Source organism: Haliotis rubra, unplaced genomic scaffold (assembly GCF_003918875.1).
Source record: "Haliotis rubra isolate DU_JTF1 unplaced genomic scaffold, ASM391887v1 Scf1110, whole genome shotgun sequence".
Lineage (NCBI taxonomy): Eukaryota > Metazoa > Mollusca > Gastropoda > Lepetellida > Haliotidae > Haliotis > Haliotis rubra.
Genome location: NW_025765016.1, coordinates 1,825 through 290,182, shown reverse-complemented (window position 1 = coordinate 290,182; position 288,358 = coordinate 1,825). Strand labels below are relative to the sequence as shown.

Below are 288,358 nucleotides of genomic sequence, written 5' to 3'. Positions count from 1 at the left end.
CTGTCAGCTCTGGGCTTTAATGACACGTTAATATGAGATCCAAGCACTGAATGTGCATTCACGCCAACAGCAACGTGTACATTTTAACCCTACACACGTGGCTCTATGTACAAAGTATAGAAACATCAGTATCTCAAGGTACTCGACCTTGGGAAATGTTGCACCAATGAACAGATCTAGACGATGATGCAATTCTGTAAGACTGGTCATTCCCAATCTGAACCACCCATTAACAACCCATGCTTGTCATAAGAAGATACTAATGGGATCGGGGGGTCGGACACGTTGACTTGATTGACACTTGATTCGTATCCCAAGTGCGTCGATGGAAGCACATGCTGTTGATCACTGGATTGTCTGGTCCAGACTCGAATATTTACAGACCGCCGCCTTATAGCTGGAATATTGTTGACTGCGGTGTAAAACTAAATTCACTCACTTACTCACTCACTGAACAAAATGAAATGTCTTTAGCAGTTCTCATGACTTTAATGGCATGCAATAAACAGTCTGGGGATATGGGGATACATCTATTATTCAATATATATTATTTCCGCTTTCCCGGGTGTCACTACAGAGACGCTTATGTGTTTTATATCAATAAATATAAATGTCTATTTAGGCCGGCAGTAAATAGCCTGGATATACGCTGGCGACAATGCTGACTCCAACATTCAAAGCGGTCTTTATTTCCAGGCGTAAGATGTCATAACGTTATTGCAAATGAATATTGTACTAAATCCCTTAAATTGATTATTTTGATCAGTGACCAAAATAATTAGTTACACTACAATTTATTGAAGAAGGAATTCACATGTTTATTCGCCTCAGTCCGCCCGTGTTGACAGTATTACCCATTCTTTATTAACAAGTTCATGAATGATATAGAACGGAACTTCACAGGTATACCAATAGTTAGTTTAATGATACACACCAAGACACCTAAATGTACTCAAAGGCAAGCAAATATACTTTTATGCACTGGTCAACCCTACATCAGTCCTAGTAACGTTAAGTGAGTTGTATACAGGGTAATTTACGCTCTTCAAAATATGAAACGCAAAAGCAAAATATCATTGAAACATTTGGTCTTATTCAATTATATGTAAATCAACAACAATATACGGTACAGCATTGAAATCTAACGCGTGTTCCACAGTCGCGGTAGCTGAGTGGGTTAGGTGGCTGACTTTGTGTGCTGGCGATTGGCTGCCTGACTCTGAGGGTGTGAGTTCGAATCCCGGATGGGGCTCAACTCAAAAAGTACTAGAATTTGTACTTTACTAAGAAAGTGTAATGCCAAATATAACACACGTTACATTTGACCACTTTCTAAATGGCATTGTGTAATCATAGCATTGAAATCATGTAGAACAATACATTGGTACAGGGAGTCCACTGTAGCACGTGCTGTGTGAGGTTTGGCGTTGTCCTGTTGGTACATTCCCCTCTGGCGATGCAGGTGAGGACAGAGAATCTGGTCGATATATCGAGCGGCCGCTAGATTGCCTTGGACGAGTACCAATTCCGATTTGCAGGTGTATGATATGGCTCCCTACACCATGGCACCATCTCCACCAAATCTGTCCACATGGCTGATGTAGTTGTTTGCAAAACGTCCATTGCATGGTCAGTAGACACGGTGTCTTCCGTCACGTTGTTTGAGGAGATACCGCGATTCATCACTAAACCATATGTGCCTCCAGTTTCCAAGGTTCCATGGCTGCACCGTGTTTACACCACCTGCTTCGCGGGCGTTGATGTACTCGTGTCACAGAGGGGGGAACTGTTAGACGTCTAGCACGCATACCTGCCTCTCGGAGACGGTTTCTGATTGTCTGGTCGGACATTCTCCGGGCTCCAAAACATTCTTGTGCTGTGCCCGGGACGGAACGATGTCAGTGACGTAGGTGGGTTACCCGGATGTAGCGATCTTGGGCTGGTGTGGTGACACGCGATCTCCCTGGTCTTGGGTGGTCATTTGTCGAATTGGAATGCACAAAACGATCCCACAAAGTTGTTATTGTGCTGGGATGAACGCAGGAGGTCCTCGCCACGACACTCTTTGATTCGATAGCTTGTGATCGTCCAATGTAATCTACGGTCGGTCCCCATTTCCTCATCCAGTATTTGCAAGGGAATTGCATAAATCTGCGTGATGCATTTGGGTCTTTAATAGTCATGTGTTGTACTCGTGTTTTGCACGTTAATAGCAATGCAAAAAGTGCGGTTCTTGGTTGTGTTCCATAAAAGTCAAGCTCATCATGACAATCATGGTCGTTAAAACCATTCACAATCGTTTATGTTTGCATTCGCTCACGCATGTTCTTCTAAACCTTACCAACAACAATATTCAACACTGAAAGCATGCTCAATTTGACATATACGTACAAACTTGCGATCATTATTTTCAAATTATATTTTGTGTTTCTTTTTTTGAAGAGTGTACTATTCCCTAAACCAGCTCAAACCACCATTGAGCGAACAGCTGAATAGGCCAAAGATGAATTAAATGTAAGCACTGACATATACTTCTCGTGCTTTTACAGAAAAGGAAAATAGGCAACAATTAATGTCCCAGCATAACACCATCCTACTTAGAGCTTGTATGGATGGACATCGGTTCGGAGTTGAACTACTCTTATCTGGGGGCTTGGCAGAGATCAACACGAGAGATCAACACAGGAACACACCAGTGATGTGTGCAGCGATGAAAGCGTATAAAGATATATTCCACTTACTTGTGGGGAAAGGCGCAGATCTGTCCTTAGTGGATGAAGAGGAAAAGACGATTTTACATAAGGCCTGTATGGGAGGAAGTATTGAGATTGTTGATTATGTCCTTAGTGGTAAGCCTGTGGACATAAACATCAGAGACGACAATGACGACACGCCAGTGATGATTGCAGCCAGAAAGGGACATAAAGACGTCTTTGACCTACTGGTAAGAAAAGGAGCCGATCTGACCCTAAAGGGCGACGATGGCACTATTCTGTACACGGCCTGTGAAGGAGGTGATATTGAAATAGTTAAGTATATGCTTGGGCAAAACGTTTCATCTATTCACACATGTGGCCCCGAATGGTTCACACCAGTGCTAAAAGCAGCAAATCACGGGCATTGGGAAGTGTTTGATTTGCTTGTTTTGAAAGAAGCCAGTCTTCTCGTAAAGTGTGAGAGCATTGAAAACATCCTACATGCTGCCTGTACTGGAGGGAATATGAAAATAGTGAAATGTGTTCTTGAAAAGAAAATTGTGAATATCAACAGTGAGGGAGTATATGGAGTGACTCCAGCAATGGTAGCCGCTAGTCGGGGACACAAAGATGTTTTCGACCTTCTGATTGAGCAAGGAGCTGATCTGTCAGTGGTGGACAAACATGGCAGCAATATTCTCCACAAGGCCTGTGAAGGGGGTAATATAGAACTCATTAAGTATGTCCTCACAGAGGACATTGTGGACATCAACAGTCGGTCAAATGATGGGACAACAGCTGTGATGGAGGCTGTTAAATGTGGACACAAAGAGGTGTTACATCTGCTGAGTATTAACGGAGCCAATATGTCCACAACACATAACTCTACTGGATACAACATTCTACATTTTGCGCTTATATTTAAGCAAGGAGAGACTGCAAGATATATCCTTACTCAGGACTTTGTCAGCATCAACGTCACAAATGGAAACGGAATCACGCCAGTAATGCTTGCTGCATTGTGTGGATATAGAGATGTGTTTGACTTACTTGTGAAGAAAGGTGCCGATTTGACACAAGTGGATGATGATGGCAACAGTATCCTTCATTTGGCCTGTACCGTCAACGTCCAGATAGTGAAATACCTCCTGTCCCATAACACTGTGGACATCAACACGAGGGGGAAAAATGGTAGGACGCCACTTCTGGAGGCAGCAAACGAAGGAAATGCTCTTACATTTGATGAACTTTTGAAGAAAGGAGCTAATACGTCAATGAAAGATAATGAAGACAACAACATCCTTCATTTGGCAACTACGGGAGGGTATGCGGACCTTGTGAAATACATCCTTTCACAAGCGATTGTAGATGTGAGCGCCAAAAACAAAGATGGATATAATGCAGTGCAAATAGCCGAAGGAGTGTTTCCTGCAATTGTAAGTGTTCTTAAAAGGTATTGAAAAGCCAGCGATATTTTGTGAAGGAGCATATCTCTTCTCCGTATGATCAATGTCGTCAGACAAAATTTACTAATTTCACAATTTTAAACGAATTGGTCAAAATATTTACAGACCTGACTTTCCTTGTCCTAAAAAACATATGTGTGTCTTCTCATTCTAAGGATCATAGGGCATACCCGTCAATTTCTTACTCTTTGATATTCTTTCTTTAGTTATGTCAAGATGCAACGGTTGTATTGACTTGCTAGTGGGACTAGATCCCAGTTCTAATATACAGTTGCAGAACGCATTGCCAAAATGGTAACTCACTCTCGCAATACTGACCAGTGACCAAATCACCTCTATGTTACACCACCTGCTTTGGCATCATTTGAACACAGGAAAACCTTCAAGCTTCCACTGATAAAGAGTCCACATTTACAAGCTTGGAAATGTCTTGGAAAGATGATGTTTCCAAGACATTTCCAATTTTGGAAAGATGATGTTTCCAAGACATTTCCAATTTTGGAAAGATGATGTTTCCAAGACATTTCCAATTTTGGAAATATGAGATTTCCAAAAATTTCCAATTTTGGAAATGTCCACAAGGGGAGATAACTGGTGGGTGGTGGTAAATTATTGTTCTTTGCACGCCCAAGGACCTAATCCCTTGTTGATTGATGAGTGAGTCAAGGCAGTTAAGAGTCACCAATTAACAAGGCCTACTGCCTTGTTAATTAACAAGTATTTTTGCCTCTTAAAGAAGCCTCTGGAAGTGAGTTAAATATTTGATGGGCATTAAGAAGTGGAATGCATTACTGTGACCTGATTTTCACCTGATGAAGGAGCAAGCATAGGCTCCGAAACTTCGTGTTATTCACAATAAAGAAGTTGACATCCATAAATCTTGCTTTTCTTATTAAAAAGGTAAGTTATTAAGATCTGCTGAGCTGTAGGTTTGTTTATCATGTTGCGATGTGATTATCGCTCTAACACACCTGAGAGATTCGTCAACAGTGTGGTATGCACAGGCGGTGAAAATTGTATTGTATTACATTGGGTTGGTTGCATATTGTTTTGTGTTATGCTGTGAGTTTGTATGTATGTGTGAATGAGGAACCTCACATATTATGACACTGAAAACAGACTAAACTTAACATTATTCCATGGTCAATATCGCAGTGTTAGTGAAATGGTAGTATACGGAAGTTTGTTTCACATTTTTGATAATATCTTCTTTTATGCAGATAGCATTATTAAAAAACGAACGAATAATGCCATGCTTCTCTCAGAGTAGGGGAAGATAATTTATATAATGATTCTTATCAAATTAGATATGGCTTTATCGTCCGAACAGAATTCACAAATTACGGATGTTTTGTGTGGGTGTGTGTGCATGCACGCGTGTGTAACATATAACTTGATAGGTATTAAAATCAGGCAACAAAAATAATTTCACTCTTCAAAAGGAACTGGTACAGTAACATTTTTCATGTTTTCATATGAGCTTCAAAACATTGAATGAAATAAATGTTGTATGATTAAATGGATCAGAAAACATTATCATGGCATAAATGACGTGTGAATGACACATTTAATGGTCAAAAATATGTAATCACTATGTTAGAGAACTCATGACCAGACACGTCAAACTGGTACCGATAGATTTTATATCTAATACGTAAAAATTCAGTATTTCTTAGTACCTGAAATAGAAACCACGAATTTGGAATGAGATGTTTTAATCTGAGATCAATCTGTTAGGTAGCAGTTTACTAAAGTAGAACTTAAATCAACTTCAAAAGATTGGTCATTCGCAAAGTGAAGCAGATCTCACTTATACTGCAGTAAACAGTATTGGGATACACACGAAACATACCACTTACGTGATAACAACTCCCTGTTTATTGCATAGAGCGGCATTTCGATGTACAACGTTCAGGATAAACAAGCTGATTGAATGTTGATTGGTGCAATCACTTGGACAATTGAGTAGATTTAGACTTGTTGATCTTACTCTCCTGTTGGCCTCAACGACGTGCTACTTGCTGAATTACCTGTTGTTAATTTGCTGCTTGTCACTATGCATATATACTTCTATTCACCTGGCTGTAGTAACTTTTATCTTAATAACGTCGTGAGAATAAACATGGAAACTCCCCTCTATCGACCTTTGGTCCAAACGGATGAGTTAAGAGAAATGTTGATGTCCCGTCCATTAGCAAATTAACATTGGATTATAGAGACAATGCTAGGCCTGCGTGTTGAAAGAAGAGGATATTCCGGATTATGCTAATGAGAGCACACCTAATTAGAAAACGAGCCAAATATATGTATATAGATAGTGACTTATTTCAGTCTCAGTTCACTTAGCATATATACATTGAAATATAAGACACATAAAAAACATAGAAGGCGTAAGCCAAGAGTGGTAACGGGAGACTATATGGACAGATTTTATGTAATCACGTTACAACATGCTACATTTTACAGGAATTATAAATAGTTATATTACATCATATTATGAAATGTTTCAAAATATTACAAAATTTTAAATATACATACACATTTATAAGTACATTATAAATATATTAAAAGATGTGAAAGAAGAGACGCTGAATCAGCAAACTGTCTAACAGTTAACATTCCATTTTGAAACTGGTGTCTCAGTTCTTGAAGACGACGTTCCAGGTATCGGTATTTATTCTTAATGGGTTGTCTTTGGCCTTCGGCATATTGCACCAACCAGGTGTAGGAATAAACTTATGTTCAAGTTAAGCATTAGCCATTTCGAAATCGAATGTACACTTTCATGCTTCTTTCCATTATATATCCCCATGTAATTAGAGGGGAACTGATCCAGACCGATTAATGTTTCTCACCAACAGCCTAATTACCAAACCAAACAGCAAGCTTAAGCTTGTCGGTATCTGCTCCCTCGACCGTGACGGACACAGGGACTGGGCTTCTGGCCACCTTGACCAAATTTCTTCAACCCAATCAGCGGGACATTAGGCAGGGTGAAAGCTCATCAGATGCTGTTATTTTAGAATACCCCCGGTAGTTCCTGTCTGATTGTTATAAAGTATACCAGCAGTGTATGCTTTTCGGATTTTCGAATACATAAATGGCATATTGACTGATCCAATTTGATCTCATTTCTGTTGTTTTTTTTTACCTCGATATTTAATCATGCCATTTAAACATATGATGTTTATTACATATTATATTTATGACAAATGAAAATTTACTTAGGTATATACAATTTTACCTTCAGTACACATCAAATGCTTATATGTATTTCTTATGCAACAATGAAGTTCCGTTCGTATCCTCCAAACAGTGTCGGCCCATAAGTTTTTTCAGGCAATTAACATTGCATGCAATTCAGCGATTATTACCTCCTTTGCTGTAACCAGTGTTTGGTGGTATAAACCTACACATGTTATTTGTTATCATTCACTGGATGGTCAATTAATGAATTTATAACAGGTATGATGGTAATACCACTCAGATTACCCGACAAAGGTTCCCATTTCGCATTTCTTGTTTCTGGAGTAAATACTCAGCATTATGAATTTTGGTCTGATGTGACAAATGTATCGCATGTTATGTAATATGCTCATGGAAGTGCAGCAAGACGAATTATCAGCTGAGATACAAAACAAACATTGATCAAAGGATTAACTGATAACACGCTGATTGATTAATTACTTTTATCTTGCACAGCGGATTTGTCAAAAGGTAGTGTTTATGTATGTAGATTTACTAATCTATACTGATTACACCCTGTCATAAAGTACCTGTGTAAAAACAACATCTTTCCTGCAATGTATTAACCGCCAGTAAGTTGATGGGGGTGTTCCCCTTTTGCCAGTCGGGCAAGTTGTTTATTTAAGGTGTAAGAGGATCACCAGACCATGTTAATTAGCAAGACAATGGTACTGGTGGGTGGGGAGGGTGGGGGAGGAGATAACCAAGCCAAGAAAAACACAAGTGGATTGATTGCTCATTATTGGCTAATGAAATTACCTTTTTGAAGAATGGCGGACATCATGCAATTTTTTGCCATGTGTGCGATCTTGGATGACAAATGAGATTATACACCAATTTGAAAAAATCTGAATCGATGTATCCCTTGTTCGCATATTATACTGTTAAAAGACACTTGACATGGAACAGGATTCTTTGTCAGCTGCAGATCAATGGCATATTGTTCCTTTATGTGGAGGTAGTGTCCCATATTTTACAGCGTCTTGGTCACTGATTCGCGAAGTTTCGCTCTCAAACCTGGGATAACTAGCTGCACCAATTAAGGGTAGTTATGTAAATGCAATCACCTGAGAGAAGTACAGAACAAGTATCATTCTTGAACACTAATACCACAATCAACTGAGAGAGAAGGATGCGAGAAGCAGCATTATCCGTTGAGATGTGTGAATGCAATATTTAAAAAAGGGTTACGTCATGAATGAGCAGGATGGGAGAAGTAGCTTTACCAATTACTTGCAAAGTATATATGCCCACATATACATCACATTTTCTTATCGTATTTCATCATGGCTCAGAAAGGTACAAAGTTAGATGGTAGGAGACCAGGTGGAGAATTGTTGCTGGATGGATATAGGTATCTGAGACGAACTGCCAACAAGAATGGTACCATTATATGGAGATGTCAGTGCCTGAAAACAGCCTCAGTCACTACAACAGCAGATGATACTGTTGTCAGAAGAGGGGACAAACAGCACACACATCCAGACCAATGCTCTATTGGTTCCTATATCCTTACCAGTAATGTAAAAAAAACGGGCACGAGAAGAGCTGACAAGTGTACAAAAGTTCATTGTCAAACTTGGGATAACTGGCTAGATCAATTACAAAAGTGAGAAATTTCACTGTCAAATTTGGGGCTATCAAAATCGGGACTAAACCTTTGTGGATATTGATGGATACATTCCTCGAACAAGGTAATAACCTGACATTGTTGCAGACTTTAGTTTGTTTTTTCTTGTAATATTTGCATTTTGTTTTTATTCATTTGTGGTAGCATTCAACAGAATCATTTGTTTTCGCCGTGTAGCGTAATGAGACAGACAACATACATTAGGTCATACCTAGGGCGTGTGTGAAATATGATTCATGTTGGCATTCTATAAAATGTCTAGATATTACAGTCATGTTATAAATACGCCATAAGTATAAGCAGATCGTATGTTTTCTATTAAGTTTCAAAATGCATACAAATATGACAATAAGATATTTAGGATTATACGAACAAAAATATGAAGATTTATTTTTCAGTCCTGATGTTGTTTACCACTGGCAGATGATTAAACTTCAAACTGTTTTCATTTGTTATAATAAACATGAAGATGGAAATATTATCGAGTAAAAAAGATTTCATTTTTGTTGATCAATCTATACCTATACGATCAATTGCGCATGCGGGTGGCGCAGCAAAGGTCACGAACCTATCGAAAATACTGGGATATCATCCGGGTACTCAGGGGAGAAAAACAATAACAAAAGCAACAACCAGTGCGCGGAAATTGCTCTGGATCAGTGCCCTTTTAAATGTGTTCACAACCGGGGTCAAATAGGTCCACAGCACCCCACTGCTGGTTGTAAGAGGCGACCAAATTGGGCAACCCGTTTGCCGTGGGTTGCATCCCTGTGTGGGCAGAGGAAGGGAGTCTGGTGGTTGGGGATGACGGAACCGGCAATAGTGTTCAATAATCCAATTCACCACTTTGACCCTAACTTTGCCTAGACGGGTGGTAGAATAGGCCCGATTCTACCAATCAGCTGGTCACGCCTTGCCCTGTGCTTGGAATGTCTATACAAACTTTGGTATTACATAACACTTTTGGCCATGTTCAAAACAAATTAGCCTCGCAGACCCATGCACAGAAGGCGGTGGCTCATGGGCCAATCTGGTGATGCTGACCTCCGATTTCTGTACGTCTCCAATTGACTGTCATGGACAGAACGATCCTGACCTTTAATCTGGTAGGCAGCTACAGCATTTCATGTCAAATTTGCTGGAGTATAACACCCCCTTATCCCTGGTCTTTGCAGCTTGGAGATCCGCTGCAATATAAGATCGTCCTTGTTGACACTCCATAGTGGGTGGGGTGAGGGGATGCCGAACCACATTACTTACGACATGGCTTCCCAATACCCCTGTTCAAAACGAAGACACATGGATTCCGACAACTCCTCGTCTGACGAGAGGACGCCCTTCCGACCTGACTACTGGCCACGCTTCCTGATCATCGAAGCTTATGACAAGCAACCTTTGCAACTGAACCCATTTGCAATCTCAAAGGTATCGCTGGTATCTGCGGAGAGGTTGCCAATGTTACAAAGCTCCGATCTGGTTCTCTCCTGATAGAATGTACTCGGAGACAACAATCCTTGAATCTCCTCAAAATACAAGATTTCGTCAACATCAAGGTCGCTGTCTCAGCGCACAAAACACAGAACACGTGTAGAGGCGTTGTACGGGACAGAGCTCGATGCCTGTCTGACATGACTGATGAACAAATTGTCGAGGAACTCTCTCAGCAGTCCGTCACAGACGTAAAACGATTCACTTTCAAAAAGGAGGGTGTTGTTCAACCAACAAACACCTATCTCTTTACGTTCGCGCGAGCAAAGATTCCTGACTCAATTAGAGCTGGTTATTGTAGCATTGATGTGGAGGTGTATGTCCCCAATCCACTCCGGTGCTACAACTGCCAAAAGTTTGGACATGTATCCAAGTCCTGTCGTTCCTCTGCTGTTTGTTACCGTTGTGGTGACAAGCACGAGGGCAATGACTGTACTAAGGAAGTGAAGTGCACAAACTGCGGTGGTAACCATATGACCTCTTCCAAGTTTTGTCCAGTGTGGCAACGCGAATCCGAGATCCTAAAGATCAAGCACAAAGAAAATGTCTCCTTTCATGAAGCTAAGAAGAGGGTTGCAAGTTCAACTGCAGCCCCTTCAACCATCACCTACTCTTCTGCTGTCTCCCGTCCTTCTATCACTACTGCAACTATCTCATGTCAGACCGACCTGACATGGGTCATGTCTTCTCAGCCAACTCAACTCGACACAACTCAGCCCATCTCAGCCACTCCATCTCCAAAGCCAAAAGTCAAAACTTCTGAATCACAAACACCAGAACAAATGCCAAAACCAGAAACAGAAACTACGTGCAAAAAAAAGGGAAAAAAAGAGACTAGAGAGACTAAAGCAGCTTGAGCAACTGTCAAACACAAAACCAAAGGCCACCTCTCCTTCAGAGGTCCCCGTCGAGGTCCATAACTCCTTTGGCCCTCTGGATATGAAGGTAACTCCATCTCCACCTGACACAAATAGGAGTTCCTCAAACGCTTTCTCACGTTCACGTGACATGTCACCAGTGGAAGCACCATGAATCCACAAAACATGATTCAATGGAATTGCAGAGGACTTAAGAATAATTATAATGAATTACAGTTATTGATTCAACACTTCAAACCATCCGCGTTTTGTCTCCAAGAAACTTACCTAAAAATGACAGATAAATTTGACATCCGTCGGTACAGTTCCTACCACTCCTTTTCTCCTCCCGGTGTAAAAGCTACAGGAGGCCCTTCTGTTCTGGTGAGGCAGGGCATCCTCCATAGCCCTGTTCCACTTAACACCAACCTACAAACTGTTGCTGTCCGCATGACTCTGAACATAGGGTTTACACTATGTTCACTCTATCTTCCTCCCTCCTCAACTGTCCACCTACCAGATATTCAGAACTTGTATAATCAACTCCCAAAGCCCTGCATAAACATGGGCGACCTGAACGGACATAACCCTCTATGGGGGAGTACTGATACAAATAATAAGGGAAAGGTCCTTGAAGATTTTCTCTCCAATAATGATCTATGCATCTTCAACGATGGATCAAACACCTATCTCCATCCTGCCACTGGAACATACTCTGCACTTGATCTATCACTTATGGATTCTAATCTCTTAAACGAGTTTGAATGGTCGGTCCACGATGACCATTGTGGAAGTGACCACTCCCCAACTATTCATACTCCTGTTACTCCCGCGGATGAACCACCTTCAACAAGATGGAATTTTACTAAGGCCAATTGCCCATTATTCCAAACTCTCTGCTCTGAAAAGCTTATACCGGACAACTTCAGGAATGTTCCTGATCCCATGGAACTATTTTCTAGGCTAAGAAACCATTCCTAAGTCCTCTGCAAACCCGCACATACGCAAACCATGGTTTGATACAAACTGCAAACAAGCTAGGAAAAATAGGAAGAAGGCGGAAAAATACTTCCGTCAACATCCTACTGTGCATAACCTGAATGCCGTTAAAATGACAAATGCCAGGGCAAGACGTACATTTAAACAAACTAAACGCCGGTCATGGAGGAAATATGTGTCCAAAATCAACATGATTCAAAAGATTAAGGGCAAAGGATCCGAATCTGGTGTTCACCATCTCAAAGATGGTGACTCCCTTTTAACCAATAAATTTGAAATTGCAAACAAACTTGGCGAAACTTTGGAAAACCACTCCTCCTCGTCAAACTATAACCCCAGGTTCCAGAAATACCAAACCCAACAAGAAAAGAAATCAGTCAATTTTAACTCTGATAATGATGAGGATTACAATGAAACGTTTTCTCTCCATGAACTACTTACTGCACTAGGGCAGGCTCACGACACTGCAGCAGGAGCTGATGATATTCATTATCAGCTTCTGAAACACCTTCCTGATTCAAGTTTGGAAACTCTACTCAATATATTTGATGACATTTGGACAACCGGCAACTTTCCTCCTTCGTGGCACAACACCATTTTCATCCCTATACCAAAACCTGGCCGGGATCATACCGATCCCTCAAACTACCGTCCTATATCACTAACTAGCAGTGTTTGTAAAACCATGGAGTGCATGGTCAACAATCGATTAATCTGGTACTTGGAGACCAATAAACTCCTTACTGACCTCCAATGTGGTTTTCGAAAAGAACGAAGTACCATTGACTATCTGGTGCGTCTGGAATCTTTCATCAAAAATTCCATCGTCAACAAACAACATACTGTATCTATCTTCTTCGATTTAGAAAAAGCATACGATACAACGTGGAATCATGGTATCTTAAAAGATTTACATGAATTTGGATTGAGGGGCAGATTACCTCAGTTCATATCTCAGTTTTTAAACAACAGAAAATTTCAAGTACGGGTAGGTTCCACGTTGTCTGATTATTTCCACCAAGATCAGGGCGTCCCCCAAGGCAGCATCCTGTCTGTCACCCTTTTTAGCATCAAAATTAACAGCCTCACTAACGCCCTTAACAGTTGTGTAGATGGGTCCCTTTTCGTGGACGATTTCAATATTTCATGCCGTGGTAAGAACATGCACGCAATAGAAAGGCAGCTACAACTCTGCCTTAACAAAATCTAAAAATGGGCCAATGAAAATGGCTTTAAGTTTTCAAAATCTAAAAAAATTGTATTCACTTTTGTCGTAAATACAGACCACACAAGGATCCAGACCTATCTTTAGATGGTACTCCCATCAAGACAGTAGAAGAGGCCAAATTCCTGGGACTCATATTCCACCGCCACCTGACATTCTTACAACACATAAAATATTTGAAAACCAAGTGCTTGAAGGCTCTGGACTTACTAAAAGTCGTTTCAAATACAGAGTCGGGAGGGGATCAGATTACCCTCCTTCACTTGTACAGATCTTTGGTTCGCTCTAAACTAGACTACGGCTCCATTGTTTATGGTGGAGCCTGCAAAAGCAATTTAGAAAAATTAGATTCTATCCACCACCAAGGCCTGAGGCTCTGCCTGGGAGCTTTTAGAACCTCTCCGGTAGACAGTCGATATGCAGAGGCTAACAAACCTTCCCTTGAACAACGCCGCATTAAACTTTCACTGCAGTATATCACTAAATTAAGCTCAAATCAGTCCAATCAAGCATACAATTGTGTTTTCAACCCTCTCTATGAAAACTTGTTTCCTAAACTGCCAAGCCTGGTTCCACCACTTGGAATCAGAATCCAACCACATATCTGCAGCTTAAATTGATCTCAATATCATAGCACCCTACCGACTCCTGTCTTCACCACCCTGGCAGATGGTGAAACCACAGGTCGAACTTACCCTCAGTAAACTCAAAAAGTCCGAAACAAATCCCTTGGTGTTCCAGCAGGAATACATCCAGTTACGTTCCAAATATGACACCCATAGATCCATTTTCACAGACGGATCCAAGGATGATGGCCAAGTTGCCAGTGCTTCAGTCATTGGATCTAAGACTGTCTCCTCTAGGATTCCCGACAACAGTTCCATTTTCACTGCTGAGGCCAACGCTATCTTTTCAGCTTTGACCTATATTAAACTGCAGAATCATTCCAAAAACTTCATCGTTTTCACAGATTCATTATCTTGCCTTCAAGCACTTCAAAATGTTACTTCAAGTCACCCAATCATTCTGGACATTTTAGAACTTTACAACGACCTCTCTACTGGCCAATGTGACATCGTCCTTTGCCGGGTCACGTCGGCATAGCAGGTAACACAAAAGCCGATGCTGCAGCAAAAGCAGCTCTTGACAAGCCCTTATCTCCACTGCTGATCCCGTACAGTGATTTCAAACCCACTATCAAAAGCTATACTTGGGACCTCATGCAAAAAAGATGGGACACTCAAGTAGGATGAAATAAACTGTATGAATTGAAGCCAACAATTGGTTATACCTACTTGGGTTGTCAGTCAAGACGTGATGAGGTAAGTTTACGACGATGTCGTATTGGCCACAGTCGGTTTACTCATGACTATCTGCTGAAAACGGATGGGGATGGACCCCCCATGTGTGTCTCTTGCGATGAGGTTTTCACCATCAAGCATATCCTGCTTGAATGCGTTGACTTATCGTCTGCAAGGGACTCAGATTATGATGCAACAAATCTGAAAGATCTGTTCTCCCGCGTGAGCGTTCACCTGATAGTGAACTACCTGAGGGAAGTTGATCTGTATCATAAATTGTAACTGTGCAATGTGACTATCATAAATTGTAACTGTGAAATATGACTAACAAATTGCCTACCTTTAAATTTGGTGCTATGACTTTTTCTGCTTTTAAATGACAATGTAATGAATATATGTTTTTGAAATAAAACTCATTCTGAGTACTTAAACTGTTTATTAATGCAAACTTGTTCTCGTTACTATATGGCTGGAATAATGCCGATGTGACGCAAAACCCAACTCAACCAACCAACCAAATGTGTTCACCATATGATTGTTTTAATCATGTTTTTTACACGGTCGGCTTCCGTGTGCTATGTGTTCACTTCCATCAACCACCAGCTTGTAATAACACGTCACATGAGATTAACCATGTGCTAAAATAACACCCAAACATCAAAGCGTACCCCTTCTAAACGTCCTGAGCCTTATAAAAATCGAAAGGTCGGCTTCCTGAGTCGACATCTCAAACTATTTTCATGTAAGTGGTAATAATTCCTGAGCATTAGAGAACAGATTGGCTTGTTTGGAATTTAATGCTTTTCATAAACTAGAATCTCATAAACTATTTGTCTCTGGAATCATCTGTGATATGAACTTGTGTAGTGATTTCTCTAGAAATTATTTAACGTTATCCAAAATTAAACATTTAGTCACCTTTTATTGTATATGACAAAATTAATTAGTTACACTATGACGTTTTTAAGAAGGAATTCATTTGGGTTCTTTTTGCCTCAGTCCGCCCGTGTGTGGACAACATAACCAATTATCTATTATCAAGTTCATGATATTCCGTGAATACACCAACTACATAACACCGTCTCTGACCACAAACCAAAACGGGTTGTTCTCTATTCGCCTACAGTCTTAAAACAACATTTCATGGTCTGTTGACTGTTGATTTCGCAATGATAAACCACCCAATTCAATTAAATTCAATTCTTTATTGTATGAATGGCCATAGGCCCATATACAAAAGAGATACATCTTGACAATGGCATAAATAATCAATTTTCTAACTAATCAATTCTTTTCTTAACAAAAATGCATTGTAGATAAATAGAGCAACTTTGTGTTGTTTTGGAGGTTCTTTGCAGGAAAGTAAGGAAGACAATAGATTAACATTGATTTGAGATAAAGACAGTTGCGGTAGATACTTATTTCTTAGATTTTCATATACAGGACAAATAAACATAAATTGGAATTCGTCTTCAATAATAAAACAGAATGGACATAATCTTTGGGTTTTTTCCATAGAAACATATCTTCCAACGGTTAATTAATAAATCATTAAGGCCTAATCTAAACCGTATAAAAGCATTGCGAATATTTCTGTATTGAAGGTGAGCAAGATAACACTCTGGCTCAAGCAACGACTTAAACTGACGATATGAATCGTATCTAGAACTTTCATTAATAGTTGAATGCCATTCCTGCTTAAACATATCAATAGCCCGCATACGAAACTGTTTAATAAACATATTTGCATTGTCAACTGTCTGTGATAACCAAATACAACCAAAACCATATCTAAATAGTAAGGTGCGAATATGGGATGTCCAGTTATTCTTTCCAAGATAATCAAGATATAAAAGCATATTGAAAGCTTTTTTAGGTAAACGATGTTTAGGCATATTAATTATTTTACACCAATATTTTAAACAACGACAATAAGATGATATGTACAATGGGAACCTCCCACATTCACCACAAACCATAACATTTGGTGTTGACAAACCAACATTTAAATACTTTTTACAGGCAAGCAAATGAATTTTTTCTATGGTATAATACTCTTTAAAACCCCACATTTCAGATCCATACAGTAAAATCGGTTGTATCTGAGAGTCAAATAATTTGAAGTAAATAGTCGGTGGAACAAGACCGAGCATAGGAACAACAGAGTGAAGTTGTAAAAGAGCTTTCTTTGCTCTCCTCGCCAGGTTAAGTACGGACTTATTCAGATTCAGCGTATGGGTAAACAATATGCCAAGGTATTTATAATCATTCACAACATTCATACGTTTATCTTTAAAAAAACATTTCTCTCTAGCCGACAAAGGACCACCTCTTCGGAATATAACGATGTTTGTTTTATCTAGATTCACACTCAACTGCCATTTATCTGTATACGCTGAGAGTATATCTATTTGATTTTGAAGACCAATTACAGAGCTGGACATAAGAATGACATCATCAGCAAATAATAACATAAAAAGTTCGATTACATCGGGAGAAAGTTGGATGCCATGTTTACCAGACTTCATGATATCTAAATATAATTCGTTAATGAAAAGGAGAAAAGTAAAGGACTTAAAATACATCCTTGACGCAGACCGACAGGACAATCGAAAAGTCACTTACACCATATCCACAGCGGACACATGACTTTACATTGGAATACATCGATCTTATGATACCATACATTTTACCTCTCAAACCTATATTTCTTAAGCATTTCCACATTCTACCTCTATCTACAGAATCAAAGGCCTTTTTGAAATCTACAAAAGCTACATACAACTTTCGCTTGCTAAAGGATAAATATCTCTCAATAATAGCATACAAGGTAAATATATGATCAAATGTTGAGTAGTCCTTTCTATATCCAGCTTGAGGTTCCGGTATTAAATCTCTCATATTCGACCACTGTGTTAACCTACTGTTGATAATAGATGTAAAAGTTTTACCTAGAATACTAGTCAGAGAAATACCCCTATAATTGTCAGGATTTTGTGCATTTCCGTTTTTATATAACGGGATAATAATAGATTGCGCCCATACGGAAGGAAAACGACCGGTATCAAATACTCGATTGAACATTTTAACCAGGAAGGGCATAATGTCAGGTAATGAGTATTTTAGCATTTCTGAAATAACACCATCAACTCCAGCAGATTTAACAACTTTAAGACGAGACACAGCATCCAGTATATCATATTCCGTAATAGGTGATTCCAGCACAAGCCTATCAACATCATTAAACTCTTCACTTAGCACATCGCTGTCACAATCTGATAACCAATTGTCAACATCGTAAGAAATATCTTCCTTGGAAAAGAGATTCTTAAAATGACATAACCATTCCGTTTGCGATATATTTACTATGGGGGTTGAGCGACTTTGCAGAGAACGTATATTTTTCCAAAATAGTTTCGGGCTGTTTATGGAGTTATTAAGTCGCTCAAGTCTTGACGATTGGATATCATATTTGAACTTTCTGCAAGAAGATTTATAAATGTTTCTAAGTCTGCAGTAACCTTACGATTATATTCACTACGACATCGTCTAAATTTTCTTAGGGCTTTCCTGCTTTCTGTCCTCGCTTGTCTACAAGCTTTATTCAATTTAGGTTTACTAGTTCCAGGATCAAAATGCTTCATTTGTCTTTTCATTCTTGAAGCTAAATGAAGAAGACAATGCACAAAATCTGCAATGCCCTCTTCATGGGAATTTTCAAGTTTAGTTAATAAAGAATTATCATTGATATGCAGCATCTGTCTCAGTGATGCAGTAAATAAGTCTATCTTCGATTCATCCCAGACAAATCTAAAGTCAGCGTCATGGTCATCACAATCTACAGTACGCTTAGCATCACTGCTTAAAGGAAACCTGCAAGATAACTCAAGGGGGAAATGGTCAGAGTCTAACCGATCACCAACATTTAGCATTTATACAAACTCAAAAAAACTAACAGATGCAAGAAAATAATCAACAACACTAGAACCCCTTTCTCCTACATAAGTAAACTCGCCGCCTTTGTCACCTTCAACTCTCCCGTTCAATGTATACAGACGACAAACATAACACAAATCCAAAAAAATGCGTCCAAATCTATTAATAGTAGAGTCATGTGACGCCCGCTGCTCGACAGGGGCATTGTCTTCTTCAATATATACATTCATCATTACCCAAGTCTACACTTTGCTCAAGGATTGGATTATTTTCATTAGCTGTGCGAGCATTAAAATCCCCACAAAGTAATACATGTGATGACGTGAAATCAGTCCAATGATCCAGTATAAAAGCCTCAAGTTTATCAATAAGGCAACCAGAATTATTATTTCTGTTGTAAAATGTAGAGCCTACAGGCGGAACATACATACACAACAACATGAAATCATTAACTAAACTAAATGTAGCTTTGGGACATTTTAGACATATCAAATTGTCTATCTGTGTGTTAAGTTGAAAGCACTGGTTCACAATTTCTTGTCTCACACAAACACACACACCACCAGAACATCTACCTGATGAAGATAGTTTCACTGCTGGGGCAAAGTATGTCTGATATCCAGGTAGCAAGCACAAGTTCGCAAAATCAGTGATAAATGTCTCCGTTAAACACACAATATCAAATGACTTGAGATAAGCTATACAGTCAAGGTCATCAAACCTTTTACACAAGCCACTAATGTTCCATGATAATATTGACAGTTTATTGTTACCGGTGCGCCACTAGTTTCCATCCTGTGAGAGAGGGATCCTGGGCCTGGCCGCACTGCTATCTCCTGTTATGAATGTCACTTCGCCTCGTTTGTCGATTGGTTTTCTCCGATCTTCCCGTGTCTTGGGGTTGTGCATCATTACGTGGTTTAGTCATCAGCTTACCATTTTTAAAGTAACCGATCAATCCCTGGGCTCTAGCATCCTTAAGTTGTTGGCGTTGTCTGGCGGTTAAATCATTGGACACGCCATAACCGTTACTCTTGAGAGTTGCTCGTGATTTTAGAACCTCGATCTTGTCATCAGAGAGGCGTAGTTTAGCGATGAGCGGTCTCGGTTTAGAGATGTCAACACGTTGGGGGCCGAGTCGATGTGATCGTATGACGTCATCAGCAATCCAGGTCTTAGTCTTTACATTATTGTTCAAAATGTCAAGTACTTTGAACTTACAATCGTTGTGCGACTCCCCTGTATCCTCTGCAACGTTGTATAGAATAATGTTGTCACGTCTGCTGAAGGCTTCTAGTTTGTCGATCTCGCTGTCGAACTGTGATATTTTCTCCTCTACTTTTTCCATCTGGACGGAGATCAAGGAGACGTCCTCATACATTATGTCCTGATTGTGACGCACATTTTCCAGATCACTATGGAGGTTTGACAGGTTTGTTTCGAGATCTGTAAACCTGGTGCTTAAATTGCGCACTTCTCTCGAGAGTGAGCTGATCTGGCCTCCAAGCTCATGCTTCACGTTCTGTACTTCCTTCAGTATGGTGTCCCAAACTTCGTCGAGGGTCACTGGTCCAGGGTTCATTTCTACGTCGTTAGCACACAGAATCCGATGTGTTATAACCCCAGCCGGCACGGGATTACCTCCTAATAGACAGGCGTCGGGCGTACGTTGAGATTGAGCTACCCAAGCTGTACAATCAGCTTCAACAGGCATGACGTCAGTGGCATATACAAGTTCATAAACATGCTCTTTTGGTAAATATGAGTGAAAAATCGATATTTTCACATGTGACCATAACAGCATAACTCAATCCCATGTGCAGTGAAAACATCATTGCACACAAAGCAAGTCTGAAATGCACATCAGTACCAACGACAGTAGGTGAATACTCGCCATGTTTGTCGAGCGTTACTTGCCGGGTGCCCTTGGGTTGAGAGAAGATCGCCAATCGACACCATTTCTTCTTTTGAAAAGGTCACTTGTAGTATCACACACACGTTTTACACCAACTATGATGTCATAAGTGTGGATTATCACGAGTAAATCAATATACAGTCATTTTTTCCCGAGAGCGACAACACACACGTCTTCTCACCAACGCATGCGCACTCACCAATATTCCGTGAATACACCAACTACATAACACCGTCTCTGACCACAAACCAAAACGGGTTGTTCTCTATTCGCCTACAGTCTTAAAACAACATTTCATGGTCTGTTGACTGTTGATTTCGCAATGATAAACCACCCAAACCGTCCATCCCTTGTGACAGGTGTTAATTAGAGGGTACCATTAAAGAATGTATTCTACTACAATAAGCCTATTATTCCCTGGCAAGGGTTCACTTTTATGACATGTAATAAACCCTGTCAAGTCAGTCAGTGGGTCCGGTAAACTTTTATTTAATCAATGATGTAACGTAGGTCTATGTAATTTGTGTTTATGCAAACCGTGACAGGTCAAACACTATTTGCTCTTCTGTGGCATAATAAGTAAAACATACACTTAAAACGGTATTTTGGAAAATGCTAGCCATATCAGGGCAAATATGACAGTCAATATCAATTTTTAACACCTAGAACAACAAGGATGCAGACGAGTGAAGTTATACCATGGTTAATCTACAACGTCTTATAGTCTCCCTGGTTATACTAATATAAAGAATTGGTTTCTAGTTGATAGCATAGGAGGACGAATACACAGTCTATACACTCACGGGGATCCTTGGGAAAAGGAGAAACTGAAAGAAGTAGTGGTAAAATCCTTCCTAAATTTCCAAACATTTCCATCGTGTTTCCAATTTTGGAAATTTTGGAAATATGATATTTCCAATTGGAATTTTTTGGAAATCACCATTTTTTTTCTTGTGTTCTCTATTACGGCTTCACAAGTTACGGGACAAACACCATTTCATATTTCCGATCTGCATCCTGTATCAGCGAGATTACACTGATCAGAGATTGTTCTCATTTTGTATACTCAGCTGCCGTTACCTGGAGCAGTAACATCCGGCACTGGAACTGTCTACATTCCACTCACAACTCACAACATTTCTTTTCAAACGTATTATCTCCAAATGACTTCAGGGTAAATGTAAGTGCAATAGACACAATTAAGTATACGGTTATAAAATACGGTGATAAAATACATCTGTGCTGCCAGCAGTAGATGATAGGTCCCGTTCATGTTTTAATATAATTGGTTAATTACTTATTTCATCCTGTGTTGTTCCTTGAAAATTGTGCAGTTTACTTCTGTACATATCGTTTTCTGGTTTAAAATTATTAACGCTTATTACTTACAATGTGACATCAATATTCTAGGCTCAATGCCATATTGCTCTAGCGCAATTTACAGCAGACATTTTTTTCCTGTGTGGATATTTCGGGAACACTCATTTGTTGCAAATCAGGATGTCACATGCATGTGGCTCGTTTTCCTCTTTCTATAATCTTGTTCATTTTTCCTATGAGCTCATCTTACTGCTACGATCTCCTTTTCCTGTTCCTGTCATCTCAACATCATCATCATCTTTGTTTCCTCCACTGTAGGAGATTAAATGCGTATTACATCAACAAGACAGCATGAGTATGCACATTGAGAAGAGAGTTAGTTTACTTATAGAGAATGTGAGGTTATGGTATAGATAAGGTAGAGGTGGTTGAGGCAGCAAGTATGAGTATGTACACTGAGAAGAGAGTTAGTTTACTGATAGAGAATGTGAGGTTATGGTATAGATAAGGTAGGGGTGGTTGAGGCAGCAAGTATGAGTATGTACACTGAGAAGAGAGTTAGTTTACTTATAGAGAATGTGAGGTTATGGTATAGATAAGGTAGGGGTGGTTGAGGCAGCAAGTATGAGTATGTACACTGAGAAGAGAGTTAGTTTACTGATAGAGAATGTGAGGTTATGGTATAGATAAGGTAGGGGTGGTTGAGGCAGCAAGTATGAGTATGTACACTGAGAAGAGAGTTAGTTTACTTATAGAGAATGTGAGGTTATGGTATAGATAAGGTAGGGGTGGTTGAGGCAGCAAGTATGACATGTATATAATACAAAGGCTCAGTAGTATATACAATGGGGGTTCTGGATCACTTTCAACCAAAGCCTCTGCAAAGCCTTATTTCACAAGTAAGGCTTTGGTCGGACCCTTAGCTCTTGCTGCCATTACCCCTACTACAAAAGTTGGGGGATGCGAACGCACCTCCTAGCCGCGCTACCGGGGGCATGGGGGAAGTAACGGGTATTGCCCCATCCAATACTGGGCTGGCCGCTATGGCACTATGCCATGTTTACCTCGATGAAACAGTTTAATGTGAATCGCCTATGATCTCTTTGGTGTTTGTAATAAAGGCTTGCCGGGCTTTTTTCACCCCTTGTTCTATGTACTTTTTTTTCTCGTCCTCGCTGATAGTAGACTTACGAGACTTGGACCGAATATCTTGTTTCATTTTGTTATATTTTGTGAGTTCAGAGAGGATTGAACTAAACTCCTCCTCTGAGATCTTACTGTCAGTAAGTGCCGTGGAAATACGCTCACTTACTGTGTTAAGCTTTGCTTCAGCCAGAACCCTGATCTCATCGTGTTTCAATGCCTTACGATGCAGTCTACGTGATGCCAACTTAAGCACCAACCCTAACACCCCTGCCACCCCAGCTGTTATTTCAATACCTAGTACTATAGGTGCAGCCACGATGGTAGCTAACAACCCAACACCTGCCGCTCCTAGCCCCATGCTGGTTGCCATAAGGGCAGCGTCAGCCCCGTCCACGATATTGAAAGCTCTATGGTACTTTTTACATAGTGCTTTACGTGTGTCGCGGTCTTGCTCTAGTTGACGTTTTACATCACATAACTGCCTCAAGCGGAACCCGTCTACGGTTTCCAGGGTCTTCGCTACTTCCTCTACGACTGGGTATAGCCCCATCTTATAATATATATTACAAAAGATATTTTAATTGAGTATCAGTTAACCTTCGGCTAATGTACTTAAAGCTGATATAACTTAGATTAATGTGCACGTAAAAAAACGGGGTCTTAACTCTACTTCCATTAAGGAGACGAACTCCATCAAGGCTTGCTACAGGTCTGTTTCCTGATACCTTAGTAATACGGCAACGTTTGTTATTACACCTGGCTTCCCAGTTTATGACCATATCAGCCATAATGTAAATATACGGGTCCCCAGGCGCGGTTATCTCCGAGATAGACGTCTATGATGAATGTGTAGTTTTCAGCGACATTTCTAAAGACCTCTTGGTGATCAAGTAATTTGATCTCTGTCTTTACCTTCTCCCTGGAAGTTAACATGTTACCCGAGTGGTCTGGTATTGGTGCGATATATATATTACCTTCTGGATATAGCACTCCATGTACAAGTAGGCCTTTGGGTTCCGGAACGAACGATCCTATAATTATGCCATTGTTCTTAAGCTCGGAGACAGTACCATCTTGTCTCAAGGTGATATAAGGTGCAGTGAGGGTTAAGTTGAGTAACCATTCAGGCTCTTTAAAATCTGATAACGACACCCGCCTATACACGTTGTCTTTGAAGTGTAGGATGTATAAGGTGTCTTCCTCACCAGGCTGGTCGAATCCCTCTAGGCCTCCGAGTGTGAGTTTGGGTAGATGATCGGCCATTGCTGCCCGCCTATACACGTTGTCTTTCAAGTGTAGGATGTATGAGCCACCTTCCTCACCAGGCTGATCGAATCCCTCCGTGTCCCCTAGGTCGTTAAGCGTAGTGTTGGGACAATGACTGGTCATTGCTATAATACTACTACGATATAATTTCCAACTGGTTTTCTGATAATAGGTCAGGGGTTAACTTCACCCCCATGAAGTGTATGTTGTCAGGTAGGAAGATCTTGGTTAGTGATATAGTGTTTTCCACGATCACGGTGACACCCTGCAGACTGGTGTTGGAGCCGACACCCACCGCACGTAAACTGTGCAAGCGTGATACTGGTGTCGTTTCACCCACCCAAGTTTGATCCCCTTCACGATCTCGACATCATTCCCGATGGTTCCCCTAGGTAGACTTTGATGATCAGTGTTGAGTTCGCCGGTAGACTCTCTAGTATCCTGACCACGCCTTCAAATTCAGACACCAACTGCAATGTCACGTTTTGCATGCCCGCTTTACTCGATAGCATGTGGGCTGCCATACTGGCGACTGGGCTGATGACTACGCTACGTCTCTGAGTCGGGACGTAAGCCACGAGCAGGGTTCCGTTGTTAACGACTTTGTTTAGGTGGTTGTCTTTGTTATCCGTGAACACGTAGGGGGAGCCGAGCCTAATATTGAGAAACCAGTCGTCTTTATCTGGTATCAACACCCACTTGTCATCTTCGGTGAAGACGAGCATATATGGCTTGTTTCGGGCGACGGTAGTGCTCTCAACATCGTCTAAGTCGAACAGTTTGCCCCGAACGATGGGTATATTATCCAATTATCATTACCGGTGGTGACTAGGGTGTACTTAGTGTTGACTACCGCTCTTGAGGTATCTACTATATCACCTAGGGCTCCACCGGAGGGACTTCAACGCGTTTGTAAATGTTGTTTTTCAGTTGCAAGGCGCACAATTTACCATCTACTCCGGGGCGTCGAAACCGCGCGTGTCCCCGAGGTCGGAGATCCCCACATTGACGCATTTTTCACCCCGGGCCTTTGTGCGCTGGTCATTTTATGTGAAGCGTTAAGCTGAGGTATCCTATATTCACGGGATTATGATTTATATCTAACACCGATATTATCAGCTCAGGTATGTTGCCCTGAGTCAACCTCTTATACTGCCGCGGTGAAAACGACTTCGGTTCTACCGTCGTTGTATTTCTCCGTTTTCACCGCACGGCTCAGTATAGTGGAAGGGTGACCCCTTGAATGTTGTACGTTGTGCTCACCTGACCTAGATGAATGTACAGCTCTCGGTACGGTACTAGGTCGGGTAACTTCGTGCCTGTGACGGTTGTTGTTGGTTTTATCTCCTCAGGTGATATACCGAGTGTCTTCGCCAATGGCCGGCCGAGCCTCAAGGAGTTTCTTCCGTTGTTGATTAACACCACTGTGCCGTTTGAGTCGTTCATCTTGAGTTCGGCTCCCAGGGGTTTGAAGACCTCATCGCTAGCGAGCACACACGCGCTGTAGTAGCCGTCAGTTATCTGGCTGCGAGTTCCACTAACGAACAGCTTATTGTTGCTGGCGTTGATGTTAGTCCATTGCGGTAGGTAGGTGATATCGCAGAGTGCGACTTCGAGTTGACCGGACGTATTATCGATCGCGTGTGTCAGCTGAATGACCTCACCGTTCGTTATTCCTGGAAGTGTTATGTACATGTTAGAGTATATATGCTCATTATATAATAGTTTTAAAATGTATTCCCAAGGAGGAGCATCCTCGTACTCCCCTGGAGTGTTTTACCCTAAACTGGACATAGATTTCTCACCCATGAAGATCGCGGTTGCTGATGGGATGTATTTCAACGCCCAGCTTTTAGATGTGTTCAGCCTGTATAAATTTTCGGTGACTAACGCTAAGGTAGTTCATGCTTGGTTCAACAACCCGATGCAGTTCTGGCAGAATCAACTCAACTTCGCCGTGTGGTGCGCTACAACGGGGTGTGGTGTGACATTGACCGACACTCGGCGGGGACCGCTGAGTCAGTCTGTGTTCAAGTTCCACGTGTACTACCAGGTCAGGCGTATCCTTAAAGAAATCAGCGTCCCGCTCCCACAGGACAATGCATGGAACCCATTAAACAACAAGTACGATAGGCGAGCCTACGAACGTATTTGCAACGAATTCGAACTTAACCCGAAGACGGATTGGCGTTTGCCGGGGCCGAACCACGGATTGGGTATCCCCATCGTTCACCAAATGCCCCTTGTGGAAGCCAGCAAACTGCTGGTGAAAGATTGGGGATACAAGTCGTATCATCTCTTCACAACCAACGAGTGGGATGACCGTTACATGGCTTTCAATGCCAACAAGGAGTACAGAGTCTGGAGGTTTGATCAGGGAGGGGCAGCGGATGACTGGGAAAAGTTTATGTTGGACACGTCGAAAGGGTTTACTCGTGCCGGCACTGAACGCTTAAACGACTCGATTCGAACGTACGTGTGGGCGGTGTTGGGTGCGCAGACGCAAACGCGTTCCAGTATTATCGGTAAGGGGACTGCTTACGACGCTCAGAAACAGTTCGTTGTCAACGTAGAGGATGCTATCAATGCTCCAGTTGATCTCCCGAGTGCCATCAAACGCTACCAAGACGTGTTGGAATATGCCAGGTCGAAAGTCGACTACGTGTTCGACGTGGGGTTGTACATGGCTCCGAGTGATATGCAACTGAGAGTAAAAAAAAAGTGGTGGGCTACAACAACGAAATAGTTGTAGCCACGGCGGACCAAAAGTTGGGCATCAACCTCGATGTCAACGTCCCCCACGTCCCACCACCCACAACCGGTGAAACGGGTATAGTAGCGCCACCCCCGGAACCCAGGGTTCAACATACACCCCCTGTGGGGGTGGCCCCACACGTTCTGGAGCAGCACATCGATCGTAAAACAGCCCTGGTGGTTGGTGGGGTAGCTTTGGGGCTTATTTGGTTAAAAATTTCTTAGCCGCTACGTACACCAAACCCACCATGGCGACAATGGCTGCCCACAGGTTTTGACTAAGCCACGTGGCAGTTTTAGCCAGAGCACCCAGCAGCCACGAGACGATGCTACCCAGGATGCCGGGTAGGGCTTCGGCAGCCTTACCAGCCAGTTTAGCCAGGGCCTCCCCGAGGGATTTCAGGTGTTTTTTAATCCAGTCTTTAACATCCCCACCACTTGGTGGTGTGCCGCCACTTGGGGGTGTGGGCCCCCCACTCAGTGACACCACCAGGGTTGATATGATGAAGCCCAATGCAGTCAGAATGCTGGCGATGGTGATGCCTTGCTCCGGAACAGGATCCGAATCCTGTCAGCTAGCGTGGTGTCTTCATTTAGGACTCGATCGATGGTTTCCCGTACTCTACTGATCTGTGATCGGAGCGCTTCCCGGTTAGAGGAAGCGGATTCCAACCGAGTCCGTCTCTCGTCTTCCAAGTTTTTTATTCTCTCCTCGATACGACGTTTCATATCACCATCCGCTTCGGTGAGTTTTATTTTCTCGCGAGCGATGTGCTCATCGATTTCATTAAGTTTCCCCATGTTGTTCACGAGTTCTCCGCGTACATGTTTCAAGGCTTCGTCTAGGCCTCGCAGTTCCCTCAGGGGAAATTCGAGACCCGGCAAGGGTTTGTCATGGTACGTGGTCAATAGTTTTTCGATACTGTCCGACGTTTCTTTAGCATCCCCAGTATTGGCCCTGGCTGCTTGCAGATCTTGGACGGCCTTTGGGGGAAGCTTTGGCCGCGCGCCGCCGTAATCTATGAAGCCTAGTTCATCACGGATCAGCTGACCCCCATGGCGACTGGTGAGTGTTGACAAAGCAAGCGGTTCTCTCGTGCGCTTATTCATGAGATCGATCTCCGGGTAAGCCTTCAATCGCAGCGTGCCCTTATTATCGACTGTAAACTTGGAATAGTCCCTTCCCAACGGCTTGATGTTGTCTCTATTTTCAACTGCGTTGTAATAATCGTTGACAGCTGGCTGTATAAGTTCAGTACTTAAGGGGTTAGTGAATGAAGTCTCCTGCTCGTCGAATGCCTGGGCACTATCATCCCACATATCATCCATAGGTATGTACTCTGCCATTATTTAGTATTAAAATATATTTCATTTATATAACAATGTACGGTAGAAAACTAGATCCTTTCAGAAGATCAAGAGAGCCTCTAGGCGCCAGAGCCGTGCGCCAGTCGGTGACCATCACCAACAATCCCAGCAAGATAGACCAGAACCAAACTCTGCTGGTTAGATTTCCAAACCTTGGTGAGAATGACCTCATTGTACCAGGCACGGTTCGACTGGCGTTCAACCTCACGCTGACCTCCACCAACGACAAACGCGAGCTAGTGCGGAACGTAGGTCGGGCCATTATCAAGAAAACCACCATCAAGATCAGTGGTAACGAGGTGTTGAGTATTGACGACAGCGACGTGTTTCACTGCTACGGGGATCTCTGGAAAAGCGAGGGAGAACGTGTCAATGACGTGTACCAGGGTATCAGCAAATCGACCCGGTCGCGCATAGGGTATGCCTTCACGCAAGACCAGCTAGACAAGATCACGGACGGTGAAAAGGCCATCGCCCAAGCGTACGGGAACAGGTTCTGCGTGCCGCTCGACTTCGAGTTGCTCACGGGACACGCGCCGTTTTACCAGGCCGCGCTGGGTGATAGGCTTGAATACGAGCTCACATTTAACGACTACAGCAAAGTAGTGCGTACGCCGAACGGTGATGAGGCCAGTTACGCCATAGACAACATCTCTCTGGAGTTCGACATGGTCACTAGCCCGGAGCTGGCCAGGCAGGTTCGAAGCCAGTACTCTGGGAAGATGGCCATCCTGTACGACCGCATCCTGAGGCATAGATCAGTCGTGCGAGATAAGAGCGACACTGTGTGGAATATCAACCTGAACGTGCCGGCGCGATCAATGAAAGGCATCCTGGTCGTCCCCGTGGAGGATTACGAGCCGTTCCGGAGGGACAGTGAGAAGTTTTTCAACCCCGAGATTGAAAAGGTGGAAGTGACCATCGAGGGCGTGCCCAACCAGCTGTTCAGTCATGGTATGAGGCCATACCAGCAGTGGGATGAGATAAAAAAGCTACCAGCCAAACAACACCACATAACCAAGGACCTGGACCTATCCTCCGTGAAGATCGGTGAGTACCTGACCACCAAGTACGCGCTGTGGTTGGACATGCGATCCACAGATGATGATAAACTGCATGGTAGCGGCCGTCGCATAGACAATGGCAGCGAGGGGATAACCATCCAGATTACCAAGAAGGCTCAACCCGCTGGCAAGTTGAAATTATATCTGTACGTGATTATGGACGCGCAACTTAATATAGACAATGGGAGATTCGTGCAAGCCATCTACTAAGCCACTGCCTGCCAGCAAGCTATTGCTACCCCCGCGACCCACACTGCGCCATAGTGTGCGGGCAGACGGGCTGTGGGAAGACCGTTTTCGTGTTGGATATGTTGGAGGGTTACTACAAGGATGTGTTTGATAACATCGTTATCATGTGCCCTACTCTGAGCATGAATAAAACGTACACGGAAAGACCTTGGGTGATGACGGACCCGGACGTACACAAAGTCGACCCGGGAACACGGCTACAGGACTGGTTGAAAGCTTACCATATGAAATTTAAAGGGGAGTCTACACTGTTCATACTGGATGACTGCAGCTCTAATCGTGAGATAACAAAAAAGAGAGACATGCTATCGTACCTGGCCTTCTCCGGTCGGCACGCAAATCACAGCGTCTGGGTACTAACGCAGAAGTTCAACTCGGTGTTGAAAGACCTCAGGGAGCAGACGCGATGGGTGGCCTTATTTCACTGCAAGGACAGGGATTCGTTCGAGGAGTGTTTGAGAGAGAACGATGTGATGAGCAAATTAGAACGGGAACGGGTGAAGAAACAGCTCGCTGAAACTAAACACGCTAAGCTCGTGCTCAAGACCGATCAACCAGTAGCCTATAGGGTGTTTTAGCTTAGCAATGCTTAGCAAATGCTTAGCAAAGCTTAGCAAAGCTTAGCAAATGCTTAGCATTTAGTTATAGCTATGATATTTGAAGTGTTCGTCGTGTGCAACTTAACCTTTATTTCGCTGTGTTTTGCCTGCATCGGGTATTATATTGTTAAAACTAAAACTTACTTGTTACATTATAAGATGGAGTGTGAGGAATTGCTTGAACAATTGTTGGTACCCCAGTCACCCCAGGTGGATGATGATAAGCGAGAGAAACTGGTGGCGTTGGCTGTTGGTGGCAAAGCCAAACATTACTTTGGAGACTACACTCATGATAAAATTCACAAAATGTCAGCCGAAGAAATCGATAAGCTGTACGCTAGATACGAGTCCCGGCTTGGAGCAGAAATGACAAAGACAATAGGATCGACTATGACCCAGATATACACTGGTATTGCGTCGTACTTCCTTCCCATCCCCCCCCGGAGCGTCGACTTTACTTGTGGGAAGACCTCGAGAAAGACCCTTTTATTGAACACGCCTTGAGCTCTATTAGCTGCGAGCTGTACCACAAATATGGTATGTTGTTAGCCCCAGTGACGGCGGCGATTATTACAGCAAAGTATTGTCAATTTGAGAGGAAAAATAATAATAATAGTATAGATGGATGCTGCACAGGAGACACCACAACTGGAGGAAACCCCCAGGGAGGTGAACCCTCCCACGTTGGGGAAACCCCAACTGGAGGAGACCCCTTCACAGGTGGCGGTGGAGACCCCAAAGTTGGGGGAAACAGTAACCAGGCAGAAGAATCCTAAGAGAGTAGCTGCCGGTAAAAAAACGGTGGTGTAACCAACATAAAATTATCAGGGTGACTCACCCGACCCGACTCTTGTTGGCTGTAGGCGTAACTGCTGCCGTGGCTATCTCATGGTTATATACACGACACAGGAATCCCAGGGAGGGAGACCCACACAGTGAGGGAAACCCTCACAGGGAGGGAAACCCTCACCCACAATTAGAGGTCGACCCGCATATCATGTTATAATTTAATATTTTTATATCATATACATAATGTCTGAGGGGAAAACGTTCGTCAACGACGCATACCACGCCACAGTGGTCGCCAGTCTAGCCGTAGGATACGCTCGGTTGACCAAACTGGTGCTTAAACAACCAACTATCAAGCTAGATTTCAACCTGCAGGATATGGGTATGCTCATAATGAACCTTGGTATGGCGATGGCTACAAAAGACATCCTAGTAAAACAAGGGATACTACCTGAAAATATTATGAAGTAAAGATGGCCACGATAGCTATGATGGTCGGTGGGGCGTTAGTGAATGCCCTGGCATTTTCCGGGAGTAATTTCCTCTTCTCGAAACTACGAGAGTCACACGCGGCTGAAATACAGGAAGAGAGGAAGCGGCATAATCTCGCTATTGAGAACTTACAAACAGCACAGGCTGAGTACGCTAAAAAAACGCCTCCAGAGGATCGATTACATTAACGAACAACTCAGGCGTGAAAACCATGCCGTTCAAACATTCCACGATGTTGACGACGCAGCGAAAGAATACTACTTATTAACTGGTAAACGGTTGCAACCACTCAATAAACCCACACTCGCTCAGTACTACACACCATCCAAGGGGCAAATGGACCGTGAACTGGGCTTCATAGCGCTGGGTATAGCAGCGACTGCATTGGTTGCGAAACAATTAGACTAAATACCCATATAAGTATGCTAAACATGAGACCTGCTCCATACCGATGCGAATACATACTTATGGGGAAGACCGAGGCCTGTGGTAGGAAATGCAGGACTCAGGGGTACTGTTGTTTCCACATGGGAAGCCCTAACTACGTGTGTTCTGTGTGTGGTATAGGGGTTAAAGGGCACTACTGTCTATGTAAAGCTCACGGGGCGAACGTAGTCAGACATCACCTCATCTACGAGAATAAAAAGCCCTACATAAAAGAACGTAGACGACTTCTCAAGATAGCAGTGTAAGGCGGGAGGAGTTACCTCCCTTTGCCAGTGTCCCAATTAGAGATTATACACACCTACGTATAGCTATGTTTGTGGAAATTGAGCCCAGGGAAGGTTGCCTGAGCAGCTGGCAGATGGATGTGGGGAAAAGTATAGATATCAGTGTCCTCAAACCCATGATTATTAGTGAAGTATATAAGGGGTGCTCGTTTACAATCATGGTAAAAGTAGGGTTTGATGTGCCATGGGCTGGGCACACTTGGAATTACTTTGATGGTGGGCGAGTAGATGTGCATGGGGATATAGATATACTTGTTGGGGACTCGTTGCAAGTAATACAAAACACCCTACTATGCTGCGCATATTCCGGGTGGGTTGAGGGAATAATCGATAAGGTGTATCTTGATTTTTACCTTTACTGTGACCCAATTAGACATTGGTTCTCTTAGGTGTGTACGCAACTATGACGACTATACGCCGAGCTCAAACAAATCGCAAAGACAGAGAGGCATGATCGGGTATTCTCGCATGCGAAAACCAGCATTGTTGAGATTACTAGGTTTAGAAGCCCCTCCTACGGTAAAAGAATTAAAAGCTCAAGCAAAACAGCTTGGATTCACGGGTTATTCAAACCTGGGAGAGCCGGTTAATCGCATTGTTATCACATGCCCCGTGAGCAAAACCTCCCACTGTAAAACAATTGAAAACCGAGGCACGTGATTTGGGGTTAGGGGGATATTCCCGAATGAGAAAGCCACAGCTTGTAGAACTGTTACGGCAGAATAGAGCTGTCGACCTACAGTTCGTGCGCACTGAGCGTGCTGTAGGCAACTATTTGAGAGGCTGGCGTATGCATGTTGATAGGAACATAGATATCGCAGATATCAAACCTCTGATAGCTGATAAGGTCAACCAGGAACTAACCAGTCTAGGAAGTATCAAATTTCAAATCACAGTTAAAATGTCACTCGATAAGCAGGTGGGGGGGGAGGTGTCACTGAGTACGTTCAGCCTTACTTCCGGGGTAAACAAGAGGTCGTGACCCATATAGAGACCATTGACGCATCAATCGATACTAGTTTTCAGCAGATAAGAGAATACCTAGAACGCTACACACACTTGGGGTCCGGGTGGACTGTAGATAAAATCGATAATGTCTATCTAGACATAGCTAACTACGTGCCGTTCAGAGGCGGGTCATACCTAGACTTGCCTCCCTACTATAGGAAAAAACATGCCATAGTCAACGTCAGGAATAGAGGAGACGATTGCTTGAGGTTAGCTATCAGGTCAGCCTTGTTTCCAGCTGACACTAATTCGAACAGGCCTTCTAGTTATCCCCAAGACGATGGGATCAACTGGGATGGTATAGATGAACCCACCCCCATATCCCAGATAACTAAAATAGAAAAAACAGAATAATCTAGCTATAAATGTCTTTGGGCACGAAGGTAACACAACAATAGTGCACAGGGTCAGCCCAGTGGTGGGGAAACGTGTTATCAATATATTCATGATCCAGCGAGGTGACAAGTACCACTACGCTTGGATAAAACACTTTAGCAGGCTGTTGTATGACCAATCGGCACACAGAGAAAAGACCCACTTCTGCGAACGGTGCCTACATGGCTTCACACGAGCTGATTTATTAGAATCCCACCGGGAGGATTGCCAAGGTGTGGGGCAGACGGCTATACGAGTCGACATGCCTAAAGAAGGTGACAATATCCTAAAATTCGGTAACCACAAGAACCAAATGTCTGTGCCTTATATCATATACGCCGACTTTGAAGCCTTGGTTAAACCAGTTGAGGCTGCCGGCGGGGCTCCCACGGGTGAGAGCTTCACCCACAAAACACAGGAGCATGAAGCCTGTGGGTTTGGATACATTGTCGTCCGTTGTGATGGGGAAACGAAAGCTCCCGTAGTGTATAGGGGCCCTGACGCGGCTGAAAGGTTTCTAAAGTGTTTGCAGGAGGAAGAAAAAATTATTAGGAACGCACTGTATAGAGTCGCTCCCATGCGTATGACCCAAGCCGACAGGCTAGCTCACGCCTGTAGCACTAACTGTCACGTGTGTGACTCACCACTGAATGGTGATTCGGTGAGAGATCACTGCCACGTAACCGGTAAGTATAGAGGCGCCGCTCACAGCGCGTGTAACCTCAAGCTTAGAATCATCCCTAAGACAATAAACATCCCCGTGGTCTTTCACAACTTGAGAGGGTACGACTCTCACTTAATCATGCAGGCCATCGCGAAAATCGATGGTAATATAACGTGCATCCCCAACAACATGGAGAGATACATCTCCTTCAGCTTAAACGGCCTTAGGTTCATAGATTCAGTACAATTTCTATTGTCTTCATTAGACAGTCTGGTCAAGGCCAACGATACCTTCCCTATCACCGACCGATACACAGACGCCGAGACTAGACCTCTGCTTATGAGGAAGGGTGTGTACCCCTATGAGTACATGGATAGTTGGGCCAAGTTCGCCGAGACCAGACTACCCCCCCATCAGAGAATTTTACAGCAATCTGACCGACTCAGCAATATCCCAAGACGATTACTCGCACGCGATTAACGTATGGAATAAACTAGGTTGTAAGAACCTGGGGGGATTATCACGACCTGTACTTGAGGACAGATGTACTGCTGTTAGCCGACGTGTTTGAGACGTTTAGGCGGACGTGTTTCAAGCAGTATAAACTCGACCCCGCATGGTATTACACCAGCCCAGGTCTGTCGTGGGATGCCTTGCTTAAAAAGACCGGAGTTAAGTTGGAATTGCTTACAGATTATGACATGCACCTATTCATTGAGAAAGGCTTGCGAGGTGGGATCTCCATGGCAACCAAGCCGATACGCCGAAAGCAAATAATCAATAATGCTAAGGGCTACGACCCTAGCAAGCCAACCAATCACATTCTCTACCTCGACGCCAACAACCTGTATGGCTGGGCCATGAGCCAGTATCTACCCACAGGGGGGTTCGAATGGGTGTCACAGGAGGTCGATGTTATGAGCATCGCACCAGATTCGAATAAAGGTTATATCCTCGAGGTTGACTTGGAATACCCCAAGGCATTACACACATCACACAACAGCTACCCCCTGGCTCCCGAACGTATGAGGGTTAACCCAGACTGGATGTCTGAGTACCAACATAACTTGTTAGGTGGGCGTGTGACAGACGTTGAAAAACTCGTGCCCAACTTAATGAATAAGACCAAGTACATCGTTCACTATCGCAACCTACAGCTGTACCTGTCGTTGGGTATGAGGCTGACCAAAATACACAGGGTGCTCGTGTTCACCCAGAGCCCCTGGATGGAGCCTTACATCAGAATGAACACAGACCTCCGAAAGCTTGCCACCAGTGACTTTGAGAAAACCTCTACAAGCTCATGAACAACTCGGTGTTTGGTAAGACTATGGAGAACCTGAGGAAACGCGTGACCGTGAAGCTGGTTCGGTCGAATGAGGAAGACAAGCTCAGGAGACTGATAGCCAGTCCGGCATTCAACCGTAGCAAAATATTCACCGATGACCTAGTTGCCCTACACATGAAGAAAAGCCACATAAAATTCAACCGGCCTGTTTACGTGGGGATGAGCATCCTCGATTTATCCAAACACCTGATGTACGACTTTTACTACAACGAGCTCAAGAAACAGTACGACGACAGGTGTGAAGTTCTGTACACTGACACGGATTCCCTGCTGATGGAGATTCGAACCGAGGACGTGTACGTTGACATGAAAAAAACACCTCGATTTGTATGACACCAGCGACTACCCTAAGGGCCATGCCATACACAGTACGGTAAATAAAAAGGTCCTAGGTAAGATGAAGGACGAGTGTGCTGGCACGCCCATAGCCGAGTACATAGGGTTGAGGCCTAAGATGTACTCCATACTGAAGGCCGACAATGGTGAAATCCGGAAGGCTAAGGGTGTTAAGAAGTATGTGGTGAAACAACACATCAAACACGCCAGATTCAAGGAAGCACTGTTCAAGACCCGTACCTTTAGGCATAAAATGAACACACTTAGAAGTGATGGCCATAAGATATACGGACTGACTATAAACAAGACATCCCTGTCGCCTATGGACACTAAACGTTGGATAGCTATTGATGGGATAAACACGTACGCGTATGGACATGAGAAAATTGAACATGTCACGAAACCAGAGAAAGTTTGAGGCTATTTACTACAGCCCGCGTGGGTACTGGAAAGGAGCTAGCGCCGTAGATAAGCTAGCTAAAATGGCGCGAGTACCCCCGGAGGAGGCCAAAGCGTGGCTTGAAAAACAAGCCCTGTGGCAGATCTATTTACCGGCACCACGCTACGTGCCTAGAAGGAGGTTCGGTATTAACATACCTAATAGCGTTCACCAGGCAGACCTACTGTTCCTACCCCACGACAAGAGGTACAAGTATGCCTTAACAGTCGTGGATGTGGCCAGTCGCTACAAGGAAGCCGAACCCTTGACCGCGAAAGATTCGGCCCAGGTAGCCAGAGGATTCGAACGCATATACAAACGCAGTCCGCTGACGTGGCCAACAGAGCTGCAAGTTGACCCAGGGCGGGAGTTCATGGGTGCCGCGGTCACAACTGCTAGCCAAACACGATACAAAGGTCAGGCGTGGCACGGCCGAGCCCATCGCAGCCAAGCCATAGTTGAGAGATTTAATAGGACTTTGGCTGAGCCGATTATTCGGTCATCAGTATGCGAGGGAGATGGTAACCCCGGAAAACGATCGACTGAATGGGTCACGAGGTTACCCAAGGTGGTGTCGGCAATCAACCATGAAGTCACCCGCTCACTGATAAGAAACCGCAGATGCTATCAAACTAAAATCAATAGTTGCAGAGTCGGCTGCTCCATTGCGTGGGAAGGAGAAACAGATACCAGATAGGGCCCTAGTGAGGTATCTATACCAGCCGGGGGAACACGAGGGTGATAGCCGTAAGCGAGCCACCGATCCTATATGGTCAGTCAAAACTTACAACATAGATAAAGTGGACATCAAAGCAGACGAGCCTAACTTGTACTACTTGAGGGATGGGCCAGGTAGGGGGTTTGTGAGAGAAGAATTATTGATCGTACCGTACGGTACAGTGTTACCTCCAGCATAGCGGTGTCCCATTACTTCCCCCATGCCCCCGGTAGCGCGGCTAGGAGGTGCGTTCGCATCCCCAACTTTTGTAGTAGGGGTAATGGCAGCAAGAGCTAAAGGTCCGACCAAAGCCTTACTTGTGAAATAAGGCTTTGCAGAGGCTTTGGTTGAAAGTGATCCAGAACCCCCATTGTATATACTACTGGCTCAGAATCTATATGTGTGAGTGCCGGTGCGCTGTCACATGGGCGAGAGACACAGAGTTCAGTTCATGTTGGATCGTCGCTGGTAGAGTAATCTAGATTTGCTGTGTTTGTGTATGAGACACTGCATCAATGGTTATAAACGGCTGTTAAGTTGACATGGCCGACATCAAGAAGAGAGCTGAGTGAAAGTGAAAGTCGAGGAGAACGTCTGGGTCAGTTTCTTCATCACAGTTCGTCCCCTGAAAACCAGAGTGTACTAAGTCACAAAAACCTATTTTCGAGAAATTCTATCTTGAAGTTTAGGACAACAATATCTTCTAAACTTTTCAATCGAATTCTTTCAAATTTTGCTCATGCATGTGACATGTTAAACACTATCTGTAACCTGTAACATATGTTTAAAAAGGCAGTTGAAACCGTAGCTGTGACTATCTGTAATCTCTACAATATGTTCATATAGGCAGTTGAGATCGAGCTGTGACTATCTGTAACCTGTAACATATGTTCATATAGACAGTTGTGACCAAGCTGTGACTATCTGTAACCTGTAACATATGTTCATATAGACAGTTGAGATCGAGCTGTGACTATCTGTAACCTGTAACATATGTTCATATAGACAGTTTGGACCGAGCTGTGACTATCTGTAACTTGTACCATATGTTCATATAGACAGTTTGGACCGAGCTGTGACTATCTGTAACCTGTAACATATGTTCATATAGACAGTTGAGGCCGAGCTGTGACTATCTGTAACCTGTAACATATGTTCATATAGACAGTTGAGATCGAGCTGTGACTATCTGTAACCTTTAACATATGTTCATATAGACAGTTTGGACCGAGCTGTGACTATCTGTAACCTGTAACACATGTTCATATAGACAGTTAAGGCCGAGCTGTGACTATCTGTAACCTGTAACATATGTTCATATTGACAGTTGAGATCGAGCTGTGACTATCTGTAATCTCTACAATATGTTCAAATAGTCAGTTGAGATCGAGCTGTGACTATCTGTAATCTCTACAATATGTTCATATAGGCAGTTGAGACCGAGCTGTGACTGTCTGTAACCTGTAACATATGTTCATATAGTCAGTTGAGATCGAGCTGTGACTATCTGTAACCTGTAACATATGTTCATATAGACAGTTTGGAGCGAGCTGTGACTATCTGTAACCTGTAACATATGTTCATATAGACAGTTTGGACCGAGCTGTGACTATCTGTAACCTGTAACACATGTTCATATAGACAGTTGAGGCCGAGCTGTGACAATCTGTAACCTGTAACATATGTTCATATAGACAGTTGAGATCGAGCTGTGACTATCTGTAACCTTTAACATATGTTCATATAGACAGTTTGGACCGAGCTGTGACTATCTGTAACCTGTAACACATGTTCATATAGACAGTTGAGGCCGAGCTGTGACTATCTGTAACCTGTAACATATGTTCATATAGACAGTTGAGATCGAGCTGTGACTATCTGTAACCTTTAACATATGTTCATATAGACAGTTTGGACCGAGCTGTGGCTATCTGTAACCTGTAACACATGTTCATATAGACAGTTTGGACCGAGCTGTGACTATCTGTAACCTGTAACATATGTTCATATAGACAGTTCGGACCAAGCTGTGACTATCTGTAACCTTTAACATATGTTCATATAGACAGTTTGGACCGAGCTGTGACTATCTGTAACCTGTAACATATGTGCATATAGACAGTTCGGACCAAGCTGTGACTATCTGTAACCTGTAACATATGTTCATATAGACAGTTCGGACCAAGCTGTGACTATCTGTAACCTGTAACATATGTTCATATAGACAGTTCGGACCAAGCTGTGACTATCTGTAACCTGTAACATATATTCATATAGACAGTTCGGACCAAGCTGTGACTATCTGTAACCTGTAACATATGTTCATATAGACAGTTCGGACCAAGCTGTGACTATCTGTAACCTTTAACATATGTTCATATAGACATTTTGGACCGAGCTGTGACTATCTGTAACCTGTAACATATGTTCATATAGACAGTTTGGACCGAGCTGTGACTATCTGTAACCTGTAACACATGTTCATAAAGGCAGTTGAGACCGAGCTGTGACTATCTGTAACCTGTAACATATGTTCATATAGACAGTTTGGACCGAGTTGTGACTATCTGTAACCTCTCTAATATGTTCACAGGTGTGTCTGCTGGTACGTGGAGTGACGTGCACAGTGACAATGACATAATTGATTCTGGACAAACAATTGTGGACATGGTAATGTTGTGACAGTTGCTACCATTAGATCATGGGCGATACCGCGTAAATAAAGATATCCAGCATTATATATCGGGTGTCCCCCAATAAGTGAACCGGTTTTTGACAAGTATTTTATCAGTGATAGATAAACTGAATTTCTTTAAACTTTCACAAAGTAACCCTGAAAAAATGCAATGCCATATGGGAAAACTCACTGATTTCAGTCTATGCTCAGTGTGGCCTCCATCTTCCTCCACAACTAAACGAAGCCGTTTCTTCCAAGCAGAAAGGCTTTTACGTATTTCTTCCACCGACATCTCCTCCCATGGCATAATTATCCTGTCCTTTAACGCCTGCTCGGTCAATCTGTCTCTCCCACATTGGTAAACTTTCTCCTTTAGAGAGTCCCATATTTTTGGACATGCTGTTTTGAATTTGACAATACTCTCATAAAATCAGTGACCAATCCCTTAGATATGTTGTAGATATGTTGTAGATATGTTGTAGACATGTTGAAGATACCCTATGGTTACTCTGTGATTTTTTTTTAACAAATTCGGTTTATCTATCGCTGAGAAAATACTTGTCAAAAACCGGGTTACATTTTTTTGGGACACCCGATAAAATCATTTCTGGAAGCGTGTAATTAATTGGCAAACACATACCATATGACGTTACGTCAAGAACAGCAAGTGTGTGAAGATTGTCGATACTCCTTCATATCCAACCATTCCATAGGATGTTGATCTACTTTCGGCTGTTGGCAATTTATAACCTGTTTTATTTTAATATATTGTAATGTCTTCTGTAGTTAAAATATAATAAATTTACATACTAGTTTTATGTTCATAACTGCGATAATCTAGTTGTTTTACTGTCCTGTTACAGAGTACATGCTGCTTGGTAAATATTACCACTGACTTAGTTGACATGACCACCGGCATCCTAGCTCGCACTAAACTTGTAATGTACATATATTTATGGCGAATTCAAACTTCTTTTACTCACGACATGGCTGAAATGTTGAAGATGTCACTGTAAATGTTAACTCACTCACTCACTCATATACTGCCTGAGCCATTTCATGAAGAAACCCGTCAAGATCCGGGTTAGCATTGATCTTCAGCAACCCATGCTTGTCGTAAGAGGCGACTAACGGGATCGAGTGGTCAGGCTCGCTGACTTTGTTGACACATGTCATCGGTTCCCAGTTGCGTAGATAGATGGTCATGCTGTTGATCACTGGATTGTCTGGTCCAGACTCGAATATTTACAGACAGCCGCATATATCTGGAATATTGCTGAGTGCGGCGTAAACTAAACTCACTCACTCACTCATTTCAAAAAGCTTAAAAACTGTTGTTGCTTGGGAAATATTTTCACTGACTTAGCTGGCATGACCAGTGACATCCTATTTTGCAGTAACACTGTCACTCTTCTGCTTGCATGTACATAATAACATTTCGGTGGATTTTTCCTATTCAACATATGTTAATATTGAGGCGCTGCACAGCCTGAGCCTATTTAATTCTGTTCACGTGTTCATTGTTCACGTGACATTTAGAGTCGTCACGTACCTCACGATGTTGGTAATTTGTATAACACGCAATAAATTGACATTGACACGAAATCAGGGATTTTATATTTATTGACAGGAGCATATTACCGACAATTAAATCGCCTTCTTTACGTGACACACACGTAGGCAGTGGGCTCATAGCGCATGCCCAGAGGACACGACTGTACCCAATAGTTGCCTGCCACGTCACAATGTATAAACTTGGACTGGTCAGGATGTGGGTAGAACATAATAGCAGACCCCGCCACACATGGGTTGTGGACAGTGACAGGCTGGGGTGTGGACGGGTCGAACTCATGGAGGAAGTCGGCCACGCACGTCTTCGCGATGTCGTTCCAGAGGAAGTTGGTGTCGCAGTGCTGTACCCAGGCACCGCCCCACACGTCACAGTGGATAAACGTGTGTTTCTCCTGGGGGTAGGGGAAGAAGAATTCGTCCTTCTGTATCATCTGGGGTGTGCAGGGATTCTGGATGTTGGAGGGGAGGAGTGTGCCCCCGCTCTGGACGGAAACGCTTGCAAACCCACACGACATAGTTTCCTGAAACAGAGAACACCTTTCCTTTATTACCTACCCTGAATCCACCCAGACATACATTACCTTAACTGAATCTTCCAAAACATACATTACCTACCCTGAATCCACCCTGACAAACACCACCTACCCTGAATCCACCCAGACCCACATTACCTACCTTGAATCCTCCCAGACATACATTACCTACCCTTAATCCACCCAGACATACATTACCTACCCTGAATCCACCCTGACAAACACCTCCTACCCTGAATCCGAGCCAGACACACATTACCTGTATTGAATCCACCAAGAAATACATTACCTACCTTGAATCTTCCCAAACATACATTACCTACCCCTTAATCCACCCAGACATACACCACCTACCCCGATTCCACCCAGACACACATTACCTACGTTGAATCGTCCAAAACATACATTAACTACCCTGAATCCATCCTGAGAAACACCACCTACCCTGAATCCACCCTGACAAATAACACCTACCCTGAATCCACCAAGACACACATTACCTATCTTGAATCCACCCAGACATACATTACCTACCCTGAATCCACCCTGACAAACACCACCTACCCTGAATCCACCCAGACACACATTACCTACCTTGAATCCACCAAGAAATACATTACCTACCTTGAATCTTCCCAAACATACATTACCTACCCCTTAATCCACCCAGACATACACCACCTACCCCGATTCCACCCAGACACACATTACCTACGTTGAATCGTCCAAAACATACATTAACTACCCTGAATCCATCCTGAGAAACACCACCTACCCTGAATCCACCCTGACAAATAACACCTACCCTGAATCCACCAAGACACACATTACCTACCTTGAATCCACCCAGACATACATTACCTACCCTGAATCCACCCTGACAAACACCACCTACCCTGAATCCACCCAGACACACATTACCTACCTTGAATCCACCAAGAAATACATTACCTACCTTGAATCTTCCCAAACATACATTACCTACCCTGAATCCACCCAGACAAACATCACCTACCCCGAATCCACCCTGACATACATAACCTACGTTGAATCTTCCCAAACATACATTAACTACCGTGAATCCATCCTGAGAAACACCACCTACCCTGAATCCACCCTGACAAATACCACCTACCCTAAATCCACCCAGACATACATTACCTACCCTCGATCCAGCCAGACATACATTAACTAGCCTGAATCCACCCTGACAAACACCACCTACCCTGAATACACCAAGACACACGTTACCTACCCTGACTCCACCAAGAAATACATGACCTACCTTGAATCCACCCTGACAAACACCACCTACCCTGACTCCACCAAGACACACGTTACCTACCCTGACTCCACCAAGAAATACATTACCTACCTTGAATCCACCCTGACAAACCCCACCTACCCTGAATACACCAAGACATACATTACCTTCCTTGAATCTACACAGACAAACATTACCTACCCATGAATCCACCCACACATGCATTACCTACCCTGAATCCACCCAGACATACACTACCTGCCCTGAATCCACCAAGACATACATTACCTACCCTGAATCCACCATGACATACATTACTAACCCTGAATCCACCCAGACAAACATTACCTACCCTGAATCCACCCAAACATACATTACCTACACTGAATCCACCCAGATAGACAATACCTACCCTAAATCCACCCAGACATACACTACCTGCCCTGAATCCACCCAGACAAACATCCACTACCCTGAATCCACCAAGACATACATTACTTACCCTGAACCCACCTAGAAATATATTACCTACCATGAATCCACCCACACATACACTACCTTCCCTGAATCCATCCAGACATACATTACTTACCCTGAATCTACCCAGACATGCATCACCTGCCCTGAACCCACCTAGAAATATATTACCTACCATGAATCCACCCACACATACACTACCATCCCTGAATCCATCCAGACATACATTACTTACCCTGAATCCACCCAGACATACATTACCTGCCCTGAATCCACCCAGACATACACCACCTACTCTGAATCCACCCTGACATACATGACCTACCATGAATCCACCCACACATACACTACCTACCCTGAATCCACCCACACATACATTACCGTCCCTGAATCCACCCAGACATACATTACCTATCCTGAATCCACCCAGATATACATTACCTGCCCTGAATCCACCCAGACATACATTAGCTACCCTGAGTCCACCCAAACATAAATTACCTACCCTGAATCCACCCAGACATACACTACCTGCCCTGAATCCACCCAGACATATATTACCTACCCTGAATCCACCCAGACATACATTACCTTCCCTGAGTCCACCCTGACATACATTACCTACCCTGAATCCACCCAGACATACATTACCTACCCTGAATCCATCCAACATACATTAACTACCGTGAATCCATCCTGAGAAACACCACCTACCCTGAATCCACCCTGACAAATACCACCTACCCTAAATCCACCCAGACATACATTACCTACCCTCGATCCAGCCAGACATACATTAACTAGCCTGAATCCACCCTGACAAACACCACCTACCCTGAATACACCAAGACACACGTTACCTACCCTGAATCCACCAAGAAATACATGACCTTCCTTGAATCCACCCTGACAAACACCACCTACCCTGAATACACCAAGACATACATTACCTTCCTTGAATCTTCCCAAACATATATTACCTACCCTGAATCCACACAGACAAACACATCCTACCCATGAATCCACCCACACATGCCCTGAATCCACCCACACATACACTACCTGCCCTGAATCCACCCACACATACATTACTTACCCTGAATCCACGCACACATAAATTACCTGCCCTGAATCCACCTAGACATACATTACCTGCCCTGAATCCACCTAGACATACATTACTTACCCTGAATCCACGCACACATAAATTACCTGCCCTGAATCCACCTAGACATACACTACCTACCCTGAATCAACCCAGACAAACACCACCTACCCTGAATCCACCCAGACATACTGAAGAAGAAATGCGACGTGCAGATGACCACGTGATCAGGAAGAATTCGTGTGATGATTTGATGTGACTATCACACCCATAATACTGTACTATAGCAGTGTTCAGATTGATGAGACGTTTATATACACTCCCAAAAAGAAACGCATATAGGAATTTCAACTGTATTTTTATGTTTATTTTGAAACATCTTGTAGGCTTTATGAATCAATGAAATATAGCGAAATTGCACACTGGGAATGCAGACTTATCCGTCTTTGGCACTCGAGGAAAGTCAGTTTGAGGTGAGGTGAGGTGAAATTGGGTTTAACGTCGTGCTTGAGAATGTTTCGCTCATAAGACGACGTGCATGCGTGTGTATGTGTATGTGAATTGTGTATTCTGTGACAATACACGCCGAAATTGAAAATCATGCTGTTAAATACGGGTATTTTCCGGTTGGTGCGTTTTGTTGTGATGTTTCAAAACATAAACACCATAGGACTCATAAACAGAGGAAAACCTTTTGTGAAATGAATCACGTTTTAATTCATTGCTACATGAAATTGCTATTTTCATGATGCGTTTCTTTTTTGGGAGAGTATATTTCTGTTATGATCTTAGTCCTAAACACCATGACGTTCTGGAAAAAGCGAGTGAGTGAGTTTAGTTTTACGCCGCACTCAACAATATTCCAGTTATATGTCGGCGGTCTGTAAGAAGCACTGAAGAAGGTTACTGAAGATCAGTTCTAATTCGGATCTTCACGGGTTCTGGAAAAAGTAATGTGACGTTACAATACTGTTACATCCTTGAAGCGAGCTTTCACTGACTTTACATCAGACTATTATACATGGGCAGGATGACATGGCAGCGTTTATCAAACACTTCGATTTTCTCTTCGAAAATCAAGTGATTTTTTTGGTCCGATCTGTGTTAGGTCCAGCTCCACAAATCTACTCCAAGAACAAATTCAGACACTCCTGTGGAAGCAGGGACAGGTCTCAGGCCCTCGTGTCTTTGAGAAGATTAAAGATTAAAAAAATAAATACATTTTTTAGATGACCCCCGACTCGTGATTGGTCAACGCTTGCAAATCTGCACATTCTTTATACATTCGCGGCAATTTTTCTTTCATTGACTGCTTAATGTTAGAACATTTTTTGAGCAATGGTTGCTCAAAAGAAAGCATCAGCTGTAAATGTCTCCTTAACAAACATCAACCAACCAGAGGGCTTGCTTCGACCACACACCCGTTTTGTGCGGATATATCGTCATCCATTTGTGTCCAGATCGTTTAGTTGAGGGTCAAATCGGGTTTCTGTCGACTTGCAGAAATAACAATAAAGAATTGGTAGGTGTCATGAGTGGTGATCGATACTCCAATCATCCATGATTATGTTTACATTAAGTTTTCATCGATTACATGCGATGATAGCGTAGCGATCGGCAAAGCAGGCGGACGGGGTACACCGAAGTGTCCGGCCTTGTCACTATGTATTGTACTGTGGAGTATTTCGAGTCGGGGGTCATCATAAAACAATCTTGTTTTTCAAATCTTTAATCTTCGCAAAGACACGAGGGCCTGTGGGACAGGGGCCGTCCATCACGCCGTTCACCTTGTTGAAGATGTCGTGGCCGGGGCACATGGTGACATACATCTTCCCGGTCAGGTCGCACTTGATGAACATGCTGGAGTCAAACGGGTGAGGGTGGACGAACACGCCGTTGTTGATGCTGTCGGGGGTGCAGGGGTTGGCGAGGTCGCCCCAGGTATCTGGAATGATCAGATATAAGTTTGAAAAACAGGGGAGACAACTGCGATGTTAGGTGCGATTAGGTGGCGACAGGTGTGTGCATCCATCCATTCACCACTCCATGCTTCAACACGGTAGAAATAGCTTTACCGTAACGTTGCTATTGTACGATAAAGAAGCTGATCATCCATAAAGACGTGTCATTCCTATTGCTTGCAACTTCTAACAGAATAAGTATCATCTTTTGAAATCTGTTGGTATGGCGCCGACGGCGGATATAGCTACCCACAGTGCGCTCCCCGAAAACACACCACTGACACGTGGGGGGCACCCCACTGCCATGAACCATTAACTACGTAGTGAGCTGTTGAGAAATGCACAGATGAGTCATACATAATATGTTGATACGTACTGTTGGCACAGATGATATATTGATACGTACTGATGTCACAGATGAGTCACACGTGATATATTGATACGTAATGGTGTCACAGATGAGTCACACATGATATATTGATACGTACTGGTGTCACAGATGAGTCACACATGATATATTGATACGTACTGGTGTCACAGATGAGTCACACATGATATATTGATACGTACTGTAGTCACAGATGAGTCACACATAACCTATTTATACGTACTGCCGTCACAGATGAGAGTCTTCACCTCTGCATGGATGTAGTCCTGTTTCGTGCAGTTTCTTAACACACCGTTTTCCCTGCACAGTATTTGGATGTCTGCAACACACAACAGACATGTACCACAACCAATGTAGGCCCTCTGTCCACTACTGACTAGGAGATGTTTGATGGGCATTTAGAAGTTGGTAGGGTAATACAACACACTTGATATGGATGTGCAACTTCTTCAGTATTTACACACGACGTTTCTGGGCTAATACTTGTCCCTTTATCAGGTGAATAGCAGTCAATAGTTACAGAGTGATATAGAGTCTTACAGGAAGCCACAGAGTTGTATAGTTACAGAGGGATATAGATTCTTACAGGAAGCCACAGAGTTGTATAGTTACAGAGGTATATAGAGTATTACAGGAAGCCACAGAGTTGTATAGTTACAGAGGTATATAGAGTCTTACAAGAAGCCACAGAGTTGTATAGTTACAGAGGGATATAGAGTCTTACAGGAAGCCACAGAGTTGTATAGTTACAGAGGTATATAGAGTCTTACAGGAAGCCACAGAGTTGTATAGTTACAGAGGTATATAGAGTCTTACAGGAAGTCACAGAGTTGTATAGTTACAGAGGGATATAGAGTATTACAGGAAGCCACAGAGTTGTATAGTTACAGAGTGATATAGAGTCTTACAGGAAGCCACAGAGTTGTATAGTTACAGAGGTATATAGAGTCTTACAGGAAGCCACAGAGTTGTATAGTTACAGAGTGATATAGAGTCTTACAGGAAGCCACAGAGTTGTATAGTTACAGAGGTATATAGAGTCTTACAAGAAGCCACAGAGTTGTATAGTTACAGAGGGATATAGAGTCTTACAAGAAGCCACAGAGTTGTATAGTTACAGAGTGATATAGAGTCTTACAGGAAGCCACAGAGTTGTATAGTTACAGAGTGATATAGAGTCTTACAGGAAGCCACAGAGTTGTATAGTTACAGAGGTATATAGAGTCTTACAGGAAGCCACAGAGTTGTATAGTTACAGAGGTATATAGAGTATTACAGGAAGCCACAGAGTTGTATAGTTACAGAGGTATATAGAGTCTTACAGGAAGCCACAGAGTTGTATAGTTACAGAGGTATATAGAGTCTTACAGGAAGCCACAGAGTTGTATAGTTACAGAGGGATATAGAGTCTTACAGGAAGCCACAGAGTTGTATAGTTACAGAGGTATATAGAGTCTTACAGGAAGCCACAGAGTTGTATAGTTACAGAGGTACTAGAGTATTACAGGAAGCCACAGAGTTGTATGGTTACAGAGGGATATAGAGTATTACAGGAAGTCACAGAGTTGTATAGTTACAGAGGGATATAGAGTATTACAGGAAGTCACAGAGTTGTATAGTTACAGAGGGATATAGAGTATTACAGGAAGCCACAGAGTTGTATAGTTACAGAGTGATATAGAGTATTACAGGAAGCAACAGAGCTGTATGGTTACAGAGGTATATAGAGTATTACAAGAAGCCACAGAGTTGTATAGTTACAGAGGGATACAGAGTATTACAGGAAGCCACAGAGTTGTATAGTTACAGAGGGATATAGAGTATTACAGGAAGCCACAGAGTTGTATAGTTACAGAGGTACTAGAGTATTACAGGAAGCCACAGAGTTGTATGGTTACAGAGGTATATAGAGTATTACAGGAAGCCACAGAGTTGTATAGTTACAGAGGGATATAGAGTATTACAGGAAGCCACAGAGTTGTATGGTTACAGAGGTATATAGAGTATATATAGTATGTGCCACAACTCTGTGACTTCCTGTACGTACTATGTATACTTCTGTAACTACTGACTGCCATTCTCCTGCTGAAGGGGCACGTATTAGCCTAGAAACGTCGTGTGTAAATAATATAGAAGTTGCACATGCATATCAAGTGTGTTGTATTACTGACTGAGTTCTTGTACAAAGCAAGGTGCCATCCGGAGAGGAGGTCTTCATACATGATGCAGCCAACCATTTACAAAATCACAACCATCACGCAGCATACTGGAGTGCTGAATTACCTAGCTTCTTGTCTACAGACACTGAGTACTTGGCGTCCTGGCATTTAAGGAGCCCCGAGGCGGAGTCGGGAAGTTTGGTGCCGATGATGGTGACGTAGAGGGGCCTGCCGTCATGGGAGGCGCCCAGGGAGATGATGGCCGGCTGGCCGTCGGTAGCAGAGAACTTGTGGTTAAAGAAAGCTGGGCCGGGATTGGGTGTCTCAAATGACGTGTAGATATCCAGGATACCACACGTCACTTCCGCCTTCTGTCAAGGTCAAGGACAATTGATAAAGAGTGTGAATAGCAGCATGAAAGTAATGGTATTTAGTTCTAAGGCTGACTGACTGACTGAGTTTGGTTTTACGCCGCTTTTAGCAATATTCCAGCAACATCACGGCGGGGACACCAGAAATGGGCTTCACACATTGTACCCATGTGGGGATTCGAACCCGGGTCTTCGGCGTGACGAGCCAACGCTTTAACCACTTGACTACCCCACCGCCCGCTAGTTCTAAGGATTAGCTCAGTCGTGTTTTTCGAATTAACATTTCCCTTGCGGTTTAATTTATACAAGCTGATAAGTGATCAAGAAACGCTCCTCAGAAATGACATCTCCAGTTGCCATTGGGTGGGTCGGCGAGGTAGCCTATTGGTTAAGGTGTTCGCCCTTCACGCCGAAGACCAGGGTTCGATTCCCCACATGATCGAGGGAATTTTGTTTTATTAATACTCATAAAATAATAGGGCCATGGAAATAATGGTTTCATGACATTTGCTCGAACTGAGTGATTATAATCACGTCATACATCGATCTGGCAACTGGGACATCAACCTGAATTTCTTTTAGACGTGAACACCACTGCAACCTAACAAACACGACATCCCACTCCCACCCCAACTCTCCGGGACATAAACACCATTACCTACCACTACATCTCCACCCCCCACCCCCGACCCCAACACTCCGGGACATAAACACCAGAACCTACCACAACATCTCCACCCCCACCCCGAACCCAACACTCCGGGATATAAACACGTGCACCTACCACAACATCTCCACCCCACCCCTACCCCAAACACCTACCACATATCAACACTCCGGGACCTCCGGGACCTACACCAGAACCTACCACAACACCCCACCCCCACCCCAACACTCCGGGACATAAACACCAGAACCTACCACAACATCCCCACACACCCCTACCCCAAACCCAACACTCCGGGACATAAACACGTGCACCTACCACATCATCTACACTCCCCATCCCCCACCCCAACACTCCGGGACATAAACACCAGAACCTACCACAACATCTCCACCCCCACCCCGAACCCAACACTCCGCGACATAAACACGTGCACCTACAACATCTCCACCCCCTACCCCAAACACAACACTCCGGGACATAAACACCAGAACCTACCACAACATCTCCCCCTCCGGACTGAAAGTGCCACTCGTGATCAATCTTGATGGTGGTCTTCTCGGTGATGTTGGGCATGAGTTGCTTGACGATCGTTGTGTTGGCGTTCATGGTGATGTTGCTATAGACGATGGGAGCTGAAATGTTCAAATTCAGTCTGACAAACGTTCCCAATTCCTTGAGCTTGTACTTAAGACGACTAAATCTGAAGTCGTGAAGTTTTCCAGACCGCCCTGCTTGTTGTTTATGGTATTAATCACTTTCAGGCTACCGAAACTGGCTATTGTGTTAACATATTACATCTGTCAGTGTCTCACCTGATTGAACTCATTTACAGGCTACCGAAACTGGCTATCGTGTTAAAATACTACAGCTGTCAGTGTCTCACCTGATTGAACTCATTTACAGGCTACCGAAACTGGCCATTGTGTTAAAATACTACAGCTGTCAGTGTCTCACCTGAGCAGGAACCTTTCCTCATCTCATTGAGGAGACTGTCGATCTCTGAGAAGTTCTCCAGGACGAACACATGCGTACAGTTGGGGTCCGAGGCTACAGCCTGCAGCTCTCGTCGGTTGATGGAGCCGATACCTGCAGAAAGAGTGGGCGGGAACACAGTAAATCAGCGTCTCTGATTAGGGGCACTGAAAGTGGGAGGGGACACAGTAAATCAGCGTCTCTGATTAGGGGCACTGAAAGGGAGCGGGGACACAGTTAATCAGCGTCACTGATTAGGGGGACTGAAAGTGGGTGGGAACACAATAAATCAGCGTCTCTGATTAGGGGCACCGAAAGTGGGCGGGAACACAATAAATCAGCGTCTCTGATCCTGGACATTGAGGTAAGCGGGGACACAGTAATCAGCGTCTCTGATTAGGGGCACTGAAAGTGGGAGGGGACACAGTAAATCAGCGTCTCTGATTAAGGACACCGAAAGTGGGCGGGAACACAATAAATCAGCGTCACTGATTAGGGGCACTGAAAGGGGGCGGGGACACAGTTAATCAGCGTCACTGATTAGGGGGACTGAAAGTGGGTGGGAACACAATAAATTAGCGTCTCTGATTAGGGGCACCAAAAGTGGGAGGGGACACAATAAATCAGCGTCTCTGATTAGGGGGACTGAAAGTGGGCGGGAACACAGTAAATCAGCGTCTCTGATTAGGGGCACCGAAAGTGGGCGGGAACACAGTAAATCAGCGTCTCTGATTAGGGGCACTGAAAGTTGGCGGGGACACAGTAAATCAGCGTCTCTGATTAGGGGCACCGAGGTAAGCGGGGACACAGTTAATCAGCGTCTCTGATTAGGGGCACTGAAAGTGGGCGGGAACACAGTAAATCAGCGTCTCTGATTAGGGGCACCGATAGTGGGTGGGAACACAGTAAATCAGCGTCTCTGATTAGGGGCACCGAAAGTGGGCGGGAACACAATAAATCAGCGTCTCTGATAAGGGGGACTGAAAGTGGGCAGGAACACAATAAATCAGCGTCTCTGATCCTGGACACCGAGGTAAGCGAGAACACAATAAATCAGCGTCTCTGATCCTGGACACCGAGGTAAGCGAGAACACAATAAATCAGCGTCTCTGATGCTGGACACCGAGGTAAGGGGGGACACAGTAATCAGCGTCTCTGATTAGGGGCACTGAAAGTGGGTGGGAACACAGTAAATCAGCGTCTCTGATTAGGGGCACCGAAAGTGGGCGGGAACACAATAAATCAGCGTCTCTGATTAGGGGGACTGAAAGTGGGCGGGAACACAATAAATCAGCGTCTCTGATTAGGGGGACTGAAAGTGGGCGGGAACACAATAAATCAGCGTCTCTGATCCTGGACACCGAGGTAAGCGAGAACACAATAAATCAGCGTCTCTGATCCTGGACACCGAGGTAAGCGAGAACACAATAAATCAGCGTCTCTGATGCTGGACACCGAGGTAAGGGGGGACACAGTAATCAGCGTCTCTGATTAGGGGCACTGAAAGTGGGCGGGAACACAGTAAATCAGCGTCTCTGATTAGGGGCACCGAAAGTGGGCGGGAACACAGTAAATCAGCGTCTCTGATTAGGGGCACTGAAAGTTGGCGGGGACACAGTAAATCAGCGTCTCTGATTAGGGACACCGAGGTAAGCGGGGACACAGTTAATCAGCGTCTCTGATTAGGAGCACTGAAAGTGGGCGGGAACACAGTAAATCAGCGTCTCTGATTAGGGGCACCGAAAGTGGGTGGGAACACAGTAAATCAGCGTCTCTGATTAGGGGCACCGAAAGTGGGCGGGAACACAATAAATCAGCGTCTCTGATTAGGGGGACTGAAAGTGGGCGGGAACACAATCAATCAGCGTCTCTGATTAGGGGGACTGAAAGTGGGCGGGAACACAGTAAATCAGCATCATATGAATACCCGGAAAGCGACAGTGGACGTGGTTACATGGTGAAGTATTATACAGATCAGGGTCAGTTCCTTGTGAGGTCAGGTCATGGTCAGATCACCTTATGTTTTGTGACATCATTGTCAAGTAAGACGTCCTTTGACAAGTCAATCAGCATCATGTAGTGCAACGTACCGACGGTGAAGAATATGATGCCCTTGCGCTTTGCCCTCTCTGCAGCTTCAACGGTGAGGCTGAAATCATTAGACGCCCCGTCAGTCAACAAAATGGCCACCTTTGGTACATCTGGTCTGGCCCCGTTTCTGGAGTCGAACACGTGATCAGCTGTAACAGAAGACGTGTTGTGAAGTAAGCTGTGTTTGAAGAGATTTCGATGGGTGAGCGAGCGACACATTTAGCAGTTTTCCAGCTGGGTCACTTAGGTTTAACCGGGACTTCTAACTACGATGCAGCCACGTCGACAATCGAACCCTTGCCTTCGGAGTGAGTGAGATAAGGTTTACGCCTCTTTTAGCAATTTTCAAGCATTAACACGGCTGGGGACACCAGAAGTGGGCTTCAGACATTGTATCCATGTGGGGAATCGAGCCCGGGTCCGGGGTGACGAGCAACCGCTATAGGAACTAGGCTACCCCGCCTCCCCTGGGAAGCATTGTTCTCATTACATCGTGGACATATCTAGGCTCGTGTTGCTGCCTGTTGCTATGTTTCTGTAGTGGCGGTAGGGTAGTCTAGTGGTTAAAGCGTTCGCTCGTCACCCCGAAAACATAAGTTCGATTCTCGCTCGCTCGCTCACTCACTCACGCACTCACTCACTATACATATGAAAGCACGTGAATGTTGTGATTCACGCCCAGATACTCTAATTCCTCTATTTTGTTTTCTACAACACAGTACACAAGAACCACCATACGTTATGACAGTTCTTGATGAACCTACTGGCCAGATCAATGGCATCAAATGTGTGGGTGCCGCCGTCATCCTTCTTGATACGCGCGATGGCATCAACGACTTCAGACTTGTTGGAGTACGTGTTAAAGTAGAAGGACACCCGCGACGCAGTCCCGTAAACGACGGCGGCGAAGCGGGTGGCGTCCGGGCCGAAGTCGAGAGCCCTGGTGATGTTTTGTATGAACATGAGCATAGTGATGTAGTCGGTGAAGTAGATGCTGCCGCTGCTGTCGATGATAAACGCCAGGTCCAGCTGCCCTTTACAGTCTACAGGACAAGAAGAAGGGGATCAGATAACAGTTACAGTATGTACCTGGTAACAGATTCCATCGCTATCAAGTACTAACCCCCACGTCAACATAGCCTTCAAAAAGATGGCATAGCCATCAGTGTCTGAGATGAGCCCGATGAACAGCACCCCAGCTGACTTAGATCTACTCTACTCAACCTCAGATAAAGTCCAACAGGCATCATTGCTTAAGGCATGAGCAACTCAGCTCTATATATAACCCGCCAGTCATCACTGAGGGGGTCTAACATCCAGAGGACTAATCTCACCAGCTAAAGCCTATTCTACTCAACCCTATATGGATCCTAACCTAAATCACATTACGGCCTACTCACCTCAACCATAGAGAGAGCCTAACCTCCATCACACTGCGGCCTACTCACCTCAACCATAGAGAGAGCCTAACCTCCATCACACTGCGGCCGTCTCACCTCAACCATAGAGAGAGCCTAACCTCCATCACACTGCGGCCTACTCACCTCAACCATAGAGAGAGCCTAACCTCCATCACACTGCGGCCTACTCACCTCAACCATAGAGAGAGCCTAACCTCCATCACACTGCAGCCTACTCACCTCAACCATAGAGAGAGCCTAACCTCCATCACACTGCAGCCTACTCATCTCAACCATAGAGAGAGCCTAACCTCCATCACACTGCGGCCTACTCACCTCAACCATAGACAGCCTAACCTCCATCACACTGCGGCCTACTCACCTCAACCATACAGAGAGCCTAACCTCCATCACACTGCAGCCTACTCATCTCAACCATAGAGAGAGCCTAACCTCCATCACACTGCAACCGTCTCACCTCAACCATAGAGAGAGCCTAACCTCCATCACACTGCGGCCTACTCATCTCAACCATAGAGAGAGCCTAACCTCCATCACACTGCGGCCTACTCATCTCAACCATAGAGAGAGCCTAACCTCCATCACACTGCGGCCGTCTCACCTCAACCATAGAGAGAGCCTAACCTCCATCACACTGCGGCCTACTCACCTCAACCATACAGAGAGCCTAACCTCCATCACACTGCAGCCTACTCATCTCAACCATAGAGAGAGCCTAACCTCCATCACACTGCGGCCGTCTCACCTCAACCATAGAGAGAGCCTAACCTCCATCACACTGCAGCCTACTCATCTCAACCATAGAGAGAGCCTAACCTCCATCACACTGCGGCCTACTCACCTCAACCATACAGAGAGCCTAACCTCCATCACACTGCAGCCTACTCATCTCAACCATAGAGAGAGCCTAACCTCCATCACACTGCGGCCTACTCACCTCAACCATAGAGAGAGCCTAACCTCCATCACACACTGCGGCCTACTCATCTCAACCCATAGAGAGAGCCTAACCTCCATCACACTGCGGCCGTCTCACCTCAACCATAGAGAGCCTAACCTCCATCACACTGCGGCCTACTCACCTCAACCATAGAGAGCCTAACCTCCATCACACTGCGGCCGTCTCACCTCAACCATAGAGAGAGCCTAACCTCCATCACACTGCGGCCTACTCACCTCAACCATAGAGAGAGCCTAACCTCCATCACACTGCGGCCTACTCATCTCAACCATAGAGAGAGCCTAACCTCCATCACACTGCGGCCTACTCACCTCAACCATAGAGAGAGCCTGACCTCCATCACACTGCGGCCTACTCACCTCAACCATAGAGAGAGCCTAACCTCCATCACACTGCAGCCTACTCATCTCAACCATAGAGAGAGCCTAACCTCCATCACACTGCGGCCTACTCACCTCAACCATAGAGAGAGCCTGACCTCCATCACACTGCGGCCGTCTCACCTCAACCATAGAGAGAGCCTAACCTCCATCACACTGCGGCGTACTCACCCCAAAGATAGAGAGAGCCTAACCTCCATCACACTGCGGCCTACTCACCCCAAAGATAGAGAGAGCCTAACCTCCATCACACTGCGGCCTACTCACCTCAACCATAGAGAGAGCCTAACCTCCATCACACTGCGGCCTACTCACCTCAACCATACAGAGAGCCTAACCTCCATCACACTGCGGCCGTCTCACCTCAACCATAGAGAGAGCCTAACCTCCATCACACTGCGGCCGTCTCACCTCAACCATACAGAGAGCCTAACTTCCATCACACTGCAGCCTACTCACCTCAACCATACAGAGAGCCTAACTTCCATCACACTGCGGCCTACTCACCTCAACCATAGAGAGAGCCTAACTTCCATCACACTGCAGCCTACTCACCTCAACCATACAGAGAGCCTAACTTCCATCACACTGCAGCCTACTCACCTCAACCATACAGAGAGCCTAACTTCCATCACACTGCGGCCTACTCACCTCAACCATACAGAGAGCCTAACCTCCATCACACTGCGGCCTACTCACCTCAACCATAGAGAGAGCCTAACCTCCATCACACTGCGGCCTACTCACCTCAACCATACAGAGAGCTTAACCTCCATCACACTGCGGCCTACTCACCTCAACCATAGAGAGAGCCTAACCTCCATCACACTGCGGCCTACTCACCTCAACCATACAGAGAGCCTAACTTCCATCACACTGCAGCCTACTCACCTCAACCATACAGAGAGCCTAACCTCCATCACACTGCGGCCTACTCACCTCAACCATACAGAGAGCCTAACCTCCATCACACTGCGGCCTACTCACCTCAACCATAGAGAGAGCCTAACCTCCATCACACTGCGGCCGTCTCACCTCAACCATAGAGAGAGCCTAACCTCCATCACACTGCGGCCTACTCACCTCAACCATAGAGAGAGCCTAACCTCCATCACACTGCGGCCTACTCATCCTAACCATAGAGAGAGCCTAACCTCCATCACACTGCGGCCTACTCACCTCAACCATAGAGAGAGCCTAACCCCCTTCACACTGCGGCCTACTCATCTTAACCACAACTGATGACTGATAATGTACACGATTATTTTTCAAGGATGTCGAATGCCTAACCTCCATCACACTGCGGCCGTCTCACCTCAACCATAGAGAAAACCTAACCTCCATCACACAGCGGCCTACTCACCTCAACCATAGACAAAGCCTAACCTCCATCACACTGCGGTCGTCTGATCTCAACCACAGAGAGCCTAACCTCCATCACACCTCGGCCTACACATCACCTCAACCATAGAGAGAGCCTAACCTCCATCACACTACGGCCGTCTCACCTCAACCATAGACAGAATAACCTCCATCACACTATGGCCTACTCATCTCAACCATAGAGAGAGCCTAACCTCCATCACAGACTAAGGCCTACTCGCCTCAACCGTAGAGAGCCTAACCTCCATCACACTGCGGCCTACTCACCTCAACCATAGACAGCCTAACCTCCATCACACTGCAGCCTACTCACTTCAACCATAGAGAGAGCCTAACCTCCATCACATTGCAGCCTACTCACCTCAACCATAGAGAGAGCCTAACCTCCATCACACTGCAGCCGTCTCACCTCAACCATAGAGAGAGCCTAACCTCCATCACACTGCAGCCGTCTCACCTCAACCACAGAGAGAGCCTAACCTCCATCACACTGCGGCCGTCTCACCTCAACCACAGAGAGAGCCTAACCTCCATCACACTGCAACCGTCTCACCTCAACCATAGAGAGAGCCTAACCTCCATCACACTGCAGCCGTCTCACCTCAACCATAGAGAGAGCCTAACCTCCATCACACTGCGGCCGTCTCACCTCAACCATAGAGAGAGCCTAACCTCCATCACACTGCAGCCGTCTCACCTCAACCATAGAGAGAGCCTAACCTCCATCACACTGCAGCCGTCTCACCTCAACCATAGAGAGAGCCTAACCTCCATCACACTGCAGCCGTCTCACCTCAACCATAGAGAGAGCCTAACCTCCATCACACTGCGGCCTACTCACCTCAACCATAGAGAGAGCCTAACCTCCATCACATTGCAGCCGTCTCACCTCAACCATAGAGAGAGCCTAACCTCCATCACACTGCGGCCGTCTCACCTCAACCATAGAGAGAGCCTAACCTCCATCACACTGCGGCCGTCTCACCTCAACCATAGAGAGAGCCTAACCTCCATCACATTGCAGCCGTCTCACCTCAACCATAGAGAGAGCCTAACCTCCATCACACTGCGGCCTACTCACCTCAACCATAGAGAGAGCCTAACCTCCATCACACTGCGGCCGTCTCACCTCAACCATAGAGAGAGCCTAACCTCCATCACACTGCGGCCGTCTCACCTCAACCATAGAGAGAGCCTAACCTCCATCACATTGCAGCCGTCTCACCTCAACCATAGAGAGAGCCTAACCTCCATCACACAGCAGCCGTCTCACCTCAACCATAGAGAGAGCCTAACCTCCATCACACTGCAGCCTACTCATCTCAACCATAGAGAGAGCCTAACCTCCATCACACTGCGGCCGTCTCACCTCAACCATACAGAGAGCCTAACCTCCATCACACTGCGGCCTACTCACCTCAACCATAGAGAGAGCCTAACGTCCATCACCGACTAAGTCCTCCATCATAAATGTCCTACACTACTCAACCCTGGATTGAGCCCAATCGCCATCACTGAATAGAGCCTACACTACGCTACCCTGGATAGAGTCCTATCGCCATCACTAAATAAGGCCTTCGATTCTCAACCCTGGATAGAGCCCTATCGCCATCACTAAATAAGGCCTACACTACTCCACCCTGGATAGAGCCCTATCGCCATCACTAAATAAGGCCTACGCTACTCTACCCTGGATAGAGCCCTATCGCCATCACTAAATAGGCCTACACTACCCGACCCTGGATAGAGCCCTATCGTCATCATTAAATAAAGGCCTACTCTACTCTACCCTGGATAGAGCCCTATCGCCATCACTAAATAAGGCCTACACTACTCTACAATGGATAGAGCCCTATCGCCATCACTAAATAAGGTCTACACTACGCTACCCTGGATAGAGCCCTATCGTGATCACTAAATAAGGCCTACTCTACTCTACCCTGGATAGAGCCCTATCGCCATCACTAAATAAGGCCTACACTACTCTACCCTTGATAGAGCCCTATTGCCATCACTAAATAAGGTCTACACTACGCTACCCTGGATAGAGCCCTATCGTCATCATTAAATAAGGCCTACTCTACTCCACCCTGGATAGAGCCCTATCGCCATCACTAAATAAGGCCTACACTACTCTACCCTTGATAGAGCCCTATTGCCATCACTAAATAAGGTCTTCACTACGCTACCCTGGATAGAGCCCTATCGCCATCACTAAATAAGGCCTACACTACTCTACCCTTGATAGAGCCCTATTGCCATCACTAAATAAGGTCTACACTACGCTACCCTGGATAGAGCCCTATCGTCATCACTAAATAAGGCCTACTCTACTCTACCCTGGATTGAGACCTATCGCCATCACTAAATAAGGCCTTCGATTCTCAACCCTGGATAGAGCCCTATCGCCATCACTAAATAAGGCCTACACTACTCCACCCTGGATAGAGCCCTATCGCCATCACTAAATAAGGCCTACGCTACTCTACCCTGGATAGAGCCCTATCGCCATCACTAAAAAGGCCTACACTACTCTACCCTTGATAGAGCCCTATCGTCATCACTAAAAAAAGGCCTACACTACTCTACCCTGGATAGAGTCCTATCGCCATCACTAAATAAGGCCTACACTACTCAACCCTGGATAGAGCCCTATCGTCATCACTAAATAAGGTCTACACTACTCTACCCTGGATAGAGCCCTATCGTGATCACTAAAAAAAGGCCTACACTACTCTACCCTGGATAGAGCCCTATCGTCATCACTAAATAAGGCCTACTCTACTCTACCCTGGATAGAGCCCTATCGCCATCACTAAATAAGGCCTACACTACTCTACCCTGGATAGAGCCCTATCGCCATCACTAAATAGGCCCACACTACTCGACCCTGGATAGAGCCCTATCGTCATCACTAAAAAAAGGCCTACACTACTCTACCCTGGATAGAGTCCTATCGCCATCACTAAATAAGGCCTACACTACTCAACCCTGGATAGAGCCCTATCGTCATCACTAAATAAGGCCTACACTACTCAGCCCTTGATAGAGCCCTATCGCCATCACTAAATAAGGCCTACACTACTCCACCCAGGATAGAGCCCTTTCGCCATCACTAAATAAGGCCTACACTACTCCACCCAGGATAGAGCCCTTTCGCCATCACTAAATAATGCTGATAACGCCAACTTTATTGTTTAGTTTGAACTCTCAACAGATTTTTAGCCTTGCTAGTGTCTCAGGCCTACGGTATTCCATCTAAGATATGTACAGCTTCCATACCGTCCTTGACGGAGTTGGCGGCACTGATGAAGTCGGAGTCAGGGCTGCCGAGGTGGTAGTAGTGTGACCACGTGTCGGCCTGCCCCACCAAGTCGCCGGGCATGGTGTTGATGAAGCCCAGCCTGATGAGCATGTAGAGGGATGCTGCCAGACCAGAGTACAAGGGCTTCCTCAGGTCCTGCCACTTGGTATCCTGCCATGTGATGTTGAAGGACGACTCGATCAGGGAGCATTCCTCGAACACGATGAACGGGCAGCGTCTGGTGGCGTTAAACTTCGCCTCGTCAACCTGGAGGGTGAAGGATTGAATGAGTATAAGAACGCCTGTCTGCGTCTGTATGTATGCATACACGTATGTACCAGTGTATCCGCCTGCCCACGCTAACAACGATGTGGTCGTGGTGTCCGTCACTGGTGGCTGCTGCAACACATAAGACGCTCGCAGTGCACATCTCGGTTACCGTGGTTACCGAGGGTTTGAAATCCATGTTGTACCACCCCAACGTTAGGGTGAGGTGAGGTGAGGTGAGGTAGGGTGAAATTGGGTTTAACATCGTGCTTGAGAATATTTCGCTCATATGACGACGTGCATGCGTGTATGTGTATGTGCGGCTGCTTGTACTAGCCCAGACTTAAGCTGGTTTTATAGTGCTAGCCCACTGAGATACCATGCCGCAGTGAAGCATGAATACCCAACTCAGACACATTATACTGACTCCGAGCCGACCAGTCCTTGTTGTACCCATTAATGCCGAACGCCAGGCAGGGACCAACAAGTACCATATTTTAACGTCTTTTGGTATGACGCGGTCGGGGATCGAACCTGCGACCTTCCACTCTCCGGGCGGACGCTCTAACCACAACACCACGGAGGCGGTCCCAACGTTAGGGAACTGATCGTGGCAGGACCATCTCACATACTGAGGAGATCTTCCAGAATCATTTTTCATTTTTTTTAAAGGCATTTTGAAGAGATTACACAAAAGAGAAATATTTATTGATGCCAACATCTATTAAATAAAGTTCATGAGGTTTCGATGTATATTATTCCCCTTTCAACGGGCATCTTACTCCGTGGTTCATCTGATAAACAAGTAGGACTATCCGCCGTGACGCCATGACCCTTATATAATAAGTTGGCCATTAGTTGTCCCCTGCTGTTATCTGGAGCCGACATGGAGCCGAGTCATCGTTTACGGCGACCCTGAACTGACCAACTACAATACATCTTAAAGTCAGATGACATACAGAGCCATATCTCAATGACCTTATGTATATATGCTGCGACTGCCAATCGGTCACCTCGTCCGCCATTACATTGACACGTAACGTGTACATTGTTCAAACACGTGCACAAGAAACACTCTCATTTTACACAACAACGACTCGATATAACGGAGATGATGTTTCATGTATTCTGATGCACGCACCTGCCAGATTCCCCCATGGTAGTCTTTCCTGTACGTCTTGGGGTCTTGGCCATCTTTGGACTCCGCATAAGCCAGACGCCGGAGAAAGAGCCTATCCTCGGGAAAGATGCAGTTACTACGGATCCTGTCCACCACCGTCTCCACGACGTCTTTTCCCTTCGACCCCGGCGACACAGTCAGGTCGACGTTCTGGCCAGCGACCGCGACGGCAAGTAATACCAGCAGAGCTCCAGACCGAACGTCCATGGTGCAGGCGCTGTCTGCCGGGGTGGCTGCAGGCTGGGGTATAAATATCGGGTGTTTCGGGTGGACTGGGCTTGAGTGGGTGGATCATTGTGAGTTACTAAGGCACCAGTGACATGTGTTCGCTGGATACGACGCAATGTAGGGCGGGGGTAGTGTTGATGTATAACCGCAGATAAGTTGGTTTATTTGACAATTTCACAGAGACGATAAACAACCCTTAATTGTTCGGGGGCTATTTGGGTGACAGAACAAACCGGGCCCTGTTTGTGGTGTGGCCACTGTTACGGTAGCCGTACACGTAGCCCAACTGCATGACGTCGAACGCTTAGTTTCCTCTCGTTTATCAGATTGTAAATCTGTTTGTATAGTTTGAAATGTCGTATATCACAGCCTACTGTGTTTGATCTGGTAGGCTCCCCCTGAATCACGCCTGGATCTTGTACACGCCGACACCCTAAACTCAGGGACGTCATGACAACCTTACCCCAACGGTCTGAGATTGCTGACATTTTAAATTTACGTCAGAATTCTCAGCGGGAGGAGAAATCCCACAAAGCCTTCTGTACGTGAATTGCACTCAGCGACAGTAACACTGTTCTGTGGCAAGCATAAACCATGTACATTTTTTCTCGTCACTCTATAGGGCTGAAATATTGCCGAGGTGACATTAAATTTTAACTCACTCATCAACCATGCTGTTGATGTATTGATATGTCCTGTCTATGTACTCGCAGGTTCGGCCAATCTACAGGCATCTGTCGATGTATTGATATGCCCTGTCAATGCACTCGCAGGTTCGGCCAATCTACAGGCATCTGTCGATGTACTGGCATGTTCTGACGATGGACTTGTACATACTCTCAATATGTTACTGCAAGTTCTAAATTTCTCTGACGCGTGAAGCTCCAAGGTGACTAACGGGATCAGGTGGTCAGCCGTGAAGGTCCGGGATAGAATGAACCTTCAGTAACCCATGATTGTCGTGAAGCTCCAAGGCGACTAACGGGATCGGGTGGTCAGGCTCGTTGGCTTGGTTGACCCATGTCCTCGATTCCCAGTTGCGCAGGTCGATGCTCATGCTGTCGATCAGTGGATTGTCTGGTCCAGACTCGATTATTTACAGACCGCCGCCATATAGCTGGAATATTGCCGAGTATGGCGTAAAATTCAACTCACTCACTTACTTACTCTAATAGATCATCAGCAACCCATGCTTGTCATAAGAGGAATCTCATGTGATCGAGGTGAGGGAAGGTGAAATGGGCTTTAACGTCGTACTTAAGAATATTTCGCTCATTTGAAGAAGTGCACGCGTGTGTATGTGTGGCTGCTTGTACAAGCCCAGACTTCAACAGGTTTTATAGTGCTAGCCCACTGAGATACCATGCCGCAGTTAAGCATGAATACCCCACTCAGACACATTATACTGACTCCGAGCCGACCAGTCCTTGTTGTACCCATTAATGCTGAGCGCCAGGCAGGGACCAACAAGTAGAATATTTTAACATCTTTTTTGGTATGACGCGGCCGGGTCAGGTTTGCGGACTTGGTTCACACGCCATCAAAGGCATAGATCGATGCTCATGAATTGACTGAGATGTACTAGCCATATACTTGCACTGGTTTGTCAATGAGCGAGTTAAAATTTTAAGTCACATCGTCAGTATATCAGGAATATAGTAAATAAATCAAGTTACAGATTTATAATAATTAAATGTAAATTTTTAAAGCCCTGTCAATGAACAGTATTATGTCAGTGTATGGATAGAATGTTGTGTGTGTTTGGTGGACATTTTTTTTTATCAACAGTTTAGTGCAATGATGTTTCAAACTGAAACAGATTCACAAAAGTTGAAAAACAAAACTAACTTTATTTTCATCACAAAAATCAACCGTAACTACTTCAAACACAATCTCTCTATTCCTGTAACCTTACATGACACTGACTGCACCGATATTTGTCTTGAAGGATGTACAAAGACATTGCTGTGAGTGAGAGGACACCGTCCTGGATGGCATCAGGGCCAGCTCACTCTGAAACTTGATGGGTGAGCGAGTGAGTGAGCGAGTCTGGTTTTACGTCGCTTTTACATTGCAATATTCCAGCAACATCACGGCAGGGGACATTAGAAATGGGCTTCACACATTTTACCCAAGTGGGGAATCTAAGTTGGGCCATCGTGGTGATGAGCGAACGCTTCAACCACTGGGCTACCCCACCGTCCCTCTCAACAATGGACAAGTGAGTGAGTGAGTCAGTACGTTTTCAAAACCAACATTAGGTCTGACAAGAATTTGTCACAAATATCCCATTGTCCATATCAGCCGTCAAGGTTATTTGAAAAAAACAACAGAAACAGGCCCTTCCATATCTTATCATTCATACATCAACATTGTGCTTCTGATGATCCGTGTTAAACAACAAACAAACAAAAACAAAGCACATCTAGCAAGCACATATTTTTCATTGACATGCATACCCAAAGCAGAAATAATTTGAAACAGAAAATGCCATGTAACACAAGTAAGAAAGTTACATGCAGCAAATTTGTCACACAAAGTCCCGTTTCTGGTTTAATGACCTTGACTCTTGCCTAAACAGTCTTAGCTGCAAACATAACTATATATAAACAAGTAAAGGATATAGTCATAAATGTGGAATGTTTAGGAACATGAATGTACTACTTTAGACTATCTTTGTAATGCACTATATTTCCATTGCTTAACATAATGGATCTTATCTGACTGGAAAAATGCCCTACAACTGTTTCAAGTTTTAATAAGAAATTCAAAATTTAAATCAAAATAATTTATGTCAACACCAGGAGAAGACATGTCAAAGGTGCACATCCTCGGCCTGGCAGTGTTAGAGGTGTTAACATACCCCAAACTGTATTTTGACATAATTTGAGAGAATCACAGGACATTTTGACTAGATCAGTCACCATGAATGTCTTTCTGAATACAGCTCCAAATAGTCATATACAGGAACTGTGATCAGAGGGACTTTCAGCTTCTCTGTCCAAGTGGATCTGAGAGAGTTAGACAGTACATGCTGTGGAGGAGGGCCACATGTACTTCCATACTAACGATGCAACCACTACATTCATCAGGCTTAAGTGGATCTTTAAGCATAAAGGTCAAGCACACTTTGCCCATGACCTTCACAGAGACAGACCTACAGAGAGATCACTCTTGAGCATGAAATATGACTTACAGGAAATCATTTTTCAGTCAACAAAGTAAAGCCTTAACTTGGAGGATGACCTTGACCTTCCAAAATGATTTCCTGGGTCATAAGGCAGTGGCAGGCTATATGGCCAAACATCACATGGTTTCACAATGAAATCGGTGTGTGAAAGAGCCACTGGCCCGCTTGCCCGTGGTTAGTAAAGATCAAGTCAGGCCAGTAAGTCTCCAGTCACTGGCTAGTGAATTTTCATGTGGTCATTTTGTATCTGCATTACCCTCTGACATAAGTTAAAACACTTTCTTAAATCATCCAAGATTATGGCCTGATAAAAATGTTCATCATATTAGCAGCTTAATGATGAAACCCATGGCATGCTGACAATATCTTATTCTCATCTATTTTTGCAATCTTTTGCTTACTTTCTTCATTCAAATTTTGGGGTAGTAAATTATTTTGTGGCCAAGTAACTTACAGGCATAGCTAGCCCGACTGGCTAGCAAAATTTGGAGACTGAATGACATTGCTTCATAATGAAAGTAGGTCATGCAGACTTTTGCAAGATTTTTGGCACTTATCATACACAAGAGTTCAAAACTATAAAACCAAAACATGAGCAGTAGTTTGTATAGGCAAAGCAATGAAAATGGCAAACACCCTTTTGGAATGACTTCACCGTGACCTTGACCTGGTGTGACACATAACCTTTCCAGATTGCAACCTTGTACAAGGAATGACTTCACCGTGACCATGACCTGGTGTGACACAGAACCTTTCCAGATTGCAACCTTGTACAAGGAATGACTTCACCGTGACCATGACCTGGTGTGACACATAACCTTTCCAGATTGCAACCTTGTACACAAGGAATGACTTCACCGTGACTTAGCCGTGACCTTGACCTGGTGTGACACAGAACCTTTCCAGATTGCAACCTTGTACAAGGAATGACTTCACCGTGACCATGACCTGGTGTGACACATCTTTCCAGATTGTAACCTTGTACAAGGAATGACTTAACCGTGACCTTGACCTGGTGTGACACATAACCTTTCCAGATTGTAACCTTGTACAAGGAATGACTTAACCGTGACCTTGACCTGGTGTGACACATAACCTTTCCAGATTGTAACCTTGTACAAGGAATGACTTCACCGTGACCTTGACCTGGTGTGACACATAACCTTTCCAGATTGTAACCTTGTACAAGGAATGACTTAACCGTGACCTTGACCTGGTGTGACACATAACCTTTCCAGATTGTAGATTGTACAAGGAATGACTTCACCTGACCTGTTCACCGTGACCTTGACCTGGTTGTGACATAACCTTTCCAGATTGTAACCTTGTACAAGGAATGACTTCACCGTGACCTTGACCTGGTGTGACACATAACCTTTCCAGATTGTAACCTTGTACAAGGAATGACTTCACCGTGAACTTGACCTGGTGACCTTGACCTGGTGTGACACATAACCTTTCCAGATTGTAACCTTTCAGATACAACCTTGAATGACTTCACCGTGACCTTGACCTGGTGTGACACATAACCTTTCCAGATTGTAACCTTGTACAAGGAATGACTTAACCATGACCTTGACCTGGTGTGACACATAACCTTTCCAGATTGTAACCTTGTACAAGGAATGACTTCACCGTGACCTTGACCTGGTGTGACACATAACCTTTCCAGATTGTAACCTTGTACAAGGAATGACTTCACCGTGACCTTGACCTGGTGTGACACATAACCTTTCCAGATTGCAACCTTGTACAAGGAATGACCAGTACTAAGCATCCTTCACAAACAGTAAAAGTTATGGTTTCCAAATGTTTGTCTAAGGACATCCCTGACCTGTCGGAGTGATACATATCGGAATTGTTGAAATGCAGCAGAAATAAACTTAAGACATAACCTTCCTGGCCCACTTTATGTTTCATGGTTTTACAGCCATACCATGATGGATGGTTTTACAGCCATACCATGATGGATGGTTTTACAGCCATACCATGATGGATGGTTTTACAGCCATACCATGATGGATGGTTTTACAGCCATACCATGATGGATGGTTTTACAGCCATACCATGATGGATGGTTTTACAGCCATACCATGATGGATGGTTTTACAGCCATATCATGATGGATGGTTTTACAGCCATATCATGATGGATGGTTTTACAGCCATACCATGACAGATGGTTTTACAGCCATACCATGACGGATGGTTTTACAGCCATACCATGACGGATGGTTTTACAGCCATACCATGCGGATGGTTTTACAGCCATACCATGCTTTGTTTTACGGATGGTTTTACAGTAGCATACCATGATGGATGGTTTAACAGCCATGGGATGATGGATGGTTTTACAGCCATACCATGATGGATGGTTTTACAGCCATACCATGCTTTGTTTTACAGCCATACCATGCTTTGTTTTACAGCCATACCATGCTTGGTTTTACAGCCATACCATGATGGATGGTTTTACAGCCATACCATAATGGATGTTTTTACAGCCATACCATGCTTTGTTTTACAGCTTTTACAGCCATACCATATCAAAATGAACATATAAAATAACAGTTGGAAAACAGGCAACACCAATAAACAGTTAATATGAACATAAACCAACAGACTGTGTTATCTTGCAAACTGTACTGATTTCTTTTCAAGCATAAAACAATTTTTTGCTAAAACAAGGACATCAAGAATTGATCAATTATCAATTAAACAACAAGATTCAAAGTCAGTTGAATAATACTTAGCATAAAAACCAAAAAATTCAACTATCTGTGATAAAACAAATACCGCGTAAAACTACTAACAATGAAAAAAAAAATGAACCAGTAAGAAAATGGCACTTATGGTTATTGGCAGTACACAAAGGGGCACCTGCCTTGACTTCAAGATAACAAAACAGGTAATCCTGGGCACTATCACCATGTGCAGTCAATTGGTGTGTGTTTTGGTGTGTGTGTGTGTGTGTGTGTCAACTGGGAAGTGCACGTGTGAGAACTGAGAATTCTAGGTGTTGAGTTAACTGGCAATTTCCATGTATTACGTTAACTGGGAATTCAGTGTGTTGAGTTAACTGTGAATGCTGGGTGTTGAGTTAACTGTGAATTCTGTGTGTTGATTTAACTGTGAATGCTGGGTGTTGAGTTAACTGTGAATTTAGTGTGTTGAGTAAACTGTGAATTTAGTGTGTTGAGTTAACTGTGAATTTAGTGTGTTGAGTCAACTGTGAATGCTGGGTGCTGAGTTAACTGTGAATTCTGTGTGTTGAGTTAATTGTGAATTTAGTGGGTTGAGTTAACTGTGAATTTAGTGTGTTGAGTCAACTGTGAATGCTGGGTGTTGAGTTAACTGTGAATGCTGGGTGTTGAGTTAACTGTGAATGCTGGGTGTTGAGTTAACTGTGAATTTAGTGTGTTGAGTTAACTGTGAATTCTGTGTGTTGAGTCAACTGTGAATGCTGGGTGTTGAGTTAACTGTGAATTCTATGTGTTGAGTTAACTGTGAATTTAGTGTGTTGAGTTAACTGTGAATTCTGTGTGTTTAGTTAACTGTGAATTTAGTGTGTTGAGTCAACTGTGAATGCTGGGTGTTGAGTTAACTGTGAATTTAGTGTGTTGAGTTAACTGTGAATTCTGTGTGTTGAGTTAACTGTGAATTTAGTGTGTTGAGTCAACTGTGAATTCTGTGTGTTGAGTTAACTGTGAATTTAGTGTGTTGAGTTAACTGTGAATTTAGTGTGTTGAGTCAACTGTGAATGCTGGGTATTGAGTTAACTGTGAATTTAGTGTGTTGAGTTAACTGTGAATTCTGTGTGTTGATTGTGTGTTGAGTTAACTGTGAATTTAGTGTGTTGAGATAACTGTGAATTCTGTGTGTTGAGTTAACTGTGAATTTAGTGTGTTGAGTTAACTGTGAATTCAGTATGTTGAGTTAACTGTGAATGCTGGGTGATGAGTTTACTGTGAATTTAGTGTGTTGAGTTAACTGTGAATGCTGGGTGATGAGTTAACTGTGAATTTAGTGTGTTGAGTTAACTGTGAATGCTGGGTGATGAGTTAACTGTGAATTCTGTGTGTTGAGTCAACTGTGAATTTAGTGTGTTGAGTTAACTGTGAATGCTGGTTGATGAGTTAACTGTGAATTCAGTGTGTTGAGTCAACTGTGAATTTTGTGCATTGATTCAACTGTAAATTCAGTGTGTTGAGTTAACTGTGAATTCAGTGTGTTGAGTTAACTGTGAATTCAGTGTGTTGAGTTAACTGTGAATGCTGGGTGATGAGTTAACTGTGAATGCTGGGTGATGAGTTAACTGTGAATGCTGGGTGATGAGTTAACTGTGAATTCTGTGTTGAGTTAACTGTGAATTTAGTGTGTTGAGTTAACTGTGAATTTAGTGTGTTGAGTTAACTGTGAATTTAGTGTGTTGAGTCAACTGTGAATGCTCAGGTGTTGAGTTAACTGTGAATTTAGTGTGTTGAGTTAACTGTGAATTCTGTGTGTTTAGCTAACTGTGAATTTAGTGTGTTGAGTCAACTGTGAATGCTGGGTGTTGAGTTAACTGTGAATTTAGTGTGTTGAGTCAACTGTGAATTCTGTGTGTTGAGTTAACTGTGAATTTAGTGTGTTGAGTTAAGTGTGAATTTAGTGTGTTGAGTCAACTGTGAATGCTGGGTGTTGAGTTAACTGTGAATTCTGTGTGTTGAGTTAACTGTGAATTCTGTGTGTTGAGTGTGTGTTGAGTTAACTGTGAATTTAGTGTGTTGAGGTAACTGTGAATTTAGTGTGTTGAGTCAACTGTGAATGCTGGGTGTTGAGTTAACTGTGAATGCTGGGTGTTGAGTAAACTGTGAATTTAGTGTGTTGAGTTAACTGTGAATTTAGTGTGTTGAGTCAACTGTGAATGCTGGGTGATGAGTTAACTGTGAATTCTGTGTGTTGAGTTAACTGTGAATTCTGTGTGTTGAGTCAACTGTGAATTTAGTGTGTTGAGTTAACTGTGAATGCTGTGTGTTGAGTTAACTGTGAATTCAGTGTGTTGAGTTAACTGTGAATTCTGTGTTGATTTAACTGTGAATTCAGTGAGTTGAGTTAACTGTGAATTTAGTGTGTTGAGTCAACTGTGAATTCTGTGTGTTGAGTTAACTGTGAATTCAGTGTGTTGAGTTAACTGTGAATTCAGTGTGTTGAGTTAACTGTGAATTCAGTGTGTTGAGTTAACTGTGAATGCTGGGTGATGAGTTAACTGTGAATTCAGTGTGTTGAGTTAACTGTGAATTCTGTGTGTTGTGTCAACTGGGGAATTCCATGTGTGGTGTGTTAACTGAGGAATTAGCTCTGTGTGTTGTGTTAAATGGGAAATTTTGTGTGTTTTCAGTCAATTGGGTAATTGTGTGTGTTAACATTTTGCAGGTGTAACATCATGGCAATCCTCTAAGTTGGCAAGATATGGCACGGATTATCAAGCAAGTTACAGACACATGATAGATAACAATAATACATGATGTCATCATGATAAACTCTAACAAACAAAGTCTCAAGTAAACAAAGGAGAACTAGTACTGATTGTATAGGAAAATGAACATTTGATGAATTAATAGATGCTCCTGAAGACCATCCCCACCTTGCCAGCTGCCAAACATGGCAAACTCCTCAGTGGGGGGACGTCCAGGCATGACTGTCAAATATTGTCAAGCAGTGTCAGGGAGAACGTGAAGTCTGGGTGATTTTTCTGTGCATGGATTTTCAGTGTTTTGAGGAAGTTGAAGGGTTTGTTGCAGGCAGGGCATCTGAGAATGTTGGCACCCCAGTGTGTGAAGAGATGTGCTGTAGCAGACCTCCGTTCTCCCACCATCTTGAAGCAGATCGGGCACTCATGTTTGCGGTCTCGCTTGATGAAGGCAAACCTTCCATTACAATCAAAGTGAGTGAAAAGGTGCTCCTTGACATTGTGTGGCGTAAGTACCACTGTCTGGCAGATGGAGCAGGGCTGACCCTCACAGACAAAGGCATTAGTGAAGTGGGATGTGGTCTTCATGAGCTCTGAAACTCTCTCAAGGCTAAGGAACTCACTAGTATGACTCCTTTGAACACTCTTACTTGTGAAAGCAGGACCAGTATGTGCTTGTCGTGAGGCAATACTACTTCCAGAATATCTTGAGTACTGTTGTGTCGATGGCATGTTCAGCATTGCTCTGGGCATAGCTTGTGAGAGAGGTCGAGTGGGAGGGGCCGGAGTGAGGGCTTGGGAGGGAGGTGGCTGTGTACGAGACTGGTTGGAGGGGTCACGTGTATGAAGTTTGGAAGTAAAGGTGTGAAAAGAGGGCAACTTCTGTAGTGGAGTGGTTCCGGTGACATCAACAAGGTCCGACTCTCCGCTGAAAGTCTGAATACAACCAGAATCATTCAAATCAGGTTCAATCAGGAAGGATCTGTGACTCAGTCCCGCCCTCGTGGACAAGTTACCAGCCTGAGCGTCAGACTCTTGGGTTGCCAGCTGTGTGTACTCAGCCGGGTTACCAGACTGTGTCCCAGCGTTGCCTAGGTTACTGGAGTTCCAGCCCCATTCTGGGGACATGAACAACCCGGAGTTGCCCTGCAGGGATCCTTCCGGGCTCCCATCTGTGCTATTGAGGTTAGCAGAGACGTCAGGAGCGTAGCTACGAGTATTTGGCGTTGAAGTCGACAGCTGGGATGCCATAGCAGGCCCTCTCTCATCTGGGGTTACGTTAGTATGTTTGTCAAATCTTGGCCTATTGAGTGTGTCTGGATATTTTCTCTTGTACGACTTGCTGAACTGTTTCCTCACTGGCTGTACCGACATTGTCCCCTCCTCCCTGGACTTCATTTCAACTGGCATTCTTCTGAGTAAGTCTGTGTGACTGGGGAGGGTGATTCTACCACACTCTTCAGACATGATCTTGTTGACATGCACCAGCATGTGTTTCTTGTACACATCCACCGTCTGGTACAGGTTCACCTCACTGCAGAAAGGACACAGAATCTTACTGTGTGGTGCAAAGTGAACAGTGTTGAAGCTCTGCCCTGCAGGAGTGGCATGGCGCAGGAGATGGTTCTTGAAGTTCTGCTTCCACACACACTCACCCTGACAGAGTGGGCAGCGCAGTCTCTTCCTGTCCGGGTCGTGTACCTGCATGTGACTTCTCAGCTCGTAATAGGATGGCATCAACCTCTTACATACACTACAGGTGTTTCTCCTGTACTTCAGCCCTGGACTCAGAGCTGCCCTGTTGCTCTGCCTGTGTTTCCATCCCATCTGCTGATATGCATCACCTGCTTCGTCAAATGCAGGCTCTGTATTGTCGTGGGTCTGCAGATGCTTGTCTAGGTCGGAAATGGAGGCACATGTATCACCACAGACATGACACATGCAGTAATCCTGTGATTGTTCAGTCTCAGCTTCAGGATTCACTTGAGCTTCTGGAGAATCCATTTCTTCAAACACAAGTTGGTCCGTAGTTGACTCGGCAATATCTGAATCTGAACCACTGATGAGGCGAGGTCGGACATTGGTGTCATTCCATCTCCCCACATATCCCTCTCCGCGGCAGTAGGTCCTGAGCTTTGCAGTATTGACATCCTGATTACCATCTGCTGATGTTGAAGCGTCTGGATTGGTGCCTTGTTGTAGATGCGTTCCAGGGTTCAGGGGCTGACGGGTATGTACTGCAGTAAGATTATCATCAACATGTTTGTCAATCAAATGTTCCCGGAGGTCATTTTCACAGGGGTAGAAAGCATAGCAGATTGTGCAGTAGAATAGATCATCCTTTCTCTCACTGTATCCAAGTTTCTTCAGGTGTTCTTTAGCATGGATGATGAAGTGTTGCTTGGTGGTGAAAGCCCTCCCACAGATGTAGCACTTGATGTTCAACTTGGTGACCGTTGCCTTCAACTGAGGGCCACAAGAGTTCCTCCGGTAACTTCCACTCTTCAAACCAGAACGGCCAATCTTGGACAAAAGTTCATCGCTAAGCGCATGCATTTTAGGATGGTCTACAGAACCAGGTACCTTTGCACACTTTCGTTTCAGAGCCACATGCTTCCTTCCATCAGATGTATAAGTGTCCTGTGTGGCTTTGTAAGGTGCTGATTTGTTCTCATTGACTCCCATGGAATATTTATGCAAGTTTCTATCTGATCTCCGTCTCTTCTGATTGTTGGTCACATCGTCTTCTTGGACAGTTGCCTGAGTCTGCACATGTTTCATGGAGCGTTTGTGGTTGACAAGAGCAATCCTGGTGTCATATGTAACATGACATACCTCACACTTGTGATAATTCTTTTGTTTCTTCCGTCTGCCCCGACAGTGGGACTGCAGGTCACTGACCACCACAGTAGGGTTGATGGCAGCTGATTCCACACCATTCTTCACACATGCCTCTACGTCAGACACTGCTGGCTTGCAATGCTCAGCAGTCTCGGATACATCCTCAGCTTTATCATGCAAATCTGTACTGGGACCATCCTCAAAGCCGATGATAAGGTTATCAAGCATGCCTTCTGATGTAACCTGGGCAGGTTGTTCTGAAGGATTGTCATTCAGATCGGGAAAGAAATTGGACAGATCATTCAAAGTTGCCATGTCATCGAAATCCTCCATACCCTCCATGCTATGGTCCGCCTGATCATCTGTACTGTGTGTCGGCATCTTCAAATTGATCAGACTGTCATCACTCTGCTCCGCATCAGACCGTGAACTTCCGTCACCTTCTGCTTGTTCCTCCCTGTTGTTTGAGGCAGGAACTTCTTTTCCTTCAGTCTGTAATGTCTTACTACAAGTTGAAACCTCCATTTTGTCTTTTGAAACAGGTTGACCAGCTACAGTAGAGTCTGATATGCTTCTTAGATTTGTTCCTGCATTGACCTTCTGTCCTAGATCAGCTGGAACATGTTTCTGGTATTGTTGCTGCTGCAAGGTGTTATCTGAATCAGCGTGATCATCCTCCAGGTTAATATAATCATCATCAGTGGCAGGAACTCTGTACTGACCCTCGTTGTCTGTGACATCAGTGCTGATGCAGCATCTACAGTCAGAATAGTCCATTTTGTTACTCCGAACAGATCCAGATAAATTTTGTTCAGAACAGGACCTCTGATCAATACGTAGCTGGCAGTGACATGGGTTATCCTGTAGTACACAGCGCTGACTTGGAGGTATGGAAAGCCTTGAGTCTTGCGTGGTGTCCACGTGAAGCACAAGCTGTGGGTTGACAAGTCTGGTTGAGCTGTATCTGGGGAACGTCATGCCAGACTGTGGAGGGAAAGAGGAACAGCAGGATGGGTGGACTTGGTAGGGGCAGGACACACAAGGAGGTCTCACATGTCGAGGACACCCTGGGCAGCTGTAAGTCTGCTGTTGATCACACACTGTCATACACTTCTCACCCTGCACACAGTGACAGGGTTCTACATCTGGACTTTCTCTAGCTTCACCTACACTGGGCAGCGATGTACACTGAGATGTCGACCAATCATATCCGGTCTCCTGGACTGGCTCAATAGTCACCCCAATAGCAAGGTCATCTATATACATGTTCTCGCCAGATTTGCAATTAAAATGATGTCCTAGATGTTCCCGGAGTTTGAAGAGGAAGCTGAAGACCATGTTGCATATCTTACATCTGTAGGTGGTCCTGTTCATCATGCTGTGGCCGCGGCGGTGTTTCCTCAGCTGGTGGTGGTACTTGAACATCCGACCACATTCCTGACACTTCAGATGGGCCATCTTTCCCAGTCTCATGAGATCAACCCTCAGGTCAAAGGTCACACAGATAAACTCTCCGACCCAACAAACATTGATCAACAGTCAGCAGTGAATTCTTGACTCTTGTGTGATCAATTATCAGACCCACTGTCACATGGATCATATGGGTAATGAGGTCAAGGTGAGTCTTGCAAGATCAACACTTGGTTCAAGTCCGATTCTCAGGTAATTAAGTGTGGATCTGAGATCAACATGACTCCAGTCACTCCTGACTTGAAGTTGTCACTTGTCTTCGCTCTGAAAAAAAAAGGTCAGGTGAGTGAGTAAATTGGTAGCAACAATTTAGATTTGTTTGCTTGCTTGTTTACTGTTTAACGCCGCACTAAGCAATATTCCATCTATATGGCGGCAGTCTGTAAATAATAAAGTCTGGACCAAACAATCCAGTGATCAACAGCACGAGCATCAATCTAAGCAAGTACGATGACACGTGTCTACCAAGTCAGCGAGCCTGACCACCTGATCCCGTTAATCGCTTGTTACAAGCATGGGCTGCTGGAGACCAATTCTGACACGGGCATCTGAACATGAATTTTAACAAGTGAAAATATGACAGATCAATGCTCACTATGTCAGTCACTGGTTTGTCTTGTCCAGACTGAAATATACAGACCACCTTTATATGGCTGCAGTATGGCTGAGTGTCACCTTAAAGAACAAGGAAGCAAAAGAAGCATGAACCTAATGTCTTTGCCTAAGGGGGCACACACACACGTATGCACGTACGCACGCGACATACGCACGCACACACCCACCCACACACACCCACACCCACACACACACACCAATTTTCATAGCATTTGTTTGGAATACGCACCCGTCTACCAAATTGTATATATTTTCATAGTTAGCATGCACCTTTTCATAGGAAAATACAGCAATGATAGTTATAAGCCATCAGTTATGACAATATGACCATGGTTCAGTACAAACTGATGAATGATATGGTCTGCCAAATGTTGTTCCTTGAGGTCATTTCATGAAGTTATGAAGTGGGTTGATCAATTAAATCCAGATTTACACTGAACGCAGAGACAGACAGTGAGAGGTAGGGATTAAACTGCATACTCCAGGAATTTCTGTCCTATCTATTACTAGCATATCTCTAACAGACTGACAATCCATGCATCATTTGTATCACAGTACACTGACATATTTAAACAACTGTAATTCTGTGAGTGGAGCGTTTCAGTACATGAGGAAAGTGAGATGTTGAGGTGGAAATAGACCACTCTCCACACCAAACAGTCAACAGAACCACTACAGCAGCTCCGTCATCTTCCTCTAAACGACCTAAACCAAATTCAGCAAGTTCTCCATTTCGTACATTGGTAAACCATCACATCAAATCAGCAGACTTCTCAGCCATCCAATGGCATAGACGCTAGTGGTGGTCCAACTAGTTGAAATAATCGAAGATTGGTCGCAATGACTATCGATCATGTTTTCTAATATTCGAACACAAACAATTTTGGAACACTTTTATGCTTTAACAATATTTTTAGTGTGCTTCTAAAAATCCACTAGAAGAGATAATCATCTGTGTCCAAGTATCAGCAACACACAATGGTGGAATGGTGTAGTGGAGTGAGTGAGTGAGTTAGAATTTAACGTCACATCGGCAATATCTCAGCCATATCGTGACGAGAACACTTGACATTAAATAGAATATATAGAGAAATAATAAAACCTGTCGACGAAGGACAGTAAAACAACTAGAATATCACAATTACAACTAAAACTAGTACGGAGAGTTAAAACTGATAGCACTATTTGGACAATACAATTTACAAACAAGCTATAGATCGCCAACACCAGAAGGTAGATCACCAAACTAGGGACCATGGGGACTTACAGTACCTTGGCTACCTGCATGGACCCTAGTTGGATTTACACCATCCCTTCAGCTGCTGGCGATTGGAAGAAATGTTAGCTATCATTAAAAAGACAAGAATGCTACGTCTAAAAATCCTGGTAAGTTTAAATTGACTTTGAAAGTTTTGGGACTTACGTACCCTCTCAGGAGGACAATAATTTTACACTACGTCAACCCCCTTTGAGGGTACAGCCACTAACAATCTCAGTAACTAATATAAACTACCAATAATAAAATATTTATCTATTTACAAATCAGTTAACAAATCTAATTCTCTTAAAAATTCAACTATTAAATGATAATTAATATAAAAGATCCTTCAATGTTTTGACACTAAAATACTTATCCCTTGTGATGGAATATTCAACACAGTCAAGCAGGACATGCTTGACCGTGATTCTTTCATCACAAGGGATACAAAACGGAGGATCCTCACCTTTCAATAGGTACTCATGAGTATATCTTGTGTGGCCAATACGACATCGTCGTATGATGACCTCTTCAAATCTGGACTGACAACCCAAGTAGGTGTAACCGATAGTTGGTTTAATTGCATGTAATTTATTGATACCTACTTGGGTGTCCCACTTCTTTGCATTAGATCGGCGGATGTATGTTCTAATGCTGGCTTTATAATCAGAGTATGGGATAAGAAGTGGTGTCACAGATTTGTTGAGGGCTGCCTTAGCAGCAAGATCAGCCATGGTGTTCCCAGAAATGCCAACGTGGCTGGGTAACCAACAAAAGACGATGTCGCATTGGCCAGTAGCAAGCTCATTATATAATTCGATTATTTCAATTAAAAGTGGATGTTTGCAAGATATATTTTTAATCGCCTGAAGGCAAGAAAGAGAGTCAGAAAATATTATATATTGTTTATGTTTAGGATGTCGTTGAATATATTTAAGAGCTGTTAATATGGCGTTTGCTTCTGCTGTGAAAATAGAGCTGTTATTGGGTAATCGAGAAGAGATTGTTCTGGATCCAATGACAGTGGCACAAGCAGCCGCACCACCATCCTTGGACCCATCTGTAAATAAGGATGTGTATGTAGTATATTTAGTTTTGAATTGATTAAATTCTTGTTTATATTGTAATTCATTTGTTTCTGATTTTTTAAATGTTGTCAGTGTAAGGTCAACCTGTGGCCTCACCAATTGCCAAGGAGGAGAAGAAATAAGACGGGAAGGAGCTATATGTTCTAGCTCAATGCCAGCAGCAGAAAGGAAAGGTTTCACTATTATACCAAGAGGTGGAACAAGAGAAGGCTTCTTGTTATACAGATCTTCATATATTGGATTAAAGACACAGTCATATGCAGGGTTTGACTTATGGGAATAAAGTTTTGTTATATACTGTAAAGTTAATTCTATACGGCGTTGTGTAAGAGATGGCTCATCAGCCTCGATGTAGAGGCTGTCAACAGGTGAAGTTCTAAAGGAACCAAGACATAGTCTTAAACCTTGGTGGTGGACAGAATCTAAAAGTTTTAGGTTGCTTTTGCAGGCTCCACCATACACGATGGAGCCATAGTCAAGTTTGGAACAAACCAATGATCGATATAATTGTAGTAGGGTAGCTTGATCCCTTCCCCACTTAGAATTGGAAACGACTTCCAGCAAGTCAAGTGCTTTCATGCATTTAGTTTTAAGGGCCTTGATATGGGGAAGAAAAGTTAGATGCTTGAGTCAAAATTAAACCCAAGAACTTGGCTTCCTTAACAACTTTGATAGGAGAGCCATTTAGAAACAGTTCCGGTCTTTATGTGGTTTATATTTTCTACAAAAATGGATACAATTAGTTTTGGATTTAGAAAATTTAAATCCATTCTCAAGACACCATTTATCTATTTTGTTTAAACACAACTGCAGTTGCCGTTCAATAGTATGCATATTTTTCCCACGACAAGAAATATTAAAATCATCCACGAATAGTGACCCATCGATTGAATCACTTAAGACCTTTGATAAACTATTGATCTTAACACTTAACAATGTGACAGACAAAATACTACCTTGTGGGACACCCTGATCCTGCTTATAATGGTCAGACAGGGTAGAACCCACGCGGACTTGAAATTGCCTATCAGTTAAAAACTCGGATATAAACTGAGGCAAACGGCCTCTCAAACCAAAAGCATGTAAATCTTGTAAAATGCCGTGCTTCCATGTCGTGTCATAGGCTTTCTCTAAATCGAAAAATATTGACACTGCATGCTGCTTGTTAAGCATGGCATTTTAACTAATGACTCCAATCGAACTAAATGGTCAATGGTACTGCGATTTTACGAAAACCACATTGAATATTTGTGATTAAATTATTGGACTCTAAGTACCAAGTTAATCTGTTATTGACCATGCGTTCCATGGTTTTGCAAACGCAACTAGTCAAGGAAATGGGCCTATAATTTGAGGGATCGGTATGATCACGTCCAGGTTTAGGTATGGGTACAACAATGGCATCACGCCAAGATGAAGGAAAGTTACGAGATGTCCAAATGTCATCAAAAATATTTAATAGTGTTTCTAAACAAGATTCGGTAAGTGTTGCAGGAGTTGATAATGAATGTTATCAGCTCCTGTTGCAGTATTGTGAGCTTGTTCAAGAGCAGTATGAAGCTCGTGGATAGAAAAGATTTCATTATAGTCTTCCCCATTATCCGAATGAAAATTGACTTGTTTCTTTTCTTGCAATTTTGGAATTTTGAAATTAGGGAACATAGTTTGACGAGGAAGAATGTTTTGCAAGTGTCTCACCCAGTTTATTTGCGATGTCAGATTTATCTGTTAACAATTGGTCCCCAATTTTGAGATGATTTATGCCTGATTTGGTACCCTTACCTTTAATTCTCTGGATCATGTTCCATACCTTGGACATCGGCGTCCGTGAATTTATTTTCGAACGTAATTTTGCCACGACTGGCTTATTAAGCTTAAATGTTCGACGTGCTCTAGCGTTTAACATTTTAAATTTATCTAAATTATGCACCATTGGGTGGCGAAAAATAGTGTTCAGCTTTTTTCCGTGCCTTTCTAGCTTGTTTGCAGTCATTATTAAACCATGGTTTACGTATATGTGGATTTGTAGAGGACCTAGGAATACACTCATCAGCTATTTTGTGTAGTTCATCAGAGAATAATTGCACTGAATCAAGAGCATCAATAAAGCGAGCAGGAGTTAGTTTGTCAATACAGAGTAATTCAAACAAAGGCCAGTTTGCTTTGTTGAAGTTCCATCTTGATGATGGAGCAACATCAGCAGGAGTTATTGTTTTAAGAATGGTTGGAAAATGGTCGCTGCCACACAGGTCGTTATGGACTGACCATTCAAATTCATTTAACAGATCTGTGTGAGTGAGTGATAAATCAAGAGAAGAATATGTGCCTGTGCCAGGATGTAGGTATGTCTTGAATTATCGTTAAATATACACAGATCGTTGTTTGAAATAAAATCTTCTAGTACTGTCCCATTTCTGTTTGTATGAGAACTACCCCAAAGAGGATTATGACCGTTCAAGTCACCCATAATGATACACGGTTTGGGGAGCTGGTCATAAAGAGCCTGAAGATCAGTTTGGTGAAGAGTGGAAGATGGCGGCACATAAAGGGAGCATAATGTAAAGGCAATGTGTAAAGTCAACCTGACGGCAACAGCCTGAAGTGTTGTTTTAGGGGAACAGGGCTATGTATAACACCCTGTCGCACCAAACTTGAAGAGCCACCAGTAGCTCGAGGAGTCCGGAGGAGAAAAGAAGTTATATGAAGTATACTGCCGGATATCAAATTGATCTGTGGTTTTAGGTACGTCTCCTGTAAACAAAAAATGCTGATGGTGTGAAATCTTGTATTAGTAGTTGTAAATCATTAAAATTATTTCTTAGTCCTCTACAATTTCACTGAACAATGTTAAATGAGCCACTCATGGAGGATCAATTGGAGAACGTGGATTGGAGGAGGTCTACTCCCAGGGACTGGGAAAGAGGGATTGACCTCCATCTCCAAAGGTTCAAATTTATTTTGAACCTGTACAGGGGACGACTGAGAGGAAGGCATCTCCAAATGTTGAAGGGCCCTGGTCCTTCCTCTCGATTTTTTCTTTTCCTTTTTCTCATTTTTTGATGATTTATTGTGATTCGATGAATTTGTGGCACATTCTGGTTCAGATGCAGGATCTGCTGAAGGCAGCGATGTGACAGTCTCCGTCTGGGATGCCGATGTCGAAACACTAGAGGTGCCCATTTGAGAGGTCTGACTTGCCTCATCTATTGTGAATTGTTCCTGAACCCAGGATATTGACGTTTGACACGACGTTGATGTCATGGGAGGTCTGAAAGTATTGACACGAGAAGAAACTGCAGTGGAATAAGAAATTGTTGAATTTGTTGAAACAGTTACCTGCTTTTTAGCTTCAGCATAAGAAATATTGTTGGTATGTTTTATCCTTTGAATGATAGACTCACACGTTCATAGAAGGGGCATGATTTTGATGAGGCCAAGTGGTCTCCGCTGCAGTTAGCACACTTGATGCTATTAGAGCACTCAGAGAGTTCATGTGCACCACCACAACGGGAACATACAGTGGTGTTACGGCAGAACCTGGCCCCATGACCAAACTTTTTGGCATTTGAAACATCGAGCGGAGTTGGAACATACACCTCAACTCCGATGTTAAAGTACCCAGCTTTTATACTTTTGGTAGTACGGAGAGTGAGAAAGTAAACAAGTATGTATTCAACTTGACCATTGTGCCATCATCATTCTTTTTAAAAGCTTTTACTGCGGTGGCGCCTCTGGTTTTAATTCATTGGCGATGTCATCCTCATTCATATCAGAAAGGCACCGGGCCCTGTCTCTGATTATACCTCTGCAGGAATTCAACGTTCTGTGCACGAAACAACAACGGGTTTATTCACAAATTGTTTGAGTTTCAACAAATTGACCGATTGTTGTTTACGGGTACATTCCACTAAGAGTGAGCCATTTCGAAGCCGGTAACGCGTCCTTCACTTCCCCACAGACACCATGAATGCCCTTGGAGATTGCGAAAGGGTTAAGTTGTAACGGGCGTATCGTCTTCAGAGGAGATAACAATAAACCTCGCCCACGATTCAACAGTGTCAGAAGATCCTTCATCCGGACGATGTAGATTCTACATATCGACGTTTATGTTTAGATGAACCAGAAGGAAGAGAAAGAGCCATAATGTAGGAAAAGTGTTCAACATCCCTGCTCCCCACCCACCATGGAGTGTCAACAGGGACGGTGGTACAGCAGAAACCAGCATGCTCCACCAGGGTTACAGGGATGTTATACTCCAGCAAATAAATACTTGAATAGCTGTCGAATCTAACAGAATAAATGTCAGACTGGTTCGCCCTTGACACCTTTCTGGAGAAACACAGAATTCAGAGGTCTCTATTGCCAGATTGGCCCATGAGCCACCGCCTTCTGGCATAGGACTCTAGGCAAATTTCAATAGAACATTTTATGATGACATTCATTTTAATCAATCACAATACAGTTGAAATTGCACAATTTCAAAATGAATGTTTCCATGCGCAGGGCATGACGTGACCAGCCGATTGGTTGAACCGGGCCAGTTCAACCACCCGTCTAGGTGAAGTAAGGGTCGAAGTGGTGTATTGGGCAAAGGAACGCTGTTCCTGGAGCCCTTGCCCTCAACCACCAGAATCCCGTCCTCCACCGACACAGGGGCGCAACCCACGGCAAACGGGTTGGTGGACCTAATATCCCCCCGGGTCCACAACGGGGGGTTGAAGGGCGCTTAGCGTGACCCAGCACCCACCACGAGGAGGTGGCCCTTCATGGGTGCCTGGTGTAGTGGAACCCTAATTTATATGTATGCTGTGGCTATCTAATTCTCATATAAGAGCTTGTGCTTTCATATAGATTAAATAGTTAAAACTAAAACAGTTCTCAAAAACTTAATCAGAAAATGTTTACATTCAAAAGTCAAAAGTCAAATTATCTCCCTTTGACTATTGAAGTCTTGGTTGACAAAACATCCAACATTATTTTCTACTTGGCACTTGACAATGAATATTATGTAGTCCAACTGGCTTGACTGCCGACGTGTGAACACAGTGTTAAGACTCAACTCTGTTGCTAATTGTGAGTGATGATCAACATTACCACTCTAGGGAACTGAAACAGACTCCAAATAATGGTTGGTTGGTTCGTTAACCCTGCACTCAGGGTTTTACAGGAAGCACGATTCCTGCGTATTGGAAGCAGATTTTGGTGAAGTACCCCCAAACTAAAATCCTGTGCATCCTTGTGGACGCAATATAATTTTTTTCTGGGAAAGAACTTTGAGTTAGTAATGATATCCCATATTAAAATATAAACATTCTGCTTACAATCATTATTCTAATGACATTGAAAGTAACACATATCATAACTAGAGATGTCACGATACATGAGTTTCATGAATCGATACGCATGTCACGATTCGATACATATGATACCTATTTTGTGGCATTATTACGTAAATTTACTTTTTTAACATCAATATTTCATATTTTATTATTGTCCATGAAAAGATCAACATTTTTTTTTTCTTAGAGATAAAAAGTTCTAATTTCCCATCTTTGTGCATGAAAAATAATCATTTGTAACTCTCATAGCATCAAAAAACATGATACAATTGCAAAATGTACGCGATACATAAACATATTTAAACCAATACTTTCAAAACTTAATATCGATACAATTTTGAATGTATCGATAATTGTAACGTCTTAGGAAAAGTATCGATGCATCGATGTTTCGATGTATCGTGGCCTCCCTAATCATAACATAATCATTATCAAATGGGAAGCATCCACTATCATTGATTTCATGCAAATTGATGGATTCCCAATTTTGGAAATGGACTCTAAAAAAAATATGCCTGAGTCCCCAGGACTCCCAGTTTCGAAGAGCTGTGTAAAACCCTGTGCACTCAGCAAAGATGATTTGTTGAAAAGAAAGGAATTTTTCTGTGTATCTGTTTCACATTTAGTAATATTTTACCAAGCGACACTTGCGATTTTGGCCCTTTTTTCTTCTAAAAGCTTTATGTGACTTCTGTAGTTTAAACATACATTACTGTATGCCGTGTGTCAAAACAAGTCAGCGAGTCTGACCACCTTCTCCCATTATAATAACAATATACACTAAGTGGGACTATGTCACATGTTTTGGCGTGTATATAGCAAAGTGGAAGGAGAGTATTGAACATTTTAAAAGTTTTTCACTTATCAAGTTTTACCACCAAATTCAGACATATCTGTCTGCTAGGTTTGGTGAAGAAATATTAAAAGGTTTTTTTAAGGTTTGCTCCGGAAAAGACGACTGAGACACTGCCACTAGACCTGCTGAGATTCATTACCGGTTGTTGAAGCACCTACCTGATTACTGACTGACTGAGTTTGGTTTTACGCCGCTTTAAGCAATATTCCAGCAACATCACGGCAGGGGATACCAGAAATGGGCTTCACACATTGTACCCATGTGGGGGTTCGAACCCCGGGTCTTCGGCATGACGAGCCAACGCTTTAACCACTTGGCTACCCACCGCCCCTCCTACCTAAATAATCATTATTAGTGTTTCTTAGTATATTTAAAACATCGTTACTTTGCTCTTAAACAACTCTTTTGTGAACCCGTTGCCGAAGCATGTGTCCAAAAATCTTCTTTTTTTTCAATAACATTGCGAAAAATAGTTCTAATTCTGTCGATTATATATGGCCATTTGAAATGTAATAAGTGTTTTCAGGCATTATGAAAAGTGACAGATTTGATAAATGAATCATATGTTAGTTAAGTTCCTAAAATTATATATCATTTTGATGCGACTACTGCCTGGCCGGTTTTCCAGCCTACGGTGTCTGGGGACTGGTGACGTCTTGGCCGGTTTTCTGGCCTACGGTGTTGAATGGGTTAATCAACATTTCTAGAGATGTCGCATTGTTTCATTGGCTCAGTTAGTTTTCTCTTCTTAGTTCACGATAGTTTTGATTGATCAAAGTAACTTAAACAACAATTTTTGCTGAACTTTTAACCAAGACTTCTTTGATTGGCATTCTATAAGTGGAGGATGTAAAGAATGAGGACAACTTTTATGGATATAGAACTAATAAAGAAGTTGTATATCCATAAAATTGTCCTCATTCTTCTTTGTACCCAAGAACAGGATGTGGATATTATCCTCAACTGTGATATCGATCAGTAATTGTGTAAGAAGTATACAGATACACAGAAAGAATATTGCACAATGAAGTGTGTTGGAAAAGCAAATTGCATTATACAGGTAATAACATGCAGACCCAGAATTACTTGCCACTACAGGAGGGAAATAGCCAGAGTCATAAATTTTGTTGAAAAGAACAGTGAGAGAAGGGACAATGAAACTTCTCGACTCCTTTAGAAATTCATTAGCAATTCCGTCTGGACCAGGGGCTTTACTGTTTGGCAAAGAGAGGATTGTTGTAGATATTTCTTGTTCGGAAAATGGTTGGTTAAAAAATGAAACAGTGTTGCTTGTAGATTGTAAAGGTGAAGGTAAATGTTCTGGTGTGTTTTGAGGAGTATTAATGCATAACAGATTTGAGAAGTGATCAGTCCACTCTTGGCAGGAGATATTGGATGAAAGTTGTAGTGAAGATCTGCATTTTTTAAGTGTTTTCCAAAATAATTTAGGGTTTGTGCTTGCTGCTACTAGTTTATCTTTCTGTTTATTTTGGAAATGTAATCATTTTTTGCTTAAAAGTACAATTGAAGAGTGTTCGTAACTGTCTGAAGATATTAAAGTCTGCATTGTGATCTCTATGGGCTCTGAGTGCTGCGTATTTGTCATACTTTAAGTTTTCTAATTCCTGATCCCACCAAGGTGGTTGAGTTCTCATTTGTGAAGGAAATCAACCATTATATATGGTTTTTGTGTGATCAGCTGCTTTCTGAAAATGAGTTACTAAAGGTGAAAGTGCTTGGTCGATATTGTTATGGATGAGGCCATTTAAAAGAGTGTATTTATTATTAAACAATGACCTGAAGTTTGTAATGAATGCACTGTTTTCATCCTTGTACCACATGTATTTTGTCCATTTAACCTGTTTACCCTCTTGTGTATTACTGTTGGAGGTGAGCATGGTAGAATGAGCAGTGGAGGGGAGCTTACTGTTATGTGTGTTGATACTGAGTGTACATGACAGTGGAAAGTGACATGAGTTATCTAGTGTTCCGACGTTAAACTGTGTGATGAAAGGAAATAATGATGAAGAAGCTAGCATGTAGTCAACTACACTGCAACCGTTAGAAGTAAAGCATGTGAATTGACCACATAAATCATTTGCTAATCTACCATTTAAGGCATGAATGCCAAAAGTGCAACATAATTCAGCAAGTTTTTTCCCATAATTATTATACTGGGCTAGTACAAGCAGCTGCACATACATGTACACACGCATGCACGTAGTCATATGAGCGAAATATTCTCAAGTACGACGTTAAACCCAATTTCACCTCACCTCATAATTATTATAAACTTGATCTTTAGAAGATCGAGGCATATCAAATGTATCTTTGGGATAATCATCATTTTATAATCGAAGAAGTCTTTCATTCTAGCATTCAGGTCACCCCCCTAAGAACAGATGTTTGTCAGGGTGATCTGCAGTGATTGTGCACAAAAAATCTTCAAGTACTGACATGCCATCAGTGTCACTACCCTTATATATGGGAGAGTTCTCTGGCGACAGAGATGGGAATATCAAAATAGTGTCCATTTCCCATCCATAACTACTTGTGCAGAACAGAAGTACAACACAATTTTCAAAATTAGTGAAGATACGGCAAATGAAACCGTTGGAAAACAGTAATGCCGCCGCAATATCGGCCAAGCCGATGCATTTTTTCACGTACACAGCTTATTGTTGTATAGCCGACGAGAAAATCGCTGAACTCATTGTCTTTGCGTACGAACGACTTACAGAAACTAATAATGTCAAACTGGGCGCAATATTCTTTAATAGGGGATAACAGATTGTCGTATTGATGCAAACCTTCAATGTTCCAGACAAGAATATGTATTCCTCCGATTTATTGAGGTTATTATGTAGAAGTGAGCAAAGCTCACATACCCCCGCTTCCCACTTTGGGACATGGAAATGACTGATATTGATATATATAATGTGACAAGGATCAGCAGCTCACAAGTCTTTCTCCTTGACTCTACTAAAGTTTATATACATGTTAGATAATTGTTTTGCCATGTACTGATTACAGTAATAATTTATGGAAACATTACTTTTTTGTGTTTTCCGTGGAAACCTGACATACAATTGAACTTGTTGCACACAATGAAGTGGACGTAGATGAAGATTGTTATTTTTTAGCACATGGCATATCTGTGGGTCATGATTAACTTGTGTATTAAGTTTGGTGAACCTAGCATGTATAGTTTCGATGATATGCTGTGGCCAGGTAACCATCAAACACATTTTGCACCAAGTCATGTTTCCATGGAAACAACAAAAATACAAATTCTGAAGAAAAAAATTAAAATAGCAAAAGGCACATCAATGGGTAATGATTAACGTGTGTGTGAAGTTTGGTGAACCTAGCATGTAAACTTTAAGAGATAAACTCTGGACAAAAAACACCAAACACATTTGGCACTAAGTCGTGTTTCCATGGAAACAGCAGTAAAACAAAATTCTGAAAATACTCTAAAATAGCAAAAGGCACATCAATGGGTAATGATTAACATGTGTGTGAAGTTTGGTGAACCTAGCATGTAAACTTTAAGAGATATGCTCCGCACAAAGTTTCGGGACAGACGGACGGACAGAAAGAACGCTCTATACCCCCGTTACTTCGTAGCTGGGGTATAATAAACGACTGTAATTTATCTGCGCATGAGCAGTGAGTAGTCAAGTTACAGTAACAGTAGGAACGAAAAGTTTATTTTAACGAGCAGTGTAAGCAATGGTGTTACTCATATTGGTTAAGCAGACGTAAATTGTATAGCTTGAGATCATTTTTAATGTCTTGTTGCCACCCTTATAAGTTTTCTATAATAATCTCTGTCAAATCGTGATTGAATATTCAGAAAGTTGACAGAAGCGCTGGTTTCCTTACATTTCCGGGTACTCGATTCTGATTCGGGTAAGTACATGCGGGTACGAGATTCCATTTTTTCCTACCGTCCCAGCCCTATACCCATGTGGGGAATCGAACCAGAGTCTTCGGCGTGAGTAGGCAAACGCTTTAACCACTAGGCTATCCCACCGCCCCATAATCGATATGAAAATTGTGTTACTGATAATAGCGTATATTAAATTTAAAGGTTTTAAGTTGCTCCAACAATATACAAAACTTGTTTTTCATTTATTGCATGCTGCTAAATTATGTTCCGGATGCTATTTTGTGTTTTGGTAACCCATGCTTAAACATGTAACCACTCACCAGTGGTGTGAATTATGTAATTTTTGGAGTAAAATTGATATTTTATACTTATCCTGACTCATGCTCTTTTGCTTGTCTTCTTCTTCTTGCGAACATAGTGGAACACTTGTATCTCCTTAATTGAAGCTCCCTTCAATGTAAAATCACTAATTGGTACTCACCAAGAGTTGCCTCCCTTGCCCTTTTGGCGGGAACAGGTGTCGCCACCCTCTGGCCTCATGCTTCACTCTCTCCTGATTTTGCGAGCCCAACACTTGAATTTACAGGGAAATCCAAAGTGTTATGTGGGGAGGATGGGAGGGCTAACCTCATGAGTCAGGATAAGTATAAAATATCAATTTTACTCAAAAAATTACATATTTTTCCTTATCCTGACTCATGCTCTTTTGCTTGTAGAATCCTACGGAAACGGAGGTGGGCAAAACAGAATACTTTGGATTTATAGAATTAGTGATTTATATAGATATAACTGTAATAACCCCTACGGGAACTTCATAAAGGCATAGACTTAGGATAATTCCTCTATTATAAGCCATAGGTTATAATGCCATACTGGGGTATTTACATTAATAATATACTGAGATATTATAAACAACAATATCAAAGCGACTCTGATAGAGAAGCTATACCACTGAACATATATACATAGTGCTAGAACTCCGTAGAGTTATAAGCTAGATAATGCATGTAACAATTATGCATATTAATCTCGTAAGACTACGTGTTAACGTTCTGAGGGACTGTCAACTGCTGTGCGAGGACCAAGGGACCGAAATGGTGAATGCCTGAGACGTCCTCGGTGGTGATATCTCTCAGGTAGTGATTAGCAAACACCATGTTAGATTTCCAAAAGCATCCTTCCATAATTGTATTCAATGAACAGTTACCGTGTAGGGCAAGAGTGGAAGCTAAAGCCCTGATCTCATGGGGATTTGATGCTGTTGGAGGGTCCAGTCCTGCTGCCTTGTAGGCTGGCATGACAGTTCTTATCCATATAGATATGGTGGTACGAGAGACTTCTGTCTGAGTTGTTGCCGACAAGGGAATGAATAATCGTTTGAGAAATCTTCGCCTTGTTTTGGAACGTCGTAAATAGATTTTGAGAGCTCTGACTGGGCATAGAGATAAGTCCAGTGTATCTTGAGATCCGAGAATGGAGGATAATGCAGGGATATGAAATAACCTGACTGGTTGACCTGGTAGTTGATTTTTGGCGATGAAATCCCATCTTAGTCCCAGGTGTGCTGTGTTTTGATTGTCATCAAACTGTATCCTCTCATAATCTAGTGCGTGAATTTCCGACATCCTGGCTGCTGTGGATAGAGATAACAGGAAAAGCGTTTTCTGTGAGAGAAATTCAAAGTTTGTCGATTCCAGGTTAGATCGTGGATTAGATCGAACAGTTGAAAGCTTAAAGTCAATAGGTTCAGTGATCTCGTTGAACCTTGTTTGTTCACATAGAACGCCACTGTCGAGTTGTCGGTATGAATCATTAAGTGCGCATTCTGTAGAATGGTGCTCCAATGAAGTATGGCGTTGATTACAGCTTTCATCTCTAACATGTTTATATGGAGCTTGCTTTCTTGCTGATTCCATAACCCTGATGCTGTCCGGTTGGCGAGATGAGCTCCCCAACCTTGGAGCGACGCGTCTACATATAGATGGGTTTTGAATTCCTGCTCTTCTAAACAAATACCTTCGCAAACATTCGACCTCCTGGTCCACCATAGTAGATGAGGTCTGAGACGTTTCGGTAGACTGAATGGTTGTAGGTCGTCGAGATGAGCATTGATGAAGACCTGTATTGGGCGTAACTGTAATCTGCCTGAGACTGTCATGTCTTGATGCTGATGTGAGGAGACCCAACAAGCTCTGCCATTGTCGTAGTGGTAACGGAGAGAGTAGAGCTGGAGGAATGGTCTGTTGGATCTTGAGCCAACGGTCTTCTGGTACGACGATACGGTTGTGATTCGTGATAAATCGAATGCCTAGGAACTGCAGATCTTGCGATGGTACTAGGTCCGACTTGAGTAAGTTTACTAACCATCCTAGCTGTGTTAGTAGCTTTATGATGTAGTTTAACTGTAGTTTGAGACGCTGTGGATCTTGATCTACTTGTATCCCGTCGTCGAGGTAGAACGCACTGCGTAGCCCTAGACGATGTAGATAGGTGACGATAGGTTTCGTTATCCTCGTGAATAGCCAGGGGGCTGATGATATGCCGAATGGGAGTGCTTTCCATTGGTAATGTAGCCCGTCTAGTGTAAATCTTAGATATTTCCTGGATTCGGGATGTATCGGGATATGTAGATATGCGTCTTGCAGATCTATACTGGCCATGTAATCCATGGGGCGAATCAACTGCCGTAACTGAGGAAGGTGTATCATGCGAAACTTTGGTGGTTTGGCGTAGATAATTCCTGTTGAAAAACTCATGTTGTAAATGAGTCTGTATTTCTCCTTGGAGTTTTTCTTGGGTACTAGGAAAACTGGGGAGTAGAAGCCTGGTTCGATGCTTACTTGATCTAGTATTTCTATGGCCTGCTTGGTTATGAGTGATGTAACCGCCTCTCTTAACTTTGGTAGTTGTTGTGCCTGTAAGTCGAACTTGTAAGGGTTGACTGTCAGCAGAGGCGTGGCCTGTAGTGGGATACGAAATCCGTGTTGAAGAATGTTGGAGACATAAGGGTCTTGTAACATTCCCCAGTTCTCCCAGTGTAGTTGGAGGCGTCCACCCACTTGTGACGGTTGTACTGGAACGGCTGGGGGTGGAAGACTCCAGTCGTTCCGAACCTGTCTTTCAGCGTTTATAGTTGCGGAACCTCTGGGTGTCCTGCCTCTTCCTGACCCTCCTCTATAGTTGAAAAGAATCTTTTCCCCTGGCGCTGGCTATCTTCCTATCCCGTGCTTTCTGTAGTCCCGAGAACTTAGATCTCCCTGAGTATCTTTGTGAAGTCTGCCTGATGACGCTGGCTAGCGTGTCCATCGACTTGATCATAAGGACTTCTCTGGAGTCCTTAGTGACTTCCTTGGAGACTTTGTCTATTCCTGCGTCAAAGATGTTTGGGGATGACCACGGGGCTGTATAGAGTGGAGCTGTAAAGTTCTCACCCCAGCTGCAGGAAGCGAGGAGGCCTTGACGACGAGCTAAGGTCAGTGCTGCTGAGACAGATGTGAGATGATCTGTAAGGAACTGCTGGTCCTTCTTTGCATCAGTAGGGCCGAGTAGATCATCCTATCATCTTCAGAGGTCGTATTACGAAATCTGGTGATAAGTGTCTCATTGATTGTTCTAGATCTATTTAGGCCAAAAAACATGCGTCTCGTCATGTTTTCTATCTGCACCAGCTTGCGATCGTCAATCTTGTAGTTCTTGTTCTTAACATCGCTGATCAGCTTGTAGTTGTCATCGATGTCTTGTGCCTTCAGGAAGGGGTCCATGTTGTGCGTGGAGAACTTCTTAGCGTGAAAGTTCGGCAGATGTGGTGTCTGCACTTTCGTAGCTTTAATGAAGGCTGTATCTAGATTATGTGGCACCGCAGCAATCGGGTCGATCGGAGGTAAGGTGATGGCGTCTGCATCGTCTTCCTTCATCAGGTATGTCTGCGCTGAGTTGCCACTCTTGGACGGTGAAGATAAATCTAGGTTGTTTACCATCCAATATCTTATCTCAGCGTCTGAGAAGATGATGCTAGAGATCGTCTACGTGATCTGCGTGTATGGGAAGACCTAGATCTGCGAGGAGAATGTTGACGGCTTCGTGAAGCTCTTGAATAGTCCCTCGACGTCCTTCTGGACGATGACGATCTGTGTGACGGCCTTCGTGCAGCTTCCTCTGCGTCCGGACCTGGGGAGCGGCGCCTTGACTTCCGTGACGGTTTCCGTGACGTCTGGTGGTCTGAGTCTGCATCTGAGGATGAGGCCGAGGACGATGACGATCTCTCCCGTCTTCGCGAAGGCCTTCGCGAAGACTGTACATCTGCGTCCTTCGTCGAGGTGGTCTGTGACTTCCTTCTCGAAGGCTGCTTCGTCGTGGCTGCTACGCTGACTGGGGGTGCCTCTGGGGTGTCGTCTGCGTTGCTCGGGCCCTGGGCTGGCTGCTTTCCTCGACTGTAGTGGCCCTCCATCATGGTCATGATCTGCCGCAACAGCTCGTCTGGGATGGTCTGCGACGAAGTAGTCGGTGCCCTCTCTGCGATGACAGCTGCTGAGCCCTCAGGGAAGTCGTCTGACATCAGTGTAGAGGCATCAGGCTGCATGGCGATCTCTGCTGATGTCACTGTAGCTGTCACCGGTCGCTTCTTGTGGCGTACGTAGAGGCCCAGTTCGGCGGCTGGAATGATCTCGGCTGAGAAAGTTCTTGACGATTTCGTAGACTTCCCCTTGGATGTCGACGCTGCCCTGGGGGTCCGAAGTCTGCGTTGGGAAGACGTCGTGGCCCTCTTGGACTTTAGCTGCGATGACGTGACATCTGGGGAGGCAGGACGCTTCTTAGAGGTGGCGGACTGCATCCCACGCCCATCTTCCGACGGAGTCTCTAGCGAAACACCAGACGGAAGGGGGGCTATCGACAGCAGCTGACTGGAAGGGGAATCCGATGTATCGGCCATGTCTAACCCTTGTTTGTGTGACCTATCTGCGGTACGTCTCACGACACAAAGATATTTATGAAAAGCAAAATTGGATAGATTAATGCAGTAACTGCAACGTGTATCAAACGCACAAGGCGTAGCACAACTAGGGCATAATACATGCGGGTCAGCAACCGAAAAACGTAAATTGCAAATAGTACAGATTTTCATCAACGTAATACTAGCTGAACAATCACGAACTCACGTGAATAAACAGTAGAAATACGATTAATTATCAATGCAAATTAATGAAGGATACTAGCTATACCTCTATAGTAACCTATAAGAGGTAATAAACTAAGAAAAACCAAAGGATATAGTGTGTTAGGAGACACAGGCGCTCTCACATCCTGCTCACTGAGCGAAGAAGGAGAGAGTGAAGCATGAGGCCAGAGGGTGGCGACACCTGTTCCCGCCAATAGGGCAAGGGAGGCAACTCTTGGTGAGTACCAATTAGTGATTTTACATTGAAGGGAGCTTCAATTAAGGAGATACAAGTGTTCCACTATGTTCGCAAGAAGAAGAAGACAAGCAAAAGAGCATGAGTCAGGATAAGGAAAAATATATTTATTTATTTCAGGCATTTTCACTCAAAGTTACCTGTCTAATATTTGTCGTCAATCGATCAATATTTACGGTAGTTAGCAATTATCAATCTCTATGCTCCATATTGATTGATGCGGGTTAGAATCGGTCTTCAGTAACACATGCTTGTTGTAAGATGCGACTAACGGGATCGGGTGGTCAGGCTCACTGACTTGGTTGACACATGTCATCGTATCCTAATTGTGCAGATCGATGCTCATGATGTTGATCACTGGATTGTCTGGACCATTATTTAGTGTGACGTTAAACAACAAACAATCAATCAATAGATATGCGTCACAAAAAGTTAAGCAACAAGTATTTTCAGTGTAATATCTTTATAAATCTTGATAGCGATTTTTGCCGACATGTTACTGAAAGGTAAATATTCAAAGAATACATAACCTTTAGTGACTGTCAAATTGATTTATCGGATAACATTGACAACATCACCCGAACACAACCACCCTCAGAAACAACATGCGAATTGTGTGGCATGAATGTGCTCCACTCTTCACACATGCACCCTGATTGGTGTAAACCTACCTGTAATCATTCCTCTGGTACAACAAGCGGGTCCTAACTTCATTTTTATGGATGATAATGCCTGTCCATGGATGATGATGCCCGAGAAAGAGTTGTTAATGATGTTGTTTAGATCAACAACATCACACATATGGACTGGCCTGCAAGGTCATTTGATCTTAATCCCACTGTACATGCTTAGGACATTATTGGAAGTCGTTTTTACGGTCTCCATGTTCACCCCCAGACTCTGGATCACCTTGAGCAGGCGTTCCACAGAGATAATGGCAGAACATTCCACAACAGCAACTTTAAAGGCTCATTTGGTCGATGCAAAGCCGTGTAGAAGCTTGCATTTGTGCTCATGGTGGTCATTCGCGTTACTGAACACTGCTTCACTGTCCAAAACTGGCTTACACCTTAATGTTAACATTTTGCTCCATCAATGCAGCACATTTCGCACGACTGTTCCACCTTTCATCTTTCTATTGCATCATTCCATGATTTGCAATTTGAATAAATGAAAATGTAATGAGACTACAAATTTGTGTTGCTTAACTTTTTGTGAGGAGTATATATTGCTAGCTATCCCTAACTGTGATTATGTAATATTGTTAACTTATGCTGTATTACATCCTGCACTTTATACCACGGTCGGTGTCGGCGCGTACCTTCAGGTCTGGTCGGTCTGCGCATACCTTCAGGTCGGGTCGGTGTCGGAGCGTACCTTCAGGTCGGGTCGGTGTCGGCGTATACCTTCAGGTCGGGTCGATGTCGGCGCGTACCTTCAGGTCGGGTCGATGTCGGGCGCCAAGCACCATCAGGTCGGGTATTCGGTGTCGGGCGATATACCTTCAGGTCGGTCGATGTCGGCGCATACCTTCAGGTCGGGTCGATGTCGGCGCCAATTACCATCAGGTCGGGTCGATGTCGGCGCACCATCAGGTCGGGTCGGTGTCGCGCGCACCTTCAGGTCGGGTCGGTGTCGGCGCTGCATCTTCAGGTCGGTCGGTGTCGGCGCGCTGCACCTTCAGGTCTGGGCCGGTGTCGGCGCTGTACCTTCAGGTCTGGGCCGGTGTCGGGCGCCAGCACCTTCAGGTCTGGGCGATGTCGGCGCCTTCAGGTCTGGGCGGTGTTATTTAGCGATACCTTCAGGTCTGGGCTGGTGTCGCACGCACCTTCAGGTCGGTCGATGTCGGCGCATACCTTCAGGTCGGGTTGTCGGTGCATACCTTCAGGTCAGGTCGATGTCGGCGCGCGTACCTTCAGGTCAGGTCGATGCATACCTTCAGGTCGGGTCGTTGTCGGTGCGTACCTTCAGGTCAGGTCGATGTCGGCGTATACCTTCAGGTCAGGTCGATGTCGGCGCATACCTTCAGGTCAGGTCGGTGTCGGTGCGTACCTTCAGGTCAGGTTGATGTCGGCGCATACCTTCAGGTCGGGTCGGTGTCGGTGCGTACCTTCAGGTCGGGTCTGTCTGCACAAACTGGGCAGTGAGGTAGCCTAGTGGTTAAAGTGTCCACTCTTCATACCAAAGTGAGTGAGTGAGTTTGGTTTTACGCCGCTTTTAACAATATTCCAGCAATATCACGGCGGGGGACACCAGAAATGGGCTTCACACATTGTACCCATGTGGGGAATCGAACCCGGGTCTTCGGCTAACCCACCGCCCCAGGCGGATCTAAATAGTGTAATACTTAAAACACTTACTTAGTGAAAGGTGTAGCTTTATAAAAAGTACTTTTAAAAAGGTTTATTCACATGAATATGAAAGATTCTAGACAGAAATACACGTGACCAATCATTATGAACTTCCATACATCAAAAATTGTTGGTCAGGTGACACAAATACTTAAATTTCTTACAAGTTAATTGGAAAGAGCGCATTGCTAACAGTAAGCGATTCCTATCGGTGTAAGGCCATTTCTGAACCCCTGCACCGGTGCGACACGAAAAAAATTCCCTGTGAAATTTGATCCACTTTATTGATTTTCACAAAACGTGTAGAAAAGCGTAATTTTCGCAGATTAAGTGTAATGACTTAATTTAATGGTCAAAATCGTAATAATTACGCCCAAAGCGTAAGGGTTGGCATCTCTGCATTATGGCCTGATAAAAATGTTCATCCGATCTGCAGCTTAATGATGAAACCCTTGTCATGCCGACAATATCTTATTCTCATCTAATTTTGCAATCTTTTATTCTTTTTAAATTGTGAGCCAGTGAATTATTTTGTTGGCTAGTAACTTTCAGGCAGAACTAGACCGACTGGCTAACAAGATTTGGAAACTATTGTAGCTTATAATGACCTCAGCACACAACTACAAGTGGATGATTACTGCAACTGAACAGTTAGATGTCAAGGATTTATAATCATTGTAGCACTGCGATTGCTTGGTAGAAGTGGGCTTGTTCTGTCATTAAAATTTTGTGTATATCTTCCGGAAGCCATCATAGTTAAGTTTGGAAAGGTAGAAGACTGACTCGCCATTTCCTAATTTCCTACATGTTTTAATGTTTTGGTTCTGTATCAGATTGGTTTGACACGTCCGGAAAAAGGAATATCTTCCCCCTAATATTCTCACTGTACCAGTCATTCAAATTGAAAACTTTTCTTGGGAAATTTGTGATCAGAAACCAAACACGAAGCTCTTGACCATCAACAGACAAAGTTTTATGGATTTTCAGCATGTTACCCTTTGTTTCGTAATGGTTAGCTTTACCCTAGCTGTTTGATGTCACAGTGCATCTCCACATACACATTAGACTAAGGCTTAGTCTCTGAATATATACTGAACATCATTGAAAACGCACCACTTATAAAAGTTCAGGACCCGGTTGTATCAAACTTTAATGAAGCATTAACGTGCCATTAAACGTTCATTAACTAATGTATCATTAGATTCTGTTGTACTAACGTTTTAATGACGCTCTGTTGTCATTAGTGTCACTAACTTAATGAAGGTCCTGGGGTATCATTAGAGCGTTATTAAACTTCCTGGAAAAGTGAACAGTGCGCCAGAATTTCGTTTGCACCGCACTGGATCTACCTACAGCTATAAAAATACACAGAAATGTAGATTATTAGATGTCTTATCTCATGGTATAAACTCAAGCGCAAATACTTCGGCAGTTTGAAAAGCAAACACTGCTTAATGTTATCCCTAATTTTGTTATGAGTTAAAAACAGTAAATTTCTCTGCTTTTAATCGTGCTCTGATAAAAGTACCATGCTACTATATTTTCAATTTTGCATCTTTACGGAAAGTGTGAGTGAACAAAATTCTGCCTGATACCTGAACGACATAGGTATGTATTAAAATAGTTTGTGTGCTTATGTATAACGTTATACACTCAATCTTAAAAATGACTCGCAACATGGGTTGAAAATGGATTTTCCTCTATGACGTCAAATGACTACAAAAAGGTCATACGCTTATAAAAGATAGGGTGGGTGGGGGTTAGCCTAGTGGTTAAAGTGTTCGCTCGTCACGCCGAAGACCCGGGTTCGATTCCCCACATGGACACAATGTGAGAAGCCCATTTGTTGGGTCCCCCGCCGCGATATTGCTGGAATATTGCAAAACGCAGCGTAAAACCAAACTCACTCACTAAGGGGGCATCACTCCACTATGCTTAACACTAAGTCATTGTAACTCAGATCACTTGGAGAGAATTTGCTGTGAATGAGGACACTATATTTTCGTGATGTTTTGTTTACGGAACTATCGAAAACAATGATACTCAAAAATTTGTGACTAACGAGCGTCTGACTAATGATTTGTCTATAAAACAACATAAACAAATTAAATGAACAAGACATTTCCTTTAAAAACGTGTGCATATACATTTCATGAAATGAAAAATAAATCATTTTTATTAATTTTGTCAGTTTTACTTAGGTTCAAAATACCAAATGAAATTAGTTTCATGAAAACACATCTGAACGATACGCACATTATACAGGAAAACTGAAAGTGTAATCTGCAGGACAGGGTGATTGTGTTTACACTTATTCAACCGACTTTCACCTCGAAGATATTGCCAAATATGTACAACAATGTTGATGTATGACATCACCGATTTCTCATGAAATGGCGGCTTCGTGGACATGGATGGGTGCCCATGATTTTGCGGAGCCTTTGTTCATAAATGTATGATGTAAGCAATCAGAAACATTCTGACTATCTGCGTATGGTTATTTGTTTTTATTGTTTTCATTGAAAAGGCCAGAAATACCGATAATTGCCTATGTTGTTCTCCATGATTTTACGTCTCGCCATGGCGTCATGCTGCATAGAATTTCGTATGAATATATCAAATTACTGTATTGTATCTGTTTTTAATTTTCTAGTTCTTGCTACGATACTCTTTCCGTGCATATTCCGAAAACATTGAGCTAATGGACGCTACGAATAGACGAACTGATGTCTAAAAAATTGAGCAAATGCTGCACAGTATAAAATCTGATTTTTGCTTTGTGTACATTTCTAGCAAGCGCTGTGTTCCGTTTTCACGCCCAATGTTTTTTTTCTAGACACTTGGTTTTAGTGACAAAGACCATTTATAAGTTGATTCTAAAATGTATGAGGAATACAGCAAGGCATTTGTCACAACTGAATATGAAATACACGGGATGTAATAGGTGGCCCATGACCGGCCTTGGCGAAACTTGATTTTGTAAACACTATCCAATATGGCGGAAAGCTCACTTCGGCGATCGTGTTCGTGTATTTTCCAAAACATCCCAACCGATTCTAGGTTTATTGGCGACGTTTCAGAATTATTGAAATGTGTTTCTTCACTGCAGTTGAAACGATTGTTTTTGTTCCGAGGTTTAGCCGTAAAGATGCCATTTTGACAGACGACCGAGAGTAAAGATTACGTGTTTACGTCGGGGATTTGTGGGAAATATTTAGGGGAATCCCTGAATTTAATGAAACTATTTACATTAGGACGTCATTAGATAATGATACGCTAATAAGTGTTTCATTAAATCGTTTTTAATGATGCCATTAACTAATGATGCATTAAGGATTTAATGTATCATTAGGGTTTAATGTTGACATTAGTTAATGAAACAATGATACAACTGGATCCAGATTATTAAAAGTACGTGTAAGGAATTGATATTTTTTGAGTGGATAATAACAGATGGACGACTGACAAAAACAACACAGAAAAGACGCTCATTCATTAAAATGTTCCACAGTCAGAAAGGATCAAATACATGTGGGGTCAAATCGAAAAGTCAATATCGCGTGTGACCGCCATTTGCATTGACACTTGCAGTTCAACGTCTCCTCATTAAGTCAATAAGCGTCCGAATAGAGTTCTTGAGGATGGCATTCCACTTCTGCAGTAGTGCAGCCTCAAGTTCCCGGATGTTTCGCATCTGTTGTCGCTGCGAAAGACTTTGACCAATTGCGTACTGTGCTGGCCAATGAATAACTTGGATGTGTTGCTGGGCCAGATACTGCATGGAAAGTCTTGTGTGTGCCCATGCGTCCTGTTGAAAAGTATGGACATCTTGGTGGTGATTGAAGACATATACGATGTGATTCTGAAGAATCTGCTCAGCGCTGATGACCCCCAAGTCAACCTTGAACTAGTGCAGCAGTCCTGGCAGTCGGCAGTGTTCAATCACTGATATGGACAAGGTCAATATGGCAATCCTGATTGAGCGTCGTAACACGTTGTTGCCAAGGTCATTGAAGGTCACGGGTGCTGCCTGTCTACTGATGTCATCTATGAAGCCTTAACGATGGTGGAGTGGCCAAGTCCAAGTTGTCGAGCAATATCCCTGCTGCTGGTGCCAACCTGAATCATGCCTAGTGCACGTTCTCTTTCGTGAGGTGTTAACCTCGGCATCTCTGTCCTCGTTTCACAATCGTTAGTGAAGCAATGAGAATCGGTTCTCATACACCTGCTCTTAATGTCACAGTCAGTATGATTTCAGAATGAAATTCAGGCTTTTTCATTGCGGAGCTGCATGTTGATGCATTTTGGAATTTAGAGTCATACTCAGGGTTTTATGGGACGCAAGATTCCTGCGTATTGGACGCAGAAATTTGGTGAAGTACCCCCAAACTAAAATCCTGTGAATCCTTGTGGACGCAAAATAATTTTTTTCTGGGAAAGAACTTTCTGAGTTTGCAATGACATCCCATATTAATATGTAAACATTTTATTTACAATCATTATTCCAATGACATTGAAAGCAACACATATCATGACGTAATCATTATCAAATGGGAAGAATCCATTATTATTGATTTCATGCAAATTGATTGACTCCCAATTTTGGAAATGGACTCTCAAAATAATATGCCGAGTCGCCAGGACTCTAGTTTCGAAGGTGTGTAAAACCCTGCATACTGTGGACAGGAATTTGTTTCTAAAGCATTTTTTCAACTGGACATGCCCTTCGACTTCATGTTAGATATATTCATTGATCATTGTCATGCTGAAATCCATCTTGATGAAAATATAGACAATTTTAGACTGGTGCGTTTTCAATGATCAGTGTTTTACATGACGCGTGATTCCTGCGTATTTGATGCAACAATTTTGTAAACGACTCTCAAAATATTATCAGGGCTTCAGATAACTTTTGGGGGTGCGAGTGTACTTACACATCATATTGCAAGTGGAGGTGTACCGAGAATTTTGAAGGAGTACTGACATGTTCTTGTGTGAGCGAGTTGGTGATGTGGTTTGTCTGGACCATTCATCGATCACTATTTCCAACAATGTATATGTATTTGAAGGCGTGTGAGAAATAACTGAGCGACCGTGTGATGCACGAAATGTCAGGTCCAACTGGATATAAATAGGAACAGTGTAGTTTTTAGCCAATCGAAAAATAGTGACGCATATCGTTGCATGGCAACGCAAGGGATTCCTACTGTCGGGGTTTCCTAATGTGTCAAATCGTGTTTCGCAAAAGAAACTTGACAAGTATTTATCCGAAATAGATTTCCATTTACACGATACGCACGGAAATTAAATGTTAGACGTACAAAGGTATTTATGTGCGTACACGATACGCTTGAAATCTTACATTATGTCGTACTTAATGATTTTGAGGCGTACATTACGCCTGTACGCCCCTTATCTGTAGCCCTGATTATCATACGAGTCAAGCTTGATGCGAGTTTTATGGGTGGCCCTCACAATTCAGTTCAATAAAATCGATTTGATAAGCAAAAAATGATATTGTTCGATGATAGTTTACAGACTTTTACAGAGCTGTCAGATTGTTCCAGAGAACTCAGAGGAGACAGTAATCCTGACTGTTTGAATTGAACAATGCTGTAGTTTCATTTGGTGGTGTGACATAGACAGTTACATACTCAGGGGTGTAAATAACCCATTGCCCGACGTCCGAGTCCAGTGTATCTTCTGTCGGGCAAGCACATTTGAATATCACGCTGTACCGGTGTCCAGTTGACATTCCAATGTTTGTTTAGAAAATCACCAAGAAAATCGGCCGGTATAGCGGAAAAATTACCAGGGCAAGTGATTTTACATGTGCCACTGTAACGGAGTACACTAGCAATTCTAAAGTTATTTCCACCCCTGATACTGAGAATGATTAACACAAAGAAATATTAAAATTTTCATGACTCCGAAATATTGAAAATGACTCCCAAAAATAAATATTGTGAGTCACCATGATTCCCATTGTTAAAAGTCTGTGTAAAACCCTGAATGATGTTCAGTACATATAATGTTGACTGTAAAAAATAAGCCAGGGTCCTATACTCATAAAAATTGACAACGGACGCAACCAAATTTATTAGCGCGCATCTACAGGGACTTAGGAAAAGTCCAAATATTTTGTAATAATTCCAATCAAGTAACAATAAGTTATCACTGAGTTTGCTACTAGCTGGGTTATGGTATTATTTGCAATTTAATTACTGTAGCAATGTGATGATCATGATACACAATACAATAACTGTATTAATAATATTTAACTTTTAAGTGTCTGGGACCCACATTTTGTTGTCCAGGACCCCTGAAAATTAAGAGTATGAGTCCCAGGGACCCTCAAATACAGGATTACATGTAATTCCCTGATCAGCCCATTTAAACTGAAAAGAAGCCTGCAGAAGAACAGATATTGAGAACCTGGGGAAATCTAGACTTGCTTCACTTGAGGCTTTAGCACTGCAGGGAGGGCGAGGCTGTTGGGGAAATAATGTGGTTCAGGGACTGTGAGACTGCCTACATAAACATTAGTGACATCTGAAATTCAATATCCTCCAAAATATTATCATCACTTCATTGAGGGCTAATAATGCCATATTTTATAAGTTTGAGTTTTGTTATTAAAAGTAAGTCATACACCTCAGATTTATGTTAATGATCAATGTGCCAAAACAACCCACAGAAACTATTACCGTGCATCATGCAACATTGCAGTGCATCGGTGGCGTAAGCGTGGAGCCTGCCATGAACAGTGTATAAATTGTATGTTTTGTTCCACTCACCATAGTTTTATTAGTCCGATCCCTGTGTGTATGTTGACACGCCCACTGTGTGCTGGGATCATGTGCGCCACATGTACACTGAAATACAAAATGGGGCATTAAAAACAACACCAGGTGCCTTATGACCTATATTAATCCCAGGACTCAATGCAATGCAACACCTGGGCCCTAACAGAAACACGTAAATTTACATTAGAATATTCATAGTTATGTTACCCAATTTTTTTATATAATGATTTTCCATTTTAGTTATATCTCTTGATCTGTTAGGCATTGTCTTGTATGCAGAGATAAATACTACAGGGCATGTTTTCATTAGCTCCCCCCTTGGGGCACCAGTGCTGGGACACAAGCCTCAGTCTAACTGCATGGGCCTTGGCCCTACTCATACACATTCCAAACTGACCCCTTATTCAGCAGCCAACCAACGGACAGATGCATCAAACAGTTTGTAAGACCTATCAATCAATGTAAGACCTATCGATCAATGTAAGACCTATCGAGATCAATGTAAGACCTTTAGATCAATGTACGACCTATGGATCAATGTAAGACCTTTAGATCAATGTAAGACCTATCGATCAATGTAAGACCTTTAGATCAATGTAAGACCTATCGATCAATGTAAGACCTATTGAGATCAATGTAAGACCTATTGAGATCAATGTAAGACCTACTGAGATCAGGTCAGACCTATCGATCAATGTAAGAGCTTTAGATCAATGTAAGACCTATCGATCAATGTAAGACCTATCAATCAATGTAAGACCTATCGAGATCAATGTAAGAACTATCGATAAATGTAACACCTTTAGATCAATGTAAGACCTATTGAGATCAATGTAAGACCTATTGAGATCAATGTAAGACCTATTGATCAATGTAAGACCTATTGAGATCAATGTAAGACCTATCGAGATCAATGTAAGACCTATCGATCAATGTAAGACCTATTGATCAATGTAAGACCTTATCGATCAATGTAAGACCTATTGAGATCAATGTAAGACCTATTGATCAATGTAAGACCTATTGAGATCAATGTAAGACCTATCGAGATCAATGTAAGACCTACCGATCAATGTAAGACCTATCGATCAATGTAAGACCTATCGATCAATGTAAGAAGGGAAAGTACTGCAACTGTAAGAGTGTATGAGTTTAGTTTTACGCTGCACTCAGCAATATTCCAACCATATGTCGACGGTATGTAAATAATCAAGTGTGGACAAGACAATCCAGTGATCAACATCATGAGCATCGATCTATACGATGACATGTGTCAACCATGTCGGCTAGCCTGACCACCTGATCCCGTAAGTTACCTCTTCCGCTAAGCATGGATCACTGATGATTCTGACCCCGATCTGCAAGGGTGCAACTGTTAAGTGAAGGCAGCAATGAAGCGGAAGAAGTAGGTCAGGAGAAGGCAGCTGTTTTGGATGATGTATGTGAATGAATTTCACTAAAGTGTCTTGTGCATGATGATTCAGGTGATAAGCGGGTGGAAGTGTAGCCTAGTGGTTAGAGCGTTCGCTCATCACACCAAAGGTCCGGGTTCGATTCCCCACATGGGTACAATATGTGAAACCCATTTCTGGTGTCCCCCGTCGTGATATTGCTGGAATATTGCTAAAAGCGGCATCAGTCAGTCAGGTGATTAGGAAGAGAAATCGCTCCACATTAACTGGCATTCCCTGACATTCCATACACTGTACGTGATGTAGCCCGCTTCAGTGAGAGTGGCTTATTTGCGACATGGCCAATTAAGCTTATAATGCAGAAATCACTAGGAACAGGTTTGAAATTGATTTATGTACAAATATCCCCATATAATCAACACTTATATGTTTGCAAGGCCTGATGAGACATTGCAGGAATCAATAGACTGGGGACAGTTGGGGCCCCTATAACATATATTCTCCATTAACTTTACCCCCTATGGAATATACTCGCTCCTAACCCTCCAACCCTTACCCAAACCTAACTTTGTGGGCGAACATATTCTAAAATTTCACCAAAAGTAGTTGTTTTTTAGGTGTCCTGCGGATTTCTGAAAACAGTTTGTGAAGAACTGCAGTCTTGGTCAGACAACCGCCTTGATGGCTGACAGTATGAGCCATCCTTCACGCCGTCTGATGTGACACAGACAGGTAGGTACCCATCTCCCCTTACACCCTCTGCTTCATCCAGTCACTCCCCTCCCCACCCATCCTTGTCAGCTTTGATAACCCACAAACATACCCTAACGATTTAAATTGTCTCGATAAATAAATATATACATCACAAAACCCCGCCAAGGCATACATCGGGCTCTGATGTCACCTTGTGCGAGTTCCGATATTTTGATAACTAAGCAATGTCATCTGTCAACTCCATGGTAAATCAAGAAAGTGAGTTTCAAGAATCATCAAACCCTCATCAAATGTTCAAACAAATGAAAGTGTTTCATAATTACCCCGTTTTTCCATGTAACTCTCGCTAACTTCGTTAGTAAGCGGCCATGTTTTTTTTCACTTTGACACCACGTGCGAGATGTGATGGTCACGTGTTGTTTTGTACCCTGGCACTGCGAACGAACGGCGTTTTGGTATATGATATATATGTTTGTTGTCGAAGGTTGAAATATATCGACAATAAGCTTTCCCAATTTTTACTTTCAGTGTGCTCAACATAAATACCATTCCATTAAGCGTGTAAAGGCAATTTATTTTCAGATTAATTTGATTTCACATTAATGTTTGTATAAATATATATTATGCGAAGGGATATTTTGTAACCGTGAACTTTCTGTATTTTGGGCCGAAGGCCTTATACTGAATAAAAATCTGTCTGACTGTCTGTCTGTGTAGTTTATTTCTGATTATCAACTTGTAATTTATACATTTGTCAGTTTGCACGCGCGTAAAGCCTGCAGCTGATGTAGAGTAACCCAGTCAAGTTACTGTGACCGTCCCCAAGTTCTAGACAAACACAAAATATTTTCGACACACTTTCATAAGGTTAAGGTTCCAAAATAGTTTTTCAAAAATATTTTCATCAAAACGTTTCCGTAAAGTTATTAAATGTTTCACAACGATCTAAAATGTTTTTAAAATATTTTCTTTAAACATTTCCGCAACATATCTCGAAAGAACGTTACAATATACGTGAATACGTTACAGGAATACATTAATAAACAAATGTTACAACCAAATATTCAGAGAAACATTTCTGCGACCATACAAAATCACGTAAATTAAACATGTTTTTGAAACATTTCAAAAACATCTCACAAAAACATTACAGGAAATCATTTCATAAACATAACATTTAAACGTTAAAAATTTCCCAAAACATTTCTGTAACCATACAAACATAATAAAACATTTCTGGAACATTTCGTGAAATGTTTTGGGGATGTGTTATTTCATTTTCGTGTTAGCTGGGTACATGTACCTGAAAACAATTCACTGACTTTTCATGCTGGAGTATCTCAGGTTTTAGAGAACGGTTCATTCCGATATCCTGTTAGTGGTAATTGAGTTCTGTTTTTTCCCATCCCTGATCAACTATTGTACTGTTAGATGTTTCCTTCCTCCCCTTTAGCAATAATAATGAGTCCATTTATATTGCGCTAAATCCACATCGACAGCTCTGAGCTCATAGTGCAGTTCATTATTACCACGGATAACCCAAGCTAGCTGCCTGTGTGGCGCTAGAAGGTTATAGTCACATGACTTATCCCACCGGGTACCCATTTTCTGCTGGGTGAACAGAGGCAATTGTGAACACACTCAAGTGCCTAAGGTGAGGCCACATGTATCCCTTGTGTTTCGAATTGGGGCAGGACTGAAGTCCCTAAAACTCTCAGGAGTCAAGCTGCCAAACACGGTCCAACTGTCGTTGAAGAAGACCTTTCATTTCTTTGCGATATCATTGTTATATCGGGTATTTCAATGCTCTTTTAACGAGAGTACTACTACTTTAGGACGGCCGATGGTTAAAGATAATCTCTTGTCACCCACAAATCCATGTTAATGTCATATTTGTGATTTGTTTGAGATATATTAGTATTACACTGGATCGACGGGCTTTGTTGTGTTCACGCTAACAACCATCCGCCGTGTCTCAGGTGTACCCACGGCTGTGGGGTGGCCAAGTGGTTAAAGCTACGTTATGGCGGAGGACCGGGTTCGACGCGTGGAGCCCATTTTCTGGTGTGCTCCCGCCGTGCTACTGCAGGTATATTGCGGAAGTGACACCCATTGTTATCACTGCTGGTCCAGACTCGGTGTGGTCGCTCATGCTGCTTGATCACTGGATTGTCACTGGTCTGGTCAGACTCGATTATTTACAGACCGTCGCCATATAGCTGGAATATTGCTGCTGAGCGTAAACCCACTCACTCGCTCAGGCGTAAACTCACTCGATCAGACTCGCTGGAATATTGCTGAGTGCGGCGTAAACCCACTCACTCGCTCAGGTGTGGTCGCTCATGCTGTTGATCACTGGATTGTCTGGTCCAGACTCGATTATTTACAGACCGTCGCCATATAGCTGGAATATTGCTGAGTGCGGCGTAAACCCACTCACTCGCTCAGGTGTGGTCGCTCATGCTGTTGATCACTGGATTGTCTGGTCCAGACTCGATTATTTACAGACCGTCGCCATATAGCTGGAATATTGCTTAGTGCGGCGTAAACCCACTCACTCGCTCAGGTGTGGTCATGCTGTTGATCACTGGATTGTCACTCGTTATTGACTCTTGTATAGGAAGAATGGAACAAGGTCTCCTATGCTGTTGATCACTGGATTGTCTGGTACATTGCGTCAGTACCTGGAATATTGCTGGTGTGGTAGCCTCGTGGTTCATGGTTAATTCGTCACGCTGAACACCCGGGTTCGAATTCCGTTCACTCACTGGGTACATTGTGTTGGTAAGCGTGAAACCCATTTCTGTGTGACTTTGTAGGAAGAATGGAACCCCGCCGTGATGTTGCTGGTATTTTCGTGGTTAAAGGGATGGCGGCACCCGGGTAAAACCATGGGTACTCAAACCCATCACTCATCAGTACTTCGTGTTCATATTTGTATGTATTTCATGACTACCTGGGAATTCTGAAATGTAATCCAGATCAAGTGCTGAATGCGGCGTGCTCGTGTTATCAACCACTGGGTCAGGTACTCCCCACTCGTTTATTTACAAGCAGTCGTCATATATATAGTGTTATATTGGTGCGTAAAACAACATTTTCTATGTAGTGACGATGGTATATAAACTGACGTGGTGGTTCTTTGGTAAAATATTTTCTTGAAAACAGCATTATTTTTAAAAGTGTTTTGAATCTGCCTTGTCACTGACATTGCAAGTGTTTCCAAAACACCAATATTGTACCCAATTAAAACATTGCTAGCAAAATATTTATGGTTTTAATGGGAATAGTCCCAAAACACCAGGTGTATACTTTGTTATGTATATATACTTCGTTTCGTTACAATGTTTATAAAACACACTCGTGCTACTGCCAAAGGACCAAGGAATCAAGGAGTGCAGTACTTGTTGACACGTCATACTCGTGCAGGCACATGTTTTGATACTTCCGTTAGACTGTCTCAATTAAGGTCAGTTAGATGTAAATAAAATAATCCGTAATTATGAGGCGTCTCAACAGAACAGCAGAGTCCGTTGTACGATCCTGAGTGTTTCATAAGCTCGTGTTTGTTTTGATTACTATTAAATACTGAAGACCAAGCCAGGTTTCACGACAAGGCGATCGTACCGTATGCCACACAAACACACGTCAAGTCCATATACAGCAGAACCATGGGTACAAGTCCAAATACAGGGAATCGCCTCAGACATGTCTTTTTACACTGATTCATCAGATTTTGAAAGACAGGTAAAACACGCACAGTAAACCAATACAATCAGTGCTGCAACCTACACAACATTCGTATGTCGGGCGGGTACTTAAGAAATACAGTTCGCTCTACCACCATGTATAGTGTAACAAAGCCCTGAACTATACTCATGCTAATAATGGTTGTCACCCCCTTCAATTTTTTTATTGGAGAGGGGGTGTGGGGTGGGGAGGGGGATGACAACCGTCATTGGCATGAGTATATTATAGTAAAAGTACGAGGACGCTTGAGTCCGAGTGCTTTAACGTTATAATGGTTTAGGGCGAAAGTGTGCTTTATTGCACTATACATGGTGGTAGAGCGAACTGTATTTCTTTTCTAAGATGCCATACTTAATACTTTCTAAGGATATTTACGATTAATCTAATGCAGAAAACAAACGACGGTGTCGGTTACATAAATTAAGAATCCTTGCACAGGGCTGACTGGCGCGCTGTTCTATTGACGTGTCTGCGCTCCTACGTTAAGACGAACGTTACCGGAAAAAACAAATGATAAACAGTTTGATGACGGTTTACGTTCGGATTAAATATCTTCTCTAAATTATTTTAATTACATCTGTGGTTAACGTAAACCATATGGGGCAATATTAACGTTGCATTTCTACTACCAACGTAAGTTCAGATCAGTACATCCAGATGAAGCTGAGTAGTCAAGCGACATTCCACGATTGCATTGTGGGAATGTAAACATTGCGAACGTTACCGTGTTGCTGAAAACTTGTGAGTCGAATTGAGACATTTTAACCGTCGGAAAACATAAACGTAATGTTTCCACCAGTGATGTTAGATACGTGAAGCAACTGCAAACCAAGAAACGGGATGCAACGGGGTAGTTTACTGCAGGAGGCTGTACGAGGCGATGATAACTGACATGCATCGTGACGTCGTTTACATTGTGACTTAATGCAAAATTGTTCGATTACGAGGGGCAGACTAGAATGGCGCAGTGACGCCAATACATTTTGACGTAATGCAAAAAGTGAACATTATCGTCTGATAAAGTACTGTCTGCGCCTTTGATCTTTCACCGAAGTATCTTAGAAACACAACTACAGGGCGGGTTGTGCGGACACAGTACATGACGTCACTGTATTGACGTCACAATTGACACAGTTAGCACTCTGGGTAGTCGTCCTCTGACGGTTAGCGGAACAATCCAGACGTTTTAGTTTGATCTTGATTGCACAACTGTCGTATCTGATTCGTCGTGTGTTGATGCTGATGACTGAGGGTGTGTCAACTGTCGTCAGCCCAGCTTGTCACGATTAATGGTAACTGCCCCCGTCTGAAGTTTGGCTGGGGACGTTGGGATCTGTCTGTTGCATGACCCTCACCTGGGTGTACACAAACAATTGCAAAATATTTATAACATACAGGTTACATCATTTTACTTTTGAGTATCATTACTTTCCTGAAATGTATGATTCTCCCAGGTGCGAGGTGACCAAAGAGAGACGATAGACACATGGCACTAAACATGACAATGAGAGGCTAGCGCCTCAACCTTACTGTGTGACGTCATTCATTGTGTCCTATTACGTCAACAATGCTGCCCCATATTACGTCAATAATGGTGTCCCTATTAAGTCAACAATAATGCCCCATTACGTCAACAATATGTCTTTTACGCCACCAAGGTTGCCCCCATTACGTCAACTGTGGTGTCTCTATTACGTCCACAATTGTGCTACTATTACGTCAACAATGTCGTTTCTATTTCGTCAACAACGCTGCCCATATTACGGATTATAATGGTGTCCCCATACACGTCAACAATGTAACGGTGCAACTATTACGTCAACGATGCCGCCTTCTGTTGTACGACCCTAAATCCGAGTATATACGCAAAAAGACACATGGAAGTCAAATACTACAAGTAAATACGACAACAATATATAACTTGACAGCCTGCTTATTTAATTCCCCATGAAACACTTACTGAGCGACATCCTCCAGCAGAACTATATAGACCAGCCACAAAAACAAAATAAGCATCGTTACAATTCTCCATAAACATGCAAATGTAAAAAAACAATGAAGAGTTTCCATGTGAGTTTAGGAGATGGAATTTGAGATCACAAGACTGACTGACTGAGTTTGGTTTTACGCCGCTTTTAGCAATATTCCAGCAACATCACGGCGGGGGACACCAGAAATGAGATCACGGCCCTGAGATCACGAAACGTAGCACATGCATATGTCTTCTATTCCCTTTACTAATTACTATGTATACATGTGTATTTGTATACACATGTTGTTCCAATGTATAGTTTGATTTCCTGTCAGTTCCTTTTTGTGTGGCTGATATATATGTACAGTCCTACCCATTTGGCGTGATCACTTTAGTTATTAAATCAAAGAGCAAGAAAATACGTATTTTAAAACACTTATCTGTTGAACGTGACTAGTAGGACAGAGCGGCACCATATACCTGCTGTATATTTTGGCAAATGGATAATATTAATTTCCATTCGCAGGATCAACATGGGATCTACTCTCTGCTTTCTGTGACGACGTATCTGAAGAAGGAAACAGGCAGCGGCAGAGTAGGTGAACGTTGTGTTGGTAACTTGTCTTACGATAAAATGCAGACTGTGTTTGCTTGATTACATACGACGGTAGGCAACCGCTCTTGGTGAGCGGCAAAGTTACTGTTCAACACACTCACGTGGACTTGGGTGAACTTTGTCATTCTCTCGCAGGGTCGAGATGACCACGATGGCCAGGAAGATAGCAATGCCCTGGAACATGTATAGATATAACGTGTGATAGTCTCTCATGGTGGAAGCAGTCCAATACAAACGTTCAATTATAAAGTGTTATTTTGTAATGAGATCCTCCTAGAGTATCCGATAATATGACCTGTACGGCACATATATACAGCACAGTTGTGTCTATCACAGCAGCATAGGAACTCCACGCTAATAACTATTTCATACAGAACGAAGATACATTAATACATATCATGGGCCGTTCTCCTTTCATGGGAATGTGTAACACAATGTATGATTGAACATTCATCACCTCCACACGGGCAGTGATATGTACATGCCATGTGTACATCGGCAGTCTTTAAGCCCTACATCGGCCTTTAAGCCATGTGTACATCGGCAGTCTTTAAGCCATACAGCCACGTGTACATCGGCAGTCTTTAAGCCATACAGCCACGTGTACATCGGCAGTCTTTAAGCCATACAGCCACGTGTACATCGGCAGTCTTTAAGCCATACAGCCACGTGTACATCGGCAGTCTTTAAGCCACGTACGTACATACATCAGCACGTGTACATCGGCAGTCTTTAAGCCATACAGCCACGTGTACATCGGCAGTCTTTAAGCCATAGCAGCCACGTGTACATCGGCAGTCTTTAAGCCATACAGCCACGTGTACATCGGCAGTCTTTAAGCCATACAGCCACGTGTACATCGGCAGTCTTTAAGCCCAGCCACGTACAACCATGTGTACGTCGGCAGTCTTTAAGCCATACAACCATGTGTACATCGGCAGTCTTTAAGCCCTACAGCCCATACAATACGTGTACATCGGCAGTCTTTAAGCCATACAGCCACGTGTACATCGGCAGTCTTTAAGCCATGCAGCCATGTGTACATCGGCAGTCTTTAAGCCATGCAGCCATGTGTACATCGGCAGTCTTTAAGCCATACAGCCATGTGTACATCGGCAGTCTTTAAGCCATACAGCCACGTGTACATCGGCAGTCTTTAAGCCATGCAGCCACGTACACGTTGATAGTTATTCATCAATATTGTTGCCATTGTAACAAGTTTTCCTGTATTGCATACACCAGGTCTAACCTATTACCTGTATTGTAGACACAGGTGTAACGTATTTACCTGTATTGTAGACACAGGTGTAACCTATTTACCTGTATTGTAGACACAGGTGTAACGTAACGTATTGTAGACACTGTATTGTAGTAGACACCAGGTGTAACGTATTTACCTGTATTGTAGACACAGGTGTAACGTATTTACCTGTATTGTAGACACAGGTGTAACGTATTTACCTGTATTGTAGACACCAGGTGTAACGTATTTACCTGTATTGTAGACACAGGTGTAACGTATTTACCTGTATTGTAGACACAGGTGTAACCTATTTACCTGTATTGTAGACACCAGGTGTAACGTATTTACCTGTATTGTAGACACAGGTGTAACCTATTTACCTGTATTGTAGACACCAGGTGTAACCTATTTACCTGTATTGTAGACACAGGTGTAACCTATTTACCTGTATTGTAGACACAGGTGTAACGTATTTACCTGTATTGTAGACACAGGTGTAACGTATTTACCTGTATTGTAGACACAGGTGTAACCTATTTACCTGTATTGTAGACATTTACCTGCATTAGGTGTAACCTGTATTGTAGTGTAACGTATTTACCAGTATTGTAGAGACAGATGTAACGTATTTACCAGTATTGTAGACACAGGTGTAACGTATTTACCTGTATTGTAGACACAGGTGTAACCTATTTACCTGTATTGTAGACACAGGTGTATTGCATTTACCTGTATTGTAGACACAGGTAACCTATTTACCTGTATTGTGTAACGTAGACACAGGTGTAACGTAGACCAGGTGTATTTACCTGTATTGTAGACACCAGGTGTAACGTATTTACCTGTATTGTAGACACAGGTGTAACCTATTTACCTGTATTGTAGAGACAGGTGTAACCTATTTACCTGTATTTACCTGTAACCTATTTACCTGTGTAGACACCAGGGTGTAACGTATTTACCTGTATTGTAGACACAGGTGTAACGTATTTACCTGTATTGTAGACACAGGTGTAACGTATTTACCTGTATTGTAGACACAGGTGTAACGTATTTACCTGTATTGTAGACACAGGTGTAACCTATTTACCTGTATTGTAGACACAGATGTTACATATTTACCAGTATTGTAGACACAGGTGTAACGTATTTACCTGTATTGCACACACCAGAATGACTGTGGCCATCAGTAAGTTGGACAACTGCTGCCACTTGCTGTCCGGGTTCTGTTCCAAACAAACATGTCGTCATGTCAGCGTGATGTCATTACGTTGTCATGGCAGCTGCTGTCTTTGAGTCAAACATATCTTGTACACGTATCGTTATGGTATAGCTGGTGTAACAGACTCGGTTCTCTCGGTGGCCACTTGTATAATTTACCAGCAAATATTTTACAGGTTTCCGATATTTTCTGAACATTACGTAGTATGGAAGGACTGGAAGGTTTCTCCGAACGCTGCTAAGTATTTTAATGGCATGACCTAAATCACAGAAGTGTGAAGGAAGGCGACATTTGAAAAATAATAATGCTTTGAGATAATGCTTAAAATAAAACGAAACATTTTGATACTTGATATTTAACAGATCTGTTGGTATGTCATCATGAATCACCTACTTGATGTCCTCAAACCACGTGACGGTCCAGCGGTGGAGTCACGTGAGTACGGTCCATGTCACCTACCTCGAAGGGAGTCGGGATGCGGACCATGCTGTAGACAACGACGATGATAACGAGGATAACCTGCAGTAGGATGTACTGAAAGAGAAATGATGGCATCAGTGACGCAGGAGACGTCAGACAAGATGCATGTACAACCACGAGTGTACATCCTGAGCAACTCCTCGTGCCGAAAAGTCGAACGTTTTGAAAACAATGTTATATTTTATCGGTGGTTTGTGAATCTCACGTAGCATAAGTTGGTTGATGAAAATGTGGTTAAAACATTTCTTTTAACAAAGTGAATGTATATATGAACAATAATCTATATCCAAGCTTGCAACAGAATAGGTTTCAACAGAGTAACCCTAGAACCCATCCCATTTATAACACATAACAAATCGGTGGTATGGAACAAAGTCCAACTTGACCCTACATTTTACCGAGGTTACGCCCCCTGAAGCACGTGTTTTATAATGTTTGGTTTACGTTGGAGATGTGTCATGCCGTACAGCAAATGGAAGCTGTCTTCATAAGCTTTTCACAGATATACATCCCTTCATTGTAATTCACAGACACTATACAAGTCCAATGTCAGGCACAATAACCCCAGTGGAACAGTATGGAGGCCATGAGGAATGTTACTATTCGTAGCTTTCTAAACCCGTCCACGCTGACGTGGAGTTGGCGTCTGCCGGGAGAGCGGAACGTCTGGGTTCGATCCCAAACCATGAATATAATGATGTTACCTGCGTAATACTCGGTGTTCATGGGACTGGTCGGATGGGTTTCAGTACATTGCGTCATGCTGAACTGTCGTATGGTTGTCATTACGTAAAGACGCACGCACGCGCGCACACACACGCCGCTTCAACAGCCAACTCACCAAAGCCAGGGATATGCGTTTCCTCTGCCGAGCGCCGAAGAAGCCGAACAAGCTGACGATGAAGGAGACTGGTCCAGCTATCAAGAAGAACTGGCAGGTGTCCACGTACACTTCCTTCCCCCTGACCATGTCAGCAGCGTCCATCTGTGTGACGGTGACGTCCAGGAGAGGTTCCATGGTGGACATCACGGCCCCGAGGATTATGAAGTCAATGCTCTTCACCTGCAGCACAGTGTCAAGGTTCAGTACATAGAAACAACACTCAGCAACATACAAACCATCACGACAACAACACTCAGCAACATACAAACCATCACGACAACAACACCCAGCAACATACAAACCATCACGGCAACAACAACTCAGCAACATACAAACCATCACGACAACAACACCCAGCAACATACAAACCAACATGGCAACAACACTCAGCAACATACAAACCATCACGGCAACAACACTCAGCAACATACAAACCATCACGGCAACAACACTCAGCAACATACAAACCATCATGGCAACAACACTCAACAACATACAAACCATCATGGCAACAACACTCAGCAACATACAAACCATCATGGCAACAACACTCAGCAACATACAAACCATCACGGCAACAACACTCAACAACATACAAACCATCATGGCAACAACACTCAACAACATACAAACCATCATGGCAACAACACTCAGCAACATACAAACCATCATGGCAACAACACTCAGCAACATACAAACCATCAAGGCAACAACACTCAACAACATACAAACCATCATGGCAACAACACTCAGCAACATACAAACCATCACGGCAACAACACTCAACAACATACAAACCATCATGGCAACAACACTCAACAACATACAAACCATCATGGCAACAACACTCAGCAACATACAAACCATCATGGCAACAACACTCAACAACATACAAACCATCATGGCAACAACACTCAGCAACATACAAACCATCACGACAACAACACTCAGCAACATACAAACCATCATGGCAACAACACTCAACAACATACAAACCATCACGGCAACAACACTCAGCAACATACAAACCATCACGGCAACAACACTCAGCAACATACAAACCAACATGGCAACAACACTCAGCAACATACAAACCATCACGGCAACAACACTCAGCAACATACAAACCATCACGGCAACAACACTCAGCAACATACAAACCATCATGGCAACAACACTCAGCAACATACAAACCATCACGGCAACAACACTCAGCAACATACAAACCAACATGGCAACAACACTCAACAACATACAAACCATCACGGCAACAACACTCAGCAACATACAAACCATCACGGCAACAACACTCAACAACATACAAACCATCATGGCAACAACACTCAACAACATACAAACCAACATGGCAACAACACTCAACAACATACAAACCATCATGGCAACAACACTCAACAACATACAAACCATCATGGCAACAACACTCAACAACATACAAACCAACATGGCAACAACACTCAACAACATACAAACCATCATGGCAACAACACTCAGCAACATACAAACCATCATGGCAACAACACTCAACAACATACAAACCATCATGGCAACAACACTCAACAACATACAAACCATCATGGCAACAACAACACTCAACAACATACAAACCATCATGGCAACAACACTCAACAACATACAAACCATCATGGCAACAACACTCAACAACATACAAACCATCATGGCAACAACACTCAACAACATACAAACCATCATGGCAACAACACTCAACAACATACAAACCATCATGGCAACAACACTCAACAACATACAAACCATCATGGCAACAACACTCAGCAACATACAAAACCATCATGGCAACAACACTCAACAACATACAAACCATCACGGCAACAACACTCAACAACATACAAACCATCACGACAACAACACTCAACAACATACAAACCATCATGGCAACAACACTCAACAACATACAAACCATCACGACAACAACACTCAACAACATACAAACCATCATGGCAACAACACTCAACAACATACAAACCAACATGGCAACAACACTCAGCAACATACAAAACCATCATGGCAACAACACTCAGCAACATACAAACCATCATGGCAACAACACTCAACAACATACAAACCATCATGGCAACAACACTCAGCAACATACAAACCATCATGGCAACAACACTCAGCAACATACAAACCAACATGGCAACAACACTCAACAACATACAAACCATCATGGCAAATAACACTCAGCAACATACAAACCATCATGGCAACAACACTCAGCAACATACAAACCATCATGGCAACAACACTCAACAACATACAAACCATCATGGCAACAACACTCAGCAACATACAAACCATCATGGCAACAACACTCAACAACATACAAACCATCATGGCAACAACACTCAACAACATACAAACCAACATGGCAAATAACACAAACAACTCAAACCACATACAAACCATCATGGCAACAACACTCAGCAACATACAAACCATCATGGCAACAACACTCAACAACATACAAACCATCATGGCAACAACACTCAACAACATACAAACCATCATGGCAACAACACTCAACAACATACAAACCATCATGGCAACAACACTCAACAACATACAAACCATCATGGCAACAACACTCAACAACATACAAACCATCATGGCAACAACACTCAACAACATACAAACCATCATGGCAACAACACTCAACAACATACAAACCATCATGGCAAATAAACACTCAACAACATACAAACCATCATGGCAACAACACTCAACAACATACAAACCATCATGGCAACAAACACTCAACAACATACACAAACCATCATGGCAACAACACTCAACAACATACAAACCATCATGGCAACAACACTCAACAACATACAAACCATCATGGCAACAACAACCTCAACAACATACAAACCATCATGGCAACAACACTCAACAACATACAACAACATAACCATCATGGCAACAACACTCAACAACATACAAACCATCATGGCAACAACACTCAACAACATACAAACCATCATGGCAACAACACTCAACAACATACAAACCATCATGGCAACAACACTCAACAACATACAAACCATCATGGCAACAACACTCAACAACATACAAACCATCATGGCAACAACACTCAACAACATACAAACCATCATGGCAACAACACTCAACAACATACAAACCATCACTGGCAACAACAAACTCAACAACATACAAACCATCATGGCAACAACACTCAACAACATACAAACCATCATGGCAACAACACTCAACAACATACAAACCATCATGGCAACAACACTCAACAACATACAAACCATCATGGCAACAACACTCAACAACATACAAACCATCATGGCAACAACACTCAACAACATACAAAACCATCATGGCAACAACACTCAACAACATACAAACCATCATGGCAACAACACTCAGCAACATACAAACCATCATCATGCAACAACACTCAACAACATACAAACCAACATGGCAACAACACTCAACAACATACAAACCATCATGGCAACAACACTCAACAACATACAAACCATCATGGCAACAACACTCAACAACATACAAAACCATCATGGCAACAACACTCAACAACATACAAACCAACATGGCAACAACACTCAACAACATACAAACCATCATGGCAACAACACTCAACAACATACAAAACCATCATGGCAAATAACACTCAGCAACATACAAACCATCATGGCAACAACACTCAACAACATACAAAACCACTCAACAACATACAAACCATCATGGCAACAACACTCAACAACATACAAACCATCATGGCAACAACACTCAACAACATACAAACCATCATGGCAACAACACTCAACAACATACAAAACCATCATGGCAACAACACTCAACAACATACAAAACCATCATGGCAACAACACCAACAACATACAAACCATCATGGCAACAACACTCAACAACATACAAACCAACCATCATGGCAAACAACACTCTCAGCAACAACATACAAACCATCATGGCAACAACACTCAACAACATACACTAAACCATCATGGCAACAACACTCAACAACATACAAACCATCATGGCAACAACACTCAACAACATACAAACCAACATGGCAACAACACTCAACAACATACAAAACCATCATGGCAACAACACACTAACACTCAACAACATACAAACCATCATGGCAACAACACTCAGCAACATACAAACCATCATGGCAACAACACTCAACAACATACAAACCATCATGGCAACAACACTCAACAACATACAAACCATCATGGCAACAACACTCAACAACATACAAAACCATCATGGCAACAACACTCAACAACATACAAACCATCATGGCAACAACACTCAACAACATACAAACCATCATGGCAACAACACTCAACAACATACAAACCATCATGGCAAACATGGCAAACAACACTCAACAACATACAAACCATCATGGCAACAACACTCAACAACATACAAACCATCATGGCAACAACACTCAACAACATACAAACCATCATGGCAACAACACTCAGCAACATACAAACCATCATGGCAACAACACTCAACAACATACAAAACCAACATGGCAACAACACTCCAACAACATACAAACCATCATGGCAACAACACTCAACAACATACAAAACCATCATGGCAACAACACTCAGCAACATACAAACCATCATGGCAACAACACTCAACAACATACAAACCATCATGGCAAATAACACTCAACAACATACACAAACCATCATGGCAACAACACTCAACAACATACAAACCATCATGGCAACAACACTCAACAACAACATACAAACCATCATGGCAACAACACTCAACAACATACAAACCATCATGGCAACAACACTCAACAACATACAAAACCAACATGGCAACAACACTCAACAACATACAAACCATCATGGCAACAACACTCAACAACATACAAACCATCATGGCAACAACACTCAACAACATACAAAACCATCATGGCAACAACACTCAGCAACATACAAACCATCATGGCAACAACACTCAACAACATACAAACCATCATGGCAACAACACTCAACAACATACAAACCATCATGGCAACAACACTCAACAACATACAAACCAACATGGCAACAACACTCAGCAACATACAAACCATCATGGCAACAACACTCAGCAACATACAAACCATCATGGCAACAACACTAACAACTCAAACCAACACTCAACAACATACAAAACCATCACGGCAACAACACTCAACAACATACAAACCATCATGGCAACAACATGGCAACAACAAACCATCATGGCAACAACATACAATACCATCATGGCAACAACACTCAACAACATACAAAATACCATCATGGCAACAACACTCAACAACATACAAAACCATCATGGCAACAACACTCAACAACATACAAACCATCATGGCAACAACACTCAACAACATACAAACCATCATGGCAACAACACTCAAACAACATACAAACCATCATGGCAACAACACACTCAACAACATACAAACCATCATGGCAACAACACTCAACAACATACAAACCATCATGGCAACAACACTCAACAACATACAAACCATCATGGCAACAACACTCAACAACATACAAACCATCATGGCAACAACACTCAACAACATACAAACAACATACAAACCATCATGGCAACAACACTCAACAACATACAAACCAACATGGCAGCAACACAAACCAACAACAACATACAAACCATCATGGCAACAACACTCAACAACATACAAACCAACATGGCAACAACACTCAACAACATACAAACCATCATGGCAACAACACTCAACAACATACAAACCATCATGGCAACAACAACAACAACAACATACAAAACCATCATGGCAACAACACTCAACAACATATCATGGCAACAACCAACATACATAAAACATCATGGCAACAACACTCAACAACATACAAACCATCATGGCAACAACACTCAACAACATACAAACCATCATGGCAACAACACCCAACAACATACAAACCATCATGGCAACAACACTCAACAACAACATACAAACCATCATGGCAACAACACTCAACAACATACAAACCAACATGGCAACAACGCTCAACAACATACAAACCATCATGGCAACAACACTCAACAACATACAAACCATCATGGCAACAACACTCAACAACATACAAACCAACATGGCAACAACACTCAGCAACATACAAAACCATCATGGCAACAACACTCAACAACATACAAACCATCATGGCAACAACACTCAACAACATACAAAACCATCATGGCAACAACACTCAGCAACATACAAACCATCATGGCAACAACACTCAACAACATACAAACCATCATGGCAACAACACTCAACAACATACAAACCATCATGGCAACAACACTCAACAACATACAAACCATCATGGCAACAACACTCAACAACATACAAACCATCATGGCAACAACACTCAACAACATACAAAACCAACATGGCAACAACACTCAACAACATACAAACCATCATGGCAACAACACTCAACAACATACAAACCATCATGGCAACAACACTCAACAACATACAAAAACCATCATGGCAACAACACTCAACAACATACAAACCAACATGGCAACAACACTCAACAACATACAAACCATCATGGCAACAACACTCAGCAACATACAAAACCATCATGGCAACAACACTCAGCAACATACAAACCATCATGGCAACAACACTCAACAACATACAAACCATCATGGCAACAACACTCAACAACATACAAACCATCATGGCAACAACACTCAACAACATACAAACCATCATGGCAACAACACTCAACAACATACAAACCATCATGGCAACAACACTCAACAACATACAAACCATCATGGCAACAACACTCAACAACATACAAACCATCATGGCAACAACACTCAACAACATACAAACCAACATGGCAACAACACTCAACAACATACAAACCATCATGGCAACAACACTCAACAACATACAAACCATCATGGCAACAACACTCAGCAACATACAAAACCATCATGGCAACAACACTCAGCAACATACAAACCATCATGGCAACAACTTACAAGCAACACTCAACAACATACAAACCATCATGGCAACAACACTCAACAACATACAAACCATCATGGCAACAACACTCAACAACATACAAACCATCATGGCAACAACACTCAGCAACATACAAACCATCATGGCAACAACACTCAACAACATACAAACCATCATGGCAACAACACTCAACAACATACAAACCATCATGGCAACAACACTCAACAACAACATACAAACCATCATGGCAACAACACTCAACAACATACAAACCATCATGGCAACAACACAACAACAACATACAAACCAACAACATCCATCATGGCAACAACACTCAACAACATACAAACCATCATGGCAACAACACTCAACAACATACAAACCATCATGGCAACAACACTCAACAACATACAAACCATCATGGCAACAACACTCAACAACATACAAACCAACATGGCAACAACACTCAACAACATACAAACCAACATGGCAACAACACTCAACAACATACAAACCATCATGGCAACAACACTCAACAACATACAAACCATCATGGCAACAACACTCAACAACATACAAACCATCATGGCAACAACACTCAACAACATACAAACCATCATGGCAACAACACTCAACAACATACAAACCATCATGGCAACAACACTCAACAACATACAAACCAACATGGCAACAACACTCAGCAACATACAAACCATCATGGCAACAACACTCAACAACATACAAACCATCATGGCAACAACACTCAACAACATACAAACCATCATGGCAACAACACTCAACAACATACAAACCATCATGGCAACAACACTCAACAACATACAAACCATCATGGCAACAACACTCAACAACATACAAACCAACATGGCAACAACACTCAACAACATACAAACCATCATGGCAACAACACTCAACAACATACAAACCATCATGGCAACAACACTCAACAACATACAAAACCAACATGGCAACAACACTCAACAACATACAAACCATCATGGGCAACAACACTCAACAACATACAAACCATCATGGCAACAACACTCAACAACATACAAACCATCATGGCAACAACACTCAACAACATACAAACCATCATGGCAACAACACTCAACAACATACAAACCATCATGGCAACAACACTCCAGCAACATACAAACCATCATGGCAACAACACTCAACAACATACAAACCATCATGGCAACAACACTCAGCAACATACAAACCATCATGGCAACAACACTCAACAACATACAAACCATCATGGCAACAACACTCAACAACATACAAACCAATCATGGCAACAACGCAACAACATACAAAACCAACATGGCAACAACACTCAACAACATACAAACCATCATGGCAACAACACTCAACAACATACAAACCAACATGGCAACAACACTCAACAACATACAAACCAACATGGCAACAACACTCAACAACATACAAACCATCATGGCAACAACACCCAACAACATACAAACCATCATGGCAACAACACTACAGCAACAACACTACAACACCAAACCATGGCAATAACACTCAGGAACATACAAACCATCATGGCAACAACACTCAACAACATACAAACCATCATGGCAACAACACTCAACAACATACAAACCAACATGGCAACAACACTCAACAACATACAAACCAACATGGCAACAACACTCAACAACATACAAACCATCATGGCAACAACACTCCAACAACATACAAACCAACATGGCAACAACACTAACATGCGCAACAACATACAAAACCATCACGGCAACAAAACACTCAGCAACATACAAACCATCATGGCAACAACACTCAACAACACATACAAACCATCATGGCAGCAACACTCAACAACATACAAACCATCATGGCAACAACACTCAGCAACATACAAAACCATCATGGCAACAACACTCAACAACATACAAACCATCATGGCAACAACACTAACAAAACATACAAACCATCATGGCAACAACACTCAACAACATACAAACCATCATGGCAACAACACTCAACAACATACAAACCATCATGGCAACAACACTCAACAACATACAAACCATCACGGCAACAACACTCAACAACATACAAACCAACATGTCAACAACACTCCAGCAACATACAAACCAACATGGCAACAACACTCAACAACATACAAAACCAACATGGCAACAACACTCAACAACATACAAACCATCACGGCAACAACACTCAACAACATACAAACCATCACGGCAACAACACTCAACAACATACAAACCATCATGGCAACAACACTCAGCAACATACAAAAACCATCATGGCAACAACACTCAACAACATACAAAACACCATCATGGCAACAACACATGGCAACAACATACAAACCAAAACCATCATGGCAACAACACTCAACAACATACAAACCATCATGGCAACAACACTCAACAACATACAAACCATCATGGCAACAACACTCAGCAACATACAAACCATCATGGCAACAACACTCAACAACATACAAACCATCATGGCAACAACACTCCAACAACATACAAACCATCATGGCAACAACACTCAACAACATACAAACCATCATGGCAACAACACTCAACAACATACAAACCATCATGGCAACAACACTCAACAACATACAAACCATCATGGCAACAACACTCAGCAACATACAAACCATCATGGCAACAACACTCAGCAACATACAAACCATCACGGCAACAACACTCAACAACATACAAACCATCACGGCAACAACACTCAGCAACATACAAACCATCATGGCAACAACACTCAGCAACATACAAACCATCATGGCAACAACACTCAGCAACATACAAACCATCATGGCAACAACACTCAGCAACATACAAACCATCATGGCAACAACACTCAACAACATACAAACCATCATGGCAACAACACTCAACAACATACAAACCATCATGGCAACAACACTCAACAACATACAAACCATCATGGCAACAACACTCAACAACATACAAACCATCATGGCAACAACACTCAACAACATACAAACCATCACGGCAACAACACTCAACAACATACAAACCATCATGGCAACAACACTCAACAACATACAAACCATCACGGCAACAACACTCAACAACATACAAACCATCATGGCAACAACACTCAACAACATACAAACCATCATGGCAACAACACTCAACAACATACGAACCCATCATGGCAACAACACTCAGCAACATACAAACCATCACGGCAACAACAACACTCAACAACATACAAACCATCATGGCAACAACACTCAACAACATACAAACCATCATGGCAACAACACTCAACAACATACAAACCATCATGGCAACAACACTCAACAACATACAAACCATCATGGCAACAACGCTCCAACAACATACAAAACCATCATGGCAACAACACTCAACAACATACAAACCATCATGGCAACAACACTCAACAACATACAAACCATCATCGGCAACAACACCCAACAACATACAAACCATCACGGCAACAACACTCAACAACATACAAACCATCATGGCAACAACACTCAACAACATACAAACCATCATGGCAAATAACACTCAACAACATACAAACCATTATGGCAACAACACTCAGCAACATACAAAACCATCATGGCAACAACACTCAACAACATACAAACCAACATGGCAACAACACTCAACAACATACAAAACCAACATGGCAACAACACTCAGCAACATACAAACCATCACGGCAACAACACTCAACAACATACAAAACCATCATGGCAACAACACTCAACAACATACAAAACCATCATGGCAACAACACTCAACAACATACAAACCAACATGGCAACAACACTCAACAACATACAAACCAACATGGCAACAACACTCAACAACATACAAACCATCACGGCAACAACACTCAACAACATACAAACCATCATGGCAACAACACTCAACAACATACAAACCATCATGGCAACAACACCCAACAACATACAAACCATCATGGCAACAACACTCAACAACATACAAACCATCATGGCAACAACACTCAAGCAACATACAAACCAACATGGCAACAACACTCAACAACATACAAACCAACATGGCAACAACACTCAACAACATACAAACCATCACGGCAACAACACTCAACAACAACATACAAACCAACATGGCAACAACACTCCAAGCAACATACAAACCATCATGGCAACAACACTCAACAACATACAAACCATCATGGCAACAACACTCAACAACATACAAACCATCATGGCAACAACACTCAGCAACATACAAACCATCACGGCAGCAACACTCAGCAACATACAAACCAACATGGCAACAACACTCAACAACATACAAACCATCATGGCAACAACACTCAACAACATACAAACCATCATGGCAACAACACTCAGCAACATACAAAACCATCATGGCAAAAACACTCAGCAACAGCAAACCATACAAACCATCATGGCAACAACACTCAACAACATACAAACCATCATGGCAACAACACTCAACAACATACATACAAACCATCATACAAACAACACTCAACAACAACATACAAACCAACACGTTAACAACACTCCAACAACATACAAACCAACATGGCAACAACACTCAGCAACATACAAACCATCACGGCAACAACACTCAACAACATACAAACCAACATGGCAACAACACTCAACAACATACAAACCATCATGGCAACAACACTCAACAACATACAAACCATCATGGCAACAACACTCAGCAACATACAAACCAACATGGCAACAACACTCAACAACATACAAACCATCATGGCAACAACACTCAACAACATACAAACCATCATGGCAACAACACTCAACAACATACAAACCATCATGGCAACAACACTCAACAACATACAAACCAACATGGCAACAACACTCAACAACATACAAACCAACATGGCAACAACACTCAACAACATACAAACCAACATGGCAACAAAACCCAGCAACATACAAACCACGACACGTTGTACCTACGTGATGTAACGACACGTTGTACCTACGTGATGTAACGACACGTTGTACCTACGTGATGTAACGACACGTTGTACCTACGTGATGTAACGACACGTTGTACCTACGTGCAGTGACAACGCATTGTACCTAAAAGATGTAACGACACATTGCACCTACGTGCAGTGACGACACATTGTACCTACGTGATGTAACGACACATTGTATCTACGTGATGTAACGACACATTGTATCTACGTGCACGACTACGTGCAGTGACGACACATTGCACCTACGTGCAGTGACGACACATTGTACCTACGTGATGTAACGACACATTGTATCTACGTGATGTAACGACACATCGACACCCAGGCCACACGTACCCGTTGTAGTGACACTTTGACGGACAACGACCACTATGGTGGAAGATCAACTGGCTGGTGGAAGATCTACACATGGAACAATACAACACCTATGGCTTTCATAGCCATGAATATTCATATCATTATCATGTTTGTGTGCATGAATACTGTGACCTTTTGGGCACACTATACATTGATTCTAGTTTGGACGAACGAAAGTAGATTTCTTTTGTTCGTGACTGATGGCCGAGCTTGTACCTACGTGATGTAACGACACATTGTACCTACGTGATGTAACGACACATTGTACCTACGTGATGTAACGACACATTGAACCCACGTGATGTGACAAACAGAAATACTTCATATGCCCAACGGTAATATTTTGGAGCAAGTGAGTGAGTGAGTGAGCTATATGGCGATGGTCTGTGAAAAACGAGTCTGGACCAGACAATCCAGTGATCAAGAGCATGAACATCGATCTACACAATTGGGATACGATGATATTTTTCAATCAAGTCTGTGAGCCTGACCACCCGATCCCGTTAGTCGCGTCTTACGACGAGCATGGTTACTGAACATCAATACTGACCCAGATCTTAACGGGTCCTTGGAGCAAGTACCTTAGGTGAGGGCTCCTTGAGGGTAGTGCCTCTAACATGACAGTATATTTGACCTTGTGGCGACCACACAAAGTTGTATTTACAAGGGTACACCCCTGTTATGTCACATTACGGTGACTGTTATCTTAACACAAGGCCTTCATGGACGACAATGCAAGGCCACATCGAACACGTGATGTTGTTGACTTGTTTCCTGAAGAGGAGCTAGGTACTCTATCTTGGCCCTCCAAGAATCCAGTTCTCAGTACCATAGGGCATGACTGGGACATTATGCATCGTGGAATACGCCAGAGGGGTCCCCGGTACAAAATCTTGTTGCATTGGAAAAAGCTCTCCATCATGAAACGGACGCAATATCTCAACGTCAAATTCCTCGTCTGATACAGTGAAAGAGGAGGAGGGTTGTTATTGCACTTGGCGGAGGTTACACCAGGTACGGACATTGTGTTCGGTTGGTGATACGAATGTGATCTCTTGAAGAGTGACCCTCTGGTTAACGTTATAATTATAAGCCATAAATATTGATATAAGAACTATAAAATGTCTCAGTTATTTGCCACGTATTTTTCTCTCTGCTTTTTTCGTTTAGAATTGCCATTAAACTGTTACTTTTGTCCATATGTATACTTACTCTGGTGAAAGATCTACTTACTATGGCTATTCCGTTGATTACCAGGAGCGCAAAGCGACACACGACCGAAAACCCGTCTGTTTCCATGACAACGACGTCTGTAGTCAGGCATCACCCCACCCTGACGTCAAGGTTTTCTCTCTAATGTGTGGTGACTACCGAGCTTGTTTGGCAGTCAGATGTTGTTGAGTTGAGCCCAGGATACAGAGGTACTCCATCTACTCACACACGGACGGTAACTGACGACACGGCCTTCTTCTGGCGGCCATACAACCATCTGAAATAAAAGCCAAATCACAGATACATGTACTAATCTCCACTGCCCGATACAACGCACACAACAGACACATGCCATGTCGACTTCACGTCCCAGAAGCCGGATTTAATCCAAAAATAGATCATCAAAGTGATGTGTGTACGCAATATGTGTTATCAAAGTAATTAACAGATATTTATATATTGGATATAATAGATGTTACAGTTGTGTTTACAGAGTGTGTGTATCTACTGGTAGATAACGACTTCATACCCGGGAGATAAACCGGTAATCCCTGTCTTACCTCCAGCAACAGTCACGCCGCTGTCACGCTAGATACACTCGTCACATGTTGCTAGGACTGACAGTTATCCACACACAGCAGTCACTTTGTCAGACAGGCAATGCACAGGGGTACACAGTGCACAGGGATACACAAGGTACAGGGGTACACAAGAAACAGGGGTACACAGTGCACAGGGATACACAAGGCACAGGGGTACACAAGAAACAGGGTACACAAGGCACAGGGGTACACAAGAAACAGGGGTACACAGTGCACAGGGATACACAAGAAACAGGGGTACACAAGAAACAGGGGTACACAAGAAACAGGGATACACAAGGCACAGGGGTACACAAGAAACAGGGTACACAAGGCAAAGGGGTACACAAGAAACAGGGGTACACAAGGCACAGGGGTACACAAGGCACAGGGGTACACAAGAAACGGGTACACAAGGAATGGGCAAACAAGGAAGGGCCACGCAAAGAAGGGTCACGCAAGGCAGAATCACGCAAAGCAGAGTGACGAAAACAAGGTTACGCAGTCACGTGCACAGCGTTCGGGTTTTCTCGTCGTCTTGATATATTCAAGTCGATCCAAACACGTGTCTTAGACAAGCAAGACAAGTTTCAAAACTGAAATTGGCACATTGGGACCGAGTCCAGAAAGGTACTCGGCACGCCAAGGACAATTTGTGATAAACCACACTCTGTAAAGCTGCGTGACTTTCACTTTCCAATACTCAGCTTTCCTTCCATGCCCAGGACTTATCCATCAGCTCCAGCCTCTGGTGTTTAGTCTTAAGTTTTAAAGTGCAAATGTGTTGAAAGGAGTTCAAGTATCTCTTCAGTTATATAATTAACAGGCTTCAGTAAACTTTAAACACGTTTCATGCTTGACCTGCTAAGATTATCTCAGTTTGACGCAAATGATGATCGATGATCCGGATGCCTCTTCTGACATGCACCACATGTTTCTGTGTTATTTCAGGTAAATAGTTGACCTGCCTTTGCATGTATCAGGGACATTACCAGGGCAGGACACCCCAACCGTTTCACGAACACCTCGTATTTTCGTAGTTCGATAGTGATTTCTAAACATACTCGTCGACATGTGCAGCTTTATGTAACTGATGTTACGAGCTGTGGGGATTTATGGGGATTTGAAAACATCACAACTGTAGGAAGTGTGCATTTACGTATAGTCATTAACACACGCACCATGGCTTATGTCCCTTGCAAATGACGTCATTGGTGCCCAACCCATAATCAAATGACGTCATCATACTCTATTTGACCCATTTCGCGTGGTGCAGGTATAGGTGTGGTTCTTGTGTCTCGATGCGTTTTTAACCGTCTTGTTGCCTGACCGCCAATGTAAGTGTTTATTTTTTGAAAACTTGACAAATTTTGTGTTTTATGTCAGTTACATCGATATCCTTGTTAGAATTTCAATTTGACGTCATTCGTTCTTTACAAATACTCTTTCCTGTTACTGAACTTTTCACAATCTGCAAATTTCAGTAACAGGAACGAGGAAACTCTTTATCAACCATCTGCCGAAGCAATGATATGACACTTCGGTCTCACACCGTTTGATCGGAATAGCCTGACAAGGAAGTTCAGACGAGTCGACAAGCGATAAAAACAATTATGAAAATTTGATGAAGTGAAATATCTATTAGCAAAATGATGGTGGACAAGACCTACTGGCTTTTGTATGTGTACATGATCCCCACTGACAAGACCTACTGGCCTTTGTATGTGTACATGATTCCCACTGACAAGGCCTACTGGCCTTTGTATGTGTACATGATTCCGACTGACAAGGCCTACTGGCCTTTGTATGTGTACATGATTCCCACTGACAAGGCCTACTGGCCTTTGTATGTGTACATGATTCCCACTGACAAGGCCTACTGGCCTTTGTATGTGTACATGATTCCCACTGACCGGTTCTTTGTTACTAATACTTATTGCTTCATGTTATAAAACACAGCAGGAATTAGACGGGGTATGGTGTCAGTTGTTCGGTAATACCCGACACCGCTCTATGTCATAATTTAAATGTCGAATTTTACTGGGACTACTGAATTTGAAAAACAACCCCATTTTGATCACCTGTATTTTTGTTGTTACTGTTGTTTGATCGAATCACCTATTCTGAAACATCGTCGATGAACCGAGAATCGCTGAGATTGTTTTGGAGAACAAGAACTTTCAGCCATATAAACAGCTTTCTTTGATTGGCATTCTAGAAGTTGGGTAGGTGAAGAATGGGGACTAATTTTATGGATATACAACTTCTCTAATCTGTAAAGGCGACGTTTCGACATGGATTCTAATGTCGTTTTTCATTAAAATCTATGTCGAAACGTCGCCAATACAGGATAAAGAAGTTGTATATCCATTAAAATAGTCCTCATTTTTTATATTGCAGAGTGTTTATAAAAACACGTCACACGTATGTCGGTTATGTTTCGCCCATTACATCACAACTACAATTCAATATCAGCTTCCTTACACGAATCCCTGAATCCCTCGTACAGTTCACAATAGAATGTAAAATGGTCTTTGTCACCAATACCAAGTGTCTCAGTGAAATCTAGCGAAATATACCAGAAGTGAAAACGAGTGCCGCGCTGGGAAAGGACCACATGTTTGAAATGTAAACAGTGCCAAGCTCAGATTTTCTCATACTATGAGAGATCCGTTCATCTACTCGTTGCATACACTTGCTCATAAGTTTTAGAAAATGCATGGGAAGATTATCGTAGCAAGAAATAAGGAAGTCACAATAAGTGTATTCCAATGTTTCCTAGATTCAACACAATATATGATAGTTTCCGTAATCGTGACGCCATGGCTGACGCAAACTCACGCACGACGTTGACGACACTTCTCCTCATTTCTCAATATTTCTATTTGTCACAATGCAAAGAAAAAGAATACAACGACACGCAGATTGTGAGAATGTTTCGCACTACTTACATATCACATTTATGCATATACTTTGCTTGAAACAACGAAAGTTTTCTTCCAAATATCCGGTGTACGCTTTTTTGGGTGAAAGTCGCTTCAGTTCCCGATAGTGATGTCATATCTACATCAACATTGGTATACATATTTGGTATTTTCATTGAGGTGAGGGTATGAATGGAAATACACAATCTATCCGGCTGCTTACATTTTCAATGCTTCTTTCGTATTTCTACACACTTTTTTCCACGTGATTATTTTCAGTATTATATATTTTGATTTGGGACTAGACAGGAGACCAGCCTAAATCAAGTGGCACCAATTACGTCCTTATCAAATAGGGGTAACTCTGGCCTGTTCAGCTCAACAAACAAAGGCCCCATAATGGCAAAACATTTCAGCACTTATATTGAGGATTATACCTTCATTGTAAGAAAAATGAGTGTATATTTTCAAGACGTGATATCAAGTAATTCAAAATTCCATTTTGTTTCACATAAGGGAAAAATGTGATGTTTTTCGTGTACACTTCCCCTTTAAATTTTGACTCACAATCAGCCATATCAAATCAAATCCCAGACAACCCCGACCACAACATCCAGTGGGACAGAACCCAAACCCCAACAGCCAACCTCACAGACTTTAAACTGAGGAAACCCCCAGAAGCCATCTACATCAAAAGACTCCAGCCATCAATCAACCGTGACCAAGGTTACTACATACCTCCTGCATACTGCCAGCCGATCGAAGAACCTCATCATCGATATACCCCCCTTTATGTATACTGCAGGCTTCACTTGTTAACACTTTTATCAAAGGCTACGTGTTGTTATTGTGTCTGGCTTCCTGAGCCCCATTGCACTGTATTGTGTTGAGTTCTCCATCATAAGGGATACATATTTCAATATCAAAACAGTAAAGGACCTGTTTAATAAAGTTAATTATCATTTAATCATTGATTTGTTAAAAGAGATAGATTTCTTAAATGAATTTTGATATATGTTTTGTAAACAGATAAAGTTTTATATATGGTAGTTCGGATTATCAGCTTAGATTGTTAGTGGCTGTATCCTCAAAGGGGGGTTGAAGCATTGTAAAAATGTTGTCCTCCTGAGAGGGTACGTAAGTCCCAAAACTTTCAAAGTCAATTCAAACTTACCATGATTTTTAAACGTAGTATTCTTGTTGTTTTAATTTTTACTAACATTTCTTACAATCGCCAACAGCTGAAGGGATGGTGTAAATCCAACAAGGGTCCATGCAGGTAGCAAAGGTACTGTAAGTCCCCATGGTCCCTAGTATGGTGATCTACCTTCAGTTGTTGGCGATCTATAGCCTGTTTTTATACTGTATTGTCATCTATAGTTAAACGGCTTTAGATTTAATTACTAGTTTTAAATTCGAATCTGTGATAATCTAGGTATTTTACTGTCCTTTGTTGACAGGCTTTTACAATTTACCATTAATTACTATGTATAAAATTAATTGTTCTCGTCACGATATGGTTGAAATATTGCCGATGTGACGATAAATTTTAACTCACTCACTCACTCACCCATTGTACTCTACACACATTTCCTCTATCGTGTAGATATGCTCCTCCATCCTTATGCTGTTCATCACTTGCTAGATAACGGTTACAACCGACACCGAAATGTCGCTCTCACGGCAAGTGGTTCATCCATATATTGTTATCCTTCCTTTATAACTGAAGCTGTTGTTTAAATAAATTAAGTAATATATTGACAGCGGGACAATAACGATATATTTACTACGTCATTCATATAACTGAGCGTATCAAATCAACATGGAAGCGAATCTCGTGTGCCTGAAGTGTAATAAACCTATGGTCTTTTCCAACAGCAACAGCCGTGAAAACGTGTCAGTGTTTAACCAGCATTTCACATTCAGTCTCCAGTCTGTGGTCGGCGTTTCTCGTAACACTACAGTCCGTTTGAGTCAGAAACGGACCGAGGAATTGCAAATTTTATCATTGTACAAAATTGCCACATAAATATAAATAGTACACATGTTTATCATTTACGAATACCCAACAGCTTTCTTATACTTGAAAATTTTCCGGACTCCACCAAAAAAGTTGTTTAAGAAACTATCATCATTGAAAACGCAAAAGTTGTTATCTGTCGCGGCGGGGTGAAACCGCAGAAACGGAACAGCCACTATCTCGTCGTGCACGGGATACACATGCCTGATGAAAAATGAAGTTGAATGCTGACGTGAAACAGTTGATGATTAAAGTGTACGATTTTTTCCGTGCTGAAGCCGAAAGGGGCAAACCATTTTATGCCATTAATAAATTCCGTAAGCGGGCAGCAAAAGCTTTAGGAGTATCAGCAAGGGTACTGACAAATGTTCTGGAACAAAAAAACATTGTGAGGGTGATGCGAAGCAGGTTTGGGTCGTGTCAAAATCACACAAATTAAAACATTTGGACAACTTTCAAAAGAACCTTGTAAGGCAGTCTATAAACAAGCTCTATTCTGAAAACAAATACATGTCGCTGAAAATTTTAAAAAAGCATTTGAAGCAAGAACACAACCTCAGAGTATCATAATACACACTCTGGCGACTCTTACACTCTTTCGGGTATCGTTTTAAAAAATTTCGGGGGAGAATAGGTCAGTACTCTGTGAATGCCCTGATATCGTTCGCTTGAGAAATAATTTTCTCAGGGTTATAAAGAAGAAGCGCGAGGAAGGGTTCGAGCCAGTGTACTTGGACGAGACCTGGGTCAATGCCTCGCACACTGCCAGCAGTCAGTGGGTACCCGATGGGGATAATAAGGGGTCACGTAGAAAGCTGCCTCTAGGGAAAGGAGAGAGACTGATCATTCTCCATGCTGGTTGCTCCAGCAAAGGCTTTCTCCCAGGCTGCGACTTGGTATTCAGGGCAAAGTCGACAGATAACAGAGACTACCATTCCGAGATGAATGGTGCGGTTTTCCTCGATTGGGTTAAAAATAAGTTGGTACCAGCTCTACCAGAGAAGTCTTTTATCGTAATGGACAATGCCCCATACCACAGCGTGCAGGACCCCGACAGTAAAGCCCCGACATCGAACAGTCGAAAAGGTGATATGATATCATGGCTTGACAAATTTCAGATCGCACGGCCTTCAAAGGCAACGAAGCCTCAGCTATATAAGATCATAAAACCCCACAAAGGTGAACCTTTCTACAAAGTTGACAGTTACATAGAAAGTAAGGGTCACGATATACTGCGACTTCCACCCTATCACTGTGGCCTTAACCCCATTGAAATGATATGGGGTATTGTCAAAGGAGATGTTGCCAGATCAAACACAACTTTTAGTTTACGTGACGTAGAGGTTTTGGTTAAGGAATCCCTTAAACAAAATCACGACTGAAACTTGGCAAAACTGTCAACAAGGTAGCTAACGTCATTTAACAAGGTTACTGGTCTCGGGATGGCTTACAACAGGCAACTGTGTCACCACTTGTCATCCCTTTAAGTCGTGACTATGACACTACGACAGACGAGGAACTGACAGGTCTCCCGGAATAGATTTTGAGATGTCCCCCGCCATGACTGGCTGTTCCGTTTCTGCGGTTTCACCCCGCCGCGACAGATAACAACTTTTGCGTTTTCAATGATGATAGTTTCTTAAACAACTTTTTTGGTGAAATTTTCAAATATCAGAAAGCTGTTGGGTATTAGTAAATGATAAACATGTGTACTATTTATATTTATGTGGCAATTTTGTACAATGATAAAATTTGCAATTCCTCGGTCCGTTTCTGACTCAAACGGACTTTTTTTTTGCTAATGGCAGCGTCATGAACGTCACCAGACAGGCAGACGCCTGTCCAGGTCACCGTCAGAAGATGCACGGGGATAACGGCATGTTCCATTCAGAATCAGAATAGTCACGTGGGAATCTTGTTGCTTTTATGTATTCAGATGCTGCTGTCATGAACTATGATAGGTTGACAGACAGTTTTATAAATTGTTTATAGGGCCGTGCAGACACGACATTCCAGTCAATGAGTGAGTGAGTCAGTGTAAAAATAGTTGTATAAATATATATTTTTAGACTTAAGGATATTCCATTGTTATGGATATTATTAAGGAACCAAGTTGTATGATTGTATGTGGATTTAGAACAGGATTATTCCATCAACTGTAATGACGTTCGCAGTCTGACAGTTACATGCAAAGTGTCCATGATGTGTACGTGAGCTGTTCGCAACTTACAGTGAAGTGTGTTTCTGTACATTTCAGTGATAAAAGTCGGATTAAACATCGTTCTGATACTGTCGTAAATTCAGTAAATGTTTGACATGCATCGTCCTCCACATCAGCAAAGGCTGCCTGTAACTGCCATGTTGGAACAAGACAGGGTTGTTGCACGAGCTCTTAACATTTCACAATCAGTAATTAGCAGAATACAATCACGATATTGACAGACAAATATCGTTGGTGACAGATTTCGATCTGGTCGACCAAGGGCGACAACTGATGAACAAGACTGTACTTCAGTACGACTGTGTTACGAAGCAGTAGTCAAAGGGCCGCTCAAACTAGAAATGAACCTTACAGACTATAGTGAATGGACAGACGATTCATAAATCGAGACAGAGAACGGTATACGGATGGATGAAATATAAGGGTACGGTAGATTAGTGTGTGCAATGGTAGGTGAAGAAACATACATACATGCAGGGTCGACATGTACACAGCAGTAGAATGTAGAATCTTCAGAGGCCGCCGCAGGAATTTGATGTCAGCTGTATGAAACAGGTTCTTAATGCAGACGTCCTTTCAGGGGCATGTGGCACTTTACAAAACATAGGAACAGCACTACAGATACAGATACATGCTTCCTGTTGGACCGAGGATGTGTTTGAATTTCACTAGCATGTGTGTAGGTAGCAACACATGAAGCAGCATCACTTGCGTGATGACGCTGTTACAACCTACACCGGAACATCACTCTCACTGTAATACAGAAGGTGTTCATCCATGTATTGTCACCCTTTCTCATTGATCCAACTTCTAAATACCTCCCAAAGATGGTATATATAACATGTTTGTAGACGGTCAGAGCACGCTAGGTAGCAGCATAGGAACCAGCATCACAGTCCGGGATGGCACCACCTACGACAACGTGACCAAATGCTGCCACGTCAAATGGTCACCCATCTGCCCTATACAAACACGGACTTCCATATGACAAGGTTCATCCTCCTCACTCAGCCAGGGGTTAGGAAGGAAGCAAGGTGTTACCACATTGATCTCAGCTTCCCTATATATGACACAGCTTGTGAAGCTGGATCAATGTCACCTTTAATATGAACATATCAGGTTGTACGGTTATCAGGTGATGGTGTTTTATTTATTTTTCTGATTATGGAAAATATTGTTAAAACATATATACGGATAAACGCCCAAAATGGTTAAAGCATAAGCTGGTTCGTGGACATAGTGGATATCTGCAAAAACATAACAAAGTTGATAATGCATTTTGTTGAGGGTGTTGTGGTGGAATGGTAAATTGTAAAGGTGCATATCGATTATGTATCATTATGGAATATTTAGGTCACTTGAGGACTCGTGAAAGTCCGGGTTAGAATATTGAGCTTCAGTAACCCATGCTTGTCGTCAGGGATCGGGTGGTCAGGTTCGCTGACTTGGTTGACATCGGTTCCCAATTGCGCAGATCGATGCTCATGATGTTGATCACTGGGTTGTCTGGTCAAGACTCGATTGTTTACAGCCCGCCGCCATATAGTTGGAATATTGCTTAAAGAACCACTAAACTTTGTTTTTTTTTGTTACTCTTTTAACCATTACATATGAAAGATTTGTGGTTAGTCTAATGCGGAACACCAAATTTATTCTTTAAAAACTTGTGGTTAATTAATACCGAGCGATTAAAAGTGGCCAAAAAGTCGCCTGCTTCCCTCTCGCCCGCCAACGAAACCACAGACAGGTTACGTAACTCTGTCGCCAGAGCACTGCAGTGACGTCATATGAGGAACGATTTTCAGTTAGTTGTATAGAAAATGTGTAGCACGCTCATCATTTTGATGATTTCTCGACATCAACGACGACATGCTGAATCGTTGCTTTGTCGTCAATTGCTCCTAGGGGGTCGGGCGATGGTGTCCCCATGCACAGATTTCCACAGGACCCCGCAGTTCGTGCTAAATGGGTTATGTTTGTGAGTGCGAAGCGAGCGTTGTGGAAGCCTGAAACGATATCTTACTTGTGTTCAGATCGCTTCACGGAAGTTAAAGACTCAAAACTACTTACTAGTTGTAGTAAAATATGCATACGATTGATGACCATAAAGATTTTCTATGACACAACTTGTAACATAACGATTTCTTCCTCGGAAGTGAGGTTGTGGTCGAAGTAACAATAATATTGTAAGTAGTATTATATTGACACCCACCTCGCTGCCACGAGAGAAATTGTTATGATATACGCTATGTCATGCAAAATCCTATTGGCCATCAATCAAATACATATTTATTACCAGTAGAAAGTAGTTTTGATTTTAGACTCGGTGAAAACAAACCTAAATACCATTTATCCTCAGACTGGCGGATGTTCCCGACAGGGCGCCGCCATTTTTAAAAATAAAAAAATCTGTTAGAATTAATGAGATTATAGTTTGTTTTCATCAAGTTAGAAAATCAAGACTACTTTCTACTCGTAGTTAAATATGTATTGGAATCATAACCAAACGGATTTTGCATGACACAACTTATAACATAACGATTTCTTCCACGGAAGCGAGGTGGGGGTCGAAGTCGCAATACTGCGCGATAAATTTCTTGCTACATTACCATGGTTAATGTCCACTCACCAGTATGTAGATACTAGTCAATGTGCGTCTTTATATTTGGTCTTATAATCCTAATTAGTTTATTATCATACTTGTATGCATTTTGAAACTAAATAAAAAGCAGACGATCTGCTGATACTTATAGTGAATTTATAACAGAACTGTAATATCTAGACATTTTATAGTTTGCCAATGTGAATCATAATTCGCACACACATCCTAGTGCATGTTGTCTGTCTCATTACACTTCACGGCGAAAACAATGATTCTGTTGAATGCTACGACAAATGAATAAAAACAAAATGCAAATATTAAAATTAAAACTGATTAAAGTTATAGGAACAATATCAGGCCATTACCTTGTTCGAGGAATGTATCCATCAATATCCACAAAACTGTTCCAAATGATGTGTCTTTTAACAGTTTAATATACGAAAAAGTGATAAATCTTTTCAGGTATTGGTGTATAGTCTCATTGGTCACCCAAGATAGCACACCTGGCAACTAATTGCATAATGTCCGCCTTTCTTTAAAAACAGTAATTTAGTTAGCCAATAATGGGCAATCAATCAATGTATTGCCGGTTAATCCTTTGAAAGAAGGACGTTGTTTTTACGCAGACACCGACACGACAGAGTGTATTCAGTATAGATTAGTAAATCTACATACATAAACACTACCTTTTGACAATTCCGCTGTGTAAGATAAAAGTAATTAATCAATCAGCGTGTTATCGGTTAATCCTTTGATCGATGTTTATAATGTTGAATATTTACTCCAGACACAAGAAATGCCAAATGGGAACCTTTGTCGGGTAATCTAAGTGTGTTACCACTAATTATACCTGTTATAAATTCATTAACTGACCATCAAGTGAATGATGACAAATAACATGTGTAGGTTTATACCACCTAACACGGGTTACAACGAGGGAGTATTAATTGCTGTATTGCATGTGAAAACTTATGGGCCGACACTGTTTTGAGAATACAAACAGATTTTTACATGACATGATTAAATATCGAGGTAAAACAACACAGAAATGGGATCAATTTAGATCAGTCATTATACAAATAGGGCCTAACGACACCAATCGATTTTGACAGAATCGTTTATGAAAACAAGTTGTAACTCGGAAACTAGGCAAAGCAGGAGACAAAATTAAATGACAGTAGATTGTGAGAACATATAGCTTTCATTTTCCACAACAGTTGTCACGATTTCAGGTTTATACAAGCCTGTAAACAAGATAATTTAACCCCTAAAATGTAGATGAATTCTGCATCGGCTCTCAAAGCTATTCCTCATATGACGTCACAGAGGCGCGCCGCTCTGATTGGTTGAAATTTCGTTCGCGGGTGAGAATTGTGCACTGTTGTCAAAAAGGTCGATTTAAGTCAATTAAAGGTCGAAATGAGTAGTTTTAATGACGGGGTTTCATTCATAACGATGCCAGTTAGTGATTTATGTATTTGTACCCCCTAGGGTTTATGTGACCTTTAACGCATATATGAATTTCAACTGTATTTTTATGTTTATTTTGAAACATCTTGTAGGCTTTATGAGTCAATGAAATATAGCGAAATTGCACACTGGGGATGCAGACTTATCCGTCTTTGGCACCAACTCGAGGAAAGTCAGTTTGAGTGTCACATGGAGACGTTTGGTGGCGCTGAAGTCAATACCTTGTGTGACCACCGTGGGCATACAGAACTGCACGGCATCGCCTAGGCATCGAACGAATAAGTCTCAGAATCTCGTGTTGCCCAATCGCAGCCCACTCTGACTGTAGTTCCTGTGCGAGTTGCTGAAGTGTCTGGGGCTGAGGGTTACGGCGTCGCACCCGTCTGTCCAGGGCATCCCACAGATGTTCGATCGGGTTTAAGTCCGGTGATCTTGAGGGCCAGGGGAGCACATTGATGTTGTGGTTCTGGAGGAAGTCTCTTGTGTGACGTGCTGTGTGGGGCCTGGCATTGTCCTGTTGAAACAACTCCCTCTGGCGATCAATGATTGGAAGGAGGTGTAGGCGTAGGATTTCGTCACAGTGCCGTTGAGCTGTCAGGTTGCCCTGGATCATCACCAAATCACTTCTCCTACGGCAAACCAGCCTCTCTCAACCTGCTACTGACGGTCTGTGCAGAAAGCCTCCTCAATCAGGGTATTTGTCGAGCAGTACTGGTCGCCGTAGCTGTTCGATGACGCAGGTGATGTACCCGGATGTAGCGATCCTGCGCTGCAGTGGTCGCTCGAGGTCGCCCACTACGAGGGGCATCTGCTACCGCATTCTGCCGGCGATATCTCTCCCAGAGCCGTGAAATGGTGCTTTGGTGAACATTCAAGCGTCGGGCAACTGCACGTTGAGACTGGCCAGCTTCAAGCAAACCAATGGCGATATGACGGTTGGCTTCACTTAGACGTGACATTTTGCGTTCGTCAACAATATTCCAAATACAGTGAATAATCGACAGACAGCGATCAATCTTTTATACCCATCATTGAGACTATCTGATCCCAAACTTTAACGTGCATTGCATGTGAATTGTGTATTCTGTGACACTACACGCCGAAATTGAAAATCATGCTGTTAAATGCGGGTATTTTGCGGATGGTGCGTTTTGTTTTGATGTTTCAAAACATAAACATCATAGGACTCATAAACAGAGCAAAACCTTTTGTAAAATGAATCACGTTTTAATTCATTGCTACATGAAATTGCTATTTTCATGATGCGTTTCATTTTTGGGAGAGTATATAATTAGTCAATTAGTTATCTGTTGTATATATTTATTTAGACACTGTTAGTTCATTCATCTGCAGTGTCATGAAAGTAGCACATGTTGATTACAGGTGCCAGTAGGTACAGGGTACATCCTGCTAATAACCTCCACTCCATAAATGGAATCATTTGTATTCCTGCCTTTACACTAGTCCTCACCCTGATAGCGGTGTGCTTTGAGAGCTGCTTACATATATGGACAGGCTTTAGAGAAATAATGACGAAGTCGGCCTCCTGACACAGCCCAGTGCTTGGTATTCAGTATGCTCAGATGTCGTGCCTGGTCGATATGGACTTTAGGTGTACCTGATTGTAAACGTGTGGCAGTCAGGTCACAGCAGTCATCAGTATGTCCTAAATGTGGGTTTGTCTCAAAGGTGTTAAATCTGTATTTTGGTGCCGTGTTAGACAGAAGGTGCATCGTACAAGAGGTCGACGTACAATCAGACAAGTCACCAAGTCTCACCGCCAAAACTTTGCCATAATCCATTCACACGATGCTGCCATGGTAATAATGGGGTATATCATAAAGCATGCACATTCGCACAGGATATTTTGAAGTAGTTAGTGAGTGAGTGAGTTGGATTAACATTGAACTCCCACAGGTGGGAGCTGCACGCGGTGATCACTCGCTGCCCCGTTGGCAACAGGAGAACGTGTGAACGTGTACATGCCGGTCACGTGGTGTAGATACGTCCTATATTGCCCTGGATGATTGGCGGAATATTTCCAGTGAGTCGGGAGACTTTAATTACGTTCATACAGGCCAGGGTAGGCGGGGAATGTAGCAGTCCCCCACTGTCAGCTGAGGCAGGCTTGTCTCAACCCCCCGCGGGGTATATACAAGTATTTTGCGTATCTGTCAGGGGCACAAGAGTTGTCAATCGATTCGATATATCTCCTGTCAAGATATATATTTATATACATTATTCGACATTCATCGATTTCATGTGAACGGGGCATAGCTAACCTGTCTATTTTCATGATGTATTTTGCTGGAGTCAACATTTATTCTCAAGATTTACGAAAACAGAATACTTGTTTAATGAACCAGATGCGTGTCTTGAAAGAAGGGAAAAATACAGGGAGACGTCGGACACTGAACTTGATTAGTAACAGTGAACACTGCCACCGATCGCGGGAGTTACTGTAGTGAACACTGCCATCGATCGCGGGAGTTACTACAGTGAACACTGTCATCGAACGCGGGAGTTACTACAGTGAACACTGCCATCGATCGCGGGAGTTCCTACAGTGAACACTGCCATCGATCGCGGGAGTTACTATAGTGAACACTGCCATCGATCGCGGGAGTTACTACAGTGAACACTGCCATCGTTCGCTTGAGTTACTATAGTGAACACTGCCATCGACCTCGGGAGTTACTACAGTGAACACTGCCATCGATCGCGGGTGTTACTATAGTGAACACTGCCATCGACCTCGGGAGTTACTACAGTGAACACTGCCATCGATCGCGGGTGTTACTATAGTGAACACTGCCATCGATCGCGGGTGAACACTGTTACTATAGTGAACACTGCCATCGATCGCGGGAGTTACTACAGTGAACACTGCCATCGATCGCGGGAGTTACTATAGTGAACACTGCCATCGATCGCGGGAGTTACTACAGTGAACACTGCCATCGATCGCGGGAGTTACTATAGTGAACACTGCCATCGATCGCGGGAGTTACTATAGTGAACACTGCCATCGATCGCGGGAGTTACTATAGTGAACACTGCCATCGATCGCGGGAGTTACTACAGTGAACACTGCCGTCGATCGCGGGAGTTACTACAGTGAACACTGTCATCGATCGCAGGAGTTTTACACCATTAAACGTAAGATTCTTTAACGTTAAGACCACACTAACCAACGGGAGAATCTTCTAGTGAACACCATTGATAGCTGGATTCGTTACACCTATGACCGCACCATTGATCGTTGTATTTACTATAGTGAACACCATATAGTTGATCGTGGGATTTACAAAAGTGAACGACCCGTGAAGATCAGGGGTAGAATAGGTCTTCAGCAACCCATGCTTGTCACAAAAGGCGACTACGTTTGTCGTAAGAGGCGACTTACGGGATCGGGTGGTCCGGCTCGCTGATTTGGTTGACACATGTCATCGTATCCCAATTGCGCAGATCGATGTTCTTGCTGTTGATCACTGGATTGTCTGGTACAGACCGCCGCCATATAGCTGGAATATTGCTGAGTGCGGCGTAAAACTAAACTCACGCATTCAAAAAAGTGAACACCATATAGTTGATCGTGGGAATTACAAAACAGAACATCATACAGTTGATCGTGGGATTTACAAAAGTGATCACCATATAGTTGATCGTGGGATTTACTATTGTGAACACCATATAGTTGATCGTGGGGTTAACAAAAGTGAACACCATATAGTTGATCGTGGGGTTTATTAAAGTGAACACCATATAGTTGATCGTGGGATTTACAAAAGTGAACACCATATAGTTGATCGTGGGATTTACAATCGAGAACAACATATAGTTGATCGTGGGATTTACAAAAGTGAACACCATATAGTTGATCGTGGGATTTACAAACGAGAACACCATATAGTTGATCGTGGGGTTAACTATTGTGAACAGAATATAGTTGATCGTGGGGTTTACAAAAGTGAACACCATATAGTTGATCGTGGGAATTACAAAACAGAACATCATACAGTTGATCGTGGGATTTACAAAAGTGATCACCATATAGTTGATCGTGGGATTTACTATTGTGAACACCATGTAGTTGATCGTGGGGTTAACAAAAGTGAACACCATATAGTTGATCGTGGGGTTTACTATTGTGAACATCATTTAGTTGATCGTTGGATTTACAAAAGTGAACACCATATAGTTGATAGTGGGATTTATTAAAGTGAACACCATATAGTTGATCGTGGGATTTACAAAAGTGAACACCATATAGTTGATCGTGGGATTTACAATCGAGAACAACATATAGTTGATCGTGGGATTTACAAAAGTGAACACCATATAGTTGATCGTGGGATTTACAAACGAGAACACCATATAGTTGATCGTGGGGTTAACTATTGTGAACAGAATATAGTTGATCGTGGGGTTTACAAAAGTGAACACCATATAGTTGATCGTGGGATTTATTAAAGTGAACACCATATAGTTGATCGTGGGATTTACAAAAGAGAAAACCATATAGTTGATCGTGGGATTTACAAAGTGAACACCATATAGTTGATCGTGGGGTTAACAAAAGTGAACACCATATAGTTGATCGTGGGATTTACAAAAGTGAATACCATATAGTTGATCGTGGGATTTACAAAAGAGAACATCATATAGTTGATGGTTGGATTTACAAAAGAGAACACCATATAGTTGATCATGGGGTTTGCAAAAGTGAACACCATATAGTTGATCGTGGGATTTACAAAAGTGAACACCATATAGTTGATCGTGGGGTTTGCAAAAGTGAACACCATATAGTTGATCGTGGGGTTTGCAAAAGTGAACACCATATAGTTGATCGTGGGATTTACAAAAGAGAACACCATATAGTTGATGGTTGGATTTACAAAAGAGAACACCATATAGTTGATCATGGGGTTTGCAAAAGTGAACACCATATAGTTGATCGTGGGATTTACAAAAGTGAACACCATATAGTTGATCATGGGATTTACAAAAGTGAACACCATATAGTTGATCGTGGGGTTTACAAAAGTGAACATCATATAGTTGATCGTGGGATTTATTAAAGACAGTAACATACCTTCTGTGATTCAGGTGCGCCCCTCCATTGTCAGTGTATGCATGATGCTGATAATCTACGACCAAGCCGGAGTTATGTTGTCCTGTCAAACAATGTTTTGTTGCGGTGAAAGCTGAGCATTAGCAGAAAGATCAGATAAATGTCACAATTTCAATCAAGGTGTCCTACAAAGCCCTAGATTTCTGATAACGGACCATCTATCGTGTTGACATATTAACCACTGACAATGTCGATGGGTAGCAACACGAGTATGTAAAATCGATAAAACGGACATTATGTTTCTATTGATTTTGTTCAAAGTCGCTGATAGTAAGTCATGTATGCAGATACCGATAGAATCAGACATTGTATTTTTACAGATTTTGCAGCAAAGCATTCACCTAAGTATTAAGGAATATTATTTAACTCTCGAATATGCGTCACGACACTACTGTTGCTGTAGGGAGATCCTCCTTCTCTTCTGCTATTGTTATCGATATTCTTAGGTTTGAACAATATCCGCTGATAACTAAGCAAACGTCAGTTGTATACATCATACTGTTGTATACTGGCGACATCTTCATTATGTCGAGCTTGAGGGGTGCGACTATAGCATCACGACTGTCTCGCGGAATAGGTGTGTGACAATAATATCTCGACTATCTCGCGGAATAGGTGTGTGACAATAATATCTCGACTGTCTCGCGGAATAGGTGTGTGACAATAATATCTCGACTGTCTCGCGGAATAGGTGTGTGACAATAATATCTCGACTGTCTCGCGGAATAGGTGTGTGACAAGAACATCTCGACTGTCTCGCGGAAGAGGTGTGTGACAAGAACATCTTGATAGACCTGTTCCTCGACATCATAGGTCTTCTGAATTTAGCATTATCTTTTGGGTCAAACAATAGGTGTTCTCAAATTAGCATTATCTTTTGTGTCTAACAATAGGTGTTCTCAATTTAGCGTCTCTATTGTGCCAAACATTAGGTGTTCTCAATTTAGCATCTCTGTTGTTCCAAACATTAGGTGTTCTCAATTTAGCGTCTCTATTGTGCCAAACATTAGGTGTTCTCAATTTAGCGTCTCTATTGTGCCAAACATTAGGTGTTCTCAATTTAGTGTCTCTATTGTGCCAAACGATAGGTGTTCTCAATTTAGCGTCTCTATTGTGCCAAACAATAGTTGTTCTCAATTTAGCATTATCTTTTGGGTCTAACAATAGGTGTTCTCAATTAGCGTCTCTATTGTGCCAAAGAATAGGTGTTCTCAATTTAGCATCTCAACTGTGCCAAACAATAGCAGTAGCTCAGTAGCTGAGCAGTACGTGTACGACTACATGTACAGCTACAATAGGTACAGTCTCGCTACACTCCAACAATTGTCAAAGCACTCATATTGTTAAAACACTACCCACTCCTTTCAAATTTAAAACACGTTTATATGCCAATCGATATATACATTAATGATAGTGTTTGTACTGAACTCTCGTGTCACTGGAGGTTCACGAGAACATGCGTGCAAAATGAAGGTGGGTCCCATAACCAGGGTCGTGATAACTACACAGCACTGCATTCACACAGCAGAACAAGAAAGGGAACAATTCATGGATGGCAACTGTAATGTGCGGAACTCGGTGTTCTGGGGTAAGCGAAAGGTTCTGTGTGTGTGTGTGTGAGAGAGAGAGAGAGAGAGAGAGAGAGAGAGAGAGAGAGAGAGAGAGAGAGAGAGAGAGAGAGAGAGAGAGAGAGAGAGAGAGAGAGAGAGAGAGAGAGAGAGGGAGGGAGGGAGTAGAGAGAGAGAGAGAGAGGGAGGGAGAGAGAGAGAGAGAGAGAGAGAGAGAGAGAGAGAGAGAGAGAGAGAGAGAGAGAGATGCGTGTGTGTGTGTGTGTGTGTGTCCTTCATCAGGTACATTTCAACTCTGTGTGTGTGTTTGTGCGCACGCGTGTATGCAAATGCAAGCTGTGTGCGCGTCCGTCTGTCTGTCTGCCTGTGTGTGTATCTGTATGTCTGTCTGTCTTCCTGTGTGCGCGTCCGTCTGTCTGTCTGCCTGTGTGTGTATCTGTATGTCTGTCTGTCTTCCTGTGTGTGTATCTGTATGTCTGTCTGGCTGCCTGTGTGTGTATCTGTATGTCTGTCTGTCTGCCTGTGTGTGTATCTGTATGTCTGTCTGTCTTCCTGTGTGTGTATCTGTATGTCTGTCTGTCTGCCTGTGTGTGTATCTGTATGTCTGTCTGTCTGCCTGTGTCTGTATCTGTATGTCTGTCTGTCTGCCTGTGTGTGTATCTGTATGTCTGTCTGTCTGCCTGTGTGTGTATCTGTATGTCTGTCTGTCTTCCTGTGTGTGTATCTGTATGTCTGTCTGTCTGCCTGTGTGTGTATCTGTATGTCTGTCTGTCTTCCTGTGTGTGTATCTGTATGTCTGTCTGTCTGCCTGTGTGTGTATCTGTATGTCTGTCTGTCTGCCTGTGTGTGTATCTGTATGTCTGTCTGTCTGCCTGTGTGTGTATCTGTATGTCTGTCTGTCTTCCTGTGTGTGTATCTGTATGTCTGTCTGTCTGCCTGTGTGTGTATCTGTATGTCTGTCTGCCTGTGTGTGTATCTGTATGTCTGTCTGTCTGCCTGTGTGTGTATCTGTATGTCTGTCTGTCTGTGTGTGTATCTGTATGTCTGTCTGTCTGCCTGTGTGTGTATCTGTATGTCTGTCTGTCTGTCTGTGTGTGTATCTGTATGTCTGTCTGTCTGCCTGTGTGTGTATCTGTATGTCTGTCTGTCTGTCTGTGTGTGTATCTGTATGTCTGTCTGCCTGTGTGTGTATCTGTATGTCTGTCTGCCTGTGTGTGTATCTGTATGTCTGTCTGTCTGCCTGTGTGTGTATCTGTATGTCTGTCTGCCTGTGTGTGTATCTGTATGTCTGTCTGCCTGTGTGTGTATCTGTATGTCTGTCTGTCTGCCTGTGTGTGTATCTGTATGTCTGTCTGTCTGTGTGTGTATCTGTATGTCTGTCTGTCTGCCTGTGTGTGTATCTGTATGTCTGTCTGTCTGTGTGTGTATCTGTATGTCTGTCTGTCTTCCTGTGTGTGTATCTGTATGTCTCTCTGTCTTCCTGTGTGTGTATCTGTATGTCTGTCTGTCTTCCTGTGTGTGTATCTGTATGTCTGTCTGTCTGCCTGTGTGTGTATCTGTATGTCTGTCTGCCTGTGTGTGTATCTGTATGTCTGTCTGTCTGCCTGTGTGTGTATCTGTATGTCTGTCTGTCTGTGTGTGTATCTGTATGTCTGTCTGTCTGCCTGTGTGTGTATCTGTATGTCTGTCTGTCTGCCTGTGTGTGTATCTGTATGTCTGTCTGTCTGCCTGTGTGTGTATCTGTGCATAGTGCTAAGTGTTTTTCGTGTTTACATGCTGTATTTGCACCAGCTCCACACTCAGGATATATGTTCATGCAGGAAGCTCAATGGCTGTGTATTCCCTCGTGAAGAGAAGACACTACCCAGTCCAAACCAAATCCTACACAGCAGTATCCTGATAAATCCTGGACTCCACTTGGAAGCATGTCCGTAACAGGCCAATCTCTGTGTCTACATCTCTTCCTCAGATGTACCCATTCCTCATGGGTAGTAGATTCCTGCATAATTTACTGACAAATTATCTCACCGGAGTCAGACTTTGTGGATGCACTGCTGTGTCATCAAGTGATGACGTAATGACTCCACTTATGCAGCACACATTATAAGATCAGTCTAAAATCATATCAACCAAACAACATATGAAAAATGTCTAAAGTAAAGTCAAGAAACAAGCGTTGCAATTTGTCCAAAATGGCGGTACAGGACACATTGCATCGCCATACCCTGTGACGTCATGGCCTCCAGGTGGCGCTAGTCAAAAGGAACACTAAGCGCGTACACTTGTCCACAACAGATTCGCCCAAGACGCTGCCCTCGGGTCACCAGGAATGGGTTCCCCCTCTATTTCTCTAAGTATCTGTTGTTCCAGACTTTTATCTGTATACATCGTTGTGCCCTCCCGACGTTAACGCCGTCTGTGACGCCGCGACCGTGGGTGAACCTTCTTCTTCTTCGCGACCGACTCTCTGATGACGGACACGGCGGAAATGAAGAGGATAACTTCCATGAGGAAGATGACAGCCCAGACACCGGCAAATATCCCGATACTCACTTGAGACTCAAATATCTTGTCGATCATGGCCTCGTAACACCCCTGCAACAGACCAGTACCCGTGATGGACAACCACTTCAACGTTTTACACTATTACCTATGTTAAATACATGTATGATACACACAGTGGTAATATATACAGATCGGTTGTTTGCAAGAACATACTGTATTAAATACACCAGTGAAATAAACAATGTCACACCCATGAGCTATTATTTTATTTCCTCCACACGCGCTTCACTGCAATATGCGATGCTTGGAACAAACAACACATGGTATCAACAGGTTGTGTTATTTATACACTATATTTATCCATTTTAAGCAATTATTGGAAAATGTACTCTTACCTCAGGCTCTGCAAACGATTTATTCAGAAGTGTGGTACAAGTCATGTGTTGAGTGTCTACAACTAACGTCTCCCTCCTGTCACCGGCACGTATGTAATACAGTATCCCACGAGATTATCATTCATCAATGTATACATACCAGCTCCATGTGGGTGTTGTCGATGCTAGGGGAGACAGTGCAGTTGGGGCTGAACTGAGTGCGTTTCTTCTCCTCTAGGGCCGCCGTCATGTTGCTGCAGCAGGAGATGGGGATGCTCATGTTGCCGCGCCCCTTCCACCACAACGTCTCCTTAAAGTCAGCGTATCCCTCCAGGCCGCAACACTTCAGCTGAAACACAACACAGTCACAACACTACATGCAGACACTGTCTTTACACTACATGCAAACACAACCCGTCATCTGAAAGAAAGACCACGTCGTCTTACTGTCCTCTAACCAACTCCATACCCTATGATTGCTCCCCTTACCTTACGCGTACCGCCAATATCCTCACCTCCCCAACCCCCTCCAACCCCAACTCGCCTGAACAGTGATGTCTTGTCTTGTGTGTACCGTCATTATCAACTGAACAACTCACATTGCCCTGTTCACGTACATGGTTGTTGTTCCTATGTCAGACATTGTCCGAGGTTGTCTAGACAACGTACTTGGTCCATGATGGCTGTCCATATCTTAGACATTGTCTACACAACGTACTGATGGCTGTCCATATCTTAGACATTGTCTACACAACCTACCTGGTCCATGATGGCTGTCCATATCTTAGACATTGTCTACACAACGTACCTGGTCCATGATGTCTGCCCATATCTTAGACATTGTCTAAACAACCTACCTGGTCCATGATGTCTGTCCATATCTTAGACATTGTCTACACAACGTACTGATGGCTGTCCATATCTTAGACATTGTCTACACAACCTACCTGGTCCATGATGGCTGTCCATATCTTAGACATTGTCTGGACAACCTACCTGGTCTATGATGGCTGTCCATATCTTAGACATTGTCTACACAACCTACCTGGTCCATGATGGCTGTCCATATCTTAGACATTGTCTACACAACGTACCTGGTCCATGATGGCTGTCCATATCTTAGACATTGTCTGGACAACCTACCTGGTCTATGATGGCTGTCCATATCTTAGACATTGTCTACACAACCTACCTGGTCCATGATGTCTGTCCATATCTTAGACATTGTCTAAACAACCTACCTGGTCCATGATGTCTGTCCATATCTTAGACATTGTCTACACAACGTACTGATGGCTGTCCATATCTTAGACATTGTCTACACAACCTACCTGGTCCATGATGGCTGTCCATATCTTAGACATTGTCTAGACAACCTACCTGGTCCATGATGGCTGTCCATATCTTAGACATTGTCTAGACAACCTACCTGGTCCATGATGGCTGTCCATATCTTAGACATTGTCTAGACAACGTACCTGGTCCATGATGGCTGTCCATATCTTAGACATTGTCTACACAACCTACCTGGTCCATGATGGCTGTCCATATCTTAGACATTGTCTACACAACGTACCTGGTCCATGATGGCTGTCCATATCTTAGACATTGTCTACACAACCTACCTGGTCCATGATGGCTGTCCATATCTTAGACATTGTCTACGCAACGTACCTGGTCCATGATGGCTGTCCATATCTTAGACATTGTCTACACAACCTACCTGGTCCATGATGGCTGTCCATATCTTAGACATTGTCTACACAACGTACCTGGTCCATGATGGCTGTCCATATCTTAGACATTGTCTACACAACCTACCTGGTCCATGATGGCTGTCCATATCTTAGACATTGTCTACGCAACGTACCTGGTCTATGATGGCTGTCCATATCTTAGACATTGTCTACACAACGTACCTGGTCCATGATGGCTGTCCATATCTTAGACATTGTCTACACAACCTACCTGGTCGATGATGGCTGTCCATATCTTAGACATTGTCCACACAACGTACCTGGTCCATGATGGCTGTCCATATCTTAGACATTGTCTAGACAACCTACCTGGTCCATGATGGCTGTCCATATCTTAGTTATGGCGTTGCTGTCTTCCAAACCCTTGAAGTTGTTGAACTGGAGAGCGTCGTGCAGTGCCGTCTTGATGTAGCTGTCGATCTAGACAACAGATGCAGAGACGTTGTACCTTATACGTACTATAACATACCCTCACATGTAAGTTTAGTTATTTTCTCCTAGACAAGTACTCGTTAGTCAGAATAATCAAACTTTTGAACTTCATATTGTTACGCCTTTGCCTTAGTCCTTCATTAAATTTCGAGGCCAAGACCAAAACTGACTGACTGACTGAGTTTGGTTTTACGCCGCTTTTAGCAATATTCCAGCAACATCACGGCTGGGGACACCAGAAATGGGCTTCACACATTGTGCCCATGTGGGGATTCGAACCCGGGTCTTCGGCGTGACGAGCCAACGCTTTAACCATTAGGCTACCCCACCGCCCCACCAAAAGCGAAGTTAATGGATATTTATAAAGTGCCTGTTTCAACCAACCTGTGCATGCAGAATGCTCTCACATTTTCTTACCCCGGATAACCCAAGCTGCATGTTAGGCGCTAGAAGGTTACCCGTAATATGACTTATCCCACCAGGTACCCATTCATTGATGGGTAAACAAAGGCAATTTATGAACACACGCACTTGCCTAGGGCGAGACAACAGGTATCACATGTGCTTCAATGTGGTGCAGGAGTCCTAGAAACTCTCAGGAGTCAAGACTCCAGAGAAGGTCACCTATCCAAGGACTCTCCGCACCCAACGTTACTTAACTTCACCTGATTTGTGACCTAAGCTCTATGCATAGGATCACAGTGCCAGGGCCCTAAACATTAACAGTCCTACACAACTATGGGGAAGTCATCACAGGTATACACTGTGTAAGTTGGCAGGGTGGCGGGGCACTTACTATGGTGCCGGGGGAGCAGGAACAGAGTCACTTACCATGGTGCCGGGGAGCAGGAACAGAGTCACTTATCATGGTGCCGGGGAGCAGGAACAGAGTCACTTACCATGGTGCCTGGGAGCAGGAACAGAGTCACTTACCATGGTGGCGGGGAGCAGGAACAGAGTCATTTACCATGGTGGCGGGCAGCAGGAACAGAGTCACTTACCATGGTGGCGGGCAGCAGGAACAGAGTCACTTACCATGGTGCCGGGTAGGAAGGAACAGAGTCACTTACCATGGTGCCGGGGAGCAGGAACAGAGTCACTTACCATGGTGCTGGGGAGCAGGAACAGAGTCACCTACCATGGTGCCGGGGAGCAGGAACAGAGTCAGGAACACAGCCTCCGCCAGAATGATAACAACCAGGAACACACAGTACTGTTGGGAAAACACAGTACAGGTGAATGTGATAACAGTGATAACTGCCAGGAATACACAGTACTGTTGGGAAAACACAAAACAGTTGAGTTTGATAACAGTGATAACAACCAGGAATACACAGTACTGCGGGGAAAACATAGTACAGGTGAGTGTGATAACATTGATAACAACCAGGAAAACAGAATATTGTTAGGAAAACACAGTACAGGTGAGTGTGATAACAGTGATAACAACGATGAATACACAGTATTGTTGGGAAAACACAGTACAGGTGAGTGTGATAACAGTGATAACAACCAGGGACACAGTACTGTTAGGAAAACACAATTCAGGTGAGTGTGATAACAGTGATAACAACCAGGAATACACAGTACTGTTGGGAGAACACTGTACAGGTGAGTGTGATAACAGTGATAACAACCATGAATACACAGTATTGTTAGGAAAACGCAGTACAGGTGAGTGTGATAACAGTGATAACAACCAGGAATACACAGTACTGTTGGGAGAACACAGTACAGGTGAGTGTGATAACAGTGATAACAACCATGAATACACAATATTGTTAGGAAAACACAGTACAGGTGAGTGTGATAACAGTGATAACAACCAGGAATACACAGTATTGTTGGGAAAACACAGTACAGGTGAGTGTGATAACAGTGATAACAACCAGGAATACACAAAATTGTTAGGAAAACACAGTACAGGTGAGTGTGATAACAGTGATAACAACGATGAATACACAGTATTGTTAGGAAAACACAGTACAGGTGAGTGTGATAACAGTGATAACAACCAGGGATACACAGTACTGTTAGGAAAACACAATTCAGGTGAGTGTGATAACAGTGATAACAACCATGAATACACAGTACTGTTGGGAGAACACTGTACAGGTGAGTGTGATAACAGTGATAACAACCAGGAATGCACAGTATTGTTAGGAAAACACAGTACAGGTGAGTGTGATAACAGTGGTAACAACCAGGAATACACAGTACTGCGGGGAAAACACAGTACAGGTGAGTGTGATAACAGTGGTAACAACCAGGAATACACAGTATTGTTAGGAAAACACAGTACAGGTGAGTGTGATAACACTGATAACAACAAGGAATACACAGTACTGTTATGAAAACACAGTACAGGTGAGTGTGATAACAGTGATAACAACCAAGAACACACAGTACTGTTGGGAAAACGCAGTACAGGTGAGTTTGATAACAGTGATAGCTGCCAGGGATACACAGTACTGTTAGGAAAACACAGTACAGGTGAGTGTGATCACAGTGATAACAACCAGGAATACAGAATATTGTTAGGAAAACACAGTACAGGTGAGTGTGATAACAGTGATAACAACCAGGAATAGACAGTACTGTTAGGAAAACACAGTACAGGTGAGTGTGATAACATTGATAAGAACCAGGAATACTGAATATTGTTATGAAAACACAGTACAGGTGAGTGTGATAACAGTGATAACAACCAGGAATACACAGTACTGTTATGAAATCACAGTACAGGTGAGTGTGATAACAGTGACAACAACAAGTAATACGTAGTACTGTTAGGAAAACACAGTACAAGTTAATGTGATAACAGTGATAACAACCAGGAATTCACAATATTGTTAGGCAAACACAGTAGAGGTGAGTGTGATAACAGTGATAACTGCAAGGACTACTCAGTACTGATGGGAAAACACAGTAGAAGTGAGTTTGATAACAGTGATAACAACCAGGGATACACAGTATTGTTAGGAAAACACAGTACAGGTGAGTGTGATAACAGTGATAACAACCAGGAATACACAGTACTGTTGGGAAAACACAGTACAGGTGAGTGTGATAACAGTGATAACAACCAGGAATACACAAAATTGTTAGGAAAACACAGTACAGGTGAGTGTGATAACAGTGATAACAACCAGGAATACACAGTATTGTTAGGAAAACACAGTACAGGTGAGTGTGATAACAGTGATAACAACCATGGATACACAGTAGTGTTAAGAAAACACAGTACAGGTGAGTGTGATAACAGTGATAACAACCAGGAATACAGAATATTGTTAGGAAAACACAGTACAGGTGAGTGTGATAACAGTGATAACAACGATGAATACACAGTACTGTTGGGAAAACACAGTACAGGTGAGTGTGATAACAGTGATAACAACCAGGGATACACAGTACTGTTAGGAAAACACAATTCAGGTGAGTGTGATAACAGTGATAACAACCAGGAATACACAGTACTGTTGGGAGAACACAGTACAGGTGAGTGTGATAACAGTGATAACAACCATGAATACACAGTATTGTTATGAAAACACAGTACAGGTGAGTGTGATAACAGTGGTAACAACCAGTAATACACAGTACTGTTGGGAAAACACAGTACAGGTGAGTGTGATAACAGTGGTAACAACCAGGAATACACAGTATTGTTAGGAAAACACAGTACAGGTAAGTGTGATAACACTGATAACAACAAGGAATACACAGTACTGTTGGGAAAACACAGAACAGGTGAGTGTAATAACAGTGATAACAACCAAGAAAACACAGTATTGTTGGGAAAACGCAGTACAGGTGAGTTTGATAACAGTGATAGCTGCCAGGAATAGACAGTACTGTTAGGAAAACACAGTACAGGTGAGTGTGATCACAGTGATAACAACCAGGAATACAGAATATTGTTAGGAAAACACAGTACAGGTGAGTGTGATAACAGTGATAAGAACCAGGAATACACAGTACTGTTAGGAAAACACAGGACAGGTGAGTGTGATAACATTGATAACAACCAGGAATACTGAATATTGTTATGAAAACACAGTACAGGTGAGTGTGACAACAGTGATAACAACCAGGAATACACAGTACTGTTATGAAAACACAGGACAGGTGAGTGTGATAACATTGATAACAACCAGGAATACTGAATATTGTTATGAAAACACAGTACAGGTGAGTGTGACAACAGTGATAACAACCAGGAATACACAGCACTGTTATGAAAACACAGTACAGGTGAGTGTGATAACAGTGATAACAACCAGGAATACACAGTACTGTTATGAAAACACAGTACAGGTGAGTGTGATAACAGTGATAACAACCTGGAATATACAGTACTGTTAGGAAATCACAGTACAGGTGAGTTTGATAACAGTGATAACAACCAGTAATACGTAGAACTGTTAGGAAAACACAGTACAGGTGAGTGGGACAACAGTGATAACAACAAGGAATACACAGTACTGGTGGGAAAACACAGTACAGGTTAATGTGATAACAGTGATAACAACCAGGAATTCACAATATTGTTAGGCAAACACAGTACAGGTGAGTCTGATAACAGTGATAACTGCCAGGAATACACAGTACTGATGGGAAAACACAGTAGAAGTGAGTTTGATAACAGTGATAACAACCAGGAATACACAGTATTGTTAGGAAAACACAGTACAGGTGAGTGTGATAACAGTGATAACAACCAGGAATACACAGTACTGTTGGGAAAACACAGTACAGGTGAGTGTGATAACAGTGATAACAACCAGGAATACACAAAATTGTTAGGAAAACACAGTACAGGTGAGTGTGATAACAGTGATAACAACAAGGAATACACAGTATTGTTAGGAAAACACAGTACAGGTGAGTGTGATAACAGTGATAACAACCAGGAATACACAGTACTGTTAAGAAAACACAGTACAGGTGAGTGTGATAAGAGTGATAACAACCAGGAATACAGGATATTGTTAGGAAAACACAGGACAGGTGAGTGTGATAACAGTGATAACAACCATGAAAACACAGTATTTTTAGGAAAACACAGTACAGGTGAGTGTGATAACAGTGATAACAACCAGGAATACACAGTATTGTTAGGAAAACACAGTACAGGTGAGTGTGATAACAGTGATAACAACCAGGAATACACAGTACTGTTAGGAAAACACAGTACAGGTGAGTGTGATAACAGTGATAAGAACCAGGAATACACAGTACTGTTGGGAAAACACAGTACAGGTGAGTGTGATAACAGTGATAACAACCAGGAATACACAAAATTCTCAGGAAAACACAGTACAGGTGAGTGTGATAACAGTGATAACAACCAGGAATACACAGTATTGTTAGGAAAACACAGTACAGGTGAGTGTGATAACAGTGATAACAACCAGGGATACACAGTACTGTTAGGAAAACACAGTACAGGTGAGTGTGATAACAGTGATAAGAACCAGGAATACACAGTACTGTTGGGAAAACACAGTATAGGTGAGTGTGATAACAGTGATAGCAACCATGAATACACAGTATTGTTAGGAAAACACAGTACAGGTGAGTGTGATAACAGTGATTACAACCAGGAATACGTAGTACTGTTAGGAAAACACAGTGCAGATGAGTGTGATAACAGTGATAACAACCAGGAATACACAAAATTGTTAGGAAAACACAGTACAGGTGAGTGTGATAACAGTGATAACAACCATGAATACACAGTATTGTTAGGAAAACACAGTACAGGTGAGTGTGATAACAGTGATTACAACCAGGAATACGTAGTACTGTTAGGAAAACACAGTGCAGGTGAGTGTGATAACAGTGATAACAACCAGGAATACACAGTACTGTTAGGAAAACACAGTACAGGTGAGTGTGATAACAGTGATAACAACCAGGAATACACAGTATTGTTAGGAAAACACAGTACAGGTGAGTGGGATAACAGTGATAACAACCAGGAATACACAGTACTGTTGGGAAAACACAGTACAGGTGAGTGTGATAACAGTGATAACAACCATGAATACACAGTATTGTTAGGAAAACACAGTACAGGTGAGTGTGATAACAGTGATTACAACCAGGAATACGTAGTACTGTTAGGAAAACACAGTGCAGGTGAGTGTGATAACAGTGATAACAACCAGGAATACACAGTACTGTTGGGAAAACACAGTACAGGTGAGTGTGATAACAGTGATAACAACCAGGAATACACAGTATTGTTAGGAAAACACAGTACAGGTGAGTGGGATAACAGTGATAACAACCAGGAATACACAGTACTGTTGGGAAAACACAGTACAGGTGAGTGTGATAACAGTGATAACAACCAGGAATACACAAAATTGTTAGGAAAACACAGTACAGGTGAGTGTGATAACAGTGATAACAACAAGGAATACACAGTACTGTTGGGAAAACACAGTACAGGTGAGTGTGATTAACAGTGATAACAACCAAGAAAACACAGTATTGTTGGGAAAACGCAGTACAGGTGAGTTTGATAACAGTGATAGCTGCCAGGAATAGACAGTACTGTTAGGAAAACACAGTACAGGTGAGTGTGATCACAGTGATAACAACCAGGAATACAGAATATTGTTAGGAAAACACAGTACAGGTGAGTGTGATAACAGTGATAAGAACCAGGAATACACAGTACTGTTAGGAAAACACAGGACAGGTGAGTGTGATAACAGTGATAACAACCAGGAATACACAGTACTGTTATGAAAACACAGGACAGGTGAGTGTGATAACATTGATAACAACCAGGAATACTGAATATTGTTATGAAAACACAGTACAGGTGAGTGTGACAACAGTGATAACAACCAGGAATACACAGTACTGTTAAGAAAACACAGTACAGGTGAGTGTGATAAGAGTGATAACAACCAGGAATACAGGATATTGTTAGGAAAACACAGGACAGGTGAGTGTGATAACAGTGATAACAACCATGAAAACACAGTATTTTTAGGAAAACACAGTACAGGTGAGTGTGATAACAGTGATAACAACCAGGAATACACAGTATTGTTAGGAAAACACAGTACAGGTGAGTGTGATAACAGTGATAACAACCAGGAATACACAGTACTGTTAGGAAAACACAGTACAGGTGAGTGTGATAACAGTGATAAGAACCAGGAATACACAGTACTGTTGGGAAAACACAGTACAGGTGAGTGTGATAACAGTGATAACAACCAGGAATACACAAAATTCTCAGGAAAACACAGTACAGGTGAGTGTGATAACAGTGATAACAACCAGGAATACACAGTATTGTTAGGAAAACACAGTACAGGTGAGTGTGATAACAGTGATAACAACCAGGGACACACAGTACTGTTAGGAAAACAGAGTACAGGTGAGTTTGATAACAGTGATAAGAACCAGGAATACACAGTACTGTTGGGAAAACACAGTATAGGTGAGTGTGATAACAGTGATAGCAACCATGAATACACAGTATTGTTAGGAAAACACAGTACAGGTGAGTGTGATAACAGTGATTACAACCAGGAATACGTAGTACTGTTAGGAAAACACAGTGCAGATGAGTGTGATAACAGTGATAACAACCAGGAATACACAAAATTGTTAGGAAAACACAGTACAGGTGAGTGTGATAACAGTGATAACAACCATGAATACACAGTATTGTTAGGAAAACACAGTACAGGTGAGTGTGATAACAGTGATTACAACCAGGAATCACGTAGTACTGTTAGGAAAACACAGTGCAGGTGAGTGTGATAACAGTGATAACAACCAGGAATACACAGTACTGTTAGGAAAACACAGTACAGGTGAGTGTGATAACAGTGATAACAACCAGGAATACACAGTATTGTTAGGAAAACACAGTACAGGTGAGTGGGATAACAGTGATAACAACCAGGAATACACAGTACTGTTGGGAAAACACAGTACAGGTGAGTGTGATAACAGTGATAACAACCATGAATACACAGTATTGTTAGGAAAACACAGTACAGGTGAGTGTGATAACAGTGATTACAACCAGGAATACGTAGTACTGTTAGGAAAACACAGTGCAGGTGAGTGTGATAACAGTGATAACAACCAGGAATACACAGTACTGTTGGGAAAACACAGTACAGGTGAGTGTGATAACAGTGATAACAACCAGGAATACACAGTATTGTTAGGAAAACACAGTACAGGTGAGTGGGATAACAGTGATAACAACCAGGAATACACAGTACTGTTGGGAAAACACAGTACAGGTGAGTGTGATAACAGTGATAACAACCAGGAATACACAAAATTGTTAGGGAAACACAGTACAGGTGAGTGTGATAACAGTGATAACAACAAGGAATACACAGTACTGTTGGGAAAACACAGTACAGGTGAGTGTGATTAACAGTGATAACAACCAAGAAAACACAGTATTGTTGGGAAAACGCAGTACAGGTGAGTTTGATAACAGTGATAGCTGCCAGGAATAGACAGTACTGTTAGGAAAACACAGTACAGGTGAGTGTGATCACAGTGATAACAACCAGGAATACAGAATATTGTTAGGAAAACACAGTACAGGTGAGTGTGATAACAGTGATAAGAACCAGGAATACACAGTACTGTTAGGAAAACACAGGACAGGTGAGTGTGATAACATTGATAACAACCAGGAATACACAGTACTGTTATGAAAACACAGGACAGGTGAGTGTGATAACATTGATAACAACCAGGAATACTGAATATTGTTATGAAAACACAGTACAGGTGAGTGTGACAACAGTGATAACAACCAGGAATACACAGCACTGTTATGAAAACACAGTACAGGTGAGTGTGACAACAGTGATAACAACCAGGAATACACAGCACTGTTATGAAAACACAGTACAGGTGAGTGTGATAACAGTGATAACAACCAGGAATACACAGTACTGTTATGAAAACACAGTACAGGTGAGTGTGATAACAGTGATAACAACCTGGAATATACAGTACTGTTAGGAAAACACAGTACAGGTGAGTTTGATAACAGTGATAACAACCAGTAATACGTAGAACTGTTAGGAAAACACAGTACAGGTGAGTGGGACAACAGTGATAACAACAAGGAATACACAGTACTGGTGGGAAAACACAGTACAGGTTAATGTGATAACAGTGATAACAACCAGGAATTCACAATATTGTTAGGCAAACACAGTACAGGTGAGTCTGATAACAGTGATAACTGCCAGGAATACACAGTACTGATGGGAAAACACAGTAGAAGTGAGTTTGATAACAGTGATAACAACCAGGAATACACAGTATTGTTAGGAAAACACAGTACAGGTGAGTGTGATAACAGTGATAACAACCAGGAATACACAGTACTGTTGGGAAAACACAGTACAGGTGAGTGTGATAACAGTGATAACAACCAGGAATACACAAAATTGTTAGGAAAACACAGTACAGGTGAGGTGTGATAACAGTGATAACAACAAGGAATACACAGTATTGTTAGGGAAAACACAGTACAGGTGAGTGTGATAACAGTGATAACAACCATGGATACACAGTACTGTTAAGAAAACACAGTACAGGTGAGTGTGATAAGAGTGATAACAACCAGGAATACAGGATATTGTTAGGAAAACACAGGACAGGTGAGTGTGATAACAGTGATAACAACCATGAAAACACAGTATTTTTAGGAAAACACAGTACAGGTGAGTGTGATAACAGTGATAACAACCAGGAATACAGTATTGTTAGGAAAACACAGTACAGGTGAGTGTGATAACAGTGATAACAACCAGGAATACACAGTACTGTTAGGAAAACACAGTACAGGTGAGTGTGATAACAGTGATAAGAACCAGGAATACACAGTACTGTTGGGAAAACACAGTACAGGTGAGTGTGATAACAGTGATAACAACCAGGAATACACAAAATTCTCAGGAAAACACAGTACAGGTGAGTGTGATAACAGTGATAACAACCAGGAATACACAGTATTGTTAGGAAAACACAGTACAGGTGAGTGTGATAACAGTGATAACAACCAGGGATACACAGTACTGTTAGGAAAACACAGTACAGGTGAGTGTGATAACAGTGATAAGAACCAGGAATACACAGTACTGTTGGGAAAACACAGTATAGGTGAGTGTGATAACAGTGATAGCAACCATGAATACACAGTATTGTTAGGAAAACACAGTACAGGTGAGTGTGATAACAGTGATTACAACCAGGAACACGTAGTACTGTTAGGAAAACACAGTGCAGGTGAGTGTGATAACAGTGATAACAACCAGGAATACACAAAATTGTTAGGAAAACACAGTACAGGTGAGTGTGATAACAGTGATAACAACCATGAATACACAGTATTGTTAGGAAAACACAGTACAGGTGAGTGTGATAACAGTGATTACAACCAGGAATACGTAGTACTGTTAGGAAAACACAGTGCAGGTGAGTGTGATAACAGTGATAACAACCAGGAATACACAAAATTGTTAGGAAAACACAGTACAGGTGAGTGGGATAACAGTGATAACAACCAGGAATACACAGTACTGTTGGGAAAACACAGTACAGGTGAGTGTGATAACAGTGATAACAACCAGGAATACACAAAATTGTTAGGAAAACACAGTACAGGTGAGTGTGATAACAGTGATAACAACAAGGAATACACAGTATTGTTAGGAAAACACAGTACAGGTGAGTGTGATAACAGTGATAACAACCATGGATACACAGTACTGTTAAGAAAACACAGTACAGGTGAGTGTGATAACAGTGATAACAACCAGGAATACAGAATATTGTTAGGAAAACACAGGACAGGTGAGTGTGATAACAGTGATAACAACCATGAAAACACAGTATTTTTAGGAAAACACAGTACAGGTGAGTGTGATAACAGTGATAACAACGATGAATACACAGTATTGTTAGGAAAACACAGTACAGGTGAGTGTGATAACAGTGATAAGAACCAGGGATACACAGTACTGTTAGGAAAACACAATTGAGGTGAGTGTGATAACAGTGATAACAACCAGGAATACACAGTACTGTTGGGAGAACACAGTACAGGTGAGTGTGATAACAGTGATAACAACCAGGAATACACAGTATTGTTATGAAAACACAGAACAGGTGAGTGTGATAACAGTGGTAACAACCAGTAATACACAGTACTGCGGGGAAAACACAGTACAGGTGAGTGTGATAACAGTGGTAACAACCAGGAATACACAGTACTGTTAGGAAAACACAGTACAGGTAAGTGTGATAACACTGATAACAACAAGGAATACACAGTACTGTTGGGAAAACACAGAACAGGTGAGTGTGATAACAGTGATAACAACCAAGAACACACATTATTGTTGGGAAAACGAAGTACAGGTGAGTTTGATAACAGTGATAGCTGCCAGGAATACACAGTACTGTTAGGAAAACACAGTACAGGTGAGTGTGATCACAGTGATAACAACAAGGAATACAGAATATTGTTAGGAAAACACAGTACAGGTGAGTGTGATAACAGTGATAACAACCAGGAATAGACAGTACTGTTAGGAAAAAACAGGACAGGTGAGTGTGATAACATTGAAAACAACCAGGAATACTGAATATTGTTATGAAAACACAGTACAGGTGAGTGTGAAAACAGTGATAACAACCAGGAATACACAGTACTGTTATGAAAACACAGTACAGGTGAGTGTGATAACAGTGATAACAACCAGGAATACTGAATATTGTTATGAAAACACAGTACAGGTGAGTGTGACAACAGTGATAACAACCAGGAATACACAGTACTGTTATGAAAACACAGTACAGGTGAGTGTGATAACAGTGATAACAACCAGGAATACACAGTACTGTTATGAAAACACAGTACAGGTGAGTGTGATAACAGTGATAACAACCTGGAATATACAGTACTGTTAGGAAATCACAGTACCCGTGAGTTTGATAACAGTGATAACAACCAGTAATACGTAGTACTGTTAGGAAAACACAGTACAGGTGAGTGGGATAACAGTGATAACAACAAGGAATACACAGTACTGCTGGGAAAACACAGTACAGGTTAATGTGATAACAGTGATAACAACCAGGAATTCACAATATTGTTAGGCAAACACAGTACAGGTGAGTGTGATAACAGTGATAACTGCCAGGAATACACAGTACTGATGGGAAAACACAGTAGAAGTGAGTTTGATAACAGTGATAACAACAAGGAATACACAGTATTGTTAGGAAAACACAGTACAGGTGAGTGTGATAACAGTGATAACAACCAGGAATACACAGTACTGTTGGGAAAACACAGTACAGGTGAGTGTGATAACAGTGATAACAACCAGGAATACACAAAATTGTTAGGAAAACACAGTACAGGTGAGTGTGATAACAGTGATAACAACAAGGAATACACAGTATTGTTAGGAAAACACAGTACAGGTGAGTGTGATAACAGTGATAAGAACCAGGAATACACAGTACTGTTGGGAAAACACAGTACAGGTGAGTGTGATAACAGTGATAACAACCAGGAATACAGGATATTGTTAGGAAAACACAGGACAGGTGAGTGTGATAACAGTGATAACAACCATGAAAACACAGTATTTTTAGGAAAACACAGTACAGGTGAGTGTGATAACAGTGATAACAACCAGGAATACACAGTATTGTTAGGAAAACACAGTACAGGTGAGTGTGATAACAGTGATAACAACCAGGAATTCACAGTACTGTTAGGAAAACACAGTACAGGTGAGTGTGATAACAGTGATAAGAACCAGGAATACACAGTACTGTTGGGAAAACACAGTACAGGTGAGTGTGATAACAGTGATAACAACCAGGAATACACAAAATTGTTAGATAAAACAGTACAGGTGAGTGTGATAACAGTGATAACAACCATGAATACACAGTATTGTTAGGAAAACACAGTACAGGTGAGTGTGATAACAGTGATTACAACCAGGAATACGTAGTACTGTTAGGAAAAGACAGTGCAGGTGAGTGTGATAACAGTGATAACAACCAGGAATACACAGTACTGTTGGGAAAACACAGTACAGGTGAGTGTGATAACAGTGATAACAACCAGGAATACACAGTACTGTTAGGAAAACACAGTACAGGTGAGTGTGATAACAGTGATAACAACAAGGAATACACAGTATTGTTAGGAAAACACAGTACAGGTGAGTGTGATAACAGTGATAACAACCAGGAATACACAGTACTGTTGGGAAAACACAGTACAGGTGAGTGTGATAACAGTGATAACAACCAGGAATACAGGATATTGTTAGGAAAACACAGTACAGGTGAGTGTGATAACAGTGATAACAACAAGGAATACACAGTATTGTTAGGAAAACACAGTACAGGTGAGTGTGATAACAGTGATAACAACCATGGATACACAGTACTGTTAAGAAAACACAGTACAGGTGAGTGTGATAACAGTGATAACAACCAGGAATACACAAAATTGTTAGGAAAACACAGTACAGGTGAGTGTGATAACAGTGATAACAACAAGGAATACACAGTATTGTTAGGAAAACACAGTACAGGTGAGTGTGATAACAGTGATAACAACGATGAATACACAGTATTGTTAGGAAAACACAGTACAGGTGAGTGTGATAACATTGATAAGAACCAGGGATACACAGTACTGTTAGGAAAACACAATTCAGGTGAGTGTGATAACAGTGATAACAACCAGGAATACACAGTACTGTTGGGAGAACACAGTACAGGTGAGTGTGATAACAGTGATAACAACCAGGAATACACAGTATTGTTATGAAAACACAGTGCAGGTGAGTGTGATAACAGTGATAACAACAAGGAATACACAGTATTGTTAGGAAAACACAGTACAGGTGAGTGTGATAACAGTGATAACAACCATGGATACACAGTACTGTTAAGAAAACACAGTACAGGTGAGTGTGATAACAGTGATAACAACCAGGAATACAGAATATTGTTAGGAAAACACAGTACAGGTGAGTGTGATAACAGTGATAACAACCATGAAAACACAGTATTTTTAGGAAAACACAGTACAGGTGAGTGTGATAACAGTGATAACAACCATGAATACACAGTATTGTTAGGAAAACACAGTACAGGTGAGTGTGATAACAGTGATAAGAACCAGGGATACACAGTACTGTTAGGAAAACACAATTCAGGTGAGTGTGATAACAGTGATAACAACCAGGAATACACAGTACTGTTGGGAGAACACAGTACAGGTGAGTGTGATAACAGTGATAACTGCCAGGAATACACAGTACTGATGGGAAAACACAGTAGAAGTGAGTTTGATAACAGTGATAACAACCAGGAATACACAGTATTGTTAGGAAAACACAGTACAGGTGAGTGTGATAACAGTGATAACAACCAGGAATACACAGTACTGTTGGGAAAACACAGTACAGGTGAGTGTGATAACAGTGATAACAACCAGGAATACACAAAATTGTTAGGAAAACACAGTACAGGTGAGTGTGATAACAGTGATAACAACAAGGAATACACAGTATTGTTAGGAAAACACAGTACAGGTGAGTGTGATAACAGTGATAGCAACCATGGATACACAGTACTGTTAAGAAAACACAGTACAGGTGAGTGTGATAACAGTGATAACAACCAGGAATACAGGATATTGTTAGGAAAACACAGGACAGGTGAGTGTGATAACAGTGATAACAACCATGAAAACACAGTATTTTTAGGAAAACACAGTACAGGTGAGTGTGATAACAGTGATAACAACCAGGAATACACAGTATTGTTAGGAAAACACAGTACAGGTGAGTGTGATAACAGTGATAACAACCAGGAATACACAGTACTGTTAGGAAAACACAGTACAGGTGAGTGTGATAACAGTGATAAGAACCAGGAATACACAGTACTGTTGGGAAAACACAGTACAGGTGAGTGTGATAACAGTGATAACAACCAGGAATACACAAAATTGTTAGATAAAACAGTACAGGTGAGTGTGATAACAGTGATAACAACCATGAATACACAGTATTGTTAGGAAAACACAGTACAGGTGAGTGTGATAACAGTGATTACAACCAGGAATACGTAGTACTGTTAGGAAAACACAGTGCAGGTGAGTGTGATAACAGTGATAACAACCAGGAATACACAGTACTGTTGGGAAAACACAGTACAGGTGAGTGTGATAACAGTGATAACAACCAGGAATACACAGTACTGTTAGGAAAACACAGTACAGGTGAGTGGGATAACAGTGATAACAACAAGGAATACACAGTACTGCTGGGAAAACACAGTACAGGTTAATGTGATAACAGTGATAACAACCAGGAATTCACAATATTGTTAGGCAAACACAGTACAGGTGAGTGTGATAACAGTGATAACTGCCAGGAATACACAGTACTGATGGGAAAACACAGTAGAAGTGAGTTTGATAACAGTGATAACAACCAGGAATACACAGTATTGTTAGGAAAACACAGTACAGGTGAGTGTGATAACAGTGATAACAACCAGGAATACACAGTACTGTTGGGAAAACACAGTACAGGTGAGTGTGATAACAGTGATAACAACCAGGAATACAAAAATTGTTAGGAAAACACAGTACAGGTGAGTGTGATAACAGTGATAACAACAAGGAATACACAGTATTGTTAGGAAAACACAGTACAGGTGAGTGTGATAACAGTGATAACAACCATGGATACACAGTACTGTTAAGAAAACACAGTACAGGTGAGTGTGATAAGAGTGATAACAACCAGGAATACAGGATATTGTTAGGAAAACACAGGACAGGTGAGTGTGATAACAGTGATAACAACCATGAAAACACAGTATTTTTAGGAAAACACAGTACAGGTGAGTGTGATAACAGTGATAACAACCAGGAATACACAGTATTGTTAGGAAAACACAGTACAGGTGAGTGTGATAACAGTGATAACAACCAGGAATACACAGTACTGTTAGGAAAACACAGTACAGGTGAGTGTGATAACAGTGATAAGAACCAGGAATACACAGTACTGTTGGGAAAACACAGTACAGGTGAGTGTGATAACAGTGATAACAACCAGGAATACACAAAATTGTTAGGAAAAACAGTACAGGTGAGTGTGATAACAGTGATAACAACCATGAATACACAGTATTGTTAGGAAAACACAGTACAGGTGAGTGTGATAACAGTGATAACAACCAGGGATACACAGTATTGTTAGGAAAACACAGTACAGGTGAGTGTGATAACAGTGATAACAACCAGGAATACACAGTACTGTTGGGAAAACACAGTACAGGTGAGTGTGATAACAGTGATAGCAACCATGAATACACAGTATTGTTAGGAAAACACAGTACAGGTGAGTGTGATAACAGTGATTACAACCAGGAATACGTAGTACTGTTAGGAAAACACAGTGCAGGTGAGTGTGATAACAGTGATAACAAACAGGAATACACAAAATTGTTAGGAAAACACAGTACAGGTGAGTGTGATAACAGTGATAACAACCAGGAATACACAGTATTGTTAGGAAAACACAGTACAGGTGAGTGTGATAACAGTGATTACAACCAGGAATACACAGTACTGTTAGGAAAACACAGTACAGGTGAGTGTGATAACAGTGATAACAACCAGGAATACACAGTACTGTTGGGAAAACACAGTACAGGTGAGTGTGATAACAGTGATAACAACCAGGAATACACAGTACTGTTAGGAAAACACAGTACAGGTGAGTGTGATAACAGTGATAACAACCAGGAATACACAGTACTGTTGGGAAAACACAGTACAGGTGAGTGTGATAACAGTGATAACAACCAGGAATACACAGTACTGTTGGGAAAACACAGTACAGGTGAGTGTGATAACAGTGATAACAACCAGGAATACACAGTACTGTTTGGAAAACACAGTACAAGTGAGTGTGATAACAGTGATAACAACCAGGTGTACTGTATACGGGAACAGTGTGAGGGGTTTGGGATGAAGGGATGGGGAGGGGTACTAAATCGTCAGGACCACAGTAAACATGAAGAAACAGTTGTCCGCTCGGTCATTAGAAGGTACAGGCATATGTAAACACATTTTATCTGATAAATGTCCTCAGCAACACTCTATAACCTGTCAGATCAACATGGGGCAATGATGTTTATCAGGGCGTGCATGTGTATGCAGATTGAAGGATTTCTAAACAGCGACTCTGTTCGTTGCACATTTACAGTTACGCATTCGTGCGAAAAACGATCAGCTATTCTAACACAACGTTCTCCAAAGATTGTTTTCATCCAAACAATTAACTACAGGTATTACTAGTCCTGATAAAGATAGCATAAACACTCTTCTCCCAATGACTATAAGCGCGTTACGTGACAGCTCACACTCTCAACAGAGAAACCCACACGCGATCTATTCTGTATGTGTGTAGGGCGGCGAGGAGCCCAGTAGGGAAGGTGTCGCGTCAAATACACGGGTTCGATTCCACACATTGGCACAATGTATAAACCTGATTTCTTTTGTCATTGAAGTGAATCTCCCTAACCCCTTTCTCACTCACTCACTCACGCACTCACTCACTCACTCACTCACTCACTCACTCACTCACTCACTCACTCACGCACTCACTCACTCACTCACTCCCTCACTCACTCATTGCAGATACATATGTTTATCGACTGAAGCTGCTGGCTGAGCTGTAGGAGGAGGCCCTGGTTGTATCGAAATGATGACTTACCAACACCAGGAAGCATTTAGAACTGCAACAACCCCCAAGTACACCGGAACCGGAAATGACGATGAAGGTTGAGCTGACGGCAATGAGAGGCATGCTGATATTCTGGATGAGTTCTTTGATCATGTTCTTTATTTCATCTGCTGAAATGCTGGCCCTGAAGGCGGCTGGCAGGTGGTCCCCGGCGGCCTGCTTGAGCTGGTCCAGTGACCCCTTCAGCATGTCTGTGACCATTCCTAGCACGTCGTCCAAGATGTCTTGGTTGTATTCCACAAGCAACCCTATCACCAGCAGGCCGATAGACAGCAGCTGTAGGATAGACACTGAGATATAACCTGTATAACAAACTACAGTCCAAACACCAGTAGTCCGATAGACAGCAGCTGCAGGATAGACACTGAGATATAACCTGCATAACAACCTACAGTCCAAACACCAGTAGTCCGATAGACAGCAGCTGCAGGATAGACACTGAGATATAACCTGTATAACAACCTACAGTCCAAACACCAACAGTCCGATAGACAGCAGCTACAGGATAGACACTGAGATATAACCTGTATAACAAACTACAGTCCAAACACCAGCAGTCCGATAGACAGCAGCTGCAGGATAGACACTGAGATATAACCTGTATAACAAACTACAGTCCAAACACCAGCAGTCCGATAGACAGCAGCTGCAGGATAGACACTGAGATATAACCTGCATAACAACCTACAGTCCAAACACCAGTAGACCGATAGACAGCAGCTGCAGGATAGACACTGAGATATAACCTGCATAACAACCTACAGTCCAAACACCAGTAGATCGATAGACAGCAGCTGGAGGATAGACACTGAGATATAACCTGCATAACAACCTACAGTCCAAACACCAGTAGTCCGATAGACAGAGAGCTGCAGGATAGACACTGAGATATAACCTGTATAACAACCTACAGTCCAAACACCAGTAGTCCGATAGACAACAGCTGTAGGATAGACACTGAGATATAACTTGTATAACAACCTACAGTCCAAACACCAGTAGTCCGATAGACAGCAGCCGCAGGATAGACACTGAGATATAACCTGCATAACAACCTACAGTCCAAACACCAGCAGTCCGATAGACAGCAGCTGCAGGATAGACACTGAGATATAACCTGTATAACAACCTACAGTCCAAACACCAGTAGTCCGATAGACAGCAGCTGTAGGATAGACACTGAGATATAACCTGTATAACAACCTACAGTCCAAACACCAGTAGTCCGATAGACAGCAGCTGCAGGATAGACACTGAGATATAACCTGTATAACAACCTACAGTCCAAACACCAGTAGTCCGATGGGCAGCAGCTGCAGGATAGACACTGAGATATAACCTGTATAACAACCTACAGTCCAAACACCAGTAGTCCGATAGACAGCAGCTGCAGGATAGACACTGAGATATAACCTTTATAAGAACCTACAGTCCAAACATCAGTAGTCCGATAGACAGCAGCTGTAGGATAGACACTGAGATATAACCTGTATAACAACCTACAGTCCAAACACCAGTAGTCCGATAGACAGCAGCTGCAGGATAGACACTGAGATATAACCTGTATAACAACCTACAGTCCAAACACCAGTAGTCCGATAGACAGCAGCTGCAGGATAGACACTGAGATATAACCTTTATAACAACCTACAGTCCAAACATCAGTAGTCCGATAGACAGCAGCTGTAGGATAGACACTGAGATATAACCTGTATAACAAACTACAGTCCAAACACCAGTAGTCCGATAGACAGCAGCTGCAAGATAGACACTGAGATATAACCTTTATAACAACCTACAGTCCAAACACCAGTAGTCCGATAGACAGCAGCTGTAGGATAGACACTGATATATAACCTATATAACAACCTACAGTCCAAACACCAGTAGTCCGATAGACAGCAGCTGTAGGATAGACACTGAGATATAACCTGTATAACAAACTACAGTCCAAACACCAGTAGACCGATAGACAGCAGCTGGAGGATAGACACTTAGATATAACCTTTATAACAACCTACAGTCCAAACACCAGTAGACCGATAGACAGCAGCTACAGGATAGACGCTGAGATATAACCTGTATAACAATCTAGAGTCCGAACACAAGTAGTCCAATAGACAGCAGCTGTATGATAGACTCTGAGATATAACCTGTATAACAACCTACAGTCCAAACACCAGTAGTCCGATAGACAGCAGCTGTAGAATAGACACTGAGATATAACCTGTATAACAACCTACAATAAAATAAACTTAGGAACTCACATGTCAAACAGGACTAACAGGTTCGGACAGGCATGTTCAGAGACTATCGGGATCGGATAGGTACTTTTAGTGACTAACGGGATCGGATGGACATGTTTAGTGACTAAAAGGTGAGGTGAAATTGGGTTTAATGTCGTGCTTGAGAATATTTCGCTCATATGACGATGTGCATGCGTGTGTATGTGTATGTGCGGCTGCTTGTACTAGTCCAGACTGAAGCTGGTTTTATAGTGCTAGCCCATTGAGATACCATGCCGCAGTGAAGCATGAATACCCCACTCAGACACATTATAAAGACTCCGAGCCGACCATTCCTTGTTGTACCCATTAATGCCGAGCGCCAGACAGGGACCAACAAGTACCATATTTTAACGTCTTTTGGTATGACGCTGTCGGGGATGGAACCCGCGACCTATCGCTCTCCGGGTGGACGCTCTAACCACTACACCACAACACCACGGAGGCGGTCTAGTGACTAAAAAGATCGGATGGACATGTTTAGTCACTAACGGATCGGATGGACATGTTTAGTGACTGACGCACCGGATGGACATGTTTAGTGACTACGGGATTGGATGGACATGTTTAGTGACTACGGGATTGGATGGACATGTTTAGTGACTACGGAATTTGATGGACATGCTTAGTGACTGACGCACCGGATGGACATGCTTAGTGACTACGGGATTGGATGGACATGTTTAGTGACTGACGCACCGGATGGACATGTTTAGTGACTACGGGATTGGATGGACATGCTTAGTGACTACGGGATTGGATGGACATGTTTAGAGACTGACGCACCGGATGGACATGTTTAGTGACTACGGGATTGGATGGACATGTTTAGTGACTACGGGATTGGATGGACATGTTCAGTGACTACGGGATTGAATGGACATGCTTAGTGACTACGGGATTGGATGGACATGTTTAGAGACTGACGCACCGGATGGACATGTTTAGTGACTATGGGATTTAATGGACATGTTTAGTGACTACGGGATTGGATGGACATGCTTAGTGACTACGGGATTGGATGGACATGTTTAGTGACTGACGCACCGGATGGACATGTTTAGTGACTACGGGATTGGATGGACATGTTTAGAGACTGACGCACCGGATGGACATGTTTAGTGACTATGGGATTTAATGGACATGTTTAGTGACTACGGGATTGGATGGACATGCTTAGTGACTACGGGATTGGATGGACATGTTTAGTGACTGACGCACCGGATGGACATGTTTAGTGACTACGGGATTGGATGGACATGCTTAGTGACAACTGGGATTGGATGGATATGTTTAGTGACTAACCGGATCGGATGTACAAGCTTGGTGACTAACGGATCGGATGGACATGTTTAGTGGCCTACGGGATCGGATGGACATGTTTAGTGGCTAACGGGATCGGATGGACATATTTAGTGACTACGGGATTGGATGGTTAGCTTAGTGACAAATGGGATTGGATGGATATGTTTAGTGAGTATCGGGATCGGATGGACATATTTAGTGACTAACGGAACGACAGGGACATGTTTAGTGGCTAACGTGATCGGATGGACATGTTTAGTGACTACGGGATTGGATGGATAAGCTTAGTGACAAATGGGATTGGATGGATATGTTTAGTGAGTATCGGGATCGGATGGACATATTTACTTACTTACTTACTTACTTAGTGATTAACGGGACTGGATTAACATGTGTAGTGACTAACGGGATTGGATGGACATGTTTAGTGACTAACGGGATTGGATGGACACGTTAAGTGGCTAATGGGTTCGGATTAACATGTTCAGTGACATGGTACAGTGCCTCCCCACAACGTCGGTGGCTGCTCGCACTATCACTGGATTGTCTGGTCTATACTCGGGTAATTACGGGCAGTTGTCAAACAGCTGAAATATCGTGGAATTACAGAGAATACATGCCAGTATAGCATATGAAACTGTTCAACTAATCATTAATTGAAGTGAAAGGGAAATGTAACTGTATACTGTTTATCAGTTATGTTTATCACTTGGTTGCCATAGTAACCGTCAACAACTATAGTAACGGCGTTGCGGTGAACTGTTAGGAATGCATCTTTAGAGTGGACGTGTTTTCTTTTGTTTGTTTGTAAAGAGGTAATTGGGGTTACTAGCCGGCTGTGTCTCCAGATTGTCAAAATTTCTTATATTCTATATTGGGAATAATACACAAAAAACATACGATCCTTTGGAATATATCTCCAGCATACTTTGGCTTCTCGTGAGAGGCGGTTGAAAGGGGTTATATCCGGTCACGTGACAAGTATCAACCATTGCTTGCACGTACCAAGGATGTTTTATGACTGGTATATTGACATAAAGTATTTCATGCAAATTGCCTTTGAATAGGGATACTCAAATGCCACAAAATGAACCCTCACTTTCAGCTCGGGGACCTTGGGGTTGATGCGTTTTTGTATACGTTATGTACGTCGATTGCCGCGTCGGTAGAGCGTCGGGAGAGCGTCGGTCGGTAGAGCGTCGGTAGAGCGTTGGTCGGTAGAGTTTCGGTAGAGCGTCGGTAGAGTTTCGGTAGAGCGTCGGTAGAGCGTTGGTCGGTAGAGTTTCGGTAGAGCGTCGGTAGAGTTTCTGTAGAGCGTCGGTAGAGCGTCGGAAGAGTGTCGGTAGAGCGTCGGTAGAGTTTCGGTAGAGCGTCGGTAGAGCGTCGGTAGAGTTTCGGTAGAGCGTCGGTAGAGCGTTGGTCGGTAGAGCGTCGGTAGAGTTTCGGTAGAGCGTCGGTCGGTAGAGCGTCGGTAGATTTTCGGTAGAGCGTCGGTAGAGTTTCGGTAGAGCGTCGGTAGAGTTACGGTAGAGCGTCGGTAGAGCGTCGGTCGGTAGAGCGTCGGTTGAGTTTCGGTAGAGCGTCGGTAAAGCGTCGGTAGAGCCTCGGTCAGTAGAGCGTCGGTAGAGCGTCGGTCAGTAGAGCGTCGGTCGGTAGAGCGTCGGTAGAGTTTCGGTAGAGTGTCGGTAGAGCGTCGGATGTGCGTTTGTTGTGGCTCGGCTAAAAATCAGTTGTGAGTGGGCCACGTACCGTATCAAAATTTACTTATAGAAATATACTTCGCTTCAAAAGTTTAGACTCACTAGTGTAGCTATAGCCACTTACTTCAGGCAACTATTCTAAACTAAAGTTCACAAAATAGTCCATACTGTTTAAAGGTACTGTTTACACATGAACTGATGTATTGTAAAAAAAATTCGTAACGTTGAAAAGATTATTGTCATATATGTTCAATAATGATAAAAATCAGTGAAAATTGGCGAATTCTTAACAAAACTTTAAACCAACGGCAGCCGCTCATATGCACGATATTTGCACATGCTTTTCAGCAATTTGATGCATGATCCTCGTGCAATTTATCTGCATAAGGTTTGCAGTTGGTTCCCCCAAGTTAGTGGAGAAATCAATCTTCGATGTAACCATATATATACATAACATATAATGAGTATTTTGAGCGAGTCTAAGCTTTTGAAAGGAACTATATAACCAGAACAGTATGAATAACAATCTATACTCACAAGGAACGAACTGTTGAGACCAACAATGGCCGTCTTTCCCATGCCGGCGAACCCCATGATTTCACCACCGTAGTCGTCCTTGGGTGTATCTCAAGCCCTCGTCACGGGGACGACACACGCGCTATCGCAGTGAGCAACATCTTTCAGTTTCAGTACATTTGTCTCACTCCAATATTCCTGAGTATCAAGTCGGTAAGGTGCCGTATGACTGGTCGGTCAAATCTAGGAGTACGACCATCCAGGGGCGTGTTTGTTTAAGGCTCAGTCAACGCTATTACAAGTTCCCAGTAAGATAAAATCAGCGCCTTCAGAGCAGGCCTATTATTTGCTAGTGGTCGCTAATTGTAATTTGGAATTTCCACAGGTAACCGTATACCTGTATATTCAATATTTATGAAGTAGCTTTCACTGGCCCCGATTCGTTGATAGCAAGCTCCACAGCAGGGCTGTAATGACGTCTGTAATTCTGCACTCCAGATTTAATTGCTGCAACACGAGCCGCCATTATGTAGTATGTAAGATGTATGTTCAGTATATTATTTACATTTGTGAAGATCGGAGATGCATGGCATCTCTACTGCAATTTGCCAAATGATGGCTTAAATGGCTTAAGATGGCTTAGATCGAAGAACTACAACGGGGAACCGTTATAAAAAATTGTTTTCAAACCACCTCTTGGGTTAGCAGAGGTATGGACAGTGGAAGAGTATTTACAAATGCGGGGCATATCAATACAACATGAATTTCATTTTCAGTTACCCATACGCTACATAACGGACAGATCCGCAGAGTCGATACCCAATCTCCTCCCAGTATCATGTATAATGTCCAGTTCAACCCATCCTCGATAAGGTTAGAACACGTATGTTTTCTTATCATAGTTAACAGGACGGGTTATTAGACATTGGATGTAGTTGTGAGCGGCACCTCAGCATGCCATGTTTGTGGACAGCAACCATAGGTTTAATCTGAAGGGCAACCATCACGAACAATACCTTTGAAGAAATATATAGCAGTCTATGTGTAATATGAAACAGGGTGCCGTTGTACAGACCGACCTTTGCGCTAAGTCTGCCTGAAGTCTATGTTATGGTACGGGAATTATGATCACCTTAGTGAAAATATCGCTTACTTTACACATTGGGGCATCTGGACATGTTTGGGCTGTTTTCAACCAACACAATCTATATATACTAGGCACATAAAGAAACTGTGCATACAAAAATTTAAAATCTAAATTTATCAAACCTGTGTAGACACATAAGGATTTAAACTCAGATATTAGTGACATGTATCCAACGTGCAATACGTTGTTGCACGTGCATTCCGGGAAAGAGAAACAGCAAATGAATGCCGCACAATACTGTCACTTTGGAAAGCTCAACTCCTGCCCCTGCGATCGTTCAAAAAATTAAACGGCTATTGAAACGCATAGCATGCCAAGGCTCACGTCTGCACAACGTCATGAGGCCATTGGGAAGGTCTCAACGACAAGTGGCTGCACATTTCCACTGCCACCGGAACACCATTTCTGCACTGGTGAGACGCTACCAGAACACAAATGACGCCATCGATCGGCCACGTTCTGTACGTCTACGTGTAACAACGCCAAAACAGGACAGATCGATAAGGGTGACCCATCTTCGCCACAGGTTTCAGACTGCAGTGATGACTGCCCGAACCATCCCAGGACTTCGCTGTATCCACCCCAACACAGTTCGACAACGTTTACGTCATCACGGGATCAGACCACGACGTCCCGCCATACGGCCTATCCTGACACAACGTCACCGAGAAGCTCGCCGAATGTGGTGCCGAAATTATGTCCGCATACCCTTGTTTTGGTGGAGAAATGTTGTTTTTACAGATGAGTCCAGGTTTTACATTTCCCAAAGTGATGGACGTCAACGTGCCTAGAGACGCGTGGGGAAACGTTATGCACAGGCCTGTTGTGGTGGTTCTGTGATGATTTGGGGTGGAATAACAACACGACAAATAACTCAGGGCAACTTTACTGGTGTGGGCTACAGGGATATCAGATTCTTTGACCTGTGGCAATTCCTTTTCTGCAACGTCATGGCCCTGGGTTAACATTCCACCACAGACAATGCCCGCCCTCATACGGCAAGGGTTGCTATGGATTTCTTGCAACACCACAACGTTGACTTACTGCCTTGGCCTGCAAATTCGAATTCACCGGATCTCTCCCCGATAGAGCATGTTTGGGACGAGATGGATCGACGTCTGCGCCGTCTTACAGACCTCGGGAGAATCTCGCGTGACATCCCTAAAGCCTTCCTTGCACGTTTGATAGGCTCTATGCGTCGTCCATGCACTGCTTTTCTCAATGTCGATGGTGGACATACCCATTATTGAGTTTGTGACATGGTCGTTTGACCCCTGTCCCGCTTGTGGACTCGTGACGTCATTGTGATTGACTTTTCAATTGAAATTCTCCCGACTTGTTATGGTCTCATGATCCCTCCATTAAAGTTTACCTTTGACATTGTTATCGTACTTATCAACTGGGATAATATTTTGACAATGCACAGTTTCTTTATGTGGCTAGTATAGTTGAAAACACAATTCCTAAATACCTATCACAGGTAGACATCTTACAAGGTGTATCCCCTAGCTTCATCTGTTTATATATGGGGGGCGGTGGGGTAGCCAAGTGGTTAAGGCGTTCGCTCGTCACGCTGAAGACCCGGGCTCGATTCTCCACATGGGAACATTGTGTAAAGCCGATTTCTGGTGTCCCCCACCGTGATATTGCTGGAATATTGCTTAAGGCGGCGTAAAACAATACTCACTTGCTCACTCATCAGTTTATAAAGAAGAGGAAACATTTGTCTACCTTATTATGTACTAAGCTTTGAAGCGCTCTTATAATATCATTTGATATTTCCAGTCTCCATCCACTACAGTCACACTTATTCCTTTAATAACCTTATTCCTTCAATCTTATATATCTTCTACAGAAACTTTAATGATATCTTACGTATCCAGATATTTGTTATAACCTTACAAAATCCCAACGATGTCATATATATTGTCTGTTATGTCATATTTAGTTTATATATAAATATTCTGCAGAAAATGAAACTTGACATAGGACAAATTTGAAGTTTAAGAAAATATTTGACACAAACCAATCCATGCTGAATCCCAGCATGTGGGGGAATGGTTGCCGACGACAAAACGTTTGAAAAAAGAAACGTTTAACAAAAACTTACACTCACGTCTGTAGTGAATCGCACCCTACATGAAATGCACGAGCATCAGGAAATTGTGTATCATCCTGAGCTGAAGCTTATGACTGTAGGCTTTAAAATGCCACATCAGTGGTACTCCACATGCATTGCTTTAAGCCACTCTAGACAACAAAAGAATGAAAAAACTGACAGAAGCTCAACGACACAACGCCATCGCCCGTTTACAAGGACGTGCATCGCAGCATGATGTGGCAAGGTACTTCAGCGTGTCCAGACAGACATCTCAAACCTATGGACCGACCCAAAAATACTGGGAGTGTTAATGACAGACCCAGGTCAGGTCGACCTGGAGTTACCACCGCCGCCAAGGATCGCTACATCCGGTTGAGACATTTTCGTTCAAACACCACGGCCGCATCATCCACAACAATCCAAATCCCTGGACTGCTCGAATCTCCGACCAGACAGTGCACAGTTGACTATGGAAAGCCAGACGTTTTGCCAGAAGACCAGTTCAACGTCCCATCGTTACCTACATCAACGTGATCTTTGGAGCATGACAATGCTCGACCTCACGTTTCACGTCTTTGACAGGTCTTCATCCAGCAAAACAATGTTCAGTTGTTACCTTGGCCTCCTCGATCACCGGATTTGTCGCCCCTTGAACATCTATGGGATACTCTTGATCGACGCTTGCGCCAGCGGAAACCGCCACCTCAGACACTACAAGAACTGCACGCAGCACTTCAGCAAGAGTATCAAAACATTCCTCAACACAGCATTCGGCATCTCCTTTCTTCTATGGGTCACCTCTGCCAAGCTGTTATCGATGCTCATGGTGGCCACACCAGATACTGATATTTTACTCTGACCAAGTGGCTTTAATACCAAACACTTTCTGGCTGATCATGTTTTGGAAATTTGTAAGGTGATGATTTTACTGTAACTGAGCAATGACGTCATGTTTGAATCAGTTATATGCACTCGGGAAGTAAACTCCAAAACAGCTTGTCAAATTTCTTAAGTTGCCTCCATTTCTGATTATTAAAACATCAGTTTTGTCGAGATGGACACTGAAACCATATTTGTAAATCATCTGTTTTCCTCTGTAGTTCAACCACTGTTTCCGGATTAGCGATAAGCAACATCGTCAGCATACAGAAGCAAACATATTTCCAGTACAATTTGGTTTCCACAGATGATGAGGACTCGATATAAACATCAGCGTTCTGGTTAGGCCATTTACATCTCCGTAGTGAAATATTGTGATGGTGACCGTCGAACACGTGACAGGGTCACCAACCGATTTGTACAAGCATTGTTAGATTTGTGTTACACATTTAATTTGTTTATAATAAATGGTCGAGAGAATGGTGATATGTCAGGCGACAATAGTCTACGGGGAATTGGATGCATTGTACATTACTTCTTTATCTGTCATCAGATGGTTTAATTGTGTTATCTCCCTAACAGTTGGTGAACGCCAAGACTCAGGCCATTTTCCCCTGGAAATTATACGTAAAAAGTAGATTGCATCCTAAAATGAAAACAAAATAATTTGAAATTATTCTATGTATTTTTGATAAACATACGAGAACAAAATGAATGCCTCTTACGACAAGCATGGGTTACTGAAGATCAATTCTAAATCGGATCTTCACGGGCATTACAAATATAAGCGATTCAGGGAAGTTGTATGTGGGCGGACACGATTCTTCTTGTGATGGTCTTAATGCTCTTAATTTCTTGTTTCGTCAAGTCGAAACACCCACAGAGCCCGGGAGGATGGGCACAGCTTACGTTCCGATGTTTGTCCTTCCATGGGGTTTCTGGAATTTGTCTCTAACAAGCACTCCACGAGATAGTCAAAACACGTTCACCATGTATACTGACTGATCCTTCCTCTCCTATCCTTGGTGCATTTGTCAAGTCCAAAGGACATGCGAATGTGGCTGAAGGTGGACCCTACAAGGTGAATCAGTGTTGAGTCTCCATTGGCAAGACGTTCAAGGTAATGTGTGTAAAGGAGGGTAGTATGAGGTGTTGAGTCTCCATTGGCAAGATGTTCAAGGTAATGTGTGTAAAGGAGGGTAGTAGGAGGTGTTGAGTCTCCATTGGCAAGATGTTCAAGGTAGTGTGTGTAAAGGAGGGTAGTAGGAGGTGTTGAGTCTCCATTGGCAAGACGTTCAAGGTAATGTGTGTAAAGGAGGGTAGTAGGAGGTGTTGAGTCTCCATTGGCAAGATGTTCAAGGTAATGTGTGTAAAGGGGGGTAGTAGGAGGTGTTGAGTCTCCATTGGCAAGATGTTCAAGGTAATGTGTGTAAAGGAGGGTAGTAGGAGGTGTTGAGTCTCCATTGGCAAGATGTTCAAGGTAATGTGTGTAAAGGAGGGTAGTAGGAGGTGTTGAGTCTCCACTGGTAAGACGTTCAAGGTAATGTGTGTAAAGGAGGGTAGTAGGAGGTGTTGAGTCTCCATTGGCAAGACGTTCAAGGTAATGTGTGTAAAGGGGGTAGTAGGAGGTGTTGAGTCTCCATTGGCAAGACGTTCAAGGTAATGTGTGTAAAGGAGGGTAGTAGGAGGTGTTGAGTCTCCATTGGCAAGACGTTCAAGGTAATGTGTGCAAAGGAGGGTAGTAGGAGGTGTTGAGTCTCCATTGGCAAGATGTTCAAGGTAATGTGTGTAAAGGAGGGTAGTATGAGGTGTTGAGTCTCCATTGGCAAGACGTTCAAGGTAATGTGTGTAAAGGAGGGTAGTATGAGGTGTTGAGTCTCCATTGGCAAGATGTTCAAGGTAATGTGTGTAAAGGAGGGTAGTAGGAGGTGTTGAGTCTCCATTGGCAAGATGTTCAAGGTAGTGTATGTAAAGGAGGGTAGTAGGAGGTGTTGAGGAGGTCCAGGATGATGACCCTTCTCATTTTAAGAAGAGAACTCCACCACCAGCACCATGTTTGATTCAAACGTTGCCAAAAGCTGCATGGGAAGCCTGTCTTCCACACGCACTAGGCTGCTGTGTATGGGTGTTTAAATCAAACATGGTGCTGGTGTGTTCAGCACTCTTGTTTTTCACTGTTTTTGACAATGTCTTATTTCACTAAATTTCAAAGAATATTGAATCAGTTTCCTCATTGCATGTTCCAGCATGTGATTTAAAGTCCCCATTAAGCACACAAAAAGTTGCTTTTATCTTAGTGTATAAATGACCTCACTACGTTAAAGTTTATATATGAGTATCCAATTTTAGGGTGTTCCCATACTTTTTGTTTATAGTATATTATGAGCCAAGTACCAGACTGTTGTGTTACCTCACTCACTCATGATCAAGACACATTAAACAATCTTGGAACACCAGCAAAATGGCACCAATGGTGGAGTGAGTGAGTTTAGTTTTATGCCGATTTTAGCAATTGTCCAGCAATATCACGTCGGGGGACACCAGAAATGGGCTTGACATATTGTACTCATGTGGGGAATCGAACTCGGCTCTTCGGCGTGACGAGCTAACGCTTTAACCATTAGGCTACACCACCATCCCACCAATGTGGGGTATCGAACCCAGTCTGTCGGTGTAATAAGTGAACACTGTAACTACCTGACTACCGTCGAGCTTGGGCAAATGGTTTATTTAGTTTGTCCAACATAGTATTGCCAGAAAATCCGGACTCCACAAAGGGTCCATACATACTACCGTACACAAAATAATATTATATTTCCAGAAAAGAACAGAAAATGATAAAACAAAGCAAATTTTATTGGTATAATTATGGCAAAACAGTAACGTCGTACAACCAAAGACATCAATAAAGTACATCATTGAGCATGAATATAACAGTCGCTTAGAACATGGTGATATTGTACTCTGTATAATCACAGATGGCGTAAACTAAATATAATCACTTGTGTCCAAGAAATCCCAGAACACGTGGCCGAAACAGGACTTTACAAACACTGAATTTTGAAACGCTTGTAAAATCACTGCGACCAAATCCTCTTCTATTTATAATATTAACCCCAGATGTATATTTCACCCTTTTACAACTATTGTCAATCTCGGATATATATCTTTTATAATGAAGTGTGTTCTTGTAACTACCGAATCAATGTAACCAATGAGTTTATCTATTCCAACCGCACGAGCATTTCCCCTGGATGTATGTCTCATGTGGTAACAGGGACTCTGGTAGTAAACATGTTGATTGAAAGAAAACAATCACTGCGACCGTTGTAACAAAACAAACAGCAGGAGAAAACTTCCCAAATCTCATAAATCGGACGGATATCTGCAAAATCTGTGAAGCACTTTAAAAGCATGCAGCACGTTCTCACAAAGTCGGCCTTAAGTATTGGTCGGACAAATTCAAGTTATGGGGAGCTTTCTAGAAGCATGCAGCACGTTCTCACACAGTCGGCCTTAAGTATTGGACGGAATACTTATAGTAAGTTCTCTAGAAGCACGTAGCACGTTCACGCACAGTCAGCCTTAAGTTTTGGACGGATAACTTCAAGTTATGGGAAGCTTTCTTGAAGCATGTGGGACGTTCACACACAGTCAGCCTTAAGTATTGGACGGATAACGGCAAAAATAGCTGTCGGCAAAAGTAGCGAACCAAGTAAAATGTTCACACAGGAAAGGAATACATATTTCGAAATTATTATCAGATTTCACTTTCTATTCCTGAGATAAAATTGACTATATATTAAACCATAAGGCTTTATCTTGAATCACGAAGCCTGGTTCTTGATTCATGTAGAATGTATCTTGAATCATGAAGATCGGATCTTGAATTATGAAGACAATCTGCATCAGGATGACTGTACCTTGAATCCTGAAAAGTGTATTTTGAGTGTAAAGGAAGAACTAAGCCGTGACACTGTCCACTAAATGAGGAAGTTGGTTGTAATAATGATATAAATTATATCTTAAGCGCCTAGTATCCTTCGACAGGTGGTCACTGGCGATATTATGGTTTGAGTGATTGATTGAGTTTAGTTTTACGCCGCACTCAGCAATATTCCATATATATGGCGGCAGTCTGTAAATAATCGAGTCTGGATCAGACAATCCAGTGATCAACAACATGAGCATCGATCTACGCAATTGGGATACGATGACATTTGTCAACCAAGTCAGCGAGCCTGGCCACCCGATCCCGTTAGTCGCCTCTTACGACATGCATGGGTTGCTAAAGACCAATTCTAACCCCCGGGTCTTCACGGGTCTCGATGGCGCTAATAACCAAATCTATGCACAGATACCCACACAATTCTCAAAGCATGCTGGGATGCTGAGCGGAAGAGGTGAGTTTTAAGGAGAGAATTGAAAAGGTCTTTGGATTTGGTGTTTCTTAGAACAAGCTGTGATAGTCTACATACTAAATGATGATCTTGTAACTATGGTGATTTGAATATAAACATTATGTCTATTACCTGACTTCCGGGTGTTAGGACTGGCCCACCTTGTTACTGCCTATGTCAACGACGATGACGATTGCGAAGACAACTTCAATCAGCTGTGTGAGATAAAATAAAAACATGGAGGCATGTACCTTGCCTATAAAAAATACCCAGGTTGGGAAATTACTGACATCTATCGTGATTCTCAGTTCAGTTTTATCCCAGCGGCACTTCACGATCTATGAAAGCTGGTTCGACTCCAGCAGTTTACTATGTGGTTCTGGTTTGTCTGTCTCCTGAGTCTGTGATTGTTGATAGTACCACACACCCGTAAACGTCGGAGACCTGCATTGCTCTTGGGGCTCCTCCAGGTAAAACTGACATGGCGTTACAGAACTAGCGTTAGTTGCAGCTGACGCACTCATTGTTACAGTACAGAGCCACGACATTACTTTGCTTCATGAAAATATAAAGAAATGTCACCTCCTCCTTGACCTGGCATTGCTTAAGGATTCAGACGTGTAAAATACCTTTTAAAACATCACTGAAAAATATTTCTTGCCTTCAAATATACAAATAGGTTTTGCAGCACCGACCACACCGACAAGGCCAACTATGGTCCATGTGTCTCCTATACTCACCAGCAGCAAGAGTATACCGACAAGGCCAACTGTGGCCCATGTGTCTCCTATACTCACCAGCAGCAAGAGTACACCGACAAGCCCAACTGTGGCCGATGTGTCTCCTATACTCACCAGCAGCAAGAGTGCACTGACAAGCCCAACTGTGGCCGATGTGTCTCCTATACTCACCAGCAGCAAGAGTGCACTGACAAGCCCAACTGTGGCCCATGTGTCTCCTATACTCACCAGCAGCAAGAGTGCACTGACAAGGCCAACTGTGGCCGATGTGTCTCCTATACTCACCAGCAGCAAGAGTGCACTGACAAGCCCAACTGTGGCCGTTGTGTCTCCTATACTCACCAGCAGCAAGAGTGCACTGACAAGGCCGACTGTGGCCCATGTGTTTCCTATACTCACCAGCAGCAAGAGTGCACTGACAAGCCCAACTGTGGCCGATGTGTCTCCTATACTCACCAGCAGCAAGAGTGCACTGACAAGGCCAACTGTGGCCCATGTGTCTCCTATACTCACCAGCAGCAAGAGTATACCGACAAGGCCAACTGTGGTCCATGTGTCTCCTATACACACCAGCAGCAAGAGTACACCGACAAGGCCAACTATGGTCCATGTGTCTCCTATACACACCAGCAGCAAGAGTACACCGACAAGGCCAACTATGACCCATGTGTCTCCTATACTCACCAGCAGCAAGAGTATACCGACAAGGCCGACTATGACCCATGTGTCTCCTATACTCACCAGCAGCAAGAGTACACTGACAAGGCCAACTGTGGCCAATGTGTCTCCTATACTCACCAGCAGCAAGAGTATACCGACAAGGCCAACTATGACCCATGTGTCTCCTATACTCACCAGCAGCAAGAGTACACCGACAAGGCCAACTATGGTCCATGTGTCGCCTATACTCACCAGCAGCAAGAGTACACCGACAAGGCCGACTATGACCCATGTGTCTCCTATACTCACCAGCAGCAAGAGTACACTGACAAGGCCAACTGTGGCCAATGTGTCTCCTATACTCACCAGCAGCAAGAGTATACCGACAAGGCCAACTATGACCCATGTGTCTCCTATACTCACAAGCAGCAAGTGTACACCGACAAGTCCAACTATGGTCCATGTGTCTCCTATACTCACCAGCAGCAAGAGTACACCGACAAGGCCAACTATGGTCCATGTGTCTCCTATACTCTCCAGAAGCCAGAGTACACCGACAAGTCCAACGAAGGTCCATGTGTCTCCTATACTCACCAGCAGCAGGAGTATACCGACAAAGCCAACGAAGGTCCATGTGTCTCCTATACTCACCAGCATCAAGAGTATACCGACAAGGCCAACTATGACCCATGTGTCTCCTATACTCACCAGCAGCAAGAGTATACCGACAAGGCCAACTATGGCCCATGTGTCTCCTATACTCTCTAGCAGCAAGAGTATACCGACAAGTCCAACTATGGTCCATGTGTCTCCTATACTCACCAGCAGCAAGAGTACACCGACAAGGCCAACTATGACCCATGTGTCTGCTATACTCACCAGCAGCAAGAGTACACCGACAAGGCCAACTATGACCCATGTGTCTCCTATACTCACCAGCAGCAAGAGTATACCGACAAGGCCAACTATGACCCACGTGTCTCCTATACTCACCAGCAGCAAGAGTATACCGACAAGGCCAACTATGGCCCATGTGTCTCCTATACTCACCAGCAGCAAGAGTATACCGACAAGGCCAACTATGGCCCATGTGTCTCCTATACTCTCTAGCAGAAAGAGTATACCGACAAGTCCAACTATGGTCCATGTGTCTCCTATACTCACCAGCAGCAAGAGTACACCGACAAGGCCAACTATGACCCACGTGTCTCCTATACTCAACAGCAGCAAGAGTACACCGACAAGGCCAACTATGACCCATGTGTCGCCTATACTCACCAGCAGCAAGAGTATACCGACAAGGCCAACTATGACCCACGTGTCTCCTATACTCACCAGCAGCAAGAGTACACCGACAAGGCCAACTATGGCCAACGTGTCTCCTATACTCACCAGCAGGAAGGGTACACCGACAAGGCCAACTATGACCCATGTGTCGCCTATACTCACCAGCAGCAAGAGTATACCGACAAGGCCAACTATGACCCATGTGTCTCCTATACTCTCTAGCAGCAAGAGTATACCGACAAGTCCAACTATGACCCATGTGTCTCCTATACTCACCAGCAGCAAGAGTATACCGACAAGTCCAACTATGGTCCATGTGTCTCCTATACTCACCAGCAGCAAGAGTACACCGACAAGGCCAACTATGGCCCATGTGTCTCCTATACTCACCAGCAGCAAGAGTACACCGACAAGGCCAACTGTGACCAATGTGTCTCCTATACTCACCAGCAGCAAGAGTATACCGACAAGGCCGACTATGACCCATGTGTCTCCTATACTCACCAGCAGCAAGAGTACACTGACAAGGCCAACTGTGGCCAATGTGTCTCCTATACTCACCAGCAGGAAGAGTATACCGACAAGGCCAACTATGACCCATGTGTCTCCTATACTCACCAGCAGCAAGAGTACACCGACAAGTCCAACTATGGTCCATGTGTCTCCTATACTCACCAGCAGCAAGAGTACACCGACAAGGCCAACTATGGTCCATGTGTCTCCGATACTCTCCAGCACCCAGAGTAGACCAACAAGTCCAACTATGGTCCATGTGTCTCCTATACTCACCAGCAGCAAGAGTATACCGACAAAGCCAACGAAGGTCCATGTGTCTCCTATACTCACCAGCAGCAAGAGTATACCGACAAGGCCAACTATGACCCATGTGTCTCCTATACTCACCAGCAGCAAGAGTATACCGACAAGGCCAACTATGGCCCATGTGTCTCCTATACTCTCTAGCAGCAAGAGTATACCGACAAGTCCAACTATGGTCCATGTGTCTCCTATACTCACCAGCAGCAAGAGTACACCGACAAGGCCAACTATGACCCACGTGTCTCCTATACTCACCAGCAGCAAGAGTACACCGACAAGGCCAACTATGACCCATGTGTCTCCTATACTCACCAGCAGCAAGAGTACACCGACAAGGCCAACTATGACCTATGTGTCTCCTATACTCACCAGCAGCAAGAGTATACCGACAAGGCGAACTATGACCCACGTGTCTCCTATACTCACCAGCAGCAAGAGTATACCGACAAGGCCAACTATGACCCATGTGTCTCCTATACTCACCAGCAGCAAGAGTATACCGACAAGGCCAACTATGACCCATGTGTCTCCTATACTCTCTAGCAGCAAGAGTATACCGACAAGGCCAACTATGACCCATGTGTCTCCTATACTCACCAGCAGCAAGGGTACACCGACAAGGCCAACTATGACCCACGTGTCTCCTATACTCACCAGCAGCAAGAGTACACCGACAAGGCCAACTATGGCCCATGTGTCTCCTATACTCACCAGCAGCAAGAGTATACCGACAAGGCCAACTATGGTCCATGTGTCTCCTATATTCACCAGCAGCAAAAGTATACCGACAAGTCCAACTAAGGTCCATGTGTCCCCTATACTCACCGGCAGCAAGAGTACACCGACAAGGCCAACTATGACCCACGTGTCTCCCATACTCACCAGCAGCAAGAGTACACCGACAAGGCCAACTATGACCCATGTGTCTCCTATACTCACCAGCAGCAAGAGTACACCGACAAGGCCAACTATGACCTATGTGTCTCCTATACTCACCAGCAGCAAGAGTATACCGACAAGGCGAACTATGACCCACGTGTCTCCTATACTCACCAGCAGCAAGAGTATACCGACAAGGCCAACTATGACCCATGTGTCTCCTATACTCACCAGCAGCAAGAGTATACCGACAAGGCCAACTATGACCCATGTGTCTCCTATACTCTCTAGCAGCAAGAGTATACCGACAAGTCCAACTATGGTCCATGTGTCTCCTATACTCACCAGCAGCAAGGGTACACCGACAAGGCCAACTATGGCCCATGTGTCTCCTATACTCTCTAGCAGCAAGAGTATACCGACAAGGCCAACTATGACCCATGTGTCTCCTATACTCACCAGCAGCAAGGGTACACCGACAAGGCCAACTATGACCCACGTGTCTCCTATACTCACCAGCAGCAAGAGTACACCGACAAGGCCAACTATGGCCCATGTGTCTCCTATACTCACCAGCAGCAAGAGTATACCGACAAGGCCAACTATGGTCCATGTGTCTCCTATATTCACCAGCAGCAAAAGTATACCGACAAGTCCAACTAAGGTCCATGTGTCTCCTATACTCACCGGCAGCAAGAGTATACCGACAAGGCCAACTAAGGTCCATGTGTCTCCTAGACTCACCAGCAGCAAGAGTATACCGACAAGCCCAACTAAGGTCCATGTGTCTCCTATACTCACCAGCAGCAAGAGTATACCGACAAGGCCAACTAAGGTCCATGTGTCTCCTATACTCACCAGCAGCAAAAGTATACCGACAAGCCCAACTAAGGTCCATGTGTCTCCTATACTCACCAGCAGCAAGAGTATACCGACAAGGCCAACTAAGGTCCATGTGTCTCCTATACTCACCAGCAGCAAGAGTACACCGACAAGGCCAACTATGGCATATGTTTTAGAGTCCTCGATCATGTCTTGTAGTTTGTCGTAGCAGCCCTGCACAGCGGACAAACAATAGGTCAATGTCAGTATATCTCTTGAGGTTTTGTGTTGCTGTATAGACTGTGATACTGTATTTTCTCTAGGGCTGGCTACCTATATAGATCATACAGATCGATAATCGTTAACTATATATCGATCTATTATCTCTATATAGGAGACTTTGAACAAAAATAGTGTCTGAAAGAAATTATTATTTTTCACATTACAAGTGAGTGATAGCATATTTTTGGGGGGATAGATTATTAACAAAACAGAGTTCTGAACATAATGTAGTCCTAAATAAAAGCTTTCTATCACTAAAAACTAATTCTCATATCGATAATTGTTAATAAATTTTCCTATCGACAATATTTCGTTCATCGAATATTTTAGCCAGAACTAATCATCATCTCGAAATGTGGGCACAAGGAGTTGTTGGAGGAATATAGGATCTCTAAGTACGATCTTGTGTATAGTCCCTTATATAAGAGAGTCCCTTGCTCAGACTGGGCCAGGTGGAATCAAGAGTCGTGTCTTGCTCAGCAAAACGTCTCGAAATTCAACAGAATTAAACGACACTAAATAACAACCCATAGTGACAAGTGCACGCTCATACTCTTACACTCACCGTTGTTTCGATATCAGTTAGATTCCTGCGAGTTGTATCTAGACACGTCTGCTTCATGTCCTCACAGCAAGCCACAGGAACATCCTTAAAGTCTGTAGTCAGGTTCTTGACAAAGTCCGACGGTCCCGTGAATCCACAGCATTTCATCTGTTAATCACAGATTATATACTACCCATCAAAAGACTCACTTAAAGCACTCACTATATGTGTGTTATATATATATATATATATATATATATATATATATATATATATATATATATATATAAATATATAAATATATATATATATATATACCTTGGGGGAACCAACTGCAAACCTTATGCAGATGAATTGCACGAGGATCATGCATCAAATTTGCTGGAAAGCATGTGCAAATATCGAGTATGTGAACGACTGCGTTTTTGTGTGATGTTTTGTCAAGAATTCATCAATTTTTACGGAGTTTCATCATTTATTGAACTCATGACAATAATCTCTTCAACGTTACGAATTTGTTTTATAGTACATCAGTTCATGTGTAAACAGTACCTTTAAACAGGATGGAATATTTTGCAAAATCTAGCACAGAACAGTTGAATGAAGTAAGTGGCTACATGTACATTGGTGAGTCTAAACTTTAACTGGAGTTAAGATGTTGGGAAGGGGTCTTGTGTATGTGTCATGTATGCTATTAACCTGAGAAGCTATTTAGACCGATCGTACCACACGTCACGAAGGTATGGCTCCTTTCTTTATATAGATTATAAACTCCGAGACATTTATTTTATCAGACATAATTGTATGCCTTAGTTCTTTTATCGAAAGATATGCATTTGCAAAGAAGGTTTCTGCGTGGTCCGATTCAGCTTGGTAAGAATGTGTCTTTTGAAAATGGCAAATCCACAAAACACACATGTGTTGTCACAATATTGATTTTATATATGCATTAGTCACTCAAATGTTTCCGAAAATAACCATAATACGTGCACGACATGTGGCAAATGTCGAGGGTACGGGCAAGGAATGACCCTACAAAGTTCTATTTTAAGATCCTATTTCTAAACGCACTCTTGCCAAAGTAAAAGTCAGCCCGGAAACATCCCTTTCAAAAGTAGTCAGTTATCGAACAACAGATTTTGATCCCACGTTAGCTGGTCAGAGTCGCGAAAACTAGGACATGTAATTGCACAAAAAAGCCCTGTTTTTGCCGCTTGTAACTTTAAATTTACAGATTAATGATAGTTCCATATTGAGACAACTCACAAATTCTTGTCTTTTTGTATTTGCAAGTTTTGAAAACTTATATGATCAAACACATAAGGATGACCAACTTATATATTTTCTATGGAATTTTGCTGGTCCTGCTTCGTCGTCTAAGGGAAAGGGAGGTAACTCGTACCTCCTAAAGACCACTGGACATGGAGACATCACTTCCATCATGGCGATTTTGAGTTTTGAAGGCGTTTATGCATGCCAGTCAGTTTGCAGTGCTTTAACCAGTCGGAAACCGGATTTGGACAGTGGACCTGGCCTCCGTGATGTTGACTTTGCCAAGTTAACATTATGGTGGGTTTGTTTTGTAGCGCAGCCAGTGAAATTGGTAAACGGAAAATTCAAATACGGGGAAGTTGAATGTTCTGTACAACCTAGACAACAGCACAAGGATCCGTCTTAGATTTCTGTACATTACCTGAAGGGCAAGGACATTAGTGATCTGTATGAAAGGCCCATTCTGGTTTTTTTCATATTCCTCCTCCGTTTTCTCCGCCAGACTGCTGCGGATGGTGTCATGGAGCTGGACAAAGACAATGGCGGACACGGATCATGGTAGATATCAGAATACAACACTACAGTGTGTGGGGATAAGGATGTAGTGTATACGTGTGTGTGTGTGTGTGTGTTTGTATGTGTATATGTGGAAAGGGTAAAGTGTTGTATTAAGTCTTTAAGTGTGTGCGTGTGGTCAGTGTGTGTGCGTAGTAAGAGTGTGTGTGTGGTATGTGTGCGTGGTAAGGTTTTGTGCGGTGTGTGTTTGTGTACGAGTAAGTGTGTGTGTGGTATGTTTGTGTAGTAAGAGTGTGTGTGTGGTATGTGTGTGTAGCAAGTGTGTGTGGTATGTGCGTGTGGTAAGTATGTGCGGTAAATGTTTGTCTGGTAAGAGTTGTGGTGTGTGTGCAGTAAGTGCACGTGTTGCAAGTGTGTATGTTGGAAAAGCGTATGTGCTACGTGTAGCTTCAGTAAGTGTATGTAAGTGCGCATGTACTTAGTGTAAATAGTAACATATAACAGTTTTTGTACAGATGGTGTCTTACCACAGAATCCTTGACGAGAAACAGGGCGCCGACGACCGCTATGCCCAGGATGAGGAGAACCATCACAATAGCAAACTGTAACCGTAAGGTATATTGTGTGAGTACAGGTGTGAATACAGGTGTGAATACAGGTGTACATGCAGGTGGGACTATTGGAGAGTTTACAAATGTAAATACCGGAGAGAATACAGTTCTGAATAACGATCTATGTAACAAGTTTGAATTATTGTGAGACTATAGGCTTGAAAATGTCTAAGGAATGTTTTAAATAAAGGTCTAAACACAGGGCGTGAATACAGATATTTAATTCAAGAATGGAAATAAAGGTGCTAATGCTGAATTGAGTACATGTGTCGCGCAAGGTGAGACTTACAGGTATGGTACAGTCCTAAATAAACGGTGCTCAAATACCTTTCCCTCCGGTTTTGGCAGTATTGTACTGTTGTATTTATTCTACCTATGTGCAGGACTTACCAGGATAAGTAATGGCCTCCATTTATAACACGCGCCACAGCACGCCAGGAAGGAGATGCAAAACAGCACGCCCCCCAGAGCCAGCAGCACCGTTGCAACATCATCTACCATGGGCACAAAGCTCAGCGTATCAGGTATCATGATTGAAGGTAGGGTTGAGCCCCCGGAAGCTGTTGGTAAAGGAGGTATAGCGGACTGTGCCCCAGCCAGCAGGAAGCCCATGAGTGTCCCTGGCATATACTTCAGTATGCCCCCCACAGCCAGCAGCCCGAGGGAGATCAGCTGAAACACACCTTACTGTTATGTCCATGGCCGACCACGTAGGACGGGTTGATGGCGGTGAGGTGAGTGAGTGAGTGAGTGAGTGAGTGAGTGAGTGAGTGAGTGAGTGAGTGAGTGAGCGAGTTTAGTTTTACACAGCAATATTCCAGTTATATGGCGGCGGTCTGGAAATAACCGCATCTGGACCAGACAATGCAGTGATCAACAACATGAGCATCGATCTGTTTAGTTGGGATACGATTTGTCAACCAACTCAGCGAGCCTGACCACCCGGTCCTGTTAGTCGCCTCTTACGACAAGCATTGGTTACTGAAGATCAATTCTAACCCGGATGTTCACGGGTCGATGGCAGTGAGGGATAAGGTGAGCTAGGTGGGAGTCCTCAGGTACACAAACTACTACACTGTACACAGAACAAGTAGTCTATATTTGACGTTTCAGCGTAGGTACTAAAACCGGTGTCAAGCATGTGACTTGACTTGATGTTTTCAGTCCATAAAATGTGTTCCTCTTCATCATAGCAGCTTCTAAATACCCCGTGTAGAAGTTAAAGGGAGATTGTAAATTTACCCAGAATGCAATATGATCGGTTCGGTTGGTTTCAATATGCATTTATATCATGTTCGTTGACCACATCAAAGATTGATAAACATACTGAACTCCATTAGAAACGCATCGTCCTATTATCATAGCTCATGGAATATGCAGTACGATTTTTTGAACCCAAACTGAACTTGAAGACTGACTGACTATGACAGATACACGTGATGCACACCGAGAAGCACGCGCATCCATGTGTGAGCACGTGACCCATCATTTGCTGTACATTTCCTTTTCACCTCCAAAATACGTGAAAACAGATCAAAACAGTGTACCAAAATTACACCTGCAGTTTGAACAGCACTAACATGTTTGTCACTCATTTCAGGAACAGGTACAAGAACAGCTAGCGTACAGAACAGACACAACCATGTATCTGATTTTATTAAATAGTAACATATGTTATATTTGGGATAACACTTTCTCTAATACTTTTGTTGGGCTGAGTCCCATCCTGGATTCGAACCCTCGCCCTCAGAGTCAAGCTCCTAATCGCCAGCACACACAGTCAGCCGCATAACCCGCTCAGCCATCGCAACTTCCACTTTGTATTCATTTTGATTTTAGAACACAACTGTTAATTACAGAACATGTTTTATTGTTTGTTGGTTCCACACCTAGTGCTTCTACAGACTGATTCCAGTTATCATTTTAGCTTAAACGTTAGCAGATGTTATTTAACATATCTTGAATGTTATAATTTGATCAGCTTCTCATGTGGAGAGAATTTAAACTGTTTTCTGTCTGATGATTTATAACGAAGTACAACATGTCCACACTAAACAGAACACGAAGCGATCACGAATGTGTTTTTACACCCTTACACAGGATATAAAATAATAAACTCGTAGTCAAGGGATCACGAATGTGTTTTTACACCCTTACACAGGACATAAGATAATAAACTCGTAGTCAAGTGAGTGCAGTACTGGGGTTAGATCTATTTAGATAAATTTGATTGTATAACCGTGTCCAGACTTACATCACACGTGAAACGTTATTTCGTTTATACAGCGGCCCTCCCGCCATGATGAACTCAACAAGGACACCGCCACCCGCTCTGTTTATACAGCGGCACTCCCGCCATCATGAACTCAACAAGGACACCGCCACCCGCTCTGTTTATACAGCGGCACTCCCGCCATCATGAACTCAACAAGGACACCGCCACCCGCTCTGTTTATACAGCGGCACTCCTGCCATCATGAACTCAACATGACACCGCCACCCGCTCTGTTTAACAGCGGACACCGCCACCCGCTCTGTTTATACAGCGGCACTCCCGCCATCATGAACTCAACAAGGACACCGCCACCCGCTCTGTTTATACAGCGGCACTCCCGCCATCATGAACTCAACAAGGACACCGCCACCCGCTCTGTTTATACAGCGGCACTCCCGCCATCATGAACTCAACAAGGACACCGCCACCCGCTCTGTTTATACAGCGGCACTCCCGCCATCATGAACTCAACAAGGACACCGCCACCCGCTCTGTTTATACAGCGGCACTCCCGCCATCATGAACTCAACAAGGACACCGCCACCCGCTCTGTTTATACAGCGGCACTCCATGAACTCCATCATGGCACTCAACAAGGACACCGCCACCCGCTCTGTTTATACAGCGGCACTCCCTCAACAAGCCATCATGAACTCAACAAGGACACCGCCACCCGCTCTGTTTATACAGCGGCACTCCCGCCATCATGAACTCAACAAGGACACCGCCACCCGCTCTGTTTATACAGCGGCACTCCCGCCATCATGAACTCAACAAGGACACCGCCACCCGCTCTGTTTATACAGCGGCACTCCTGCCATGATGAACTCAACAAGGACACCGCCACCCGCTCTGTTTATACAGCGGCACTCCTCAACAAGCACCGCCACCCGCTCTGTTTATGCGGCACTTGAACCCGCCATCATGAACTCAACAAGGACACCGCCACCCGCTCTGTTTATACAGCGGCACTCCCGCCATCATGAACTCAACAAGGACACCGCCACCCGCTCTGTTCATACAATACGTTATAAAGTAAACAACGCATTTATAACAAAGATATAAACCAAACCGATCCAAATACCGATCTGAGAATACAGACTGATCAAGAATTCTTGCTTGAGGTAGAAAATGAAGCCCACAAAGCTAAATATATTTTTTTTAATGTTAGAAATTCAACATGTGAAAACAATTTCTGAATATTTGGAAGTGTATCTACACAGTTGTCTGTGCGAGTATACCACTGATGACCTACTTAAAGATCACATATACTCTAGGGGGGTACAAATGCATAAAGCATTTAATAACATCGTTATAAATCAAACCCCGTCATTAAAACTACTCATTTCGAACCTTAAGTAACTTAAATCGACCTTTTTGACAACACTGCACAATTCTCTCCCGCGAACGAAATTTCAACCAATCAGAGGGGCGCGTCACCGTCACCGAATGTGAGGTATTGATATGAGGGGCACTGTAGAATTCATGTACATTTCCGGGGGTAAATTATCTTGTTTACAGGTTTGTCTAAACCTAAAATCGTGACAACTGTTGTAAAATAAAGAAAGCTTTATGTTTTCACAATCTATTCTGTCATTTAATCTTGTCACCGGCTTTGCCAAGCTTCCGAGTTACAACTTGTTTTCATAGACGATTCTGTCAAAATCGCTTGTTGTTGCAACGGTTACCCCTGGCTCGTGAAGCTGTATTGGTCTCTCGCTTGGTTCGTTTTTATTGGTGATGAGTATAGTGGTCAGTGTAGAGTGACCACGGTAAACTCCGAATGTTCACCTGATACATCTTGAACAATGACGTCACTGACTGGGCAGTGCGTGCTGGAGGTGGCCGGCAACACGTGCTACCAATCCAGCCTAGAAACCCATGACAACCGATACACATGACATATTGTTATAGTATCGTCTCATACTCACCAGAAATATTATATTCAAGATGACGAGGACGAGTCGTCCAACAGACGTACAGCCACCCATGTTGTCTGCTTGTGGGAACACAGTCTGGTCTGTCTGAGGAAAGTTGTCTGCTTGTGGGAACACAGTCTGGTCTGTCTGAGGAAAGTTGTCTGCTTGTAGGAACACAATCTGGTCTGTCTGAGGCCTGCTTGGTTCAGACTGGTGTCACAGACGTCAGTCAAGTCCTTATCCACGGCACCCGTACCTGAATACTTAAAACATATACAACCACAGCATATACACCATGCTGCAACTAGGGCACCCTAATGATACGGCTATCAGTAGCATGGTTCAACAAGACAAAACATGATTTTATAACGAAAATGTTTAAATTCCAAACAGTTTAAGAAAACAAAACATTTTCCCAAGTGCAGTGATAGAATCTGTTGTACCTGTACAGTGGTGCGGCAGCAAGTGTTGTCACGGGCCACAACAATACGTCCGGTACAGGGGTGCGTGGCTGGGGAATTGTTTGATAAGCTGTACACTGTGCCGCCTGTGTTATCAGATTGGCATGGGAACACCTCGTTTGTCAAAGTGTTTGATAACCTCACGTCACACTGGTATTTGCTTTTCTACACCGATTGCAGACAAGGCTTGCTCCGTCCTACCACTAAGTTTCAAATGCACGTTACAATAAACCAACCATGAGATCTAATCCTTGAAGAGCATTTAGAAGTGGAATGCATAAGAAAACACTGTTTATGGTTGTCAACTTCTTTATTGTAAATAACACGACGTATTCTCGCTCCTTCATCACCTGTTGAAGTTGACATCCATAAATCTTGCTGTTCCTACCAGCAGATATTGTTGAGTGAGTGAGTCACCGAGATATGCCGGTTTTGTGCCGCTTTTAGTATTATTTCAACATTCACGCAAGTAGAAATACCAGGAATGGGCTTACACGTTGTACCGTGGTATCGAAACCACATTTGTGACGTGACGGGCTAACACTGTCGCCAACAGACTACCCACCGCCCGATGTTCAGCTCCTGGGTCATGGCCTATTTACTCGGGGATGGTATCAGAATAAGATGAGGACAAAGATTTTGTCTATATTCCTCACGCCTGTTGTATTACTCCAGGACATAGAGACAATGAGAAGGTGGATGAGTGTGAATACCGGTTCGAGTTGCATCGCAGCGTTTTTGTTTGATGCGAAATGAAAGCACAAATTGATGCAGGACGTGTGTTACTTTTGTAGAAACAGCAAGGACTGATATGGCGCTGGCAGACACACACACTAAAATAGGGGTGAGCTAGGTTTCTGACGGACAATCACACGTGTCCTGCAAGCCAGCGAAACCTAAGTCACAACTTGGTCATATCCGTGCCAGGTTGAATGTTATTTATTTCGTAAATGCTCTGTTAATATAACTGTCAAGGTTGTTTAAATAATGATATATTGAAAACTATAGCATTAAAAATATTAATTGTCAATATAAGTGTGAAATCCATCCATCTAACAATAAATTTATCTATCTATCTTATATATATTAATTATTGGTCGATCCGGTGTTTCATACTAGCCAGATCTCCGTGTGTGCGTGCGTGCGTGCGTGCGTGTGTCTGTGTGTGTCTGTGTCTGTGGCTGCGTGTGTGTCTGTGTCTGTGTCTCCCATACCATCACATTTTCGCCACCTAACCTGTCGACCTGTCGTGTACAACGACGACGTTGGAGAGGAAGTCGTGATTGACAACGGATCCAGACCCACGTCAAGTTATATTCTGCTTGTACGGAGAACTGCTGGTTTTCTGGGTCTAACTCACTCACCCCGCTGACGGTTCCTGATTGTCTGGCCCTATATCCTTCTCAAACAAGGAACATGTCCTGAAGTCTCGGAGGCAGAAACATTTCGAAGATGAACATGGACAATCTTGGCGGCTTGAATTGAGAGGTTATACCGATCCTTTAAATAACTACGCTGCTATGTTGCACGTTGAAGTGCTGTGGTTCACGATGAATTACTGTGTCATACGTTGAAATGAGGAGCAACTGTAGACAAGGACTCTCCAGCCTCAAGACACCCTGTGGCGACTGGCAGCATTCAGTCCCCTAATTCCCCCAGATCAGTAGGCAAACGAAATGTTGACTTACGTTGGACCTTTAATTGTCAGTGTCACCTATCACAGCAGGCGTACATTCTGCCTTTAATTTCCTTTCCATGGCAGTATGTATAATTTTTTTTTTTTTAAGCAACACAAATTTAAAACGATTACGTGTGTGCACCATTCCATCTGACGAACATGGGACTAACATCACTTACAACTGTAAGTATATCATTGTATTGAGTACACTGAACGCCAAAAGAAACGTTACCCTCCTTCCTTAATGACGGAGGTACCTATCTTCAGCTGGCGTTGTGATGCGTGGACGTCCACTTCTTTGTCTGTCTACGGTGACTCCAGTCTGTCTGAAGCCCAGAATAAGTCTTATAACCGTGATACGGTGGCATCCGAGGGCGTTGGCAACAGCATTGTCTGTCGACCCCATCTGCACTATCCCAATGGCTCTTTCTCTCTCTTCAGCTGTTAATCGTGGCATATTTCTCGTACTTGTGTAACATGTCATGTATTTTAGGCTCTCTTCATACCCTATAGAATCATTCTACATGTGAAATGGATGCAAATACTGCTTGAATATTGCTGCGTTTTGGCGATTGATATTGCTATGTGTAAAAAGAAAATGGAACAATGTTACTTTGCAAGCAAAAATGTTAACAAAGATAATTTAGATGTTCCTAAACAATTTTTCGCAATATCAAAGACACGTTTTACTTGTTTTCACTAATACAAATCAGCAGAAAATGTTTTAAAAGACTGAAATCATAGGGATGATTATTTTACAATTTTTACACACTCTACAACAGTTGTTTTTTGTTTTAATAGTTGGTGACTTCAAATGGTTTATCATTGTCCCAAAGCAGAATTTTATTTCAGTCTTTCTTTTTGACATCAAAATCACTGTTATTGGTATATTTCGGCATGGAGTCATGGCGAATATAGGACAATTTAACTCTTCTGAAAAAGATGCATTTCACCTAAATAATACTTTTGAAAATTTTGTTTCGTGATTTGCATAAAGCTGTGTTGTTAAGCTTTCATGTGAACTATTACTTTCTTAAATATCTGTGATAGTTTTTAGTAATTCAAACAGGTAGGAGGGTACCGTTTCTTTTGGCGTTTAGTGTATTTTATCAGAAGCATAATGAGCAATCTTCCACGAAGAGCCAATCAATTAGTCTGAATCTCATTGTATAGAAATATAGTGTTGGGTGTTAGTTTTAACAGCTTTACGTCCGCTGTGGCGATATAGGGACGGCCTGACCCGATTGTGCGATGTCAGTGAGTGCAGGCCATCGATTCAACAGCAAGTGTATTTCAGTTCACACTGATATTTCCCCAGGCAGAAACCTAATTTTTATGGCTCACCTTTCGTGGGACAAACAGAGACCCCTGACAGTGTAGCTCAGCTTCCGTTGGGCAGAGACTCCTGATATCGTAGCTCACCTTCAGTTGGACAAACAGAGACCCCTGACATTGAAGATCACCTTCCGCGGGACAGAGACACCTGACGTTCTAGCTTACCGTTCGTGGGACAAACAGAGACTCCTGACATTGTAGCTCACCTTCAGTTGGACAGAGACTCCTGATATCGTAGCTCACCTTCCGCGGGACAGAGACTCTTGACATTGTAGCCCACCTTCAGTTGGACAGAGACTCCTGACATTGTAGCTCACCTTCAGTTGGACAAACAGAGACTCCTGACATTGTAGCTCACTTTCCGCGGGACAGAGACTCCTGACATTGTAGCTCACCTTCAGTTGGACAAACAGAGACTCCTGACATTGAAGATCACCTTTCGTTGGACAAACAGAGCTATCGTAGCTCACCTGAATGTTACAGTCGTCCAGGAAATAATCAATATTTTTGCCCAATATTCTTTCCTTTCATTTTGTAATACAATCAGAGAATATGCGCAAGAAACGTAGTTTTCCTGGAATCAGCGACTTCTGTCGTATATACAACGTGATAATCTCGAGAATCACCAACAATTACATACGAACCGCTGCCTTAAAGTGTCAGACAACGTTAGTGTGGTTTTGTTGGAAAACTTCGGTGCCAGTATAAATATGTGTTTGGCGTTATTTGTAGGAGTGGGCGATAATACCGGTTAACAGGTATATTGCAATTCTAACTTCGCAATACGACATGTTGCGGTACACTTTTCGCGAACCGGTTCATTCGATACGATCGGCAATTTCCGTGACCATGATCGGTAACGATGTCCCGAGTCTCCAGACACAGAAAGGCCGGTAAACCGGCCTGGCAGTAGGCGCATCAAAATTAGGAGATAAACATCATGTGTTGGCCAATTTATTGAGTATTTGAAGCACGGGAATTCATTTGGAACCGACGGCGTCAGCGGGAGGTTTCAAATGGAATATTCCCGTGCTTCAAATACTCAATAACACCCGGAAATTGGCCAACACATGATGTTTATCGACATTGTAAACACAAAAGTAAACCAAAAGGTCCACACACGTTTTGGTGTCTGCACTCATTGACATAGTATACGGGTACAGCAGTGTAATTTCATCAGCCGGCTGTTTCGGCTGTCTCTCATGGTAGCATCTGGAACTGCTCATTTGTGACGTCATTCGGACTTCACGTCACAATATGATTTGAATGACGTCATCACAGCTGACGACGTAACAATACAATGGTGTGAGCGATGTTTGTATGTATTAATACGCAACGAATTTCCGGGAATCGAATACCATTTGATCATGTTTTTCAACCAATCAGATTAAAGAACACAGTGAATTTTGGTTTACAATGATATATAAGTTTAGGAACCTGCCTAACATATGATTCATTTATCAAAACTATCACTTTTCACAATGTCTGAAAACACTTATAACATTTCAAATGAACATATATTATCGACGGAATTAGAATTATAAACTATTTTTCGCAATGTTATTGAAAAAAAACCCCGATTCTCGGACACATGCTTCGGCAATGGATCCACATCAAAGTTGTCAAAGAGCAAAGTAACGCCGTTTCGAGGAAAAAATTAAACACATTGAATAAACTAAAGAATAATATCATCAGCAGTACTCATAAAAGTTGTCAAACGTACATTATAAGTTACTATTTCCATCTTTTTGTGTGCGATCATGTAATGTAAGGCAAGTGACATCTCGGCTTTCGTCGCTTCGAACGCTCGGACACGATGTCTAATGTTAATCTAGCACGATACGTCCACCAAGTTCCATGATGTACTTATAGGTGGGGATTTTGAGCGCAACACGTTTATACAGAACGTTCGTCCAAATCTAAAAGTTTTCGTGTATGAGGACGGTATCCATTGCTGTAATATGATTGGTTGCCTCGGGTGACGTGCATGATTTTTACCAATAACGATCCTTATCGCCTTAAGAAACCAATCTTAAACCAGTAAACTGCGAAAACCCTTCTGACACTTCTGCAGTGGCTATCATGTTTTACAAGCTGAAAGTTTCCTTGATAAACATACGCTTCATCTATGACCCGTGGGAACTCGGTGTCACGGCAGTAAAAGTTTCTGGTTGACTGGTGTTGAAAGAGCTAAACCATGTGTTACACTTTCACAATATGTTGCAATGCATATTGCAATACGCCAACACATCACAATATATCGCAATACGCCAACACATCACAATATATCGCAATACGCCAACACATCACAATTTATCGCAATACGCCAACACATCACAATCTATCGCAATACGCCAACACATCACAATATATCGCAATATTTCATCTATCGCAATACGCCAACACATCACAATATATCGCAATACGCCAACACATGTCACAATATATCGCAATACGCCAACACATGTCACAATATATCGCAATACGCCAACACATGTCACAATATATCGCAATACGCCAACACATCACAATATATCGCAATACGCCAACACATCACAATATATCGCAATACGCCAACACACAATATATCGCAATCACAATATATCGCAATACGCCAACACATCACAATATATATATCGCAATACGCATGTCACAATATCGCAATATATACATCGCAATACGCCAACACATGTCACAATATATCGCAATACGCCAACACATCACAATATATCGCAATACGCCAACATACAATATATCGCAATATCAACACATATATATCGCAATACGCCAACACATCACAATATATCGCAATACGCCAACACATGTCACAATATATCGCAATACGCCAACACATGTCACAATATATCGCAATACGCCAACCATCACAATAATACACATGTCACAATATATCGCAATACGCCAACACATCACAATATATCGCAATACGCCAACACATGTCACAATATATCGCAATACGCCAACACATGTCACAATATATCGCAATACGCCAACACATGTCACAATATATCGCAATACGCCAACACATGCCACAATATATCGCAATACGCCAACACATCACAATATATCGCAATACGCCAACACATCACAATATATATCGCCAATACGCCAATATACGCAATACGCCAACAACATATCGCAATACGCCAATATATCGCATCACACATATATATCGCAATACGCCAACACATCCAACAATATATATCGCAATACGCCAACACATGTCACAATATATCGCAATACGCCAACACATGCCACAATATATCGCAATACGCCAACACATGTCACAATATATCGCAATACGCCAACACATGCCACAATATATCGCAATACGCCAACACATGCCACAATATATCGTAATACGAACATTGTGGCAATACCCAACACTTGTTGTTTGGCCATAATGCACAGTTAGTACGGAAGATAGCAAGTTTCTCTCGGCTACCACGCAGTGCTGCATAGAGGGGGGCGAGTATCAGCATGTTGTGTAGCTAGGTGCTGACATATTGTGTGGAGGAATCTCTGTAACGTAAAAAACACGCTTATCTCCTGCCGGTTGTGTAATACATAGGTACGTGCGAAACACTTTTTGTGATCAATAAACGTTTTAACAGTCCGCGGACGCCAAGGAAAGTATACACCAAAGTTTGATTTGAAACACGAACTGGTCACGCAGTGATGATGTAGAGTGAAACTGGTATCGTGGTTACAGTTGTCGCGTTTCGGAGACTGTTTGGAGCCATATAGCGTTAAAGTGGATATGTGTGCGCAGTTATAAGTATCGCCTAAACTCACGAAACGAGAAATAACGTCTGTCAGATAGCTTTCATTTGGGGATGTCATGATGACCATACGTACCGTCGTCACATGGGTCTGACGTTACAGTCTATGGGAACGACGTCAGAGGGGTATGACGTTACATTGTATGGGGACGACGTCAGATGGGTATGACATTACAGTCTATGGGAACGACGTCAGAGGTGTATGACGTCACAGTCTATGGGAACGACGTCAGATGGGTATGAAGTTACATTGTATGGGGACGACGTCAAATGGGTATGACGTTACAGTCTATGGGAACGACGTCAGATGGGTGTGACGTTACAGTCTACGTGAACGACGTCAGAGGGATATGACGTTACATTGTATGGGTACGACGTCAGATGGTATGACGTTACAGTCTATGGGAACTACGTCAGAGGTGTATGACGTCACAGTCTATGGGAACGACGTCAGATGGGTATGAAGTTGCATTGTATGGGGACGACGTCAGATGGGTATGACGTTACATTGTATGGGAACGACGTCAGAGGGATATGACGTTACATTGTATGGGTACGACGTCAGATGGTATGACGTTACAGTCTATGGGAACGACGTCAGAGGTGTATGACGTCACAGTCTATTGGAACGACGTCAGATGGGTATGACGTTACAGTCTATGGGAACGATGTCAGAGGGATATGACGTTACATTGTATGGGGACGACGTCAGAGGGTGTGACGTTACAGTCTATGGGGACGACGTCAGACAAGTTTTACTGTGTACACGATCCTTATGATGATTATGTTTATGTGACACAAATATTGGATATGTTCATCATACTGCAGCATGACCCCGCAGCCTTGACAACGGAGGCAGCCTCCAGTGTGTCTCAGTATCAACAGTATAGAGCTAGTTGTGTTACATCAAATCCATTGCCTGTACTAAAAGTGCTGATAAAGTCTTTGTAGCTTATGGGAATAATCCAGTCGCGAATATTTCATCCCGTCAAAACCATTTGTCTTCCCGAGAGTGTTTAGTTATATGGCTGTTGATTCGTCAGTGTTTACGCAATGTTTTATCTATAATTCCTATAATGCGTATGCTATCAAGGAGAGGCAGGAGCCTGCCTGTAATAAAATAGTCTCCAAAACAACTTTGTAATGGATTTTGTGTTATCATACCTTGATCTTATATCCATTGGACACTGTGCTTGGTGTCAGATATGACACGCTAGTGTCTAACAACATGTGGACATTGTTCAGCAATAGACTTATACAGCAACTACATCCCATATGTATACTCTTATGTTATATTTGGGATTACACTTTCTTAGTAAAGTACAGATTCTAGGACTTTGGGTTGAGTCCCGTCCGGGATTAGAACCCACACCCTCAGAGACAGGCACCTAATCGCCAGCACACAAAGTCAGACGCCTAGACCGCTTAGCCACCGCGGCTTCCACAAAAATGGAAGTTGGACAACTGGTAGTCAGGACTGCGGACTTTGTGTACGACAGGCACGGGAAAGGGAAGCAATACAGAACATCATTGTACAGTAACTCTCTATATTGAAGACAAATTAACAGCGAGCTGCAATACAGACCCAAATGTTGTTTTTGTGATCTGGAGCCTATGTTTTGTTGGGAGAAAAGAAACCAAAAAAAAACCCCCAAATTACACCATTTCAATAAAGTTTCATAAAAGATATTTTTTACATATGCCCTTGACTTGAAAGAAGGTTCTGTATTGAATGTGTACATGTGTTATATGTCGTCAAATATACCACGTTTCCTGTGACAATAGATAGCTGGTGCACCGTACAGCATTGATTTTCCTCACACTGAGATTGCCACATGAGCCACACTAAACTCAATAAACAACGTTTGGAACCTACTACTGACAGGGTAATCTCACATTGTAACGTATCTTCGTTCAACACTGTTATTTATGTCACGTGATATCCATACGACGACCTCCTGTCTTCATATCGAAATCAGGGTACACCTGTACCCGATCCCATCATGCAGCCCAAGTCGTGTGCCTGGCAGGCGATCGTGGGGTCGAATCCTTCACTGTGACCCTCTGCTCCTTTGAGTCGTGTCCTAACAGCAGCCATTCATGAAACAAAATTGCTCTGCATAGTTTGACGAAGAGAAAAGCTCTGCTACATAATCTTCGGTGCCATAGAGTCTTTGATGGCTGCCAGGAGCACAACAACTCGAGGACAGTAGACACAAATACATCTCCCCCAACATCCGAATGTCCTCACTACGTCCAATCTTCATACATAAATCAGGATGAATTGAAACATTGTTCAAGCAAAGCTAATTGTTTACATATGACAGGTACAAAAGCAGTCCATGTTCTTATATTTGTTTTTGTAAAATCAGTTGGTAATTGTAACATATATTTCTCGGATTAAACCAAAAACAACACTGGATTTCCCATTTGGTGACAATTTCATTCAACGTGAGAGGGATACACAAAAACGTGAAAATCAACAATGCTGGAGATTATGGTCACCATGACTACGCCACTAATTGTCAAACAGTTCTCAAGTAATCATCGTTTGGTTGTATGAACACCACCGCGACTCCATCAGTACCTGGTGCAGCCAACTCTCGCAAGGGATAACACCTGCCAGTCTCCTCCTCACACTGGCAATCAAGTGTGGAATCAGAATCCTCGGCCATTCATCGTGAAGGTCCTGCGTCACATCCTGCAGGTCCTGCGTCACATCCAGCAGGTCCTGCGTCACATCATGCAGGTCCTGCGTCACATCCAGCAGGTTCCTGCAGGTCCTGCGTCACATCCTGCAGGTCCTGCGTCACACCTTGCAGGTCCTGCGTCACATCATGCAGGTCCTGCGTCACATCATGCAGGTCCTGAACAGCAGCCCCACACCAGGACATGGGCGCCATCTGAGAGTACAGCCGCTAGGGTCATCTGGTGCTTCGACTTCTCCATACGTTACAACGACCGTCGGTAATATGTACAACTTTCAATAACCAATGGACTCTACGCCATGTCCTCAAATTACGGATTTCACGGATCCTGCTCCTGTCTGCGCATCTCAGCAAGCAAGGGATTCCTTCTGTTGATTCTGGTGAAGACTCGGACTACCACTCTCCATTGTCTGTGCATCACTGTGGGAGAAGGGACCCATTCTGTTGGTACGCTCCATTGCTCCACCAGTTATTTAGGTGGTGCCTAAATAATGTTCATTGTACATACATTAGCACGTACGTGCGTGCGGGTGTGCGTGCGTGCGTGAGTGCACGACGGAATGCGTACGTACGTAGTTACGTACCCATGTGAAAGACGCTTTGTTAAATACACCACGGAGGTGGTCTCAAGCCAGTCGCTATCTCAACTAAACCACGGAGGTGATCACCATCTAGTCGCTCTGTCCACTACAACACGGAGCTGGCCACCATCTAGTCGCTCTGTCCACTACACCACGGATATGCTCTCCAGCCAGACGCTATGTCCACTACACCACGAAGGTGGACACCATCTAGCCGCACTGTCCACTACATCATGGAGGTGGTCACCATCTAGTCGCTCTGTCCTCAACACCATGGAGATGGTCACCAGCTAGACGTTCTGTCCACTACACCACGGAGGTGGTCTCCAGCCAGACGCTCTGTCCACTACACCACCGAGGTGGTCTCCAGGCAGATGCTCAGTCCACTACACGACGGAGGAGGCTCCATCTAGTCGCTCTGTCCACTACACCACGGAGGTGGTCTCCAACCAGACGCTCTGTCCACTACACCACGGAGGTGGTCTCCAACCAGACGCTCTGTCCACTACACCACGGAGGTGATCACCATCTAGACGCTCTGTCCACTACACCGTGGAGGTGGTCTCCATCTAGTCGCTCTGTCCACTACACCACGGATGTGGTCACCATCCAAACGCTCTGTTCACTACGCCACGGAGGTTGTCTCCAACCAGACGCTGTGTCTGTCCACTACACCACGGAGGTGGTCTCCAGCTAGACGCTCTGTCCACTACACCACGGAGGTGGTCTCCATCACCAGACGCTCTCTAGACGCTCTGTCCACTACACCACGGGAGGTGGTCTGTCCACTACACCACGGAGGTCGTCTCCAGCCAGACGCTCTGTCCACTACATCACGGAGGTGGTCTCCATCTAGTCACTCTGTCCACTACACCACTGATGTGGTCACCATCTAGACGCTCTGTCCACTACACCACGGAGGTTGTCTCCAGCCAGACGGTCTGTCCACTACACCACGGAGGTGGTCTCCATCTAGTCGCTCTGTCCACTACACCACGGAGGTGGTCTCCAACCAGAGACTCTGTCCCACTACACCACGGAGGTTGTCTCCAACCAGACGCTCTGTCTGTCCACTACACCACGGAGGTGGTCTCCAGCCAGACGCTCTGTCCACTACACCACGGAGGTGGTCACCATCTAGTCGCTCTGTCCACTACACCACGGAGGTGGTCACCATCTAGTCGCTCTGTCCACTACACCACGGAGGTGGTCTCCATCTAGTCGCTCTGTCCACTACACCACGGAGGTGGTCTCCATCTAGTCGCTCTGTCCACTACACCACGGAGGTGGTATCAAACCAGACGCTCTGTCTGTCCACTACACCACGGAGGTGGTCTCCAACCAGACGCTCTGTCTGTCCACTATACCTCGGAGGTTGTCTCCAGCCAGACGGTCTGTCCACTACACCACGGAGGTGGTCTCCATCTAGTCGCTCTGTCCACTACACCACCGAGGTGGTCTCCAACCAGAGACTCTGTCTGTCCACTACACCACGGAGGTGGTCTCCAACCAGAGACCCGTCTGTCCACTACACCACGGAGGTGGTCTCCAGCCAGACGCTCTGTCTGTCCACTACACCACGGAGGTTGTCTCCAACCAGACTCTCTGCCTGTCGACTATACCACGGAGGTGGTCACCATCTAGTCGCTCTGTCCACTACACCACGGAGGTGGTCTCCAACCAGACGCTCTGTCTGTCCACTACACCTCGGAGGTTGTCTCCAGCCAGACGGTCTGTCCACTACACCACGGAGGTGGTCTCCATCTAGTCGCTCTGTCCACTACACTACTGAGGTGGTCTCCAACCAGACGCTCTGTCTGTCCACTACACCTAGGAGGTGGTCTCCAGCCAGACGCTCTGTCCACTACACCACGGAGGTGGTTTCCAACCAGACGCTCTGTCTGTCCACTACACAACGGAGGTGGTCTCCAGCCAGACGGTCTGTCCACTACACCGTGGAGGTGGTCCCAAACCAGACGTTCTGTCCAGTACACCACGGAGGTTGTCACCATCTAGACGCTCTGTCCACTACACCACGGAGATGGTCTCCATCTAGACGCTCTGTCCACTACACCACGTGGAGGTGGTCTCCAGCCAGTCGCTTTTGTCCACTACACCACGGAGGTGGTCTCCAGCTAGACGCCATGCCCACTACACCACGGAGTTGGTTAAGGGCAGATACTCCAGACTTGCCATGTAGAGATATTATGAGCGCCTCTGACACTCTGTTACTGATCTCCCTTTGATCGCGAGACAGTCACCATGGCGTTATTTTCGTGTTTGCTTCAGTTTTAACCACTGTTGCTGTACGTATAGCGAGGGCCTCGGTACGTTACGTCGACTGATGCGCTTCGTTTACTCAACGGAAGCTTTGTTAATTGTTTGATCGGCTTTCTAGAAGTTGGTGAGTCAGTTATAAAGCATACGACTGCATGGATAACAACGTCTTGTTTACTGCACAGTATGGGTGTAGATTCTTATACTGTTTTCTAGCTCCTTTCACCACCGTACGGACGCTTCAGACGCAACCCCTGTTCCAGAAAACACGGCCGCGTACCTGACGGAGCAGCCGGGAAGGCTGAAGAAATCATAGAGTGGAGTGAGTGAGTGAATTCCTTTTACCGCCATGTTAACGTTTCAGACGCTACGCCAAGTCCCTCTGAGGAAATTTCAGTGTGTCGTTGATTACATTGTACAACATTAGTATCCCGTGTGATACTGATTACATTGTACAACATTAGTATCCCGTGTGATACTGATTACATTGTACAACATAAGTATCCCGTGTGATACTGATTACATTGTACAACATTAGTATCCCGTGTGATACTGATTACATTGTACAACATTAGTATCCCGTGTGATACTGATTACATTGTACAACATTAGTATCCCGTGTGATACTGATTACATTGTACAACATTAGTATCCCGTGTGATACTGATTACATTGTACAACATTAGCATCCATTAGTGTGTGATACTGATTACATTGTACAACATTAGTATCCCGTGTGATACTGATTACATTGTACAACATTAGTATCCCGTGTGATACTGATTACATTGTACAACATTAGTATCCCGTGATACTGATTACATTGTACAACATTAGTATCCCGTGTGATACTGATTACATTGTACAACATTAGTATCCCGTGTGATACTGATTACATTGTACAACATTAGTATCCCGTGTGATACTGATTACATTGTACAACATTAGTATCCCGTGTGATACTGATTACATTGTACAACATTAGTATCCCGTGATACTGATTACATTGTACAACATTAGTATCCCGTGTGATACTGATTACATTGTACAACATTAGTATCCCGTGTGACTGATTACATTGTACAACATTACTGTATTATAGTATTCCGTGATTGATTTATCCCGTACATTGTACAACATTAGTATCCCGTGTGATACTGATTACATTGTACAACAACATTAGTATCCCGTGTGATACTGATTACATTGTACAACATTAGTATTCCGTGTGATACTGATTACATTGTACAACATTAGTATCCCGTGTGATACTGATTACATTGTACAACATTAGTATCCGTGTGATACTGACATTACATTGTACAACATTAGTATCCCGTGTGATACTGATTACATTGTACAACATTAGTATCCCGTGTGATACTGATTACATTGTACAACATTAGTATCCCGTGTGATACTGATTACATTGATTAACATTACCGTGTGATACTGGTTACATTGTACAACATTAGTATCCCGTGTGATACTGATTACATTGTACAACATTAGTATCCCGTGTGATACTGATTACATTGTACAACATTAGTATCCCGTGTGATACTGATTACATTGTACAACATTAGTATCCCGTGTGATACTGATTACATTGTACAACATTAGTATCCCGTGATACTGATTACATTGTACAACATTAGTATCCGTGTGATACTGATTACTGATTAGTATCCCGTGTGATACTGATTACATTGTACAACATTAGTATCCCGTGTGATACTGATTACATTGTACAACATTAGTATCCCGTGTGATACTGATTACATTGTACAACATTAGTATTCCGTGTGATACTGATTACATTGTACAACATTAGTATCCCGTGTGATACTGATTACATTGTACAACATTAGTATCCCGTGTGATACTGATTACATTGTACAACATTAGTATCCCGTGTGATACTGATTACATTGTACAACATTAGTATCCCGTGTGATACTGATTACATTGTACAACATTAGTATCCCGTGTGATACTGATTACATTGCACAACATTAGTATCCCGTGTGATATTACATTGTGATTAGTATCCCGTGATACTATTACATTGTACAACATTAGTATCCCGTGTGATACTGATTACATTGTACAACATTAGTATCCCGTGTGATACTGATTACATTGTACAACATTAGTATCCCGTGTGATACTGATTACATTGTACAACATTAGTATCCCGTGTGATACTGATTACATTGTACAACATTAGTATCCCCCGTGATACTGATTACATTGTACAACATTAGTATCCCGTGTGATACTGATTACATTGCACAACATTAGTATCCCGTGTGATACTGATTACATTGTACAACATTAGTATCCCGTGTGATACTGATTACATTGTACAACATAAGTATCCCGTGTGATACTGATTAAATTGAAGTACATTAGTACCTAGAGTGATGCTAATTATATTGTACAACCTTAGAATCTAGTGTGACGTTAATTATATTGTACAACCTTAGAATCTAGTGTGACGCTAATTATATTGTACAACCTTAGAATCTAGTGTGACGCTAATTATACCGTACAACAATAGAATCTAGTGTGACGCTAATTATATCGTACAGCTTAAGTATTTAGTGTGACGCTAATTTTGTCGTTAGTATCATGCCAGTGTGATGCTGGTTGTATCGTACAACATTAGCTCAATAAATGGCGCTGTCGATGTGCTTCCTCATGAACAGCTGATGGCAATTGTGTCGCTGGTCATGTGTGGGACATATAGTTTTACAGTGTGGGACATTAGGTGTCAGTAATAGCGGACTGTGATTTCCATTGGGTTCAAGACTTAGGTTCAAGATTACAGATGAAAATAAACTGGCGAGTTTAAGAAATGCTTAATGATTGAATGTCCCGTGCAATGGGAAAGTGAGTACAATTGTATAACTGCAGCATCACGGTGTGAAACAATATAACCGATTGTTGTACTCCGGGCGAGTATGTCGGTATTGTATTAGTTCTTGCAATCGCAGCCTTACACAGAAATATGCTGTTCTCAGTAGTAGATATAAGATTTCACAAATACCCGGTTTTGTGTGGAACAGAGGTCGTTATGGTGTCAGGTGCCGGTAGATTCTGTGCCATGCACTTGTGTCATCCCCTACCGAGCGGTCCCAGGGGGGTGGACCGGGTAGACCCCTTACCACACTAGGACAGAGGAACACTACACATCCAGGATATCATCATCGTGTATATGATGATATCCTGATGGATACACTGTAAAGATACACTATAAGAATACACGGTGATGAGCGCTTCAGGCAGAGTATTCACTGAGCATTCTTATAGCGTATCTTTAAAGTGTATCCATCCGTGATATCATCATTGTGCATTCTTATGGCGTATCTTTACAGTGTGTCCATCCAGGATATCATCACTGAGCATTCTTATAGCGTTATAATCTTTACAGTGTATCCATCCAGGATATCATCACTGTGCATTCTTATAGTGTATCCCAATAGCGCATGATACCAGCAAACCCTAACAATATATCTTTACATGTCATCTTTACAGTGTGTCCTTACAATGTATCTGTGCAGTGTATCTTTACAATATACCCATCCAATATGTCCATGTTTAGTTTTCATAATGAATGTGATAATTTATGTCTTCGCTGAAGGTTCCGTTCGGGAAACATGTAGAGGGTTACACAGGGAGATACATATACAGTTGTCGACTATCCGTGTGTAACTATTGATACATATAGAGGGTTACACAGGGAGATACATATACAGTTGTCGACTATCCGTGTGTAACTATTGATACATATAGAGGGTTACACAGGGAGATACATATACAGTTGTCGACTATCCGTGTGTAACTATTGATACATATAGAGGGTTACACAGGGAGATACATATACAGTTGTCGACTATCCGTGTGTAACTATTGATGCATGTAGAGGGTTACACAGGGAGATACATATACAGTTGTCGACTATCCGTGTGTAACTATTGATACATATAGAGGGTTACACAGGGAGATACATATACAGTTGTCCACTATCCGTGTGTGACTATTGACACATGTAGAGGGTTACACAGGGAGATACATATACAGTTGTCCACTATCCGTGTGTAACTATTGATACATATAGAGGGTTACACAGGGAGATACATATACAGCTGTCGACTATTCGTGTGTGACTATTGATACATGTAGAGGGTTTCTCAGGGACATACATATACAGTTGTCCACTATCCGTGTGTAACTATTGCTACACATAGAGTGTTACACAGGGTGATACATATACAGTTGTCGACTATCCGTGTGTAACTATTGATACATATAGAGGGTTACATAGGGAGATACATATACAGTTGTCGACTATCCGTGTGTAACTATTGATACATAAAGAGGGTTACACAGGGAGATACATATACAGTTGTCGACTATCCGTGTGTAACTATTGATACATATAGAGGGTTACACAGGGAGATACATATACAGTTGTCGACTATCCGTGTGTGACTATTGATACATATAGAGGGTTACACAGGGAGATACATATACAGTTGTCGACTATCCGTGTGTAACTATTGATACATACACAGGGTTACACAGGGAGATACATATACAATTGTCCACTATCAGTGTGTGACTATTGATACATGTAGAGGGTTACACAGGGAGATACATATACAGTTGTCCACTATCCGTGTGTAACTATTGATACATATAGAGGCTTACACAGGGAGATACATATACAGTTGTCCACTATCCGTGTGTAACTATTGATACATATAGAGGGTTACACAGGGAGATACATATACAGTTGTCCACTATCCGTGTGTAACTATTGATACATATAGAGGGTTACACAGGGAGATACATATACAGTTGTCCACTATCCGTGTGTAACTATTGATACATATAGAGGGTTACACAGGGAGATACATATACAGTTGTCGACTATCCGTGTGTAACTATTGATACATGTAGAGGGTTACACAGGGAGATACATATACAGTTGTCGACTATCCGTGTGTAGCTATTGATACATATAGAGGGTTACACAGGGAGATACATATACAGTTGTCTACTATCCGTGTGTAACTATTGATACATATAGAGAGTTACACAGGGAGATACATATACAGTTGTCCACTATCCGTGTGTAACTATTGATACATATAGAGGGTTACACAGGGAGATACATATACAGTTGTCCACTATCCGTGTGTGACTATTGATACATGTAGAGGGTTACACAGGGAGATACATATACAGTTGTCGACTATCCGTGTGTAACTATTGATACATATAGAGGGTTACACAGGGAGATACATATACAGTTGTCCACTATCCGTGTGTAACTATTGATACATATAGAGGGTTACACAGGGAGATACATATACAGTTGTCCACTATCCGTGTGTAACTATTGATACATGTAGAGGGTTACACAGGGAGATACATATACAGTTGTCCACTATCCGTGTGTAACTATTGATACATATAGAGGGTTACACAGGGAGATACATATACAGTTGTCCACTATCCGTGTGTGACTATTGATACATGTAGAGGGTTACACAGGGAGATACATATACAGTTGTCGACTATCCGTGTGTAACTATTGATACATATAGAGGGTTACACAGGGAGATACATATACAGTTGTCGACTATCCGTGTGTAACTATTGATACATGTAGAGGGTTACACAGGGAGATACATACAGTTGTCACTATCCGTGTGTGACTATTGATACAGTAGAGGGTTACACAGGAGATACATATACAGTTGTCCACTATCCGTGTGTAACTATTGATACATATAGAGGGTTACACAGGGAGATACATATACAGTTGTCGACTATCCGTGTGTAACTATTGATACATATACAGGGTTACACAGGGAGATACATATACAGTTGTCGACTATCCGTGTGTAACTATTGATACATATAGAGTGTTACACAGGGAGATACATATACAGTTGTCGACTATCCGTGTGTAACTATTCATACATATACAGGGTTACACAGGGAGATACATATACAGTTGTCGACTATCCGTGTGTAACTATTGATACATATACAGGGTTACACAGGGAGATACATATACAGTTGTCCACTATCATTGTGTGACTATTGATACATATAGAGGGTTACACAGAGAGATACATATACAGTTGTCGACTATCCGTGTGTAACTATTGATACATATAGAGGGTTACACAGGGAGATACATATACAGTTGTCCACTATCCGTGTGTGACTATTGACACATGTAGAGGGTTACACAGGGAGATACATATACAGTTGTCCACTATCCGTGTGTAACTATTGATACATATAGAGGGTTACACAGGGAGATACATATACAGTTGTCCACTATCCGAGTGTAACTATTGATACATTTAGAGGGTTACACAGAGAGATACATATAGAGTTGTCCACTATCCGAGTGTAACTATTGATACATATAGAAGGTTACACAGGGAGATACATATACAGTTGTCGACTATCCGTGTGTAACTATTGATACATATATAGGGCTACACAGGGAGATACATATACAGTTGTCGACTATCCGTGTGTAACTATTGATACATATAGAGGGTTACACAGGGAGATACATATACAGTAGTCGACTATCCGTGTGTAACTATTGATACATATAGAGGGTTACACAGGGAGATACATATACAGTTGTCCACTATCCGTGTGTTACTATTGATACATATAGAGGGTTACACAGGGAGATACATATACAGTTGTCGACTATCCGTGTGTAACTATTGATACATATACAGGGTTACACAGGGAGATACATATACAGTTGTACACTATCCGTGTGTGACTATTGATACATATAGAGGGTTACACAGAGAGGTACATATACAGTTGTGGACTATCCGTGTGTAACTATTGATACATATAGAGGGTTACACAGGGAGATACATATACAGTTCTCCACTTTCCGTGTGTAACTATTGATACATATAGAGGGTTACACAGGGAGATACATATACAGTTGTACACTATCCGTGTGTAACTATTGATACATATAGAGGGTTACACAGGGAGATACATATACAGTTGTCGACTATCCGTGTGTAACTATTGATACATATAGAGGGCTACACAGGGAGATACATATACAGTTGTCGACTATCCGTGTGTAACTATTGATACATATAGTGGGTTACACAGGGAGATACATATACAGTTGTACACTATCCGTGTGTGACTATTGATACATATAGAGGGTTACACAGGGAGATACATATACAGTTGTCCACTATCCGTGTGTAACTATTGATACATATAGAGGGTTACACAGGGAGATACATATACAGTTGTCCACTATCCGTGTGTAACTATTGATACATATAGAGGGTTACACAGGGAGATACATATACAGTTGTCCACTATCCGTGTGTGACTATTGACACATGTAGAGGGTTACACAGGGAGATACATATACAGTTGTCCACTATCCGTGTGTAACTATTGATACATATAGAGTGTTACACAGAGAGATACATATACAGTTGTCCACTATCCGTGTGTAACTATTGATACATATAGAGAGTTACACAGGGAGATACATATACAGTTGTCCACTATCAGTGTGTAACTATTGATACATATAGAGGGTTACACAGGGAGATACATATAGAAGGTTACACATGGAGATACATATACAGTTGTCGACTATCCGTGTGTAACTATTGATACATATAGAGGGTTACACAGGGAGATACATATACAGTTGTCCACTATCCGTGTGTAACTATTGATACATATAGAGTGTTACACAGAGAGATACATATACAGTTGTCCACTATCCGTGTGTAACTATTGATACATATAGAGAGTTACACAGGGAGATACATATATAGTTGTCCACTATCAGTGTGTAACTAATGATACATATAGAGGGTTACACAGGGAGATACATATAGAAGGTTACACATGGAGATACATATACAGTTGTCGACTATCCGTGTGTAACTATTGATACATATAGAGGGTTACACAGGGAGATACATATACAGTTGTCCACTATCCGTGTGTAACTATTGATACATATAGAGTGTTACACAGAGATACATATACAGTTGTCCACTATCCGTGTGTAACTATTGATACATATAGAGAGTTACACAGGGAGATACATATACAGTTGTCCACTATCCGTGTGTAACTATTGATACATATAGAGGGTTACACAGGGAGATACATATAGAAGGTTACACATGGAGATACATATACAGTTGTCCACTATCCGTGTGTTACTATTGATACATATAGAGGGTTACACAGGGAGATACATATACAGTTGTCCACTATCCGTGTGTAACTATTGATACATGTAGAGGGCTACACAGGGAGATACATATACAGTTGTCGACTATCCGTGTGTAACTATTGATACATATAGAGGGTTACACACGGAGATACATATACAGTTGTCCACTATCCGTGTGTGACTATTGATACATATAGAGGGTTACACAGGGAGATACATATACAGTTGTCCACTATCCGTGTGTAACTATTGATACATTTAGAGGGTTACACAGAGAGATACATATACAGTTGTCCACTATCGGTGTGTAACTATTGATACATATAGAGGGTTACACAGGGGAGATACATATACAGTTGTCCACTATCGGTGTGTAACTATTGATACATATAGAGGGTTACACAGGAGATACATATACAGTTGTCCACTATCCGTGTGTAACTATTGATACATATAGAGGGTTACTCAGGAGATACATATACAGTTGTCGACTATCAGTGTGTAACTATTGATACATATAGAGTGTTACACAGAGATACATATACAGTTGTCGACTATCCGTGTGTAACTATTGATACATATAGAGTGTTACACAGAGAGATACATATACAGTTGTCCACTATCCGTGTGTAACTATTGATACATATAGAGAGTTACACAGGGAGATACATATACAGTTGACCACTATCAGTGTGTAACTATTGATACATATAGGGGTTACACAGGAGATACATATAGAAGGTTACACATGGAGATACATATACAGTTGTCGACTATCCGTGTGTAACTATTGATACATATAGAGGGTTACACAGGGAGATACATATACAGTTGTCCACTATCCGTGTGTAACTATTGATACATATAGAGTGTTACACAGAGAGATACATATACAGTTGTCCACTATCCGTGTGTAACTATTGATACATATAGAGAGTTACACAGGGAGATACATATACAGTTGTCCACTATCAGTGTGTAACTATTGATACATATAGAGGGTTACACAGGGAGATACATATAGAAGGTTACACATGGAGATACATATACAGTTGTCGACTATCCGTGTGTAACTATTGATACATATAGAGGGTTACACAGGGAGATACATATACAGTTGTCCACTATCCGTGTGTAACTATTGATACATATAGAGTGTTACACAGAGAGATACATATACAGTTGTCCACTATCCGGGTGTAACTATTGATACATATAGAGAGTTACACAGGGAGATACATATACAGTTGTCCACTATCCGTGTGTAACTATTGATACATATAGAGGGTTACACAGGTAGATACATATAGAAGGTTACACATGGAGATACATATACAGTTGTCCACTATCCGTGTGTAACTATTGATACATATAGAGGGTTACACAGGGAGATACATATACAGTTGTCCACTATCCGTGTGTAACTATTGATACATATACAGGGTTACTCAGGGAGATACATATACAGTTGTCGACTATCCGTGTGTAACTATTGATACATATAGAGTGTTACACAGGGAGATACATATACAGTTGTCGACTATCCGTGTGTAACTATTGATACATATAGAGTGTTACACAGAGAGATACATATACAGTTGTCCACTATCCGTGTGTAACTATTGATACATATAGAGAGTTACACAGGGAGATACATATACAGTTGTCAACTCTCAGTGTGTAGCTATTGATACATATAGAGGGTTACACAGGGAGATACATATAGAAGGTTACACATGGAGATACATATACAGTTGTCCACTATCCGTGTGTAACTATTGATACATATAGAGAGTTACACAGGGAGATACATATACAGTTGTACACTATCCGTGTGTGACTATTGATACATATAGAGGGTTACACAGGGAGATACATATACAGTTGTCCACTATCCGTGTGTAACTATTGATACATTTAGAGGGTTACACAGAGAGATACATATACAGTTGTCCACTATCGACGTGTAACTATTGATACATATAGAGGGTTACACAGGGAGATACATATACAGTTGTCCACTATCGGTGTGTAACTATTGATACATATAGAGGGTTACACAGGAGATACATATACAGTTGTCCACTATCCGTGTGTAACTATTGATACATATAGAGGGTTACTCAGGGAGATACATATACAGTTGTCGACTATCCGTGTGTAACTATTGATACATATAGAGTGTTACACAGAGAGATACATATACAGTTGTCCACTATCCGTGTAACTATTGATACATATAGAGTGTTACACAGAGAGATACATATACAGTTGTCCACTATCCGTGTGTAACTATTGATACATATAGAGAGTTACACAGGGAGATACATATACAGTTGTCCACTATCAGTGTGTAACTATTGATACATATAGAGGTTACACAGGGAGATACATATAGAAGGTTACACATGGAGATACATATACAGTTGTCGACTATCCGTGTATAACTATTGATACATATAGAGGGTTACACAGGGAGATACATATACAGTTGTCCACTATCCGTGTGTGACTATTGATACATATAGAGGGTTACACAGGGAGATACATATACAGTTGTCCACTATCCGTGTGTAACTATTGATACATATAGAGGGTTACACAGGTAGATACATATAGAAGGTTACACATGGAGATACATATACAGTTGTCCACTATCCGTGTGTAACTATTGATACATATACAGGGTTACTCAGGGAGATACATATACAGTTGTCGACTATCCGTGTGTAACTATTGATACATATAGAGTGTTACACAGGGAGATACATATACAGTTGTCGACTATCCGTGTGTAACTATTGATACATATAGAGTGTTACACAGAGAGATACATATACAGTTGTCCACTATCCGTGTGTAACTATTGATACATATAGAGAGTTACACAGGGAGATACATATACAGTTGTCAACTCTCAGTGTGTAGCTATTGATACATATAGAGGGTTACACAGGGAGATACATATAGAAGGTTACACATGGAGATACATATACAGTTGTCCACTATCCGTGTGTAACTATTGATACATATAGAGAGTTACACAGGGAGATACATATACAGTTGTCCACTATCCGTGTGTAACTATTGATACATATAGAGGGTTACACAGGGAGATACATATACAGTTGTACACTATCCGTGTGTGACTATTGATACATATAGAGGGTTACACAGGGAGATACATATACAGTTGTCCACTATCCGTGTGTAACTATTGATACATTTAGAGGGTTACACAGAGAGATACATATACAGTTGTCCACTATCGGTGTGTAACTATTGATACATATAGAGGGTTACACAGGGAGATACATATACAGTTGTCCACTATCGGTGTGTAACTATTGATACATATAGAGGGTTACACAGGGAGATACATATACAGTTGTCCACTATCCGTGTGTAACTATTGATACATATAGAGGGTTACTCAGGGAGATACATATACAGTTGTCGACTATCCGTGTGTAACTATTGATACATATAGAGTGTTACACAGAGAGATACATATACAGTTGTCCACTATCCGTGTGTAACTATTGATACATATAGAGTGTTACACAGAGAGATACATATACAGTTGTCCACTATCCGTGTGTAACTATTGATACATATAGAGAGTTACACAGGGAGATACATATACAGTTGTCCACTATCAGTGTGTAACTATTGATACATATAGAGGGTTACACAGGGAGATACATATAGAAGGTTACACATGGAGATACATATACAGTTGTCGACTATCCGTGTGTAACTATTGATACATATAGAGGGTTACACAGGGAGATACATATACAGTTGTCCACTATCCGTGTGTAACTATTGATACATATAGAGTGTTACACAGAGAGATACATATACAGTTGTCCACTATCCGTGTGTAACTATTGATACATATAGAGAGTTACACAGGGAGATACATATACAGTTGTCCACTATCAGTGTGTAACTATTGATACATATAGAGGGTTACACAGGGAGATACATATAGAAGGTTACACATGGAGATACATATACAATTGTCGACTATCCGTGTGTAACTATTGATACATATAGAGGGTTACACAGGGAGATACATATACAGTTGTCCACTATCCGTGTGTAACTATTGATACATATAGAGTGTTACACAGAGAGATACATATACAGTTGTCCACTATCCGTGTGTAACTATTGATACATATAGAGAGTTACACAGGGAGATACATATACAGTTGTCCACTATCCGTGTGTAACTATTGATACATATAGAGGGTTACACAGGGAGATACATATAGAAGGTTACACATGGAGATACATATACAGTTGTCCACTATCTGTGTGTTACTATTGATACATATAGAGGGTTACACAGGGAGATACATATACAGTTGTCGACTATCCGTGTGTAACTATTGATACATGTTGAGGGTTACACAGGGAGATACATATACAGTTGTACACTATCCGTTTGTGACTATTGATACATATAGAGTGTTACACAGAGAGATACATATACAGTTGTGGACTATCCGTGTGTAACTATTGATACATATAGAGGGTTACACACAGAGATACATATACAGTTGTCCACTTTCCGTGTGTAACTATTGATACATATAGAGGGTTACACAGGGAGATACATATACAGTTGTACACTATCCGTGTGTAACTATTGATACATGTAGAGGGCTACACAGGGAGATACATATACAGTTGTCGACTATCCGCGTGTAACTATTGATACATATAGAGGGTTACACAGGGAGATACATATACAGTTGTACACTATCCGTGTGTGACTATTGATACATATAGAGGGTTACACAGGGAGATACATATAGAGGGTTACACAGGGAGATACATATAGAGGGTTACACAGGGAGATACATATACAGTTGTCCACTATCCGTGTGTAACTATTGATACATTTAGAGGGTTACACAGAGAGATACATATACAGTTGTCCACTATCCGTGTGTAACTATTGATACATATAGAGGGTTACACAGGGAGATACATATACAGTTGTCCACTATCCGTGTGTAACTATTGATACATGTAGAGGGTTACACAGGAAGATACATATACAGTTGTCGACTATCCGTGTGTAACTATTGAAACATGTAGTGGGTTACACAGGGAGATACATATACAGTTGTCCACTATCCGTGTGTAACTATTGATACATATAGAGGGTTACACAGAGAGATGCATATACAGTTGTCCACTATCCGTGTGTAACTATTGATACATAAAGAGGGTTACACAGGGAGATACATATACAGTTGTCCACTATCCGTGTGTAACTATTGATACATATAGAGGGTTACACAGGAAGATACATATACAGTTGTCCACTATCCGTGTGTAACTATTGATACATATAGAGGGTTACACAGGGAGATACATATACAGTTGTCCACTATCCATGTGTAACTATTGATACATATAGAGGGTTACACAGGGATATACATATACAGTTGTCCACTATCCGTGTGTAACTATTGATACATATAGAGGGTTACACAGGAAGATGCATATACAGTTGTCCACTATCCGTGTGTAACTATTGATTCATGTAGAGGGTTACACTGGGAGATACATATACAGTTGTCCACTATCCGTGTGTAACTATTGATACATATAGAGGGTTACACAGAGAGATGCATATACAGTTGTCCACTATCCGTGTGTAACTATTGATACATGTAGAGGGTTACACAGGAAGATACATATACAGTTGTCCACTATCCGTGTGTAACTATTGATACATGTAGAGGGTTACACAGGGAGATACATATACAGTTGTCCACTATCCGTGTGTAACTATTGATACATGTAGAGGGTTACACAGGGAGATACATATACAGTTGTCCACTATCCGTGTGTAACTATTGATACATGTAGAGTGTTACACAGGGAGATACATATACAGTTGTCCACTATCGGTGTGTAACTATTGATACATATAGAGGGTTACACAGGGAGATACATATACAGTTGTCCACTATCCGTGTGTAACTATTGATACATACACAGGGTTACACAGGGAGATACATATACAGTTGTCTACTATCCGTGTGTAACTATTGATACATATAGAGTGTTACACAGGGAGATACATATACAGTTGTCCACTATCCGTGTGTAACTATTGATACATATAGAGGGTTACACAGGGAGATACATATACAGTTGTCCACTATCCGTGTGTAACTATTGATACATATAGAGTGTTACACAGGGAGATACATATACAGTTGTCCACTATCCGTGTGTAACGAAATTCATACATATAAAGGGTTACACAGGGAGATACATATTCAGATGTCCACTATCCGTGTGTGACTATTGAATATTGTAGAAACCGCATTAGCTCATCTCTTGCTGGAATGTGTGTCTCGGTATTAAATTTCCAATCCCGACAAACCCTGTTTTTTATAGACACAATCACAGCAGAAAGTATCATGTAGCGCCAGCTGCTTGTCTCGGCTAATATTCATGCCGTAACTGTCATGTACAAGGATAAAACCTCAGTACTACAGAACAGCCTCGATGTTCTGACACACCGACAAAATAACTTTAGTGCTAGGATGATGTGGGGAGGGACATTTACGTCATTGAAACTATACCACATCGCCAACTGTAACACCTCCAAAAACAGTATAGATCTAAACACATGACACGCACCTGTAATTATCTAAGCCGTTGTGTAGGGTGAAGTGAAGATAGTGGGTGGGGTCAGCTGTTGTGTAGGATGAAGTGGAGATAGTGGGCGGGGTCAGCTGTTGTGCAGGATGGAGTGGAGATAGTGGGTGGGGGTCAGCTGTTGTGTAGGATGGAGTGGAGATAGTGGGTGGGGGTCAGCTGTTGTGTAGGATGGGGTGGAGATAGTGGGTGGGGGTCAGCTGTTGTGTAGGACGGAGTGGGAGATAGTGGGTGGGGGTCAGCTGTTGTATAGGATGGAGTGGAGATAGTGGGTGGGGGTCAGCTGTTGTGTAGGAAGGAGTGGAGATAGTGGGTGGGGGTCAGCTGTTGTGTAGGATGGAGTGGAGATAGTGGGTGGGGGGTTAGCTGTTGTGTAGGACGGAGTGGAGATAGTGGGTGGGGGGGTGTCAGCTGTTGTGTAGGACGGAGTGGAGATAGTGGGTGGGGGTCAGCTGTTGTGTAGGACGGAGTGGAGATAGTGGGTGGGGGTCAGCTGTTGTGTAGGATGGAGTGGAGATAGTGGGTGGGGGTTAGCTGTTGTGTAGGACGGAGTGGAGATAGTGGGTGGGGGTCAGCTGTTGTGTAGGACGGAGTGGAGATAGTGGGTGGGGGTCAGCTGTTGTGTAGGACGGAGTGGAGATAGTGGGCGAGGGTCAGCTGTTGTGTAGGATGGGGTGGAGATAGTTGCTGCACACTCTCACATTGACTGATAATTAATAACGGACTTGTAAACGCCCAAAGAAGATGCTTCAAGTAATACATAACAAAAAAGTAGAGACACCTGTTTTGTGTGAGTGAAACAGATTCTAATTCATATGGGATATACGAGAACGTGGGGAGCATCGTAAGTGACCGCGCACGCGTGACCAGTCATAGCATACATGTAGTTACAGACAGCAGTCGAGGTCAATGCCGTGCTGACTAACTAGGACTTACAGTACGACGAATCTAGAATACTGAAGCTCTAGATTACTGGATTCAGGTGCAGCTCAGGTGCACAACTTCTCCAGCCCGCACCTCCCCCTCCCAGCCCCAGCCTGCCCCTCCAAGCCCGCACCTCCCCTCCCAGCCCCAGCCTGCCCCTCCCAGCCCAACCCCACCCACCCCACCCCACCCCACCCCAGTATAAGCAAGGGTTGTACATGTTCTGGAGCAGGTTAAAGCAGAATACAATACATCGGTAAATCACGTTCCAAGTAGACTCATTTACCTGCCGTCGTTGAGTGAAGGGTGAGATATACAGCCCAGCCCGGCACCTGGCACACCGGCACATTGTACCCGGGGTATCATCTATCATCTACTTACCGTCACTGAGAGCCAGATTACCACGTGAAATGGAAGACACCATTACAAGTACAGACTGAAGGGTAAAATGATTTTTTAATCTTAATTTGTGTCACGGCCATTCACAACATCCTGGAACTTGATAGGTCGCCATGAAGGATAAAGTGACATAAAGTTTCGTTTAAAGTTAGGTGATGTTAAAACACGATTTATACCTCTGTATACAGCACTCTTCATATTCAGTTGAACACTTTAACCTACCTATAATCTTTATTTCATGATATTTCAAAAACTGAAATCCACACATGTTCCGGGAGAACTGCATATATTCTTTAAAGAACGATAACTCCTAACAAGCAAATTTGTAACTCGGACTTGCGATAAGAATATCAGAAGCGATGTTTCAGTCTGAGTGAGTGAATGAGTTAATATTTACCGCCACATCGGCAATATCTCAGCCACACCGTGATAGCAAAAAGTTATGTACTAAGAATAAATATATTTATACTTATTTAAAAAGCTGTCAGCGAAGGACAGTATAACGACTAGATTATCACAAATCAAGTACAACTAGTTTGAGTTCAGTATAGAATACAATGCAATATAAAATCGGGCAACTGAATGTACATACTAGGGACCATTGGGACTTAAAGTGCTTTTAGTCTATTCCTGGAGCTGGAACACATGTATCCTTGTCCTCGATTCACCTTCAAACCCAGCCAGGAACCTGTTAAAAAACAAAACTTCTATGTGAAAGATCAAAACTGACCCCGAGGTTTTCATCCAACTTATAGACCGACCGAAGATATACTTTAGATATAATTATTTTAATATTTGGTATTTACTGTTGAAAGCAAATGGGAGCAACTAGCAGCCGATACCTGGCAGCGCTATGCACGTGCTCTGTACGCGCTACCCGTGTCCTGCACGAGTGTTACACGCACTACGCGTCTTCTGAGGATCACATGGTTCATACTGACAAACAATCTCATTCCTCATAGTGATTCTTTGTAGCCTAGTAGATAAAACCGCCAAGGTACTAAGCAGGTGGTTCCAGGATCGAAACCAGGCATCGGCACAATGTCATGGAAGTTTTCAATAATGTGATATTAGACGATTATATTGAGTAATAGCAACACAAAGTTATATCAATCTTCAAAAAAGTGCACTAATTCAAAGTCAAGAGGCTATTCCTCAGAAAATCCCGGGGCTGCGGGCAATTCTGTAGAAAATTCCGGGATTTCTTGAAGAATGCCCGCGAAACTGCCTGTGGAGGTTTACTTGGTGAAGGGAGAACCTGGCGAGACAATAGAGTGACGTCACTGGAGGTTTATAATATACTACCTATCAAAAGCTTAGACTCACTAGTGTAAATGTAGCCACTTACTTCAGTCAACTGTTCTAAACTAGATTTTGCAAAATATTCCATACTGTTTAAAGGTACTGTTTACACATGAACTGATGTATTGTAAATTCGTAATGTTGAAAAGATTATTGTCATAAGTTCAATAAATGATGAAAATCAGTGAAAATTGCCGAATTCTTCACAAAACCTTTCACCAAAACGCAGCTGTTCACATGCACAGTATTTGCACATGCTTTTCAGCAATTTGATGCATGATCCTCGTGCAATTCATCTACATAAGGTTTGCAGTTGGTTCCCCTAAGTTAGTTGAGAAATCAATCTTCGATGTAACCATATATATACATAACATATAGTGAGTGCTTTAAGTGAGTCTAAACTTTTGGTTGGTAGTATATTTAGTCCAGCTGACTCTGACACACAAGTGTTTTCTGTTTAATGTTTTCCTGTATTGTCCACGTTCATGTCGCATGTAGATTCTGGCGTCACTCTTCATAGAAACATGACGCCCCCTTATCGTCCATTGCTTGTGTAGCTTACGTTGGAGTAGTCAATGACTGTGAAACGTCCTCTGCAGGCACTGGGATACACAAGCTTACCCGAAGTAAATCATTATGTATTTCAAGAACCAATGTTCCGAAAATAAATGTCAAACCATAACAGTATCACCTGCCTCAGTCGCCAAACTTGGATGTTTATTTACCGCAGTCAGTGACCCAATCCCTATTGTCGCCTTTTACGACAAACATGAGTTGCTAAAGACAAATTCTTACCCAGACCTTCAGGTGTTCGGGCTCACTGGGGCTCATTTCAGTTCAAATGAAATAATCTGTTTCTCCCCAAAGTACCTACTTTCAGAGATTAAAGGAGAATACTACCGAAGTGAGTCAGTGGCCGACTTGTACCATTATATAGTTCCTGCAATGGATTGTGACCAGCATGTGAGTGTGTATGTTACGGGTATACACATAACATGCTAACCTTTTCCCGAAAACAACCGTTACCATGGATATTTCACACCAATTCATATATAAGCCGAATCCCACAATAGCTAATGCTATTAGCCGAGATTACATGTAACCATTGAATATTTTTTATCGCTCTGCTTAATGCACCCTGATGTGTAAATCATATGATGTACCACGGGTACACTTCAAAATCCATGACATGGAAATATAACAGGTTTTATGTTTGCATTCTATTAACTCAGCACCCCTATTTCTAGAGAGTGGCAACCTGGGTATTGTGTAACGCCATGTAAATTGACTTTTCAGCCCATCAATTATTGTATAAGACATTTATAACCTTCACTGGTATTCCCCCTTGGTCGGGTCTGCCATCACATCAACTGGTCAAGGAAGTGCTATTGTTTTTCTGTCTGTCCATTGATGAGTCGTCGCCTGTCCATTGTTGTCAAAAACTGTATATATACTTAGTATACTCACATCTAGAAGGTGAAGGAGTACGAGTCCGGTATTCCGACTGTCTGTAGGGACGACCACGAGCAGGATAATGCCGCTCGTAGGAAACGCCGTGGGGTTGAGCAGGTACTCCGCTCACCTCATTATATGTCTTGTGTATTTGTTTATCATGTACTGGAGAAGTTTGAACTCAACATATTCCTTCGTCTTGTCAACGTATTGTACGTACACCTCATCTTAATTATGAGCTAATTCCCCAGTCGACGCATACCACTCGTTGACACTACCATATTTTGATGAGTGGTTAAGATGGGGGTCCGTTATCTTACAAATTTGTTCTCTTTAATGGTGCTATCTCACACGCCAACAACGCATACACTTCATTCATGTTTAAATGCTTTTTAAAGTTTGCACTGTAAGCTGATCAACATTTATGTATGATATTGAAAAAACCTACATATATGCTTTAATGCGTGTGTGTGCATGTGCATGTGCAGGTCCATATACATGTGTGTGTGATGTGTTTGCGTGATCTTTTATTCAACATCACATTTCCTAATTATCCATCGGGTACTAGAAACAGGGAGAAAATGGGAGGTATCTGTACAGGGATGCACTGACACGTCTCCAGACCTCATATAAGTTGCGTGTTTGCGTTACATACGCACACCATACATATGAAGGCAAGCACACATATAACTCGTTTAAGCACACACACGCATGAATAAATTGAATAAGCGAAAGGCAGAACAACACTATGCGTCAGTGCCTGTTAGTAATGCAATTAGCAGGCTGCGAACTCAAATATTTGATATGTTTTCTAGTTGACTGAATGTCGAAATCATGTATGGTTTAAACATATTTTTAATCATATTAAATTGAATAGGGATCGGTGAACAAGTTGGTGTTATAACAATATATTCTATATCGGAATTTGGTTCTGGTACAACAGCCTGATTAGTGAAATAATTGTTTAATATATTTGCAATGTCCTGATCGTCATCATATAGTACATCATTATGAACAATATTAGGGAATGAACTTATGGATTTATTTGTTTTAAGATATTGCTTTATCAAGCGCCATCACGTTTTACTACCGCACGGTGAACTTATGTTTTCGTCAATGTCATTAATATAACGTTTTTTAGCTTTCCTTACTTCATTTATAACGGAATTTCTTATTTGTCTAAAGGTACTCCATGCCTGAGGCGAATTTTTCGTTTTTGCAATCTTATGTTTCGATTGCGTTTTCTGATTAAACTGCGTATTACATTATTCCTCCATGGACAGTCATTAGGGCGCATGGTAACAGTTTTATTAGGTATGCATGTATTTCTGATACTTTTAAGCACAATGAAGACTTCAGCTGCTATTTTAGAAACATCCCGGAATATAAACAGGGAATCGCAATTGATATTGTTAGCTGTGTCCGTAATATAAGTCATATCTACGGATGAATAATCAAATATTTGTCTTTGGTATGTATTACATTTCTTAAGTTTTTCTTTGATGGTAACAAATATTGGACAGTGGTCACTACATATAGGATCCAAGACTCCAGACTCTAGCATATTGTCAGTACTAGAAACAAAATTGAGATCAATTAAAGTGCTAGATGTTTGGGTTATCCTAGTAGGATCGTTGATAATTTGAGAAAGTCCATACAAAAGTTGCAGTTGATCACATTTAAGTCTACCGTCTTTCAATATATTCATATTGAAGTCACCTACTACAATTGTATTCAGACTTAAGTCAACAGCATCGCTTATTGCTTGATTGATCATGTCCCAATATGTTTCACTTTTATCCGCTCTATACACTGTACCAACTATATAAGTTGTTTTTGTAAGTTTAAGTTTTATCCAGATAGCTTCCAGTCCTGTTATATCTAACGTATGCATGTGTTCAACGTCAAGATTACTCTTAACGTAAATTGCAACACCCCCACCGCGACTCGGTCTGTCTTTACGGAAGATATTGAATCCTGGAAGTGTAACTTCATTATTAGATATACCGCTATGTAACCAGGTCTCTGTTATACAAATAATATCGTAATCTTCAAATTCGGCTTCTAGCATATCGGTTTTATCTTTAAGACTGCAAATATTCAAGTGAACAACTTTGAGCTGTTTTTTTAAGGGCCCTGGATTAGGATGAACATCGCCACATATGAGTAGTAAGAGGGTGATAAATATTGACACCTGTCTGTTGTAAATGCAAAGGTTGATGCACTAAAGAGATAGTTTAAGAAAGTTATAGGCAGATTTGACTTGGACGTCTAGATTAAATAAACCCACAGCTTGGCGATGCTGATTTATATCAATGGACATCTAGAATATTTGATACGGAAATTGCGCTGGGTTTAGCTGAAAAGTAATTAAAGGAAAGTCTATCATCGAGTCGACAAAGGTTTGAGTTGTACGCATATGAAACTTGCAGAAAACACATCAATATTGATATAATTTGTATATAGGCGTCGGTTGTGAAAACAAACAATACATTCTTTTGTATGAAAAGATGGAATAATGCTACTTCTGCCTTCTGTGTGGTCATTTGGTCAATTTCCAAATTGCCAAAAGAGTAAATTAAACTAAAAACAAAATAGGCCATGCAGAGTGTATGCATGGTGTAAACTGATAAGTTGTGATGATGGTGAGGTGCTATCAAATATATCTCGAAAAGAATTCACTATTTGTTACGAGGGAGGAGTGCAGAGAAAGGGACAGCCAGGTGTGCGAGAAAGGATGGAGACGGCACAGCACAGGCTAATGAATCAATAACTTGGTGGGCACTTGTGCACGTGCTTCTCTAACACCTGGCTGTCCCTTTCTCTGCACTCCTCCCTCGTAACAAATAGTGAACTGTGTCAAAATTTTAATGATAGTTTCTTAAAGAACTTTTTTGGTGGAGTCCGGAAAATTTTCAAATATAAGAAAGCTGTTGGGTATTAGTAAATGATAAACATGTGTACTATTTATATTTACGTGGCAATTTTGTACAATGATAAAATTTGCAATTCATCGGTCCTCAAACGGACTGTAACTGACCAACTGAATGACGATGTGGAGCGTCCAGGGCACTGTACTAAGTACTGCTACTTGATTTAGGGCAGGCATGGATGTTGACATCCGGGGCGTGACATTACATGACACAAGTTTCAGCAGTAAGGAATATTCCGTAAATGTTTAAGCCATTACAAAACCCAACAGATCGAATTTACATTACGTGACAACGATTTGAACAATAGGGAACCTCCAGTGTAGGGAACATCCAGTGTAGGGAACATCCAGTGTAGGGAACATCCAGTGTAGGGAACATCCAGTGTAGGGAACATCCAGTGTAGGGAACATCCAGTGTAGGGAACATCCAGTGTAGGAACATCCAGTGTAGGGAACATCCAGTGGGTAGGAACATCCAGTTTAGGGGGGAACATCCAGTGTAGGGAACATCCAGTGTAGGGAAACATCCAGTGTAGGGAACATCCAGTGTAGGGAACATCCAGTGTAGGGAACATCCAGGGGAACATCCAGTGTAGGGAACATCCAGTGTAGGGAACATCCAGTGTAGGGAACATCCAGTTTAGGGAACATCCAGTGTAGGGAACATCCAGTGTAGGGAACATCCAGTGTAGGAAACATCCAGTGTAGGAGAACATCCAGTGTAGGGAACATCCAGTGTAGGGAAACATCCAGTGTAGGGAACATCCAGTGTAGGGAACATCCAGTGTAGGGAAACATCCAGTGTAGGGAACATCCAGTGTAGGAAACATCCAGTGTAGGGAACATCCAGTGTAGGGAACATCCAGTGTAGGGAACATCCAGTGTAGGGAACATCCAGTGTAGGGAACATCCAGTGTATGGAACATCCAGTGTAGGGAACATCCAGTGTAGGGAACATCCAGTGTAGGGAACATCCAGTGTAGGTAGGAACATCCAGTGTAGGGGGAGCATGCAGTGTGTAGGCATCCAGTGTAGGGAACATCCTCTGTAGGGAACATCCAGTGTAGGGAGCATCCATCCAGGGAACATCCAGTGTAGGGAACATCCAGTGTAGGGAACATCCAGTGTAGGTAACATCCAGTGTAGGGAACATCATCAGTGTAGGGAACATCCAGTGTAGGGAACATCCAGTGGGGAACATCCAGTGTAGGGAACATCCAGTGTAGGGAACATCATCAGTGTAGGGAACATCCAGTGTAGGGGGAACATTCAGTGTAGGGAACATTCAGTGTAACATCCAGTGTAGGGAACATCCAGTGTTAGGGAACATCCAGTGTAGGGAACATCCAGTGTAGGGAACATCCAGTGTAGGGAACATCCAGTGTAGGGAACATCCAGTGTAGAGAACATCCAGTGTAGGGAACATCCAGTTTAGGGAACATCCAGTGTAGGGAACATTCAGTGTAGGGAACAGTGGGGAACATCCAGTGTAGGGAACATCCAGTGTAACATCCAGGGGGAACATCCAGTGTAGGGAACATCCAGTGTAGGGAACATTCAGTGTAGGGAACATCCAGTGTAGGGAACATCCAGTTTAGGGAACATCCAATGTAGGGAACATCCAGTGGGAACACCCAGTACATGGGTATTACATTTCATGAATATAGTTGAAGCGATGGCGAAGACCCAGAAGAGTGGATCAGCCGACATGTCGCCAAACCTACATGTGTACTCAACACAGAAGTAGTCATGCTGAACATGGCCGCGATGTTCTTCAGCACCCGTTATTAACAGACGCCATAACACGACGATCAGGTCAGGTGGGAACGGTTGTTTCACAGCAGAACCAGGCCTACATGGCGACCCAGCACCAGGGAACATGACTTCCCGACACGTACATAGTGCTTTCATTGTTTCTATTGTCACAATGACGACAATGACAATGATGATTACGACTATGACGTGTATCCTTAGTAAAATGAGTATTACTTGTCATTGCTAGAACTCTCTAGAGGACGGACATGCAGTGTTGGTGATGATGGACACAGGTGAACGTGTTGTGATCACAGCTGCTGGTGCCTTTAGCAATATTCCAGCAATATCACGGCGAGGGACACCAGAAATGGGCTTCACACATGTGGGCAATCGAACCCGGGTCTTCATCGTGACGAGCGGACGCTTAACCCACTAGGCTACCCCACAATCCCTTCGTTGGCGTTGGCTATCAATGACTGGTTACGCTTTTCTAATTCTCTCTTTGCTCTATTATTTACGACTATTCGTGTGTCAAAGTGTGTCATTTCTGTTATCGAACCGTGGAGATCCGGGTTAGATTTAGTGGCGACTAACGGGATCGGGTGGTATAGCTGGAATATTGCTCAGTGCGGCGTAATATTAAACTCACTCACTCACACGCACTAGTATTGATCACATACGTGTGTTGATTATATGTAGTATTGATCACAGATGAGTGTTGATCATATCTAAGTACTGATCACAGATGAGTGTTGATTATATCTTAGTACTGATCACATATGAGTGTTGATTATATCTAAGTACTGATCACAGATGAGTGTTGATCATATCTAAGTACTGATCACAGATGAGTGTTGATTATATCTAGTATTGATCACATATGAGTGTTGATTATATCTTAGTATTTTGTCACATATGAGTGTTGATCATATCTAAGTATTTATCACATATGAGTGTTGATTATATCTAAGTATTTATCACATATGAGTGTTGATAATATCTTAGTACTGATCACAGATGAGTGTTGATTATATCTTAGTATTGATCACATATGAGTGTTGATCATATCTAAGTATTTATCACATATGAGTGTTGATTATATCTTAGTACTGATCACAGATTAGTGTTGATCATATCTTAGTACTGATCACAGATTAGTGTTGATCATATCTTAGTACTGATCACAGATTACTCTCGATCCGATATTAGTACTGATCACAGATTAATGTTGATCATATCTTAGTACTGATCAGATTACTCTCGATCCGATAGTAGTACTGATCACAGATTAGTGTTGATCATATCTTAGTACTGATCACAGATTACTCTCGATCCGATATTAGTACTGATCAAGGATTAATGTTGGTCACTTGTCAGTTCTAAACATACATGAGCATTGCTATTGATCATATATTTGGCTGGTCAAGCATGGCCAATAAAGAGCTGGCCTACCACACACATCCCATGTCAATGTCATCCTCAGACCCGTGAAGGTCCGGGTGAGAATGAACCTTCAGTAACCCATGCTTGTCGTAAGAGGCGACTGACGGGATCGGGTGGTCAGGCTCGCTGACTTGGTTGACACATGTCATCGGTTCCCATTTGCGCATATCGATGCTGATGTTGTTGATCACTGGATTGTCTGGTTCAGCCTCGATTATTTACAGACCGCCGCCATATAGCTGGAATATTGCTGAGTGCGGCGTAAAACTAAGCTCACTCACTCATCCTCAGTGTAGGTTGGTGTGACGTCACTGGAGGACATTTCAACGAGTAGACACCTCAGACTACCCTAGTGACGTCTCCAGCAGGGATCTGGTGCCACTAATAGACCGGCCATTATGGGAATGATTTGGTCACCCTGGTTCCTGCTACTGGCACTGATTCCAAGGGTGGGATACTTTCAGGACTGCACATTAAAACTCATTTGGACTTTGTGCTTAAAATGTTTATGAATTTAGACTTGATATCGTCGCTGTATGGCTGGAATAATGCCGATGTGACGTAAGGCCCAACTCAAGGACTCAAGGCCTGCACACCATAGAGTGCCACCTACAGTGTCTGCTGTCAAGATGTTTACGACGGGGATGTTGTGGCTAGTTGTTGTGCCTAGTTTCTCCTCACCAAATTCAAGGTTAAACTATTTTGTTAAATCAAATTCTACATCCATTTACGTTAACATTTTTATAAAGTCAACATTACTATGAAATCAAACTTTTACATCAAAATCAGCATTTTTATCAAAGTGAATATATTTTGTTTATAAGAAACCAAATTATTTCTCAAAGTTTACATAATTTTACAACAAAATCAACATAAGATGAAAATATTGCCGAGTAAAAAAGATTTCATCTTTGTTGATCAGTCTATACTTATACTTCTTTGAGTGGCATTTTAGAAGCTGGGAAGTACAAAATTGACAAACTTTATGGATAACAACGTCTTTATTGCGAGAGTGCGACGTTTCGATACAGATTCTTGTACCGTTGTCAAGCAGGAATGTAACATACATTGGTGGCAAAGTATATATACTGAGTGTTGCGAATAACATGATTCATGTGTATTGTATGTATTACTTTATTCAATGTCCATCTGTTCAACATGTCCATCCGTTTCCAGTTCTAATTCTAACATTCATATTCAATTCCTGCATGTTGCCTTTTACAGTAGATTAACTGAAATCAGTATAAGAACTAAATAAGTTTTAGGAAGTAATAAGCCATAAACAGAATTTAACTTGCTACATGAGCAAATGGCTGTACTGCCACTTCCCAAAGTCATTCAAAAGACAAAATCACAAAATATTTTTATATGCTCCTAAGCACGTTTGAAATACAATAAAGCACTGAGAGCATGAAAACTTCTTCAAAAGCACTGAGAAAATGTTAACCTTATGCCATGAAAACATGTATTCATATAATTTTGACCAACTTACAACTTGCCACAAAAATTACCAAATAAAGCAAAATTCCTACACAGTAATTACCATGACTTACATGAAAAGATAGATTAAAGTTACTTTAACAAATTACAATTCATGAAACATGAAAAATACAATAATTATGCTTACCACTACTTTGGACATTCTCGTGGTGGTTGTTTACTGTGCAAGCACATGGCCTCAAGTGGCATGCCCTGAGACAGTTACCTCTCTTTTTGAGGGTTATTAAAAAGTGGCAATGGTGTTAAACGAAATAAGAGCAAAATTACACTTGGTTAAATAAAAAACTAGAAATTTAACGGAAAATGATTTTGAAAAATAAAGTTTTAGGAAAATAAGTGTTTTGACCATAACACTGAGTGTAACCAAGAAAACAAGATAACAATGTAATTAACACAACAGGGAGGGCTTAGAAGTGATGAAGCCAGTGGGTAGACAATGGGGAAAGGCATGGAAGCCAAAGATGTACAAATGAAAATGGGGGTAGTTTAAACAGGGAGGAGATGTTTATACAGCTGATTGGGTTTGGTGGAGGAGTGCATCATAAGCAGATGGAATGTAATATCCTTGATCTCGATTGATGCTAGGCTTATGGCGTTTGATATGAATGGCTTCGGTTAGCTTTCGTTTGGTGAAGTCCTCTTGGTTGTTGGCCAGAATGGTGATGTCAGTCCAGTTTATATGGTGATTAGGGTTCGATTGGATGTGATCAAAGATGGCTGATTTGCTGTCGGACTTGGTGACGGAGGTCTGGTGTTCTTTCACACGGGTGTTGATAGGCCGGGAGGTTTTCGTCCGTTAGCATGGAGCAGGTTGTTGAGGCTGGAGGATGACGAGAAGATGGTATCGATGCCTGCTTGTTGTTTTAGGAGTCTGAATCAGGCTTGGGTCTATCGGCGGGAGATGACAGGGTAGCAGCAATGGTTCTGTGGACTATTTGGGCTGGGTAGTTGTTTAATTCTACAAAGGCTCTCTTCAGATGTTAAATTTCTTCGTGCAGGTTTGTTGAGCAGATATTCGTCGCTCTTCTAGTTAGAGTAGATATGATGCCGGTCTTAACATTGGGAGGATGATTGGAGTTGTAGTGGATGTATTGATCCGTATGGGTGGGTTTCTGTACACAGTGGTCTGGAGATGGTTGGAGGTGGTACGGGATACAAGGACGACAAGGAAGGGTAGTTGGTTGTTCTGCTCAGTCTCCATAGTGAAATTGATGCGGGGATGTTGGTTGTTTAAATGGGTGAGAAGCTGGGTGGGATCATGATCAGGCTGGAGGATGACGAAAGTATCATCCACTTTCCGGTACCATCAGGTTGGTTTGACAGGTGAACTTAGTAGTGATTTCTGTTCTAGTTCTGTGATGTAAATTTCGGTTAGATTGGGGGATAGAGGTGAGCCCATGGGGAGTCCGTGAACCTGTTCATAGAAGTCATCACCTCAGTTGAAATAGGTGGAGACATCCAACTCTCGACAACAAAACCCCGAAATGTGTGATTTACAAAATAAACTGTGATTGTGGACAGAGTTACATAGGTGAAACCTCCCGGCCTATCAACACCCGTGTGAAAGAACACCAGACCTCCGTCACCAAGTCCGACAGCAAATCAGCCATCTTTGATCACATCCAATCGAACCCTAATCACCACATAAACTGGACTGACATCACCATTCTGGCCAACAACCAAGAGGACTTCACCAAACGAAAACTCACCGAAGCCATTCATATCAAACGCCATAAGCCTACCATCAATCGAGATCAATGATATTACATTCCATCTGCTTATGATGCACTCCTCCACCAAACCCAATCAGCTGTATCAATTGCGCATGAGGTTGGCGCAGCAGAGGTAACGAACCAGTCATGAATTCTGGGATATCATCCGGGTACTCATGGGAGATAAACAATAACAATAGCAACAGCCAGTCCACGGAAATTGCTCTGGATCAGTGGCCCTTGAAGGTTCTTTGATAGTTAGTTGTTTATGTTTACTCTTGCTGTTTATCATTGGAACAGTTTTTGAATTGAACGAGAAACCCCTGTTATCTACAGGATGTAGACAACATCGCCGCCCACTCCTTGACACACGATCCCAGACGTCACCCAAGGTCACGTGATAAGTCGAGCACCTGCATCTGAGAGCTGCATATACTCAGCGTCATAATTAAAAGGTCATCTAGGTTGTCAAGCATGAACACAAGCCAACTGGTTGTGGAAAGATGGGCGACAGTAGAATACATCAAAAATTGCGAGACTGAAAGTGCTGAGAAAAGCCTCCCTTACACCTCAAGACACAAACTTCAGTAACGGTCAGATCGTGAACGGGATGATTCATTCTAAATGGTACTGAGGTTCGCCTTGGAGGTTGATTGCGACGGCTGTTGAATACGTTTATATGATATGACCCACGTGTTATCTTGTAATACCGGCGTGACCCTCAGTGATGGGTATACCTATACTCGACTGGGGCCGGCTTGTAGTGAAGCATGCCCCTAAACCTGGACCGTTATGTGTGTTAGAGCTTGCTTGTTCTTCCTGATTGTATAGACGCGTGCAGTCACTCCGCCCGACATTTTGTTTGTTGCACATTTTTTCAACACGTACGTCTGTCCACAGGGTGTTGACTCTGGTGGAAACACGTCTGTCTGTCCACAGGGTGTTGACTCTGATGGAAACACGTCTGTCTGTCCACAGGGTATTGACTCTGGTGGAAACACGTCTGTCTGTCCACAGGGTGTTGATTCTGGTGGAAACACGTCTGTCTGTCAACAGGGTGTTGACTCTGGTGGAAACACGTACATCTGTCTACAGGCTGTTGACTCTGTCGGAAACACGTACATCTGTCAAAAGGGTGTTGACTCTGGTGGAAACACGTACATCTGTCAACAGGGTGTTGACTCTGGTGGAAACACGTACATCTGTCTACAGGCTGTTGACTCTGGTGGAAACACGTCTGTATGTCCACAGGGTGTTGATTCTGGTGGAAACACGTCTGTCTGTCCACAGGGTGTTGATTCTGGTGGAAACACGTCTGTCTGTCCACAGGGTGTTGACTCTGGTGGAAACACGTCTGTCTGTCAACAGGGTGTTGACTCTGGTGGAAACACGTACGTCTGTCCACAGGGTGTTGACTCTGGTGGAAACACGTCTGTCTGTCCACAGGGTGTTGATTCTGGTGGAAACACGTCTGTCTGTCCACAGGGTGTTGATTCTGGTGGAAACACGTCTGTCTGTCCACAGGGTGTTGACTCTGGTGGAAACACGTCTGTCCGTCTACAGGGTGTTGACTCTGATGGAAACACGTCTGTATGTCCACAGGGTGTTGATTCTGGTGGAAACACGTACATCTGTCTACAGGGTGTTGATTCTGGTGGAAACACGTCTGTCTGTCCACAGGGTATTGACTCTGGTGGAAACACATCTGTCTGTCCACAGGGTGTTGACTCTGGTGGAAACACGTACATCTGTCTACAGGGTGTTGACTCTGGTGGAAACAAATCAGGGTCGCGGACCGTCTGAGACACACGACATAGCCATGGCAAACACATACACAATAATCGCAACACTGGCTCCACAGCAAGGAGGGGCGATGGGGTAGCCTAGAGGTTAAGGTGTTCGCTCGTCACGCCATAGAATCGGGTTCGATTCCCCACATGACGTCGGTATGTAAATAACCGAGTCTAGACCAGACAATCTAGTGACTGATATCCCTTGCAGGGAGGCAGATGTAATAAAGTGCTGATGTGCCATATATCTATATCAACCTACTTATCTGATCCTGTGACTTCCCTTAGTCTTGACAGGATCGGCCACCTTTCATCACTTCATCAATCACACGTCGAAACTCAGGGCTTCCAATCCAAGATCTGCCACACCATCCCAGGTATACAGGAAACATTCCAAGGAGTGTACTTGCGTGGCATTTAGAAGTGATACACATAAAGACACGAATCTAATGAGTGTCAACGTCTTTACTGTGATGGACGTATATTCCAAGGAGTCTCCGAGATATATAACCCTCTATCAAACCTCACTCACTCACTCACTCACTCACTCACTCACTCACTCACTCACTCACTCACTCACTCACTCACTCACTCACTCACTCACTCACTCACTCACTCACTCACTCTCACTCACTCACTCACTCACTCACCCACTCACTCACTCACTCACTCACTCACCTCGGGTGGAAGAAGGACAGCATCACGCCCTGTTGTCTGTATGCTGGCAGATAACACGGAGCACGGACCTCTGGGTGAATCAGTGGCAGAATCTGGGTCTGACATCTCATGTACCACGTACGTGACACTCATACCAGCAGATAATGATGACGGGGCGATTCAGCTGAAACTATATGCTTCTGCAATAATGTCAAATATCGTTGCATTTAAACGTCTACTTTTATCAGTATTTTATATAATAACATCAAATATTGTTGCAATAAAACGTCTACTAAAGTATGATAGTATCAAACATGGTTGCTTTAAAACGTATGTTTCTATTAAAACATTGAATTAAAAAATAAATAAAATAAAGTAAACACAGCAGCCTCCGGTTTGCCTCGACCTGTGTGTTACAGCAGGTGACATAGAGAAGACGTGAAGTGACATTCACCACGTGCTTGTGTGCTGTCATGGAGTGTCCCCATCATTAGAATAGAATAGAATAGAATAGAATAGAATAGAATAGAATAGAATAGAATAGAATAGAATAGAATAGAATAGAATAGAATAGAATAGAATAGAATAGAATAGAATAGAATAGAATAATACTTTATTGCCTTGAAGTCTATTACGTGTGGTACACATAGGTGTGTCGCTTCTCAACATCAGAACTCTTCTTGGTTGCATTCCAAAGGTCACAAAGACATGAGTTAAGATTCACACACACACACACACACACACACACACACACACACACACACACACACACACACACACACACACACACACACACACACACACACACACACACACACACACACACACACACACACACACACACACACACACACACACAAAATAATAACGCAAACAAATGCCCCAAACAGCTGTCCTCCATATCCTTACTATCACACTTAAGGTTCAAATTGATAAGTGGTATGATTCAAGTCAAATGCTAGGTTAACAGCAGCCCTGCCCTCAGATGTGGTGAAGGTGAGCTATCGTACCCTAATACTCTGGTATCTTTATGTTGATCAGCAGGTATGCATGACCAGCATCACGTGATACCACGGAGCTGTTGTCAAGGGCAACTGTGATTGATGACTTCGTTAGTATAGACGACTAATCCCATTATGAGAGTATTCATGAATCCTATTGTCAGTACAGCGCAGGTTTATACACGATCACTTAGATGCACCAGCTGGAACATCGGCTACGCAAGTAACTCTACATTTTTCATGAATATATTACCTGCCCTGAACGAATCACAAGTGGCGGTGAATTGTTAATGTTCTCTGACACATGGGGATATCACTGCGACAGGATCCATTTATGATTGTTTCCCATCTCGGATAACAAAAATGAACCAGTTTTAGATGAACTTCAGGTAAGTGTCGGACATCATGTTGCACGCGCTGATGTTTAATATATCGGTGTGAGTGTGTAGGCGTTAAGGTAGAAGTTGGGGATAACACAGACATTGATAATCATGGAATACCACTCCACCCACTTCTCATCCTGGCTTCATGTATGTCTCCCTATGTCACTCCTGACAGTCTCCATGTATGTCTCCCTATGTCACTCTGACAGTCTCCATGTATGTCTCCCTACGACCCTCTGACTGTCTTCATGTATGTCTCCCTACGACCCTCTGACTGTCTTCATGTATGTCTCCCTACGTCCATCTGACTGTCTTCATGTATGTCTCCCTACGTCCCTCTGACTGTCTTCATGTATGTCTCCCTACGTCCCACTGACTGTCTTCATGTATGTCTCCCTACGCCCCTCTGACTGTCTTCATGTATGTCTCCCTACGACCCTCTGACTGTCTTCATGTATGTCTCCCTACGTCCCTCTGACTGTCTTCATGTATGTCTCCCTACGTCCCTCTGACTCTTTCCATGTATGTCTCCCTATGTCCCTCTGACTCTTTCCATGTATGTCTCTCTATGTCCCTCTGACTCTCTTCATGTATGTCTCTCTATGTCCCTCTGACTGTCTTCATGTATGTCTCCCTACGTCTCCACCCCACAATCCCGCCGACCACGTCCGAATCACTGTGCATCTGACATCGAGACTCCACTAACCGACAGAGTGAAACTACTACATGTAAACCGGATTTGCTCGCTACCTGTTGGTCCCAATCAGGCCGTACACGTGTCTTAGTCATCACAATAACGTCAGGTATGAAACACTTTAATAGAGAGAACACGGATGAGTGTCGATATTAAGTACCTGACCGTACAAGCTGATCCGACTGTTTTCCCGACGATTACACGCTACTGATACTTTCCCAGGTATATGATTATTGTACGTGTGTATGCCGCAGTGGAGAGATGGACACGTATCACACACTGAACATTGTCTTGTTGCAGACTTTGACCACATATACGGACGGGCACGCGTCGAGGCCAGCGATAGCGTGATACTGCATGCGCACCTGTCATATACCAGCGTGTTGCCGTAGCAGGCGCCGGCCGTGGAGCAGCTACACGTAGTTGAATGATCGGGACAAGATCACAGACTCACCTGCCATCTCCTCCTTAAACAACTGCTGTGTAGAAGTATACCCACACGTCGCTGTGACCACGTGACTGTGGAGGTTAAGGTCAAACATCAATTCCTGGGCTCGGAAGCCCCGAGAGTTTTTGGCTTGATGCATCAAATGTGAACATTCTTGTTCATATTAGGCAGCGACGTTGTGAACATGTTTACATTCTTCCTGTAAGAGTCTGAACTGCACGATTGTGAGGCAAATAAGGTATGTACACAATGCATTGAGTGAGTGACTGAGTGAATAAGGTTGGTACAACTGTATGGTGTATGGTAAACCCCAACGTGGGCCTAAGAGATTTATTGGTGCTGTGAGGCCGAATCTAGGACGGGCAACCACGATCAGGGAGACTCGGGCAGCTGGACCAACGTTCTACCCTTTATTATATAATATGATGAATATAGCGTATTTACACTTGTATACAACTTAAACCATGTGGCCAAAACTCGTACATGGCACCTCTAGCATCCTTGATGAAACTGCATGGATGATGATAGCCAACGTGTCTGCAAAACGACAGCCAAACTCTGATCCAGTTCCGAGACACATGGCGGCCATATTGACAGCGCCATTACTCAGCAAGTTTGTGTTGTGATTTGTGACGCTCCCGTGACCTTGACCTTTCACACGGCTTCTACCGATGGTCTTCCTCTCCCCGGCTGACATCTGACCCCTGACCTCTGACCTCTGAATAAGTTATTGCCCTCATTAGATGCATATGTATTTGTGAACCTGCTGCACACATATCATCTGAAGTAGGCTAGCAGTTTATGGTATCTTCACATTTACCGAGTCTTACTCTACGCTTCTGGACGGCACCCAGGCCTGATAAAACTACCAGACACTCTGCCAAACCCATTGTGACAGATAAAGGGGCTGGCTAAACTGTCAGTTTGAAATGAGTTCCAAATGAAATCGAGTCAGTAAGCAAAGCTGGACGACTGTAGTGTTGGCCATGAACATAACAGAACTTCTGCTTTGTGCGCGGTGGCCAGTATGACCGTCACTTAATTGTACAAGATGTTTGAAGGTCATTACCCTGATGAAGACTGAGAGATACCCTGTCCGCGACGGATACCTATGTCGAATCTAACGGGTAGAACACGAAAGCCGATACCATTGTTAGTGACACGTGACCACTTCAATTATGTCCCGTTGGTCAGTCAGGGATGTCACGACCTGTATGTGTGGACATTAGTAGAACGATTATAGTTCCTTCTACAAACAGTGAAATACTTAATGTTCTTGAATGATGCAGGACTGATTCAGAGTACATCACATGAGTAAAGTGTTGGCTTTGTGAGCAGTTGCGTGTCTGATAGCATAAACGTCACGGTTTTGGAAATGTAATCAAACATACTGGACGACGTCAGCCACCTTATTCAGATTTTAGCACATGAAACTGACGTTCTACCCGACCATCCCAAGACAAGGAAACCAGTGTCTTCCGACGTGTACTGGGTTTTGCGTCACGTTTTTACAGTATACTCATAACAAGGGATTCAAACTCGGTCCTTTCTTGGGACGAGCAAACCCTGTAACCACTAGACTTCCCAGACCAATAGTAAATTCATTTATCACAAACATCAAAATTGTGGGGACCAGTCTCTCATTGTTAGTTTGTCGTATTGAAGACAATCTCATCATCATCACAGATGGCGACTGCGGAGCCTGCTAAGGGCGGGCAAGCCAAGTCCCCCGAGCCCCCCACGCCTCGCCCACCTGACGGGGCTGGGGCTGGGTCGTCACCTTCTCCTCCTTCATGATCAGCGTCCTCGTGGACGGCGTGTGTTTCAGCCAGGGCATCTTCTTTAACGTCTTCATGAATCACTTCAACTCCAACAAGGCGACCACCTCATGGATCGGCTCCGTCCTGAACGGATCCTACCTCACCATCGGTGTGTATCTACTATCTACTACATCATCAATTGTGTTACCAATGTAGTTGTATCATTGACATTTCCAAGTAACGTAATGATGTCATCACTCATTTCAGAACTGAATCCCCTCGAATCCATAACATGTAAGAAAAGTTGTATAGTATCCACATGTCTGATGAACTGGGAAGTCCATGAATAATATTTTCGCGGCATCTCGTCTAACGGAAAAGCGTTTTATCATACAAATACAAACTAGTTTTCACCCTACAAAGACCTAGGTGTTTTAGTTCAGGATGACAACCAGCTGTTTTTACCTGGTAAACTATAAAATACACATTTTTCCTCACACCTCAAGGGCCGTTTGTCAGCATGCTTGTCAACAAGTTCGGCTGTCGCCAAATCGCCATCACGGGTGCTGTCGTGTCGTCAGTGGCCCTGTTTGTGTCGACCTTCTCCCCCAACATCGCTCTCCTCACCTTCCTATACGGATTCATGGGAGGTAAGTAGGTCAGCTTTCTTCAGGTAGGATAACTGCTGGTACGGGGGAGGTAACTCAGTCCGTACTCTTCAGGTAGGATAACCAGCGGGATCAAGGGAGGTAAGTCAGTCAGTACTCTTCAGCATCCCGGTTCCCGGGCCTCCCATTAGTTTATACAGAAATGAGAGGCCCGGGAACCAGGATGTGCTCTTCAGTTGCTATATAAACTATCTCGTTCAGGGGAGGTAAGTCAGTTATCACTCTTCAGGTAGGATAACTGCTGGTTCAGGGGAGGTAAGGTTTTTCGCCGTTTTTAGCAATATTCCAGCAACATCACGACGGGGGACACCAGAAATGGGCTTCACACATTGTACCCATGTGGGGATTCGAACCCGGGTCTTCGGCCTGACGAGCGAACACTTTAACTACTAGACTACCCCACCGCCCCCAGTCAGTACTCTTCGGGAGCTTTAACTAGTTGGTTCAGGAAAGGCAAATCATTCCTTACACGTCGGGTAGGATAACTAGTTGGTTCAAGGGAGGTAAGTGAGTCAGTACTCTTCATATAGGATAACTAGCTGGTTCGGGGAGGTAGGTGTGTTTTGAGGATTTTCAATGCTTAATTCCCGTGGTATTTACATTTATCTCACTGACAATATTCATTACTTTTTTCGGACTGGCTATCAAAGGGGTTAAGTGATTGTTACCTGCAGATACAGCGTTCGCACTTTACTTCCCCAGTGTTACTGTCCAACTGATGTGTTTCAGGAATAGGGTTCGGCTTGATGTATCTGCCAGCAATAGTCATGGTGGGCTACTACTTTGACAAGAGGCGAGCCCTAGCCACAGGCATTGCGTGCTGTGGGTCCGGGATAGGCACCTTCGTGTTTGCCCCACTCTCCGAGTTCCTCCTGGGCGAGTACAACTGGCAGGGCACCACGTGGATCATGTCAGGTCTCGTGCTCAACGGTGCCATCTTCAGTATGTTCTACCGTCCTCTTCCGGCGGCAACGTGCGACCACAGTGATAATTCCGACATGCAGCTGGCAGAGTTGGGAGACAACAAACCAATATATTCCAAGAATAGAAAAGACAGTGAACCAATTGTTAGATGCCGATCGTACGACATGAACTTGAATAAGCCTGTAAATGGGCAGATTTCGATGATTAAAGGTGACAATGATATAGCCAGACTTGCTCATAGCCATGGAGCAATACCTCAGGACCGTAGACATGGCCACAAACAATCATACCTGCAGCCTCTGGAGAGGAAGGACATATTCTATAGTGGAAGTATCAGGAATCTGAAGGAGTTTAGTCAGGCTGGGTCTGAGAGAGAGTATACGCGGTCGATGTTCACCTCCCGCCAGTCTCTGCAGCCGGCGAATGGGGACAAGGTGGTGGAGAGTCTCCCACTTTGTACACGTGCTGTACGTGGACTGTTGTCTGTGTTCGACATCTCACTTCTTAAAAGTCCAACATTTTTACTGTATGGGATTTCGTGCTTTCTTTGTATGATGGGTGAGTAGAACATTAAGGTCATCGTTAGCTTCATCCACGGGATAAATGTTTTTCATCAGAAACCATCCCGTCATCAGAGTTCATCCCCTGTCATCACAACCAAGCCCCCGTCATCAGAACCTATCCCGACATAGCTCCAGATCATCCGTGTCCAAGAGAGTCGCCTCATTATAACGCTGTCCAACATCGGTCTATTCATCAAATGATACTTATTTCATGAGTGAGGGAGTTGGGTTTAACGCCGACTTTAACAGTGTTACAGCCGTACCATGCTGTGTGTCCTGTATGCCAGAGGAAAGCCCGTACACTGTGTGAAACAAATAAATGCGGGTATGGTGATAACAAAATATATATGAAAAAACAACAATAGAAAAAAAAGCAAAAAAAAGCAAAAAGAAAACAAATAAAAAACGTAGGGATTGGATTGCACTGATTTCTGGTGTGCCGAAGAAACAGAATCTACATTTGGAATAATGTCTTGTGAATCATGATTCTAGTGAAGTTATTAGGTAACCTGGCCCAATAGAGTAGTGACTCAGTTATCTCCCCTTGTAGGCTTCTTCGTGCCCTTCACCTACATCCCACCCCTGGCCCTGGACATGGACATCTCGCTGAAAGACGCAGCATTTCTCATCTCCATCATCGGCATCACCAACACCGTGGGCAGGGTCGTCGTGGGCTTCGTCTCCGACCAGTCGTGGGCTGATTGCCTTCTCATCAACAACATAGCACTCATCATTGCCGGTGTTGCCACCATACTGGTTCCCTTCTATGGCAGCTACGGGCTGCTGTCGGCTTATGTGGCCATCTTTGGTCTTGGGATAGGTAAGACAACCTTCACTGGCATAGCTGTCGTAAATACATGGAGAATAATAAGTGCAAAATCTTGTGCATTTTGCACATGTTGGCTACTAAAGATTTGTGAACGACCTTCTCAGCTGATTAAAAAGTAAGATATGATTCGTGTGTTATATAAGGGACCTTGGCTTATTCCGCACTGACAGTGATCTGATGAATATATTTTCTTTATGATTGGCGTGTTATATAAGGGACCTTGGCTTATTCCGCACTGGCAGTGATCTGATGGATATATTTTCTTTATGATTCGCGTGTTATATAAGGGACCTTGGCTTATTCCGCACTGACAGTGATCTGATGGATATATTTTGTTTATGATTCGCGTGTTATATAAGGGACCTTGGCTTATTCCGCACTGACAGTGATCTGATGGATATATTTTCTTTATGATTCGCGTGTTATATAAGGGACCTTGGCTTATTCCGCACTGACAGTGATCTGATGGATATATTTTCTTTATGATTCGCGTGTTATATAAGGGACCTTGGCTTATTCCGCACTGACAGTGATCTGATGGATATATTTTCTGTATGATTCGCGTGTTATATAAAGGGACCTTGGCTTATTCCGCACTGACAGTGATCTGATGGATATATTTTCTTCATGATTCGCGTGTTATATAAGGGACCTTGGCTTATTCCGCACTGACAGTGATCTGATGGATATATTTTCTTTATGATTCGCGTGTTATATAAGGGACCTTGGCTTATTCCGCACTGACAGTGATCTGATGGATATATTTTCTTTATGATTCGCGTGTTATATAAGGGACCTTGGCTTATTCCCACTGACAGTGATCTGATGGATATATTTTCTTATGATTCGCGTGTTATATAAGGGACCTTGGCTTATTCCGCACTGGCAGTGATCTGATGGATATATTTTCTTTATGATTCGCGTGTTATATAAGGGACCTTGGCTTATTCCGCACTGACAGTGATCTGATGGATATATTTTCTTTATGATTCGCGTGTTATATAAGGGACCTTGGCTTATTCCGCACTGACAGTGATCTGATGGATATATTTTCTTTATGATTCTCGTGTATAGGAACAGTTCTAACACATGTTCTTGATGAGGAACAGTTCCCGTCGATGGTGGATAACAGATCCTTCAGGTGATTTGTAAAACTGAAAACTGGACCCACAGCCGTTACACATATGTCTGATACTGGTGGATGTGTTTTCGTGTTTAGCGGTGTTCGTGTCGCTGCGGTCAATCATCATGGTGGAGCTGATGGGGCTGGAGAAGCTGACCAGCGCATTTGGACTGGTCATCATGTTCCAGGGAATGTCGTCCTATATCGGGGCGCCTATAGCAGGTGCGTGGTGTATCGTGCGAGTTGGGGTCAACCTCAGCGTATTATAAGTAGATTATGTTTGTGTATGGGTTTAGTGCATATCGTGTAATAATGCAGCGTGACAGGTCGGGAGAGGACCAATGTAACTTGCTCCAAACACAGATAGGTGAACACCACAGGCGTTTCATCACAACGTTTGGTATGGATTTATAACTTTATTATTTACAACACGACGTTTCTGGGCTACTTCTTGCTCCTTCATCAGATGAATGACAATATGATTTACAAACAAAACAAACAGTAAACACAGGACACCGATGAGATGGGATTAAAGATATGTAGAGGTCAAGGGGTTTACGTGATATGGTATGATAAATCCATACCATACGTTGTTATGTTACCATCCCACTCCTATAGAGGTTTATATGTTTAATTTGTTAGGCATATACTGCCACTGACGAGGAGATAGCACGACATGAAAGGTAACGTGTGTAACGAGAGCAACACGGCAAGTTCGTTTCAGGACGAATTCAACTATGATAAGTGTAACCCCTATACACCCATGCACGCATTTCAAGCCAATGTATCTAGCTACGAAATGTGACATCTGCTAGAATGTGTACCGCTGACTTATCGTGTTTCTAGTATACTGCACCATCCACACACACGACACGTACCAAAACACACTGTATCGATGGCACTTGTCACTTCCAATATTTTACGAGGGGACACTTACACCCAATGGCCATAATGAGTACAGGTACATTTGTTCATCTCAGACAGGCCTAAGTCGCGTCATTTCGCCATGTTAGTCCTTGACATTGATTTATCCCGCACTGAAAGGGGCATCAATATATTAAATTTATAACCAATCATATCACTGGATCTTTTTCGAGCTTTGGAATAATCCAGCCCAGAAGTAAGGATCCGGATTTTGTGATCTTTGTCTCTTTTTGTTGGTAAAGCTATTTACTTGAAATGCGTGATATCATACTTTGGCGTTACAAACCCCTGTGGTGAAAACAATCCTAAGGTACCATATTTACCTTGGGATTCAGCTCAATCATAACCGATTAATGGTTTGGCTAAGGAAGTGTACACGATCCGGGTTAGAATTGGCCATCAGCAACCTATGCTTGTCTCGAGAGGCGACTAACGGGATCGGGTTGTCAGGCTCACTGACTTGGTTGACACATGTCATCGTTCCCAACTGTGTAGATCGATGCTCATGCTGTTGATCACGGCATTGTCTGGTCCAGATTCGATTATTTACAGACCACTGCAATTTAACTGGAATATTGCTGAGTGCTGCGTTAAACAACCAACCAACCAATATTTATACCCGTTTCCAGTTGGACTATTTTACCGTCATGCCATTTGGAGATTGTAACTGACTGCAGTGATCAATGACTGTGAGGTTTGTAGTGGCTCCAGGCAGGATGTGTAATGCTGTTACTATTTCCTCCCTCACCAGGTGCTATCGCCGACACGTTCGGTAGTTACAACGCAGCGTTCTACGTGTCGGGGTCGACGTTAGCCATGGCGGGCGTCATCTGCCTCCCCCCTGCGGAAGTTGGCTGCCTGGGAGAAGGCTCGGGAACACAAACACAGAGCAGCGGAGTCTCAAGCAATGTTGGACAGTCCCTGACCGGCTGGGGATAGAAGGGATTTTGTGTTAGAATATAAGTCACCGGCTAATGAAAATATAAACTTGAAAACTGGATATGACCGAAACATTGTATAAATATATACTGACGTCTCAAATTCCATGTATGTTGATAATATAAAAGTATATACGCATAGATCACCGTCGTGTCTCGTTATTCCATTATATACCTAAATCTAACGTAGGTGTTTACTTTCTACAGCCAGGCAGATCGTATTGTATACCGTATGTGTTGATTAACAGAAAGGCAGAAGAAACGATACGGAACACTTCATGCACATCCCTGGACTATATACTTGTAAACCATTAAAATGTGTTCTAAATCCTCTACAACGCCAGTGATTCAGCGGATGAGAATAGTGCTTCTCCAAGTGGACCGACTTGAGACCTACCTCGCTCATTTCGTTCAACGTCGAATTGGTAGTCCTGTGATGGTGGTGGATGTTTTCAGATGGATGACGACGGCTGCCATGAAAATATTCGGACACTTTCTGGATGTTGATAAATTAATCAATTGTGAGTCTTGTTCCTGCACAATGACCAAATACGGAAACAAGACGTTTTCATGACTGGAGTATATTTCTGTTGGTTCGTCATTTAGGCAAATCGTAAAGCCTCCAGACTATACATTGAGATTTGGTGACTCGTACAGGTAATAATGACAAACTTGACACACAGCGAGACAGTTGTACTGACAATACTTCATTGTGACACAGACTGCACGGAGACAGGAAGAACAGAACGTGCTACTTCACGGCACACACTACCAGCAACACAGAATGGTGCTCCAGAGTTGACGGGACACACACCTAACACTACCAACACTCCTAATCACGGCACACACTACAAGCAACACAGAATGGTGCTCCAGAGTTGACGGGACACACACCTAACACTACCAACACTCCTAATCACGGCACACACTACAAGCAACACAGAATGGTGCTCCAGACTTGACGGGACACACACCTAACACTACGAGCACTCCTAATCACGGCACACACTACCAGCAACACAGAATGGTGCTCCAGACTTGACGGGACACACACCTAACACTACCAACACTCCTAATCACGGCACACACTACCACAACTCCTAATCACGCAACACAGAATGGTGCTCCAGACTTGACACACCTAACACTACAGGCACTCCTAATCCACGGCACACACTACACAGGGTGCTCCACACACACCTAACACTACACGGCACTCCTAATCACGGCACACACACCTAACACTAGCAACACAGAATGGTGCTCCAGAGTTGACTTGACGGACACACACCTAACACTACCAACACTCTAATCACGGCACACACTACAAGCAACACAGAATGGTGCTCCAGAGTTGACGGGACATCACAACCTCCTAATCAAGGCACACACTACCAGCAACACACTTGACGGGACACACACCTAACACTACCAGCACTCCTATGGTGCTCCAGAGTTGACGGGACACACACCTAACACTACGAGCACTCCTAATCACGGCACACACTACTCCAGAGTTGACACCAGCAACACAGAATGGTGCTCCAGACTTGACATGAGGGACACACACCTAACACTACGAGCACTCCTAATCACGGCACACACTACCAGCAACACAGAATGGTGCTCCAGACTTGACGGGACACACACCTAACACTACCAACACTCCTAATCACGGCACACACTACCAGCAACACAGAATGGTGCTCCAGAGTTGACGGGACACACACCTAACACTACGAGCACTCCTAATCCCAAGTCCACTAAATAACACCGGTGTACCCAAACCTCTTTAGATATATTCTAATACAAAATGGCCTTCTACATCGCATATAATTCCAGATAACCCACCCGTACCAGTATACAACAACCCCTCAAAACACATAACCCGAACAACAGCAACAACAGCAACAAAAACAAGGACATCAAATATCAACCTAACCATCCGTTCCCTACCACAATTCTGGAAAATTTCCAAGTTAAAAATTCGTACAAAATTATATTATGCAAACCTTACGCCCCCTTCAGGTTGCCTAATCTATCAATCATACGCATAATGTTGGAAGCGGGCGTAAAATCTCTACATCCGCAGCACCATTACCCCCATATCACACATAACAACTCGAGTCAGTATTGTGTGTGACGTCAGAAGACGAGTATTGTGTGTGATGTCAGAAGAAGGGAATTGTGTGTGATGTCAGAAGACAAGTATTGTGTGTGATGTCAGAAGACAAGTATTGTGTGTGATGTCAGAAGACAAGTATTGTGTGTGATGTCAGAAGACAAGTATTGTGTGTGATGTCAGAAGACAAGTATTGTGTGTGATGTCAGAAGACAAGTATTGTGTGTGATGTCAGAAGACAAGTATTGTGTGTGATGTCAGAAGATTGTATTGTGTGATGTCAGAAGTAATGTGTGATGTCAGAAGACAAGTATTGTGTGTGATGTCAGAAGACAAGTATTGTGTGTGATGTCAGAAGTGTGTGTGATGTCAGAAGACAAGTATTGTGTGTGATGTCAGAAGATAAGTAATGTGTGTGATGTCAGAAGACAAGTATTGTGTGTGATGTCAGAAGTGTGTGATGTCAGAAGACAAGTATTGTGTGTGATGTCAGAAGACAAGTAATGTGTGTGATGTCAGAAGAGAAGTATTGTGTGTGATGTCAGAAGTATTGTTTGATGTCAGAAGTATTGTGTGATGTCAGTAGACAAGTATTGTGTGTGATGTCAGAAGTATTGTGTAATGTCAGAAGTATTGTGTGATGTCAGTAGACAAGTATTGTGTGTGATGTCAGAAGTATTGTGTAATGTCAGAAGTATTATGTGATATCAGTAGACAAGTACTGTGTGTGATGTGAGAAGACAAGTATTGTGTGTGATGTCAGAAGACAAGTATTGTGTGTGATGTCAGAAGACAACTATTGTGTGTGATGTCAGAAGACAAGTATTGTGTGTGATGTCAGAAGACAAGTATTGAGTGTGATGTCAGAAGACAAGTATTGTGTGTGATGTCAGAAGAGAAGTATTGTGTGTGATGTCAGAAGACAAGCATTGTGTGTGATGTCAGAAGACTAGTATATTGCTTGCCAGTCGAGCTAGCTATGTCTGAAAGTTACTTACCCTCAAATTAAGTCGGCAACCACCCCATCCCCACCCTCACCCCCATCCCCACCCTTTTTTAGAACAATGTGAAATATATATGACGTTTTCAGCATTTTGCTCAAGCTGCGTCTCCGATATTTATTTAGTTACTGGATTCGATTCACTATATGAGAAGATTTCAATTTCTGATATCACCCGCTGTGATATTGCTGGAATATTGCTAAAAAACACATAAAATTAAACTCACTCACTAACTCACTCACTCGTTAAAATATAACTCTACACTTGACCTCAAAATAACTAAAATATTGAAAATTACCGTGCCGCTGCTTTTATTAGTGATTGTACAATCACCAACAAATTCTAAAAATACAATGTTATGAACTTGTATCGCAATGGAAACACTAGAATTGCAGCATTTTTTATACACTAGATAACACTGCAATAAATCAAAGCTCTAAATACCTCCTGTTTTGCAGTCACAATTCACAATTACTTTGGTTGTACGCAATCCACGTGGGGGGTAGCCTGGTGGGTAAGGCTTTCGCTCGTCACGCCGAGGACCAACATGGGCACAATGTGTGAAGCCCATTTCAGGTTTCCCCCGCCGTGATATTGCTGGAATATTTATAAAAGCGGCGTAAAACTAAACTCACTTCCAACTGGTTGTGCTTGTTCGGTCACTAAAACGCCTGGTTTCTTTTCATTGATTTGATGTGTGGTTTATTCTACACAAAGCTACTGATTGTGTAAAACAAGATCGATAAAATTCATTTTCATTCATATCACATAAGTAGACACCGTTTCCTTCTGTTGTGTGTTTGTCGGTATTATACCAAATGTCCCATAGTCTCTGTACCTATTAACCTGCTGTAGAGGCATGGGCAAGCAGTCCAAGTCATGCGCCAACATTTTCAATCAATTTACCACCTCGTGAATTCGCTTGTTGATTAATCTTATCTAAATTCAAGTTCGTTATTTCTCTAAGAACGATTTTGTATTTGTACAAACGCAAATATAAATCACAGCGGTCGGTGCGTGATTCCCGCTGCTTCACACGTGAGCGAGAACTGATGGCCATTGTGTGCGGGTGGCCATTTTGTTGACAATTCTCCAGTGCAGCATCCCCTCCACAGGAGACAATATTGTAGCCATCCGACTAAGTCACGTCCTGCCACACCCTGTCACCATTACCGTGGCAGCCTCGCCCTGGACGTGAAAAGATGATCACGTGATAAAGCAATGGAGACAATGTATACAATCATACTTATTGTCACACTTTAACCCATCAAACAATCGTAGTGCCTTCATCAGATCACACTGACCCACTCCTAGCATCCTGTCTATAACGTATATAAGATTAGACATGATATGTTTCTCTGTGTGTGAGTGTGGGTTGCGAAACGAGATTTGAGAAACCACAGCAGTCCAGTTGTTCTGAACAAGGTAGCGGGCACCTGTTGTGGTGTACTCCAGAAGACCAAAACTAGAAGGATTCAACAACACCTTGACTCTCGACACGTCAACGACTCAATCAGCGTATTCCTGAAGAACGAACACTGAGATCTCGACACACCTGAACTCTGTTGATATGCCGCTGCTGACGTCGGTGTTGATATTGGTGGTGTTGGCCGCTGTCGAGGGGAAAGACTTGACACTGACCGAGGACGCTTCTGGGCAGGAAGTGGTGGAGGCTGTGATAGACCGGATAAGAGCTCAGTGTATATTCACGGATGACCGATTTTTACTTCGGCGTCTGGCGTTTGTGGAGAGTCAAGATGGCGAGGCTGCCGAGACCTACAGCGACGGCTACCACGGTGGAATATGGAAGGTATGGTTGTATACTCCACAAGGAGACATACAATAACAGCGAGTTACCCAGTCTAGACTTGACAGTGCAGCTGTTTTTCAGCAGTGTGTAACTAACCCAGTCTAGACTAGACAGTGCAGCTGTTTGACAGCAGTGTGTAACTAACCCAGTCTAGACTAGACAGTGCAGCTGTTTTACAGCAGTGTGTAACTAACCCAGTCTGTACTAGACAGTGCAGCTGTTTGACAGCAGTGTGTAACTAACCCAGTCTAGACTAGACAGTGCAGCTGTTTGACAGCAGTGTGTAACTAACCCAGTCTGGACTAGACAGTGCAGCTGTTTGACAGCAGTGTGTAACTAACCCAGTCTAGACTAGACAGTGCAGCTGTTTGACAGCAGTGTGTAACTAACCCAGTCTAGACTAGACAGTGCAGCTGTTTGACAGCAGTGTGTAACTAACCCAGTCTAGACTAGACAGTGCAGCTGTTTGACAGCAGTGTGTAACTAACCCAGTCTGGACTAGACAGTGCAGCTGTTTGACAGCAGTGTGTAACTAACCCAGTCTAGACTAGACAGTGCAGCTGTTTGACAGCAGTGTGTAACTAACCCAGTCTGTACTAGACAGTGCAGCTGTTTGACAGCAGTGTGTAACTAACCCAGTCTAGACTAGACTGCAGCTGTTTGACAGCAGTGCAGCTGTTCTGACTAGCAGTGTGCTGTAACCCAGTCTGTAACTAACCCACTAGACAGACAGTGCAGCTGTTTGACAGCAGTGTGTAACTAACCCAGTCTAGACTAGACAGTGCAGCTGTTTGACAGCAGTGTGTAACTAACCCAGTCTAGACTAGACAGTGCAGCTGTTTGACAGCAGTGTGTAACTAACCCAGTCTAGACTAGACAGTGCAGCTGTTTGACAGCAGTGTGTAACTAACCCAGTCTAGTCAGTGCAGACTGTGTAACTAACCCAGTCAGTGCAGTGCTGCTGTTTGACAGCAGTGTGTAACTAACCTAGAGTCTAGACTAGACAGTGAAGCTGTTTGAGCTGTTTGACAGCAGTGTGTGTGTAACTAACCCAGTCTAGACTAGACAGTGCAGCTGTTTGACAGCAGTGTGTAACTAACCCAGTCTAGACTAGACAGTGCAGCTGTTTGACAGCAGTGTGTAACTAACCCAGTCTGGACTAGACAGTGCAGCTGTTTGACAGCAGTGTGTAACTAACCCAGTCTAGACTAGACAGTGCAGCTGTTTGACAGCAGTGTGTAACTAACCCAGTCTAGACTAGACAGTGCAGCTGTACTAACCCAGTCTAGACTAGACAGCAGTGTTTGACAGCAGTGTGTAACTAACCCAGTCTGGACTAGACAGTGCAGACAGTGCAGCTGTTTGACAGCAGTGTGTAACTAACCCAGTCTGGACTAGATAGTGCAGCTGTGTGACAGCAGTGTGTAAGCCAGTCTGGACTAGACAGTGCAGCTGTTTGACAGCAGTGTGTAACTAACCCAGTCTGGACTAGACAGTGCAGCTGTTTGACAGCAGTGTGCACCTATTCCAGCCTGGAATAGACAATGGAATCTGCAACGTCCTTTGTCCATTTTTCCAAGTGCTGCTTTTACTTTTCAGGTGGACTATGACATGTTTGCCAATACTTCCGCCTGCGCACAACCAATCCGGAACACCTGCGCTGTCATCAAGTCATCCTTTGGTTTTGACTGGACACGTGTCTGGTGGAGCGATCTCAGGAAGCCGCTGTACTCTGGACTGGGCGCCGTTCTTTTCATACTCTCACAAAACCTCTCGTTCCTACCCGCTGACACGGTATCACAAGCCCAGTTCTGGTCCACAGCCTACAGAAGGGGGGCGTACATGAACAAATACATCATCGCCGCGCAGCAGATCAGAGAATTGGGTGAGTTTCCAGAGAGTATAATCCATTTGGATCCAAGCTTCACAGCAGATAAGATATGTACGAGAGTGTCGCCGAGTAACCTTAGCGAGTTATTGGACGCCAGGGTTAGGGTTAGGGACCTAATCGAATATGTCCGGTGTAATACATGTTCATTATTTGTTGCTGTGTTTTTCCCTTTCGCATTTCTAATACTTTTTTTACTACACAAAAGTCGAAAGTACACGATGAAATGGTTTGACACGTGGGCTAATGGAAACTGTCCTGGAACTTGCATTCAAGCCACTTTACACGCTACACTTGTTCAGCAATGAATCGAATGCTAACTCATCCTCATGGTCTGACCAGACATGCTCATGCGATCCACAGTATCCTTGTAGTGTTCCCTACGACACTGTTCTGTCACAATATCACCCTATAATATTCATAATTGCACGGCATTCATACATACCGTGAATTCGACGTCTGACGCCTGACGTCAACAGCCGCTGTTTTCAGTTCGCCCGGCTCATTTCCCACCACACGGGATCTTGTAGATTACGGAATGGGACGAGTATGCCAAATGGCATCGGGAACATTAGTCAGTTGTCCGTAGAATTAAATCACGAAATCTACCCGCAACCTTCGTAATTATCACTGATCTATTCGACTCTTTCCGTTCATTTCCGTAACGGCTTAGGAATGCTGTATTCTGAAGGTGCTCCGATCAAATATATACGTGAGTGTTGAATAGTAACCTCAGCGAGTGTATAGCCCATATGGATCCAAGCTCCATGGAGTATATAATCATTTTTTGACAGCTCCACCATATATGATGACAAATTAGTTCCCCTCAGCAAAATATATTGACAGCTCCACCATATATGATAACAAATTAGGTTGTTCCCCACAGCAAATATATTGACAGCTCCACCATATATGATGACAAATTAGGTTGTTCCCCACAGCAAATATATTGACAGCTCCACCATATATGATAACAAATTAGGTTGTTCCCCACAGCAAATATATTGAGAGTCCCACCATATATGACTGTATCCTAGGTTGTTCCTCCGAGCTGGATCTCGCCTTTATCCTGGACGGGTCGGGAAGTATTCACCAAGATGAGTTTGAACGGGTGAAGGGCTTTGTCATCAACATTGCACGTGACTTCAACATCTCTAAACAGGGCGTTCAGCTCGCCGTTGTCGAGTTCAGCAGCCATGTTGGTGACGTTATCCACCTGAACAGGTATTGTTAACAACCACGTATTGTTATTACCCAGGTATTGTTATTACCCAGGTATTGTTAACACCCAGGTATTGTTATTACCCAGGTATTGTTAAGACCCAGGTATTGTTATTACCCAGGTATTGTTAACACCCAGGTATTGTTATTACCCAGGTATTGTTATTACCCAGGTATTGGTAACACCCAGGTATTGGTAAAACCCAGGTATTGGTAACACCCAGGTATTGGTAATTATTAATTTCGTTAGTATCACCGTATCAGTGAGTATACGCGAAATGTGGCACAATCACTGACATACGATCTGTCATACGACCACAGAACGTCTTACAGACTTGCATACGATCTGTCATACGACCACAGAACGTCTTACAGACTTGAATACGATCTGTCAGTACGACCACAGAACGTCTTACAGACTTGTATACGATCTGTCATACGACCACAGAACGTCTTACAGACATGTAAACGATCTGTCAGTACGACCACAGAACGTCTTACAGACTTGTATACGATCTGTCAGTACGACCACAGAACGTCTTACAGACTTGTATACGATCTGTCATACGACCACAGAACGTCTTACAGACTTGTATACGATCTGTCAGTACGACCACAGAACGTCTTATAGACTTGTATACGATCTGTCAGTACGACCACAGAACGTCTTACAGACTTCTCTAAACAGGGCGTTCAGCTGGCCGTTGTCGAGTTCAGCAGCCATGTTGGTGACGTTATCCACCTGAACAGGTATTGTTAACAACCACGTATTATTATTACCCAGGTGTTGTTATTACCCAGGTATTGTTAACACCCAGGTATTGTTATAACCTAGGTATTGTTATTACCCAGGTATTGTTAAGACCCAGGTATTGGTAACACCCAGGTATTGGTAATTATTAATTTCGTTAGTATCACCGTATCAGTGAGTATACGCGAAATGTGGCACAATCACTGACATACTTGTATACGATCTGTCAGTACGACCACAGAACGTCTTACAGACTTGTATACGATCTGTCATACGACCACAGAACGTCTTACAGACTTGTATGCGATCTGTCATACGACCACAGAACGTCTTACAGACTTGTATACGATCTGTCAGTACGACCACAGAACGTCTTACAGACTTGTATACGATCTGTCATACGACCACAGAACGTCTTACAGACATGTAAACGATCTGTCAGTACGACCACAGAACGTCTTACAGACTTGTATAAATCTGTCAGTACGACCACAGAACGTCTTACAGACTTGTATACGATCTGTCAGTACGACCACAGAACGTCTTACAGACTTGTATACGATCTGTCAGTACGACCACAGAACGTCTTACAGACTTGTATACGATCTGTCAGTACGACCACAGAACACCTGACAGACTTAAGATAAGATAGGATAACATAACAAAATGCTTTATTATCCCGAAGGAAATTTTCTTTGCACGGTTAACATTGAAGACTTAAGACCAAAAGAAGACCCACACATATGTCAAATATATTTAAGACTTTGAGCTATAGTGGCGACATTAAAAATCTTGCTAAGGAACATTTGCACTAAAAGAATATTAATATAACAGTTTGAAACAATTGATAAATTATTATAAGATGATTGACAAAACTTTGAAATAATGTATTATCTGTCAGTACGACCATAGAACACCTTACAGACTTGTATACGATCTGTCAGTCCGACCATAGAACACCTTACAAACTTGGGTAGCCTAGATCTGTCAGTACGACCATAGGTTGTATACGATCTGGGGCGTGGCCTCGTGGTTAACGCAGAAGACCCGTCACGGTTCGAATCCCCACATGGGTACAATGTGTAAAGCCCATTTCTGGTGTCCCCGCCGTGATGTTGCTGGAATATTGCTAAAAGCGGCGTAAAACCAAACTCAGTCAGTCAGTCACTATACGATCTGTCAATACCACCACAGAGCGCATTATAGACTTGTGTACTATCTGTAGATTAAGCATTAGAGACTTGTAGCCGAGATGCATCTAGTACTGTTTGTATGGACACACAGGCACTCGGACTTGGCCTCCCTGAGCAGCGCCATTGCCAGAATCCAGAAGACCGGACAGACCACAAACACAGCGGCCGCTATTGATGTTGTGACGTCATCAATATTCACGGCCAGTGAAGGCGCCCGTGCTAACGCGAAGAGAGTGACCGTCCTGCTGACCGATGGTGCTTCAGGCGATCGTCCTGCGACCGTTGCTGCCGCTCAGAAGGCCAAAGACAAAGGTGTGATCATGTTCACCGTTGGGGTAGGCAGTGTTAACGAGGAGGAACTCAACAACGTCGCCAGTCAACCCAGTTGCACCCATTTCTACAAACTCAACAGCTTCGGGGAGATCGACCACCTGGTGTATGACATCAAGAAGCGGTCGTGTACAGGTAAGCGGTGTCAGGAGTCTGAGCAGGAAGACTTTATCATTGTCTTACTTTCTGAGCAGATGGATATAGGGTTGCTGACAGTCTGAACAGGTACACGTTGGAATTTTTTGACTGTTTGAGCAGGTGAACGTAAGCGTTACCTGGTACTTAGATAAGGGAGACATAAGCATTGTCTGAGGTAAGCATTGTCCGGTAGCCTGATCTGGTTGACATAAGCATTGTCTGAGGTAAGCATTGTCCGGTAGCCTGATCTGGTTAACATAAGCATTATCTGAGGTAAGCATTGTCCGGTAGCCTGATCTGGTTGACATAAGCATTGTCTGAGGTAAGCATTGTCCGGTAGCCTGATCTGGTTGACATAAGCATTGTCTGAGGTAAGCATTGTCCGGTAGCCTGATCTGGTTGACATAAGCATTGTCTGAAGTAAGCATTGTCCGGTAGCCTGATCTGGTTGACATAAGCATTGTCTGAGGTAAGCATTGTCCGGTAGCCTGATCTGGTAGACATAAGCATTGTCTGAGGTAAGCATTGTCCGGTAGCCTGATCTGGAAGACATAAGCATTGTCTGAGGTAAGCATCGTCCGGTAGCCTGATCTGGTAGACATAAGCATTGTCTGAGGTAAGCATTGTCCGGTAGCCTGATCTGGTAGACATAAGCATTGTCTGAGGTAAGCATTGTCCGGTAGCCTGATCTGGTTGACATAAGCATTGTCTGAGGTAAGCATTGTCCGGTAGCCTGATCTGGTAGACATAAGCATTGTCTGAAGTAAGCATTGTCCGGTAGCCTGATCTGGTTGACATAAGCATGGTCAGACAATTTGGGGCACACAAAAACGTTGTCCGGCCGTCTCAGAAGGCGTGAGAACTGTCCGGCAGTCTGAGCAGAAGAAACCCATACACGTTTACCGTTTTGAACAGGTAGAGGTAAGGCTTTTAGTCGTTATTACCTTCTGCTACCCTTATAGCATCATGTTTCATAGGATCTAAGGGGGCCACCTCTTCGAAAAACCATGATTTTCGTCTTGCTTATGTTTACTTTCATTGGGTTCGTAGAGGCAGTTACAGGTAAGATCGTTAATCGGAAATATCGTCCATAAAAAGACTATTTATGAATATCGATATGAAAATATTGTCAGCGATAATGACATGACAGAGTAAAGTTTTAATTTACTCATGCAAATTAGGTTTAAATTCAGGGGTTGTTTCTAAGTTATGTTCGTGTTTTGTAAGTAACCCATGTGTAAACCTTGCACCGCTCACGACTGGAGAGCGATATATTCATTTCTGTCAGACTATTTGGTCATTTTTGCTTAAAGTTACTTCTCAGACATTTATCGATAATGGATCGATATTTGGTTAACTATTATCGCTATCCATGATATATATTGATAGGGAGCCTAGTTACAGATACGGTTACAGACATGTGTCTTCCCTCTGAACACAACACCGACGTCAAACAGCACTGGTACTTTGTGCCTGGCAACACGAAAATGACTGAATGAGTGAGTGAGGTGGGTTTTACGCCGTTTATAGCAATACTCCAGCAATATCACAGTTGGGGACACCAGGAATATGCTTCACACATTGTAGCCATGTGGGGATTCGAACCCGAGTTTTCGGCGTGACGAGCAAACGCTTGAACCACTGGGCTACCCAACCGCCCGCTATGTTTGTTTGCTCACTTGATGAATGACGACATGCGTGATACCCTTGATGCATGTGTCACACACTGGGGTGTGAGTGCGACTGATGTGTAACAGCTGACTATTGCAGATGAACAAAGCTTAGTAATACGCACAATACGCACTATGTACGCACAATATATCGGCGTATCAAGATGCACCTACACAGCTCTTGAACTCGTACCTGTTGCCAATCCATTTCAGCCCCTAAAGTTATATCAGCAACGTCCGATGATGACACGCCCTCCTCCGTGACCACGCCCCTCAGCATTGACCCTGTGAGGAACACCTACGTTCTTCATCCAAACAATTCCGTCTCGCAGTCGGGAACGGAGAAAGTTATTGTGAGTACATCCGTGGATTACTTCTACCTCTGCTTCTGATACCGCACTGTTTTGTATTCGTGCTGTATAAATGATCACACCAGATACCCCCACAAGCTCTTGTATAAGTAAATTAGGCTCTTGTAAATTTATGCTTTATTGTAAATGGACTGTTATGTGTTCCATGTCCTGATACACTTGTATAAGTATTCCGTACTGTACCGGATAGAGAATATATACTAGCCACATAAGGAAACTGTGCACACAGAAAATTCCTTCAGAATGGGAATACAACACAGCTTTCGACAGTGACTGCCATTTCAGAGTTTCACATGTTGTGTGCAGCTGCACGGGCTGCACGTACAGTAACACATTGCAAGTCGATAGGCCACCATCAATGACGTGACGTCGCCTGGCACGTGCATGAGCGTTTGATTGTCTCTGTTACGTGCTATGTTCACACCTGTATTTATGTATAAAGACGAGTTGTGCCTATATTTATATTTTCTGTGTGCAGTTCCTTTATGTGACCAGTATATAATATAATATTTCTGTAATAACTACCTACAGCATAGGTTTTGAGGCGTGACGCAACATGATAATTGTCAGCTAGATTGTATAGGATTGCCCTGCAGGGGGTCTGGACGATTATCTGTCATGGTCCCAGGTAGATTATCTGGTAAACTGACTGGTAAATTATGATTACACAATGCCACTTAGAAAGTGGTGAAATATAACGTATGCTATATGTGGGATTACACTTTACAGATTTTAATAATTTTGTAGGTTGAATCCTAATCACCATCATACAAAGACAGCGATCTAACCCCCTCAGCCAGCTTCCACTAGATAGCTTATCAGATTAGCGGCTAGACTGACTAATAGATAGCCTGGTAGATTAACGGCTAGACTGACTAATAGATAGCCTGGTAGATTAGCGGCTAGACTGATTAATAGATTGCCTGACCCAGATTGTCAGGCCAGGCTGACAGAAAATCTCCCGACATCGGCGTACAACCCTACGTTATGTTACAGAAAACTGATGTAGAATGTGGTATCCTGAATGTATACGCCTCCTATGACACGCCCAACCCTGGCCCAGCGTTCTACAGCGTCACGTCGCAGGTGGTGGACGGGCGACCTTCCATTATGAAGGTCAACACTACCAGGGAAGGGAGACCACTCTTTGTGACCGTCATTGGCACCAAGCTTCAGGAGTCTTGCTCCGATATCTTGAAGTGCCGGGATGCCAAGTTCTCCCTTAGTGTAGAAGATGCCCCTGTAACTTCTGGTACTTCATAAGTTTTTCCAGCGATAGCACCATAGTTTTCATTGAGAGTAATCTTTCTATTACTGAAACATCTCGTGAAGATCCGGCTTAGAATTGATCTTTAGTAACTCATGTTTGTCGTAAGAGGCGACTAACGGGATCAGGTGTCAGGCTCGCTGATTTGATTGACACATATTATCATATACCATTTGCGTAGATCGATGCTGTTGATCACTTGACTGTCTGGTCCAGACTCGATTATCTACAGACCGCTGTCATATAGCTGGAGTATTGCTGGAATAAGTGCAGCGTAAAACTAAACTCACTCATTACTCACTCACTATTACTGAAATATACTATACTGTTCACCATTTTGTACACATATGATATAGTTGTCTGCAACAGTCACACCTGGTTACAGTTGCTGAGGTGCTGTGTCGTACTTGGGAGGGGGAACGCACGTGCACAGAAGCTGACCTGGTCAACAACGGATTCCTCGTCCCCTCGTGTCCACGTAAGACCTCAGGCCATGCTATTCAGAGCATTGGGTGAATGGCGCTGCGAGTTTCGAGTCTAAATAGATTATGTGTCTCCTAGCGAGAGACATTGGATATCATTCACGGGGATGTTTGACATTACCTACGAGAGATTTGGGACATCTTGTATGAGGCACATCAGATGTTTCCTACCAGAAACTGTTTTGGACAACGAGTTTAGGGACACTGCACAATGACCACAAGGACTTTTGACATTACTTACGAGTGGCTATATATATTCATTAAGAGAGACGTCAGGATAAGGCGTTAGAAATTATTCACAAGGGACGTCGGACATTATTCACGATAGATAGCAGGAAGTATTCACGAGGAGATTTAGGTATAAATCAGAAGGGGCTTTATACATAGCTCAGGTCAAGCTTCAGACATAACTCAGAAGGGGCTTTATACATAGCTCAGGACAAGCTTTAGACAAAACTTAAAGGGGCTTTAGATATAGCTCAGGTCAAGCTTTAGACATCACTCAGAAGGGGCCTTAGATATAGTTCAGGTCAAGTTTTAGACATAACTCAGAAGGGGCTTTAGACTTAACTCAGCTTCAGACATAACTCAGAAAGGGCTTTAGACATAGTTCAGGTCAAGCTTTAGACATAACTCAGAAGGGGCTTTAGACATAGTTCAGGTCAAGCTTTAGACATCACTCAGAAGGGGCTTTAGACATAGTTCAGGTCAAGCTTTAGACATAACTCAGAAGGGGCTTTATACATAGCTCAGGTCAAGTTTTAGACATAGTTCAGGTCAAGCTTTAGACATAACTCAGAAGGGGCTTTAGACATAGCTCAGGTCAAGCTTTAGACATAACAGAAGGGGCTCATAGCAAGCTTTAGACATAAGTCAGAAGGGGCTTTAGACATAATTCAGGTCAAGCTTTTGACATAACTCAGAAGAGGCTTAAGACGTAAGTCAGATGGAACTTTAGACATAAGTCAGAAGAGGCTTCAGACGTAAGTCAGATGGAACTTTAGACATAAGTCAGAAGAGGCTTAAGACGTAATTCAGATGGAGCTTTAGACATAACTCAGAAGAGGCTTCAGACAATATTCACGAGACGAGAGACATGAGATAATGTTCACGAGGGACGTTAGACATAAATTGCTTTAGACATCAGACACTATTTAAAAGATACTTTAGATGCCATTAATGGGGGATGGTCGAGAGTATTCGGCATGTCTTTTACACCAGGTATTGGCAGGATTCGCGAGAGACGTTCCGTATCTTCTGACATTGCACGTGTGGAAGGTTTCCATGTCGCGGTGATGTACAACTCAGCAGCTGATGACTTCATGCATAGACATCTGTCGCTCCAAGAGAGAAAAAACAAACAAAAACAAACAAAAACAACACGCACTAAGAGTCGGCCCAATATAGGCTAACACGAACCCTGTGTTCATATGAGGTAATTTAGTGAATGAAGAAAGGATGATAATGTTGTCATGTACGGAGCGTGCTGACGTCATACTATTCCCCAGCACTGGAGGTCGCTTAGATACACATGTGCCAATTCATTAAGTTTAAATTCTCGAACTTTAACGCAATTATGGTAACATTGACATGATGTAGAACCCAGGGCGCTACACTCACCCCGGGATGGGACAGACTTAAGATGGTCACGCTCGGTGAAGTGACTCATGCAATACTCTTTGCGTCCTTCATGTTAGGACATTGTGTGATAATGAATGGATGGTTCTGTTACTGCCACTAGCTGCAAACCCCCAGAACAAAAGGCCAGAAGAAATTCATACAGGTTACGTTCAGAGTTAGGGTTCTGTGATTGATATCGCCCCATACGTATATACATAAACATATACAATATCTACATGTTAACTACGTCAGTGCTTGTACTTCAGCAACCACCAGCACCGTGGACCTCCAGGAACCTATCATCTCCAACCCCTGCATCAGCGACGTCACCACGGCGAGCAACGGCTTCCAGCCTCATCCCACCGACGCCACCAAGTTCATCGTCTGTGACATCAGAGGAAACATGTACATCACAAACTGTCCCAGCGATGGGATATTTAACAGTAGATCTAACACTTGTAACAACGCTCCAGTGTTCTCCCTCGCCGACACCGTTATCTACGCCGACCCCAACCTCGACTACATCTGTAACGACATGCTGGTTCCCAGCAAAATGCACTTCCCCCACCCTACGAACAAGGCACTGTACATCCAGTGCAGTTTGCTGAGCGTCGCTTTCGTCAGACCATGTGGCAACGGGACCGTCTACAATGATGACATTCAGAACTGCGCAGACGTCGCCTCCGACCCTGTGAAAGTCAAGGTTGCTGAGAATCCATGTAAGACCGCACGTGTTGGCTCCCTGCACGCCCACTCCGATCCCAAAAAGTTCCTTCAGTGTACTTCCTTCGCCTCGTACGCCATCAAGTCATGTGGGATGGGTACCCGGTGGGATGATGTTTTGAAGACATGCGGCTGGTAATGGCAGTAGCACACGGAAAGACAACAGAAATACCAGCAAACTTGGCCTCATAGCAGAAACATCGTCACATCGTCAGAACATCCTACAACATGACGACATCTTGTATTGGTGATATTTGTTCAACATTTTATCCGTTGTAATTAACCTTAAATACACCATGCCACTATCGCTACTAACGTTGTTGTTTTATTGCCTGGACTGTGGCTGCCGCAGACAAAAGGACGTAAAGAACAGTGTTGTTTGTTGATTCATATTACAACAACACATGTGGTTTGTGGCTGGGGCACAGCTCTCTCAAACAACATATAACCACTTGCCCTAACAAAAGCCCAAACACAACCCAAACATACATCTCAACACACACACCAACACACACCACCAACACACACACCAACACACATCTCAACACTCACACCAAAACACACACCAACACACACCAACACACACACCAACACACATCTCAACACTCACACCAACACACACCAACAAACACACCAAACACACACACACGAAAACACACAAACACACCAAAAACATCCCAAAACACACACCAAAACACACCCAAAACAAACACCAACACACACCAAAACACACACAAGCACACACCAAGACACACACACCCCAACACATCAAAACACACACCAGCACAAAAAAACACATATCAGCACACACACACGAACACACACAACCCAGCACACACCAGAACACATCCCATCTCAACACAACCCATCTCAACACATTCCAACACACACACCAGAACACATCCCATCTCAACACATCCCAACACACATCCCAACACACACCAGAACACATCCCAACACACATCCCAACACATCCCAACACACACACCAGAACACATCCCATCTCAACACATCCCAACACACATCCCAACACACACCCCAAAACACACACCAGAACACATCCCATCTGAACACATCCCAACAAACATATCCCAACACACACACCAGAACACATCCCATCTCAACACATCCCAACACACACCCCAAAACACACACCAGAACACATCCCATCTCAACACATCCCAACACACATCCCAACAAACATCCCAACACACACCAGAACACATCCCATCTCAACACATCCCAACACATACCCCAACACAACACACCAGAACACATCCCATCTCAACACATCCCAACACACATCCCAACACACACACCAGAACACATCCCATCTCAACACATCCCAACACACACATCCCAACACACACCAGAACACATCCCATCCTCAACACATCCCAACACACACACACCAGAACACATCCCATCCACTAGAACACATCCCATCCCAACACACATCCCAACACACACCAACACACACACACAAACACATCCCATCCCAACACACATCCCACACATCCCAACACACACAACCAGAACACACACACCAGAACACATCCCATCTCAACACATCCCAACACACACATCCCAACAACACACACACCAGAACACACCCATCCCATCTCAACACATCCCAACACACATCCCAAAACACACACCAACACACATCCCATCTCAACACATCCCAACACAAACACATCCCAACACACCCATCCCAACACACACCAGAACACATCCCATCTCTAACACATTCCAACACATATCCTAAACACACACCCAAACATACATAATTAGAATATATCTCTATTCTTAACATATCTCTAACACATACTTCTAAAGTAAACATACTAGAATATATCTACATATTCTAACATATCTCTAAATACATATCTTTGAACACATCCTATTACAACATATCCCATCTCTAACACATATCCTAACATACATACTAACATACATACAATTCTAACATCATTTAAAATATATCCTAACACATATCTCTAACACATACTAGAACACATCCTATTCTAACACATCCTAACAATACATCTCTACATACTAGAACATATCTCTATTTAAATACATATCTCTAACATATATCCTAACACATATTCTAAATACATACTAGAATAGAACATATCTCTATCTCTAACATATCCTAACACATACACTAACACACACTAGAATACATCTATATCTCAAACAAATCTCTAACATACATACCTAAACACATACTCTAGAACACATCTCTAATACATCATATCTCTAACACATATCTAAAATACAATAATCCTAAATACATACTACTAGAATATATCCTATCTCTCAACATATCCTAACATATATCCTAACACACACCATAGAATACATCCTATTCTAACATATCCTAACACACACACTTCTTAACACATACTAGAACATATCTCTATCTCTAACACATCCTAACATATATCCTAACATAACACATACTATACTAGAATACATCTATCTCTAACATATCCTAAATACACACCCTAAATACATACACACTAGAATACATCTCATTCTAACATATCCTAACACATAATTTCTAAATACATACATAGAATATTATCTTAACATCTCTAAACATATCCTAAATATATATCCTAACATACACTAGAATACATCCTATTCTACATCCTATCTCTAAATACATCCTAACACACACTTCCTAATACATACTAGAATATATCTAATTCTAACATATCTCTAACACATATCCTAACTACATACTCCTAACATACACACTAGAACATATCCTATTTTAACATATCCTAACATAACTAGAATATATCTCTAACACACACTAGAACACATCTCTATCTCTAACATATCCTAACACACATACTAAATACACACCACTAGAATATATCCTATTCTAACATATCCTAACACATATCCTAACATACAATAATACATAGAATATATCCTATTCTAAACATATCCTAACATATACACTAAATACATAATTAGAATACATATAGAATCTATATCCTAATACATATCCTTAAATACATATCCTAACATCATATAACACATCCTAACACACAATAGAATACATCTCTATCTTAACATATCCTAACACATATCCTAACACACACTAGAATACATCTCATTCTAACATATCTCTAACATATCTCCTAACACACACACTAGAACACATCCTATCTCTACATATCCTAACATATATCCTAACATACATATCCTAACATACACACTAGAATAATATCTCTATCTCTTAACACATCCTAACATACATCCTAACACACACTCCTAAAACACACATACTAGAATACATCTCTATTCTAATACATCTCTAACATATATCTCTAACACATACACTAGAATACATCCTATCTCAACATATCCTAACACATATCCTAACACACACTAGAATACATCCTATTCTAACATATCTCTAACACATATCTCTAACACATACTAACTAGAATAACACATATCCTATCTCTAACATATCCTAACACACATCCTAACACACTAGAATACATCTAGAATTAACATATTCCTATCATATATCTAACACATATCCTAACATATAATTCATAATACATACACAATTAGAATACATCCTATCTAAACATATCCTAAATACATATCCTATACACATATCCTAACACACATACTAGAACATATCCTATCTCTCAACATATCCTAACACACACACCTAACAACACACACTAGAATACATCTCTATCTTTAACATATCTCTAACACATATCCTAACACACACTAGAATACATCCTATCCACAACACATCCTAACACATCTCTAACATATAATTCCTAACATACAATTAGAACATATCCTAACATATCTCTAACATATCCTAACATATCCTAACACACATCTCTCTAATACACACTAGAACATATCTATCTTAACACATTCTAACACATATCTCTAACTAACACAACATATCCTCTAATACACCTAACATACACAAATACTAGAATATATCTCTATCTCAACACATCCTAACACACACACCTAACATACACTAGAACATATCCCATCCTAACATATCCTAACACACATCCTAACACACACTAGAATACATCCTATCACTCAACATATCCTAACACATACCTAACACATACACTAGAACACATCCTATCTCTAACACATCCTAACACACATATCCTAACACACACCTCTAACATACACATTAGAACACATCCTATCTCTAAACATATCCTAACACACGACCTAACACACACTAACACATCCTATCTCAACACATCCTAAATACATATCCTAACACAACATAACACACACTAAACACATACTAGAACATATCCTTCTAACACATCCTAACACACATCCTAACACACACACTAGAATACATCCTATCTCTAACACATCCTAACACACACACCTAACATACACACTAGAACACATCCTATCTCTAACACATCCTAACACACATCCTAATACATACCTAACATACACTACTAGAACATATCCTATCTCTAACACATCCTAACACACACCCTAACACACACACTAGAACACATCCTATCTCTATCATCCTAACACACATCCTCACACCTAACATACATCCTATCTCTAAACACATCCTAACACACACACTAGAACACATCCCATCTCAACACATCCTAACACACATCTCTAGAACACATCACAATTCTAACACATACTACTAGAACACATCTCATCTCTAACACATCCTAACACACATCCTAACATACACACACACACCCTAACATACACCCTAACACATCCTACTAGAACACATCCTAACACACACCCTAACACACACACCAGAACACATCCCATCTCAACACATCCTAACATACACACCTAACACACACACTAGAACACATCCTATCTAACACATCCTAACACACACCTAGAACATCACTTCTCACAACACATCCTATCTCAACACATCCTAACACACATCCTAACACACACTAGAACACATCCTCCCATCTCAACACATCCCAACACACATCCCAACACACACCCTAACAACACATCTAGAACACATCCCATCTCAACACATCCCAACACACACACCCTAACACACACACCAGAACACATCCCATCTCAACACATCCCAACACACACCCCAACACACCCACACATCACCAGAACACATCCCATCTCAACACATCCCAACACACACATCCCAACACACACCCTAACACACACACACTCCAGAACACATCCCATCATCTCAACACATCCCAACACACACCCCAACACACACCACAGAACACATCCCATCTCAACACATCCCAACACACATCCCAACACACACCCCAACACACACCAGAACACATCCCATCTCAACACATCCCAACACACACCCCAACACATCCATCTCAGAACACATCCCATCTCAACACATCCCAACACACACCCCAACACACACACCAGAACACATCCCATCTCAACACATCCCAACACACATCCCAACACACACCCCAACACATCACATCAACACACACCCCACACACTCCTAACACATCCCAACACACACCCCAACACACACCACCAGAACACATCCCATCCTCAACACATCCCAACACACATCCTAACACACACACCAGAACACATCCTATCTCTAACACATCCTAACAACAAACATCCCAACACACATCCCAGAACACATCCCATTCTAACACATCCATCACAACACATCCCAACACATATCTCTACATCCCATTCTCAACACATCTCTAACACAGAATAACATTCTCTAGAATACATTCTAACATATCTCTAAATACATATCTCTAACACTTACACTAGAATATATCTACATCCTAACACATAATCTTAACACATACAAGAATACATCCTAACATCAATACATCTCTAACACATAATATCTAACATACTTATACATACTAGAACATATCCTATTCTTAACATATCTCTAACATACATTATCAATACATACTAGAATATATCTCTAACACATACATAACATACATCTTAGAATATATCCCTATTCTATATCTTAAATACATACATACATTAGAATATATCTCATATACATATATCTAATCATATTCCTAACATATCTCTAATATACAACACATTCTTAAATATACATACTAGAATATATCCTATTCTCAAACATATCCTAACACATATCCTAACACATAAAATACACATATATCCTAATACATAGAATATATCTCTATTCTAACATATCCTAACACATATCCTAACATACATACTAGAATACATCTCTATTCTAACATATCCTAAATACATATCTCTAACATACACTTAAATATCCTAGAATACATCATACTATTCCTAAATACATATAGAATATATCTCAAATACATATCTCTAACATACAAGCACTTAACACATACTAGAATATATCTCTATTAATACATTAACATATCTCTAATCCTAACATATCCTAACACATAATTTAACATACATACTAGAATACATCCTATTCTAACATATCCTAACACATATCCTAACACACACTTTAACTAGAATACATAGAATAGAACATATTCCTATCTCTAACATATCCTAATTTTAACATACATACTACACATCCTAACTAATATTCTACATACATAGAAACATATCATTCTATTCTAACATATCTCCTAACACATCCTAAATACATACTCCTAATATATACTACTAGAACATATCTCTATTCTCTAACATATCTCTAACATACATACTAAACACACACTAGAATACATCTAACATATCTTAACATATCCTAACACATATCTCTAACACACACTAGAATACATCTCTAGAATATCTATCTAACATACATAACACATATCTCTAACACACAATTCCTAATATACACACACACATTTCTAACATATCCTAACATTACTAGAATACATCTCTAACACATTCTAACACATACTCTAAACATATCCTAAACATACTAGAATACATATCTCTATTCTAACATATCCTAACATACATCCTAAACACACACTAGAATATATCCTATTCTAAATACACAACACATCTAAATACATATTTCTTAACACACACTAGAACATATCTCTATTCTAAACATATCTCTAACACATATCCTAACACATACTAGAACACATCCTATTCTAACACATCCTAACACATATCCTAACACACACCTATACACACACTAGAATACATTCTATTCTCAACATATCTCTAACATACATATCCTAACACACACTAGAACACATCTCTATCTACATCTCTATCTCTAACATACATCTCTAACACATCACTAGAATACATTCCTATCTCTCAACATATCTCTATCCTAACACATACTCTAACACACACTACTAGAATATATCCTATTCTCAAACATATCTCTAACACATATCCTATCACTAATTCATCCTAACACATATCCTAACACACATACCTAACTCTACACACAACTAGAACATATCCTATCTCTAACATATCCTAAATACATATCCTAACACATACTAGAACACATATCTAGATATCTCAAATATATCCTATAACACATATCCTAAACACATAATTCTAACATACACACTAGAATACATCCTATTCAACACATCCTAACACACACTCTAACACACATACTAGAACATATCCTATTCTAACATATCCTAACACACATCCTAACACATACACTACTAGAATACATATCCATATCTCAAACACATCCTAACACACATACTAGAATACATCCTATCTCTTAACACATCCTAACACATATCCTAACACACATACCTACACACATAATTAGAATACATCCTATCTCTAACATATCCTAACACACATCTAGAACTACACACACTAGAACACATCTCTATCTCAACACATCCTAAATACACATCCTAACATACACTAGAACATATCCTATCTTTCTTAACATATCCTAACACACACAGAACACACATAATAGAACATATCCTATCTCTATCATCCTAACACACATCCTAAATATACACACTAAATATATCATATTCCATATCCTAATTCAACACATATCCTAACACATATCCTAACACACACTAGAACATATCCTATCTCAACACATCATCCTAACACACATCCTAGAATACACACCCTAACACACACTAGAACATATCCTATCTCAACACATCCTAAATACACATATCCTAACACACACTAGAATACATCCCATCACATCCTCTCACACACATCCCAACACACACACTAGAACACATCTCTAAAACATCCTAACACACGACCTTAACACACACCTAGAACACATCCTATCTCTAACACATCCTAACACACACCCTAACACACACTAGAACATACATATCCTAACTCTCAACACATCCTAACACACATCCTTAACACACACTAGAACACATCCTATCTCAACACATCCTAACACACATCCTCCCAACACACATCCTAACACACACACTAGAACACATCCCATCTCTAACACACATCCTAACACACACCTCTAACACACACACCAGAACACATCCCATCTCTCAACACATCCTAACACACATCCTAACACACACACTAGAACACATCCTATCTCTAACACATCCTAACACACATCCTAACACACACCCTAACACACACTAGAACACATCCCATCTCTCTAACACATCCTAACACACATCCCAACACACACCAGAACACATCCCATCTCAACACATCCCAACACACACACCCTAAACACACACCCTAACACACACACTAGAACACATCCCATCTCAACACACATCCTAACACACATCCCAACACACACACCAGAACACATCCCATCTCAACACATCCTAACACACATCCTAACACACACCTCTAACAACACATCCCCATCTCAACACATCCTAACACACATCCCAACACACACCCATCTAAACACACACCTAGAACACATCCCATCTCAACACATCCCAACACACACCCCAACACACACACCAGAACACATCCCATCACAACACATCCCAACACATCCCAACACACACCCAACACACACACCAGAACACATCCCATCTCAACACATCCCAACACACATCCCAACACACACAACACACACCAGAACACATCCCATCTCAACACATCCCAACACACACCCCAACACACACCAGAACACATCCCATCTCAACACATCCCAACACACATCCCAACACACACCAGAACACATCCCATCTCAACACATCCCAACACATCCCAACACACACACCAACACACACACCAGAACACATCCCATCTCAACACATCCCAACACACATCCAGGAACACACACACCAGAACACATCCCATCTCTCACATCCCAACACATCCCAACACACACACCCAACACACACACCAGAACACATCCCATCTCAACACATCCCAACACACACACAACACACACCCAGAACACATCCCATCTCAACACATCCCAACACACATCCCAACACACACCTAACACACACACCAGAACACATCCCATCTAAACACATCCCAACACACATCCCAACACACACACCAGAACACATCCCATCTCAACACATCCCAACACACACCCCAACACACACCCAGAACACATCCCATCTCAACACATCCCAACACACATCCCAACACACACCAGAACACATCCCATCTCAACACATCCCAACACACCCCAACACACACACCAGAACACATCCCATCTCAACACATCCCAACACACATCCCAACACACACCAGAACACATCCCATCTCAACACATCCCACACACACCCTAACACACACAGAACACACACATCCCAACACATCCCACACACACATCCCAGAACACACATCCTATCATCAACACATCCCATCACACACCAGAATATTATCTCTATCCCAACACACACCAGAACACATCCCAACACACACCCCAATACATACTCTATCTCAACACATATCCTAACACACATATTAACATACATACTAGAATACATCTCTATTCTAACATATCTCTAACACATATCTCTAAATACAGACTAGAATACACTATTCCTATATCTAGAATATATATCCTAACACATACTCTTAACATATACTAGAATATATCCTATTCTCTTAACATATCTCTAACACATATCTTAAACACATATCTAGAATATTTCTATCATCTAAACATATCTAACATATCTCTAACATATATCCTAACATAATACATACTAGAACATATATCTCTATCTTTAACATATCTCTAACACATAATCTAATACATACTAGAATATATCTCTATTCTTAAATATATCTCTAAATATATATCTCTAACACATACTCCTAACACATACTAGAATATATCTCTATTCTAACATATCTCTAACATATATATCTAAATATACTAGAATATACTCATACCTCTAATACATCTCTATCTTAACATATCTCTAACATATATCCTAACACATACATAATAACATAACATAATAGAATATATCTATTCAATATATCTCTAACATACAATCTAATACATACTATCACACTTAACACATACAACATATACTCTAACATATACTAACACATACTATAGAATACATCCTATCTCTAACACATATCTCTAACACATATCATAACATACTAGAATATATCCTAATCTCTAACATATCCTAACACACATCCTAACATACTAGAATACATATCTCTATTCTCTAACATATCTCTAACACATACTCTAACATATACTAGAACATATCTCTATTCTTAACATATCCTAACATACATATCTCTAACATACACACTAGAATATATCTCTATCCTCTAACATATCTCTAACACATATCCTAACACATACCTAACATACATACTAGAGAACATATCCTATCTTCAAACATATCATAACATACACCCTTAACACACATACTAGAATATATCTCTATTTCTCAACATATCTCTAACACATATCCTATCATTCTAGAATATATCCTATTTCAACATATCCTAACACATACATCTAGAACACATCTAACACAATTAACACATACTAGAATACATCTCTATTCTAAACATATCCTAACACATATCCTAACATACATACTAGAATACATTCATCTCATACATCTAATACATATCCTAACACACAATACATACTAACATACATCTAATACATTCTAACACACATACATATATAAGAATACATCCTATCTCTAACATATCCTAAATACACATCCTAAATACATACACTAGAATACATCATATCTGTATTCCTAACACATCCTAACACATATCCAAACACACACTAGAACACATCTCTATCTCAAACATATCCTAACATATCATACATACATACAAACAACATATCTATTCTAACATATCTCTAAATACATATCCTAACATACACTCCTAACACACACAATAGAACATATCCTATCTCTAACATATCCTAACACATCCTAACATAATACATAGAACAACACACACTAGAATACATCTCTATTCTTAACATATCCTAACACACATATCTCTAACACATATTTCTAACACATACTATCCTATATCTTATTAACATATCTCTAACACATATCCTAACACACATATCCTTACACTAAATACATATCTTAGAATACATCTCTCTAACATATCTAACATATATCCTAACATACACACATATCCTTACACATCATTACATACTAGAATACATCTCTATTCTCAACATATCTCTAACATACATATCCTAACATACACACATACTAGAACATATCCTCATTCTCAACATATCCTAACACACATATCATAACACATACACTAGAATATATCCTATTCTCAACATATCCTAACACATATCCTAACACATACACTCTAACACACACTAGAACATATCATCATAACATATCTCAACATCCTAGAACATATCCTAAATACACACAATAACATATATCTCTATCTCTCATTCCTAACATAACACATCTCAACACATATCTCTAACACACAATTCTAACACACACACACTAGAATACATCCTATCTCTTAACAACATATCCTAACATACATATTTCCTAACACACACTAGAATATATCCTATCCATCTCTCTAACACATATCCTAACATACATCCTAACACACACTTAAACACATCCACTAGAATATATCATCAATTTCTAAACACATCTTAAACACACGACCTAACATATAACACTAGAACATATCCTATCTCTAACACATCCTAACACATATCCTAACTCTCTAACATACTCTAAACACACACTAGAATACATCTCATCTCTTAACATATCCTAACACATATCCTAACACACACTAGAACACATCCTATCTCTAACATATCCTAACACACATCCTAACACACACACTAGAATACATCCTATCTCAACACATCCTAACACACATCCTAACACACACTTTCTAATAAATACACACTAGAACACATCCCATCTCAACATATCCTAACACACATCCTAACACACACACCTAGAATACATCCTCCATTCCTATCCTAACACATCCTAACACACATTCCTAACACACACTAGAACACATCCTATCTCTAACACATCCTAAACACACAAATACATATCAGAATACATCTCTATCTCAAACATATCCTAACACATCCTATAAAACACAGACTAACACATACAGAACACATTCTAACACATCCTAACACACATCCTAACATACACACTAGAACACATCCTATCTCACATATCTCAACACATCCTAACACACATCCTAACACACACCAACACTAACACATCACACTAGAACACATCCCATTCTACACAAACACATCCTAACACACACATCCTAAACACCTAGAACACATCCTATTTCAACACATCCTAACACACACATCCTATCTCAACACATCCTAACACACATCCTAACACACACCCTAACACACACACTAGAACACATCCCATCTCAACACATCCTAACACACATCCTAACACACACACTAGAACACATCCCATCTCAACATATCCTAACACATCCTAACACACACACCTCTAACACACACACTAGAACACATCCCATCTCAACACATCCTAACACACACCCTAACACACACACCAGAACACATCCCATCTAACAATCACATCCCAACACACATCCCAACACACACCAGAACACATCCCATCTCTCAACACATCCTCTAACACACATCCAGAACACACACACCAGAACACATCATCCTATCTCAACACATCCCAACACACACCCTAACACACACACTAGAACACATCCCATCTCTAACACATCCTAACACACATCCCAACAACACACACACACCAGAACATCCCATCTCATCCTAACACACACCCAACACACACCAACACATCACTAACACACACAACACACTAGAATACACACACCAGAACACATCCTATACATCCTAACACATCCCAACACACATCCTAACACACACTCCCAACACACACACAGAACACATCCCATCTCAACACACATCCCAACACACATCCCAACACACACCAGAACACATCCCACCTCAACACATCCCAACACACACCCAACACACACACACACCTAACACACACACCAGAACACATCCCATCTCAACACATCCCAAACACACACCAGAATACAACACACACCAGAACACATCCCATCTCAACACATCCCAACACACATCCCAACACACACCCAAACACACACCCCAAAACACATCCCATCTCAACACATCCCAACAACACACACACCAGAACACATCCCATCTCAACACATCCCAACACACATCCCCACACACACACACACCAGAACACATCCCATCTCAACACATCCCAACACACACATCTAAACACACACACCAACACACATCCCAAGAAATATCCCTAACACACATCCCAACACACACCAGAACACATCCCATTCTCAACACATCCCAACACACACCAGAACACACACACCAGAACACATCCCATCTCAACACATCCCTAACACACACCAGATACACACACATATCTCAACACATACCCAAATACACACCCCAAACACATATCCTAACATACACACACTCAGAACACATACATCTCATATCTCTAACATATCTCTAAAACACATATCCTAAATATATCTCTAACACATATACTAGAATATATCCTATTCTCTAACATATCTCTAACATATATCTCTAACACACACATTAGAACACATACATTCTAACACATATTCTAAACATATTTCTAAATACATACTTAAACACACACTAGAATACATCTCTATCTCTAACATATCTCTAACATATATCCTAAAACATACAATTAGAATATATCCTATCTCTAACATATCTCTAACACATATCCTAACACATATATATCCTAACACATACTAGAATATATCCTATCTCTAACATATCCTAACACATATCTCTAACACACAATTCTAAATACACACCTATTCTACATATCTCTATACATATCTATTCTAACACATATCCTAACATACACTAGAACATATTCTAACATATCTAAACATACACACTAGAATACATACTCCTATCTTCTAACATATCTCTAAACATATCCTAACACACATACTTCTAACACACACTAGAACATATCCTATCTCTAATATATCTCTAACACATCCTAACATAACACAACACACACTAGAACATATCCATTCTCAAACATATCCTAACACATACATCCTAACATAGACTAAATACACTAACATATACTAGAATATATCCTATTCTAAATATATCTCAAATATATCCTAACATACACTAGAACACATCTGTAGAATATATCCTATCTCTAACACATATCCTAATCACATATCCTAACATACACACATTAGAATACATCTCTATTCTTTAACATATCCTCTCTAAATACACATCCTAACATACACTAGAATATATCCTATTCTTAACATATCCTAACACATATCCTAACATAACACACTAGAACATATCCTATCTCTAACACATCTCTAACATATCCTAACACATACTACAATATCCTAACACATACTAGAATACATCCTATCTAAACATATCCTAAATACATACTCCTAACACACACTAGAACACATCTCTATCTCTCAACATATCCTAACACATATCCTAACATCATACCTAGAACACATCCTAACATATCTCTAAACATATCCTATACATAATTCTAACACATCCTAAATACATACACTAGAACATATCCTATTCTAACATATCCTAACTTACATATATATCCTAACACACACTTCCTAACACATACTAGAACACATCCTATCTCTCAACATATCCTAACACACATCCTAACACACATACTAGAAGAACATATCCTATTCTAACACATCCTAAACACATATCCTAACACACACATACTAGAATACATCACATCCTACATATCCTAACATACATCCTAACACATACTACTAACATACACTTAGAACATATCCTATCTCTAACATATCCTAACACATATCCTAACACACATTCTAACACACTAGAACATATCCTATCTCTCAACATATCCTAACACACATCCTAACACACACACTAGAACATATCCTATCTCAATACATATCCTAACACATATCCTAACACACACTAGAACATATCCTATCTCTCACATATCCTAACATATCCTAACACACACCCTAAATACACACTAGAATACATCCTATCTCTTTAAACACATCCTAACACATATCCTAATTAACATATATCCTAACATACACACTAGAACATATCCTATCTCTAACATATCCTAACACACATCCTAACACACACCTAGAACATATACACATTCCTACATCCTATCTCTAACATATCCTAACACACACACCTAACACACACACTAGAACACATCCTATCTCTAACACATCCTAACACACATCCTAACACACACTAACACACACATACACTAGAACACATCCTATCTCTAAACACATCCTAACACACATCCTAACACACACTAGAACACATCCTATCTCAACACATCCTAACACACATCCTAAATACACAACATCTAACATACACACCTAGAATATATCCTATCTCAACATCCTATCACAACACACATCTCTAAACACACACTAGAACACATCCTATCTCTAACACATCCTAACACACACTAACACACACACTAGAACACATCCCATTCTCACAACACACATCCTAACATACACATCCTAAACACAATACATTAGAACACATCCATCTCTAAACACATCCTAACACACATCCTAACACACACTAGAACACATCCTATCTCAACACATCCTAACACACATCCTAACACCATTACCACTAGAACACATCCTAACACACACATCCTAACACACCTACACACTAGAACACATCCTAACACACACATCCTAACATACATCCTATCTCTAACACATCCTAACACACATCCTAAAACACACATCCTAACACACACCAGAACACATCCCATCATCTCAACACATCCCCTCTAACACACATCCTAACATACACATAACACACTAGAACACATCCCATCTCAACACATCCTAACACACACCTCTAACACACACTAGAACACATCCTATCTCTCAACACATCCTCCTACACACACACCCTAACACACACTAGAACACATCCTATCTCAACACATCCTAACACACATCCCAACACACACCCTAACACATCACTATCTCAACACATCCTAAACACATCCTAACACACGTCCTAACACACACAGAACACATCCCATCTCAACACATCCCAACACACACCCCAACACACACACCAGAACACATCCCATCTCAACACATCCCAACACACATCCCAACACACACCCCAACAAACACACCAGAACACATCCCATCTCAACACATCACAACACACACCCCAACACACACCAGAACACATCCCATCTCAACACATCCCAACACACATCCCAACACACACCAGAACACATCCCATCTCAACACATCCCAACACACACACAAGAACACATCTCATCTCAACACATCCCAACACACATCCCAACACACACCCCAACACATACCAGAACACATCCCATCTCAACACATCCCAACACACATCCCAACACACACACCAGAACACATCCCAACACACACCCCAACACACACACCAGAACACATCCCAACACACACCCCAACACACACCCAACACACACCAGAACACATCCCATCTCAACACATCCCAACACACATCCCAACACACACCAGAACACATCCCATCTCAACACATCCCAACACACACCCCAACACACACCCAGAACACATCCCATCTCAACACATCCCAACACACATCCCAACACACACCCCAACACACACCAGAACACATCCCATCTCAACACATCCCAACACACATCCCAACACACACCCCCCACACACACCAGAACACATCCCATCTCAACACATCCCAACACACATCCCAACACACACCAGAACACATCCCATCTCAACACATCCCAACACACATCCCAACACACACCCCAACACTGGTGCGCACTCGATTATTTACAGATTTCGGCATAAAGCGTAACCCACTCACTCACACACTTTTACGTCACAGCTGCTTGTCTCATTTTCAAACTCCTTAGTGTGAGTGAGTGAGTTGACATTTAAAGTCACATCTAATATTTCAGCCATTTCATGTGGATAGTGTGCTGGTTGTATTAATTTGAAACTACAGATATATATATTATATATATATACATATATATATATATATATATATATATATATATATATATATATATATATATATATACATGTCGACAATGGACAGTAAAATAACTAGAATATCACATAGTTACATGCAACGCTAGTAAATACAGCTATAAAACAATATTTCATTCACGACGTAGCACAAAAAAGGGTGATAGATCAGGATACTAGGACCATGGGGACTTCTTACAGAACTTTTTGTCACCTGCATGGACCTTAGCAGGATTTTATACCCATCTTTGTTGATTCTCGACAACCCAAGTCATAAAATGGAAAAAGACACGTATGGGTTTTGTGGAGTGTTCGTGGGTGGGGAAGGGGATGAGGGGTGGGGAGATTGTCAGGTTGCAACACACTCCTTAAGTGTACAGGCTTTGAAGAACAGACGAAATATATTATTCTACCGACAACGTGACAGCAATGTTTTGGGTGTAGTACTCCTTCCCATGTCGTAGGGGCGCTAGGGTAGCTCTAGTGGTTATAGCGTTCGCCCGACAACCCAATGTGTGAAGCTCATTTCGGTGTCCCCGCCGTGATATTACTGGAATATTGTAGAAACTCACTCACTCACTCACCTACCTGACACTAGAAGTGCTCCATATGTCTCAGCCCTATTCCACTCAAGCCAAATCATCTCTTCACCACACTGCGTATATATGTTGTGTTTGTTTCATCTTCCAGTGTCAAATAAACAACAGTACCTCGAGAAGATAAACGTATCCTGCCCCACCTGTTACATCCGTCAGTAACACACAAGTCAATTGGAAAACACGTTAAAATATGCAATGTAAATATATGTCATTATTATGTCAAATTTGGAAATATCCTACAAATATCCACATTGAACCTTTCCGAAAAAGCCTTACTGATGAAACCTTTCGCAGCTTATAAACAAGAGTCACACGACCTCCTTACGAAGCGGAAAGACCTTTATTTTATCCTACCCCTCAGCTCAAATTTCCTGGATGTAATTTTGTCAATTTCAAGAAGCACGCACGGTGCCCAACCTTTCCTTGTCCTGGTGAGTTACATATCACCATTAGATTTTAATTTGATGATTTCACTATTTCTTCGTGATAGTTGCTTCCGTTATACATCTTCTAGGAATATGAAGGAAGTCGTGGCTGTATTAATTGCTATTTGAGATACGTTTGCTCGAATCAGTAACATGCATCGCTCTGGAATCTCAGCAATACTCCTGCTACATTACTGGACGTGGATTACACAACCCAGGGTGGGCAGTATGCGCATTGATGTACGCAATTGGGATACGATGACTTGTGTCAACCAAGTTGTCGAGCCTGACTACCTGAACCCTGTGTCGCCTCTGATGAAAAGCATGGGTTGATGAACACCACCTCTGACTTCTTTCGAGACAGTGATGCATGTGTGTGAATGATGTGTCCTGGCTGGTTACACAGTGATGCATGTGTGAATGATGTATCCTGGCTGGTTACACAGTGATGCATCTGTGAATGATGTATCCTGGTTGGTTACACAGTGATGCATGTGTGAATGATGTATCCTGGCTGGTTTACACAGTGATGCATGTGTGAATGATGTATCCTGGCTGGTTACACAGTGATGCATGTGTGAATGATGTATCCTGGCTGGTGACAAAGTGATGCATGTGTGAATGATGTATCCTGGCTGGTTACACAGTGATGCATGTGTGAATGATGTATCCTGGCTGGTTTCACAGTGATGCATGTGTGAATGATGTATCCTGGCTGGTTATAAAGTGATGGTTTAGGCATGGACATCAAAACACAATACCTTAGTGCTACAGGACATCACACTCTATGCCTTAGTGCTACAGAACATCACACACAATGCCTTAGTGCTACAGGACATCACACGCTATGCACTTAGTGCTACTACGACATCACACACAATGCCTTAGTGCTACAGGACATCGCACGCTATGCTTAGTGCTACAGGACATCGCACTCTTTGCTTCGTGTTACATGACATCACACGCTACGCTTAGTGCTACATGACATCACACACAATGCCTTAGTGCTACATGACATCACACGCTATGCCTTAAGTGCTTCCACAGGACATCATACGCTATGCCTTGAGTGCTACATGACATCACACACAATGCCTTAGTGTTACAGGACATCGTACACAATGCCTTAGTGCTACAGGGACATCACACGCTATGCTTAGTGCTACATGACATCAAACGCTATGCTTAGTGCTACAGGGACATCGCACACAGTGTCTTAGTGCTACAGGACATAACACACAATGCCTTAGTGCTACAGAACATCACACACAATGC

General features: G+C 42.4%; 8 protein-coding genes and 3 long non-coding RNA genes across 14 annotated transcripts; 4 read left to right on the top strand and 7 right to left on the bottom strand.

Moving 5' to 3' along the window:
• Positions 1-2,710: 2,710 nt before the first annotated feature.
• LOC124288482 (ankyrin repeat domain-containing protein 17-like) lies at positions 2,711-4,156 on the top strand. Its single transcript, XM_046725005.1, has one exon. The coding sequence runs from the start codon at positions 2,711-2,713 to the stop codon at positions 4,154-4,156; it is 1,446 nt and encodes a 481-aa protein (XP_046580961.1).
• Positions 4,157-41,707: 37,551 nt separating this feature from the next.
• Positions 41,708-62,768, bottom strand: LOC124288471. The gene is made up of 10 exons (XM_046724994.1): positions 62,523-62,768; positions 61,093-61,381; positions 54,430-54,708; positions 53,665-53,814; positions 51,557-51,688; positions 51,098-51,234; positions 49,686-49,932; positions 47,626-47,721; positions 46,841-46,998; positions 41,708-42,195 (listed from the first exon to the last, which is right to left on the bottom strand). The coding sequence occupies exons 1-10, from the start codon at positions 62,766-62,768 to the stop codon at positions 41,764-41,766; spliced, it is 2,166 nt and encodes a 721-aa protein (XP_046580950.1). The 3' UTR covers positions 41,708-41,763.
• Positions 62,769-64,619: 1,851 nt separating this feature from the next.
• On the bottom strand, positions 64,620-66,937 carry LOC124288436. The gene is made up of 2 exons (XR_006901450.1): positions 66,894-66,937; positions 64,620-66,813 (listed from the first exon to the last, which is right to left on the bottom strand). It is a non-coding gene; the product is annotated as an uncharacterized LOC124288436 (long non-coding RNA).
• A 10-nt stretch (positions 66,938-66,947) lies between these two features.
• On the bottom strand, positions 66,948-68,050 carry LOC124288502. The gene is made up of 3 exons (XR_006901468.1): positions 67,593-68,050; positions 67,288-67,370; positions 66,948-67,209 (listed from the first exon to the last, which is right to left on the bottom strand). It is a non-coding gene; the product is annotated as an uncharacterized LOC124288502 (long non-coding RNA).
• A 42,122-nt stretch (positions 68,051-110,172) lies between these two features.
• LOC124288493 lies at positions 110,173-146,517 on the bottom strand. Its single transcript, XM_046725015.1, has 7 exons — positions 146,376-146,517; positions 129,481-129,736; positions 115,611-115,832; positions 114,749-114,823; positions 114,222-114,293; positions 111,926-111,998; positions 110,173-110,591 (listed from the first exon to the last, which is right to left on the bottom strand). The coding sequence occupies exons 2-7, from the start codon at positions 129,544-129,546 to the stop codon at positions 110,494-110,496; spliced, it is 606 nt and encodes a 201-aa protein (XP_046580971.1). The 5' UTR covers positions 129,547-129,736; positions 146,376-146,517; the 3' UTR covers positions 110,173-110,493.
• A 3,871-nt stretch (positions 146,518-150,388) lies between these two features.
• On the bottom strand, positions 150,389-171,031 carry LOC124288461 (tetraspanin-1-like). The gene is made up of 6 exons (XM_046724984.1): positions 170,909-171,031; positions 154,155-154,263; positions 153,950-153,957; positions 152,928-153,038; positions 151,022-151,210; positions 150,389-150,577 (listed from the first exon to the last, which is right to left on the bottom strand). Exons 1-6 carry the CDS (start codon positions 171,029-171,031, stop codon positions 150,389-150,391), a joined length of 729 nt encoding a protein of 242 aa, XP_046580940.1.
• A 12,675-nt stretch (positions 171,032-183,706) lies between these two features.
• LOC124288400 (CD63 antigen-like) lies at positions 183,707-201,535 on the bottom strand. Of its 4 annotated transcripts, none has more exons than XM_046724930.1 (9): positions 201,381-201,535; positions 197,910-198,160; positions 194,094-194,375; positions 193,620-193,694; positions 192,998-193,102; positions 191,326-191,472; positions 190,629-190,712; positions 185,404-185,486; positions 183,707-184,802 (listed from the first exon to the last, which is right to left on the bottom strand). In XM_046724930.1, exons 2-8 carry the CDS (start codon positions 197,967-197,969, stop codon positions 185,418-185,420), a joined length of 822 nt encoding a protein of 273 aa, XP_046580886.1. In that variant the 5' UTR covers positions 197,970-198,160; positions 201,381-201,535; the 3' UTR covers positions 183,707-184,802; positions 185,404-185,417. The 4 variants fall into 4 exon arrangements, with proteins under 4 accessions (XP_046580886.1, XP_046580890.1, XP_046580877.1 ...); XM_046724934.1 differs by lacking the exon at positions 201,381-201,535 and adding an exon at positions 199,723-199,862; XM_046724921.1 differs by lacking the exon at positions 201,381-201,535 and adding an exon at positions 198,341-198,468.
• On the top strand, positions 199,952-251,982 carry LOC124288390 (monocarboxylate transporter 12-like). The gene is given in 9 exon segments (XM_046724911.1): positions 199,952-200,219; positions 243,965-244,350; positions 245,799-246,041; positions 246,379-246,522; positions 247,270-248,022; positions 248,578-248,847; positions 250,076-250,201; positions 251,655-251,740; positions 251,742-251,982. Coding segments are annotated over 7 exon segments (1,602 nt in total). The 5' UTR covers positions 199,952-200,219; positions 243,965-244,350; positions 245,799-245,905; the 3' UTR covers positions 251,829-251,982.
• LOC124288430 lies at positions 210,950-237,773 on the bottom strand. Its single transcript, XR_006901448.1, has 3 exons — positions 237,555-237,773; positions 227,636-227,731; positions 210,950-211,038 (listed from the first exon to the last, which is right to left on the bottom strand). It is a non-coding gene; the product is annotated as an uncharacterized LOC124288430 (long non-coding RNA).
• A 4,388-nt stretch (positions 251,983-256,370) lies between the features above and the next one.
• On the top strand, positions 256,371-259,896 carry LOC124288453. The gene is made up of 3 exons (XM_046724973.1): positions 256,371-256,774; positions 258,374-258,659; positions 259,700-259,896. The coding sequence occupies exons 1-3, from the start codon at positions 256,535-256,537 to the stop codon at positions 259,894-259,896; spliced, it is 723 nt and encodes a 240-aa protein (XP_046580929.1). The 5' UTR covers positions 256,371-256,534.
• Positions 259,897-261,886: 1,990 nt separating this feature from the next.
• Positions 261,887-268,735, top strand: LOC124288442 (collagen alpha-1(XII) chain-like). The gene is made up of 5 exons (XM_046724963.1): positions 261,887-262,292; positions 264,179-264,318; positions 265,333-265,588; positions 265,989-266,081; positions 267,972-268,735. Exons 1-5 carry the CDS (start codon positions 261,887-261,889, stop codon positions 268,565-268,567), a joined length of 1,491 nt encoding a protein of 496 aa, XP_046580919.1. The 3' UTR covers positions 268,568-268,735.
• The last annotated feature ends 19,623 nt before the right edge of the window (positions 268,736-288,358 follow it).

Bases quoted from the DNA above. Each gene is read 5' to 3' on its own strand.
- LOC124288461 (XM_046724984.1), bottom strand. From the start codon at position 171,031: ATGATCAAAGAACTCATCCAGAATATCAGCATGCCTCTCATTGCCGTC. The intron at 154,264-170,908 runs GTAAGTCATCAT...TTTTCCCAACAG, and splicing joins CTAAATGCTTCCTGGTGTTG to TACTGTGTGTTCCTGGTTGT. The intron at 151,211-152,927 runs GTAGGTTGTCTA...GTTGTGTTTCAG, and splicing joins GGACAGCCATCATGGACCAG to CTGAAGTGTTGCGGCCTGGA.
- LOC124288471 (XM_046724994.1), bottom strand. From the start codon at position 62,768: ATGGACGTTCGGTCTGGAGCTCTGCTGGTATTACTTGCCGTCGCGGTC. The intron at 61,382-62,522 runs GTGCGTGCATCA...TTCACCCTCCAG, and splicing joins ACCATGGGGGAATCTGGCAG to GTTGACGAGGCGAAGTTTAA. The intron at 47,722-49,685 runs GTAATTCAGCAC...TGTGTGTTGCAG, and splicing joins GTCTGTAGACAAGAAGCTAG to ACATCCAAATACTGTGCAGG.
- LOC124288400 (XM_046724930.1), bottom strand. From the start codon at position 197,969: ATGGGTGGCTGTACGTCTGTTGGACGACTCGTCCTCGTCATCTTGAAT. The intron at 193,103-193,619 runs GTAAGACACCAT...GTCTTTGTCCAG, and splicing joins TTCTCGTCAAGGATTCTGTG to CTCCATGACACCATCCGCAG. The intron at 191,473-192,997 runs GTAATGTACAGA...TGTGATTAACAG, and splicing joins CTAATGTCCTTGCCCTTCAG to ATGAAATGCTGTGGATTCAC.
- LOC124288442 (XM_046724963.1), top strand. From the start codon at position 261,887: ATGCATCTAGTACTGTTTGTATGGACACACAGGCACTCGGACTTGGCC. The intron at 264,319-265,332 runs GTGAGTACATCC...GTTATGTTACAG, and splicing joins CGGGAACGGAGAAAGTTATT to AAAACTGATGTAGAATGTGG. The intron at 265,589-265,988 runs GTACTTCATAAG...ACCTGGTTACAG, and splicing joins AGATGCCCCTGTAACTTCTG to TTGCTGAGGTGCTGTGTCGT.
- LOC124288453 (XM_046724973.1), top strand. From the start codon at position 256,535: ATGCCGCTGCTGACGTCGGTGTTGATATTGGTGGTGTTGGCCGCTGTC. The intron at 256,775-258,373 runs GTATGGTTGTAT...TTTACTTTTCAG, and splicing joins ACCACGGTGGAATATGGAAG to GTGGACTATGACATGTTTGC. The intron at 258,660-259,699 runs GTGAGTTTCCAG...ACTGTATCCTAG, and splicing joins GCAGCAGATCAGAGAATTGG to GTTGTTCCTCCGAGCTGGAT.
- LOC124288482 (XM_046725005.1), top strand. From the start codon at position 2,711: ATGAAAGCGTATAAAGATATATTCCACTTACTTGTGGGGAAAGGCGCA.
- LOC124288493 (XM_046725015.1), bottom strand. From the start codon at position 129,546: ATGGAAACAGACGGGTTTTCGGTCGTGTGTCGCTTTGCGCTCCTGGTA. The intron at 115,833-129,480 runs GTAAGTAGATCT...ACTGTGCTGCAG, and splicing joins TAATCAACGGAATAGCCATA to GTGAAGAGCATTGACTTCAT. The intron at 114,294-114,748 runs GTAGGTGACATG...TGTTTGGAACAG, and splicing joins GCATCCCGACTCCCTTCGAG to AACCCGGACAGCAAGTGGCA.